The 262,621-nt window shown below is 38.1% G+C and overlaps 28 protein-coding genes, 2 long non-coding RNA genes and 2 other non-coding genes across 56 annotated transcripts in view; 12 read left to right on the forward strand and 20 right to left on the reverse strand.

Annotated features, from left to right (window-relative positions):
• LOC135614903 (zinc finger protein ZAT12-like) overlaps positions 1–511 on the reverse strand; it is an 841-nt gene extending 330 nt beyond the window's left edge. The window contains exon 1 of the mRNA XM_065112763.1: positions 1–511. This exon is cut by the window's left edge and continues 330 nt beyond it. Within this exon, the coding sequence (XP_064968835.1) occupies positions 1–384 (384 nt within the window). The 5' untranslated portion in view covers positions 385–511.
• A 2,908-nt stretch (positions 512–3,419) lies between these two features.
• On the forward strand, positions 3,420–4,462 carry LOC135583828 (myb-related protein MYBAS1-like). Of its 3 annotated transcripts, none has more exons than XM_065112760.1 (3): positions 3,420–3,659; positions 3,746–3,875; positions 3,939–4,462. In XM_065112760.1, the coding sequence occupies exons 1-3, from the start codon at positions 3,536–3,538 to the stop codon at positions 4,345–4,347; spliced, it is 663 nt and encodes a 220-aa protein (XP_064968832.1). In that variant the 5' UTR covers positions 3,420–3,535; the 3' UTR covers positions 4,348–4,462. The 3 variants fall into 3 exon arrangements, with proteins under 3 accessions (XP_064968832.1, XP_064968833.1, XP_064968834.1); XM_065112761.1 differs by having other exon boundaries at positions 3,426–3,659; positions 3,951–4,462; XM_065112762.1 differs by having other exon boundaries at positions 3,444–3,601.
• A 119-nt stretch (positions 4,463–4,581) lies between these two features.
• Positions 4,582–12,043, reverse strand: LOC108953026 (uncharacterized). Its single transcript, XR_001978254.2, has 3 exons — positions 11,825–12,043; positions 8,833–8,910; positions 4,582–5,067 (listed from the first exon to the last, which is right to left on the reverse strand). It is a non-coding gene; the product is annotated as an uncharacterized LOC108953026 (long non-coding RNA).
• Positions 12,044–12,349: 306 nt separating this feature from the next.
• Positions 12,350–13,456, reverse strand: LOC103987892 (aquaporin TIP1-2-like). The gene is made up of 3 exons (XM_009406345.3): positions 13,322–13,456; positions 12,989–13,239; positions 12,350–12,888 (listed from the first exon to the last, which is right to left on the reverse strand). Exons 1-3 carry the CDS (start codon positions 13,452–13,454, stop codon positions 12,514–12,516), a joined length of 759 nt encoding a protein of 252 aa, XP_009404620.2. The 5' UTR covers positions 13,455–13,456; the 3' UTR covers positions 12,350–12,513.
• Positions 13,457–13,708: 252 nt separating this feature from the next.
• Positions 13,709–18,575, reverse strand: LOC103987893 (UDP-glucuronic acid decarboxylase 1). 3 transcript variants are annotated; one of them, XR_010487776.1, is made up of 9 exons: positions 17,828–18,574; positions 17,238–17,384; positions 16,971–17,050; positions 16,713–16,796; positions 16,536–16,610; positions 14,880–14,972; positions 14,637–14,789; positions 13,985–14,210; positions 13,709–13,846 (listed from the first exon to the last, which is right to left on the reverse strand). XR_010487776.1 is itself a non-coding variant. In XM_065112764.1 (8 exons), exons 1-8 carry the CDS (start codon positions 18,447–18,449, stop codon positions 14,100–14,102), a joined length of 1,365 nt encoding a protein of 454 aa, XP_064968836.1. In that variant the 5' UTR covers positions 18,450–18,575; the 3' UTR covers positions 13,956–14,099. The 3 variants fall into 3 exon arrangements, 2 of the variants coding, with proteins under 2 accessions (XP_064968836.1, XP_009404621.2); XM_065112764.1 differs by lacking the exon at positions 13,709–13,846 and having other exon boundaries at positions 13,956–14,210; positions 17,238–17,385; positions 17,829–18,575; XM_009406346.3 differs by lacking the exons at positions 13,709–13,846; positions 13,985–14,210 and having other exon boundaries at positions 14,362–14,789; positions 17,238–17,385; positions 17,829–18,573.
• An 88-nt stretch (positions 18,576–18,663) lies between these two features.
• On the forward strand, positions 18,664–18,737 carry TRNAR-UCG (transfer RNA arginine (anticodon UCG)). The gene has a single exon. It is a non-coding gene; the product is annotated as a tRNA-Arg (tRNA).
• Positions 18,738–18,812: 75 nt separating this feature from the next.
• TRNAR-UCG (transfer RNA arginine (anticodon UCG)) lies at positions 18,813–18,886 on the forward strand. Its single transcript has one exon. It is a non-coding gene; the product is annotated as a tRNA-Arg (tRNA).
• Positions 18,887–23,578: 4,692 nt separating this feature from the next.
• On the reverse strand, positions 23,579–24,594 carry LOC135613796 (probable LRR receptor-like serine/threonine-protein kinase At1g05700). The gene is made up of 4 exons (XM_065110830.1): positions 24,290–24,594; positions 24,064–24,196; positions 23,930–23,998; positions 23,579–23,847 (listed from the first exon to the last, which is right to left on the reverse strand). Exons 1-4 carry the CDS (start codon positions 24,549–24,551, stop codon positions 23,772–23,774), a joined length of 540 nt encoding a protein of 179 aa, XP_064966902.1. The 5' UTR covers positions 24,552–24,594; the 3' UTR covers positions 23,579–23,771.
• Positions 24,595–25,050: 456 nt separating this feature from the next.
• LOC135614905 (uncharacterized protein At1g24485-like) lies at positions 25,051–26,079 on the reverse strand. 2 transcript variants are annotated; one of them, XM_065112770.1, is made up of 2 exons: positions 25,954–26,073; positions 25,051–25,871 (listed from the first exon to the last, which is right to left on the reverse strand). In XM_065112770.1, exons 1-2 carry the CDS (start codon positions 26,027–26,029, stop codon positions 25,087–25,089), a joined length of 861 nt encoding a protein of 286 aa, XP_064968842.1. In that variant the 5' UTR covers positions 26,030–26,073; the 3' UTR covers positions 25,051–25,086. The 2 variants fall into 2 exon arrangements, with proteins under 2 accessions (XP_064968842.1, XP_064968841.1); XM_065112769.1 differs by having other exon boundaries at positions 25,056–25,871; positions 25,951–26,079.
• A 560-nt stretch (positions 26,080–26,639) lies between these two features.
• On the reverse strand, positions 26,640–34,433 carry LOC103987894 (calcium-transporting ATPase 1, endoplasmic reticulum-type). The gene is made up of 8 exons (XM_009406347.3): positions 32,663–34,433; positions 32,099–32,168; positions 31,864–31,985; positions 31,000–31,278; positions 30,532–30,915; positions 29,753–29,862; positions 28,511–28,739; positions 26,640–27,526 (listed from the first exon to the last, which is right to left on the reverse strand). The coding sequence occupies exons 1-8, from the start codon at positions 34,064–34,066 to the stop codon at positions 26,948–26,950; spliced, it is 3,177 nt and encodes a 1,058-aa protein (XP_009404622.2). The 5' UTR covers positions 34,067–34,433; the 3' UTR covers positions 26,640–26,947.
• A 1,226-nt stretch (positions 34,434–35,659) lies between these two features.
• LOC135587027 (uncharacterized) lies at positions 35,660–39,751 on the reverse strand. 2 transcript variants are annotated; one of them, XM_065112768.1, is made up of 5 exons: positions 39,214–39,751; positions 38,880–39,024; positions 38,002–38,286; positions 37,019–37,618; positions 35,660–35,938 (listed from the first exon to the last, which is right to left on the reverse strand). In XM_065112768.1, the coding sequence occupies exons 1-4, from the start codon at positions 39,249–39,251 to the stop codon at positions 37,067–37,069; spliced, it is 1,020 nt and encodes a 339-aa protein (XP_064968840.1). In that variant the 5' UTR covers positions 39,252–39,751; the 3' UTR covers positions 35,660–35,938; positions 37,019–37,066. The 2 variants fall into 2 exon arrangements, with proteins under 2 accessions (XP_064968840.1, XP_064968839.1); XM_065112767.1 differs by lacking the exon at positions 35,660–35,938 and having other exon boundaries at positions 36,737–37,618.
• A 135-nt stretch (positions 39,752–39,886) lies between these two features.
• On the reverse strand, positions 39,887–41,323 carry LOC135614907 (uncharacterized). The gene is made up of 4 exons (XM_065112771.1): positions 41,185–41,323; positions 40,710–40,918; positions 40,416–40,556; positions 39,887–40,337 (listed from the first exon to the last, which is right to left on the reverse strand). Exons 1-4 carry the CDS (start codon positions 41,229–41,231, stop codon positions 40,294–40,296), a joined length of 441 nt encoding a protein of 146 aa, XP_064968843.1. The 5' UTR covers positions 41,232–41,323; the 3' UTR covers positions 39,887–40,293.
• A 59-nt stretch (positions 41,324–41,382) lies between these two features.
• LOC135614904 (protein SIEL-like) lies at positions 41,383–48,840 on the reverse strand. The gene is made up of 8 exons (XM_065112766.1): positions 48,127–48,840; positions 47,939–48,019; positions 47,556–47,786; positions 47,195–47,386; positions 45,793–45,933; positions 44,434–44,523; positions 42,458–42,915; positions 41,383–42,353 (listed from the first exon to the last, which is right to left on the reverse strand). The coding sequence occupies exons 1-8, from the start codon at positions 48,832–48,834 to the stop codon at positions 41,441–41,443; spliced, it is 2,814 nt and encodes a 937-aa protein (XP_064968838.1). The 5' UTR covers positions 48,835–48,840; the 3' UTR covers positions 41,383–41,440.
• A 2,563-nt stretch (positions 48,841–51,403) lies between these two features.
• LOC103987899 (uncharacterized) lies at positions 51,404–59,841 on the reverse strand. Of its 6 annotated transcripts, XM_065112772.1 has the most exons (5): positions 59,437–59,841; positions 57,306–59,273; positions 56,598–56,718; positions 53,705–56,514; positions 51,404–53,604 (listed from the first exon to the last, which is right to left on the reverse strand). In XM_065112772.1, the coding sequence occupies exons 3-5, from the start codon at positions 56,619–56,621 to the stop codon at positions 52,371–52,373; spliced, it is 4,068 nt and encodes a 1,355-aa protein (XP_064968844.1). In that variant the 5' UTR covers positions 56,622–56,718; positions 57,306–59,273; positions 59,437–59,841; the 3' UTR covers positions 51,404–52,370. The 6 variants fall into 6 exon arrangements, with proteins under 6 accessions (XP_064968844.1, XP_009404630.2, XP_018683231.2 ...); XM_009406355.3 differs by lacking the exon at positions 57,306–59,273; XM_018827686.2 differs by having other exon boundaries at positions 56,598–59,068.
• Positions 59,842–59,988: 147 nt separating this feature from the next.
• Positions 59,989–66,044, reverse strand: LOC135614908 (serine/arginine-rich splicing factor RS2Z33-like). Of its 2 annotated transcripts, XM_065112777.1 has the most exons (8): positions 65,926–66,044; positions 64,515–64,628; positions 63,725–63,764; positions 63,463–63,558; positions 63,143–63,339; positions 62,953–63,042; positions 60,169–60,617; positions 59,989–60,076 (listed from the first exon to the last, which is right to left on the reverse strand). In XM_065112777.1, the coding sequence occupies exons 2-7, from the start codon at positions 64,619–64,621 to the stop codon at positions 60,203–60,205; spliced, it is 945 nt and encodes a 314-aa protein (XP_064968849.1). In that variant the 5' UTR covers positions 64,622–64,628; positions 65,926–66,044; the 3' UTR covers positions 59,989–60,076; positions 60,169–60,202. The 2 variants fall into 2 exon arrangements, with proteins under 2 accessions (XP_064968849.1, XP_064968848.1); XM_065112776.1 differs by having other exon boundaries at positions 59,989–60,617.
• A 536-nt stretch (positions 66,045–66,580) lies between these two features.
• LOC135614909 (uncharacterized) lies at positions 66,581–70,222 on the reverse strand. Of its 2 annotated transcripts, none has more exons than XM_065112778.1 (4): positions 70,070–70,222; positions 68,467–68,579; positions 67,540–67,754; positions 66,581–67,131 (listed from the first exon to the last, which is right to left on the reverse strand). In XM_065112778.1, exons 2-4 carry the CDS (start codon positions 68,557–68,559, stop codon positions 66,831–66,833), a joined length of 609 nt encoding a protein of 202 aa, XP_064968850.1. In that variant the 5' UTR covers positions 68,560–68,579; positions 70,070–70,222; the 3' UTR covers positions 66,581–66,830. The 2 variants fall into 2 exon arrangements, with proteins under 2 accessions (XP_064968850.1, XP_064968851.1); XM_065112779.1 differs by lacking the exon at positions 70,070–70,222 and adding an exon at positions 70,003–70,023.
• Positions 70,223–70,786: 564 nt separating this feature from the next.
• Positions 70,787–75,784, reverse strand: LOC135614910 (probable protein phosphatase 2C 38). Of its 2 annotated transcripts, XR_010487779.1 has the most exons (5): positions 75,256–75,784; positions 74,324–74,691; positions 72,138–72,374; positions 71,101–71,608; positions 70,787–71,014 (listed from the first exon to the last, which is right to left on the reverse strand). XR_010487779.1 is itself a non-coding variant. In XM_065112783.1 (4 exons), the coding sequence occupies exons 1-4, from the start codon at positions 75,578–75,580 to the stop codon at positions 71,393–71,395; spliced, it is 1,146 nt and encodes a 381-aa protein (XP_064968855.1). In that variant the 5' UTR covers positions 75,581–75,781; the 3' UTR covers positions 70,787–71,392. The 2 variants fall into 2 exon arrangements, 1 of the variants encoding a protein (XP_064968855.1); XM_065112783.1 differs by having other exon boundaries at positions 70,787–71,608; positions 75,256–75,781.
• Positions 75,785–76,413: 629 nt separating this feature from the next.
• LOC135583859 (probable serine/threonine-protein kinase PBL7) lies at positions 76,414–82,835 on the reverse strand. Of its 4 annotated transcripts, XR_010487778.1 has the most exons (7): positions 82,650–82,835; positions 81,473–81,690; positions 80,954–81,143; positions 80,464–80,855; positions 79,408–79,764; positions 78,877–79,062; positions 76,414–76,938 (listed from the first exon to the last, which is right to left on the reverse strand). XR_010487778.1 is itself a non-coding variant. In XM_065112782.1 (5 exons), exons 1-5 carry the CDS (start codon positions 82,717–82,719, stop codon positions 79,474–79,476), a joined length of 1,158 nt encoding a protein of 385 aa, XP_064968854.1. In that variant the 5' UTR covers positions 82,720–82,835; the 3' UTR covers positions 79,139–79,473. The 4 variants fall into 4 exon arrangements, 2 of the variants coding, with proteins under 2 accessions (XP_064968854.1, XP_064968852.1); XR_010487777.1 differs by lacking the exons at positions 76,414–76,938; positions 78,877–79,062 and adding an exon at positions 79,139–79,317; XM_065112782.1 differs by lacking the exons at positions 76,414–76,938; positions 78,877–79,062 and having other exon boundaries at positions 79,139–79,764; positions 81,473–81,687.
• Positions 82,836–86,193: 3,358 nt separating this feature from the next.
• Positions 86,194–87,180, reverse strand: LOC135614911 (large ribosomal subunit protein uL10c-like). Its single transcript, XM_065112784.1, has one exon. The coding sequence runs from the start codon at positions 87,121–87,123 to the stop codon at positions 86,419–86,421; it is 705 nt and encodes a 234-aa protein (XP_064968856.1). The 5' UTR covers positions 87,124–87,180; the 3' UTR covers positions 86,194–86,418.
• Positions 87,181–92,181: 5,001 nt separating this feature from the next.
• Positions 92,182–96,553, forward strand: LOC135614912 (protein RETARDED ROOT GROWTH-LIKE-like). Its single transcript, XM_065112785.1, has 7 exons — positions 92,182–92,562; positions 92,669–92,780; positions 93,911–94,073; positions 95,179–95,327; positions 95,410–95,561; positions 96,070–96,184; positions 96,273–96,553. Exons 1-7 carry the CDS (start codon positions 92,207–92,209, stop codon positions 96,465–96,467), a joined length of 1,242 nt encoding a protein of 413 aa, XP_064968857.1. The 5' UTR covers positions 92,182–92,206; the 3' UTR covers positions 96,468–96,553.
• A 725-nt stretch (positions 96,554–97,278) lies between these two features.
• On the forward strand, positions 97,279–100,968 carry LOC103987909 (arogenate dehydratase/prephenate dehydratase 2, chloroplastic). Its single transcript, XM_009406372.3, has 11 exons — positions 97,279–97,559; positions 97,643–97,707; positions 97,827–97,919; positions 99,260–99,460; positions 99,561–99,641; positions 99,805–99,900; positions 99,997–100,074; positions 100,196–100,285; positions 100,364–100,431; positions 100,530–100,611; positions 100,686–100,968. The coding sequence occupies exons 1-11, from the start codon at positions 97,298–97,300 to the stop codon at positions 100,743–100,745; spliced, it is 1,176 nt and encodes a 391-aa protein (XP_009404647.2). The 5' UTR covers positions 97,279–97,297; the 3' UTR covers positions 100,746–100,968.
• An 11,999-nt stretch (positions 100,969–112,967) lies between these two features.
• Positions 112,968–131,022, forward strand: LOC135614913 (E3 SUMO-protein ligase SIZ1-like). Of its 2 annotated transcripts, XM_065112786.1 has the most exons (16): positions 112,968–113,387; positions 115,520–115,600; positions 116,071–116,113; positions 117,634–117,712; positions 117,818–117,974; positions 118,879–119,012; positions 119,757–119,825; positions 122,326–122,413; positions 123,214–123,289; positions 124,097–124,170; positions 124,466–124,573; positions 127,331–127,492; positions 128,183–128,287; positions 128,381–128,461; positions 128,553–129,711; positions 130,350–131,022. In XM_065112786.1, exons 1-16 carry the CDS (start codon positions 113,364–113,366, stop codon positions 130,463–130,465), a joined length of 2,556 nt encoding a protein of 851 aa, XP_064968858.1. In that variant the 5' UTR covers positions 112,968–113,363; the 3' UTR covers positions 130,466–131,022. The 2 variants fall into 2 exon arrangements, with proteins under 2 accessions (XP_064968858.1, XP_064968859.1); XM_065112787.1 differs by lacking the exons at positions 112,968–113,387; positions 115,520–115,600 and having other exon boundaries at positions 116,094–116,113; positions 117,789–117,974.
• A 1,639-nt stretch (positions 131,023–132,661) lies between these two features.
• On the forward strand, positions 132,662–136,039 carry LOC103987911 (cell number regulator 8). Its single transcript, XM_009406375.3, has 3 exons — positions 132,662–133,121; positions 134,368–134,570; positions 135,486–136,039. Exons 1-3 carry the CDS (start codon positions 132,794–132,796, stop codon positions 135,723–135,725), a joined length of 771 nt encoding a protein of 256 aa, XP_009404650.2. The 5' UTR covers positions 132,662–132,793; the 3' UTR covers positions 135,726–136,039.
• A 690-nt stretch (positions 136,040–136,729) lies between these two features.
• On the forward strand, positions 136,730–137,334 carry LOC135613503 (uncharacterized). Its single transcript, XR_010487321.1, has 3 exons — positions 136,730–136,777; positions 136,886–136,978; positions 137,140–137,334. It is a non-coding gene; the product is annotated as an uncharacterized LOC135613503 (long non-coding RNA).
• Positions 137,335–137,337: 3 nt separating this feature from the next.
• LOC135613502 (probable serine/threonine-protein kinase PBL26) lies at positions 137,338–140,288 on the forward strand. The gene is made up of 4 exons (XM_065110537.1): positions 137,338–137,456; positions 138,790–139,301; positions 139,390–139,781; positions 139,847–140,288. The coding sequence occupies exons 2-4, from the start codon at positions 139,142–139,144 to the stop codon at positions 140,177–140,179; spliced, it is 885 nt and encodes a 294-aa protein (XP_064966609.1). The 5' UTR covers positions 137,338–137,456; positions 138,790–139,141; the 3' UTR covers positions 140,180–140,288.
• Positions 140,289–142,651: 2,363 nt separating this feature from the next.
• LOC135583873 (uncharacterized) lies at positions 142,652–184,145 on the forward strand. 4 transcript variants are annotated; one of them, XR_010487780.1, is made up of 28 exons: positions 142,652–143,051; positions 144,737–144,896; positions 149,046–149,138; positions 149,222–149,333; positions 149,432–149,594; positions 156,957–157,131; positions 157,404–157,523; positions 157,622–158,191; positions 158,278–158,883; positions 159,710–159,778; positions 162,430–162,546; positions 162,618–162,863; positions 171,420–171,467; positions 171,562–171,702; positions 173,207–173,356; positions 173,452–173,514; positions 173,612–173,719; positions 174,894–174,977; positions 175,055–175,102; positions 175,620–175,694; positions 177,068–177,163; positions 177,247–177,327; positions 177,411–177,482; positions 179,691–179,735; positions 179,841–179,924; positions 182,644–182,747; positions 182,836–183,076; positions 183,791–184,145. XR_010487780.1 is itself a non-coding variant. In XM_065112789.1 (27 exons), the coding sequence occupies exons 1-27, from the start codon at positions 142,837–142,839 to the stop codon at positions 182,978–182,980; spliced, it is 3,990 nt and encodes a 1,329-aa protein (XP_064968861.1). In that variant the 5' UTR covers positions 142,652–142,836; the 3' UTR covers positions 182,981–183,379. The 4 variants fall into 4 exon arrangements, 1 of the variants encoding a protein (XP_064968861.1); XR_010487781.1 differs by having other exon boundaries at positions 182,836–183,049; XM_065112789.1 differs by lacking the exon at positions 183,791–184,145 and having other exon boundaries at positions 182,836–183,379.
• Positions 184,146–184,654: 509 nt separating this feature from the next.
• Positions 184,655–187,746, forward strand: LOC103987913 (large ribosomal subunit protein uL13w). The gene is made up of 4 exons (XM_009406378.3): positions 184,655–185,181; positions 185,343–185,459; positions 185,546–185,633; positions 187,376–187,746. The coding sequence occupies exons 1-4, from the start codon at positions 184,910–184,912 to the stop codon at positions 187,517–187,519; spliced, it is 621 nt and encodes a 206-aa protein (XP_009404653.2). The 5' UTR covers positions 184,655–184,909; the 3' UTR covers positions 187,520–187,746.
• A 428-nt stretch (positions 187,747–188,174) lies between these two features.
• LOC135614914 (uncharacterized) lies at positions 188,175–193,046 on the forward strand. The gene is made up of 3 exons (XM_065112790.1): positions 188,175–188,537; positions 188,650–189,032; positions 192,407–193,046. The coding sequence occupies exons 1-3, from the start codon at positions 188,373–188,375 to the stop codon at positions 192,846–192,848; spliced, it is 990 nt and encodes a 329-aa protein (XP_064968862.1). The 5' UTR covers positions 188,175–188,372; the 3' UTR covers positions 192,849–193,046.
• Positions 193,047–196,670: 3,624 nt separating this feature from the next.
• On the reverse strand, positions 196,671–198,909 carry LOC135614915 (jasmonate-induced oxygenase 1-like). The gene is made up of 3 exons (XM_065112791.1): positions 198,189–198,909; positions 197,759–198,083; positions 196,671–197,116 (listed from the first exon to the last, which is right to left on the reverse strand). The coding sequence occupies exons 1-3, from the start codon at positions 198,674–198,676 to the stop codon at positions 196,871–196,873; spliced, it is 1,059 nt and encodes a 352-aa protein (XP_064968863.1). The 5' UTR covers positions 198,677–198,909; the 3' UTR covers positions 196,671–196,870.
• A 3,331-nt stretch (positions 198,910–202,240) lies between these two features.
• Positions 202,241–214,460, reverse strand: LOC135585789 (phosphoinositide phosphatase SAC8-like). Of its 3 annotated transcripts, none has more exons than XM_065112792.1 (20): positions 214,180–214,460; positions 213,272–213,343; positions 211,629–211,756; positions 211,359–211,450; positions 211,120–211,177; positions 210,590–210,646; positions 210,464–210,497; positions 210,095–210,175; positions 209,854–209,960; positions 208,771–208,857; positions 208,601–208,678; positions 205,307–205,371; positions 204,151–204,249; positions 203,911–204,010; positions 203,338–203,446; positions 203,171–203,243; positions 202,983–203,076; positions 202,755–202,838; positions 202,552–202,621; positions 202,241–202,483 (listed from the first exon to the last, which is right to left on the reverse strand). In XM_065112792.1, exons 1-20 carry the CDS (start codon positions 214,382–214,384, stop codon positions 202,359–202,361), a joined length of 1,818 nt encoding a protein of 605 aa, XP_064968864.1. In that variant the 5' UTR covers positions 214,385–214,460; the 3' UTR covers positions 202,241–202,358. The 3 variants fall into 3 exon arrangements, with proteins under 3 accessions (XP_064968864.1, XP_064968866.1, XP_064968865.1); XM_065112793.1 differs by having other exon boundaries at positions 202,259–202,483; positions 202,771–202,838; XM_065112794.1 differs by lacking the exons at positions 208,601–208,678; positions 208,771–208,857.
• Positions 214,461–215,095: 635 nt separating this feature from the next.
• Positions 215,096–216,864, reverse strand: LOC103988430 (endoglucanase 13-like). The gene is made up of 5 exons (XM_009406960.2): positions 216,667–216,864; positions 216,177–216,590; positions 216,002–216,088; positions 215,781–215,930; positions 215,096–215,692 (listed from the first exon to the last, which is right to left on the reverse strand). Exons 1-5 carry the CDS (start codon positions 216,862–216,864, stop codon positions 215,096–215,098), a joined length of 1,446 nt encoding a protein of 481 aa, XP_009405235.2.
• A 27,460-nt stretch (positions 216,865–244,324) lies between these two features.
• LOC103987917 (probable AMP deaminase) lies at positions 244,325–259,232 on the reverse strand. Of its 2 annotated transcripts, none has more exons than XM_018827047.2 (20): positions 258,731–259,232; positions 257,611–257,789; positions 256,039–256,309; positions 255,437–255,615; positions 255,274–255,325; positions 255,050–255,180; positions 254,718–254,897; positions 254,557–254,624; positions 254,327–254,469; positions 253,429–253,490; positions 250,221–250,334; positions 248,823–248,963; positions 246,955–247,107; positions 246,704–246,757; positions 246,518–246,628; positions 246,204–246,377; positions 245,995–246,075; positions 245,308–245,406; positions 245,110–245,206; positions 244,325–244,676 (listed from the first exon to the last, which is right to left on the reverse strand). In XM_018827047.2, the coding sequence occupies exons 1-19, from the start codon at positions 259,140–259,142 to the stop codon at positions 245,138–245,140; spliced, it is 2,673 nt and encodes an 890-aa protein (XP_018682592.2). In that variant the 5' UTR covers positions 259,143–259,232; the 3' UTR covers positions 244,325–244,676; positions 245,110–245,137. The 2 variants fall into 2 exon arrangements, with proteins under 2 accessions (XP_018682592.2, XP_009404658.2); XM_009406383.3 differs by having other exon boundaries at positions 256,039–256,246; positions 258,731–259,231.
• Between the last annotated feature and the right edge of the window lie 3,389 nt (positions 259,233–262,621).

Genomic DNA, 262,621 nt, shown 5'->3' on the forward strand with positions numbered 1-262,621 from the left:
CTTCTCCTCACCCGCCTTCCTCTCCGGACTTCCCTGCGCGAAGGCGTCCGTGGCGGCTCGGTGGCGCCGCATGTGACCTCCTAAGGCCTGGCCGATGGCGAACTCGAGCCCGCAGATGGCGCACTCGTGCACCCTCGGCTTGGCGGCCTCGCCATGGCCGCGGCCGTCCTCGGCGAGCTTCGGCTTCTTGTGGCTCGCCCGGTGGCCTCCCAACGCCTGGAACGACGGGAACTGCCGGCTGCACGTCTTGCACTCGAAGACACGGGCCGGCGGCGACCCCGACGACACGTCGGCGTCGCCGTGAGACCGAAGCATCAGTGCGCGAGCCATGTTTTTGATGCTCTCCATTTCTCCTCCTTCCTCTTCAGCAACCAATCTCTTCATGCCTTGTTAACCGCTAAAACACCAACGGTGGTCAAAGAGATCCTAAACACAAATGGAGAAGAAGGAAGAGCTACATTTATAGGCTCTCGAGTCGGCTCAACCAGTGTTTCGTGGGGGATGGGTAAGGGATGAGGTAGAGGTGACAGCAGCATTCACGAGACCAGCACAGGGAGGACTCAGTCGCCCTACTTATCTTCTAGAGTGCCAAGGAGGTCTCAGGCTGTGCTCTGAATCTGAAACAAAGAGCGAGGAAGAGTCAGCAAGTGTGTATTGGATGACGTATTACCACTGCACCAACCCGCGGAGGCGTAGGAGAAGAACCACAGTGGAAATACAAGAATGGATGAAACGTGTTTTGAATCGATATGCTGATGGTTTCACACATGGATGGATTAGGGAGGCGGATGCGTGTGAGGTCAACGTAATACAAGTCGTCATTTATCACTATATTCTTTGACTTGTGGCAAAGGCCACCGAACGCCTTCCGGGCGTCATCGCGCTTGTGAACGGGCACCGGACTTCCCTCTCTTGGGTCTCCAAAAGCCACCAGCTGGCTCGAGATATGGGTTGACCAAGCACCCAGTGGTGTATCTTTCCATCCATTTCAGCTCTCGATTGATACGTCTCGTGATGCGATCCCAAACATTGTACATCGAGACAAGTCTTTAGACTTAAATATGGGAGGGAGGAAGGAAACATGGAAGGTTGACTGGAGAGTAATGAGTTCTGTTAACATCATGTGAAACCATGAGCGAAACCTCGTGATATCGGAAACCAACCACCAAAAGTTAGATGAGAGAGTAGCAGAATCAAGTCATTGGCGTTGAAATGTTGTATCTTTTTTGACTTCCATCGCGTCCATATTTTCTAGAGGGACAGTGTCGTGTCACACGTCTGACTCAGGAAATTGCCGGAGAAGTGCGGTGTCCTAATAAAAATTTCCAGCTCGTGCTGTTAGACCAGACTTGATCTATATTCCTAACAATCTCCCACACCTATCTTGAGCCCATTATTGTCTCTCTCCTCCTCTCTGTAGCAGGAGCCACTATTATTGGATAACGTTGAGGCCTTACTAGGAAATGATGCAGATTGGAACAAGCAATCTCTTGGGCCTTCAAGAATCAACACATCTAGATTAAAGCAGTGGTAAGCAAGCCTGCAAGGAAACCACCCTCAACAATACTAAGACAAGAATTCCAAGTTACATGATTGGGGTGGTAGTCATGAGCGAAAATTACATCCTTTGTTTCTCAATAAAAATTATGGATCGGTCGACCACCACACATATTAAGTATTTATAAGGGCTAATTATATATTATTCTCCGTAGTTAGTTAGCTTTAACATCTCGATCCTTATATTTTAGAAAGTTATATTAATATTTTTATAATTATGAAAGTGAAACATTCTAATCGGTGATGATGGACGATTACGTTGCTAGGAGATACGGGTGACTGCTGTGGATAAGGAGAGCAATAACGTCACCGTTCCTTATCCACAACAATCACCGTCCATCATTCAATTGTAACGTTTAAATTATCTTTTTTATTTCTTTATTTTCATATTGTCGTTGGTAAAATCGACGTCATTATGATAAATGAACTTAGATATTTTATTTTTAAAATTATAGAGATATTAATATAACTTTTGAAGGTATAAAAACTGAAATATTAAATGTAACAAACTACGGGAGATAATTTATAATTAATCTTATTTTTGATAAGTTCAGAACACACATCTTGGAACCCTCTGCATTCCTGGCATTCCTAGAATGCACTGAAGTGGAATATGAGCGTGCCCAACTTACATTAAATTTCTTTTTTAATCATTTAAAGTTTAATTTATTATTTTAATAACTCTAAAACCACGTAACTCAAAATGCTTAAGCCTTGATTGATTAATTCGATGAGCTTGAATCACTCATCCAAAATATTTCGAGTCTAAATTAATAAGAACATATACATTAAGTTCTCAAAGATCTGACCCGTAACCGGTGGAAGTTAAATCGGGATGTTGTATATTAACGTCAGAGATTTAATCATTGTGCGAACTCCAACGTCATAAAAAAGACTGACACGACAGGTCATGGACAACCAAAGGCACGCTCAACCAGTCCGACGGGCGTACAACTCAGCACCACCAGTGTCTCCCGAGATCACCATGGCCTTTTGGGACCATAGAAATTGGAGCGGCAAAGGCTGCAGACCGTCCCACTACGTGGAATCCTTTTGCACGTCACACAGCGTTCAACCCCTTCACTGTGGTGCGTGCCTGCGGTCGAACACCTCGACGAGCTCAAGGTATGGGGCACACGCACTGGCTTAGTGGTTCGTTCCCAATCAACCCTAAGTAGAACAGGGAACAAACCTCGTTAAGATGCTCACCGCTGCACGCCGTCACCTACGAAGACGACGCCACTGCTTGGTCCCTGTCGTTTCTTCGTTCCAGCTGATGAAATGCACGAGAAAGCCATGCGGATGGCAAGCGGACAAAACAAACAGGATAACGATTATAAAGCGCGGTCGGAGAAGGAGAGAATGGCAAGTCCGTAGAAGGCGGCCAAAAGTTGGAAGGCGAGGAAAGATAAAGAAAAGGGCAAGCCGAGAGCGAGATAAGGAAGTGGTGGCATCCACATCACAATGCCTCGGCTTTATGCCACTCCGCACTTCCGCTAATGGGTCATCCCAGCTTTGAGGTTGTCAAGCCTTCTCGCAAACAGTGTTGTTATCTTGTTTGTTAAGACTATGGGTTGATGAGGGAAAACATCATGTGGCTTGTGATTCAAGCAATCATGTCATGAGACGCTTGTGAATTAATGAGAGAGGCTTCTTTTTCCCTAGGGTGTTTGTGGACCGCCTAGTTTACATCTAATATCAATATATAGATTAAAACCACCGACTTCTAATCAATCACAAATTGTCTATGCACAAAGCAGTGCAATAATGAGCACGTCCTTTCCAAGGACATGGAGTCGCCTAAGCAATCGGATTCTTGTTTGTCCTATTAATAGGAAAACACCAACCAGAGAAGACGACTTAAATGAGAGGGGTTAATGAGGATGTCGTAATGGTGTGGCGTTGGTGAGGCTATAAAAGCGATGCAACGCCAAGAGAGAAACGTGAGGCGTCCGTGAAGCCCGTGTACTACTCACCAATGGTGCCGCCGCCGACGATGATGACACGGAAGGGGCCATGGACGGAGCAGGAGGACCTCCAACTGGTATGGTTCGTCCGCCTGCTCGGTGAACGTCGTTGGGATTTCTTAGCCAAGGTGTCAGGTTTGAGCGGTGGCGGGGGGTGGGTAGGCCCATAGTGCAGTCAGGGTGTTCGACGAAAGTTCTGGTTTAACCTCTGCGTTGTATAGGTCTTAACAGGTCGGGCAAGAGTTGCAGGCTACGATGGGTTAACTACCTTCATCCCGGCCTCAAGCGCGGCCGCATGACGCCCCAGGAAGAAGACCTTGTGGTCGAACTCCATGCTAAATGGGGCAACAGGTCTGATCCACTCACGCACACATCTTCATGCCTCGTTGCCTGTAGTCTAAGTTATTTAGCCAGGTTTGATCGTAGGTGGTCTCGCATTGCTCGGCGGCTGCCAGGGCGCACCGACAACGAGATCAAGAACTACTGGAGGACACACATGAGGAAGAAGGCACAGGAGCGAAGGACGTGCTCGTCGCCCTCGCCATCTTCATCATCTTCGAGTAACGGACCTCCATCGGAACTTAGAGTGGAAAAGCACGACGGCGACAGCGTTGCAGAGGGCAGCGCTTTCACCTCGGGGCTCGAATTGACCGATGATGAAGTCAAGGGGTACACGATGGACCAGATCTGGAACGAGATCGCCGCATCGGAATCGTGCAACATGGAGTGCCCTCCGACGAGTTCTTCCATATGGGAAGACAAGTCCGAATCACTCTGGAGATTAAATGAAGACCTGAGGATTTCGAACCCACCCCGTGTCTGATCTCTTGTTATAACTGCGAGATGCCTTATGGGCGAGACCTGTAAATTTAAGTAAGATCATGCATCCACCAAGTGCTTGTTATAATACCTCATCCGGCGAACGATTTTATTACTAACCTATCTGTTGTTTCAATGCATTGTATCTATAGACGGAGAACCCACACCCCTCAGTAGTAATAGCTGATGCTGCTAAAGCTTAATATCCTCTGATCTGGACTTTGTTGATAAGCTCAGAGTCTGAAAAAAGCTTTCATGAAAAGCGCTCCACATTGAGTCCAAGAATCGTTCCGTATAAAATGCAAAGTGCTTCGACCAAACCGCTTTGGCTTGTCTGTACTTCCTAACTTAGTTGCTCACACCCCCTTCATGGCAAGGCCTTGGAGGAGGAGAGAGAGGGAATAGTAGGAAGAGGACCTTTTGCCCCCTTTTATGTTTAAACTATTTTCTACCCAAGTGGTGAAGCTGTGTGGTTTCCATAGAGCAATTGGAGTAGTGATAGGGAAGTGATCCCAATATTATAGCATTATCTTCTGGGATAAAATAAAGCTAATGCGTCAGTGCATACCTGTCAAACATCTGTTTGTGTTAGAAAAGGTAGTAGACATGCACGAGTCTCCGAGCGCCCACTAATTCACCTGCAATGAATTTGGTTCCACTAGCAACGCAGCTCTCCTCTTTCGCATTCAAGCACACTGTTTGGCACAGTGGTCATCTTGCACTACTGCAAATTGAACATCGTAGATTGTGAGCTAAGAAAGCAACCTCTGAACATGTGGCCTGATTTCATCATCAGATAATAGTCCCAAAACAGTACCCGAGAGAGAACCTAAAATCTCTACTAAATTTCAGGAATGTTAATTGGTTATTTCCACTGAAACCATGACAAAAAAGGTGGATCCTACTTGCCCATAAGTGCTACTGATTCCACTATGGGCTCCTTTTGTTTCTCATGATTGAAAATATGTGTGGATGGAACAGTATTAGGAACATAATTTGACGAAAGAATACTGTTGGAATGTTTGATATGGTGCAAAAGATATATTTCTTTGTTAGTTACTTAGTTTCACAAATTAAACCAATAAAATAGCATGATTGTGATGCTGCCACATTAAACATGCATGTTCATGATGGCTTGATCCATTAACATGAATCATGCCCTTCAGGATTCCTTTATGAGACCTACAGTCAGGTCAAGGATGATCACAAAACTTCAACATTCTTCTGGACCTTACTGGTTTTCGCAAGATGAGATCATGTATACACGAGGCAATAAGAATAATAAAACTCAATGACTGGAGATTCATGTATCCCTTAGCATTAGCATTCATATCATGAAGTGGACGAAACACAGAATTTCTAAGACAGGATATTTGAATACAATATAGATGCGCTGAAGGTTCTTAGCATGTGGAAAGATAGGATGTCCCAATAATCATAAAGCAGCGATCTACAACATTAAGAAAGAGGAACATGAATGCAATCCAACTACAAGTTTCTACTATATGTGAAAATAATGCTATCTATCGACAGAGTCGAGGTGCCAAACAGAACTGCAGAAGAATCCAGTAGCCAGAAGGATTTTGTAGACAGTGATAGTGATGACATACAAATGGAGTGGTGGTAAATTTATTTACTCATGATGCATCGTCTTAACAGGATGTGATGGGCATCAAACGAGTTCAACAGACTAACCTAAGGTTTGTGTTGGGAAGGATTAGTCGGTTCGGAAGTCACGACATACATATCAAGTCGGGAAAAAAATAGAATAATAAAATATAAAATAAATATATTCACAGCAGAAAAAAAAAAATCCTAATAAATGGCTTGAGCGTCGGTAATGGGAGAGTCACAACACGACATCTCCCCAGGAGAAAACCCGAAACAAGCTTGTCCAAATACAATGAAAAGATGAAGTAATCGGAGCAGCACGCGGCGCTTGCGGCTGCAGCGGGCGGTGCGGGCCCACGGGGAGACAGCAATGAAGACTTCCACGCTGGCCGCAGGCAGCAGCGCGTCCGACGAGGATCGCAGTGAGCGCTGCCGCGGTGGGGGGGCGCTGCTGTCAGCGGTGGCGGGCCGCGCGGTGAAACCCTCGCGCAAGCACGGCGACGCGAGGGCAACCAGCGTGCGCTGCGACGAGGACGGGACGTGGGGGCCAGTGAGATGTTGACTAACCGGTTGATTGAGCCTAAGTCTGACTCAATTTTGAGTCAGTTCCCACATCTTAAACAGTTGAAGCGTGGTTGTAGGTACCAAACATCACCCTGAGGTGTAGGTCAAAAGGGTATTCAGGCTCAATCAGCACTATAATGGCAGCTAAATGATCACTAGCTGTCTTCATGATTTAGGTCACTTATGCCAGAATGATACGGTTAAACGATTGGAAAGGTAAAGAAACATGGAAACCACATAATTTCAATTTTGGTGTAAAATAACAGCTACTTAACGTCAGTGTTAAAAATATGGAGACTTTTTTATCTATCCAATTTAATTATATTTTTAAATTTATTTTTAGAATCATTAATATTATATTTTATATATTTAATTTTAATTCTATCTAATCTAAAACTTCTAAGAAGCAAAGTTTATAATTAATTTCATCTAGATTCTTATCAATTAATATAATATCATCAACAAATAATATATACTATGGAGATTTATTAGGTAAATGACTAATAAGATCATCCATCCATTGTAAATGTGAAAAGAAAAAAAAGACTCAATTAAGATTGTTATTAGGAAACTCACTCTACACTATCTTTTGGTAGAAATTATTTTTTAAACTTCCTCGTACCACCACCATCTCTCTCTTAGGATTACATCTTTAACTTTAATTTCATAATAATCTCCTTGTTAAGCTCTTAATTTTATCAACCATTATAGCCTAAATAAAATTAATATTATCCTCATCTAAATTTCAAATCATCTTTTTTTTTTAAATTTTATTCTTAAAAGTGTTTACATTATCATCTTTTAAATTTCATCATCTAGTCTTAGTAATTTTTGTACTATTTTTAAAATTTTCTATAATAAATATCTAATATCATTAACCTATATTTACTTATCAAACTTTCATATGATATAATTTTATGATTCTTACAAATAACTTTATCTACTTTTCTAGTAAGAAAAAGATCTATTTGACTATAGTTGTGACCATTTTTATAAGTAATTAAATATTTAACTTTCTTTATAAAGTGAGTATTTATAATTATAAGATCATACGAAGTTATGAAATCTAAAATTATATCGATATTTTTATTTCTCTCCTAATAACTAAAGCCCCTATGTACCCCTTTATATTCTCTATATGTTTTTCCTACATATAGACCTTTAAATCTTCTTCAATTACAAGTTTTTTGATTATATATATACCTTGAATTATATTATCTAAGTTTTCTCAAAATTCTCTTTCAGTTATATCATCCAATCGAGCCTGAGGGATTTAAGCATTAATGACATTCAAAAATATGTTATCCTTTTATAAATTTTAAAATTATAATTTTATCTTTAAATCTTTTTATATATAATATTATTTTTAAGGTCCTTATAATAATAATAATTCTTATATCATTTATATGCATACTTTTTTACTATCAATCTTTTCATTTTTTTTTACCCACTTAGTCTTTATAAGCAAATAATATATATATTTTTTTATCATAATATTTATCAATTCTATTTTCTCCAAAAGGCATTCCTATGTGCCAAGTTGCTAATATGATATTCTATTCTTGGATTAATTTCTTTACTTTATCCAAAATAATGAAAGAACATCTACCTACTTAACACTATATCCAAGGGCTATTTCTAGATAACCTCCTAGTCCATGACTTATAATTCGAGAAACCTAGGTGGTAAAAATACCTCGTGTCATTTTCGGTAAACAACCTAACTCTATAGCAAAATCAATAAGACCTGATATAATTTTATATTACTTATCAGTGACCTAATATAATCCTTTATCTTTTTTATCTGGAATTATGATCAACGTTAATGGTGTTACATTCACATATACTGATTAATTCTGTAAAAGAGAGCACAGCTAAATCTATGTATAAAATGATTTTCAATTAATAAAAAATAATGCTACAACAAGGAATCAACATGGTGGTCCTCAAACACTTCCATGTTCCTTTTCAAGAAGGTGGTGGTGGTCTAAGTGAATGTCGGCTAGTAAGAGAGACTGACAAATAAAAAGGGAGTCGAGCCCATATAGTGGATGACATGGAGGATGCCAGATAATAATTGTAGCACTGAGATTAAATGATCCACATCAATAATTTTCAATTAAATAGTAAAAACAAACTGTTCTTGATTATCATTCAAGCCATCAAGTCAATCACGTCATAAATGAGATATTCAAGAAGAATAAAGACAAAAGAAAATTAAGCATGATGAAAAAACACATAATCATACTTCAGATATGGTTTTTAATGACCGACCAATCTGCACCTTAAAAAGCAATGTAAAATTGTGTGCTAACCTTGACACCTGTACAATGTATGTTTCTGGTTGGCAAGGCAGATGTGTTATGCAAACCTTTCTGATATCTCTCTCCCTTCTGCAGAAGTTCTATTGACATCAGAAAGCACTTCTGGGAAAACGGGAGGTAGGCAATAAAGAGATAAATTAATGTAATGCAAATATAATAAATCCTTATCTACTAAGCCATTATCAATAACCCAGCTTCATCCTCCAGTGCTACCTTAATTTTCATATATATCATCTAATTATATTAACAAGACTACTTTTCACTATCCTTGAACTTTTTACCTAAGTGAATGACAGAGAAACCATATATTAATTTGTCTCCGCAAGTGTATGATCACCAATGTATCATTCAATTTATCATGTACAAGAGATTATCTTACAACCAGCAAGGGAACCAGCTGTGCTTCACTAAAGCCAGAAGCTGTTGGGTTTTAGATTTTTTTTTTTTTCAGTGAACTATATTAATATGATAGATCTTCCAATGCATTTACCATGACATTTATGCGATAATGCTGTTGCATCCTTCCAATTACTATTGATAATACATATTATTCAACTTTTGTTGCTCATACTCAAAAGATACAAAAAAAAAATTTCATGTTAGTTTTGCCGAAGCTGTTGTTACTCCAGCAATCGAACAGGGTTTTTCAGATTAAGCGTAGATTGTGGAATGATATAATCCTAGAAATTTATTAAGAGAACAAGGATTACATGTCAGTTAACTTTGTAAGACACCAAGCCTGTTTGAATTGATGAAGATACTACACAAAACCATTAAAGACAACTTCAGAAGCAGCTAAACTCTAACAAGAACTATTTTTTCCACAGTGATAATGGGCAACACGCCAGTGGTTAGATTGAACTGGGCTGAAAATTTTGTAGTCCACTTGAGGAAACATATATCTGCCAGATGGTTGATCACCAGGAAGTGACAGAAAGACTTGGTTACCAGGACATCTACGGCTTATGAAACTCCCTTTTTTCAGAAATATTAATCATGACAGACAACTAAATGTAGAAAACTGGTCGATGAGGGATGCACAATTTGTCATCATAATTAAGTGATCTTGCATCAAATATATGGTGGCAGTAGACATGAAGTTCAACAAAATACAGAAGCCTATGATATTGATCCTGATCATGCAAAACATTTATGGGCGTTCATGCTGCCAATTGTGGAGGAAGCAATTATTAATATATCTATTGTATGCTTGCATTCCCATTTATCTCCCTACAAACCAGTTAGGCATGAAGCAAGTGTGGTCAGTTAGCAACTGATTCAATTAATATGGACATGCACCGCATTTCAGTGACTTATTTCATGCTTGACCACCTTATTTAAAAAGGTGAAACCTAAAATGACCAGGATAACAACGAAGATGCCAAACTTGTAATACTATTGAACCATAAAGTTCCAGAAATATCTTTTGAGATTTTCACTAGAGAGAAGATATCGGTTTCCAGAGAAAACTATTTTTTATACAAGGGAACTCATGTATTCTGAAGAAAACAAATGCATTAAGGCTAAGGCAATTTGTTGGGTCAAATGCTTTATACCTCTCCTCAAGAGGACTCAATGGTCAATCTTGCGATATGAGGCATCTTCCTACTTAAATCTCATGCTGTAAATCACATAATATGCGACGACAATATCACTTTAATTATTATATCATTGAAGCTGCAGCTAGCATAATAACCATCAACAAGCAGACAACAAAATTTATATGCCAGATATGAAATACATGTAATGATAATATATAGAACTTTCCCTCACAAAAGATACAAAGTCCATGATCCATACTTCATTAATCAATTGAACTTAAAGCAGCAAATTCTACAGGTCATAAGATACTGAGGTGTAGATCCTGATACAGGTTACAGAAGCCTGCTCAATTTCTATAGCATTCTCATCATACAGAGTCAAGACATATGCTGAAGAATTAATTTATGATCTAATGCTGAAAAAATAACATTAACCATCCGTCCCAGGGAGTAAAATTAAAATACAATTAATATTGAAATAATTTATGATCTAATGCATGAATAATAGTCTCCATAATTTTTAGATAGATCCAATTAATACTGAAACACAAGATATAGGGTTCATTGTCGATGTTGATTTCTCAATATGTAAATCCAGCCTTCCATAATAAATAAAACCTTTAGAATGAAAGAACCACTTAATTAAAACAAATTTAGCCTCTTTCTAATGTTTTTACCAATAGAAAATGCATCAATAAATGTGAGGAAAGTAAGTTCATACACCCAAACTCTTCATCATATCTCATAAAAGCTATACCACCATGTTGGAAGCGTCCATTAGCTGATATACCACCATGGTATGGTTCATAGTCACGAAATGGATATCCACCATCTTTGACGGTAAACTTGGATATATTTACCATAACTACACTGACCAGAGAAAATATAGCATTGCTCATAATGCAGCTATTAATTTTAGGTGTCACCTTCATAGCATGGATGTACAATCTTGGGTAAAGAACTTCAAAATGCATCCTCAAGTTTGCCGAAATTAATTTGGATCTAAGTGCATGTAACTATTTTTCCTGTTGAAAATATTCAATATTTTCACCAAATTGCTATATTTCCTTGTCATCCAAGATTGTGCATGTTAATCATGTCACCTAATTGCACAGTGTCACTTAAAAGCAATTTAAATCAATACAGAATGTCTCTCTAAACCCTAAAGATATTTGAAGAAGGAAAAACTTGGCACAGAGAGCAGTTGATACGCAAGTCCCGCGAGTTGCGAGTTCTTCGAAACAAGCATACGGTTTGTTCTAAGAATCAGAACACGAAAGACAGTTTTAGTGCTTCCTCACCTTTCTTTTCTTAGGGTTTCGAATAGACCCTAAGAAACACACGAAGGAATCCTTGTGGTCGATCGAAACACTCAAATCCATCAATGCATGTTCAACATGGAGAAAATTACGAAGGCATGAACATGGAATTCAATCTCATACCCGGATTGGATCTCTCGATCGTTGTTGCGCACATCCAATCCGATGAAACAGCGCACCGGTGCTTCCGAAGGGTGAGTACGATCGACGACTAGGTTTCGTAGGCTTCATCGCGGAAGAAAGTGAGGCGAGTCGGTGGGGGATTTGAATGCGGAAAGGAGAGCGAAGGGGGCAAGGGGGGAAATGGAGCGACGAAAACGAAGTTTTCGAGCCAGTATATAACGGAAATCGCCAGAGACGGTTGTAATCCGTTACAAGAGAGCTGTTATTTGTTACCAATGGCGCTTCCGAAAATATTACTCGTCAAAATTATCTAAGAATTCGATATTATATTATTTATTTTTTAAAAGATGAGATTATCCTTAATTATAGTATAGTATGCATGCAATGCACCTTTCGACACTACTCGTCGAAATTGTGTTAAACTTTTGTTTCCCGAATTACTCGTTGCAATTTAAGTAGATATTTATGTTAATATATATTTACTTTGGTGATTTATATTTGTGGATGAACACGAATATTCTGACATGCACTAAGGAACTTCGATCTGAGATAAATGCATTGCATGAACTGTTACAGCAGACACAACCAACCAATAGAATCATCTGTCGCACCTCCCTATTCAGAAACCACCACGACTCCAAACACAGCGAGTCTCGCTGGCGATTATTCGTTAACAAAGCCCACGAACGCTAGTAGTCTGTGGTAGGGAGCTGCTCATGGGTGCCGAAGCCGATGAAGACGCCGTCGTAGACCAAGGCCGCGATGCCCCCGCCGAGCAACGGGCCGACCCAGTATACCCAGTGATTGTCCCAGGTCCAGCTGACCACCGCGGGGCCGAAGGAGACGGCCGGGTTCATGGAGGCGCCGTCGAACGCCCCGCCTGCCAGGATGTTGGCACCCACGATGAGCCCGATCGCGAGGGGCGCGATGATTCCCAGGTTGCCCTTCTTCGGATCTATGGCCGTCGCGTAGACCGTGTACACCAGCCCGAAGGTCATCACGATCTCAAACACCAACGCGTTCCACACGGTCACGCTGCTCGACAGCGAGAAGGGCGTCGTTTCCTGCACATGGAAGCACAACAGCAGCAGGTCGGTCATGTCAAACAGGACGACGAGGGTGTCACCAGCCCTTGTATCTAAGCGCATGGTATCGAGAGATCACCAGGCCGCCGGTGGCGAACTTGAGAAGCAGGCAGGCGACCACGGAGCCGAGCAGCTGCGCGATCCAGTACAAAATGCCCCGAAGCAGCGTGATGTTGCCACCGAGGAAGGCGCCGAAGGTGACGGCCGGGTTGACGTGGCCGCCGGAGATGTTGGCCCCGACGGCTACTGCGACGTAGAGGCCGAAGCCATGGGCCAAGGACGCCGACACCAACCCCGCTGGGGTTGTGGAGCCATCATCCGTGAGCTTATCTGCCAAAACAATTCACCCAGGTCAACCAGCTTAGTTCTTCTTACTCGTCATGCACACTCGGCAGGAAAAGATGGAGCTTACTGAACGCCATCCCCGATCCCTGGCCGGCGAAGACGAAAATGAGCACGGAGATGAACTCGGCGAGAGCGGCTTTAAGCGCGGTAGGGTGGCGCGCCTCCTCTGGCGTTCCGATCGTTATGCGAAGGATCGGCATCTTCTCCTAGTATCACGAGCAGCAGCAGCTCTTCTTCTTGTCCGGCTTCACTCTGCTGGCCTCTTTGCAGCTGCGGTAGTTAAATAGGTGGGCGAGATGAACGGCGACATGACGGGGAAGAGCCGCTGAAGCCGGTGGGAAAGGATCGCTTTCGGTCGGCGAGCCCACCGGGGTCGTGGCTAAACGTGGATGCTCTTATTGCTTCGATCTGGAACGCGTGATCCACAAATGGTTAGTGATAGATTGGATGGGCGGTGGTCTCCGTCGGCCATTCCAACCACTGATGAGGCAAGGACTAGGCACAAGCCAGCACCTAACCCTCATCCTCTGAAGCCGTTGGAAAGGAAGGTGGATCGACGTCCATCCACGCTTTGATCTCTCCAGGTCCTCTTCTGTGTATTCATCCATCGCGGGAAAGGAGAGTGGCATTTCGGAAAATAGAGGTGAGAGCGTAAGGTGATTTCGCAGTGCGACGGACAATGGGTTCGGATTAAAGGCGGTGGGGCGTCAAGCGAACGGAAGACTCGTACCTTTAATCACATCGGAACCGTCGGATTCATCAGTCGCCGACGTGATTCCGTGATTAAGTACGGGTCGCTACGCCTGCAATGGTACCACACCCCGTCCGTCGCTCTTCAAGTCACATCAGATTCGTCGGGATTCATCAATCAGCGACGCGAACCGTTCGATGGAGCGAGGATCACGGGACAGTTGGGCCACAGTCGGGGCCCATAGTCGCCGTAAAATGGGCCCCACCTGACATACAAATCGACCAATGATAACTAGTCTCTTGATAACATCATAATATGCTACATAATCATGTATTTTTCTACTACAATCCTGCTTACAGAAACCAAGAAGCATGCAGTGACGCAGAACAAATACCACAATTTCCAATCTCTATATCTCAATTTAAGTACCATAAATGGCATCAATCTTTTTAGAAAATGGCTGGCAAAATATCAGAGTTACAATGAACAGTTAGTTGTCTTCAAAACCTATCTCACATGTAAATAATAATAATTAATTTGCTATTGATGATACTATAAATCAATCAACTGCAGTCAGAATTTCCAAAAATTGCAGCAACAAAGAGAGCAATTAATATAACTGATAGATGCAATTTGATACTCTTAACAATCATTTCTCAGCGCTTAAGATCCGCTTTGAGAAGTCGGTCACCATTAGGGGCAGCCCTTCATGCAGTGTAACCTTTGGTTCCCAGTTCAGCAGTTCTTTTGGCTTCGATATGTCAGGTTTTCTCATATGTGGATCATCTGCAGTGTTAGGTCTGAATTCTATGGTTGCAGAAGGATCAACAACTTCTTTCACAACCTGGAAAAATGTTAGAATATTGTTACCTTAACATGTTCAAAGAAGGGTGGAGAGAATGAATGATAACATACTTCAACTTTCTGGTAGTACCTCAGCTAGCTCCAGCATGGTGAACTCTCCTGGATTACCCAAGTTGAAAGGTCCAATGTGCTCACCTTCCATAAGAGCCACTAATCCATCAACCTGGCAAATTTTCATGTAGCAATCGTCACTAGTTTATTCTGCCAGCTCGAAACTAACACATGACAACAAATGATCTAGAAATGAAGAGATATTCACAATCAAATTTCGATCACGTTCTGCTTAAGCAGATGCACTCAGTAACACAGGAATATTGCACACGTTTGTCGGTCAAGCATGTGTTGATTGGAAAAGGCTGCCAGAGGCACCTCTGTTTCTAATACTGTTTCGATCTTTCTCACCCTCCATTTCTTGGATTCTTCACAAAATAAAGGAAAGTGTGTAACTCAGGAATGCCTTAGAACAAGTCGATTATAATGTTTTATAAGAAATTGAAAATTTGTTTTCTTCACCCATTTTCTTATATAAAGAGTTATAGCTATGGCAATTGCAGCAGTAACAACAACAATATTCCTTCAGAAAGTCATAACTACTACTTAAGATAGACATCTGTGAAAACTTGAGCATGCAAATTACAGGACTTAATAAAGAAAATATCAAATGTTATATTAAAGAAAAACACCAGAAGGATTTTTGAAGTAATGGCTACATATGCATCAACATACTAGGAGACAAATTTGAATACATGGCTCAAATATATCATTTGCCCCTGTTCGTGATTATCATATCCAAAAAGTCGTAAAATATGAGTGTTTTACATGCATGTATTGTAAAATCCAGCTAAATCATTGAAGATACAATACATAACAATCCGTGTAATCTTATGATGATGTAGCATATGAAAATACCTAGAATATCATGCTACTTCCAACATTTTGGAGAATCCTGAGCTAAGTCTATGACGTATAAACATATGCATACAAGCAAACTATACAAAGGGAAACTAAGACGCATAAGGTAATGTGACATATATGACTGAAATATTATGCAATTAACCCAAAGTAAGATTGATAAAAAAAAGCCAAATGTAAGCCGAGATGCACTGGTCTCACTCAAAAGTTGATCTGCTCTGGTAAGTCTCTTACTTGGATATACTTCAAATGTCTCCAGAACTCCACAACAACCAACTCTTTCATGTACTTGAATTATAGGAGACAAAGCTAGACAGCTATCTTTACGGAAAATGAGAGCCATCCAGTATAACATCACAACTACCACAAGAAGCCTGGACAAATTAGAAACTCATTCTTGCTGATGCATCCAGACAATGGAATTCCAATTAGTTCAACTCAGAGGTAGGATATAGGTTAAGCATTTCCTAAATGAGCCCATTATATTTACCATGAAAATGATTAAATAGATGGTAGACATTCTGGACAATTCCTAGATTGGGGGTCTCAGACAACACACACTACATATCATTCTCAAGTTTCTAAGATGGTAAACATTATCTGCAATTACTAAAAATAAGATCTGTCAAGAAGGAGAAGTGCTTTTCAGGCCTGTTACTTGAGCAAACCAGTAAAAGTGCAGAAATAAAAAGGTTTGACTCATAAAGCAATATTTTAAAAAGAATTAGGTAATTCATGCAAAGTTTATATTACTGCAAGCAGGATAGATTAGGTCTACAGTGAATATAAAAGGTACAAGGACATTGTTCAGTACCAAGTCTGAAACAAATTGGAAGCTTCGAGTTTGCTTCCCATCACCATAAACTGTCATAGGTTCTTTACGAAGTGCCTGCAAAGTGTGACTCTTAAGATCGTTACATCTTCATGATATCTAATCTTCATTGCTTTTTGAATCCCAAAAGAGAAAACATTATGCTTGAAGAAAAGATACCTGCGCAACAAAGTTACTGACAACCCGGCCATCATCTAGGCACATACGAGGTCCGTATGTATTGAATATTCGTGCAATACGGACCTGAAAATGCATTGCCATAAATCAGAAATGCAAGTTAGTTAGTTTAAGATTACAGAAACTTAATTGACAAAGATGCACTACATGTTTGGCTATTGTCATAGTCCTGTACTATCACAAACCACAACATAACCATCAACAGAAACAAGGCTTAATTTTACAAGTACATAAAGTCACCTCAACTTCAGCACCACGATGGTAATCCATGGTCAAAGTTTCTGCTGTTCTCTTTCCTTCATCATAGCAACTCCTAACACCTAAGGATTAATGACAATTAATGTTAAAACATCAATCCAGTGAATATAAATGGAGAAACAGATAACAAAAAGAACAGAATAAACAAGAAATCCGAGAAAATGCTTAACCCCTACAGTGAAATGTGTGAGAACAACAAAATGTTTTGTTAAAAGAAGCATCAACAAGCTTGAATACAATTTGGCAAACCTATAGGATTGACATGGCCCCAGTATGTCTCCTTCTGTGGATGCTCAAGTGGATCACCATACACCTCGCTGGTACTTGTCAACAGGAATCGCGCTCCAATTCTCTTTGCCAATCCCAACATGTTCAATGTTCCCATCACATTTGTCTTGTACTCAATTGTTAAGAATTTAAAACAATATATGAAACAAAAAGAATCATCTTTGCTACTCCATTAAAAAGCATATCAGTGCCTAAAGGAATCCAACAGACGTTCAGCATGAAAGTAATTCAAAACAAGAAATCAGAAAAGACATGCTACATATTTCAATCTCTAAATGCATGCAAATAGTAACTAAATGAATTAGAAAAGCAATTTATTCAATTCACCCAAACAAAAAAGATCATGCTTTGACAATAGATCAATAAAAAAAATAGTTACTTTTACAGAACCAATCCTAATTCCACGAACCTATGCCTTCAATTTTTATGCAAATGCAAACATAATTCCTAGATCCATCTGAGGTCGAAGCCAACCATTACCAGAGTACGAGAGAAGCATGGAATTCGAACAAATGTTGCGAAATGAAGATTGTTTACAAATCAGAAGGATATGATAGTCTTGATGGGGTTATACTTGTAATGCACCGGCGAAGCCGGGCATGCGAGATGGTAGATCTCGTCCACCTCCAGCAAGATCGGCTCGACAACGTCATGGCGGATCAGCTCGAACCTCGGGTTCCCGAAATGATGCACCACGTTCTCCTTCCTCCCGGTGAAGAAATTATCGATCACGATCACGCTATCCCCCCTGGACAGCAGCTTGTCGACCAGGTGGCTCCCGACGAAGCCGGCGCCCCCCGTGACCACGACTCGCTTCGACGGCTTCTTCAGCCCCACCGGCATCCTTTTCCCACTACCACCCAAGGCGGCATCGCCGCCGCCGAAGGAGGAGGAGGAGGACGGATGGCGGTGGGCGAGGTGATCAGAGGGCTGGAGTCCGGAGGTGGAGGAGTGATAGTAGGGTTGAAGAAGGAAGAAGGTGGAGGCGATGACAGCGCCGGCGAGGACGAAGAGGAGGCGCTGCTCCCGGAGGAGGTAGCCGGCGGCGGCACGTAAAAAGGAGGGAGACGAGGAGGCGGAGGAGGGGCGGGCCTGCGGCTTGGCTGGCTTGGCGGCGTACGTGGGGATCTGTTGGTTCTGATTGAGGCTGCTTTGCTTGTGGAGCTGCTTCATCGCTGGATCGTACGGCCGGAGACTCGAATCAAGAGTAGATCTACAGTGCCTCCTGCGGAGAACTACCCCTGTAGTCCAGGAAGCACAGAGAGAGAGAGAGAGAGAGAGAGAGAGAGAGAGAGAAGGAAGCGAAGACGACGCGAGGCGAAGGGAAGATAGCTAACTGCCAACGAAATCCAATTATCAATAATCTTGTTAGCAGAGTATCCATAAAGACCGCATAGCGCAGTGGATTAGCGCGTCTGACTTCGGATCAGAAGGTCGTGGGTTCGACTCCCATTGTGGTCGACTTATGTCAGTCGTTTTAAATAGATCGAGACGAGACACTGTTATTTTTAATCTTGTTAGCATCTTGTGCACGAAGACCGCATAGCGCAGTGGATTAGCGCGTCTGACTTCGGATCAGAAGGTCGTGGGTTCGACTCCCACTGTGGTCGAATTATGTTGTTTCTATATGTTTTGCTGCCCGTTGGTCTCTTCCATCAACCGAGTTGGGTCATTGGAGTCAACCAATCTTCCATTGACTTTTGTCGGTCCATCCACTAAAGAAGCCACAAGCAGAATAATGGTAGACTGGAACCAAGTTCTTCTTGGTTCGATAGTTCTCAGACTGCGTCAGTGTTCGTCCCATCATCTTGGAGTGCTCGAGACTGCTGTTTCATCGGATCCGCTAACTCCCACGTCGTTTGCCTCTCGACCTCCATCCTGTTCTCTTCGTTTACACGCGTTGGTACTGCTTGAGCCTCTACTGTCCCACCATGAATTCATTCGATCGAGTTGTCATCCGAAACATACATGCATGGAATCAAGCATCAGAATGAATAGCTGGACTATCTGCAAGAATCGGTGGGGCAGTTCTTGTGACATCATCCTTTGATGTAATTTTGTTTTGAGCCACTCGGGCCAAATGTAAATATATTTGCCACGTAATCACAACTCAAGCATATAATAAAGTTCACTATTCGTGTAATATAGTTTCCACGTGTTCACAACTGCAGCATATAATAAAGTTTGAAATATTTTTAAATAACTTTATTTGTTTTTTGCTTAAACTAAAGCTATATAAATCTGAGTGTCTTATAGATGCAGCTCTGCATAACGATATATAATGCTCCTCTCTTCGTTGGTTTCCGTAACAGGATCAAATAGATGCTCTGAAAAATATGAACAATATGTAATCAATAAAAATTGAGTATGAACTTCTTGTAAATCCTCTTAAACCAAATATAAAAATAATGGCATAACAAATACAAGATTAATAAATCATAGTCAACTGCATATTATACAGTCACACAAATATGAAAAAACCTGTCTTTGTAGCGGAAGACAAAACATAAATAAGTATTAGATCTCAAATGCATGATATATATATATATATATATATATATATATATATATATATATATATATATATATATATATATATATATATATATATATATATATATATATCTATCTATCTTAGAATGGATTCTCTCAATGATGAATGAAGTGAATCTATATTGAAGTTCCAACAGTTACAGTGATATCACTCACCCATGAAAGTCAAGATATTTTTCATCCAATAGTGAATGAAGAAACCATTTAATTATCATATTTGATAACCTATTATATCATAAAATAAAATTGTCTTACCAGTATAATGACCTTTTGTAATGAAAATGGATCATCCAAGTCTTCTTATCATATCAAACTCATGTCTCATGTTAGTCCTAGTGTTACCATGTACATCCATTAATGAAGAAAATCATTAAGCAATATCAGGATAAAAAATCATACTCTTATTACCCTTCAATTGGTCTAAACCCTAACTGAATTCATCCAATAACCTTAAATCAAACTCTTATTACACTACAGGCAACTGACTTGGTTGAGTTGCCTGTAGTTAATACATAATCTCATCCACCCTATGGAAATATGCCAAGTCTAGTGAAGTTATTATCTAACAACTCCTTTAGTTCAACCCAGATCATACTGTAGGGAGGCTTTAAAATAATTACAGTGTCAAGGAGAATGTTGATGTTGAATTAGATCTACCTATCATGAGGCAATCAAAGCAAATCCTTAAAAAAAATCTAAAAAATACTTAACAACAAGGATGTTTTTTAGCATAATCTTTCTAGATTCTTCATCTAAAATGAAAGCCAAGAACCCTTTACAACCTTTTCTTAGCAGTCTTCAAGCATCTAATGCCAAGATGAAAGGAGAAATATCCTCTTGGGCTCTAGACAACTGACAAATAAAAGAAAAAAGTTTCAATTTTTTGAAATAATCAATGCTAGCATAATAGGTTACAAGCCGGTCCATATCTAAAATAGTATGGAAGTCTTAAAATTCTAACAAAGTAAGATCAACTAATAGCTCATTACTCTCATAGAGGAACTATTCATCATTTAAATATCTGGTTAGCTGATAACAAATCACCAACAAGTATAGTCACAATATAGTCTTAATCGTAGGCTCTATGTCTTTATTTAACTTAATGATAAAACATAATAATAATATGATATCTAAATACTTAATCTCTCATCAAGAAATTAAAATTTTTGATACTAATTCTAAGGCCCAAAGGCCTATAAGTCATCAATCATAATCTGATATCATAAATAAAAAAAATCAGTAATTTTTTTATTACATGTACCAAATGTGATATACTTTTCACATAATCACAACTCAGGACAGATGATAAAGCTAATTAATAACTTTATTCAAATTAATTTTAAAAATATTTCTAAATAATATTATCTAGAAAAAATAAAAATTAAGCTTTATTGGTTCAAACTAAAACTAGATTTAATCTAAGTATCTCTACTTGCATCTCTACCTAGTGATAAATAATGCTCCTCACTGCATCAATATCTATAACAAGATTAGATAAATATTTTAAAATATACATATAAATAACAAATAATCAACAAATATAAATAGAAACCTCCTATACATTCTCTCAAAAAATATATAAAATTAGTAATATAATAAATATAAAACCTATAAATCAAAGTCGACTATTGACAAGTAGTCACTAGTCCCATAATCAAGTAGTATGAATCAAAACAGATTCTCATATCAAATCTAAAATAGAAGACTAATTCAACCACCCAATGGAGCACACTTTCAATAGCGGACGAAGATGTTTTATTCATCGATGAAGTGAATCAATAACAACTAGAATAATATCCTTAACCCATCAAAGTGGGGATATATTCATCACGATAATAGCAGATAGAGAAACCCATCTAATTCTCATGCGTGATAGTCTGCTATATCTTTGAAGGAAATCTATCTATCATATTTGGACTTTTTCTTATCAAATGGAAATCATGTCTTTGTCCATTAGTCCAAAAATTATTAAATAATATTAATATAAAAAATCATGCCCTAATTAATTATCAATCGATGTTAATCTCAATTGAATTGGTTTAAGAGACTCCAACCAGACTCAATCCAACCAAAGCCTAGTTGAACCAACCTAAAATCCTTATAGATTGATCTACAATTATCCTAACACGGTGGAATTTGGACGTGGTTAGATCCAATTTGAACCGATCAGAATTAAGTCACAAATCAGGTCAAAACAAGGCTACTAGGCCAATTCAGGCCCAAATCCATACTAACAAATGCTCGAAATAGATCAGGCCAACTCAGCATAATGCTGGTTTCATGTGCTCGACGTGTTCATTGGAGGGGACAAAGGCACCACCAGGCCAGGGGCTGCAACACCGGGCCATGTTTGGGCCACAGACGCTGGGCCACCATGGCTCGAATTGATCCACGGGCTGTAGGCCGCATTGGGCCTCGCGAAGCCGAGTAGCCCCCACAGCGACCTTGGAACATACACCAGATGCACATAAGAGGATCCAAGTTGAGTCCAACTGAACCGTAGCTCGACCTGAGTCAAGCCGCACCGTGCGACTGGGTTCAACCGAGCCTAGGTTCCTATTGAACTCAGTTCTGACCGAGGTTAAATCAATTTTAATTTCAATGAATTCTTTTTCTTCACACAGTTTCAAAAAAATTACAAAACTAGCAAATTAGGGTTCCAACAATGGATTACTAACCCTCTATTTAACTATTTAATACAGAGGCATGATCTAACAGAATATAAAATCCATTTCATTTCATGAACAAATAAAAAACAACTCAATAAATTTAACTAAAAATCTTTATCATTCACAAAACTTCTCGATTAATGGTTATGAATTATTCTAAAAGCACATAGGAGACAACAAAATTTTTAAATAATCAAAACTGAACCTTTTATCTAATACAATAATAAAATAATACAATAGTACGTATAATACAATAATAAAATAATTCTATTTTATTATTGTATTATACAATAATACGTATAATACAATAATAAAATAATCAAAACTGAACCTTTTATCTAATACAATAATAACATAATACAATAATACGTATAATACAATAATAAAATAATCAAAACTAAACCTTTTATGTAATACAATAATAAAATAATTCAATAATACGTATAATACAATAATAAAATAATTCTAAACATTTATAAAATTTTACCAGGGGTCTAAATCATATTATACCTATCATAACTATATAAAAAAAATTATTTAAATAGCAATAAAATGAATCGTTCGGAGAACCTACATTTCACCTCCTGCTGCGCTAACCCGGTGTCGCTCTTAGAAGGGGAGGCATCCTGATCATTAAATAGGAGAAAGGGAGTAATTTGATTAGATACAAGATTCAATAATTAAAAAAAATTAAAATAATCTTTTAAAATTAATAAATCATATTAATTAACTAATTTGATTATATTTAAAATGATACAGATATAATAAAATCAGGTAAAAAAAAAGGAATAAACTATTTCACATAGATGGGAATATTCCTTACTTCTCGATTCTTTCGGCGGCGGTGGAGCACGAACAAGAAGACTCCAGCGACAACGACGACGGGAGGAGGAAGGCCAAGGCCAAGGACGAGTCCCAACAACCGTCCCTTGCCTTTCCCTCCCTTCGGCCGCGGCGAGGAGGAGTACCTGCCTCTCCTCCTTTCAGCAAAGCCGCCGCATGATCGGCCCGCCGGGCACAAGTCTAGATTACCGGAAATCCTGAGGAAGCACAAGCACAACAGCAAGAACACACTGAGCAACCCTACGATTCGTGCATGCAAACCGTTTGTGGAATTCGATTGGCTTACTCCAAGTCAAGATTGGTGTTCTGCGTCAGCGAGGAGGGTATCGATCCACTGAAGTTGTTGTAAGCCAAGTTTCTACAAGATGGAGCATGCACAATAATCTTCAGTACAGAAAGCTAAGCTAAAACTCCAAGCAGATTCTATCGCTTACAGTATTCGTAGTTTGGGCAAATTGCCTAAGAAATCTGGAATCTCCCCACTCAAGGAGTTATCGTGCAGATCTCTGTAACTCACCAATGGACACAGATCAGAGTGGTTGAGCAGACAACACAAAATGCTGTCAAGGTTTCAGAAATACAACTCACACAATTTCCAGGGCAGTTAATGCACCGAAGTTGGGCAGAACTCCAGTAAGTCTAAATCCGGATAGATTTCTGCATCAAACTAGAGATTAAGAATGGAATGATGCGAGTCCGAAGCTTGAGTGCGTCCAACTTACAGTACTGTGATTCTAGGTTTTTCATCGGAGCTGCATCTCACCCATTCCCAGTTGTAGGATAATGGGAGGCAGGGATCGCCATTCCAGTCCAGGAGGACCTCGAACTGTCGTTGCAGAGTCCCAAGTGCGTTCACTATCATGTTGAAATCAGGAGTTTTTAGCATTCGTATTCGCTTGATTGAGCATCGGCTATCAACATTGGATGGAGTTTCGATCAAAGACGTACCGTCGTCTGCATTGGTTCCATTGCTCAGAGCAGCACTGACAAGGAAAACCTCCATGGCGCTGATGATTGGCGGAAGCGTGGAGTCAGCCGTGGGCCTCAACTCGATGGCTGTGTTGGAGTTTGCTGTAATGTTAGCAAAGGATAACTCGATGAAATCCTGATAAGGCGGGCTTACAGGTGCTGAAACATGCACGCCGTCGACATAGATCTCGAAGGAACGCATCTGAGTGGCCTCTAGCTCGGACATCTCCGAGAAGTACATGTTCACGTAGATTGGCACGGTGGATGTCGATAGATAAGCGAGAGGAATCTGTTGGGTCCAGTCGGTCTTGGACAATTGGGCCTATTGAGCCCAAATCAATAAATCAAAGAAATTAAAAAAAAGAGAGAGAAAGTGAGGAGAGGAAGATCTGATTGCAGCTTGCGTGCGGCGGCGTGCAGAAAAAAGAGGAGAGAGAAATAGAGAGAGAAAGATTATGTTTTGAGTTTTCTGCTTGACGATCGGTGGCCAAACGTTGTCAGTTTCGACCCAAATTTTATGTGGAGAATCCTTGCAGCAAATTCTACAATCCTAACGGTGTTGATCTGCATGAAGATATGCTATCCTTGAGCCAAGATCTATGATCTTGATGTTATTCTGATCCTCTAGTTATTATAGAGAAGATCTACTGTAGTGGAAGTTTGAGGTAGACTACGGTCCCGTGATTTTTTCCACATTGGGTTTCCCACATTAAAAAGATTTGGTCTCACTGTATAATTGATTTATTGCTCTATTGTTTATGTTGTACTGATTGATATTAGCATTTTGATATGTATTTTGATGAGAAACCTATTTTGATACACAAAGAGGAAAAAAAATTATTCCGCATTAACAGGTTTCTTCCCAACAGAATCGACAAGCTCGATAGTTGGGTGGGTGCTACTGCAGTCTGCAGCACCAACGCTGGGGGCTTATCCATTGAATCCGGGACGATGAAGCTTGTATCACTTGCGAGTGTTGTCAACCCGTTCGATATTATGCTTGGGGTCCATATACGGTCATAAACATCATCCTTGTACCTCACGATTTGCTGTGCACCAAAGGCCTCCCTTGTTCGCAGGAATAGCGCACGGCTGGGGTCGACATGGGCATACATGCTCCACTCCAAGCTCCTGACCTCGATGGCGGACACGAACGGGAACTGGTTCGTCAGCATCAGGGCGACGCACACGCTGGTGGCGTCGCCTTTCACCACGTAGATCGCCTCGCGCGAGACCGGCTGATCCAGCGACGTCACCACCGTGTCCCAGCCGTTGGCGTCGAACTGCAGAGCGAAGCTTGGAGGAAATGACTTCCCGTCGTAGTTCCCGTAGTAGAAGATGGCACGGACGAGCACTCGTCCGCCGCCGCTAACGTCGATCCGGTAACAGCTCTTCCTCCTCGACTCGAAGACTCTGAGTGTGGTCATGGCCCGCGAGACCGAACCGTGGTTCCCGAAGACGACGCTTCGGGCGTGCCCGATGTACAAGTTGTCGCCTACCCATTCGATGTTACTTTCGTCGATGAACGACTCCGAAGATCCACAGTCGATGCTGAGGAACACTGCAGGTCACAGAGCAGGAAAGGGTTAGAATGCGCCGCAGCGGTAGCAATCTTAGCTCCATGAGAGAAGGAATAATACCACCAGCTGAAACAGTTGCGACGAGGAGAGGAAGTAGTGGAAGCAGCAAGAGAAGGGAGGTCTTGAGGTGCTTAGCCATGGAAGGTGGAGACTACGAAGAAGAAGAGCCTATTTTGGGCTACCTACGTTCTGCACAAAGAAGTCTATTAAAAGAATTTCAAACCAATTTTCATTATGTCGAAATGTTTCTCTCAGAGTGTCCTCATTCATTTTATATTTACGTTTATTATTTGAAAATGCTTCTCCATCCGCATGATGCAGAGTCGTATAAAACGAACAATCGATCTCCACTGTGTGGCTACCATGGAAAGACAAACGAACAATCTATCCCCACTGTGTCATGTACATGTCGACATTACCAGGGGAAGCTCGGAAGTCGAAGACTTCTCTGAGCTCATCCTGCGCCGACAAGCTCTGTGACACAAGTCGGCAAACGCAGCGTGTCTGGCTTTACGCGCTTGGAGAACTGAGAGAGGAGGGGTCATCAACAACGGCTGGGTTGGAATCATATAAGGTGTCGAAGCCAATGCAGCACCATTTGGACGTTTGCGCAGAGGTGATTATAACAGGAGGAAGAAGGAATTCAAGGTAATTACCAAGGCGAAGTTTCAGAGTTGGAAACCAAAAATGCTCCACCAGCAGCAGCACGCTTGAAACAACATAATTTGTCCCTGAGAAACAAAAATATATTTAAAATTAATGTCGATCCTTCACTGAAGAGTATATTAAACGGACGAGCATAATTCCAGATTCGTAATTCCAGCTCATAATTACTACTACAGAAGGGTTCCGGTATAATTCCAGATTCATAAAAGATGTGTTTAAGAATCAAAGGTAAATATCTAAATCCAATACTAGTCCCGCCAGCCAAACTAATTTTGAATGTTGCCCTGGTTGCCCGATTCTCAAACAACCCACTTAAAAGGAGGAAAGAAAAGAATCAGAACGACCACCTTGGTCAAATATGATTCACAATATGAATCTTATATGCTAGCATCTACTCATCCTTGTGCTTCGTGGGGCGTCTCTTGGCACCTGAAGAATTTGTGCTGCGTCCAACAAACTTGAGGACCTCGTCGATAAGGATCACTGGAAATGCAACCACCAACACCAGGAGCCACTCGTTGAAACTGAGAGGCACTATTCCAAACACTTGAGCAAGGAAAGGGACATACAATATCAAGAAATGCAGCCCAAATGAGATGGACATGGCCAAAAGAAGCCACGGATTGGCCCAGGGAGGCATGCTCAGAAGGCTCCCATCTTCGGATAATGCATTCAGTGAATTGAACATCTCAATTGCCACCAAGACAGACAGCGAAAGGGTCATAGCCTTCACCTTGCCGGTCTGGAAGTAGTCACAGGGATTGTCATCAAAGGTGAAACTCTGTGCTCCAGCAGTGAATGGTGCGACCTTGAAGCCCTCCCATGAGGAGCATTCTCCCCAATTAGAGAGTTGAGAATAGGTTACAAGAGTATGGCCATCACCACTCAAGTCAATGCCCGCAAAAGAACCATGAGTATACCATATAATGAAGATACCCACAGTGGCAATCCCCACATAAAGTCCGATGACCTATATATGGAGTTAAATAGGTCAGTAGAATCAAATATTTTGGCTAAAATATATTCATAGTACAAGTTAAAACTAGTCTTGCATCTACAGCCTGCCACTAAAAAGGTCTGAATCTTTGAAATAAAAAAAAAGTGTTACATGTAAAGTATAAAAATAACTAACTGCTATGAGATGACACCTCACCATTCGATGGGAACCCATTGAACTATAAATGATGACAATACCATGCAAGGACGGCTTATAATTAAAAAACCCAGTTGATCAAAACTTTATTCCTGCTATCTAAGTTTTAGGTTCTTTAACTTTAGCCCCCTAATTTTAACAGGCATCTTAACATCCTTTCCCTGGCAGATGCCTGTAAAGGTTTTATACCTATAACATGTATATACAACAACTACTATTGGTATGTTTTAATTGTTTCGATATAAAAGATGCAGAGCCTAAAATTTAACTCAAAATTTGCTGGAGTTAAAAATCAAAGTGAAATTACCCTTCTTTATTAAACATGAGGATTATCATACAACGCTTAGGCATCAAAGATCAACAAAAACCTCATCTCAATCATTTATAGGATCCATGCATCTTTTTACAAAAATACTAATAATAGAGAACACAGATGGTAATCAACTTATCAAGATATCAATTTGGAGAAGAAATGTGGTCAAAGGTCGAAGGAAGGAAATCACCAGACGTTGGATTGCAGGGACTAAAAGATGGTTATCATGCTAAGACAGTTATTGGAAATTTTTAGAAATGAAAAAAATGCTTCAAGGCAATTATCAATAAAATAATAAACTAAATTGCATTCATTTCCAGGTTTTCTTAAGAAAAAAGAAAGAATCACAATGGGGCCTTGGAATTTCAGAGTTGAAAGAAGAAAAAGAATAAGCAATTCACCACAGAAACAACCTAGGCCATGAGACATACAAGTAAACACATAACAAGTTAATGCATAGCATAAAACAAAGATAAAAGATGACTTACCATATAACGGAATAAAATCCATGCAGTAATCAATGAATCATCACTCCTACGAGGTGGCTTCTTCATAATATCTTTGTCAGGTGGGTTGAATCCAAGAGCAGTTGCAGGAGGGCCATCTGTGACAAGATTGACCCACAAAAGTTGAACTGGTATCAACCCTTCAGGAATACCTAAAGCCGCCGTAAGAAAAATGGAAGCAACTTCACCAATATTTGAGGAGATCATGTACCTGTAGTTAGAAAATGAGAGATATTCATAGCTAAAATCGTCAATGAACATAAACAAAAAAAGAGAAAGTGATTAAACAGCAATTAGGCATTCAACAGAATTTTGAGTCCATGTATTGCATGACAACAGCAATAGTATATTCTAAAATCAAGGAAATCCACAAAAAAAAAAAAATCCCATATGTTCATTAGTTGATTTAAAGCACTACTGTTGGCCAAACCAAGAGGACTGACTCACATCCAATTACTCGGTGGAGTAAGTTTCTGCAGGTTCATTTCTGCAGCAGAGAACAGCAGTAGCATACAGAAACGATGAAAACAAGAAAAGTAGTGTTAGGAACTAATGAAAATGTCAGGAAGGCATGTTGTCCACTGTGCACGACATTTGATCGTGAGAATTCCATTCATCTCTGATCCAGTAGTCAGACTAATACCTTCCCGTAAAAGGTCATTAAGTGATCAAATTCAATGCCAACCATGACTAAAAAGCCCAGCCATAGAGGCTAAATAACCAACCAAACAGATCAAAGTAAATTGCAATTCATGGCCCAACACTGCTAAAATATCTAGAAACAACTAAAATAATGAATTGTCTTAATGGTAGAATTATCTTTAAGTTCTCATTTATTTCCAAGATACAGTTAAAATTTAAGAAAAGAGATATAATAACAACGAATCCCACCTTTCAGGTTCTAGTATTCCACCAGAATTACCCTTTTATGTTAGTGTTTGTCCTCCCAGCTATTATCTTATTAAACACCATGGCAAACAGACTTCAATTTTACAACAAAAAAAAAGTTTTACGCTTAGCTATATATTACATTTTTACTAGTGAAAATTCACAAGAACATAAAGTACCATTCGTACTATTTAACTAGCCAAATTATACAAAGCATTCAGCTAGCTTATATGCATAAATCTGGTTGGGACATTCTGGATAAGAAGATACAATAACAGTTCTTACTAATAGTAAAATTGACAGATTGAATACTTTATTAAATAAAAAAGATAAGACCTTATGAAAGCTTTCATATTGTTGTAAATTGATCTTCCCTCACCAACTGCTGCAACTATTGTATTAAAATTATCATCTGCTAGCACCATGTCTGAGGCTTCCTTAGCAACCTGAAATAAAGCAATGTTAAGACAGCTGTTGCCATGAATTAGTATGGTTAGGGTAACACAATCTTTTAAAAACGCAAATGACCTTTGTTTAAGAGGATCAAGGTCTCAAGATGACAAACAGAATAGAAAATAAGAGTGGAACAAAATATCCAAAATTAGATGTAAAACTGACACAATTAGACATAAACAAAGTTTAGTTTCAAAAGATACTCTATCTTCACAATTACACCACAATCACATTACAATATTCTCTGATAAAGTAATTGCAACTGGATGATAATTTAACATGTTGGCAAAAGAGGGGGAAAAAAAAATCAATTTCATCTGGCAAAGATGGAGTGTCCAGTACCAGGAAATGGGTTACATGTGAACATAGGATGTTGGTCAGAACAAATAGGAACGGGCAAAGCTGACATAAAAGGTCCAGAATATCCATCAACTTCCAGTGCCGTATGAACATTAAGTTGCTCATTATTGTCTACAATTACACTACCTCACTTACAGCTCTAACTAGTCATCCATCCTCGCCAAGCATAGTTACAGATTAACATATTTTCAATAAATCTCATAGATAGTGGGACAATTTCTTACTTGGGTATGACAATCTAGACAAAATATAAAGCCAATGGAAAGCAGAAAAAGAAAAACAAGAAAGAGTGCAGCACATACCTCTGTCCCAGCAATGCCCATTGCTATACCAATATCTGCCATTTTCAATGCAGGGGCATCATTCACTCCATCCCCCGTCATTGCAACTACCTCGCCATCCTCTTTCAGCAATCTCACAATCTCTTGTTTATGCCTTGGTTCTGCTCTAGAAAAGAGAAGGCCACCATTTTGCCTCAAAAGGGACTTTTTCTCATTAGACGATCTAGACATAAAATCTTTGCCCGTGAAGCTCTTTGAATGTATATCTTCGTCAAGTGTAAATACACCTATGTCACGGCAAATTGCTTCAGCTGTTTCCTTGTTATCTCCAGTTATGACCATAACTCGGATGCCAGCTGTTCTACAATCTTCAATTGCTTTGTGGACCTCTTTCCGTGGAGGATCCTATAATGGTTTCAAAAGCATATAGACATGTCAATGGTGCCAACAGAGGCTAAAGAAGATGTTCAGTGAAGCAAGATGTCTTACTCTAAGCCCTACTAGTCCAACAAATATGAGACCAGTCTCAATGGATGAATAATTTGACGGATCAAGAAGAAGTTTATGAGCCGGGTGGTCTTCACCATCATATGTTGCAAATTCTGTTAGATCATCCTTATAAGCAAATCCCAAACAGCGCAATTGATTTGTTGACATGTCATGAAGAGCATCCAGAATCAGACTTTTTGACCTGTCATCTAACAGGACTACAGATCCATCAAGCAGTTGAATGTAGGAACTTCTTTCCAACAAATTTTCTACAGCACCCTGCCACAATGCAACATTAATTATTTATTATTCTAAAGACTTTCCATTCACAGGGAGTTAACTGCAGTTACAAACAAATAACAAAACATGAGAGGGACTTGGAAATTATATTTTAATAACTTTTTCAAATAGCAGTACATCAAGCATGCAGAACAAGTATAATATCTAAATCAACCATTGGAGGAATGGCAATCCAGTATAAGGCTGGGAAATAAAGTGATAAAAAAGAATGAAAATAAATCCCTTTCAGTGTGCCCAACAAAATTAAGTGTTTCTCAAAGTGTAAAATATAGCTCTTTTCCTTGGACAAAGAAGACAAAATGCTAGGGTCAGGGAGTAAAGGCAATAAAACATCTTCTATGAATAAGGTGTCAAAGTTATTTCGTCAGTTGAACAATGGGGTCAACATTCTCAATGTAGACAGACACATGAAGACAAAATGATTAGTTGTCCATCAGTTACTCATACTATAAGTCCCTTTAGGCCAGTTTCACCTGAACAAAACAAAGTTTTTCTCAAACCATAATTAATAAAAACACCATTAAGATAACAAATTGATTAGACAGAAAAAGGAGGGGAAAATACCTTTACAAGTAAACAGTTGGTTCCTGACTTTGATTTAACAATAACTCCCATCGACTTTCGAATGCGATCAAACTCAAGAGTAGCAACCCTCTGAGCCATTTCATTCCACCATTTACAGCACTCTTCCATTTAAAAGGAATATCATAATCATTTATAGGCAAATAAGCAAACGTGGATTAAAGTATCATAATTAGATCATTTTAATGCAAACTGAAATTTGAGGCTCGAAACATACTTAATATGTCATCCGAGTCCACCAATGAAGTATCACAATCGCCAGGAAGACCCATTTTCTCAACCAAGACCTGATATAATATATATATATATATATATATATATATATATATATATATAATTAATTAATTAATTTATCAACAGAGTAAGATCAAGTATATATCAAAACTAAAAATATGAATTACATTTACTATTCCAAAGTCACATCCAGAATAAATCTAACACAAACAGCTAAAATATAGGTATGCATATTTAACAACTAACTGAATGGCTTCAGAACAAGAACAAACAGACAAGAAAGCTACTCACCAGTGCATTTTATATTTCACATATGCACTTACAAAAGAATCTAGATACAGTGTAATTGATCTTCTATTTGATTTCCAGTTCTCTTCACATGATTATGTAGTCCATTATATTTTACCTAAATAAGGACTCTAGCTTTCCAATTCAAGGATAATTCTGCTTCAATATCCATATTAAATTTTCAGGAACAGGTGCTTCAGCATCAAACTAGAGCAAGCAAGGAAAAACTGCAATGAGAGGGAAATATATGGATTCTTACCTTCAAGGCTGCCTCCGTGGGCATACCACTGGTGACAAAGTGATGTCCTGACTGACTGATGCTCGAGTCATTACAAACAGCTGCAATCTTAGCAATAATTTGAAGATTTGCATCCATATCACTGGATGGCCATTCATGGATCTTCCCATCACGAGGATTGTATGTGGTACCATCCACTTTGAATGTTCTAAGTGTATCTGTCCAGCGCCCCATTGCAACAAGCCTTACGACAGACATCTGGTTTGTGGTTAATGTACCAGTCTTATCAGAGCATATCACAGTTGTGCAACCCAAAGTCTCAACACTTGGTAGCTTCCGGACCAATGCATTCTTTTGTGCCATCTTCCGTGTACCCAATGCCAAGCAAGTAGTGATAACTGCAGGCAACCCTTCTGGGATTGCTGCAACAGCCAAGGCCACAGCAATCTCAAAGTAATAAGTACACTTCTCAAAAGAGAACTTGAAATTACTCGGCCAGCCATCAACATACTCCCAGGTTAAGAAGTACTTCACATTGATAAGCCAAACAACAGCACAAATCACACCAATGATAGCTGTAAGGACCTCACCAAACTCATTCAGTTTCTTCTTCAGTGGCGTATCTTCTTCACTCTGTGAAGCTTCATGAATCTGCGAATGTATCTTACCAATTTCAGTGTTCATGCCGGTCTGTGTAACCAAGCACACACAGCTGCCATTCACAACTGTAGTACCTGCAAAGACCATGCATTCCTTCCCTTGGATATCTATGTCTTCAGACTCAACTACATGGTTGGTTTTATTCACGGCAGCATTCTCTCCGGTAAGAGATGCTTGTTCTACCCTCACAGTAGAGCTGATCAGGTGCAAAATCCTCAGATCCGCAGGAACCTTATCCCCAACCTTGAGCTCCACAATGTCACCTGGCACAAGCTCCTTAGCAGGCAGATTTGGAATTAGCTCACCGTCCCTTCTAACGGTGGCATGCTCGGACTGGATTTCTTTGAGGGCCTCAAGTGCCTTCTCGGCGTTGTTCTCTTGCCAAACACCAACGATTGCATTCACTATTAGAATAAGGAAGATCACCAAGGGTTCGACAAAAGCAGTGATCCCCATCTCACCACCTTCGTCGCCATCGCACCAAGCCAGCACAAAGGAAACGACGGCGGCCACAAGGAGGATCCGGACCAGCGTATCCTTGAACTGCTCAAGAACCAAATGCCAGATCGATGGCCCAGAGTGCTTCTCGAGTTCGTTCAGCCCATAAATCTCACGCCGCACCAGCACCTCGTCGGATCGGAGCCCGTACTTAGCCGAAACCTTGAATTCGGCCTCGCACTCCTGGACACTCCTCGCCCAGGCGGGAAAATTCGAGATCGGCGTCTCAACACCCTTCTTCCCGTCATCCTGCCCTACTTTCCCCATCCCCACGCCGCCCCAACCGACAATCCCAGCGAAAACCAAATCTATCCTACAAATCCCTCAAATCCATGCTTCCCGACAACGCCATTTCATGCCTCACCGACTCAAAAGTCCGACCCCACCGACCCGCAAAGAGAAGCCGAGAGAGAGAGAGAGAGAGACAGAGAGAGAGAGAGAGAGAGAGAGAGGGAAAAGGGCACCAGGGATTCGTCACCCAACACGAAGAAGACTTCTTCGCTTGCGGTTCTCTCGCTTCCGTGATCCCTCCCTCACTTCTTCCTTTCTCGCTTTCGACACGAAAGAGAAAACCCTCAGGCGAAGCGATCTCCCGATCGCTCGCCCTAAATAGAACGCCGTCTCCGCCAGCTAGACTCCCAACGAAACGAACACGAGCACTCATCACCATCTACCCCGTTTGCATCTACGTCGTGATCACACCCGTAAAACCATCGTGGGACCCACATTCAAGGCGGAGTACGTCCGATCCCCGTAAACACACTCGCGTCACCCTCGTTTCGGTCACCCGTCGTGTTCACCTATCTGTCCTGCAATGGGGTCCTCGCGGGCCCCGACGCCACCTCCGGTCACAGGAACCGAGGCCTAATCAGCTTTATTTTATTGGCCATCGCACAATATTTTTTATGGGCAATAAATAAAGGGCGACTTCAGGAAATTTCCGGGAGGCATCATGCAGGGTTATATCAGTAAATTTATTTGGTGTGATGATATCACGTGCACGCTTCTTAATGCTGACCTCCATTGTAAAATGTTTTGGGTCTAATAACGCAGGGACACATAGCTGATGATGCATTATGTCCGTTTCAATGTTTAATGGATCAAGTCACTGACTAGTTGTTGGCAAAAGAGACTAAGATACATTTTCTTCAAACAATTCCTTGGTATATTCTGCTTCCTTGAATTGAAACCTGTTGAAAGAAGTGAGAGATGGCATTGAGTTGACGTCAACAAGATTAAGGGGGATCTATCAAAATAAGGAAAAAAATTTCTAGTGAAAGTTCTTAAAAATATTGATGGAATTGATGAGTTGAAGATGATGCTGTGTGATGCCAAGCATGAAAGAGCAAGGAGTATTGATGATTCCTTAATAGCAGCTCTTTGAGTATTAAACATGTGATCACTGGGGATTGCAGGATTAATAGTGGCACATCACTCTTTTTCCTTTTGAAATGCCAAGAACATGGGTGAGTAAAGTTCGAGTGGGGATTTTTTCTGACTTTTAACTGGAGAAAAAAAAAGAAGAAAAGTGAAAAAGCAAAGGCTGCATGACTTGATTGTGTCCCAGATATATGTCAGTGTTTGCTACTGTTCTTTCTCCTTTTGTTATAATCATGACCAAGTTCATCAGATAGATTAGGTAGTTTATGATGGCTATCTAATAAAAAAAAAGCTTATACACTTTGTTTAGGAAGAGCAGCTTCACTTGGAAGAACTTGTATGATGGAATGAGATAGATGATCTGTTAACCAATGTCTCATTGATTTCATCTTCTAATTCAGTAAAGACTTCAATTCAGAGGTGCTTTTCCTTGGAATTATCTTTCTGCTTCAGCTCAACTTGAACTTAGTTGTTTCACTGATACAATAATGCCCTTTTTATTGGTTCATTTCCTTGCAGAAGCTGATGGTTTCATGTCTAACATGCCTCAAATCTGTAATAGCTAACCTTATGTTTTGATATTACAAGCAATGACCCCTTTGAATGCATGAAAACATGGAATTAGCATTCTGAATTTGGTGTGCTTGGCATAAATTACATATGAGCTCAATATTGCAAATATAACCTGGGAAAGGTATTTTGATAAGGAAGATTAACATTGGAAATATTCCTCGGGGCTCATCCATCATCTCTTCCAACCTGTCCATATGTTCTCAACAAATCTCATAAGCTGTGGCATCATCTCTTCTCTGAAAATAGTCTCTTTAAATATAGAGATATGTAATTGTTGTCTTTTTCAGTTTTGCCTAATTCCAGAATCATAAAAGAATTGACATGACAGTTCAAAAAAGAATCAACAGTTTCATCTCTATTTTTCTTTCATCCTGTAGCCACCATGGCTGGTTGCTATGGCATCCACAGGAGGCATATGGTTTTGATATCCATCCAAAGTTGAGATGTGAAACATTGCACTCCCCATGGAAGAAAGGAAGGGTGGGCAAATAAATAGGTGAAGAACACCATCATAGCATTGGAAGAAAAATTGTAATGACTGGTGGACAACAGGAAAAGATTGGGTTCCTCCACCCAAGCTTATCCCCAGTCAAGTTGTCTGGTTAGATCATGATTAAGAAAATGACTCCACCCAAGTTTAGGATTGGGAATAAGGAAGGAGGATAAGTTAAACTAGGATTTACCTTGAACCTGACCTAACCCACCCACCCATCCCAGTTGTAGCCAGCAAATTGGAAGCTGAATCTCCATTCCACCACCAGATGAAGACAGTGAGGGAGGACCAATCACTTTCCAAGCATGCGAGGCACAACACCAAGAACCTTCCTCAGGGAGACCCTATGGTAACAGCCTCCACCCCCCGTCCACAACTTTATTGGCCGCCCACTTAAACAGAGACGTCTGTCGACAGCAGGCTGCAATGCATGCATGCCTTTTTGTATTCTCATATTCTCTCACTAACGAGTATAATTTGCATGATGTCTGTGAGAAAGAGAGAGGAGCACATGTTCTCTCACTAACCTTTACATCAAGCGCATGGTGTTTTTTTTGCTTTACCTTACTGGGGACTTGAATTGGATGTACAAAAGAAATATAACAAGAAATTGGCACTGCTGAGTATGAAAACAGTTTTGCTGAGTCTCTTGATCAAGCAGGAACTGGAAACACTAAGACTCTTTCTCACTCTTAGTTTTGATCTTTAGTAAGATAGATGCAAAACACGTAATTTTGAGTAGAATATAAGATAGAAGAGATCCAAGAACTCACCTTCTTTGGAGCTGGAAAAGAGTTTATCATCAACCTTTTTGATCTGATTCACCTTCTGTCGACTACTTCGACGCTGGAGGTGCAGAAGAGGAACCGGAAGAAAATGGAGAACAGTGCGGAGTAAGAGATCTCTCTTGGCATCTTATCTGTTCCGCAGACCTTTCGCTTCTTCTCCTTCCTCCTGCTGCTACGTCTGCTCATCTTGGTATCAGCATGAGCAGGAACACAGCTGCGGCCCTCGGTCTTCTGCTGGAGAAAAGGGAACAGGACGACAGCTCGTCGCTTAGCCTTGCCGAGGCACTGTCGTGCCTTCTCCGTGGCGGTCTCCTCCTTGGAGAAGGTGTAGCTCCTTAGGTACATCTGCCGGCATGAGTAACTATCCACCACCCTTGGGCTCGGACTCCACCTCCTCCTCCCATCAACGAGGTTGTCATCACCGACTCTCTCGTCCCTTCCTCCTGTCATCGACTTCACGAACTCGGCGTCGGACTCCGGCCACCTGTAGAGGTTGACATAGGTTGGTCTAGCCGGCCGACGTGCGTCGACGCAGCTCACAGAAGACTTGCACCCGGAGCTCATCCTCTTACCTCTCTCCTCTCCCTAGAAGTGGAAGGGCTCTGTTTAGTGGTGATTATATATGGCATAAGGATGAGCAGGAGGTGGGAAAGCCTTCAGACGCAAGAAAAAGTAGAAATAGGGAGTTGGATGCCAGGAACAAAAGAGAGATTGACACGAAAACTTAATTACTTTCCTCCAATCTGTTGCTTAGTTGTGCCAATGACAGTGACACTGGTCTCTCTCTATATCTATTCTTGGTCTAGTTGCTGTGTTCTGATTTGGCAAGAGATTTGAAGTGTACTTGCAGAGAGGCTGGTGGGAATGAAGGGTATCCTCAACATTTAAGTTAGCATTAAATGAACACAGGAGAATAAGAATACGGTAATGGGACTTCCATTTGGTTACTGATAAGGGCAAGAGATTACCTTCCATTCTGCAAGTGAGCTTCGTTGGGGACTGCAGGTCAAAGCAGCTCGAACACCTCCAGTTAGTTGTCGGTGAAAGCCGAGACATTGGGTGCAGAAGATGAATACTAATCCACTGTGCTGCGCCAACAAAGCCTTGGAATTGAAGAAAGGATTGGTCACTTCAGGCAGAGGAGAAAAGGGCGTACACTGACCATGTGGGCTATCATTGCAGTCGCCACTCCGAGAAATGGCCACTGTCACCCGTCCTTGGTTTGTAGATATCATGCGAGTCCAAGAAATCACCTGCATTTAGTTGACAGACGATACCACTGAAGAAAGGAAAGGGCAAAGATCAAACACGTCAATTTATTATCCACTGCAACTTTTTCATATCACACACCTAAGGAGTCATATTCAATTTTTAATTACTTTTTGAAACTTGTTTATTTTCATACCATTAATAATAATATTTTCACATCTTTTAAAATACGTTTTTATTTAATACTGATATAAACTTTTTATATATGCTATTTTTCGACCATCCAAACACTCGTATTTATAAAATACCATTGATCATGAATTTACAGTATAAATGCTTTAAAAGAATACTGGAACTTGCAATGCCTAACATAGATTACTACTAGCAGATGGATAAACAAAATTTATGGACATGCTGATGAGAATAATCAGTGTTGGATCTGTCAGATAGATGGAAGAGTGATCATATCATTGCTGTCACACATGAATTAAGAACTAGAATATTTCAGAATTTTAGTGATTAAGAAACATGAACAGACCAAGCAGGCGCATAGGATGCCAAAAAAGATGTTACCAGCCACGCAAACATAACAAAGGTTATGAACCTCGGATGCTGTCCTCGAATGGAAGATATGTACCTTCTGTATAAGATTTTGCGAGAGTTGAAACACTTCACCCTGCGTGGGCTGTCCCATGCAACAGACGATGATCTTCTGGTTTATGCAAGTTTTTGATAGCAATAAAATGATGATTAACTCAAAACCACATCGGCCAATTCTCCTCCTGCAAGGAACACCAAAGACAGACTAATCGAAGGTCAGTGTTGAGAAAGAAATCCTAGTCCAAGAAGAGAAAAGTTTGTACTTGTAAGACCTAAATCAACAGATTATTAAGACAGTTCGTTCAACAGAATCAGATCATAATGAATTTTCAGCAGATTAGTGCAAAGAATAGCAGGATGTCATCTTATACCTTCTAGAGATTATGCAGAATCTTTCGGTTCCAAACATCTGCACGAAAGAAAAGATTCTTCTAAAGAAACAGCTCCAGGAAGCTGCAAGAAAAGGTATAACATCTGCACGAAAGAAAAGATTCTTCTAAAGAAACAGCTCCAGGAAGCTGCAAGAAAAGGTATAACAATCTCTACCCCATCACTTTAGAAAAGACATCTTTAGGATCCCATAGCCGCTGCAAACACATTGGCAAACTGTGATACAGAACAACGTGGATAAAAAGCAGGAACATGGGGAGTACTAAAAATTAGTGCAGGACAGTACCACTCAGACCACAAAAGGTGAACTTGAACTGCTACTTGAACGGACAATGCCTAACACTGTCAAACATAAAATTAGAAATTTCCTACCAAGATCAGACTCGCCACAAAAAAATGCTGCTAATTCATCATCCAAACATGTGGTCCAAACAAATAGGCTCTAACTGGCTGTAAATCTGTGCCACCAAATAAATTTATTTATGTCCGTGCCTATTGACTATAATTCACAGGAGCTTCTAATACATCCTAAATATGGAAGTTGCCAAGTCTTTTATCACCAGATAACTTCATTCTGCATGTTGATGAGTTAGCATAAAAGACAACAAAACATACCAGCAATCTGATAATCTAAATCACATCATTGGAAAGCTGTAAAACACAATACAAAGCCCCGTTATCATTAACTATTAGATACTGAACCAGCACAATGATAAAATGGTCCACAAGGGCCACAACCCTACAAAGGACTTACTGGGCAATATCAGGTTTGGGAGTGCCTTGCTTACAATTACTTTTGAAACAATTGGTGCAGCAGTAGAAGCATCAAAAAGAGCATCATTGTCCTTGAGGATAAGCAGGAGGCTGTGAATAACTATCATCACCATGAGTCAATGGCTGCTGCTGCTGACTATAACCTGGTTGGCTATGCGGTGGCAGTCCACAGGACCGCTTTTGCCTATAACCATCTGCATATAGTCTGCTTGACAACCGGAGTACATGGTGACTTCTGCATCTGTGAAGGCTGCCCATAACTAACTAGGCTGGATCAGTTGTGTTGTTTAGCCATATCCATTCAGAGCCGCAGGTTTGCTCCTGTACCTAGCTGCCAGTGGAGAATTGTCATAACCAGATGATTTTGTTCGATCAGTAGGATACCTTGTCTTGCTATTAAAAGGCTGACCTGAGATGGGGGTGTTAGTGGAGGCGCTCTGTGCACAATAAGCAGAGGCGGATCCTTCTTGTGACAGTTTGTCCACTGTTCCATAGGAAGGTGTTGAATCATAACCCTGTTGATCATGTAGCCGAATTAGGAATTTCCTGGCTGTTGAAAATAACCAGATTCAGGTGAGATGAGAATAATCATATTCACTCTAATATTCATTTGTCTCCAAATAATTCTTCCAGTAAGCAGCATGATAAGGCATGATTGTTCTAATCAGAAAGTGGGTGGTCATGGTTATATAGCTTATCCTACCAGCCGATGCAGAAGATTCTTCAAGTGGCTGCTGCTGAAGTTGGACTGCTTGTTGATTGTCAATACTCAATAGTGTATCTAGTCTATGGTAATCAGGTTGTTGTTTGGGAGGTGCACCAGGTGGAACCCCAAGCTTGTTGAAGGATGAGGTGGAAAATATAGTCATGCTGAGGGCATCTCCCATCCGATACTGGATTCTTGACATGATTCTGCATGTAAACTTACTTCATGTGAATTTAAGGAACTCGTGCATGCATGCAGCACAAAAGAAAAAATATTCGTGAGTAATAAGAAATGGCTTAAAGAAAGCATAGTAAACAAAGGCAATTGTAAAGCATGGTATTAAGTGATAGAAGCATTGACCAAAAAGAAAAGGAAACCAATTTCAGGTGACACTGAATTCCCACCTATCCTAATGAGTTGTAAGGAGTATGATCAAGTTGTCACAAGTGGAAGGACAATAGAAGAAACTTACACTAAGTTGGCAAAGTTCTTCATAACAAAGAACTTCATATAATCCATGATTCACTAATTCATTGACCAACTGTTTCACTGCTTCAATCTGCTTCTCTGTGTCGCTGTATACACCAGTTCTTTCTATTGATGATCATGCAAAGGTTTCACCTGGTTACTCCAGACCTAGTTGCTTTGCACAAGTTGATCACAGACTTACCCCATAGAGAACATATGCAGAAATGTAGCATTGACTCCCAGCTCACAGCTTCCAAATATCATCTGTTATTGACACTAATAAAATGAACATCATTTTCCTTGCAGATTATAGCATAATCATCTATTGGCCCTCCCTGACCTTTACTGTGGTTTGTGACGTCTTCAGATGGACACTCAATACCTACAGAAGCCCTTAGCAAAAATGATGCTGCTTTTGGAGTTCCGTGAAATGGAACATTAAGAGTGCAGCTTCTCACTGCATCACAGCCTTCAAATTGGCTTAAATCAAGAAATACATATTGAATTGACTCACCCACGGCCAACAAGAGCCACAACCTGTCACTATGTAGTATTTCATACAGTGTTATACGGAAGAAGATTCCGACAGGCAAACCTGACACGAAAGTCAGAGGATTCTCTGAATCATTACCAATGACTAACACTTCTGCCTTTTTCTGTTTAAATCTTCCAGTAAATGTTATCTGCTCAGGATAGAAGAGTTCAAGTAACTTACGAAAAACATATGTATTAGAAAATAAGGCTGCTGTGCCTTCAGTACAAGCATGCTTTACTTCTTTGGCAAAATCAGAAAGATTAGATGGTCCTTCACAAAGGAACTCCAAACGAGAAATTGTAGAAGTCAGCCTCGCCAATATAGGTTGTGGGCTTACTCCAATCTCCAATAGTCTAAAAACATAGCTAAGCAACGTCAACTCTAGAATATGACATTCTTCGTCTCTTTGCAAACCTGAAAAGCCGTACCTCAGCCTTCGGAGATTCATGTCTAATCTTTCCAGTATGATATCAAGTGATGTCATGCCAATAATGCAAGATTTTTTTGGAAGAGATTTGTCCAATATTTCAGTAACCAACTGGATTACTTGAATATACAGAGCTGCAAAGTCTAAAAATGAACTGGCAGCTCCGTGATCAGCATTCCAAGCAATGGTTTCTAACTCTTCTTTGCAAGCCCTACATGCCATAGATAACATAGCATACTTAAGTAACCTAGACATATAAAAAAGAAAGTAAACTATTTAGGAGAACCTAAAGACCAGAAAACAAATAAAGAATACCTTAACATGTTTTGCACTACTTGTGTACAATGTGACTTCATCAGAGGCCAAGTTTTCCCAACTGTTTCTAAATTAAGCTTTATTGACTGCATTGTTTCCTCATTCAAGAACACACACTTCTCTTGTGTTTGCTCGGAGCGTGTCAATATTTTACTAAAATCTAGCACATTTCCCTTACGTGTAATATCAGATATTGCAACATGAATCGGCATCGATGAAGTGCATATCTTGTGGATCTCTTTACTATAAGAACACAAATAGGCCAAAAGGGAATCTTGGTCTACAGCACCTCTCAGGGCATGAGTGATTCTTCCACTAAAAGGGACTGCATAAGAATATAGAGCCATAGGAATATCAGTTGTACGTTGTCCATTGGAGAAAGACGATGAGATGAATAAAACTAACTTTGCTGCCACTTCATGGCTATCCAAAATCAGCTCTCCACAGGATAGATCTATCTATAAAACAGACAAAGTGGAAATCAGCATATCTATTACACAACAGTAACAAGTCACTTTAAAAACTTAGAAACTACAATAACCATAAAAGGTGAGTTACATGATCTGGATTCATCATAGCATTCACCCTAAAAGAATTTAGAACTATCAAACTTTTGCATTCATTACCAACATATGAACAATATAATTAAAGATTTAGGGTTGTAAAAAAAAAGGGCAATGACTTTTACTCTATCCCTCACATGGCAACAAATTGATCAACCACCGAGGGCAGTAGGCCAGGACCATCACCTTGACAATCTGATGACCTTTGATATTTTAACTTCAAATAACTTGCAACAGACACTTGAAGTAAATAAGATTCTACGAAGTGAAATCTCTGTTTCTAAGTTCAGTAAACTACCCAAGTTAGAACTTTAACTAAAATTGGACTACTACGATAGAAATGCCCCCATTATCCATATTCTACCTATAAGACAACTGTAGATGTTAGGTTTATCCGCCTTTCTGTAGAATTTTATTTTTACTGCATGTCACCACACAAGTGTGGGATACCTTTTCTATAAATGTTGCATGTAATCCATATTAAAAACTATCAGTATTCTCATAACATTAGTAAATCCACGAGGCCTTCAGGGCAAATGATATAAAACCACTTAATTCAATTATATCATAGCACTTCTGCCAGCAAACCTTTTGTGAACTTGAGCGGCATCCAGATATGAATGACTTATGCCTCAAGTTCATCAAGGTCCATGATAATATAAGTTGTCAGTTTCAAATAACAAAAGAGCCCATCTTGGACTATCTTGACTTCTGCCTATGTAAAGAAGGCAAGAAGCACAAGAACCAGCTGAAGGTGGATATAAGCAATGTAAAAGCAACAGTTAAGGCTTCTTCATTTTTGGCAAGCAGAAGAGAAAGATACAGATACTAGCTTCCTTCAAACAATTAATGAGGATCCTGTCCAAGAAAGAGGAATCAAGGAATTTTCTTCACCTCCAGGGAAACAACCCAAGCAAGCAAGGACTCTAAGATTACAGCTCCAACAAAGAAAGATACTACTGATAAAGTCAGGCAAGCAAGAAAGGTGAGCAAAGAAGGACAAGATTGGTTGTAAGGTCAGCAATCCCTGATTCCTTCATTATTTACACATCCCAACTTCAATGACTTTTAAGGCATGGTTTCAATCTCCAAAAGTAAGATTTGTTCCGGATCGCTCCAGGTTTAAGATTAATAGAAGTTGATAAATTTTCTTTAGTCCTTTTAATTTGCCATTAGCAGAATCATTTATCCTTGATTTCATCTGCAAAGAGATTGATGTAAAGTACATGTGTTGACATACTTTAGTAAATGAGATGATACAGGGGCTTAATATTTTGTGCATTACTAAAACCTACTTCATCCATCAGAACAAACATATAAAATTCCAAACAGGGAAAGTCAGTTTTAAATAATAGATACTACAATAAGTCATATTGCTCCCTTCATATCCATGGACAAAGAAGAAGGATGCACCTCTTTTGCAAATTCTTTTGCTAACTTGGCTGAAAAGTTCTTGTGCTGCTTGCCGACAGAAAACAGAATGAAGAAAATATCTTCTTCTTCCTGAATATAGAAAACAGGGATGCTGATAAGAAATATATAACATAATGCTTAACAAGTTCAAATATATCAATGAATTAAACTAAGATATTTAAAAAATAGAAACCAAAGGATTAGTCTGTTCCCATTTTGCTATCATTACATCATCTTTTTTTAAACTTTTAATCTGAAGAATCTTTAAATAAAAATTACTATCACCTTATATTTTACAAACATAAACAGCATTCATTTATCATTGGCCGTTAAAAATTAACAATAATTTCAAATATTCTTGTTAAAAGGAAATGCATTATAATTTGAACCAAATCACTATGCTACTGAACATCAGAAGTTTTCAAACAACATACACATGAAAATAATAAGTTTATGAAGAGAAATATTTTTAACAAGAAATAAGCATGAGATCATAAAAGAGGTGACATCAATTCTGAGAGGCAATTGTCTAATCATAGTAAGGATTAATTAAATATTTGCAAAAATATCACATGTCAACTGCCAAAAATTATGCAGATTTACTTTTTGTCAAATTTTAAAAAACATGAAAAAGTAAAGATGAAAATTGTATATGTAAAAATTGTACCTAACTCAATTAACTTTATCCACATCAAAAAGGCTTAAGTCAAATTGCCAAAATTCACCTAACTTTATCTTTTTTATTTTTTTCTTTTTCTTTGTCAACAAAAAATAGTGTCGTGCCGCACCGTATCCAGCCACTGGTGCAAAACGTGCCATGGTACATAAAAGCTATGTAGTGCCATGCCACGATCCAGTGTAATACCCTGACTAGTCCCATATCAAATGTAGACTAGGTTTTGATTTACTATATAAATTAAAACCCACCTCCAAAAGGTACATGCCCAGCTCAAATGGTATTTGGGCTTGGGTCATCACATCTAACATAGGTGCATGCCCAGACTTATAAACTGCCAGGGTACATGACACAAGACTCATGTTACATGCACAATTCCAAGCCTGCAGTTGAAGAGATGTAGTATGGATGGCAATTAATCCTCATCCATTAACACTACATGTACATAATGGCATGAGATGAAAATCTTATAGGCAAGTCTGAGCTGGCTTAAGAATAAAGTATACATTTCATTTGACTTAATCAAGTACAAGTACCAACAAGTTCTATTATAAGTACCAACAAGTCCTATAGTATGAATGAAGCTCCTGAAGTACCCAACAAAACTGAAAGTTGCTAATATGTAGACTCTTCCACAAAGCATAGTATATGAATATACTAGAAAATATTCTACATAATTAAACCTCTGGGAATGCCTCTAAATTGCTGACGAGACAATCAATTGTATCTCTAAACGATACAAAATCAGGCAACTTAATTAGCTGGAGCAGTTTTCTTGCCACGCATCTTATCGAGGGACTAATATCAGCCAATAGACCAAGAAACTGCAGAATTTCACAAATAACATAGTGTGAGCTAAATTCTGTATTGTAAGACAAGTAAACAATGGGAAAAGTACACAAAGAAATCAAAACAACCTTGAAATATATATTAACCGAAAACCAAGAGTAATGAATATGCGGTTGCAGTCAAAAATGTGCAAACAATTTTATTAATAGAAACAAACTCCTGCTTCTAAAATATTTTATAGAACATGATAAGAAGCCACATGCCACATAACAATATTAAGTCTGATTGCATTAAATAACTTGCAATATGCGGTTTCAGTCAAGAAATTTCACATGTTTCAGTCAAAATTGAATCAGTGTAAATAGTGTCATTAACCTCATATTGAGCTTGATGAAGTGACAATAGCAAAAACAAGAAGAGAAGCACAACTTGACATGGCAATGACTGAAAAAAGGATAGTAGGAGGAGGGTTGTGGTAGATGAAAGTGAAAGAAAAGAAGGTGAACAATAAGTAAATCAGGAGGAGGAATTATGTACTTGTAATGATCTTTTCTATTTTCCAGCAGCAAGGCGCTGGTACCAGCCAGAACACCACACATCATTACAGCATACTGGTCTGACAAGGAAACAGAATGGAATGTTCCCAATAAGGCAATCTTGGCTAATGCATAAACCACAATACGTAGTTCAGCATTCCCATTGAAAACAAATGCTCTTTAGACCTTCACATGAAACATTTATAAGAAGTGTCTCTGCATAACATATTCTTCGCCATGTGCATCATGAAAGATATGCTGGAGATGTTCATTCTGTCATCTCACAAATAGAGAATTGACACTAAAGTTGTTAAAATAGTAACATTTCCACTATGTGAATAAGAATTTCAAGTTTCAGATTTATTTCTCTAGATTAATGATAAACATATCAGACCCACAATTGCTATTCTCATTCCTCTCCATTGACATGTCAACTGAAAGGCAAGCAATTGATACCAAGAGTCTGCGAGCTATGCTATCCAGAAATATACTGCAAGATCTTGCAACTATCCTCAATCTTCACCATCAACTGGTGACACAAGCAACACTGCACATTCAATATTAGCAAAAGATATTTTGTAAGAGAATAGCACACGAAAAATCTTAAAATTTTCATACTACTATATAATTTTGATAAATTTCAAGATATTTTGTAAAAAAATAGCACAGGAAAAATCTTAAACAGTTCATAATAATGTGTAATTTTGATGCATATCAATAATAAATGATTCTCTCAAATAAATAAAGGTCCATGGCATACCATTTGCATGTGTTTGTCCTGCATTGTTAAACGATCATAATTTGCCATATGAGATAATGTTTGCAAGGTTTGTAATCGAACCACCTCTGTATCATCATTTAACATGTCCATTAGTAAGTTTGTAGCCTCATATGCAAACTTGACAGAGAAAATTGTTAGCATTCCCAATGATCTACAGGCAGCTTCCCGTACCTAGAAAACAATTAGCACAATATAATATACTGCAGAAACCACAAAGAGGTTGCATATATGTGTGTGTGTGTGTGTGTGTGTGTGTGTGTGTGTGTGAAGTTTCATTGAATTATGATGTACCACTCAAAAGAAAAAATAATAATAACATGATGATAAGCACCAAGTTCACCTCATAGAATTCATCTTCAATTCCATGTACAAAAGCGCCAGCAGCTGATAACAGTGAAATTTTAGTTCCTTCTGTGGAGCATTTAACAATGGCTTTTCCACTCTTGATGCCCAAAATTTTCTTAGAGAGGGATTGTAACAGAACAGTCTCATGTACCAGTCTTACTTTCCCAAGCGCAACAAAAGCTTCAAATCTAACTTCCATATGCATATCTCTTGCCATCAAACAAAGCTGAAAAGAAGAGTAATGGATTTATAGTAAACCTAAATATAACCAAGATATATACTAAGAAAGTAGAAGATTAAACTAAATTGGACAACAATATTCACCCAAGCACTGAGAACTAAGAAAATGCAATAAGCTTTAAACAACACAATGCATACTTGAACAAATACCACATCCATTTGCTCGCTGTGCTCAGTTTCCCCCTGGCTGGCTGCAAAAAGCTCCCCACACTCACTGATCTGATCATGAAATTTCACGCAGATTAGCTGGTTTTTAATCAAAAATTGACTGATCATAAAGCCAAAATTTTGACAGTATAACAAAGTCTATGGATAATGTTCCTCACCAACTTAACGGCAGTCAATCTAACGAGCTTTTCCTCGTCCTTAAGAAGCACAACAGCACGATCATAGCAGCATTCCACGATTAAACAATCGACGCCACCTGCGGCTTCCCTTAGCAATGCTATTATGCCATCGACAGCACGTTTTCTAACCAGTGGGTACAGATCCATCGCGAGCCCAAGGAACACTTGAATCGTTGTATGATGCCCAAAAGAATCCCAGAATCGACCCCTCTCCACACTCCGCACCAAGAGATCAAGAACCTGCGACCGAACGGCCACGATGGGGCTAGAAGCAAGCGAAAGAATGCGAACGCCGTCCAATGCCGACGCAACGAGAGAATACCCTTCTCCTCCCCCTCCATTGTCGGCCTCCGCGACGGAGGCTAGGGCGGCGACGGCGTCAGCGGTCAGGCTGTGGCCACCGTCGAGGAAGGGGCGAACGGCGGCGACCACGGTGTGGGCGAAGGGGCGGCAAAGGACAGCCGCATCGCCGAGGAGCTTGAGGGCGTGGTGGACGAAGGCGGGGTCGTCTTGGTGGTGGCGGAGGGAGGCTACGAGAGCGTCGACGACGGAGCGCCGGGTGGACTCGGTGGAATCGGGGTTGGCGATGAGGGATCGGGCCGAGTATAGGGCCTGGATGCGGCCGCGAGCATCGGCGGCGCCGGGAGAGAGGCGGCGTTGGAGCCTCTCAAGGAGGGCACGCTCCATAGCTTCCTCCCCAGTCGAAAACTGGTTCCGGGGTTTTAGTGACGTAGAGTCTTCTGGGCCAACCGTTTCCGTGACGGACCGGCCCGTTCTGGGCCCGCTGTCACTGCTATGGTGGTCTTATTCTATTTGATGGAATACTTATTATTATTATTATTATTATTATTATTATTATTATTATTATATATATATATATATATATATGATATTTAAAAAAAATTATATTTTACTTCTTTTACTTTCATAACATCCTTTCTTTACTTTATTCTCCCGTAACATCTTTTATTTTTTTAAAATAATATTATTCTTGCATTCTAATTTACCATTATCGTCTTTGTCATACGCAATCAACCTTTGCCTCTTACTCCGAAGATAACATCGATTTTATAATACTTTTATAAATCACCTTAAAAATAAAAGATAATGATAATATTAGGAGCAAGAGACAAACGAAGAGACGAAAAATAACTTCAAGAGTAGGGGACAAAGGTGGCATTGTAATTGCCTTCTTCCACTAGGTTTTGTCCCCCACCTTAACACTATCCTTGCATTGGCGATGAGCAATGAAGACAACTATCGAACGAGTACTATAGATAATATATATATTTCTAAAAAATATTATAATTATATATAATAAAATCATATTATCATCTGTTATATTACCGATTAACAGAGATATTTCGCAACAAATTATTTGCTTGTGTGGCTGACAATTTAGGAATCGTATTCCACCAATAAGACTTAAGTAAAATGTAGGAAAGAGGTTCAATGACCGTATTAGCCCTTATATATTTTAGTATAAAATATATTATCCCTTTCTATAGCATCCCAATTAATAATGATTAAATTATAGTTGACATAAATTAATCTAGTTAAATTAAATATATGTTTTGTCACCACCATGCCGTCAAAGCGACAAAACCAGTGATAGCTTGCAACAGCGAAATCCACCAACTGTCGAAAACCTTGCATGGTTTCCAACGCCGACCACCACACCATATTCCGTCGAATAAACCCAGCTCCCCGCCATAGCCACCGCCAGCGAGTATCCGTGCATCTTCGTCCTCGCCTTCGCCGATCTCTCTCTCTCTCCGACAGCGTTTAAGGAGACACGGAGGTCGTCACTTTTCTGGAAGAAGCAACCCGGAAGCAGGAAGCTTTTGGATTCCATCTCCGGCGAGGTGAGGACTGGGGAGGTCATGTGCTCGGGGCGAGCGGCTCGAGGAAGACTACCATCGTCGACGCACAGCTTAAGCGAATCGAGAGGGCCGGCCTCTAAGGATAGGTCACCCTCGATGGCGCGAGTCTCGAAGATAATATCCACGTACGTGATGCAGGTCGACCACCTTTTTCCCCGACGCTGACCGTGTAGGAGACGTTGATGGTCGCTGTCAGGTTGCGGCTGCCTCGTTCCGTCCCAGCGTCAAGGAAGGAGGAGGAGTGAAAGAGCTGATCGTCCAGCTCGGGCTGCAGTCGGCGGCGAAAACCATCGTTAGGGATAGGAATGAGAGGCGCCGGGTGTCCATCGGAACTGACATCATCGACGACCACATAATCCTCTTCATCGACGAGCCCACCTCGGGGCTGGACTCCACAAGCGCTCTCACGGTGTTCCAATTCTTGCAGTAGATCGCTCACGGTAGTGGGAGCATGGTGATCACGTCAATGCACAGGCAGATCTACGGACGCTCGGCCTCCTCGTCTTCCTCTCTCTCGTGGCCAAGATGGTATCCAACGGGCCTCCGAGTGGCATCCAGCATCTCTTCCCCGGCAGTACGAGCACGCCATTCGCGAGCTCGAGAAGGCTCAGGGCGCATCCACAGCTCTCCTCGAGTTCAATGCCTCACACTCGCCGGGCTTCTTGCTCAGCGGGGCTTCTTCGCCATCTCCATCGCTACCATATTCTTCGTATCCGGTGAAGACATCGCGTGAACATGACGAAGGAGAGGAAGACTTACATGGCACTGAAACCTCTCCATTGTCCAAGCAGTTTGTCTACGAGATGCGAGAAACTCTATGACTTCATTGACTACCCTTTCTCTTTGCATCAACATTAACAAGGGTGACACAGTAATGTCCCAACACCGCTGGAGGAAATGAAGAGCGATTAAAGCTCAAGCCAACCACCATCCTTCATCTTGCAGATGGTACAGTACCCTGTAGAATAGATTTGACTTCTTGCTAACAAGTATAACATGGACACTGCATGACTTGGTGATATTGTGCCACAGTGATCTGCATTTCTTTAGTGTACAAAATGAGACATGTCTGTTTGACTGTTTAGCCTTTCATTTAACTGTGAGCACTGTATATTTAAGCCTTGGTTAAGTGACAAATACCATGCCTTTTTTAGCATCTTAAAAAGTCATGTCCTTCGACAATTCATTCAATTATGAATTGCCACCAGTCTTATATTGTATACTCTTTGTTGCAGGTTTCATTATACCAAAGCTAAATATTTAAGAGATCCCTCTGCCCATGTTTAAGTCAGTTTTAAGTTCATAATTAAGCTGTCTAAAAATACCTTCTTTGAAGTCAACCAGAATCTTTTGGTTCTCATGAATCCCAATAAAGTCAAACTCAGACAGTCCACTTGCTCAGTATGGAATTTAGATAGCTGTTCCAACAATCCAAACCATATAAATTGAAAATGGAAGACACCCCAATAAGGCATTAACTCTGGGAGCTGAGAAATGCTGATAACTGAAAGCTGTATGGGAACCATATATTCCTCTGGAAGTTTCAAATGACGGACCAAGTCTGCACCTGTTGATGACATTAACTGTAACTTTTCTTTTGTTAGGATGAAACAACTCCCTTCAAACAGCATCTCTTATCTATGGACAGACACCAAGGAGACAATGGAGTCCTTGATCCCAAAAAAAATCCATTGAAACTGCAAAATGATACATAAGAATGTTTTCCAGTTGGAAACCCTCCTCTGAGGTGATGAGCAAAGCCATCCAAAATAGCAGCAGAACCGGAGGAAAATTGCCACGCAGTAGTTCATTTTGGATTACAACTGTTGCATGTTTTAACAATATCTAAAACACTTAGAATTCTCATTTTCAAGGTTTGAGGTGTCTGCAGCATCTAAGAATCCAATCATGAAATCAATGAAGTCAGAAGCACTCATTCATCTTGGAACCAGAATTTCATATGCATACATGTGCATATAAATATAATTTGCAGAGAGGCACCGATTTGCCAGCAGAGTAAGCAGGAAGGCACTGTCGACTGAGCCCTGACATTCCAAGATGTCTCAATACTGTAAATGTCCAAAAGACAAATAACTCAAACATGGCTGACAATAAGAACATCTGTCACTCGAGATGTTTTCAACCTCATCATCTGGCTTAACCATTACTCTATATGGTATAATTGATAGCAAAACTTGTCAAGCCCAGCCATTGGTGGTTCTTAAGAGTCCCACAAATCTTGTGGCAAGAACTGTTCATGTCAATTTGGTTCTCAAAATGTACAGCAGGATTTGCTACTAAAGGGCCATAAGCAATCACCTAAAATGACACATCTCATAGTCAAACTCTTCTCCTCTTTAGCCGAATATCATTGAAATCACTGTCACGCCTTGCTGGCAGGCCACGGTTTCTGAAATCTTCTCGTTCTGCCATTCTTCTTGATGTGTTTGAAGTGCTTCGCATGACAGGGCCCCTTAAGCTGCTTCTATCAGAGAAACCTTCTCTGTCAGGACAAAACCTTATAGGTCTAGGAGGATCACCATCGACTGGATAAGTAATAGGCTCCTCTCCACTGTCACCAACAGGATGGTGATTCCCACAAGACTGAAGATAAGCACATTTGCCATCATACTTCCTCCTATGAACCAGCTCATCTTCTGCGTGGAGAGTTTGTTGAGCAAAGTGCATAGACCCATAGTCCTCTGCATTCTCTTGTTGAACACACAAATTAAACCTCCTGATGTTCCTTTGAGAACCCCTAACAGGCCTTGACAAATCCACTTCCCTCATGGGATGCATTTCTCTCATGTCACTAGCTAAGTGAGAATAAGGTGGCAAACCATTTCTGACCATTGCATGTTCAGGTAAGCAAAGATGTCGAGGAGGTGATCTCAGTGGTGGTGACCTGTGTCGCAATAGCTCCGCATGTCCCTCATAAACTATACCAGGCGACCTAGGTGGAGAAAACTGATAAGGAGAGCGTGCTCGAGGTAGACATTTGGGAGGACCCCTCCTCCCAGTAGGTGAAAGGTTTCTTTCTCTCAATGAGGGGTAATTATCAGCTTGTTCATATTGCACATATCGGTCTGAATTAAAAAAGGGGTCTATCACTTCATTTGGCAAGCCTCTCACCATCTTCTCATGATCTGGTAGAATGGTTGGGACATGCCTACCGGTGAACGTATTGGAGCTATCTTCCTGATAGACTCCTCTGGAAATCCTAACAGCAATTGATGGTCCATCATGTGCCCCAAGAGAATGCCTACTATATGAAAAATGAGATAAATGTGGTGATTCATTATTCATAAACCTTCTGATGATCCGACCATCACTCCCAGCAGAACCATCTGCTGCAGTTCTCAAGGGAACCTCGTGTCTATTACTAGGCCTTGTGAATCTGTAACCTTTAGAGTCATTAACTTTTGGTGCATATCGACGGCCAGAGTCTCGGGCACAAGCACTCACATTATGACCATCCCTTCTGGTGTTCATCAAATCCATACCACGTTTTTGAACCGGTTGATCTTGATCATTGCTTCCATATCTAAAAGACCTATTGTCATATCTTTCACTCCTAAAATTTAGAGGAAGTAAAGATCAGAATAACCTGCAAATTGCAACATAAAGAAAATGCCAAAGGAAAGACTAGAGAGAAGACTAGAGAGAATCATCACCTGCCACCTCGAGTGTGTGACCCTTCATGTCTGTGTGGTTTATCAATCAACCCTTTCCTCTCAGTTTGTGAAAAAACAAGTCTAGCTGTAATTGAGTTCGTTTTTCCAGAAGATAACTTGTTGATACCCGGTGAATTTACCTTCCTAATCTGACTACATTTACCACTATTATCAACATGCTTATCTGCAACACCACTGGCATCTGAATCACTCTGTAATGTCACTGGATTTTTCACAGGGATATCATCCTCTTTAGCATTCACCTGTTGGCTACTTACATCATCCTTGCAAATTTTCACAAATTTTGAGCTACGTGATCCAACGGGCCTCGACTTCATGGGTGGGCCACTTTCCACCTCTTTGGCATTCACCTGTTGGCTACTTACATCATCCTCGCAAGTTTTCACAAATTTTGAGCTAAGTGATCCAACGGGCCTCAACTTCATGGGTGGGCTTCTTTCCTCTTTAGCATTCACCTGTTGGCTGCTTACATCATCCTCGCAAGTTTTCACAACTTTTGAGCTAAGTAATCTAGTGCGCCTCGACTTCATGGGTGGGCCTCTTTCCTTCCTATTAGCTTGCTGTAAAAGTTTTGCAAGTCTTGTACTACTTGAAGTCATTGGCACCCTCACTCCTGATGACTCAAGAAAATCTGTTGTTAAACTAGAGCCTGTCTTATTTTTATAATTGCACAAATTGCCATCAAAAGCTTCACCATGATGACCAATCTGTACATCCAAAATTTTCATCTGTTCATTATTAACTTTCAAATTTGTTGGCATATTGGCAGCAACATCCACTGCACCAATTGCATCAGCAACTACATCCAAAATTTGTATCTGTTTTCCATTAACTTCCAAATTTGATAACATATTGACAGAAACATCCACTGCAGCAGTTGTATCGGCGGCTATCTCGTTATCTGCCTTTTCTCGTTCCTCACAGGAAGCCTCAATTGGCTCATGAGGGACAAGATCCCCATGTTTGCCATCTTTGTATTCACCAACACCAGCTCCATGTGTAAGAGCTTTATCTCTAGCAACACTGGGACCATGAGGACTATCATATGGGACTTGCTTGTCATCATAAAGTTCCTGAATCTTAGAAAATAAGTCTACACTTTCCTGTTTTTCCTCACCTCTTGTACCCTTTCCCATGGAATCCAAACGAAGGTTATTTTCTGCAATTGATTTCAATGATTTGCAGTACTCATCATCTGAGCGTACAATACCTTCAGATGTACCATTAAGTGCCACAGGTACTACATATTCATAAAACGAGTTAGAACCCAAGCAAGTATCTTCTGAAGTTACAGCGCCTTTGAACTTCTCTTTAACATCCGAACTGAGGGAATCTACATCCAAATCTGCTGCCTTTGAAGCACTTACTTCTGCCTTCTCAAGACTACAAGTGCTATCAAGTGTATCTTCAAATTTACAACATTCTTCGGAAGATGGATTCACAATAGAAGGCGAGGCCACAGGACTAGTATTGATGTCTGTATTAACAATCATCACTGAGCCATCAACATCAAGAACATTTTCATCAGAAGCAGTGACAGAATTCGAATCCATGGGTTCAGTCATGCTCAATGGAATCTCTATATGCTGATGTGTTGGTTTATTGTTGTGAAACTCCATGCTAACTGCCCTAACAGCAGGTCTACTAAAGTACTCATTGGATAACTGTTCAGATAGCTCCATCTTCATCACCCTTCTGACTGCTTGTTTCTCGTCACCAGAACAAGTTACTTTGGCACTTCCATCCTGAAAATGTCCACTACATAGTTGAGGTTTTACAGACATAGAAAGTGCAAGATTTGATCCACTCAGATAAGCATTAACACAGTCATTTTGACTATTGTCTATGTGTGGTTCAGGCTTTATAACTTTGAATGAAGCATTTGACACATTTCTTTCCAAGGACAAGCTTAAATCAGGAGCAACATCTCCCCATTTGATACATGATTCCGGTCTGCTGGGTGGTTTAAGCTGCAAATCTAAGCCAAGCCCAGACACCTTATGCCTCTCATTAGTCTTCCCCAAATTAGACAACCAATGGTCATAGTGACTTCTCCCAATAATAGACTTACCTGATGTGACATCAGCCCGAATTGTTTGTTCAGAGCATGCCTCAATGCCATTCAACATTTCATGCATGCTATGTTCAATAACAGACTCACCGACAGTAGCATCCCATGTGTCAACTGGAATATTTAGATCCAAACTAAACCGGTTCACCACATTAAAAGAACCAGTCTTGGCATCAGTTTCACTAACTGTTATCAGAGGATCAAGAGGCAGATCTGATGAACATGTTTCAGTTATGCCTTGCTGAACCAAGTTGTAACCATAATTTTTTGCATCCGATGATAATGTCAATCGTAACTCTGAATTTGCTGGGTATGTAGGCCTAACACTAGAAATTCTCTCTTCAACATCCATCTCACCTACAGGCAGCCCAGGTGGTCTGTTTGGAGTTGACATGTTTTTGCTGGTATCCATAATTGACAATCCAAAAGACTTGTGACCCATGGTTAAGCCTGCAGTACTAGTTCCCTGACCAGAGGATCTAGCATCTTTTAATGCAAATTCCTGGGAACTAGCTCGGCTAAAACTTCCAGGAATTGGCATAATATCAGTATGTAAAATGTGTTCAGTAGAACTAATTGATATCCCACAATCTTGTGGAGACACATCTGTTTCCTGAGATCTAGGAGATGGGCACTGAGATAAATGAAACTGCCTTTTCTTGATAGGCATGCCAAAAATAGAGTCACTAGAATTTTGGAATGCAAGATTAGGTCCAGACTGCCAACACAGACTTTAAAATGTTAATTCCAAGGAAACATGAAATCTCCATATAATTTATATTCAATGAAGAATAAAAGAACCTCATTATTGTCCGATTCTGACATCTCTTCAAGTGATGGCTGGCAAGTCTACAAAAGTTTTCTTTGGCACCGGGCAGAAGGCAAGATCCTATTTATAGAAGGCACCTTAAAGTTCACACTCCTGAGAAGACATCAATGAGGCTGTAAGAAAATATAAATACAAAAAAGAAAATAATGAAGTAGCAATTATCTGATTCAGAGTTGTAAAATCTCTAACAGGTGAAATCCAGCATAAATACTACCATAAGCTATTTTAGAAGTCTATTTCATCTCTCATATCAAAGCTCATATGACCAACAGAAGCAAACATGAGTACAGCCAAAGAACACAATTTACCTTTTAATGTCACAATAGGTAACAAAGATCAGCTGGAAGGAATACAGTCAAATCCACTTGACCATTCATATGTGCTAACGGGACAAACAAACGAATATAAGTTGAAGGTTATGAAAAAGAAGATTCTGGATTTTATTTAACTTGAAGATTCTGGGTTTTATTTAAATTGAAAGTCTAAATTAAATTGGAATGGGCAAAATATTTTAGGAGTGTAAATTGATTAAAAGATATTATAATAGAGGCCAGAAAAAAGGATAAACTAAGATACTAGCTATTCTAAAAGAAAAAATATGATGCCGCCACAGACAAATAGGATATGCCTTTGGAAGTTAGTCCTTGACAGTCTAACAAAGCTTTGAACTCCAAAGGTACCTTTTGAGATGAATTCTTGATTTCAGATCAATATGGAATTGAATAGGAAATGCATAATAATACTGTTTACAAGGAACTCATTTTTTTTTTCATTTCTAACATTTGAGGAGAATGTCCATATGCCAAATATGTTGAAGCAGCACTAGTATTTGAAGGAAAATTTCTCCAATGGGAAACATGTAACTCACTGGGACTTTCCTTTACCCTGTTATATATCTTGAAAAGTAAGCAAGCCATTCAAACATAGTTGCTAAGAGGTAACAGACCATCAGCCTAGCCATCCATAATATTCCATGTCCCAAATTCATAATAGCGGCAATAATGAAAAGTAACCTTTGACATCCTTTAGGTAAGATCTACTGACTAATTCTTGTTGCAACCTTACAAGCTGATAATAGGATGAGAAAGACAAAAAGACAACTCCAAAATAAAAATACAGCAATCTGTTCAATAATGAGAACGACAGAAGGAAGGCAGTCCAGATAAAAAGAATGAACCGATGACCACTCTAGTATTCATCCAGTGCACAAATCTTTAATGGCATATTCTGTTTACTAATGAACATCAGCAAAGATTTATCAAAGGGCTCTCACAGGATGAATTTCTAGCTTACATTACCCGAAAACTTGCCTGCTACTAGCAAAGCTCCTCAACTAAAGATGCATATGATGCATTCATTTTATTATCCCATATTTGGTTTTAATGCTAAACCTCCTAACTGCACAAGATGAAATATGCATTTCAACACAAGAACATCCATTAAGGTGCTTTCCTCCAAGAAATCAGTAAAATTCATGAGTTTGATATCACAACATATGTAGTTCATTCCAAATCTCTAAAGTACGAACTGCACCAACCAGTGGTTCACCATGATGTCTGTCAATATTCATATCTAACAAAGGCATGAGTTGATGTTCTGCTTCTGAAATATCAGTCATCGCATATCAGCTATCCATAGCATGCAACAACAACTGATGTTTACTCATTCTGAAGAACAATTTATATATAGAGAGCAAAGAATTATAACCTATATTGCTCACATGGCTCTTAACTGAGACTTGTAACTAGTTCTGCATTCTTAAAAATCATGAATTACACTAGAAACCTGAAAGATCTAGGTCTTCAATTGACCGATAATAAAATTGAAATGTCCCAGTTTTTATTCCAAAGTTTACTAAAAATAATTATATCATGATCACCAAAGATCTCAATTGATAGCTGTAATAGAACTTCGACAAAGCTGAGAAGATGCCAAGTACAAGTGAAGCAAAGCAGTATCAGATGCACACAATGATCAAGATGTACCAAAGTTCTTCTTAAGGTGAAATAACCACTTTACTGGTCCTGATTTATAATATCTTCGACTCTATTTGGCTACTTAAAGATTTAAATGCTTCTCAATCATTGAACAGAACTCCATAAAGCTATTGGAACGGTGGCAGCCATCAACTCCATTCTACACCTTACTTAGATGCAGGACTACCAGAGAAGTTAGTGGCTAATGCTTCTTCTTAACCCGAGATCACAATTGTTGTCATATTGCCAGCAACTAGAATGAAGCACCACGTTAATCGAACAAACCAATTATCAATAGATCTAAAAAGACACGGCAGCAGCAACAGCGATTTTCTTTGCAGAATCACAGCAGCAGCAGCAGCCACCACAAAAGGCCCTCCTTGTTCTTCCTCTGGAATGCCAAAACGCCACAAGCTGACCTCGAAAGGTAAGGAGTCTCCTGATCGTTATCAAACATCCAGCTTCCACTGACGAATCATATCGATCAGCGAAATGGTAACCGCAAATATAAAAGCACTTGGCAAAGCAAATCTCTCCAAATTATCACCAAAAGTTCACAATTTGGCCACCACCACCAAAGCCATACGATGACTTTCCAGTATCAACAATCGGAAGAGCCAGAACTGCGTATAAGACATCAGGGCTCACCTCCCAAGCCCTTATCTCGAGCGTCTAGACTTTTCGAAACATGCAGAAGAAGAATAAAGCAGCGCATAGTTCACGAACCCGAAAAATCTCAGAATCGACCACAAAAACCCAGCAAAAATAAAGGAGGAAATTAGAGAAGAAAAGAAACGATTACAGCGAAGAAAGGCTAAGCCCCAGTCGGCATTACCTGACTCGATCGAACACCGCCGGATAAGAGGAGGGAGAACGCCGTCACGAGGGTTTCCGCGAATTGGCTTCCACCGTCCATTTAGGGACCCTCGTAGCCGGTCATCATACCGCCACGTGTCTCGCTCCGAGAGGAGAGGTCGCATATATCTTCCACACGCCCAATCTAAAAGAGCCCAGGCCCAGCTCACCAAGCCGTAGGATCACATTCGCATGCTTAGTAGTCGTGATTTCACCATCCGTCACATATTCGAAAGCGAGTAGGCGAACGGGTCGCTGCCCGAGAGTAGGCAGAGCATTTTTGATCCAGCAACGTCCAGTGAAGCCACGTGGTGCGGGCATAGTCTCACCGGGTAGGTGAACGAAACGTGTCAACAACCATCAAAGCCACCCCCGAAGCGCCACGACAGGTGGTCGAGGAACGCAAACTCTATGGCACTTCCGCAGTTGCTCCATTGACTAATGAATTATTCATTATTGACACTACATCATAACATATTTTAAGACGCCTTACCAGATAGACCATTTAGCGTCAAACAGAGGAGCAAGCATCTCGAAGAACTTTGTAAGAGCCATGTTGGTGCGGCCTCTCAATCACGACGAGATACAACCATGATTCTAAAAATAACAATGTTCCAGGTCTGCTAAAACAAAAAGATTACACTCTAATTAACGACATCTTTTTGCAAAAACCAGCATAACTGACTCAAACTTTAGCATCCCACAAATGTACCTTGAAGGTTCTGTTCGACTGTCAGAGATCAAAGTTAACTTCGAGGAGACTCGCTGCCCCTGGGTGAAGCATGGCGATTATTGTCTTCCTCGTAGTCCCGGGGGCTCGGGTTAGAATTAGGGCTAGGGCTTCCCCCATTGGCTGCTGGGCTCCTGTACCTCCCATTCTGAGGGCTCTCCCTTTCTTGACTCATGGGGCTCTTGCTGTTCTCCCTTGGAGGGCTCTGACCATGATCCGATCGCAATTGCTCGGCTTCTTCCTTTGGTGGAGGGCTCATCCTGTCTCTCGGGCTCCTGCTGCCGTCAGGTGAGGGGCTGCGCTTCCTGTCCTCTGATGGTGGAGGGCTCCTCCTCGGGCTCTTCCGTGGGCTCCTGCTGTATTCGGGACTCCTTGATCTGCGAACTTCGCGGTCTCGGCCACGTCCATCTCTCACAGGAGATCTTGATCGACTAGAAACAGAGCAAGTGCTAATAAAGTATACCCAACATAACAGATAACAGATGTAACAAGGAGCAACATATGGTTCAAGATCTAAACTGTTTGATTAGGACACGCTAACCTATCATTAAGGTGAATGATCAACATAAACCATCAAAAAGGTCCAGCTCTAGAAAATTACCTACATAATAAAGCATCTAATATTACATGAAAATTAGATAAGACACGATGTGCAATTCCAACAAAAGCATGTTCTACTTCAACATTTTGTGGGAAATAGCATATCGAAAATCATGGATGAAAATGTGCTTTGTTACCATGTTTTGGATTCCAATATCTTTCACCACATCACTGCTTCAAAGTTCACTGAACTCAAACAAAACTCAAATTGAATTGATTAGAAACTCATTATTTCATTGGGATTTAAGGTTACCTTAAGAGGTGGATGTTGATATCATGGCACTTGTCACCATCTGAATCCCAAGTCCCACCACATTCCAACCATGCTACCGATAGTCCACTTCAATCATGCAGGAATGGAGTGCCACAAGCACCACAAAGTAGGTACTGCTCATTTAGATGGTGGTTTCCCAAAGCAGCTTAGGATGCCACAAGCACCGCAAAGTAGGTACTGCTTATATAGATGGTGGTTTCCCAAAGCAGCTTAGGATGCCACAAGCACCACAAAGCAGGTACTGCTCATAGATGGTGGTTTGCCAAAGCAGTTTAGGATGCCAGCAAAGGAGGTGAAATGTAGATGGCAGCAAAAAAGGTTTTCTTTTTTTTCCCCTTCTTTGTTTCAAATTTATGTTGCTTTTTCATAGAAATGGATTAGTAAGGGACAGGTGTGTAACACCCCCATTTTTCGGATGTAAAATAATACTTAATGGTCTACTTGATAGGTATACTTCATTTAAGCTGAGCTTAGATATATTTTGGGCATAGTTCAGACTTAACAAATTAATGGATCAATTATTTATGACAAATAACATCAAAGCCATCCAACGATTGAGTATATCGAGAGGCTCAAGTGGCAGAAAAGAAAATTTTGCCTATGCATATATCGTGAAGTGGAGCCACCACAGGCCTACAGCCCTCTAATGCACATACTAAGTTTTAATTTTGAACTATGTTAATCCTTGATGAGAAGGTCAAGCCCTTAAGTGGGAAAATAATAACACTCAATTTAGTCTAATGTTGGAAATGGTATAAGGCTAAGCTTCATGACTAGCATTAACTTTACCCTGGACTTAAACATTTTGGGTAGGCCATTCATGCTAAACATGTTGATGGGTCAATTATTCTATCGGGCCAGATCATGACAAGGTAATTACTAAGCTAATCTTTGAGCTGACTTGGACACAAAACCAGAACTTGAAATCTGACTACAATAGTTTTGTAGATTAAGCACATTTAAGAAGAAAGAAAACCATATGACAATGTGAACACTTAACACAAGCGCATGCCTATATTGCCATCTGTAGAATATTAAATGATAACCAATTGTCTGATAATTGATGGAATTATGCAAGCACCAATTCCTGCATTATAATGAACAACAGTTCCTTCCTCAGATGTACATTATACTCTATCGACCTTCTTACTAAACAACTATATATTGAGCAGTAAAATCTAAAATAAATTAAGAACTTTGAACTTCAGTAAGTTCTCACGTCAACTCAATTTGGCTTGTTTCAAAGCCTAGCTAAGTTCCTAAGATTTTAAATTATGGTAACCATGAACCTGTGTCCAAGAAGCACATAGAAATTGACATTGCAGGTCTAGTAATGTTTTCTTGTTCTATGAGACAAAACACTTGAAAAGGCTTGAAAACAATCGTGTGAGGAGAAAATCAAGTGAAATCTTACATTACTTACAAACACCAAAATCTTTACTGCACTAATGTGGCTTAATGGAAACAAACATAAATTTGGTTAACAAAGGACCAGGAGTATAGCTCCAAAAATACCAGGCAAAAACAATTCAGGTTCACATTAAAATAGGCAAACACTATGCTCACCACACCACTCCCAACCCAGAAAAAGAGAAATTTTAAGCAACCTAATAGATAATTGTTGATATCAGAGGTAAATAGAAAGTGAATAAGGAATAAAAAATAACGCAAGTGGACTAGAAGGTGGAAATATCACTAAGTTTCCATATAGTCTTGAAAATTGTCTCCAGTAGCAACAAATATCCCAACTGCATCTTAAACAGTAAAGTGATAATATAATTTAAAAAAAAAATTAAATCATTGCAGCTGCCATCTAAATAACTACTACGTTCCATTATAATTCTTCAAGGTAATACAACATCAATTTGATAACCAACAAATTGTACCAGTACCTGTAACTGCGGCTTCGGCTATAACTTTGACTCCTGCTCCGACTCCTACCACGACGAGGAGAAGTTGAACGTGAATAACTCCGGCCGCGTCTGATATACGAACAAGTGTCACTTATTTGTCAACTAGGAAAAAAGCATGCGAAGTATCTCCATCACTATGGCAGTAAAATAAATGAATACTTTTCATGACCTGAGTTTTTTAGGACTATTCTGGCAATTTCTTTCTATATGTCCTCTCTCTCCACAGCGATAACACTTGTTTTTCCAGTCTCCTGCTTTACAGTCTCGTGCCCAATGGCCATCAATTCCACAATTAAAGCAACGGCCAGATCCAGGAGGTGGTCCTCTTCCGAGATATTCACGAGAACCTCCAGAGCCACGAGGACCCTTCATCCATGATGCAACATTTAAGAGTTTAAGAGTTAGAGTGCCCTCTTATTTAAAATAAATAAAATCAAATGAAAATGATACATGAATTGCAAAACCAATGACATTAAACAATATTCTTACCCCCCTTGCAAATTCCACAATAATACGACTTCCATCAAATTCTCGCCCATCTAGACTGTATCTTGCATCATCAGCATCACGAGAATCACTGAATTCCTAAAAAATGGAAACCACAGAAAAAATATATGTACACATATATATATATACAAAGGTAGACTGATATTTAACAATCTTGTTAGGCTAGTATAAACATATTTCATTGACTTCAGCAACACAATTAAAAGAATACAAAGTTTAGGAAGGGTAGTAGAGATGAACATACAACAAAGGCGAAGTCATGCTTCAAATCCACATTTCGTACTCTGCGGAAATTGTTGCCAGAAAGAGTAAGGCCATCAGGACATAAATACTGAAAGAGATGATACTTCAGCCCTCAGAAGACGAAATAGACACCATTTGATGATGTGATTTCCACAAAAACATGCAATAACATTACAGAAAGAATCGCCAAAGGCTCCTATAAACTTGGAAAGATAGCCACCAAATCCACCAAGGGCACCTTCCAACCAAAGACCTCCAGTTTGGGCAAAAACCCCAAAAACCTTCAACAAGATCATTCAAGTTAAAACACACATGCCCTGTGGTTTAATGTTTTCAGACACACTATGAATAAGAATGCACATAGCCTTTCTCACTGCACTTTGAAAAGACATCCCACCACCCAGCCTGAATTACTCTAATTGGAATGAAAAAAAAAAGTCAAAAACAAAAAGGTACGGATGACCAAAAGAAGAATCCAAATACTTTAATCTGAAAATGAGTGTAAAAGGTATAGCATCATAGGAATAATAGACTGTTAGATTTAAGGTAGATACAAGAGGTTTTCATAATTCATCTTCAAGACAGAGCAGCACAAAATAATGGTAATTGTTTAAACATCAGGTTTTATGCATCTTTAAATTCACAGAACAAAAGTGAAAATACTGAAAAGACAACAAGTAAAAAAAATGTAAATACTACCCATCTCAACAATGCTTTTAAGCAACACAACAAGCAACAATTAGCCTTTTCAATGGAATCACATAATCATTTATTTTTCTATAACATATTACCTTCCATATCTGCTGAAGAGATCTTCAAGATCACGGGCACGAGTGCGATATGATATTCGACCGACATATAAACGTGTGCTACCATAGCGATCATCATAACGAGGCATCTTCGTACTGCAACAAATAAATATAATCAACATGCAATTTCAATGGATCAAGAGACTGATATAAAATATGTACTTGAAGCAGATCCAACCAAACTGAGCATCTTACTTTTAACAATACCACATTTATAGTCTCTATACTCCTCCTAAATATGCCTTTTCTTTTCTATGGCTAAAACAGGTGCTTAGACATGCCATCCTAGAATGTGAATTTACATATATAGTCATTGTCACGATATATGATAGGCTATTAAAGTTTCTGTAATTAATCTCTATAAGTTGCAAGCCTATCAAATAGTTAAATTATATATATTTATATACATTCATATATATGTACATATATACATATATATGTATGTATATTGTTAAAGGAGAAAGGTGATCAATATGCCAACAGAAGCATGACATCACTTGAGATACTTTGGTCAATAGCAAGCTACCTAATAATATTGCCAATTATTTTTTTCAAGACTAAGTGACTTAAAAAGAGTAGAAAAGAAGCTTCCTTAAGATGAAGTGAACAACCTCCTCAAAGAAATAGATGGAAAAACTTTGTTAAAATATTTAGTTGTTTATAGAATCAAGCATTCCTAGGTATATAGAGGCACAAATCTACCTACTGAATAAATGAAAGGGCTAAAAGAAACAAAGAATTGTAAAACTAATTCTACAAGAGGTACTAATCTATTCCATAGGCACTTGGACAAAAACCTACAATTTTTTATCCTCACATGTTCAGCATGAACTGAGCAAATAAGATGTCTAAAAGACCAACCATCTTTTCTCCTTGCAGTTCCACATGCACTGAACTTTGACAAGATGTACAAAATCCATCTTCGATTATCGGCCTTTTATATATAAAAATAGAATGCCACCTATCAAACCCACATGAATTGATCTTCTAGAAGAAGATCGATATATAAATACCCAACCATCTGATACTGTTGCCGCATTATCTCAACCAAAAATTCCTCGGAATAAGAAAATTTTTTATGGATCGAGGCAGAGTCAAATAGCATTATCATTCTTTATCATCCCGGCCTATCAAACCCACACGAATTGATCTTTGACAAAAAGAACAATCAACAAAACCCAACCCAACTCAAGACTATAGACCGATCAAGATTTCCTAAAGACACGAATAACAATCGAGCAAAAGGCAACCTTTATATCTTTACGATTCTGGCAAAGAAAAATATATCCAAAAAAAATGGCTCAAGATCGATGATTTCAAGAACACGAGAGAGAATCAATAGAGAAATAAGCACCGAGATAATAATACCGAGGGGCTCGAGAGAGAGACTCACCTCGGGTCGGATGGCACCTCGAAAACCCTAAGCTTCTAGATCACGCTTGGGGCTCTTAGGGGCCCCTTCGAGGGTATATATAGATGTACTGGCCTCTGTCTGTTTTGACGGTTGTGATGCCTCTTGGTTTTACCAACGGCTGGATGACGCTGTAGAAAAACGGTATGATGAGCGGATAACTCGTGCGAGGCTTCTACGCTTTTATTTTCCTATATATATATATATATATATATAATATTTTTATTTTTTTTAAATAATATTAAAAAATAACTAAAATATTCTTAATATATTTAGCATGTTTTAGGTTATTGATTATATTTGTATTAAAAAATCATCATTTATAAAGATTTTTATTTTTAATTTTTATTTTTAATTGGAATTGAAACTGAACTGAATCACTCCGGTTCATTGAACAATCGATCTGATTTGAATCACCTAATTCTTATAAGAAGCAATTGAATCATTGATCCGATCTGATTCCTATTCGATTTCAGTTTGAATCAAACCGGGTCCGGCTATCTCAAGCAATTCTTCTCCCATCCGGACAACGAAAACACAACTGCTACTGATCGCAACATGTTAGCCAATACTCAACTACGTCACACACGCACCTCCCAGATGAATAGGCACTGTCAATACCTATTACACTACCGGGTAAATCCAAACTATAATGCAAGGAAGTACTGGCTTCAAACAGTTCATGTCCCAATCTAGGAAGTACATGATTCCAGCAGATGGGACAACAATTATCTAAGCAAATCTTGGAAAGACCATCATGAACTGATATTGATCCATATGAAAATACAAGTTCCAGGACTCTGACATAAATGATAAAGAGCTGCAAACCAAACACAAGTGCCCACACTGCTGTCTAATTCTGTATATATATACTTCTGGTTCACACTTCACACCTTGGGTGCTGGATGCCCAGCTCCATTGGAATCAAATTCAGTTGCATAGACCTGTCCGTATTCACCCTTTGGATCATCCTCGTCCAGGTAATCAGCTCTTGCATTTAGCGTCAGCATCTGGCAGACAAGCCAAAAGAGGGATGCATCGAGGGCGAGGAAAGCTGCACCACCAAAGAGACCGGTCTTGGCAGTAGCACACTCTGTATCAAGATCATGGTGAACATTGCGTGAACGGGAAAGGCCTTCTGTGATGGTAGCCCACATCATCATCCCCAGTGCAAGAATTGAGACGACCCTGAAGCAAGAACATTTGCATATCAGAGAAAGTCATAACGACGGCTGGGCAATATCTAATAGCTAACAAGAAGGTTAGGAGTATAAAATCATGAATGACAATCCCTCAAAAGGTCATGAACAATATTATGTTCTGAGAAGACAATGTTGTGAAACATAAAACACAATCAAACGATAAACAAATCAGCCAATTAAAAAACAATAAATTACAAGACTCCTGAAAGAATTTATCTCCATTAGCTCAACAGCAAACAAGAAAAGCAACCATCAGATGCAGCAACAAAGATGAACCCATACAACCAGTAGCATCTTATATGTACACAGAGTGCAACAACTGATGCCGAAATAAGCCATCAAAAGCAGTGCATGGAAAAGTAAGTCACCTCAGAAAGAGATAAAAAGATCTTACTCTGCAATCATGAAGAATACAACCAATGTAGTACTGCAGAACAAAGCTTGATTGGGAACTGTCTTGCCTTTGTACGGATAATACACAGCAATGTGCCCTATAACAGCAGCTAGAAAGAGAGTCACAACAGATAAACTTCCCAAAGCAACTGTTGGATCACTCGGGAACTTGCAGATGACAACATCCTTTCCCTTAATCGGAGTTCCATAAGGTGGCTGCAAAGCAAATACTCAACCAAAATAATAATCGTGATTGAACTTACTAATAAAATATGTAGGCAAACATAAATTTTAATTAAAAAAGTACAAGCCAAAATTAAAAAAAAACCTGAAAATGTGTTTGTTCCAATACACTGGTTTTTTCTGCATGGACTTGTAGGGTTACAAGCAACCACCAGATGCATGTCAACAGCAAACTATAAAATTACTCTTTACCTTAACTATAAAATTACTTTTGATGTATCAGTTGATCGGAGCAGAAAAAGTATAGAGTCTTGTGAGAATTAAATAACCTCAAAAAACCCAACTCACTTCCTCTCTCCACACTGTTAAGTTGTGATTATAGTTGTGTGTATGTTATGTATACATACATATTTAAAGTGTACAAATGTGTGTATAGAACCAGTCTTAATTTCCAACTCTAACTATATAAGTAATCTCAGAAAATCTAATTCGCTTCCTCTATCTATGATGTAAGCAATGATTGGACCAGTGATATAGATCCGTGTGTATTTATGCACACACACATATATATATACATGTCTTAATTTTCAACTCTGGGCTATGTAATTTGGAAGATCAACAGTCAAAAGATTTTCTTTTCAGTAAAGGAATTGATAAAAGCAAGGGAATAGGTGCCCCGAACTAGGTTGATATTCATCTTCACAGTATATGTTAAATATAAGAAAAAAAGGTAAGGAAAAGGAACCTTTTTGTTTTCAGCAATTACACCAAATATAAAGGACAGTGACCCAAAAAATGCCACAGCAAGGGCAATCTTTGTGGTTTGGTTTAGAGCCATCAGTCCGATACCCCAACACCCTGCAAATTAAATAGTGAGAGATGTTGAGAAAGAAATATAAAAAGTACCTTCTTGTGGTGCTTCTCAACTTAGACCTAAAAGATAAGGTGTATGAACAAATTAAAATTCAGATCTCGGAAAACTTCCAACTGATTAAGTCATCAACTTGCATATTGATTTCCTAAAATTCATTTGTGCCTGTAGCAATTATTTAAAGCTAAAGGAATCAAACGATGTTAATGCATGACTATTCACAAAACCGAAAGAACCAAGAAATTGAGTTTCAATAATTTTTTTCTAGTATCTTTGCAGATTTACCAGTTGTGGTAATCACGCCTGCAATCTGATATTTTTAAATTTTCGAAGAGATTATGATTATAAGCAAATTTAATACTGAACAAAGGATATCATTTTTTTTTGCAACTTAATCTTTTAAAGCGCTTTAAACAATAACCAATTAGCTACTATCTTGACTGTTCTTTTCAAGCAAACTCTCTCAATATTCAATACGAAATAATAGTGATATTTCTAGCATATAGCAAGTTATATAGCAACTAATTCTTAGTCCTTAGCTGATATTAGAGTGCTCGAACCACCATAGGCTAAGAATGATATTATGAGCCCACACTTGGTTCCATTCATAACACAAATTATTATCTAAAAATGCTATCATAATTTTATTAACCTCCAATAATTGCAGTTGCAATATGTAAAGAAAAACTCATCAATCTGAAAGCTTCAAATGAAAAGAAGAACACTATAAATTTATGGATCTAACAACTGACTACAACAATGAAAAGGAAAAATTACAGAAACACCTTATTCTAGTGTAAAGAAGGAAACCAAGAAAATTTAAACCACAATTGACCATAGAACCCTATCAAGTTAGTTAAAGAGCGAAAATATGACAAAAGTGACGGAACGAAAGAAGACAGAAAGCAAAGAGCAATAATCACGGTTTCCTAACCGCACTAACATGTGTTATAACATGGTGGGGCACAAAAGATGCAAAATCTTTCAGAAAGAAGGGAACTAAGCTTAAGTTCTCCCAACCAAACTGCTAAATTCTGGAACAAATCGATCCCATTAACAAATTTTAATCAAAAGGCGAAACAGACAAAAGACGAACCGCATGAAGTCCACACCTAAAATTTAGATTATCCTTTCAAAAAGCTGATGTTTTCTTCAAAGATATTAAAGCATCACCCAAAAAGACTACATACAAAAAGAGAGATCAGGTCAAAATCAATTTAATTCTTGCCAAAAGAACCAGAGATGCAACCACTTCGGTCAAGTAAACAAACAATTTCTAACTCAGATCCCAGCTAAAGGCATCAACTTTCTACGCCATTTTCAACCACAAGAACCAAACTCTTCCGATCAGGATGAGGAGAGAGAGAGAGAGAGAAAGAAAACAAAATCAATCTTTAGCGCCGATCTTACACATGAAGCACAAAGCTCCGCAAGAAATCACCAGGGTGGGTGAGTGAGTGAGGAATCAATCTCATACCTCTCGGATCCTTCAAGCGGCGATCACAGGGAGCAGGAGAGACTTCGAGGAGATACTTAGGAATGGTCGGCCGTGAAATAAATAAATATATATATATATATATAAAGAGAAAAAGGTGGAGTGTGGTAATAACTACAACGAAATAATAGCGATGACTCCCTTGGGCATCTATTACGAAATAATCCATCCTTATAGTTAGATTAACGAAACCGCCACTACCATGTTAGAGATGACCGATTCCAATTATTCATCGTTATTGCAAGATTAACGAAACTGACACTGCGCTGACATCTGCTTTCTAAAGTCGGTGTCAAATATGGGGGAACGTATTAGGCCTCGATCGTAGTTAGTAAGCAAAGATGCTGTCATTTGTAATATTGGAATCGCCTTGTCGAGATTTTGATCGAGTACATATCATTCTAAAATTGATGTAAATTGTTTCTTTACGTTCTAATAATTAATTCTTGAGTTATAAACACATCTCGTTGTATGTTAAATTGCTTACATTAATTCTACATTGGGTAATTATTTTGAATAAATTTGATCTCAGGAATTTACTATCAAACTACATAAGACTGGTCTACTATGAACATGTATAATAATTTACAAAGAATCCTTCCACACCAGTGGACGAAAACTCATTTTAGTCCCAAAAATGTACAAGCCTAGAGAAGTTTCAATTGTAGGTCTACTTTGGGTGAATTAGAATGAGTGAGATTGATGGAAATTTTCTGATGCAGCAGCATAAAAATCCTATATGTTCAAATAATACATTTATGCATTCGAGAGATAGGATACATAATCGGGAATCATAAATGGGATAGAAATACAATTGGCGGATTTAACAAATAAAACCAGAGAATCAACTGGATCCAGCTTCATCTTCTCACCCTCAAACACACACTTCCACAAGAGAGAAAAAGATTGGAAGCTGGACACAGCCAACTGCGAAAGCAAAGAGCAAAATGATGGCTAAGCCTGCAAAATAATGTTCACGATATGCAAATTATAGACCACTCAAATCCATGTACCTGCAGTCCAGAGGCTGTAACTTGGAACAAGATTTTGAGTTTTGGACACAATGAGGCCAGACTTCCACTGTCAAGGCAAAGAAGGTTTCATATTTGCTAATTGTATCTATTTCCAGTGCAAAATTGCAGATTGTCATGTTAGAGAAACATCTTCCTCCTAGGATTCTATCCTTTGCACTTTGTGTGCTTTGCTGACAGCTGAAACCACAGTCCAAGCTAGTAAAGAGAAGATTCTGAATCATGTCCAATGAGACACTGGATGAAGCATCTAGGAGCTCTGGATGGGATCGGCTTAGACAGGGACACCAGCTCCTTTTAGTGAAAGTACAGGACCATGGTAGAAGTTCTTACTTATCATGGTGGGATCAAGAAATACAACTATGACAGTTATATCATCATGAAAATGTCTCCTGATTCCGCGATCAATCTTTTTCAGGTCAGAGTACCTCATCTCTCTTTTCTTTGCTGCCTCTTTAAGTGCAGCTTTGACAAGTCTTCTTGCTATACCCTGAAAGATTATTAAGCGCCAGGAGATGACTGCTGGTTTTATATTTGAATATTGATAGCGGACAGAAAGCTGAACCTTAAGCATGAGACTGTAAATTCTGAGCAAAACTCTGACAATAAAGATGAGGCGCTAATGAAACTAACATAATTTTGAAGTCACAGGTTGCGACTCTGTTGATACTACAAGTATAAGAAACTTACAGAACAGAATGCTGAAGTATGATTAAAAAATCATATTCACTGAATAAACTGGAAGCTATTAACTAATATATGCATCTGTAATGCCAAGCAATTTAAAATAGAAAAGCCCTTAAGAAGGACTTATTTATCAGTTATTGACAATTTGATACGTACCGCTGCAGTATGTATATTCACTGCCATGATTTAATCCTAATCAGATAGATGTACGAAGGTTTCCAAAAAATAATGGAATGTATAGATTAAATAAAAATGCTAAAAAAATTTAAAGCATAGAGAGGCATCCTTCACCATTCAGAAAAGAGAATCTGGAAAAAGGAAAGGCATCTTACATTTCGAGGTGAGTTGTGAATCATATCCACAGCTTCTTGATTACTCAAATGCTCCCATAGACCATCTGACGCGAAAATCAAATATTGATCTTCAGGACAGAGTTTATGTGTCACTACTGATGGCTCAGCACTAAGGATCGGTTTTTGGAATGGTTCAGGAAGCCGAAATTTCGATAGTAATGGCTCCCTGTTGAACTCTGCATCTTTCAAATAAGCATCTCCGATAGATCTTGAGACCTGCAGAAATAAAGCATAGCAAAAGCCAGAAAATAATTATAACTACAGTCCAATGTTTGCAAATGCCAAAATTCTACTTGTAATGCAAGCCAAACAAGAGGAACTGCAACTGACAGAAACCGTCATCATATAAAAAACACCACACGTTACAATAACACCTTCAGAATCAAGTAAAAAAAGAGAGATTTCAGAACTAATCTTAAGAATTCCTAGATAAACTACAAACTATCAAAGATTTGAAAGCACAAAATGTTAAGTCCTACAATATATATTTGATATCACATGTGCACCCATAAGATACATCTATGCTGTTTCACAGAATATATAACACTTGAAATATGCATGCATTATCATATTATGTTGCCATCCTTATGCACAGAATTTGGACAAAAAAGTCAAATGCTAACACCAGTACCCGTGCTTGAAAAGAAAGCAAAGTCATCTAACCTGCAATTCTCAGTCTGGTCCAAGCTACAGAAACCAATCACGCAAATACTCATCTAAAAGTTGTACATGTGATCTATGTAAACATTTTACAAAAAATCAAACAAAAATATGCATTGACATGCTCGAAGAAAATATAAGAAAAAAAAAAGCATCCACTTTAGGCATTCCATTGTGCATCCAAATTCTAAATGTGCGATACAGCAGGGTTTTGAATACCGATCTGAATCGACGTACCGGTATATACCGTCTGTACACTAGGGCGTACCGATGATACACTATAAAACCTTAAAAATACCTTCACCTACTACGTCAGGGCGTACCGATCGGTATACCTCGGTAACGGTCAAAATCCGGGGTGGTACCGATCGGTACACCTTGATACCAGTCGGCACGCCTCGATACCGGTCAAAACACTGGTACTGCCCAGTAGAGGACGGTCCGCATACCGGTATGTACCACCCATATCGGACGGTACACATCGAAATTGAGAACCCTGCCATACAGTACTGAGCCTTGATATCCAGTAGAATAAAATTTCTTTCTAGGTGATCATAAATAAAGTTACCAGTGAAAATAATTTGGTATCAACAGCTATGATTCAACATCTCAATTACCACTATCAAATTGCACTTGTAAATGTTTGGCTGCTCAAATAAACTTATAAGAATTTGCTCAACCTTCAACACTAATTCTGATATTTTAATTTGGAAGAAATGTAATATGCTTATTATCTGGCAATTTCTCATCTCATACATGGCTACATGGGTTGTAAGAGATTTTTTATGTCTAAAGGAGAACATATTGAGAACAAATGATGGATGGAAAAAGAACAATATTTGTTTGAATCATAAGAATAAGAAACAGAGTAACTGGATGATTCAGATAAAATACTTTCAGATAAATAAATATAAAATAACTTAGATTCCATTTTGTCAAACTATTTGCCCAAAAGAAGAAACTGGAAAATTTTATTGTTGAATAATTTCTTGTATGGCTGGTACTTCTTCTAAGCATTAAAAAGCAAGCAATAAAATCAAAACATAATAACAAAGAAAGACTAAACAAGCATGAAAGTGGCTGAAACATAATCTTTCCTCCACTTCTCACAACAATGTGTAGGCAAGATCTGTATGAAAGTAATATGCAGACCAATTTTACCAGAGAACGCATTCATATGCATTCATATTCTAATGTATATGAAGGTATGTAATGATCAAATTAATGTTTCAATTGTAGCCCAAGAAAAAACTTTCAATGTTCTTGAAAAGCTTCATGCAAAAGAAAATCTCAAAAAGCCATCCTTCTCTCCCTGCAGCTACATTGCCATTTGAAGTAAACTGTAACAAGCATACAAGGATGACTAGAGTGTAACATATAAAAGTTATTCAAAGTGCATATTGTTATACCAAGGTACTAAAACAAAGATTTCTAGAAGCATTTATTATGCACATGAATTTGCTCCAACTCAATAATGACCATAATAGTTATAGAAAATGGATTACCTGTATAAGGCCTTTGACCCTCCAAACCTTGTGCTTTAAAACCACAATCTGTGGGTCATCAGGATGCAGCGAACACAGTTCCTCCCTCACAGATTCAACACTTGCATTGTGTTCAGCGCACATTTGCACTGCTGTAACCTCTCTAATACCTCTATCAAATCTCCCTAGCACTGCACGGGAATCTCCAACATTTGCGACATAAAGCATCCCCCCAGATATGACACCAGTCAAACAGCATGAACCGACGGAGGCCATCTGTGGCTTACTGAGCCACTGCTTTCTCACAAGAGAGATAAAGCCCTCTTCCGTTGCTGAGTATGCTTTCCTTATGACATCTACTGACATGCCTTCTTGTTCTGAAGCAAATTCTGCATATCGTATACACCATTACAATAATGGAAAAAAAAAAGGCTACACAAGCATATCTTGATGCCATAAATCATAAGATAGTAGAAATATCTGAATAAGAAGTGAATAAGAGTTGTGAATCTTTTGATCCCAAATAGCAAAAATCTAAGCTATATTCCAAACCTGAATCTTCTAAGGGAATGATGAGCTTGGAATTACCTGATAAAAGACTGCAGAATAAATGCCAACAAGTGGCAGTTGTCTCAGAAGAAACTAATTATGTTATGAAATATAACAATCAGAAGATGATGAAGCAGACACACAGATACAGGCAATATGACATATATAGGATTCAATAATAACAGACACACAAGTTCCAATATTTAAAGAAATGGATTTTGGATCAGCATTTTGTGAAACTGCCAACACAAAAGATCAATCCATGAGGAAAATGTCCATATCATTTATAAGATACCGACGACACGATCCGAACGAAGAACACATGAAACGAAATCCAAGTCAACCGATAAATGAGATATGAGAAATACATCGACACGTGATTACACATAAAAAGAAGGGCTTACTTTTGAGGTTCGGGAACAAATGCTGCGTGATGTATCGGGACGCCTCCGGACCGCCGTGCCCGTCGTAGACCCCGACGAACGTGCCGTGGGGCGCCTCGTTCCAACTCAGCGGCCCGGACTCGATCTGGCTCCCGTCCTCCAAGAGGTTGTTCGCCTGCGCCACCGCCATGGAGAATTCCCCGACGGCGTGGCGGCCGAGATCCTTGTACCATAGAAGGCCGTCGGCGCGGGCAGCGGACCCGCCGTGGCGGCCGCCACTCCCACCCTCGGCCGCCGGCTTCCAGCAAGGGCTCACGATCTTCATCGGCGCGGAGGATCCGATCATCCACCTCTCATCCGCGCCGTCAGCCGATACAACAACCACGCACTCCGATTGGAACTCCCCAGGCTCCGACCGGTCTCGATGGATATGGGGAGTCACCGATCTCGATGGGGGGACCGCAATGCTGAGGGTTTCGTGGTGGGTGGGTGGTGGCGGGCGATGAGGAAAGCGAATGGAAGGGGGGAAGAGGGAGGGGGTGGGTTTCCGCGAGCCCGCGTTGGGATCGGCGGTGGGGTTTTCCCTCTCGAGGAGGCTGCTGTGAGGGCAACAACTATTTCTAATTTTTATTTTTATTTTTATTTTCTTTTCCTTTAGACTATTAAATAACTAAAATCTGTTATTCCCATTTGTTTCTTTTATCTTAATTCTTTATTTATTTCAAAACCCAATATTATATATAGTTACTTCAAGCTTATATATATATATATATATATATATATATATATATATATATATATATATATATATATATATATATATATATATATAGAGTTTATTTTATTTATTCGTTTATCTATAATAATAATAATAATAATAATAATAAGATCGGCGAAGGCACAGAACAAAATAATGGAGGGAGGACGCCGGAGGTTTGACCGAGTAAACGCGTGACGGGTGGGCCCAAAACTGCCCCCTGTTTTATTGGCTACTTTTATGCCTCTCTCTCTCCTCTTCGTTTCTTCGTGGAGCTCCTGCTGCGTTAGGTGAGGCTTTTTCTGTGTCCAGATTGACCAAGTTATGTGAGGGAGCTGTTCCTCCAGCTGAAATAATAGCTGTTTTCTCGTGATTGCGTGCCCCAGAATCAATCTTATACACCCAAAAATGAGACACAGATATCTGTTGATGGTATCTCTTTTGCAGGTGGGCAAGCCAAAGAACTTACTACAGATGTAGTTCGACTGTGTAGAACAGGCAATCTTCTCACCTTTGTGAGAAAGAAGGCCGTGAAGCAGACACTGGTGCAGATTGATGGAAGGTCAACCAAGCAGCGGCACAACTTGAATGCTTGTCTGAGACACATCTCAGCTTAAGCACAATAAGCTGGCCGTAAATGGCAGAGCAGTGCGGATAGCTTCTGAGCTTGAACTGGTTCAGTTGTTCTCAAGAGACTTGGGGAAGCCATGCATTTTGCAGCAGCTGCCAGCAGCAACAAAATGATGATCGAATGCCTCCTAATGATGTCCACCAAATCGCCATTGTTGCAGCAGCAACCATCAGGGAGATGTCTGCGAGAACCAATTGACTCTTCACATCCAAACCCATCAGGAATTCCATCTTCCTCGATGCAAGTTTATGGACTCATTTCATCCGTTTCTCGGCATTTGGTTTCTTCATCAACTTCGCCCTTCCATATCTATCAACTGTAAACAACAATCACACCTACATTAACATGCTTAATAGGCTATACTGGCTATGTTTGCTGAATGAGATGTTCCTATTATATAACTTCAGCAGAAATTTATAATCACTGTTTCGCAGTAATAGAAATAACACTAGGCAATTCATGAACTCGAAAGTATTATTACATTTTAATGAGCAGTGGCAAAATGAACAGAGATCACACACATACATAATACTACAAGAAAAAGAAAAGAAAATAGAAAAACCCAATCCATGAGAGTTCATGATTATGTCATTTGACCTTCTTTACCTTGTCTTTATATGTGGTTCAATGACAAACTTTTGCAGTCTAATCTGAAGCACTATGTCCTCCATCATTTGCCTAAACCACCCCTGAAGATGGAGCTTAGCTGCTTTATAGGCTAAGCCCCTTAAGAGATTCCATTAGGGTATCATGCTTTCTATACATTAGTCAACAACAGGATATGCTTGTTCTTTTTTCTTGTTGTTTCAAGATCTTTACTTGACTTATGCAGCTTACTTTTCTCCAGCTAAAATGCCTTTTTCTTTTTCTGTGATCCAATTGGCAGAATCTGGAGGATGGAATTGATAAGAGATTTGTTTGGTGAGGCCTTGCTTTTGCTGGCATTGCTTGCATTGAAATTCTATGGGCCACCTACTGAGGAGGAAACCAGTGAAACCTACTTAGATCTTGCAATAATCACAGCACCTATTAAAGAATTAGATTTTTTGCAGAGACAGTGAGGTATATGAGATATGAGTTACTGCAAAAACAATTTGGCCTTGATGGAGCTGAAAGATGTATGCCATTCCATTTAGAAAGTGGCCAAAACATTATTATTTTTAGGAGCTTCATAAATCACTAGAAAATAGAAATATTTTTTTTGAGTTTAGCCAATACATTATACTAAAATCCTCAGTTAGCATGCCACATGAAACTATGAGAATTGACTATCAAACTTACACTACCAAAAAGAAGGTCTCTTGAGGACCAACTTCCAGCTGTTTTAGCTTGCTTGCAGCTCATCCACTCAACACAGAGTAATTCATACATCTTTTATAGCTCCATTGTTAGGTCCACCAAGATTTGTTTCAAGATAAAATGCAAGACAAGACAAGGACAGATAGAAGAGAAAGCAGAGCATTGAAGGAATGGAGAAAGCTAATTACACATCATGTGCATCCACATTCCTCTTGAAGGCTGATGCTTCTACTTAAAAACAAAGGTGCAGCAACTTGCTAACATGTCCAATTACAACATTTCCTTTATGTCACATCCCAGTTTAGTCTCATAGAAATTGACTTATAAGGAGCCTAATGGGCGTAGTATTATTAGTTTAGACTTAAATATTTTAGATCAATGATAACCTCTAATATAATATAATCCTAAAAGATTATTCAAAATTAATATCAGTAATTTGAGACCTGGATTGACACAAATATCTTGATAATTTCATCTATTGGTGAAGAACCACCCAGTTGGTAAAGGTGGTACTGTCCTACCACCCAATAAATTTCCTTTGCATGCTTACATTACAAGATCTAGAGAAGGTCTCACATACTGGACATGTTTGAAAGCTTCTGATCCCCCTATTTTCATCAGGGGAGACCACATTCTGTACCTTTTTTTTTTTCCTATATAAGTTATATTAATAAAGAAAATAACAAAACATAAAATGAAAAATTCATTTTCTTGAGGTGGAGTCCACACTGAAAACTGTGACTGTCATCAATGAAATGATTGAGATGTAAGATGAAAGAAGTTAAGGATCCAATTAACTGTCCAAATTAGATATGATGATAACCTCACATTTACTTGAACACAGGGTGCCATTACTCTTTCTATAGTAGATAACAGCAGTGCAAGAACACAAACAGTTTGATCAAACACATGCAGGACAATAAAGCAAAATGCAACTTGAGGAAAAAGGCTGAACCTTCTGGGAGTAGGTGAACAGCCTTTCTGGTGTACAGATCACCTGAGAATGCTGAGGCAACAACTAGTGGCCTTCATGCCATTTATGCCTGATAGTACACCGATTACCGCTGAGGAAGCCACCACTTGCCTGCTGGCAGTCATATGACATTGCTGTTCATAATGTGCCAGCTGAGCTGATTCATGCCTGTACAATTTCAATAATGAATTCCTGTTTTCACCACCACAGGCCCAAATTTTACTGAATTCTAAAGCAAGGTATGTATATGAAGGCACTGGGAACAACACAATTTGCTAAATTCTTAAGCAAGACAATAAGAAATATCAAGAGACTTGCTGTCTGGTACATGCACTTAGATACAAGGACACAAAACTACATATACCACAACAAAAGAATCTACTTCCCCAAAATTAACTTAGTCCTGAATCGAGCAAGGCCAACCTGGCAAATCGAGAATTGACATCGGTCATCAAGGAACCAGCCAAGAGACCACAAAAAATGTACATTCTGCTGCAAGATGTAGGCACTCACCATTAGCTCCTGGAAGAGTGTCACATGGACTCATTTATACTCATTAGGTTCTTCCGCTGGCTGTTCTCAATATCCTGACTTCCTCTCGATGTCCCTTCTTGTTCGAGGGGGTGTTCCCGGTGTGGCCAAGCGAGAGGTGCTCTGACTCAGTTGGTTGTCGGGGTTGTAAGTTTGTGAAGCAAGGTATGTAAGAGCTGTAACGACGTCGGCTATTAGGGGCCGCATAGCTGGTTGCTCCTGCACACACATTGCAGCAACTGCAAGCGCCTGATATAAACCCCTTGGAGGATACTGACCCTGAAGCACTGGATCAGCCACCTGTGAGAATTTTCTTCTGTCTTTGAACAATGGTCGTGCCTGCATCCAAACAGAGCAAATTTACACAGTTTGATGCAAAGGAGGAACCCAGAGGTTCTTGATCCAGAGGCAAAAAAACTTCTCCATCGTCATGAAGAGTCAAGCTTAAAAGAGATTTGATTTACTAAAATGATCAGCAAGAGTAATTTTGAACAATTAGAAACCACAATAAATTGATAAACCAACTTGTAGTTTGTGATGCAACTTGGTTCAGAGCATGCTGTTTAGCGAGAAAACTTGCATCTTAGTTCAAGCTACAGAGTCAAAGTTACCAAGGTGTATTAAGGTCCCTGTCGCAGCCAGCTCAAGGGGCGGATCAAAAACTGGATGCCAATAACGACATCACACTTCCTGCCCAAGATCCAATCAAAATCACAGAACAGGGAACCGAAGACCATGTTTAAGAGAAACTAATGTTGTAATAAGATGGAAATGTAAAATCAAAAAATGAAATAGGTTATGGGTATTATGGTTAATGCCATATAATCTAGTTGTGAACTACAGAACTAAATATCTGAGACTGGTCCTTTTTAAACTCAGGACGATATAAATATCAACATTTAACACTATAAAGTATTGAAAAGTTGTCATCTTTACCAAAAGAGCATCATGAATGATGAAAATTCATTAAACATTTAGGAAAACAAGATTTGACTAATGGATTCGAAGATGGACAAAGAAGAAGGACAAGGTCCTTACCCATGCAACAAGATTGTGCTCTCCTGCAGCTCTAGAATTGTCAATCGCCCTTCTTCCAGTGATAAGCTCTAAAAGAACAACTCCAAAGCTATAAATATCTGATTTTAGTGTCAACTGTCCTGTCATTGCATATTCAGGTGCACAATATCCATATGTACCCATCACCCTAGTGGATACATGTGTGTTATCACCTACAGGACCAAGCTTAGCCAAGCCAAAATCAGACAACTTGGGATGATAACCCTCATCAAGCAAAATGTTAGAGCATTTTAAATCACGGTATATAACAGGAGGACTGGCTTTATCATGTAGATACTCTAATCCTTTCGCTGCACCAGCTGCTATTTTCATTCGTGTATTCCAGTCAAGCCGCTTCTTATCTGGGGAAAGGTCTGTTGCAATCATAAGAATAGATATTCTCAGTGTAAAGAATTATACATTTGAAGGTACTTGTAGAAAATATTATGATGAGAATTTGTAGGTGAACTACCGTGAAGATGGTCTTCCAGTGATCCTAATGGCATATATTCATAAACCAAAAGCCTTTGATCTCCATCTGCACAATAGCCGATCAGGCTGACAAGGTTAGGATGGTGAAGTAGGCTCAACATAAGAACCTCAACAAGAAATTCCCTGTTTCCTTGCAAGCCATTCCGATCAAGCTGCTTTATAGCCACAATCTGTAGACAAGGTAAAGTTTGTGTAAACTATCTTGATATGTTAATTCAGTATGAAACAAAAGAACCATTTTCTTTAATAAGGATTTCAAACATGTCATTTGTTTTTAAGTTGGAAATTGCAATATGCAATAACAACTCTTAAGGACTTAAAACCACCACAACGGAAACTTGATACATGAAAAAAATCAAGTATTTTAGAGTATATTATATAGAAGATTGTACTAAAAGAGCCACCTATCAGAATCTTAGATTCTTGGAAAATATATCTCTTTAGTATACAATGAACAGAAAAGAAGAAAATGAGTGACTGAGGCACAGCATGAGCTAACCTGGTTGCTACTTTCTAATCTTCCCTTGTAAACTCGACCAAATCCCCCTTCTCCCAGAAGGCAATCGGCTCTAAAATTCTTTGTTGCTGCAGCCAGTTCCCGAAATGTAAATGTCTGCGCAGCAATGCATCCTGATCCACTACTTGACAGCTCTTTCTTATCATTCATTAAGGTTTCTTTCTTAACATCGAATGAGAGATTGGATTTTGATTTATCTGCTACAAGATTTAACAGGAAGAACATTTATTAAAAACTTGAAAAAATGCATGAAAAATAAAGAAAAAAAATACAGAACAATAGAAACCAAAGATAACAATTGATCCTCAAGATAGCAAGTAGAACATAAATACATATTATCCTTATGAAAATTAAACGTATAAATAACATGTATCTCTATAGCTCACAACCCGGTCACCGAGACCAGAACTGCCTCAACGTGAGCCGATAACCAGCTTGCTCGAAGAACAATTTGAGATAAAAGGAAATACCTATTCATGCAAAATATTTACATCTGATGCGAGAGCAGATAGAATTTAGCTTTTAAAGGCCCTAATAACAAAATAAACCAAAAAATTGTAGGGATATGCGTCGAATTAATATGGCAAAGTGAAATGCTAATCTCAGCGTCACCCATCAAAATAAGAAGAAAAGGAATAAGGAAAGGAAGGCTTTGGCAAAAGTCGACAGCAAGAATGATTTTTTTCAAAAGAAAGAGAGAAATATGGCATCATGAAATGGTAATCTAAGCGTAACCCGTCAAAATAATAAGAAAAGGAAAAGGAAAGGAAGTCTTTCACAGAAATCGGTCACAAGAAGAAAAGACAAAGAAGGAAACAAAGCAAGAACGAAAGAAAGCGATTCCCATAGCGCAAACGATCGTTGCCATTTTTCTTAATCAGTTATGGCGAAATCATAAATGGGAAACTATCAAAGATACCCAGAAGGCAATCAGCAACACGAATCCAAGCTCCGTCCCAAAACCCAAAGAATCGGAATAAAAAACCTAACTTGGAGACAAAATCTAGCAACTTCCAACGAAGAACCAATTGCCGAGACCAAAATAACCAAACTAGATCTCGTACATACACGGCCTGGCAAGACCAATCGCGTGCGCAACAAATCAACTCACAAACATTAGAAAAAAGACAGTTTTTCCCACGGATTCCGCCTCGGATACCTGTCGGAAGGTCGGGCGGATCCTTGTCGTCCGTCTTCGGCTCTCCGGTGCAGGGAAAGCACCCTCCCATATTCCCTCTCTCTCCCACCAATCCCTCGCAGGGTTCTCCCCCTTTGGCCTCTTCCTCTTGAGCCGGTGAGATGAAGCGAAACAAAAGAAGACAGTGGCAGAGGAAACAAAGAGGAAGAGCTACTCAGGTATTCAGTATATTAATTACTAACGGACATTTTACAGATAAAAAAGAAAATATAACTTAAATAAATTATATTTTAACGCATTCTCGAAAAACTCCCTTAGTTTTAAGCAATTCTAGCGGAACATCCTTTGTAATATATATATATATATATATATCATTTTTGTTGGATCTCTTTCTCACTATTCTTGCTTATGACATAAGCAGTTATCGGCGAGAAAAAGGGGAAAAAGAGTTGGGATGATAAAGATTATTAATCACTTATATCATTGGCAAAAACAATAAGGGTGAGACGCATAAGAATAAGTCTAATAAAATTCGTGAAGATAGAACGATGACGATCGCTATGCTATGCTAAGCGGAGGCCATCGGAATAATATTATCATTAAAAAAAGTTATAAAAAATAAAAATTTTGAAAGTTGGAGTGGGAATAAAAAAAAATGAACCTTTTCCATAATTTCATCTATTATATTTAAACCACTTAAAAATTGCATCATATTTCGCTTTGGGATTAAAAATAATAATTTTCTTGCATATGCTATTTTTTATTAAGAATTTTCACATATCTGTAGTTAAAATCCAAAAATAATATATTTATCCTCCTAATATTCTCTTTTTCAAACAAATCCTCCTAATATTCTGATATGTAACATATATACACATAATTCCAAACATCAATTTTTTTTCTAAAATATTCCTCTAATTGGCATTTTTTTCCAAAAATACTTAGCAAAATTACAGCTAACTATGATTTTTTTGTTAATTTAATAAAAATAAAAATATCTAAAATATGTTTAATATTATTATACTCACAATAAAGTTATCAAATGATAATTAGTGGACGATTAGCCATGATGATGACACATATGTAAGATTTTAGATTTTAAATTGACATACATATATACACTAAACTTAAATTTAAAGGAACAATCACAACATTAATTTTTTTAAGGGATTTATATTTTTATACATTCAAAATTGCCTCTCTTTTTTTTCTATCTTATGTGTAATTACTGAACAGATGTAAATCAAATCAGGCCATGATTCATCTAAGTGCTCAGCTGAGAAATATGTTTCACCTTGAATAAGGAACTAAGTGTTTGAACTCAATAAACAAAATTATAATTTTTCGGGTGTGAATGTCTTTTTATGGATTTGTTGACATTATCTTGAATAGTTGTTATGGGTCTTTTGAAATAAAATAAAAATAAATACATGATTATTGTTCTAAGAAAGCTAAATTTTCGAGGTATTGACTCCACATAATTTTCTTCATACGTATCTTTCGATTTTATTCAGAATTAAAAGAACAGAAGAATTATTTGAATAATTATACATATATATATATATATATATTATTTTTTTTTTATTGAAAGTTCAAATCTCTCTCAAATCAATTTGCTTATGTTATGAGACATGTAAACATAAAAAAAAATAAAAAAGAAGATTAATAGGGTTCTCCAACCAATATTATTTTATAAGGTAAAGAACATGATATTATTAGTGCCAAAACACATAACAAAACTGTCTTGAGATTAGCTTAGTCCACTGTTTCAATGGGCTAATAACGTGCGTGCAGTTCTAAGAGAACAAAGATTGCTTTGGGTAGACCATCTATTTCTGCTCACAATAATGATTTCTGATCAATCATACATAGACATCATATCGTAGTTGGGTTGTGAAGTCCGAGTAGGACTCTTCGGTCAATGTTTCCATCGCTAGAATGTGAGCATCGCTTCACTATTGTTCTTGTTTGAACTATAATTAGATGCACTTTGATTCTTCTCTTTTGACTTCTCGCTATTTGACTAACTCTAGCATATTTGGTCAAACATTGATTCCATGATCCAACACAAGATGCACAGAGATTTCAAGATCTACAATCACTTCGACTGACATCCAAGCAAACCTTGACAGATATCAAGAATACTGATTACTAGCATCTACACAGGCAAGAATAATGTGCACAGAAATAAAATCTTTAGAAGAGAAACATTCACATCATTCAATCATCTTGGCAAATCATGTATTCATCATGTTTGGAATATTTCTGTTTGACAATGTTTGAATCAAATCATATATTCAGATAGGATGGCAAGCATATACTGATCAGTAGTCTGCTTCCTAAAAGAAAATTGAAGATTGATTCATTGTCCAAAACAAGAAGAATCATCTGCAACAAAAGTATCAGCAAGAATGCAGAAAGGCTAACCTGGTTCAGCTTATTGGTGTGCTATACTGAAAGATCCTTTAAGAACACTAATAAAAGAATTCAACAAAATAGAAGTGAGATGGCAATAAGGATGGCCATATCAGAAACTTCACCGATCATATCATGTTTCTGTTAACAAGGGGAAATAAAGACAGAATTTGAAGTCATTATACATCTGATTTCACCATTTATCGCTGACCACACAAAGCCACATGATCTGCTAGTTCTTAAGGAAAATTCATAACACAGTTTCCAGAAGTAAGCAACAAGCCAACAAACTGATGATAAGATGCTCCAGTTCAATTCCTGGGTGACGAGGACAGGAACACGGTAAAATATAATTTGCAACAAATCTTTCTTGTTGGCCTTTTAGTTTGAAAATTCATAATCAATATAAAGCATTGCTTTAGTGGCATGTGTTCCAGACTTCAAATATCTTCATTTTCGTACTAATTAGTATATCAATGCCTGTAAATTTAAGTGGTTGGATCATCTAAAAGAATGATAGGAAGCCAAAGTGAAGCAGACTTAAATCTTACGCAAAGACCAAGAAACACGTAAGTTCAGAATCTGTGATCAGGAATCTTGATGCAATACCAGACACATTGATATAGCAAAATCATCTCTCCTGCCAGATTTATATACTCAGATACTAGAAACCTACTATGAGAAATACTAAGATATAGACACAAGAAAACTGAGGTGTATGTATAAAGAGGAGTTACTATCTGGTTTAATCAAAAATACTAACAAGGACTTTCCGTTTCATAACATACAATATTTAAACTCTCTACAACTCTTGCTCCTTATTGATCACATCCAATCAACTCTGATTGCAGTTACCAACAAAATAATTGAAGAACACTTTTAGCTTTAGCTCCCCCAAACCTACCACACTGATTGAGTCATAAAAAGTCTAAGCTTTGCCCTAAACTATCTCTACCCGATGACCCAAACATCTTATCGAACCGTAATCAATTACCTGAAGTGAGAGACAGCTCCATCATTGCCTTGTACCTAATGAATCAGAATTTTAACAACATTTATAGGTCAAGAAAACCCTTTGGTCGGTTCTATCACAGCATTTCCTTTAGTTCTTGTTACCAGATGACATAGGCACAACCTACAACATAAGAGATGATTGCAAATTTGCAGATGTATATAGACTTTCAGAATCAATCAAGAACAATTATCATCATCCCAATTCAAAATGACAACTTGATCATGCAACAAAGAAAAAACCTACAACATAAGAGATGTGCAATTGAAGATGTATAGACTTTCAGAATTAATCGAGAAGAACTCTCGTTGTCCCAATTCAAAATGACAACTTGATCATGTAACAAAAGAACAAGGAAAGGAATTACGCAGCTGCAGCGCCGCCGCTCTCTTCTTCGAGCTTCTTGACGTAGGCCTTGAGCACGAGGACGACGTCCCTGGCCGGAGCCTGGAGCGTACTGACAACGGAGATGGCGGGGCTCTGGAGGGCGCCTAGGATCTTGGCGTAGAGCTCGGCGCGGCTGGGCATGGTCTCCAGGGACTTGAACTCGTCGGGCGCGTAGAAGCGGCCCTCGAAGACGGCACCAGTGAAGTCGTTGTCCTCGAGCTTCCACTCGCGCTGGAAGGCGCGGTAGGGCTTGAGGGCCTCGGGGATCTCCTCGGAGTGGACGAAGAGCCAGGCGTTCATGCCCTTGAGGCAGGGGGCGATGGCGGCCCAGGGGGTGCCCTCGAAGGCCTTGCCGACGAGGGTGTTTTTGGCGACGATGAGGCGGGAGGTAGGGGGGAGGGCGGTGCGGATGTTCTGCAGCTGCTTGACAGTGAGGCCCTTGTAGCAAATGCCAGCAACGAGGTGGCAGCCCTCCAGCTGCTGCTTGACGGTCTCCACCGTCTCCTCCTTCTTGGCGCGGCTGATGGCGGCGCGGACGATGGTGTTGGAGGAAAGGGTTTTGCGGCGGGGTCCGCAGGGGGCGGAGAAGGGGTTGCAGAGACGGCTGAGGGCAAGGGATTGCGTCTGGGTTCGCGGGGCAGGAAGCTTGGAGTTGGGGAAGCAGCAGAGAGAGGCCTCCATTGGGGATTTGGAGCGAAGGGAAGAGTGGAAGCGGAAGAAGCCGAAGGGCGGTGAGACGTGAGAAGATGATGCGTGCCTTATCCTGGGAAATTGCGCCTCAGCTGTCTGAGATTAGGTAGAATTCAGGCTCACTCAATATGTAAATGCGGGTCCGACCCAGCTGCAGTGGGCCCCTCAGTTATCTGTGACCCGATAGAAGGACGTTTTCCCTGATTGGTGCAATGGAAGTGACAGGTAATATTCCAACTCACCCAAGAACCGAGGACAAAACCACCGGGCCCTCTTTTATCCTCGGCCTCAACCGCATCGTAGCGGACACACCCCTGACTTGTATCCTGTGGCGGAGCAGAGCCGCTCTCGTCTTCCCCGAAAGCTCTTCTTGCTTGCTTTCCTTCGCTTCCCTTGTTGATTCCTCTATACTCTATATACACAGGAACACATTAATCAATCGATTGGATTGGTGAGATGTATCTAGGGCTGGGGAGACTCGCAGCGCGGATTCCCCTCCGACCTCGTTGCTCCAAGAACGACTCTCGATCCCCGGAGAATGGCAAGAACGATAAAGGTCGAGCCTCTTCCTCCTAAATGAGGCTTATGCTTCTCTTCTTGCCTTTTTATGCTCGTACAATCGTTGCTTTGTTCTGTTCAAAAGCTTGGAAATGAGAAAAAAAATTGTTTGATCGCCTAGGATTCATTAGAGATGGCCAAAAAAAGCACCTTTCTTGTTTCTAAACCAATTGTATTGGTTGTAGCAAAATTGTTTGTGTATGTCAAAAAAAGAAAGGGAAACAATTGTTGGAAATGCAATTCCAGAACAGAAACGATCTATCTGATGTGGGATAAGTGCATAAAAATGATGTCTTGGATGTTATGATAATCTGATTTGGGGATTTAAATGCTGTTGCGATGCAGGTCTTCTAGAACGTTTGTTCATGATCAAGTATTCTACCACCTGTCGAACGGATTGGTTATATTGTAATTGTGTTTGGTCTTAGAAGCACAGATCTTCAATTTATCAGGAAGTTGCTCAAAACTAGAAGCACACTGGCATGTTTTCGGATTTAGGAAATAGGAGAACTTTTTTGCAATATGCAGATATGATCGACAGCATCCAGTGTCAAGGAGTACTTTAAACCATACCTTAAACAATCTCCTTCTCATGTCCTAGACTGTTCCTTTTCATGTTCAGTCCTTAAACATATTGTTATGAAATTTTTCTTGAGGAGATCAAATTGAGTTCCTAATATCAAGATGAGACTTGTGCAAATAATAACAAAATAATAAAAGTGAAGATACCATAACCTTCTAGATCTTAGTATGTATCACTTTGCTTAATGCCCGAGTTAGTTGCTCCACTTATTATTACAAGCTTGCAGCATGTTTGTCCCATTTAATATCACAAATTAGTTACTTAAACGATCAATTTACTAGAATACAATATTTTTTGGCTTCTGGTTGTACAAAATGCCTCAGCTATCATGTTCGTTAACTCAGTTTCATCAAAGCTGATGATCCAAATAATGATATAATGGTAAGTTTGATAAATCAATTATCTTTTTTGAACATAATGGGCCAACAATAGTTCTTTTTTCCATTTAGATGTCGAGAAATGGTCCTTCGTCACATTATCAAGAATTACCAACACATATGGTCATCTGGTTTGTTCACACAATTCAAAATGTTGAGTCGTTAGAAGCCTAGATGCAATAGTTTAGCATTAGTATGTACGAGTTTGAACCATGATGTATGGAATTGGACAGACAAGCATATGTATTCAGGCACGTAGGACTGATACTAGAATGTTTGACCATTTTTTTGTTACTCTAATCGTGATCTTAAAAAGAATAATAAACTTATCATCTGATGTGTATACACTAATTTTCTGTGTAGGGTTGGAATTTAAAAGCTGGTGTTTTTTTGGAGAGACTATGTCAATTAAATTGGTTGCTTGTATCCTCGATTTCACAAGCACAGAAAGCATATATAGAATGCTTCTTTGTTCTCATTGTGATTCTTAGATATGCTAAAGACAACATATATACATGATGCTTGTTTCATTGTCAGGTGAATGTTTCCTACCATAACAAAATCATAAGCTCCAATCTTACTATAGATGAAGTTTTGTCCATATGATCTTGGCTGTGTTTGTCAATTTGTAATACTTCATAGATAAAGTTCAATCTTTAATCACGTGCATATTTAGCACCATTAATTTTATGCTGCTCGGTATTTGTCAATCTCCTGACAAACTGGAATTCATGTGATTTGATGGTGCATTTCACCTAGCAAATTAAAGTGTCAAATCTGTAAGATTTTTTTATGATATAGTATCCTGGATATGCTAATTGTTTAGATTTTATAAACAATTTAGAAAGCATAGTCATCTAGCTCTCTTAAACCAGCTACTTACCACTGATTATGGTGGTACGACATGTTCATATATAAATTCATGAAGCAGACGAATGATAATATGAAACTACTCAATACCATCGATTCAGCTTTTAGATAATCTCGAGGCTGGCAGTCCATATGTCTATTTCTTTGCAAGTGTCTGCTTTTTAACTCGTTAATTTTGTCCTTTTCTTCTCGGTGGCAATGACTAGTCTGCTATCTAAGGGACCTGCGACTAGACTGCCCATTCTGGAACAAGTTATTCTGATTAGCACCATCATTTGGGTATTGGTGGAACTCTGCAGTTGGGTCTTTAGTCTCTGTCCACAAAACAAAGTACTGTTGGTTGGAATTACAGGTTGATGACTCTGCATTATGTTATTTGCACACTGGAAAAGTTATTATTGTTTTGTACAAAACAGATATTTGTGATGAAAAGCTGAGATTTAGCACATGTCAAGGTTGCCTTTTTTAGCCTGAGTGACCAGGGTCTTAGTCAAGAAAACAACCTCTTTACTTCCGAAGGTAAAAATCGACTCTCCTCACACCCTGTATTGATTGGAACCTCACGCACTAGTTTATCTCTTTCAAAAACTCTTTTGTGATAAAGTAACAATCTGGAATTTATATCTTGTTCCACCACTTATTGGGGTTTCTTTATAGTTTAAAAAATATATGATACTGTGAAACACCTACAACTTCTACTGTGAATAATCAACATCCGTAAGTACGCAAACTTCACAAGGTATGGATCTCTGTGCTTTATGTTCTACAAATATAGTTGCAATTCCTGGATGTATGGAAAATTTTGTTGTTCTGAATCTTCATGCCTTTTATTGAGCCACAGGTGATAGGCTGTCTACAGATTGGGACAAGGCCTGGTCTAAGTTTCGGAAGAAGGCAAAGAAATCTATGTTCTCCGAGTTGAAGCCAGACAAATATGTCAGCTGGAATCCAAGGCGTTCTGACTACCCATTGTCAGAAGAAGTAGATCCCATAAAAAGAACAGAGAGGTCCAACCTCATGTTATGGACAAGTCCAAAGTTTACCTTGGTTGGAGCTATCATTGTGGTCTCAATGCTTCTCATTTACACTCTTTTAGCCCCGCTCAAGTGATCTCCTCGATCCGTATTAGAATCCATGTAGAAGTCTTATATAGTCTTATATACAGTATGTAGTATGGATTGATTGGCCAACAGAAACTATGACTGCATTATGTAAAATTATCCATGTGATTATAACCAGCTTCCTTCTTTTTATCACTTATTAACCTCTCTTTAATTTGCTTTTGAATTCTGGCAACTTGTAATCGTATCTCAGGAAAAAAAAGATAAGTTTTATGTTAATGTCTATGTCCTCCATGACGGAGAAGATGAAATATCTGGCAAGATCTTAAAGAGCGATCTGAAATGATGTTTATAATGTACTTTGTAACAGCTTGATTCAAAGAAGTAATTTCGCTTTCCACGAGCGAACAATTATCGATTCTTTATTTGCTTTAGTGCATGAGTTTTGATAAGGTCTTTGCTCTCTCGTGCTGTCAAATCTATCATGTTAAAGTTTCTTTGGAACATATGACATTCTTTTGTCTGTTATGTTCATGAGACAGTCCACACTGGCGAAAATTATAGGATCAGGCAATTACCTAAATGCAAAGACTATTTTACCACTTGGAAACTATATGGTACGGTTGATAGGTATTGATCTCGGTACGTCTTGATCTCGATAGGTGTTGTTTTGAGCATCAGTCGATATATCGATTATTCTTATTTCAAACGATTAAATTAAAATAATAATATTAATAATAAATATAAAATCATATTTAACGTTTAAAAAAAATCAAATTAGGGCTCGCTAATTTGAGACTTTGTTGTCTCTCTTGTCATCAGATATGTACTCTTGGGATTTTTATTTTGTGCGACGATCAATCCTCATCGTCCGATCGGATCTCTTTCGATTATGGGTGGAGTTAATTTAGAAGCAGGTCAACACATCGTTATGGTCAGGGAGTACATGTCGTTCGCGTACCGACTAAAGCTCAAGAGCTCAAAGTAGGCATGTCTTTTCATCGAGCTCACTTATGACCTCTCCCTCCTTTTCGCCACTTACTACCCTTTCATCGTATTCGTCGTGACATTAGACAAAATGATCATCCGAGGATTTGAGCACGACATCATGGTGGTGGCTTTACTTGTCTCCTCTTCCTCCTTTGGTGTCGACACAAATGCTAAGCGACATCAAACGAGAAAGATGAGATAAAGCAATGCAACATTGACGCAGATGCCTTATTAGTTTGTCTCCTCTGCTTCATCATCATCAATGTTTAAATCGATATCAACAAGGTCGACCACCACTTTGTTATCACCGACCACCACCACAACATTCACCCATTGAGTCACCATTGTTAAAATTGTACCATTTTGTCTTCTCTTTTTTCTCATCATCAATATTTAGATCGATATCGGTAAGGTTGATCATCGCATTGTTATCGCTAACTACCATTACAATAGTCACCATCATTAAAATTATTATTATTTATTTATTTTTAGGATAAATGAGTTAAATATTTCAGTTTTATAATTATAAAAATTTTAATATAATTTTTTAAAATTTAAAAATTAGGCCGGGTAATACGTAATTTTCCCCTATAATCCTTTACGCCGGCGTGCCAATTGAGCGTTCCGCGCGCCCCATGGAGACATCGGCGTTCCGCGCTCTCGCAAGGCATCTCAAGGCCACGCTCTCCTCTTCTTCTCTGCCTCCTCTGTTCTCTCCCCTCCGGCGCCGCCCCTCCAAAACCCTACTCCCTCTCGCGCTCCCTGGCTGTCGCCTATCTAGTGCGGCTTCCCTCCTCCGCTCCGCCGCCGGAGATCGCTTCGCGAGGCTCTTCTCGTCCATCTCTTCCGACCAGGATCTCGAGTTGCGGGAGGGAAAGGAGTCCCCCTCGTCGCGCTCCGCGGAAGACGAGTACAAGGACCCGCTTTTGCAGGCCCAGCAGGAGAAACAGAGCCGATTCGTCCCCGTCAAGGCCTACTTCTTATGCACCAGGTGTCTTGATTCGTCTCTCATATGTGCGCTTACAGCTGACTGGGGCTTAGATTTGGTTCTTTTATTGTGAAATTTTTGTTTCTGGTGGTGATGGATTGAATTGCAGCATTGATTTGAGGAACCTGCAGGCCCAGAACGCGACCAACGTCATTCCGCCTTCCTCTCGTGCCACCAATTACGTTGTACTCAGATACTATGATGTTAAGAACGGTCCTCGAGTAAGTTTCTGTTTCTTATACTGCTTATTTCTTAACGTTTGTTTACTGATAAAGATTTTAAATTGATAGCCATTTTAGTTCCGGCAGAAGTAAATAGTAGAGTTTAATATATGTTCTGTCATTTCTTAACAACTTAAGCTGTTGGATTAATGTTTACCCAAGAAAAAAAATGCTAACATGGAACCGGCGCAGGTTGTGAGTTTGGATACTGTATCTGCTTGCCTGTCCAAATATTAGTTTCAAAGTGCAGCATTACACAATGTACTAATCCAACTATTAGTTTCAAAGTACATTATATGATGCATCAATATATGTTCCTCCTGCAATGAGAAGACTAAATGTAAGACCATAAATTTGATCCTTTGATAAAAGGGAAAAGGTTTCGTAGTCAACTAATTGATACAGACTGACAATATAAATAAAAGTTTCACTTTTGGTTAAGAAAATAAGATTTTCCTTTATTTAACAATCATAGTCACCTTGAATGTGGTATGTTTTGGATCATGGTATGTATGTGACGATAGGATACATCACTTATAGTACCATGGGGTAGATCGGTTAGTTCATTATTGTGATTTATATTAAATCATTTACTTAAATTATTAGCAATACTAGATAAGATATTTGGTCTTACTAATTTGTTAAGTAAGCATCTAATTGGGTTACCAACAATGGTAGTAGTGAACTCGGTAACTAGAAAATTGTTGTTTCTAATATTTAGTACTTTACTGAAGGATTCTAGTGTGGGAATGTGCATGCATCTATTTATCTTTAGTTTCTTTATGTCTAGAAACTTGAGTGACCTCACTGAGGTTGGATCCAAAATTTTGCATTCGAAATCACATACCACAAGGATTCAGTATACAGTAGTATCATGAATCAGAATGAGGGACATGGATCACGGTTCTGAGGGCATAAAGGGCTGTTAACTATGCTAAGAATGTTGTGTATTATGACTGGACTTGTTAAGAAATAAATAGTATTTGTTCCGCCACTATTTTTCTTCTTGTATGGTGCCATGGAGTTTGTGTTGAAGTTCATAGAAGTTTCATAGAGTTTATGGACATCCTAATTCTAATTACTTTCAAATTAAGACCATGTAAACTAAGATAATTGTCTTCATATTGCAGGTAATGGAGACTGGTTTTCCAACTGAAAGCATTTGTCGGTATATGGTAGTGTTTCATTATGGTTCTACCGTGTTGTTTAATGTTTCTGACCATGAAGCTCAGGGGTATCTGAAGATTGTTGAAAAAAATGCTTCCGGATTGCTACCAGAGATGAGAAAGGATGGTAAGTACGCCAAAGTTGCCTATATGCTATTCTCTAGTTCTGTTTTGCTAGTTTACCAAAGCAACCGTCATGTATTGCCATGCACCTGCAAGAATGCAAATGTAAGAAAATAATATAGGAGAAAATTTTATAGTCATGCCTTAGTTCTTGCAATAGTAGGAAGTCCAATACATGTATATATCCTTGGCCTGATTTGTTGCAGAATTGGTGGTGTTTTTTCAGAATGCTTGATATAATTAAGATTTTGTTGAACATATAACTGACTTTAGTATGTGAGAGGAATACAAAGAGTTGAATAATGACTTAGTTTGGTAGAAGTTCCATTCATCCCTTGGATTCCCTTGATTTTTGGACAAGTCTGATATATCCCAAAATGATATGAACTTTGTTGATTTAGAATGAACAATCAATATGTTTCTGGGTCTGAGTATATGAAGAAAGTTTTAGAACAACGTTTGGGCTTTTTATGGGGAAATATTGTCAATAGGAATGGAGGAAGCTTGGGAACTTATATCAAGATGGAGGTCCGATATTCTGGCTTTTTTTTTTAATTGTTATGTCCCAAAAAATTGTGATCTAGATTTTAGATATATTGCCTATATAGGTGGAAGCTTATATGTGATAAATAAAGTGAAAACTAAAACACCATGGTTTTCCTTTGTTTTCTAAGCATCACATTGTATTAGATATTTTATTTGGGGCATATTATTTTGTTTTAAGAAAGGCAACATCACTATGGAGATTTCAGACTTCCAAATAAAGAATTGGCTGTCTTGTGTTGTTTAGAATCATTTAGGTTTTTGTATGGTATAAAAAGTTGTCAACATAAGGAGCTATATATTATTCTTCTTGCAATTCACTATTAATGTATTTTGATAATGATGTGCGTCGCTCTGCATCAAGAATCTACTGATATGGTACTTGACATAGGTCCCTGTATTACAGAGATTGACAGTTGTATATGTGACTGAAAATCCTTTTCTTTAAACTACGGTTTCAGTCAGATTTCCCTCTTTTATTTGATCTTGCTTTTACTGAAGTTAATGAATATAGGTAAATGTTTTTGAACTTTTAGTGACAGTGGTTTGAATTTTTGAAAATCTAGATTATGCAGTAGTTGTAAAACCAAATCTGGAGACTTGGATGCAGGGTGGAGTCGACTATATGGCGCTTAAGTCTCTGGACATAGACGGTGTACGTACCATTGGAAGTGTTCTTGGTCAAAGCATTGCTTTGGATTACTACATCCGACAAGTATGTTGCAAGATATCCATTGGACTATTGAATGTGTTAATCTTAAGCACTAACAGAAAACTTACACTGCCATTTTCCTTAGGTTGATGGTATGGTTGCAGAGTTCACAGATATTAACCGTGGTTTGGAGAAAACTGGAACATTTACCATGAAAAGGAGAAAGCTCTTTCAGTTAGTGGGGAAAGCAAATTCTAATCTCGCTGATGTCATTCTTAAACTAGGGCTTTTTGAGAGGTAATTTTGATGTGCAAAAACCAATCTGTTTGATGTCTGGATGGTAACATTCTTTTAGCCATTTACAATTTAGACCTATAGCAGGCCTTATGGTCTCGAGTAAGTTTACCTTTGGTAAGTCTACTTGTTTCCTTTGACTAGACTCTAAATCAGAAGGTTTTGAACTTTAAAGAATAGAGAAGGCTGAATTTTATTTCTTTTGATTGTCAACATGGAGGAGATTAATTGAACTATTTCATCAGCAAAATTCTATACGATGCTCATTCCTGAATTTCCAGTATCTGTGATATTCATTGTATAGACATGCATTGACTTCAATTGGTCGAACTTGTATGTGAAGTATTATCATTAATAAGCATTTAAAGTTGCAAAATGCGTCCAAAGGTTCTGCGATGCTATCAGTGCGTCAATTATTGTTTTGGGGATTTAATATTTGCTATGAAAATCTTTTACATGACTTTAATTGCTAAAATACATGAATTCCATGTTCTTCCATGATGCCCTGCAGGTCAGATATCGCCTGGAAGAATGCTAATTATGCACAGATATGGGAGTACCTACGGGATGAATATGAGCTAACACAGAGATTTGGAAATCTTGATTTTAAGTTGAAGTTTGTTGAGGTAACTTGGTGCCCTTACCATTTCGAAAGTTTTACTTTCAATTACCCCGGTTGTCTGGTTGAATTTTTCTATTACTTCGCTTGTGCAGCATAATATTCGCTTCCTCCAGGATATTCTTCAGAATAGGACATCCGTTTTTCTGGAGGGCCTAATCATTCTTTTAATTACTGTGGCGATCCTCATTTCTGTGTATAATGTCTTTTGTCATCCAACACCAAGAATTCTGCAGCCAAAAGCAGGCACTCCGAAAATTGTTGAAGGATCTGCCTACTACAGCAATTAGATCTGTGATATGATTCTTATTTTAGCAGTAGGCTTTTGGATCTTTGTATAGCTTGCTTGGATACCATTATTGACTTGCTATAAAATAGTAGATCAACTTTAAAGCTAATGCTCTCTCGTGGAAATTTTGCCTCTTGAATCTTGACCAAGATATTTGAAGAAGAAACTACATCTGGTTTGCAGTCAGCAATGACGTTGAGTTGCAGAATCTGATGCTTTAGATACAACTGATGGAAAGTACCGCCCACAATACCAACCAAGCAAAGTGGATTTCGAATGGTAACACAGTCATCCCTATTTTATGAACCTTAGTTGGTGCTCATATGTCTTTGTCTTCGTGTTTGTTGGTGGGAGTCGTTGTGTGGGGTCTGCAAAGTCCGTGGTAAGTGGCTGTCTTCCTTTTCTCTCGGTCTAATTATATATTATCTTTTATTTTTAGATCTCATTTATTCTAATATTGTTAATTATACTAATGGAAAATGTAACAGTTGGATCGACATAAAAGTAATAGATAAAAAAATAATTTTAAAATTTATTTTATTCTTGAAATATTAAAATTATTTTTTTATTATATTTTTTGTTAATACATTTGATGACGTTATGATAAATGAGATTATTTATTTTATTTTAAAAATTATAAAGATTTTAATATAAATTTTTAAGAATAATCTATAGTTTTTTTTTTTTAACCGTCTATCCTCTTATTCATACCTATCACAAATTGAGGTAAAAAAAGTTAATAATCTTCAGCATTAATAATCAATGACATGAGTCACAAAACGGATCCTCTTTTTAATCTTCATTGGACACGTAAACCATGATTTATGTTTCATGGGAATGGTCGAGCTGCCGGCCGGCTCTCACCTACCCACTTCGGGGACAGGCGGGGGAATGAATCCGTCATTCCTACGCCGATTCGACGGGAGGGCGAGCGGAGACCCACTGGGAAGAAGCAGCCCCTACGGTCGCCCGAACGCCCTCGCGATGGCATCGAACCATGACGGCGTATTCGTTGCCTCCAATGGCCGTAGCAACGGCGCCGGAGCTCTCGAATTGAGGGCATCGCTGGACGAGACCCCTCCAGACGTCGCGGGTGAATATTAGATCTCACCTTTCGCCCTTCCTTTTCCCTTTCATTTTCCAGTCCTTATTGGTCTGTGGCATGGCTTCGTTTAGGGCCCAAATCCGCATCTGATGTATCTGATTCGGCTAATGGATATCGACTTCGTGTTGCATACCAGGTCTGGAGAACGATTTCTCTGTTCTCTCCATTTGCATTTGGCTGGATTGGTTTCTTTTCATCTTGCGATATGGTTGTGATAGTTTACATTTGGAGTCCATTGAATTCTTGTGCTTTTAGGGGCTCCCGGGTGCATACAGTGAAGCTGCGGCAGCAAAGGCGTATCCTGATTGTGAAGCGGTCCCGTGCGAGCTGTTTGAAACGGCTTTCGATGTGAGATTTGCGGTTATTTCTGTATTCATTTCCAAATGCTTCCGCATCTTTGAATTCGTTGTTATTATTTGCCCCCCTCTGTTGCTTTCCGAGATCTGCATTTCCAGCGTTTGTTGGTTAACCTCCTGCATGAAAGCATAACCTGGTCTTGGAGATATTGAGCACAAAATAGGGGTTTTGGAAGTATACATTTCCTGGTTTGAATGTAGAGAAAAGAACATTTAGATTTCTTGCCTAAATGCTGGCACTGCCACTGACCAGTGATGCATGACACTGTTTTTACTCCAAATACTATTGAACACTTCTATTGTTTACTCTTAGTGTGTAAAGCGATCTGTCATGACAGCTTGAATTTATCAAGTGGATACTATTTTCAGATGATGAGCCATTAAAAGCAAGACTCAGACATTTTAGGAGTAGTGCTGATTTTGCACCTAAACAAGTCTTCATTTTCAACAGGCCTGCTAGGATCTCCCTTGCTCTAATTCCAGTTTATGTACCTTAAAATTGGGCACGAACAGACCCATGGTTTGACCCACTATCAGTATTAAGTATCAATAATCATGACCTACTATATGTTAATTTCTTGTTCTAAATGTTTATATTTTGGATAAAATTTTATATAATGTTTATATTTTGGATAAAATTTATATCTTTAATAGTCTAAAAGGTCTGACATATCTTATGAACTGGTAGGATTTGGATAGAAAGCAGATCTGAGAAAGATATGCTAATAAACAACACAGTCAACCCAATTAGCAATTCTAGCTTTGCTGGAAGGTGATTTCTTTTCATGGTTAAATTAAAAATTCAAGATTGTGAAAGGTTATAGTTCCTTGTTTGGTCAAGCATTGATGGATAGATAACTAAAGTACAATTACAAATTTGAAGGTTTTTATATGGTTCCTTTAAGCACTTAATCTATCGAAATAAAATCATTATATTTGATGGCATAAAGAAATCAAAATTTCTTGCTAGGAATCAAATTTTACTAGACGATTTGCTCATTCCATGAAATAAATGAAATACATAAATGTACTGTTTATTTTTCATGTTCTGAGTTCATAGCATGAAATAAAGCTAAATCATCAAACCAAAATTTAAAGAGAAAATTCAAAGTGAGAATAGTCAGATAAATAAGAATGAGAAGAATCACCTTCGAGTAAGCAATGTAGGCTCAATGATCCAACGGACAATGTACATGAAGATCCATTCTAGGATCAGATGTACTCTTTGTTGCAGGGTCCTGTCAGATGCAAAAGAGCATAACGATACATTCCAAGACATGACAAATACATGTCTGCTGCCTACAAGGTAATCCTCATTCTATGATCTTGCAGGCTGTTGAATGCATGCTTGTTGATCGGGCAGTTCTACCTATTGAAAATTCACTAGGTGGTACCATTCATCGCAATTATGATCTTTTACTTCGCCATAATTTGCACATCATTGGGGAAGTAAAATATGCAGTTCGACATTGTTTACTAGCCAATTCTGGTGTGAAGAAGGAAAATCTGAAAAGAGTTCTCAGTCATCCTCAGGTGCAACTATCATTCCATTCACTTGTTTTTTTAACTTGGGAGAACATTTTTTGGTTGTAGGTGATTAATTGTGTTTAGTGCTAACACACCATAACTTCAGGCTCTTGCACAGTGTGAGAACACACTTGCAAAAATAGGAGTTGTTAGAGAAGCTGTAGATGATACAGCAGGAGCTGCAAAAGTAAGATGCTTATGCTTCAGTTAATGTTTCCTTGATTGGTTTGTCAAAGTCAGTTCAAAAAAACTGACAATAAAAGACTCAGACTGAAGTTCTTTGTTTTAATGCTTGATTATCCTGAGTACCATGGCTGATCCAAACATATATGAACATGTACTCTACCTAGTTTATTGCTACCCACAAACTCCAAGATGCAGGGGCTGTTGCCAGTTCATTGGCTGCTGAAATATATGGATTGGATATCCTTTCCCTAGATATTCAGGTAATAATATTTGTTACTTATCGATTCATTGCAGTTAACTAATAATTGTGGTGGTTAACTTGTATTCTATTTATCAAATTGTCAAACCTCTTCTAGGATGACCCTGATAATGTTACTAGATTCTTGATGCTGGCACGTGAACCTATTATTCCAGTTACCCATAAGCCATTTAAGGTATCATTAAAATGTGCCACTAAAATCTATGTTTTGAGCTTATATTTTCAACTCTATACCAGTAATGATAGACAGTTTATCAACTTTAGTTGACAGATATGCTATTATTTTTGCCTGTTAGACAAGCATAGTTTTCTCTCTTGAAGAAGGCCCAGGTGTACTTTTCAAGGCACTTGCTGTTTTTGCACTGAGGAATATCAACCTTACAAAGGTTTGACATCTTGTTTCATCAAAGGTATTGAGTTTTATAGCCTGGCATGCTTAATGTGATTACTACTTGTCTCCTCAGATTGAAAGTCGTCCCAAGAGAACTAAACCCTTACGCATAACTGACAATGGCACCAATGGACGTCTAAAGTTATTACTATATCCTTTTCTTTGTTTCACTGAATCTGAATATCTATTGATTCTTAATATTGTTGAGTACTAATTTTTTTTGTACATGTGTTGGTTAGGTACTTCGACTATCTATTCTTTGTAGATTTTGAAGCATCAATGGCTTCTCCTAATGCCCAAAATGCTCTTGGGCACCTGAAGGTATAAACTGTTCTGAGTCACCCCAAAATCATGTTGCTAATCTAAAAGTAATACAAGTTATCTTGTGCATACAGGAGCTGGCCACATTCTTGAGAGTGTTAGGGAGTTACCCTAGGGACATGAGTGAAGCATGACTTACTTTAGGAAAATGATGGGCATTGGTAATGACAATCACTTCCTAGATAAAAGTGGACATTTCACCTATGAGATTTTTGTTTCTCAGTATATTAACTTTGTGCTATCATGATTGAATGTTAATTATCATACTCTTGAGTTCAAATGTTGATAAAAAATAAGTGTCTTGGTATACTATATTGGAACATTAATTAGTAAATTGGTCATAATTTTTCTTTTTTCTGAAGGTGTAAACGTTCATTGTTCATTATTTTTTTATTTGTAGGTACATACTCGAGGATAAGCGATTTTTTTAAGATTTTATTTTTCTATTGGTAAATGTGTTCTATAAAAAGATAGAATAGGACTAAAGTTGTTCTATAAAAAGATAGAATATAGCCAAAATTTTGGTTTTGTATATTATTATTTTGAGTTGTTTCTCTTTTATCAAAAGGAAAATAAAAATAAATTTGTCGTGGACCTGTTGATTATTAAATATCTATTGATGGTATGGGCATAAATATGCTGATTCGATAAATAATAAGATAAGAAAAAATTGTTTAAGATGATATTAGTATTTATTAAGGAGATCTCTAAATATAATGGTCATAAGAGATAAAATAATATTAGTGATATGTTTTTTAAAAAATAATAAAAATTATAAATAAAGTTTATAAGTATTTTATGTTTAATTAGATATATATTTTTTTATAGATTGATACAAGATTTACATAATCGATCTTAAATAATTGACATTTATGATTTTATTATTATTGTTGATGATAATAAATTTGGATAAAAAAAATCAAACGTTGGCTTATAATTCATTCAAGATTGTATAACTCAAAGGTCTAGCATATATTCAATTTTCTAAAATTTCTATTAATTTGATTTGAGTTCTTTAAGATTAGCATCAATTGGAGATGAAGAAATGGATTCGTGTTTATCTAATAATAAGTAACAAAAAAAGGACATAATAAACATTTTCGCCAAATTTATTTAAAATGTAGTGACGTCGGTCTTTTACCATGTGACATTTTCCATTGTCCAATGATTCAAATCCAACCATGTTAAGCGGGATCTTCATATCTTACGATTCGTGCTCTCACCTCTCGAATGATCGTTTGATTCATATGACCATTGGATGGAAGGATCGGACGAAGCAAAGGAACCCTCGACGACATTCGACTACAGGAGATCTCTATGTAAGGAGCTCGAGGGCAATCCTCGGGTTATGTTTTATTCTTCGCTTTCTCTCAGCCATCCCTCTCTGTAAGGTAAAATCGAATCCCCTGCTTTGATTCGCTTAATCTATGTGTTTGATTTTGGTGATTGTCGTTATTTTTCGATAAATCCTTTGTCGATCTTTTAATGGTTTTTTTGAATCGCATGATATGTGCGTTTGGTTTGGTGATTCTCGTTCTTTTTCGGCATATAATTTTGACGATTCATTATATTCTTGGAGGGAATCTAATAGTTTCTTCGATTTGTTTCTACCATGAGTCTGATATGGTATTTTTCTTGGGCAAATTGAAGAATGTATGCGGCTACGGGTTTTATGGGGTTCCTATGGTTGCCTATGATCTAAACTCTAGATTTGAGCTCGTTGCTTTGGCGTTCTTCTTCGAATCCCTTGCTATTTAATCTCGTTGGGGTTTTTTTTTTGGTTTGCTTGATTCTCTTGATTTCTATGTTTGATTTTGACGATTCTTCTTTTTTTTTTTTTGACAAATAATTTGTCGTTCAGTTCGTTTGCGTTTTAATCTTGTCGGGGCGATCTTTAAACAGTTTTCTTTTATTCTCTTGATATGTGCGTTTGACTTTGGCTATCCTTCTTTTAGTAAATAATATTGGTGATTTTGTCTCTTCTTGGAGGGTACATCCGAACTCTTTCTAGCGTGAGTCTGATTTGAAGTTTTGTTGAGTCAAATTGGAGTATGTATGCACGTGGGGATTTCGTGGTGTTCTTATGATTGTATCTATCATAACCTTAGATTTGAGATCGTTGCTTGGATGTTGTTCAACTATGTGTTTGATCAGTAATCTGGTTGATTCTGCTGTGTTTGATCAATGATCTTATTGTATCTAATGTAATCATCCATAATTTCTCCCTTAACATAAATTAATTACTATAAATGATATATTATTTTATTATTAATTTTTATGTTTGTGTACTATAGTTAAGGAAATGATTAAATTTGGTTTCCTTAATCATGTGGATAATTTAAGAATTCTATTAATAAATCAAATTATTAATTGATTTATTTCCTAATGAATGATTTGATTTTTAGGAAGTAAATAGTTTAAATTCTATTTTTGTGTGTGAACTATAAGAAATGAATATTATATTTCTTTCTTTGTATGTAAAAATAAAATAAAAATAAATTAAAAATTAAATTAAATTAAATTAAATTATTATTTATCTTTCGGGAGATCTTATCTTCTCTAATATAAAGGGGACTATTTATTTCTCATCGAGCTTAACAATGAGAGAATTGAGGAGAAGACTTCCAAGATGATAAGGAAATCTTGATGTTAAGATTGTTATAATTTTATGATGCATAATAATATTTTAATTTTAAAATTTGATGATTAGTAAATAATTATAATTGATTTGTGATGTTAAAATGATTATTTGATTTATATTGATCTCTTAAGCTTAAGTAAAATTTAATATTAATTTAATTATTAAAATTATTATTTTTGGATTAGCATAATAGTTCTAATTTATTTAATTAAACATATCTATGTTTCAAGAATTATGTGTGAATTTTTATAATGTAATTAGTTTTAAATTTAAGATCGTGAATTAAAATTTTTAATTAATGGATTTAAATTATTATTTAATAATTTTAGATATTGAAATCTAATTTGATAAGAGAAGTCTAATTAGGATCTGACTTAAGTCAAGTTGATCTATCAAACCGGATCGACTCAGCTCATGTGTTCATGTTTGACTTAGCCCATGTGGCCAAGTACAACTTAGCCCATATGACTCGGCATGACCCAACCTATGTGGCTAAGTAGGAGTCAGCTCATGTGATAAGGTATGACCCAACCCATGTAGCCAAGATGACTCAACTCATGTGGCTAAGCATTGTTAGGATCAAGAGCGGCACTAAAAGGGCGGGTGAATTAGTACAGCGGTAAAAATTACGTCGGTTAGAAAAACCTTCGTACGATAAAATCTGATTTCTACGAAAATCGTTTCAGAAATATCTTTAAATTGAAGGCATACGGAAGTGTAGTTGATGTAAAGCAAGGAAGGCAGTTTGTAGTTAAGATAAATGGCAAAACAGAAATGCAAACTGATTTATAGTGGTTCGGTCGTCGTGACCTACATCCACTCCTCTTATTCCTCTTCCGTCGAGGCCACCGGCATCCACTATCAATCTTCCTTTAATAAGCGAAGATCAACCTCCTTCTTACACCCCTCTTCTCCTTTTACTGGGTTTAGGAGACAACCCTTATAAGCACACACACTCCTCTCTAAACAAAATTCTAAAGTTAGATCTAGAGGAGGGATTTCTCAAGTGATTTCTACAGAGTTTTCTCACTTTAAAACTCTCTATGGTTGTGTATGTTAACCAGGGATGAGATGGGTATTTATAGGCTTCAAGTTGATTCAAACTTGGAGCTTAAAAAGGTCTCATCCCAAGTTTTCTAGGTACTGGCGGTACCACCGCTGTTCTTGGGTGGTACTACCGTCACATGATCTGTGGCTAGGCGGTACCATCGCCGAACATGGGCGGTATCATCGTCGAACAGGGGCGGTACCACCGTTGGCAGCATTGCTGCCGATGGTACCATCGCCCAGATTTCCTGGGGTGCTGTTGCCCAAGTAGTGCCACCGCCGGCCAGGTTTTCAGCACCTTGGTTGGGCCTTGAATTCGGCCCAAACTAACCCAACTTTGAGCCCAGTTGGCCCCTAACAGAGTTGACGAGATTACCTCTCAATTCCAACTCTAATTATGTGCTAACTACGATTCCTAAGACATAATCTAAGCAAGATAAGTCCGGTTTCTTCCAGCGAGCTTCCGACGATCTTCCGGTGAACTTCCGACGATCTCTTGGCAATGTTCCGACGGACTCCCGGCAAGCTCCTGTACTTCACGACGATCTTCTTGGAGAGTTTCGACGAGCTTCTCTAGCAAGCTTTGAGACTTCTCGGCTGGTTCCGACAGAACTTCCAACGAACGTCCAGACTTTCAACGAACTCTCGAACTCCCAATGAAATTGCGTCCTTGACTCCGGGACTTCATTTTGCTTCATGCCTTGTTATCGTAGTTAATCTTGCACATATAAAACACACTTCGATCTAGACAATTAATACTAAGCATTAATCATGTTGTACGTCATGTCATTGGTCCCTCGACGCTTCGATCGATTCTTCGGCGCATCGTCCTCTCTTGCGGTCTATTGCCCAATCAGCCAGTTGACTCCGCAACTCCGATATCCTTGGCGCAATATTCGTTCATCTTGGCCCAATGCCCGAATCCATGGCCCGAAGCCTTCTATCGATACGTCGACCGATCCTCCGGCCCGACGTTCAATCTTCTGACATGTTTCTCCGGCCCAACATGATTATTCCTGCTTTAATTGTCTCTCCCCGATCGAAGCATCCTACGTCACTCAAAACGTAGATTAAATCATAAACACTTATCAATTGGTTTCATCATCAAAATTCGAGATTCAACAAGTATGACCTAACTTATGTGACTAGGTATGATCTAGTCTGTGTGACCATATATAAATCAGCCCATATGGACAAGCATGTGCCAGCTCATGTGGTTATGTATAACCTAATCCATGTGGTCAGATATGACTCCAACTCATGTGTCTAGGTACGACCAACTCGCAAGCCAAGCATAACCTAATTCAGTGGTAAGGCTCAGCCCAATTTATAAGTGAGGCTTAGCCTAGTCCATGAAGTTAAGCCTGCCCAACTATACGATTAGCATTAGACACATCGTCGCTCCTCTATCTAGCCCGTTGTACCTTAACTCAACCTATTACTTGGAACAAGCATGTGTAACACATGTGACTCATCCTTTATTGGTTTGAGCTCGTTAATTTACTAAATCAAAGAGGTTTGATCGATTAAAATCGGATTAGGGTGATTCTAGGCTAACTTAATTGTTATTTGATTTGATATATTGTGTTCAGTGACGTTGATGAATTAAGAGAAACGAAACCACATGCTCCACCGCTTATGTGGGCCCCATCAATTCTTTGAGTTTCATTCTTACCATACTGCGGTGAATACTTTCCTGGGCCTTGTACACATCGCCTGTCACACTATGGGAGCTGGCCATGCTCGAAGTCGTTGCCTTAACCGCAAGGAGGGGGATGTCGAAGGTGGGGCTAGTGACTGGAGTGAAGTCATAACAAGGTAGCTGTACTAAAAGGTGCGATTGGATCACCTCCTTTTCAGACTAATTTAAACCTACTTGATCTAATCGAGATCAATCAAATCTAAATTAGACCTGTCTATGGTGATTCTAGACTCGTTTTATAAGAATTTGAGATTGGTTCTATTCGGTCACAATCGAATTGAGCTTGGTTTAAGTCAATTGAGTTATTCTAATTAGGATTTTGGTTGATTGAGGACTATTGAGAGATTGATGTTTCATCTATGATTTGATGAACTTAAAAGTTTTATTTAAAGATATCATTTGAAAATGATTATTGATTTTTTACTTTTCTTAAGTTTATAATATTGATAAGATTATTTTCATGTAGTAAATATAACTAGATTAGTAGTTTACATTAGAAGTGCAACATGTGAAAGGAGCTGTGGGCCCATTACAATGTAGTGCCACCAATGAACATAGTCTAGCAAATTTACATCAAGTATGATATCTCATAATATTTAATCATATTGATTTCTTGATGTATCAGTGAATGAATAGATGAGTGTAAATGAATGATCATGAATGTTTATGTATCCATGCCGAGGGTAGGTATGACGATTTCCTTCGGAGATTAGTGGACCGTCAAATGTGATGGTTAGACGATTCCTCCATCTGCTAATGGGAGGAATATGACTCCACATGGGCGGGTGAGGGATACCACTCCATCTGCTGTTGGGAGTGCGATATAGATTATCTCCATCCGCTGTTGGGAGGAATCCATCTCGTGGAATATGCCTCTTCATCCGCTATTGGGAGAGTGCACGATGGTGTTGTGTACGCCTTTGTTATCTAGTTATTATGCATGTGTTTCATATGGCTGATGCATGATTTTATTTATTATGTAAGAAATTATTATCGTTTTTCTAATGCATAAGTTTTATGATGAATCAATATATTATCATTTCTTATTGAATTATTAATATTTATTTATATTACATGAATATTAAAGATTATTTTTATGATTTTTCTTGAGGTTCCTAGCAGCATGTGTGGTTGTTGATATGTTTTTATCTTATATTTATTTTTAGTGTAATCTATTACTTTGTAATAAATATGAAGCTTAGGTGAAACAGGCTTGTAACCCTACCAAGAAAATGTCATCCTTTTTCTAGTTAATAGAATATTTAGTATTGTAAAGACAAGGATTTAAGTTGAAGAATAAAAGAAAAAAAATGAGAGAGTTTATAATGCAAATTATGGATAATAAAATACTAATTTTATTATTTTTTTATAAATTTAGGATGTGACAAATTTAATGGTATCGTAGCAATGATTTTGAGGACCTATTAGAATATGGGATCATAGGGTTAGAATATTAGATTACCCAATTCGTTTTTGAAATTTAAAATTTGAGAATTAGATTATAATACAACTAAAATATGAATTTAAGATATTAAGATCTTAGTGAGTCAAATATAAGTTTCTTTATAAAAAATAATTGATTAAAGATGTTAGTCAAAGAGAATCTCGTTAAATGATTTGAAATGAGATTATAGAGTAAAAGGTCAAAATTTTAATTTTTTCTCTAAATTAAAATAAGTATTGTATTAGTTTATCTTATAAACTCTCATAAGATTTTACATTTTAAATATGATTTTATAGGTTTTATATTTTGAATATGATTTTGTCATTGCCCTCTTCTCCCCTTTTTTTACAAAGTAAATAAGGGTTATTAATTTAATTATAAAATGTATTATTTTCCTTTTGAGATATATATGATAAATAAATAATATTAATTGACTTAGTTATTAGTGAAGATGCACATATTAGATTTATATCCAATACTAAAAAATAATAATAATAATTTGGTAATCTAATTAGAAATATTATATGATGCTTATGTTCATTGTAAAATATTTAGATTTTTATTTTATTTTATAAAAAAGTAAATAAATTAAGTTTTTTGCATAAGTCTTATAGCATTTATTATTTCGATCATATCATTTTTCTGTTGGGGATCTAAAATTTATTCATATAATTTTGTTATAAATTTAAAGTAGATTATAATGAAGTTTGGCATAATTTCTATTATAGTTTAACATATATTTTTTTTACCCTTTGTTCTAGAATATTATTTTATCTATAATTATGAATAGGATAAATTTAATAAAACATATTTATTACTGTGTGGATTCTTTATGATCGATGATTAATTATCTTTTACAGTTTTATCTTATGTTACGAATATTTATAGTTAACATATCTAGTTTTACTAATTGAAGATTATATTAAGTATCAATTATTTTCTCGGATGTAAAAGTTTTGATAATTTTAAGTTCAAAATTTTATATGATCTTTTAAAAATATAAATTAAAAAGTATTTACCTTTATAATTTTTGTTACCATATATTATTCTTAAAATTGAGATTAGATTTGACATGTGCTAGGATGATATTATTAATAAAATATGTCTTTAAAATTGAATAAATTTGATGATGTATTGATATTTAAACTTAATTGTATGAGTAATTAATTTAAATAGAGTTTTGATTTAATGTCAAATTAATTATCAGATATTATTTGTTCAATGCAATGATGAGTCTAATGAGAATTAAATATAATGTTATTTCTTTGACATATATAATATATAAAAATTTAAAATTATAAAATAATATACGTTGAATAGTTGGATAAATTTTCATCATTTCAATTGCTTTTGTTTGTTGAATTGTACCTCAACTTATATTTTATGTCAACAATCAATTAATTTTTAAAACTTAAAAAATTATTGATTTATTAGTTATAAAATTTGATATACTTGTTATGGGTAATCTAAAATCAAATTTATTCAATAAGTTACATTAATCTATCATATATTTTATGTTAAAAAAATATATATTTTTGACTTAAAAGTTTTCGAGCGGCACATTTAATCAAAATATTTTTCAAGCTAATTTATTTTTATCCTTTGACTTAGTATTTCAAAAGCTAACTATATTGATTAATGTTATTTTTAATCAAATTTGGGGATCAAATTTCTGTTAAGCGGGGGAGAAATGTAATAACCAATAATTTCTCCCTTAATATAAATTAATTACTATAAGTGATGTATTACTTTATTATTAACTTCTATATTTGTGTACTATAGTTAAGGAAATTATTAAATTTAATTTTTTTAATCATATGAATAAGTTAAAAATTCTACTAATTAATTAAATTATTAATTTATTTTATTTCTTAATAAATGATTTGATTTTTAGGAAATAAATAGTTTACATTTCATTTTTGTGTGTGAACTATAAGAAATGAATATTATATTTTTTCTTTATGTATGAAAGGAAAATAAAAATAAATTAAAAATAAAACTAAATTATCATTTACCTTTCGGGGAAATCTCATCTTTTTATATATAAAGGGGATTATTTCTCCCTTATTCCTCATCGAGCCTAATAATGGGAGAATTAAGGAGAGGACTTCATGAGATAATATCGATGAAAGGATAGCCGAAGAGAGGTATGATCCTTTTTTTTTAATTAACTTTGATTTATTTTTTGAAATCTTAATGTTGAGATTGTTATAATTTTATGATGAATAATAATGTTTTAATTTCGAAATTTCATGATTAGTAAATAATGATAATTGATTTGTGATGTTAGAATGATTATTTGATTTATATTGATCTCTTAAGCTTGAATTTTAATATTAATTTAATTATTAAAATTCTTATTTTTGGATTAGTATAATAGTTCTAATTTATTTAATTAGATATATCTATGTTTCAAGAATTATGTGTGAATTTCTATAATGTAATTAGTTTTAAATTTAAGATCATGAATTTAATTTTTTAATTAATAAATTTAAATTATTTTTTAATAATTTTAGATATTGAAATCTAATTTAATAAGAGGAGTCTAATTAGGGTCTGTCTTGAGTCAAGTTGATCTATAAAACCAGATCGACTCAGCCCATGTGTTCATGTACGACCTAACCCATGTAACTTGACATGACTCAACCTATGTGGTCATGTAGGAGTCAGCTCATATGGCAAGGTACGACCCAACCCATGTTGTTAGGTACGATCTAGTCCATATGGTCATGTATGACCTAGCTTATATGGCCAAGCATGTGTCAGCTCATGCGGTTAGGTACAACCCAGTCTATGTGATCATGTACGATCCCAACTCACGTGTCTAGGTACAATCAACTCACGAGCCAAACATGGCCTAGTTCAATAGTAAAGCTCAGCCCAACTTATAAGTGAGGCTTAGCCTAGTCTATGAAGTTAAGTCTGCCCAACTATACGATTGACATTAGACACATCGTCGCTTATCTATCTAGCCCGTTGTATCTCAACTCAACATATTACTTGGAATAGGCATGTGCAGCGCATGTGACCAATCCAAGACTTAAGTGGGTTGGTTCGGTTTGGGCTAACATTATATGACATAGTCCAATTTCTCATCTTTTATTGGTTTAAGCTCGTTAATTGACTAAATCAAATATGTTTGATCAGTTAAATCCGGTTTAGGGTGATTCTAGATTAACTTGACTAATTCAACCTACTTGACCTAATCGAAATCAATCAAATCTAAATTAGACTAGTGTAGGGTGATTCCAGACCAGTTTTATAAGGATTTGAGGTTGGTTTTGTTAGGTCATAATCCAATTAAGCTTGGTTTGAGTCAATTTAGCTATTCCAATTAGGATTTTGATTGATTGAGGACTATTGAGAGATTGATGTTTCATGCATTTATAATTTGATGAACTTAAAGGTTTTATATGAAGACATCATTTAAAAATGATTATTAATTTTTTACATTTCTTAAGTTTATGGTAATTATATGATTGTTATCATGTAGTAGATGTAACTAGGCTAATAATTCACATTGGAAGTGCAATCTGTGAAAGGAGCTGTGGGCCTATTATAGTGAGGTGCCACCAATGAACATAGTATAGCATATTTACATCAAGTATGGTCTCTTATAATATTTAATCATATTTATTTCTTGATGCATCCGTGAGTGAATAGATAAGTGTAAATGAATGATCATGAATGTTTATATATCCATGTCGAGGGCAAGTATGACGATTCCCTTCGGGGATTAGTGGACCGACCGTCAAACGTAATGGTTAAACGGTTCCTCTATCTGCTGTTGGGAGGAATATGTCTCCACTTGGGCGTGTGAGGGATACCACTCCATCCACTGTTGGGAGTGCAATATGAATTATCTTCATCCGTTGTTTGGAGGAATCCATCCCATGGAATATCTCTCTATCCGTTATTGGGAGAGTGCACCATCGGGTGTGATGTACGCCTTTGTTATCTAGTTATTATGCATGTGTTGCATATGGTTGATGCATGATTTTGTTTATTATGTAAGAAATTATTATCTTTTTGTAATGCATAAGTTTTATGATAAATTAATATATTATCATTTTTATTAAACTATTAATATTTATTTATATTACATGAATATTAAAGACCAACGATGGCTTATGGATTTTGAGTGTTGGGTAATTAAGAAACTATATATATATATATATATATATATATATATATATATATATATATATATATATATATATATATATATATATATATAGTTTCGAGATGAGAATATTAAGAGGATATGTGAAGTTACTAAGAAAGAAAAAAAATATTATTATTTATGAATAATTAGATATCGCTTTGATAAAAAATAAGATAAGAAAAAAATCATATAAAATGATATGGACATATGTTTATGAGACTTTCGAATGTAATAGTCGTTCACCATATATCGCTTCAATAAAGGTTAAGAGAAGAGAAAATCATTTAAGATGATATAAACATATGCTTAGAAGATCTTCAAATGCAATAGTCGTTCACTAAATATCGCTTCAATGGAAGATAAGATGAAAAAAAATCATTTAAAATCATTTAGACATGTGTTTAAGAAATCTTCCGATGGAGTAATAAGACATATAAAATAATTATTATTAATAGTACGAGAATCGATAGTGAAAGACTAAACAGATTTTAATAAAAATTATAAATAAAATTTACTTCCAATTTAACTAATCATTTTTCACATATCTCAACTAGCCAACCCAATATGATTTTTCACATAGGCCTTACTTTACAACTTGTTTTCATTTTTTTTTGTTCGAACCTGATAGAATCGTTTTTGGTATATTACTTTACCATCAATTTTGTAGATAACAAATATGAAATTTATTTAGGTTGAGTATTTTGTTCAATTTGAATGGTATACATCATTGCATAGTTTGATGGTTAGATACTATGCATACAATTTTATAGTTAAAATCTTTTCTGAAAAATATAAATAACAGCTGTAATGTAATTAGTAAATTTAATTAAACCTACTTGACCCTCGAAACCGTCTTCACGCCGTTTTCAGGGCTCCAGTCTGGGACGTGAGATGATGGGGTCCAACACGCCATCAATCTGACATGGCAGAAATTGCCATGTGGACCCCGCAGAAACGTCGGCAGCAGGGCCTGCAGATTGTTGTTCGAGGGTGATTCGGCCGGCGCCAAAGCACAGGTGTCCTCGCGTCGCTGCGCTCGAGATCACGCTGCTGTCGAGCGTCGTAGACATCAGTCAATCCCCTTCGTACCGCACATCATAGGCCTCGTAGTCCCTCCGATCTCGGCCGTACACTAACGCCCCCATTTGTCACGCTAAAAGGATAACATAATTTAGACCCACAAAAATTCTTTTACCCTTTTCCCTCGCACCCACGTCGCCAATCCAGCTCCTGATGTTGCAGTCCAGTGGGGCCTCCAGTGTAAAAGAAGGGTAGGATCCGTGTGTGTATAGGTTTCTAGTACGTAGCGAAGGATTGTTTGTGGACGACACGTAAGCGATGCCGCGGACTCCTCCATGCGCAACAAACCGATTTGAATCCGCCGGACAGGTCCGTCACCCGACCAAACCTTTCGGCTCTTCCCCACCCCTTCATCAAACAGAGCTCGCGCATCTCGACCGCGGACGGTGACAAGCGGCGGCGATCTCTTCCCTTCGGTTTCGCATCGATTGATCACCTCGATCCATAACGGGTCGCTCCGCCGACACGTGGTTTCCGGCCCGAATTTTTTTGATAGTCTTAGGCTGGCATCTTGGGCGATTATGCTCGCGTTTGCGCTTCTTCTTTGATCCAGAGATCTGCCGGTGTGGTTCTCGGTCGAGTGAATTCTGTGATATCTTGGCCCCCGGCATCTAGTTTTAGTTAATTGTGACGGCGGCTGCGGTTTTCTTGGTGCGTGGAGGGTCTTCGATCGATGGATTTCGTCGCGAGTTGTCGGGTATCTTCTCTTTCCTTTCATGCTTTCTGAATTTCGTTTCCTATTTACTACGTTATCATTAAACTATAAGTTGGGATTGAGATTTTATCGTGATGATTATTAGAGTTAGGTAGTAGAAGTATTGGGATTGAATTTGTCTTTTCCTGAGGAAAACTTTGGAGTTATGAACTGATATTGGTTAATGTTCTTTTTGGCTAATTGAAATATTGCGTGAAGTGTCTTTTTGAATTTGCTGGTCCCTTTTGAGTGCTTCGACAGATGATCATTAGGCATCTTTTCTGTCCTTTATGTATTAGCCACTGAAATCACTCGAATAGTTCTAGCTGATTCAGATGATTAATTCTGTAAGCCAAACTAGAGTATGTTATCTTTTTTTTAGTCACCTTCAGTAGCAAAGTCGTCTGTGTTATTTTCTCTTGTGAGACAATCACCATATGTAAATCTTAGTGCTGCTTAATTACCAATTCCAACTTTTAAGGTGCGAAGCAATATTTCCATGATGCTTGCAACAGTATACTCTTGTCCGTTTGCCAGGGAATCTCATCACTATTTCAAATTTCTGAATCTTGTTAGTTCGCTAGTTAAATGGTTAAGTTACTGGATCATTTATTTATTATGTCGGTTCATGTACTTATCATTATAATACTTGCAACAAGCACTTGTTATTGACATTGTAGTTATGTTACAGGATGACAGCCCCTGTTATCCATTCTGCATTTGTTACTGGCTGTCACATAGTTGCCTGGGCTAGAGCCTAGGCAGTAGACAAGTCTCAGAACACATTAGATACACTGATCTGTCTTATGTATTAAAAACTATCTGTACGTGCAATCAGACATAAGCATATTTGAGTATATGTTTCCATGTATGGATGTCGAATTGTAGATATTGTTACTTATTTCTTGAACTTAGATAAGTACGATGTATCCTATCCTTATATAGGTTGTAGATTAGTTGTATAACGTTCCTTTGAAAGTGTTTTCAAAATCAAATATATTTTTTCTTTCTTTAAGAGTTAAAGATCTAGGAGTGTGGTGCTGACTAGTTATCAGAATGTGTCATCCTAGAAAGATACTGGCACAAGCCACACTGACCTGCGACAGAGGTACAAACACATGGCTAGTGCAATTTTTGGTGTGTGTTAACAGATATAGGGGCTTGTTGACTGACAACATGGTAGTGGCACATCCTTGTGCCATGAGGCAATCATTGGTTATATAAGTTGAAACAAGTCCTTCATGGATAATTTTGTTATTTGGGTTAGGTCTATGTCTCTAAGTTACCAAATGTGAATTAGACTTGGCAAGTTGTTTGGTCTCTTTTAGAATATTTGGCATAGCATAATAGAAAAATTGTGTACGTCCAAAGCATTGTCAATTTGATTTTTCTTTTTTGACAATGTACATTAGACCTTTATTTCATCTTTATATATATGTATATATATATATATATATGTATATATATATGTATGTATGTATATATATATGTATGTATGTATATATATATATATATATATGTGTATATATATATATATGTGTATATATATATATATGTGTATATATATATATATGTGTATATATATATATATGTGTATATATATATATATGTGTATATATATATATATATATATGTTTGCCCAACAGTTATTTTTGTTACTTCTCATCTGATAGCCGATCCTTTGTTCTGCCAATTTGGCTACTGGAGGATGACCATTGTATTTGTTGGATGTAGTTCGGTTAATACTGATATAAGCTGGTTTGTTATTGAAACATTTTGGCCTGTGGTACCTACATGTTCATTTTCTTTGACAAAGTTAATAAGGTACAAAAGTTTTCATGATTGGAAGAAAGAGCAAAAAACAACAAAGTAAGTTTCTGTGGGCATGTGGATTGCAGAACATGCCCTGTTTAGTGGACACATTTCAATTATGTTATTGTTGTTTTTTTTTCTAACTGTATTGTGTTCCTTACATCAGTAGGTTGTGTATGCATGGACATGGAGAACAGTATAAATTTGGGTCTTTTATGTTAAAACATGTTGATTGTCTGCATAATTAATCCAATCTGTATTTCTTGCGGTAAAAGCTTTCTGTTTTATTGTTCATATTTGATTCTTCTGTCCTTTTACATCAGGATAAATTGGCAAACTTTAGAATAAAAGAGCTTAAAGATGTCTTGACTCAACTTGGTTTGGCAAAGCAAGGAAAGAAGCAGGTTAGGAGTCATTCTTCTTTGTTTCTTTTAGTTGTAGGGTACCATCTAGTTATTTTAGTCCAAATGTCATAAGCATGCAACTTGGCATTTTGTTGTGATAAGTGCCTCTTTAACAGCCACAAGAGATGGAGCTTTTCTGCCTGTTTATTAAGCTTTATTTTAGACTTGCATTTTCTAACTGTAGTCTATTTTCTTGTACCAACCATGTTAATACTATTGATTGTAAAATTCGATAATTCATTGTGAGCTGTATTACACTTCTCATTATAGGATACTCATTTTACAACTCAGATCCAGTAGTTACTTATTTTGTGTTCAGTGATGCCAACATGCAGATCTTGATTATTATTAGCCAAATCACATTTTTCTTTTTGTTTATACTTTATAGTTTATATTATCTTCTACACATTGCTTTTGGTTCTTCTTTGATCTATTTTATAATAGCCTTTTATTAATCGTATGTTATGCAGGATCTCATGGACAGGATTTTAGCACTGGTTTTAGATGAACAAGGTATTCGAATATTCAGAATTAGTGGCAGTTTTATTATACTTCATCTTGAGAAGTACCAACTGTAATGTGCATGTCATATTTCTTTCTTTGGAAATTAGACGTTCTATAGGAAAGAAAACATAGAGATGATTGGTATCTCAGAATACTTCTTCTAGTTTTAGTTTATACATGTGGAGTTTTGTACATCCACAGAGTTACATAACTCGATTTTAATGAATTCTCTCATATAGTGACTTTGGTTGTAGTTTTCTTTATTTGTTCTATTTCATTAAATTTATTCCTAGTAAAATTTGTCATTCAATGGACATTTTTGTTCAGTCCCCAGTTATAAAATCTATTTCTTTTGTCAGGATCTTTTTTGTCAAACCATATTCTTCGCAATCAGAAAATTTTCTTCCTGACCATATTTTTGGACTTCTTTTTCTGCTTGTTGAGCTTGCTCTTTTTTCATCCTTCTGTGGTATTGTTTAAAGATGGATAATTATGACCTTGTACTTTCATTCTTCCATCAGCATTGTATATTATCAGCTTTTCGATACATATTCCCCTCATCTCATTTTTCCTAAAGTTCTTTGCAGTTATGATTTATATAAGCTGCCTAAATATTGTCTTGTAAACTTATGTAATCGTGAGAATGCTGCCGGTTATTTTAATCCATCTTCATGCATCGCCAATCTGACTAGTTCTCATGTTTTCTTTTGTTTCAATCAATGATTGAAACATCGTACCGTACCAGAGTTTCGAAATTCGCCTCTCTTCTCCCCACGGCGACGTCGCCTTTATATATATATATATATATATATATATATATATATATATATACACAAGGTCTGTCGTACCGAGCCGTACCGCCCGGTACGGGCGATACGTACCGGTCCGAGAGGTTTTCGGTACGCGGACCGATTGTTACCGGTCTAAGGTACTGTAGCACTATAGCAGTGCATTGTAGCACTGTAGCAGTGCTACAGTACTCGGTACACCCAGGTGTATCGCTCGGTATACCATACAGTACCGGTACTGAGCCCAGATCGAAATACTGGTATGGTATGGTATTGCGAACCTTGTATATATATATATATTATTTTATTTCTTTATTTATATATAAAAGTAAAAAAAATCTGCGACGTCGCCGAGATATATATACATATATATATTTATATGTATATATATAAATTAAAAAAATTGCTCGATAGCGAGCGGTCCGTGTACCGATCTGCTGACGGACCGGTACGAGCGGTATTATTCGAAATTGAAGACCTTGGTTTCAACATTCTACCAGTGATTAATGAGTATCTTATCTGTGTATTATTTGAATCTAATTGAATACATATATCATGTAAGTATATTGCCAAGTTATGTTCTCTAATCTTGTTTCATGGTTTTTACCAGCTTAGCCAATTTCTTTACATTGTTCTGTTTACTGTTGACTTCTTTCCCCACCTCCACTCATATATGAGCTTCTCCCACCTTTCCTGCTCTAGATCCTCATTATGTTTGGCTTTATCTCTCTTATTTCACAGTACCTGAGCCACAAGTTTGGGGAAGGAGAAACTTTGTAGGGAAAGGAGGAGTAGCTAAAATAATTGATGATACTTATAGGTGATTATCACATTTACCCTCACCTATATTTCCTTATTGTTTTAAGTCAAATGCTTCTAACTCTAAATTATTACAGTGTGTTGTGCTTTGATATGTCCCTTGCAGGAAAATGCAAATTCCTGGTGCTACAGACTTAGCATCTAAAAGCTACAGTCGTACAGAATTCAATCACATGAAACCTAAGGAGGTTGATTCATATAAATCAGAAATGAAAATACGTTGCCCCTGTGGGAAATCATCTAATTCTGAGTCAATGATTCAGGTAGTTCTGCTGCTTCAGATTCGATGTTTCTAAAATAAACTTGAGGAGCACTGGATCTTGGTAACCAATAAAATAAGTTTCACATGGCATTATCCATGGATTTTTTGTTAGTGTTACAATCTTTATATCCATGTGGATTAGTGATCCATTTGGACTCTCTTATAGTATTTCTTTTCTTCTGGTTAGTCACTTCTAATATCACTAATTTCTGATCAACTCCAAAGTTATAACTAGAAACTGTGCCCTTTGGTACTTCAGCTTAAAGATTTTTTGACTGTCTTTTGCTGTTGTTACTCGCATATACAACCTGATAAGGAAAAGTAAAAAAAAGAAACTGTAGGAGTTCTTACCCTCTCAAACTTTTATTTCAGGGTAAATCTGAGTTTGATTCTCTTTATCATTTTTTGTTAGTCATAAAACAAGAGAATGCACAAAAACTGAAAGCAGAAAAGAAGTAAAATTTCCTAGAGAGTCCAACTTTAGATAGAAATAATTTTTCCTAGAATTTTCTAAGCACACATACTAACAGGTAAGCAACTTTCATAAGTCATACTGTTATAATAGAATTTGGAAAATGAAATTACTGACTCTACAGATGTCTTATCCAGCAATTATAAATAAGGACGAAAATTCATCCAAAGATGTCTTATCATCCTGTAGTCCTGGACTAAATAGGTCTGAAACTTGAGTCAACTATACTGCATCATTTTAGCTTCTTTTTCTAGAAGACTGGTGCATGGTCATCCTTGAATTCTTTTTCCAAACTTCTACTAGTGTTCCGCTTTTTTTTATCCTAGTATCATATTATCTTTTGTTTGTACAATTGTTTGCTAACTGATAGTGCTTTAGTTGCTTTATTTCCATCTCCTCATTTTACAAGAATTATACATTTTTTTTATTGCAGTGTGAAGATTCTGGGTGTCGAGTCTGGCAGCATATTGTTTGTGTAATTATACCTGAAAAATCTATGGAGGGTGCTTCTCCTGAAGTTCCGTCTCACTTCTATTGTGAAATTTGCAGAATCAACAGAGCAGACCCGTATGGCATATTCATCCCTGTTGTAGTTATTACTTATTAGAATGTTATAGTGGATTCTTACTTATATATTTGACCCTCCACAAAGGCTGTCATTATTCTGTTTCATTTCAACTTGATAATATTTGTGGGATTGCAGTCATCACAGAATGCCTTTTCGTTTGATCTTTTGCCAGATAATATCAGTTGATATATCATACGATTCATCATAAATTATCAAGATGCTGAAATTCATTCTGATTATTAGGTTTAGTTGCATTTAACATGAAGCTTGTTTGTAGGATTTGGGAAATGTATTGTCTTCCTATTTAGAGTCTGGAAATTCTTTACTTATTATTATGCTTGCATCATATACAATGCATGCCAAATTACTTTTCATTTGACTGGTAATATTTTTTAAAATATTTTTGTAAATGTATGCATCTCTTTTTATGATATCATGCCCTGAATATCTTGTCCCCCTCGTGATTATCTTGATGAATTAATGATTTCATACAATGGTATAGGATATTCATGACCATTTATTACTGCTGTTATTGGCTAGATATCTATAATGTTTTGACAGGGTCATGACTTTATATTGTGGACACGTAATAAGAACTTTCTAAATGACTAATTTAATTCTTATATTTGTTATCTGGGTCCTGTATATAGGTTGACGAATTCAATTCTTTGTCTGTTTACTGCTGTTCTTCACTTTTGTATATAGAATCAGTTGATCATGATAGTGTTGATTATGACATGCAGATTCTGGGTGACGATGGGGCATCTATTGCATCCTGTAAAGTTTTTATCAGCAGGCATCACAGCTGATGGGTTAGTCCTCATCAAATCTTTCTAAGTTTGTCCATGGCTTGTTGAAGAATCTAAAAATGTTTGCTTCTTATGTTAATGTCAGTCAGTAGGGCAAACAAACATTTTGATGTTAGCTATAAAAAGTCTTAATGCTTGTTATTACTTGAATTTTGGAAGTTAGAACTGGCTCTACATTGAGTATTTCTACTTTTGCAGTCTAATTTGAACTATTTAAATCTGGTCGAATTACATGGATATGAATGACAGAGGCTTAGGGGAATGTATGTGGAGTTAATTGTATAATAGAAAATTCTGAAATTGATGATATGTCCGTTAATTGTATAACAGAGCCATAATCACTTCTTGAAGTTCCAGCTCCTCCATTGGAACAATCTTTTGTGAGTCCATATACACTCACATTCCATGTTCATATCTTACCACCTTGTTTCAGTTCTAGCCAAACACTTTTGGCTCACATTTCTCTGCCTGTTATTGTTTTTTTTTTTTTTGTCTGCATTAAAATAAGGATACTGTATATTAAAAGATCTCTTGTTCTTTAATCTACTTCCCTTGAATGTTAGAATGCCAAGCATCTCGAGTTGGCTTGCAAGTATTGCGTGTGCTCCTTCATTAATAGTTTATGTACTGTCTTTCTTAATGCTTCTGTACGACTGTTTAATTTGGGGGATGTCTAATTGTTAGGAAGGGGTCGAAGGGAAATTCAGTTTTGATGGACTGGCTACTTGTGTTTGGTAACTTTGGTTCACATGAAATCTTTGCAGAACTATGGAACTGCAGCCCCAAATGGATTAGGATCGATTTAGACTTCCACACTTCCCTACATCTTGAACATCTTAAATATCTTGCTGCGTTAGGAATAAGAAATTTTAGATTATTTCTTGGGCATCTTAATTATCACACATTTTGTATTTGAAGTCACATTGAAATCAGTGATTTAAAAAGGTGCTCGGGCGAGGCGAGGCGAGGCCCGAGCGCCTCGCTTCACTTCCAGGCGGCTCGCTTCAAAGAGGCGTCGTCTGGGCGCTCACCCGAGCCCAGGCGCTGGGCGCTTTGGGCGAGCGCCTGAATTAAACAAGGTGATCGAACCAGGATTTTAGGTCTGGTTCGGTCTCCGGTGGTTAGTTGGTTCAATCGAACCAACTAAAATTGATATCAGCTGTCGCTGCCCAACCCTAACCCTGCTCGTTGCCGCTGCCACTCCCGCTCCCGCTGCTCGCCGCTGTCGCTACTTGCAACCGTTGTCGCTGCTCACAACCGCTGCCGCTGTCGCCGCTCGCCGCTCTTGCTCCCGCTGCCCACTGCTCGCCGCTACCGCTATCGCTACTAGCCGCTGTCGCCGCTCCTGCTCCCGCTGCCGCTGTCGTTGCCTCCTTACACTCCTGCTCCCGCTCCCGCTCTCGTTGCCGCTGCCGCTGCCACTGCCTCCTTACACTCCCGTTGCTGCTGCCTCTATACACTCCCGCTCCCACTGCCGCTGCCTCCTTACACTGTCGCTGCCGCTGCCGCTTCCTCTTTTCTCAGTCAGCACCCCCTTACACTCTTCCTTCTTCTCCGTCAGTATATTGTTAACAGTATACTGTTAATATTGTTAGGTTTATTTGAAATTATTAATTTTCAATACTATTAATAGATTAATAATATATTATTCTTAATTTAATATTATATTTTTATTTAAAATTTTAAATAATTATATTTATTAATTATATTATATATTTTTATATTTTAGCACCTCGCTTCGCTCGGGCGAGCGTCTGGGCAAGCGCCTAGCGCCTCGGGCGTTTTAGGACTTTAGCGCATTTTGGTACCTAACGCTTTTTAAATCACTGATTGAAATTGCACTTTAGAAAATGAGATGAATTCTAATAGTTTATACTTCAGAGAACTATAACAAAGATAAGAGTATGTAGGTATGGTGTTTCATAATAAGACTAACATTATGTGTGTCTGGTCAACAGAACTAAAGATATGAGAAGGCAAAACAAGCCAGTTAATTATGTACCGCATCAATGGGAAAAAGGTTGTAGAGTTTGTTGTGACTAATATTAGTGTGGATATTGTAACTTTCTGATTGCAAATATGAAACTAAGGAGTTATTTGGTGGATGGAAGAATGTAAGATTCGTTAGTGTCATTAAGAAGTGTTTCTGTATCTTAGGATCTGTAGTTTTCTGTATGATATAAAATACTGCTTCAATTTATATGTATTAATCCAACGAAGTGCTTATAATGGAACATAAGCACGTTTCCACCTGGGTGTACCGCTCGGTACACCGTACCATACCGGTACCGAGCCTAGGTCGAAATACCGGTACGGTATGGTATTGCGAACCTTACTTCATAAGATCTTATATGGACAATTTCTGAAGTTTTTTCACTATTTAATTGGTTGGTATTTGTGAACTGACTGCTTGTATAATCTGGCATTACTAATATCATATACTTACCATTTTTTTTATTTTTGCATGCTAATTTTATGGCGGCTATGTTTACATCTTTTCCAGCACAATCACAGTGCACAATGTGGAGAGAACATTTCAATTGTCAAGATCAGATAAGGAACTGTTAACGAGACCTGAATATGATCTTCAGGTTTGTTTCTAGTTTTCATATTTTGTTTAACTATGTTTACCTGGTGGCTGTCCTAATTATACATCCTTTTGGTAAAAGAGATGAACTTATGAGATAAGACTCATAAATTGCTTTCTTTAAGGTGTCAATCCTCTGCCATTGTTGCTTGCTGTAATTCTCCTATTTGACAATTAATTGTCTCAGGATCAAATAGTAAACCAGAATTTTGAGTTCATGAATCGAGCAAATAATTAATTAAACTGATAAACAATGAATTTACATTTTTTTTGTCCTGAAATGTTACCATAATCCATAGAATTGAACCTGCAAGAGACTGTTGTGTTATGGTTATCAAGGAAAGACCATTCCTTTTATGAATTAATTTGTCGCCTTGTCCTCAGTGTGAAATTCTCTTTTTGTTTCATGATCCTTCTTAACTCTACTATATTTTTTTTATTTTGAAGATTTTAGCATTAAGAAAAGCTAGTTGAAGTCTTAAATTTATTCTCTTTAATTGCCTGAATTAACATGAAAACTTTGCAATTGTAAAATGAGGCTCTAGGTGACTATATTATGAGGGTTTTTTTTGTCATTTTATTCTTTTGTTCTTTGATTAATGGCTTTTAAAGTATTTTCATGATCATTCTAGATTCCAATACCAGAGAAGGACTTTGAAATGAAGACTAGTTTATTTTCTTGATCCTTCTTAACTCTACTATATAAGCAAAATCTGCTCGATTTCCTGATTGTCCTTTGTATTGCTACTCATGCAAAGTAATTAATTACCGAGCATATGTCATTGATGTCATGGCCCTGTGCAGGCCTGGTGTCTACTACTCAATGATAAGGTCCCATTTAGAATGCAATGGCCGCAGCATACAGAGTTGAAAGTCAATGGTATGGAAGAAAACTGTGCTTGTAACTATTGTGTTATTTGTCATTGATGTGTTTTCTGTTGATTTATTGAAATGGTGGTAGTTCTAAATGTAATTTTTACTTGCACACCCAGATATTATTGATGTTAATTATGTATATTTAAGGGCAGTCCCAATGCTCGAGGCTCCCGCTGATGTGGTAATTATGTATATCATTTCTTATATTTAAATTTTGACTCTTAACAATTAATTGCATAAGGCTTTCTTTACTAAATTCAGGTTTTTAAAGTTGAAATTGGAGGTATGATGCCAATGTCATTTGAGTGTTGCACTACCTTCCATTTTGCCCATTCCTTTTAGCAAGTAGTGAAACTAGTCATTGCATCACTTTTTAACCTTGTTTCTGGCGTTGCATATTGCCCATTCCTTTTAAAATTAAACCACCAAACCAAACTTCGTTAGCTTCATTAATGGCAAGTTTGTCAAAATTGAATGTGAAATGTACAAAACCAAAAGGCCACAGTTGAGAAATATTATTCATAGGATTTTGATAGTTCAACTTATGTAATGTAGTAAGCGACCAAGCAGTTTCACACATACTGTGATCCAAAAGCGCAGACCTGCTAATCATAACCGAGACTGCATGAGCAAAAATGATCCTTTTCTTTTTCACAATAGTAGAATGTAATCTGCTAAAAGTTGATGTTAGAAATGGTACAGTAGAACTGTGTGACAAAGTTATCACCACTTTTATAGAGATTTGAGGATTGCTGGTGTACTTAAGCTTTAGAGAATTAGTTATATATGAATATCTTCCATTTGCTAACAGGTGTTTCAGTCACAGTGGTTGCTAGACCTGGCTCACAGTTGTTGGGTATCAATGGCCGAGATGATGGTCCAATGGTTAGTCCCCTTGTTTGATACACACTTACACAGTTCACTTCTGTTGTCATAGTCACATTATATTCTGTGCCTACTCTTTTTAGGGGCTTTGGATTTTTGTAATTTACTTGTACCTCCATTGTGATTGCTATTACTGAATATCTAATTATGAACCTAAGAGAACATAAGATAAATAAGCAGTCTAAATACAGTGCCATATGTCTCCTGGTTCTGTATTACTACAAACCTAATGTTTATTGTATCTCTTCATTTTTTTTAACTTGTTTATTTCATATTATTTGATTTATTTTCCCAGATCACCACATATAGCAAGGAAGGGATGAACAAAATTGTTTTATCAAGGTGCGATTCTCGTATATTCTGTTTTGGGATAAGACTTGCAAAGAGGCGGACAGTACCACAGGTAAACTAGCTATTTTTTTTTTGATAAGTATAAACTAGCTATTTGTTGCTATATAAGGTAACAATTCTTTTTGCAGGAGTCAAACAGTTTATTGGTGATCACCCCTCTAATCACATGTTATATGAATAGTTACTACTTACTAGTGAACAAGACAATAGAAGAAAAGAGTTTCTCTTTTCTCACTTTTGTTTGTATACAGGATGAAGTACATATAGTCAAACAAAAGAAAAGAAAGGAAAGCGCTACCTAAATAAATTTAGGTGCTAATCTAGGAAATATACAACTAGCAAATGTACACAAATAAGGTAATACAACTAGGAGTGAATCAACAATCATATCTTAGTCTATCACTTCAAATAAGGTAGCATGTCAAGAATCAAATTGTAGCAGATCTTGACATATCAAATCATAGCAGATTTGATAGATCTCAGCACTCCCCCTCAAGCTGGTTCGAAGATATTTAACATCTCCAGCTTGCTATTTATGTGATCAAACTACTGTTTTTAAAGCCCCTTTGTGAAAATATATATTACTTGTTGCTTGGTAGGGACAAATGGAATACATAACAGTCCATCATCCAACTTCTCTTAAATAAAAAGTTGATCGGCCTTAATGTGCTTTATTCAATCATGATACACCGGGTTGTGAGAGATATTAATTGCTGCCTTATTATTTGAGTCAAGGTTTGTTGTACCAATGCGTATCACTCGGTACGGACAGTATGTACCGGTCCGACATGATATCGGTACACGGACCACCCTCTATCGGGCGGTACCGGTCACTTGATCTCATATCGGGTGATACGGGGCCGGTGCTGGGCGGTAACGATCGAACTTCGATTGTTACCGATCAAGGGCTGAAATTGCCCTATTTTAAACAGTCAATTTGACCCTACGATGATCGATCTTACAATACGAAGCAGCAAATCAGTAGCGAAAGTAGAAGTTCCGACATTTACTATGCTCCGCACCAAAATAGGCCTTGCAGATTATTATTGTAATCTGTGATGTTTGATGTACCTTGCTTTATTTTTCGAATTTGCCTTTTATTTTGAAAATCTAAGAAGTAAAACTTACTTTAGAGTAGGTTTTATTGACAACATCCCAAATATATCTAGCCATAGGAAGAAGATATATCTTGTTGATTTCTGGTTGCATAGAGTGAAGCAACCACAACATCACTGTCGCATTCTCGATCTCCCAAGTTTCGTATGAAGCATCTTCCAAGGCTTGTGCCTTTGCAGCCCCATTCACATATCTGAACTTTCCTTGTTAAAGAGATCTTCATGGTTTGAGATCACTCCATAAAATATCTCCCGCTTAGTTTAATGGTAGAGATATGGATGGTAATTGGTATAACTCTCAAATTGAAGGGAAGATTGAGTGTGGGCAGGTTAGGTAGATTAGAAACAAACTTAGGAGTTTCAGACATGATTGGAAACAAGAAGAGTTACTAGAGAGAATTTTCAGCAATGAAGGCCGAGAGAAAGAAACTAATCTGTCATATACCATAGACGACAGAAAGAAAAACAGAACCTAACCTTGCTCTCATATCATGAACAAGACAATAGAAGAAGAGAGTTTCTCATTTCTCACTTTTGTTTGTATACAGGATGAAGTACATATAGTCAAACAAGAGAAAAGCAAGAAAGGAAAGAGCTACCTAAATAAATCTAGGTGCCAATCTAGGAAATATACAACTAGCAAATGTTCACAAATAAGGTAATACACCTAGGAATGAATCAACAGTCATATCATAGTCTATCACTTAAAATAAGGTGGCATGTTAAGATTCAAAACAGATCTTGTCATATCAAATCAAATCACAGCAGACTTGATAGAACTCAACAATTAGTTGGTTTATCATTTTCTGATATCGGACTCAATATCTAGGTGACCCATTAGGAGAAAGGCAAACCCAAGATTATTTCCTCTTACCAGCATTGATTTGTAATTCTTTTCCATAACTGTCAGATTGAGTCACATTTCAGACCCAACATTGGCAGGAGCCTGATGCACTAGGTTGATATATTTTCTGTTTATCCCTTTATATTAACTATATTACATATGTCCAGGCATTTTTATCATGTGAAAAAATATGGTGTGCTTATCATTTTGTCTACAGTGAAACTTGTGGGAACTTCTTTTGGATTTGTTTTGCAGATGCAACAGCCATCAGTCATATACTCCATGAATTAGATTCCAGCATATTAAATGATGTGAAAAGTACCGGTCTTCCAGAGTTAGAACCTTGGGGCTTGATTTTTGTAGGTCAAGATTTTGAAGGATTAATAGGGTTGGAATTGACAAGCAAGTATGAACTGCTAGGATCTTGAACTTGAACATCAATGGTATTCGGCAACTTTTTGAACTCATCTTGGTAAAGGCAGTGTTGTAATTATGTGTGTCAGTCATGAGAATATACCATGGATGAGGAAGATGTTGGTATGCATTGGTAATTTTCACTCAAAAGTTACATTCAGAAAATTACATATATGGAAAGACACAACTACACCTTTTGACTCATTTGGCATTTTTTGATTTTGAACAGTATAGATGATAATCAGAAATTTTCTTAAAGGAATATTTTTGCTTTTGGATATTACTTTTTCCTTCACAATGTGATTTTTCATGCAATTTATGGTTGTGAATGAGGAAATTTTATTAAATTTCTGAATGCCAGTTTCTTTTTTTATTATTTTTAGTTTTTGATGTTGAATCAGTTGTTCTTTCTTTAAAGCAAGTAGTTCTCATTTAGGTCCTTAGTTTGGTTCCCAAGGAAGAAGAAGGTGAGTGTTTCCAGGATGCTCTTGCTCGTGTTTGTCGCTGCATTGGTGGTGGAGCTGCTACTGAGAATGCGGACAGTGATAGCGATATAGAAGTGGTAGCTGATTCTGTCACAGTGAATCTTCGTTGTCCGGTAAGTGACAGTGTACATTTTGGTGCAACCCTATCAGGTCAAACATGAACAGGAATCATGGGACAGAAAACATGTTACTAGTCATATTCCTCTACCCAATATATGAAGTTTAAATCTGAAACAAAATTGAGTTTGAGACTTGCCTATTTAAGAAGTAACAACAGAAAAGGATCATATAGACCAAGCAATCTAAGAGCTTTGTGATTTGTGTTAGAACTTAAACATCACAGGTCATGCATTGACAAGAACTAGTATTAGTAAATAGCCTTTTAAAACAAATATTTAGCACCCACAAAGATTATCTTTTCATGTTGACTCTAAAATTCATGTAATTTGGTCAACTTCGACATGGAAGTATGAAATTTTTGTCCTGCAGCTGGTTGGACATCATGAACTGAATAAGCTCAAGAAATAATTGATCCAAAGGTGGTTGTTGTTTGTGGCCATACCGGATTGCACAAATACAAATTTCAGCAGGCTGATTGTGTTCCTACATAATCAATGGTGTAGACATTGTTTTAATTGTAGTACAAGTTTGTATATAGAAGTTTGATCATTTGATGTCCCTGTACCTAATAGTGGTGCCAAATTTGTTGATTTTTAGGAATTCTGGTAGTTAAACTTCTGTTGCTTCATGACTATTAACATCCTTAGAAAGACAACGAGTTTCTTTTCTTTGCATATTTGCAGATGAGTGGGTCTCGGATAAGAATAGCAGGCAGGTTTAAGCCTTGTGTTCATATGGGCTGTTTTGATCTGGAAACATTTGTGGAGCTAAATCGACGTTCTCGGAAGGTTATGATTGTTCTTACTTCTTAGTGCCTTCTTTTTTTCTCTGTTCAGTTTTCCTTTTGTTGTTCAGACTCAGAAATTTTTGCTGTCATGCAGTGGCAATGTCCAATATGCCTTAAGAACTATTCACTTGAGAACATCATTGTTGATCCATATTTCAATCGCATCACTTCGATGGTAGGTTTTCCTGGATCTTTGTTTTGTTACATTTAGTTTACTCATTGTTTTCTTATTGAAGATCTATTTCTTTTCATTTTGCTGATAACAGTTGCAAAATTGTGGAGAAGATGTAACTGAGATTGATGTGAAGCCTGATGGTTCTTGGCGTGTAAAAAATGAACTAGAATCCACTGATCTTTCTCGATCGCATTTGCCTGATGGTACCCTCTATGCTATTACAGATGCAGAAGTAAAACCTTACATGGGGAATCTGAGATATATGAAGCAGAAGAGCCCTTCAGAGAGGCACTTCAGTTTGAATTCAGGAATGAAGTCAAATCCAAAGCGAAGACCTAAAGATAATAGGCTTCCATCTTTTGAGAGTCCTAGTCTTGGTAAGCTTGAAAATCTTTGTGAAGGCATAATAAATATGAGCAGTAGTGCGACTGGAAGTTACAGAGACGGGGAAGATCCAAGTGTAAATCAAGAGGTTGGGGGACCTTTTTATCTGTCATTGAACAATGGCCATGAGTCTGATTCTCTCTCTCTCAATCTTGATCCAACATACAGTATTGAGAATATAACTCCTGCACCCTTCGAAGATCCTAATGTGATTTTCTTGAGTGACTCTGATGATACACTGATTTCTCCTGAAACTGCATATGGCATTCATCCTTCTGGTAATAATACAATCCCTTTTCCCAACCATCCTGGGGTTTCAGAAAAATATTCTGAAAACAATGGGCCAGACACAAGTGGAACTTCATTCCTTGGATTATATAACAATACTGATGTATTTGAAACTTGGCCATTGCATGCATGCCCTCAGTCAGGTCCTGGCTTTCAACTTTTTGGAACAGAGGTCCCAGATGTTTTAGCCGATTCACATAGTTCCCTTGGGTGTGCACCAATTAGTGGCTATGGTTTGACAACTAATCATGGTGTAGAAGTTACTGCACAAATCCAAGATCTTTTTAAATGTCATTCTGGTACTGGAATGCTAGGAAGCTTAGGTGATAATCCCCTAGCAGTTGCAAATGATGACCCTTCTCTGCAAATTTTTCTTCCTAGTCAGCCAGTAGGAGTTGCCCTTCAAGATGACTTGATTAATGGCACTGATATAGGGAATGGGATCAATTCTGATGATTGGACATCTCTTAGACTTGCTGCTGGTGGAACTCATGGTGACTCTACCCCTTCAAATGGACTGACTTCGAGGCAACAGGTCACACCAAAGGAGACTCAGATGGACCTATTAAATGATGATGGTTTGTACCTTCCCATTACAACTGTTAATTATTTTCCTCTTTAATACAAATTGCCATGGTTTCAAATATGTTCCGCTACCCGTAGATTATTTTCCTTTTTGTTTTGCGGATGATACCAGGTGGCAGGTCAGAATACATCCGGAAATATTCCGGTACCATACCAGTCCAATAGATTTACCGAAACTGGTGTTGGATTGAGCTTTAGATTTTTGCATGACAATGACTACACTATGGGCACAAAAATAGCTACCATTCTGCCATATAGAGTTTTCATGCTATTGTTATCTACTGCTTTTAAAAAAACATTACAAAATCTCTACATGTGATTATGCTAAAAGCTCAGTGTATAAAAATGTGTACTTATTCAATATGACACGAAAAAAGAAAAATAGTTGATTTCCTTGGAGGAGTATGAAGACTTTTTAACATTTGGCATAGTGAATAATTGAATTAACACTAGTGATTTTGCAGCTGTCCATTCCGAATGTTCTAAAGTTCCTGTTGGCAAATAAAATAAGCAGCTCATATTTTGATGCATTTTGTTTTCCATAAATGTTGTACCTTCATGGTATTGCCCAGATTTTTTGATGCAGATCTTGTTTTGACTGTAAATTTGTGTCCTCGTTTTGTGTATGCAGCTTCTTTACTGTTGAGTATGAACAGCAACAAAGCCAATAAAGCAAATTTTAAAACTCAGAAGTCCGATAGTTCTCCTGGACAACCACGGTCTATTAGGCCTCGGTTATATCTGTAGATACTGATTCCTATTGTTGATCATGTGGGGATTCAGATTAAGATGGAAACTAAAAGGTTGCTGCATGCCTGCTACTGCTGTTCTACTCTGATGTTATGTGGGGAAAAAGGAGGCCAAACAATCTTTATACTGACATGAAAGTGAAGTTACAATACATGATCACAGCAGCAAGTTTCTTAGCTACGACTGCTGGAAGTATCAACTAAAGGGAAATATCAAACATCTTGTTTGGTGGCAGATGGTGAGCTAATTTTAGTTTGGGCTGTTCATTACTTCGTGGAAGATTTCCTCTCATTAGCTTCCGCCTGCAATCGACTGAAGACACCCATTGCGTGGCTGCCACACCAGTTTGTTAACTCTAAGATTCTATAGGCAGAGAGGGATGGGTTCATTACACGTAAGCCAAATAGGTGGGCAGCTGATGTATTATAATTGTATGATTTGATCGGTGTAAATTCATGTGCCTATCCAATTCTGGTTGCAGTGAAGAGAAAGTATTGCTTATAAATAACTTGCCACGAATGCTTTCAAGTTACAAAAATTCCATTATTTGATGATGATTGGTGTTCCTGCAGGGATATTGGTTTATGTTTTAATGCTTTCTGGAATTTCGTGTGCTTTTTCTGCTTCTAATCAACCTCCTTCATGCTGAGAAGGTACATGCCACATCAGGTATGTGAATTTTCCCGTAAAATTCTCATTAATCCAATTATTCTCTTTCTTGTTATCACAACAGATTTCTGTATAATTTTATATCGTACGGACGTATTGATTTTTGTTTAGTACAATATATATATATATATATATATATGTCCTCCCTTGATAATCCTAAACCAAGAGGTAACAGAAAAGTGACGATTCTTCTTCTTCTTCGTCGTGTTCTTTGTCAAAGGTCGAGATATCTACGACATTCAGTATCTTCATCAAACGCTACATATTAGGAGAAGTCGTATTCTTCTCCTCGTTTGACATGATGAGAGAAAAAAAGGAGATGATGTCATCGAGGTAATGTACATCTCTTTTTTTTTGTATATTAATTTTTATATTTTTATATGATATATATATATATATATATATCTAGATATATATAAGAGATGTATGTTGCCTCGACGACGTCATCTCATTTTCTTCTCTTGTCATGTCAAACGAGGAGAAGAATACGGTCTTCTCCTCATATAGAGCGTTTGATGAAGATACTGAAGGTTGTAGACATCTCAGCAAAGAACACGGCGAAGAAGAAGATGAACCGTCACTTCTCCGTTACCTCTTGGTTTGAGATTATCAAGGGAGGATAATGCTAGATCAGGAAGCATCAAGCTTCTCTTGATTTTCTTTTTTCTTCGAGCGTCTTCTTTCTCTTCTCCCTCGGTACTTCTTTTTCTCACATTATAACCAAACTAATACCATCAAGTAACAAGCGACGATAGTCAAAATCGATCGTTACCCCTCAATACTATCTTGTATCATTCGATACAAGGTTTGATCAACGTTACCACTCAATACTAGCGATATCATTCGGTATTATAATCCTTACTTTCGATATTATCTATTATTTTTTTATTACCATTTTTTAATATTATCTATTGGTTTTTTTTTGTCATTTTTTTATTACAACTTTCTATGGAAAGTGACTTAAAAAAAAAATAGAAGTATTTTTAATTCATTAAATGATATACATGGTGTTGATATAATCAAATCGGATGTAACATTGAAACTGACTAATATTTATATTTATATCATGGAATGGCTGAACATCATTCTAAGAAATTTTCTTCTGCTAATCATCTGCTTTTGATATGATAGTTATGTTTTGGTCATTGGAAATGTGGATTTGCAGAAGAAAATTTCCAATGACCAAAACATAACTATCATAAAATATTTCACAATGATTATGCCGTTATTAAAATGGATTATGATTATAAAATATTTCACAATTATTCTATTTTTCTTATTTATACTCCAATATGATCGTGAACATTACTTCATATGTTGGTTTAGGAAAGTAGCATTTGGAACCTTTCCTAGACAATTGCAATCCTCGATGAACGATCAAGATATAGCATCAGACACCTTCTACGGTTGATGATTGCCTCGTCATTTGCAAGCCTTGATGGACACCAGTCCTTGATGAACGGTCAAGATGCGGCATCGGATACCTGCTACTGATGATGATGCCAACTCTTCTTGTGGTCTACCGCAGAAGTTTCTTCGTGTGAGACTCGGCCAGATTGCCAAATTCCCAAATCCATTTTCCCTAGTCTCGTTCCTCTCGCTTCCGGGCGTATTTGATCTCTCTCTCACTCTCTCTCTCTGCTCCACTTCGATCCCATGGCGAATTTGGAGGAGTCCAGCCCTCTCCTGAAGCACCCCGACGGCCGCGAGGAGGCCGCCCCCGAGTGTGCGGAAAAGGTACCGGCGCCGCCACCGGAAACGGCCCCCGAGCCGCATGAGAAGGTGCCCTTAGAGACCGGCCCCAAGCTCCAGGAGAAGCCGCCTCTGACCGCCGCGACGGTCCCAACCGGGTGGACGGCCGACGGGCTCCCCGTCGGATGCGGAAGCGTTGTCGGTGAGCCCGTCGGGCGCGCCCAGTGGAATTCCAGCCTTTTTGCTTGCCTCGGCCGCAACGATGAGTTCTGCAGCAGCGATCTGGAAGTCTGTATGTTCTGCAACCCCTCTCGTTTCGTGGCCTTTATGTATCTTCCATCGTTCGGTATATTTTGGCGTACATCGGGTCGATCTCTCTCTTTCACTTTGATTAAGATGGGGGTTTCGAATCTGATACATATATTGGTTGTTTTCTGGTGGTTTTTGGATAATACTTTTCATAGATCTATTAGATCGTTGTTGTTCAGAACCCTCCACGGCTGATAATGTTAAGGAGACCATCCTCAATTAATTTCACAACGGCGTGTCATTGTGAACACGTTTTCTTTTGGCCATATAGGTCATTGGTAGTGTCGAGTCAGCTAATTTTGCCGTAAACATGCATTTTTCTGTCTGAAAATGGGATCTATCTCTCAATAAATTCAGGATTGCTTCGTTTAAACCCTAAAAATTGAAAAAAAAAAAAATTCTTCGAAATAATAACACTAACCTCATATGCAGTTCACTTTGGACATGTTTTGTGTTTGTTATCAAGGGCTAAGCACAGTAGGTTTGCTGAAGTTTAAGTGTATGTCTTCAAACTCATGGTAATATGGACAAATTACAATCCTTCTTAGTGGTTGTGTGCATATTCTAGAACAAAATTTGCATGCAAATCACGGATGACATCTAAAGGGAAGGCAGAGCTTTTAGCACTCATTTATATCCATCATTATTTGAACGATTTTCAGGTTCAATTATCAAATTCATGAACTTAATTAAGGACCAGAAGTGCTTTGCAATCATACCGAAATTCTTGAAACATAAACATTCACATAGTCAGCTTTCACCTTGTAAAAATATATAGCGTGTGCTATCTAATAAATGTTCTCAGCAATGTTTGAGAAGGCATCTTTACAAAGTTTACAAATAACAGTATTAATGGAAAACCAAAGAGTGGAAAATGGAGGAACAACTGTATTTAAGTCTGGTGCTAACTTTTTTCCTATCCTTCTGTTATCTGGCTTTTATCTGTAAGTATTTGGGTCTTCTAAAGATGAACTGTGTAATGGGAGTTCGTAGTTTTCTGTTTAGGCAAGGTATTTTCCTTTTATGCTTATGCCATTTCATTGATCAAAATTTTAAGCATCCATAACAATGGGCAATGCCACTTTTTATACTATATATGAAAAAAGTTGCCTTGAACAGGTAACTGTGCACTTGTCAGGTTGCTAACTATGTCATTTATCTGGTCTTGTATGCATCATTAAGCATCAATAGCTTGGTTATCTCATGTTGACTATCGTGGCAATGTTCAGGTCTGCTTGGTAGCTTTGCTCCATGTGTGTTGTATGGAAGTAATGCAGAGAGGCTTGGAGCAGTTCCTGGGTCTTTCGTCGATAACTGCTTGCCTTATATTGGTCTTTATGTGCTTGGGAATGCTGTTTTTGGTTGGAACTGCCTTGCACCATGGTTTTCACATCCTAGCCGGACAGCCATACGTCGCAAGTTCAATCTTGAAGTAATTTCTTTCCACTTTCAAGGGAATGTGTATTCGCATTCCCTTTTTTGTCTATTGATTTGCATAAAATAGCTAGCATTGGACTTTAAATCATGAAGAAAAACTTGCAGTTAAAAGATCCCTTTAGCTTGTCATCAATATGGATCTTAATCAGTTGTAAAATTTACATCCTTTCTCTAAGAGTTGAATGATGATGCTAGCTGATATTGCTCTGACAACTAACAACAACAACAAATTCATAAGTCACAACTATTTGGAGTCGGCTACATGAATCTTTGTATATCATTAGTTGCACATGTGCATGAAATTAACACAATCGTGAACACAGCAGATCTTTTTTAGTAGCCTCATCTGGTGGTAATAATTAAAGGCCAACTCATAAAAATGCTCATCTCATGTAAATGTAGCCTTCTACACTTCTCCTTCCCAGGTTGGCAAAAAATTGAATTTGCGGGTAGTGAGACCATTGTTTTTACCTTCAGTAAGATAATTGTGTTTTCATCATTTAACTATGATCCCTTTGGACTATATATCTTTTATGTTTGTTCAATCAGGAGAATGCAATTAACACTTCTTTCATTGCCCAAAAGTTTTTATAATTTTTTTTGTTCTCCACTATTTGTATTATTTGATTTAAGATGTATTGTCTGTAACATCAACTTTAAGATGAAAACAAATGACATCATTTGGTTTCAATGGCCTTCAAGATCCATGTCATTGTTGTATGTACTGAGATATATTCTCTTTTTTTTTTTCTTCCTATCAACTTTTAACATATGCATGTTTCCATTCTCATTACTCTGGTCTTGTTATGGTGGATATTCTGCTGAAGATGTTGCCTAAATTCTCTGATTTTCAATTTGAGAAAATGCTCCTAACTTACTGATGTTGCCTCTCCTTTGTTCTGATATATAGGGTAGCTTCGAGGCATTCTCCAGATCCTGTGGGTGCTGCCATGGAGTAGCCGAGGATGAACTGAGACGTGAGCAGTTGGAACAAGTATGTGACTTCGCCACGCATTACATGTGCCACACTTGCTCCCTCTGCCAGGAAGGTCGTGAGCTGCGTCGCAGGCTGCCCCACCCCGGACTCAATATGCGACCAGTCTTACTTATGATGCCTCCCATGGAACAAACCATGGGCCGTGGTGCCTGATGTGTCTGCATCATTTCATCTTCTTCAAGCTAAACTGAAGTTATTGTAGACAAGGGTAGTGGATATATGCATGTGTATGAGTCTATACTTGTCTCCCTGCAGTTATGGCGTGTATGATAAGAGGTTCTAATATGAATCCATTACGGAATCCCTGCCAGTACCGTGTGTATGATAGATTCCCTGCCAGTACGGAATCTGTCAACTGAAGTTGTGTAGTGTTAAGGCCCTTTGATCTTTCATATTTCTGCATCTTGTCATGTCTGGGAGTGTAATACGAATCCATTGCTATTTATCTGGTTAGATTGCAGCTATAACCCATTTTAGCAAGGATAGAATGGATTGGTACCTAATATCTCTTGTTAGGAATTGTTAAGTAAGCTGAACTGCTTGAAGTGTTTGGCTTTTGGACTGGTAAAGATAAGGCTTAGATTTGGACTGGATGGTAAAGCATGAGGTATAATTTGCCAAATGATAGAAGGTTACAAAAAGATGTGATTTTTATATGTTTGCTAGAAATAGTTTGTATTGGTAATTGGTATAAATGATATGTATATATATATATATATATATATATATATATATATATATATATATATATATATATATCATATGTACTTTATTTTTCATGTCTTTTAATTAACATGATCACAGCTAAATCAAAATAAGGCTTCCTTCAATTTTTGTCCTTTCTTTTACATTAAAATAAATTTACCCAAAAAATATGTATCAATTTTGTTGAAATGTAATATATAAGTAATAACGCATATATGATAATATAAAATCGAATTTGGGTCAAACTAGATTGTATATAATCGAGTTAATATGGTTGTACATATATATTATATATCGTGAAACTAAATGAAATAAAAATAAATCGCTGCGTATATTTCATCGTTAGCATGGAGATTTGCGAGCTCCCTTTCGTCTGATCTAAGATGAACGGTCGATGATGCAACAGAGCGGCTATATATTATTTTTGCTCCGGTTGCTCGGCGAATCGGCTACGTACTTCGGAGTTTAGACCACAAGAAGTCGATACCGCGGCGAAGATGGTGAGCATTCGAAACCCTAGATTCTTTCCCTTACCTTTCTTCTTTTTCTGTCTTCGATGTTTCTTCGCCTTCTGAGATCTGATCTCGATTAACTCATTTGCTGTGCAGACTTTCAAGCGAAGGAACGGCGGTCGCAACAAGCATGGCCGCGGTCACGTTAACTTCGTCCGCTGCTCCAACTGCGGAAAGTGCTGCCCCAAGGTTTCATCTTTTTCTTCCTTAACCTTCTTGCCTTCAGCGATTAATTCTTTTCGATTTTGGCGGATTTCTTAAGAATCTGACCTTGAAATCCTGATAGCGGGATCACATTTCTTGGTTTCCGTCTGTTTCGTGATTCACCTATCATGAATGTATGTGATTAGTAACGCAACTCGCGGCTGTTAATTTCTTCCGGAAGGACAAGGCAATTAAGAGGTTCCTCGTGAGGCTTGTGCTTATGAGGGTAATCGCTCACTTTTCTTGCTTATAATCCTAATCAGAATACTGTTCCCTCCTCTTTGTGGTGCAACATATATTGTGTTTTTACCTTAATTCGTTACATATCTTAGGGTACCTTCTTCCAAAATTATATATCTAGATGCAGTACTGTGTCTCTTGTGCAATCCACTCGAAGGTTGTTCGGGTGAGGTCTCGCACGGACAGGAGGAACCGTGAGCCGCCGCAGCGTTTTAGACGCCGGGTACTATTTCTCTGATGATTTTTTTGCGTTCATCTATTCTATCATAGTTTTCTTTACCGATATGTCTGTAGTACCATTATTTTCTATCAACAGGCTGTTTTTTACTTTCTCAAAATCAAAATTTGCATATGGTTAATATCTGTATCGATGGTGTTTGTATGCAAAAAATCCAAGTTAGGGGATAAAGAACTCATAATGTTGTGTAGTTTTGAAGTCAATTAGCTTTCTTTTGATATTATATGGATTGCTAATCATATAGTGCTTAATGTGTAATCCATGTGAATGATTCCTTTCTCAAAACCAATTCACAGATGTAAATCCATCTGTCTTTTAGCGAGTAAGTTTTTCAGATGTAAATGCAATGCTTTTTTTTCTTCCATTGACTCTCCTGTGTAGTATATGTTAACTTCCTTCAATGGATATGTTCTAGTTGGATTCATATTTCTTAGGTCAATGACTGGTTTGACTTGGGCACATTCTTTTTTATGCTTGAACTTTTTAATTTATTTAGGGATAGTAAGAATTCATTTGGGTGCGCAGAGTTTGTTGACCCTATTAATGCCAAGTGTAATTCATGATTAAAAGGTGTTCATCATACTAGTATATTTTGCAATCTTTCAGACATGTATATAGAATTTGCACGGCTAACGTATGTGGAATTTATATATGAAATTGTCTATAGTAACCTAAGCTTGATCATGTTAAGAACCATGGTTAAAGGCCTGTTCTGTCTTTAGCAGTGATCCAATGGTGTATCAGGTCATGGCAATTATCATTGGAGTGGCTGCAGGGGCCGCATATATGTGAATTACCTGATTCTGTAGGGAAAGGTCTTTCATGAATGTTGCAAGTTCATGGTTCGATGCGAAAACTATCCATGACCGTAAATGTCATGGTATCGCGGTACTGTACAACCCACAGCTCGAAGTCTCCAACATCAACAATTACCCCCGTCAACATGACAATGTATGGCTGAATTCGAAAGTAGTTTGAAGGTCTTAAGCTTTTAGCAGAAAGTTTGTATCAGTGGCTGCTAACTAGATTAAAAATACTGGTTAGCAGTTTCTGTTGACTAATTATGTGCATATGTTCATCGGACATTATCTTCAGAAAATGTTTGGAGGTAATTATTTTGAATGTAATAGACATTATTATGAAAAGTAATCATGTTAATCATGCAGTAGGTTTTCCAGTGATCTCTCTGATATGGCTTTTGTCGTTAGGTGGTATGTTGTTTTTTCCATTAAGCAGGAAAAACATGTGTATCTTTCCCAAATATTTTATTGTATGAATGTTGAATGCCTAACTTTTCCCATTATTTCCTGTAATGCAGGATGATCTTGCAAGACCTGGTCAAGGTCCTCGTCCAGTTGCGGCTGGAAATCCTGCTGCTCGTCCATGATGCCGAGGTTTTCTGTGGACTATATTGTGAGTAAAATAAAGAAAATTATCCATTTATTATCATATTTCTTGGTTTCTGTTTCATGTTCCTACAACTCTGTTCGTCGATGATGTTTTTTCATTATCGAAAGATCCATATTTCCGCATTCTCGCATCTTAACCATCGATCTACCTTATGTCGGGTGGGGGGATTACATGGCCGAATGGGAGTGGTGACGTGATGCGATACCGCCAACTCCTCCTCCGCCGCCGCCCCCCGCCCGCCTCTTCCGGACTTCAGACCCATGTCGGAACCCCAAAGCAAGGAGCGACCTTTCATCCCCCTCTCTCTCCTCTCACCCAGAGAAAGAACGTGCGGGCCTCTTGGCTACTGCGCGGACGGAGATCAGAGGATGTTGGTATACGAGTACATGCCTCTTGGCTCCTTAGAAGATCATTTGCTCGGTGAGTCGCATGCATCCTTTTGCTTGTCTTGCCTTTTCCCCTTTCTCGTCACCGCTGTGCGCGCGGGCGCGCTGCATTACCCTCGCAGAGATCAGTCCGGATCAAGAACCACTCACTTGGTACACCAGGATGAAGATAGCTTTGGGTGCCGCCAAAGGCTTGGAGTACCTGCACCAGAAAGCCAAGCCCCCCGTCATCTTCCGCGATCTCAAGTCATCCAACATCTTGCTCGACGAGGACTATGACGCGAAGCTCTCCGACTTCGGGCTCGCCAAGCTTGGCCCTGTGGGAGACGAGCTACATGTCTCCTCCAGGGTCATGGACACGTACGGCTACTGCGCGCCGGAGTACGCCAGAACCGGTCAGCTCACCCTGAAGTCGGATGTGTACAGTTACGGGGTCGTCTTGCTGGAGCTGATAACAGGGAGGCGAGCCATCGACACCACCAGACCGACGGACGAACAGAATCTGGTCACCTGGGTATCATCCATGCCATTCTTCCGATGATCTTTGACGTGGCTCTTGATTCGTTCCGGTTTCTGTAGGCACAACCGAAGTTCAGGGATCAGATGAGGTACCGCGAGCTGGTCGATCCGCTTCTTCGGGGGGAGTACGCCGAGAGAGGGCTGAATCAGGCTGTCGCCGTGGCGGCTATGTGCCTGCAGGAGGAGGCTGAGGTGCGCCCGTTCATGACCGACGTGGTTGCGGCCTTTAGTCATCTTACGGCAGCATCGACCGATAGTGAAGGGAGCATCGAGAGAAGGGTGGACGGCGAGGGGAAGCGAGATGAGAAGATGGATGGGGATCGGCAGCGTGCTGTTGCAGAGGCCATGGATTGGGGTTCCGAGTTCAAGGCACGGCCAGGGGAACCTCCATGAAGCCGGAGCTTAGTTCTCCGCTCTGGTCTCTTTCTCCTTTGCTTCCTCGAGTGGATCATAAACTAGCCAACGCATGAGTAATCATAATATCAAAACATTAAATAGTTGATAGGGAAAGTATGCACTGCTAACTTGACAGCTACCACTTGGAACATGGAAGGGCTTGTTCGCTCCTTCACGTGATCGTCGATCAGAACACGAATCTCGAGAAAATCGTATGAGTTGACCATCGATACATGGTGACCAAACCCATACTCTTAGCTTCCCCTCGATCGTGTCATCGATCGCCAACAACTCGTCACCCTCGATTATCATTTCAAAAGGCATTAATCCTAGATAATGTCGTCAAGCTTTCCTATTTGGGCACATGACACCAAGCCCTATCCTTTGTCCATTTTCACGTGTGCCCTCAATCATCCTTCCTTGACACGATCGATAAGAATACGTGTTCACTAACCACCGACATAAATGAACCCCTAACAATATAAGAGTCTCGAGGAGGATGAACAGTTAGCCACCCTCCATCGACGAATCAAGTATAAAAAGCTAGCTCTCAAAATCAAACGAGATAAGTAGGATCATCATAAACTTTTTTGAGCTCCACTAAACCCTCTTCACCTACTCTACTAACTTGGGCAGGGGTCGAATTGAGATGCTTTTCGATACTAATAGTTTGTGCAATATCTCGACACATCTAAGAAGTACCTTTAGGCGACACAAAGTATTTCTAGACAAAACCAAGGTACTTCTCGGGACGACCCCAAGCTTTGTTCAACAGGTTAATTACACCTCGGGACAACCACGAGTCAGTCATCATGAACCTTCAACGTCTCAGAAGTCACTTGTCATCCTAGCCTCCCGCTTAAATCGCACCTAGGTGATCCGAGTGGGCTTTTCGGATAGGTCCATATCTTCGGGATAAAATCAGACCATGTTGACTTTATGATTTACGACACCCAGGCAACAACGATACTAAATAGATAGTAGTTGAGAAATCATGAATATAAAAATATTCATGAGTAATCATAATATTAAATTATATATTAAACAGATAATAGAAAAGAACCACGTAAGGAATCCTTTTGTATAGTTGGAGCTCCTTTTGTATAGTCATATGTCTAACCACATATAGAAATATTAATCAAATAAAAAATTATTTAGATAATAATTTTTGCTTGGATTTGTATTGACAATTGAGAATCTTTTATATTTGAATTTGTGTAGACAATGGATTTTTATATTTTCTACTATCGCGGCATCTATGCGGTTATGGAAATATATAAAAAATAGATTAATAATATTTTTATTATAAAAAAATATGATTATATTTATTATTACTGTGCACTTGGTTGTAGCTAAATACATGCCATTACTGTTGTAAATCCAAACCATTAAGCAAAAAGAAAAAAAAACTTACTGCCAAAAAATCAAGCATTAATATCTCAAAAAGTGATAGAATATATAAATAAAAGACTTCCTTTTTCGATATAATATTCGAACAAATAAAAAAAATGAAAAGAAGGAAAATAGTTTAATTTGCCAAACAACATCAAACGTGAAGTTTTCCGATATTTTTCTTCTACAAAAGTCTTCACGAGACCATATACGAAATATTCGGTGTTTGTTTGATGGAGAAGACAAAATTTTTTGAAGATATCATGGCTAAATATTCATATAAAAATGTAATTTTTTTGGGCGTTCCATCTCAACATCTGAGAGAAAAATTACATATCATGTTGTTTTTATTATTTTCAATAGTTTTTACCACCAAGTACAAGAAAAATGCAATTGTATTTGTTCTTCGTCGAAGCCACCAATCGTTGTTTGTTCTTTTACCTTTTCTTCTTACAATTAAACTCCCACCTATAAAACATGAAATTTTCTTTTCTTTAACTCTTTAGTTTTCTTTTATTTTCCTTTTTTCTTATATATAATATATAAAAAATATAAATAGTGAAGGTGAGATTTGATCCCATAATATCTTACTATTAATGGCTAAAGCCTTTTACCAACCAAGCTAATTAAAAAATTAATATCATATATGTTATTATATTAAAAATTACATCTTTATATATATATATATATATAATATGAATTCATATAATATATGTTATTTGGTGCATTATGAAGTATAATGTAATTTAAGATATTTATATACAAAATTGAAATATAAGATTTTTATTTGTCAATTCAAAGACAAAAATAGCACTTTTGACTTCAAAATCGCTAACATTTCTTATAATAGTCAATGATCATTAAAGATCCAATTTGGTACAGAATTAATGAAAAAAATAAAACTGAGACTAAATTATGAGTAGTTATTTTTTTGTATATTTATTTTGTCATTTTTTTTAATGGAGTTTTGCCGATAGGATTGACAAACCCTAACGTCCTCCCCAACTAACGCAACTATCAACTTATCGTGGTCCGGCGGAGCACCATAAAACCGCCCCTTCTTACCCGACGAAGGCCGACTCTTTCTTCCTGTAACGCTGCCGAGACCCTTATTCTCTCCTCCTCCTCCGTTCCGCGCTCCGGTCAAATCCATTTGACGCTCGCCGGAGTGGCATTCCGCTGCACTCTCGCCATTCTCTCCTGTGTCGACGCGCGAGGCCTATCCACCAACCGAAGAAGCCTAGGGTTTCGATCCGGCGCCGATGGCGGCGATGACGGCGGCGGGTTGGGGCGAGCGCGCGGTCGGGCTGCTCGAGTCGGCAAGAACGGCCGGCGAGGTGCCTTCGAAGCTGAAGCAGCTGCGGCAGTTGAAGGCAGTCCTCTTGCACCGTGACCCACCCCTATTGCCCGAGTTCGTGACGCGCCTCACCGAGCTCCAGAGTGAGCGGGCCAGCCCCATTCGAAAGTTCCTCGCCGAGTAAGCCCCCTTTCTGTTTTGCTTTCTTGCTGCTTTCTTGGTTTTCTTCTTCGTTTCTTTCGGCTCCCTGTTCGTGTTCGTGCTTTTTGAAACTCGGTGATGCGTGAGTGATGGAGGAGCGACCTTTGCCTCCATCCGTTGGTTAGAGTAGAGAAAGAAAGAGAAGAGGAAGATCTTTTCCTTCCAAGAAAATGTGTTTCTGGTCACAAGGCGTCTCTTTTTGTATTCGGTAGTACGCGAATTTACAGCCGAGCCAAATAGATTCTTAGTTGATTGGTTACAATAGAAAATGAATGAAAAGAGGAAGTCATTTTTCTTCCAAGAAAAATGACTGATTTGATTCTTGGTTGACTGAATTTACGTGAATTTATCTTTTTCTATTTCGTGATATGGGAATTTACAGAAGGACTGAATTGATTCTTGGTTGACATGACATAACTTGCGGAAAGACACGCGGGGAACTGGTATGATCCTGGATCATCAGCAAGAGGGAAGGAAATGATATAGGTTTGAGAATCTAAAGCTGCAGAAATATTTTGTAATAGTCTATTTCATGAAACCAGCAGTCCATTAGATGAGACGTTGGCATCCAAGAGTCAATTATCCTATTATAAGGGAAAAATAGGACAGCTCCGGTGACATGACATAACTTGCCTAACTACGACCGACTGGGCCTATTAGAATGGGAAACAGATAATTTTAAATTGGTTGATGAAGGCATTTGTTGGTAGTTTTCAGTGATTCATGTAACTAGTAAGGGCTTTACAGTAACTACATTCCTTTAGGATGAATATTTTCTTCTCAAAAAGTTAAACCTTCTTCTATCTGTTTACTCACTCGATTTCAGGTTACGGTGCATTCCTCATCACTCTAAAACATCAGGTCTTAACTTTAACCATGTTATCCATTTACATAGATACATTTTGATTATATATGCTTGTTAATATTTCTGTATGCCCCAAAATTAATTATATTCAGACATATTTTTTAGAACATTTTTTTTATCATTGCCTCTGTGCTACTGCTATCATTTAATAAGGACTTATTATTGACTACAAATATATTATAGTCTGATGCTGAAGTGATAATCCGATAGGGACAGCTGATAAGAATTGATGAATACAATTACAGAGTGATAAGATCATATGGAAAGATACAAGGGCCCACGGTGAAACATTCTCTTTGCATCCATATCATGGATATTTGTCAAGATGTTCCAACTCAACTGTTGCTTCAAATTCATGAACAGGCTGGGAAGAATAATTTGTATTGCTTTTCTTTTTCTTTCACTTGTGCATCTCTCTTATAATGTATGTAGGTCCTTCTAGGGTCCTATTAATTAAAGGCTGGAGCTAGAAGATTGGTTTCCATGCTTCCATTGATGTTGTGTTAAATGTGCTTGAAATTAACTATATTGGTTTTATAACAGGAAACTAATTCTTGTAGACACCCATTCATAGACTAAATGGCTTTAAAGTGCATCATAAACACGGTTCAAGTGTTTGTGAAAGTTTGATAGTAGCTTTACCCGATCTAATACAGGTCAGCCCTAATTAAAACATGGGACGAATCCTTTACATCTCAATATTTTGTTGTGCTGATTCCCTTTCCCCTAACTTAATTCTTGCACTTAGTATTTTTTAAGGTTTATAATGGAACTTTCTTCATGCTTCTAATTAACGTAGGATGATTGGTGACATTGGATCCAAGCATATAGAATTGCTGCCGGAGATGGTTCCTTGTCTAATAGCTTTTTTAAAGGATGAAACTCCGGCTGTCGCTCGTCAAGCAATTACAACGGGGACCTCTCTGTTTGGATATGTGTTAGAAAAGCTTGTAATTCAGGTTAGTTTGATGCATTTAACTTAAATTTACAGATGGATGAGTTCTCTTTAAGTTGTCAATGACATACTGTTATGTTTTATCTCTGTTTATGGGTTTTGATGATTTGATCTCCATGTATAGTTACTGGTTTAGATGGCTTTTTTCTAGGTTCTTCTGTATATTTAATATTTACTTTAAATTGCCACAAGTGAACGGTTATATACTAGAATTATTAGCGGTCAATTGCAATGACTTAAGCGCTGGGAGAACTTTTAAATCTCTGAATTTTGAGAAAGAAGGCAGCAAATTATTGACCTATTGTGTAACAATTGTGTCATATATTAGTTTGCCCACCATATGTGGGCATAAGTAACATTCACCAGTAGTATCTTCTCTTCTATGTTCGTGGTATATATGCCATGTTAGATATCATGAATGCATGGTGTTCTGTTGACCATGCAAAAGAAATATGAGTAAGTTTGGAATATGTGTAATGGGCCATGTGAGTGTCAAATTTGGTAGCCAATTCAAAGTGTTGAGATTGATCCCACTTAGTTAGCTTTTCCAAATCTTGTTGCATTTGAGGTTCAAAAGTCTACACAAATATTGAGGTGAGGTCTTCACTCGGAATTCCAACTTGGAATCTTGAGATGTGGGTAGCGTTGTAGATTCTTGAGTTGAGTTCCTTGGGGAACTATTCAAGCAGCCTTGCCGACTTGAGTGAATGGTTTGGCTCCCGAACCGGTCTTTGGACTCCCTACAAAACATGTTCTGCGGGTGTGCTCGTCAAAACCCCTCCGACGTTCAAGTTGGAAAATGCCCGAGGTAGGGCCTGAAGATCGAGAAGGTCCAAGTAAGAATTGTAAGTGCTAAAGAGAGCATACTGTACTTCGAGAGACCCTTATTCATAGTCCGGAGATCCTAGCTATAAGTGCTAGATAATTATTTTTTGAATCAACATGATAAGCCTTGTTGGCTTTTCTTATTATTTTGTGGCTGACTGGGTTCCCTACGTTGAGTGTTGATTGGTTGAAAAATATTCGTCATATCATAGATATGACTATGATCGTTGATTTAACATATAATAGAATCAACAAAATCAACAAGTGATGCTGGAATCATAATCCGCATTCTTCCTAGGCATATCGTATAGACCTGCACTACCGGAGAGACTAATGCGATGCTGGAATCATAATCCGGACACTTCCTAAACCTTTCTTCGAACCTGTCTTTTAAGTGGTCAAGGCTGTATGTCGATCATTCTAACGAAAACATCTCCCTGATCCGATTTCGAATAGCTTTTCTACCTCTGCAAGCTCTGTCAGGTAACCCGCTTATTCGAATGAATAGATTCCCTTTCTACCTTCCATGAGCTTACAGGTCTGTCGAAGGGGGGTCAACTTAGCTTTGTATTCTTTGCGGGCTAGCAGAAAGGGATGGGAGCCTCTCAATCACAGCTTAAGGCTTAGAAAGGGATGTCAGCCTCTCTCAATCACAGCTTCAGGCTTGCGGATTCTTTTCTCTCTATCTCTCTCCTCCGGGTGCATTGGAATAGCATTATCTGACAGGTGGGTGACTGACCTTAGTCTCGTTCCCTTCTCTTTCACCATGAGATGTGAATACAATTGGATGCCAACAATCTTGAGAAAAGGCACTCCTCATGCCAATACACAAGGGTGCCATGAAGAATAAGATAGCCATTTACTGGTTTTGATACCATATCCACTGTGACAAAGGTCATAGCAGGGAAAAACACTTCATTCACAGCCAGGAAAGAAGGCTTAAGGGACGTTCCTGATTCCTTGACCTATGCTTCGATTGACCTCTATGCTTTGTTGGCCTTGGAAGTTGGAACTATATTCCTCTTTTTTGATTGACCAGCGGGATTCCTAGGTTTTGTCATCGCCTTGTCGGCACCTTCCTTCCCTGAGCTCTCCTCCTCTACCACCTTTCTATATGCCATTACGCGAAGTCAGTCTGTCTGCGCAATCCGCAATCATAAATATCTATAACAATAAACTATATCTCAAAAAGTCTAACATAAAGAAATTAGCTAGCAAACAAATAATATTGGAAATATAGTAACGTTAGGCCATAATATCCCAACTATTATGTCATAAGCGTTAGGCCATAACCATTTTCTCTTCGTGGATCTTTTGAGGGAAGGGGATAATATATCCATGCTCAATAAGATTTGACAAAGTTCTATGTTGGTTTCAATTGCATTATGTAACCCTTCTTTTTTATGCTCATGGTCAATGATGAAAAATTATACGACCTGATCCGATGGAATAACTAACTCACTAACTTCATTGATCGAAACTGAACAACTGTCCGAAAGTGCTTGAGTCCAAGCTAGTGGTAGTATTCCTATCACATCATTATTAGCAAATTCAAATCTTTTGCCTACTTCTTGATGTGAGACTAAACTTGTGGTCATTATGATCTATCCCATTTTAGGGCTTGACAAACTTGTCAAGCTCGAATATGACCCAAAATTAAAACTGCATGCAAGGTCGAGTTATAAAAGTAAGGAATGACTGGTAATTTGTGGCAAAAAAAATTGTTGTTCCTGGTAAAAACCTTGAGAGTATGTGTTACTACTTACAATACCTGATGGGATATTAATGGCATACTACAAAAAGTGTGAATTGTTTTGTTGTATGTGTCGCTTAGCATAGTCAAGTTATAAAAGCAAGAGGACTGCATGACCAGACAAGCATATTCTAGTTCTTGGCTGATAGACAAAATTAGCTCAAATTATGATTAGGTGATAGTAGCCTTTAGTTTAAAATAATAAGCGCTAGATAAACCGTTGAGTTCTGCTGGAGCTGAAGTATAAGGTGGTAGTATTTAAAAAAAAAGGTGGTGGTAGTATTAGAAGGTTGCTGAAGTTGAAGTTGCCTGGAAAAAAGATACTTCCATATGGTGATGTGATGTTAAACTACTTTCTACATTTGAGGTGGTAGTTCTCCGTTATGAAGGGAGGGAAGAATAACAAATGAGCCAGCTGAAATATACAAGACGAATGTTGATACATTCACCTCTTTGTTTTGGGATCTTATTTCTCAAGTTTAAGTTAAAGTTGGTGATTGCTTCATTCGAGTTATGCCTGATTTTTATTCTATTTTGTTCTTAAATCTTGAGAGTGACATAACATGTTCGAGAATGCTATTTTTGTATGTTTTGGGAAAAATAAGTTCATTTGCTTTTTTTTGAAAGCCTGTTTTGCTTTGAAAATTTTATAGAAATGAAAGGTTGTTATGAGTGCCCTACCTGGGCTGGGTTTTAAATAGTGTGTGACATGTAATATCCTGAGTGTGCATTAGTTGCAAGAAACCCCTCCTTTTTGTTGAACACCAAGCTTGTTCCTGTTTTGAGACCTGAAGATAATAACAGAGTGTTGTTTTTTTTCTTTTGATCATGGAAAAACTGAATGCTTTTATTCAGCATAAGTATGATGTTAAAGGGCATTCTCTTCTTCTTCTTAATAAACATATATTGATGATTATTAAACTAGAATTTTCATGTTCATCCATGGTTGACTACAGTCACATAATTGTCATGGTGATCTTATCATGTTGGCATATCTTGTTCATTTATTTGACTCGTAGTTTTTTTTTTTATAAGTATTTGACTCGTAGTTGATGAGTATGAAAGTGAGACCGTCAAAATATTGTTGTGCAGAAGCGTCCTAGAACATATGTATCAAAATCTTGTATTTCAAATATTGGTTATTTCTACTAAATTGCCATCACATTTGTTGAAATATATGACAACGACATAAATAGTAAAGAAAACATGGGTAAAACAGTTGTGCTCAACTAAGGTTGATTCTAGAGATTCTTCTTTGTCGTATATGTTTAAGAACATAAGTGTTTGGCAGCTGATGGAGGAGCAGAAATGGTAAACACAATGTTGGAGAGGAAGCTGCACCACTTCTTGCATACATAATTTTTACTAACAACCGGGCAGAACTGATTCATATCTTGTATTACTTCTGAAATTGGTGTCTTCGTGTACTAGTGAATGTTGTATGCCGTTACTATCAATACATGTAGAAATGTGAAGGCAATGACAACAAAATTAACAGTCAAGTAAGATAGTGTTTCTTGATTAAATTATTGCAAATGAGGATTACAGATGATTGTTTGTTGTTTTTTGGTTTAGGGTTTATACTCTAGTGAAATAGATGACTCCACTAAATCATCTTGGGCATGGATGCTAAAGTTCAAAGATGCAGTACTCCATATTGCTGTCCAGGTATTTTTTATGTTATTCTCTTGGTGCTTTAGATTAATTTGAGATGCTTTGCTACCATTCTGATAGAATATTTTCTCACCTAGTCTGGAAGTGATGGAGTTAGGTTGCTTGCTGTGAAATTTGTTGAGACATTGGTTCTTCTTTATACACCAGATCCTTACATTTCCGCAGATCCACCTCAAGAACCTGTGTATGGTAATTATGAACTTCTAAATTCAGAAAAGAAATAATATCATATTTTGACTACCCATTTTACTGCCAAAATAATGAAATGTTCATTGTACTTATTACAGGGCTAGGTTTCAATATTTCATGGCTAAGGGGTGGTCATCCTTCGCTTAATGTTGGAGAGCTAGCCATGGAAGCCAGTCAGAGCTTGGGATTATTACTTGATCATTTGCGGTCCCCACAAGTGAAATCACTCAGTAACTCAATAATTATTGTGCTAATCAAAAGGTTAGTTTTCCTTGCCTTACCTCACATTTGATAATGGCCATTCATGTAGTCTTTGGACTGAGCAAGAGCATTCTTACCTTCCTCTGCATTTGGAAGGGTGGTGTTGGAACACCTCTCATTTTCTTATAACTTGTTGAGACAGTCATGCATAGGAGCAAAAGTGCAATTGATTTATCATATACCCATTTGGATATGTTTACTTTAGATTAGTTCTTTTACAGAATTTGTTTATTGCTTCTTTTTTTTCCTTCCTGTAAACATCTTTGATAGACAAAGAGCATCATGCCTTGTGTTAGAAGTTTATCCTTTTGATATAGTACATGGGAGGCATATAACAAGAAATATTCAACTTGAGACATTTTAGTTTATAATAGGCTAATAATTTTGGACTTTGAAATCAATTAGCCATGAAGTACAAATGTCTTTTCCTTATATTTTTTATGGGGAATATTTTGTCATGTGCAAGGTTTTAAATACCGGATGTACCACTTTGTATGAGTTGGTATTTTTTGATCTGATAGGGAACTGGCATGGACTGGGAAAGTTGTCCGCTATAGCCTGATATTTACAAGTTTGATAGGGAGCTGTGCATGGGCTGAGCAATTTGCTCGGTCCAATCGAAACCTGTAATTTTTTCAAAATTTCCTTTCTGGCTGAAAACTGTTGTTGATGGCCTCGACAACCTTTTCTCTTGTTCTTTTTCTTTTCTCATTTTCTTCCCATTTTCCTGTCTCTTCCCTCCACCTTGTAGCCTTGACTGTTGCTGCTCCCATCTAACTGTTGTTACTGTCACCGCACCTTCTCCCCCTCATATAGCCACCCGCCATCTCATTTGGTACATTTTTCTTCTCCTCATCTTCCTTCTCTCCTCCTCCTCCTCCATTGCCACCACCTCCCTCCCTCCTCCTCCTCCTCGTCCTCCTCCACCACCATTGTTTCTCCTCCTCGACTGGACTCATGGTCGGCATGGTCGGTATGCCCCACCATACTGGAACCATACTCGATTCAACCAGGGACTAGTATAGGTTTCGGACTAAAAATTTAAACCTTGAACATATTACTCATTTATTATCGTTTGTGGAACCTTTATGCAATCGGTTTTTTTGGTCATCGTTGTTTTCACATCAGTAGTTTTTATCATTTAAATACATATCATTGTGATATCTGTTGTCATCTGTTTTAACGATTATGATGAAAAAGTAAAAAACAATGTTTGTTTTTGGCTGATAACTGTCAGTTTAGGTGTCATTGAATTCAATTCAAGGTATAAATTATCATGATTTAGAATTGAACGTTACACCTGTTTTACATCTCGCAAATAGAAAATGTGTAACACTAGCTCCTTTTATTTCTGTGGCCATCCCAATGTATGATGATAGGACCCTTCCAAGCAAGGTTCGCCGAACCGTACCGTACCGGCGTTTCGACGCCGGCTCGGTACGGTACGGTACGGCGTACCGAGCGGTATACCGAGGTGTACCGCTCGGTACACTTAATTTCACCGATTTATCCCTCCGAAAATACCTGAAAATTAAAAAAAAAGTTAGGATAGAGTTTTCAAGTTACAAATAAATATAGTAATAGTATAAGTTTAGCAAAATCAATGTAAATTAGATAAAAATAGCATCACATATCTTTTTCGGGCTTTGAGGTAGTCTTGTTCGAGGTTCGTATTTCAGCTCGTTATAGATTGAAATATCTATAGAAAAATCAGTTGAATTGTTAGACTATTTTGTTACAATATAAACTCTAAAATTCAAATGAATTAAATAATCATATATCTAGATATACCTGATTGTTAATTCTACCACCAAAACGAACGACGAGCCTCCACGGGTGGTGGATCGGGGTCCTCGATCCGATACATATCAATATGATACGTTTGTTGGACCCAATCATGAAATTGATCCCATGACATAGTGTATTGATACACCGTATGCCATTGATGCATCAATGTGGTACTGATCGTAGATTGATCGTCATAAATCATATTTGTCCGAGGCAGCTCTTGAGGCATATATTGGTGTTGTTCTGTATCATGTTGTTGCTCAGAGAAGGATGACCAACTATCACCATACTGTTGTTGCCCATATGATTCTTCATAATACGATGGCTGTGAATACGATGAGTCTCTTTCTGTGTCTATATCATGTATGCTCTGTCGCATTTGTTCATATTCATCCACTGCCTTCCCCTTCCCCTTCTCCTTTCCCTTCCGCGCATAAACTTGACCAGTACCTTGTCGAGTTCCATGATCTGAATCTTGAGTGGCATGTGTAAAATATTGCTCCTCAGTCCATTCACCACCCTCAAGTTGTGCAGACGAGACCAACGACTGCCCGGTATCACCGCCATCATCTGTTGAGGCACTGCTGTCCGTGTTGCTGTCATGTCTCTGGACCGAACGAGAAAGAGAAAGTGATTGTGAAGGTGTCTCGTCGCCCGACTCGATTCTTTCCAACGATGCAACTGATGCTATTGCCTTCCCCTTTGCCTTTGCACGTTGGGCGGACGAGTGTGACCGTTGGGTATCGGTAGTTCCTTGAGCAGTTTGACTCATACCATGTTGTAATCGAGGGGGATTTTCTACCCGTTGGGGTTGTGCTTCTTCTTCTTCTATTGCCTCGGTGATAAAACGTGAAGGACGCTGAGGATCTCCCGCCTCATCAAGTAGAGGATCCTCTTGGTTCTCTGCTGCTTCAACCCAATCTAACATTGGCTCTGAATCTTCGTTGTAGAATTGGAGGTCAATGGGATCAATATCTGGTTCCTCTGGCTCCTTATCCAACTCAGCACATCGCAATTTTAGCCGCATATTATAATGGACATATACTAGTTTCTCTAACCGTCTGTAGGAGAGTCTGTTGCGGACTTTCGTATGAATCAACGCAAACGTTGACCAATTACGTTCGCAACCACTAGATGTTGTCTGTGAAAGTACACGAACGGCAACCTTCCTTAAATGTGGTGCATCGCCTCCAAATTGTAACCACCACTCGACTGCAAAAAGATATAAATAAGATTTTATTAGCATAACAAATAATTAACATTAAATATAATTGATAATCAATATGCATAACTTTTCCTCACCAGGATCCATAGTGTAACGGCATGATATAGCTACAACGTCGGAGAATGAACCAACTGTTTCTCGAAATAATCGACCCTCCATAAGAGCATCGGCTGCCTCGGTAGTGTTTGGCAAGAGTCGATATATAACATTTCGTAGTGTCGTTAGGAAATTATTTTGCGTTCCGAGAGCATATCGATATTGAATTGCCGGGTTTAGATAATACGCTGCAAAACATAATTTTGTTAGTATGATAATTTATTATCTAAATAATAATAAATTAAGTATTTTTGAATATGAATTTACCTGCATTATGGATATCTTGATCCATATGAACTTCGGTCCGACGATCAATGATTCGTACGTATTGGTCGGCCTTAAAATCATCTTTGAATGCTTTCCTGACCTCCTCTCTTGCTGAAATCAGCATATATTTAAGATACGGCATTTGTGGACGCTTGTCCAAATCGACCTTACGGAGGACAATATAAAGTGGTTCCACACCTTTTATGATTTCTGCTATAGTCTCCCAAAATCTAGATGAAAGAATGGCCTTTTCTATCTTCTTTCCATCACTCAATTTCGAATATCTGGATTCAGACCACTCTTGTGAGCTAGCCATTGCCTTCAAGCCATGTCTTTTTTGCTGTAATGATTTTAATGCAATAAAATTTGTAGCAAACCGAGTAATTCCAGGTCGAAGTATCTCACCATTTACATACTTTTGCATTAATGCGTGGACCCAATGATGATTATATATAAACTTTGTAATTGATTGTGCTCGAGCTACACATTTCTTGACCGTATCCAACTCACCAATATCCTTTAGCATTAGATCTATGCAATGAGCTGCACATGGAGTCCAAAACAAAGTTTTTCTTTTTTCTATCAATTGCAAACCGGCTTTTTTGAAATTCGCTCCATTGTCGGTTATTATTTGGACAACATACTGTGGTCCAATCTCCTCTACCATAGTGTCCATTAAGCTCTCAATGTAGTTTGCATCTTGGATCTTTTCAGAAACATTAACGGACTTATGAAACACCACTCTTCTATTGCAATAAACAAGAAAGTTGATGATACTCATTCTTGTTGGTCCTGTCCAACTGTCACACATCAATGTCACCCCATATTCATCCCATTGCCTCTTGAAGGATTTGATCCAATCCTTTAGTTCTGCCACCTCCTCATCTAAGTACACGCCGTGAATCTCCTTCGGTGTTGGAGGTTGGATCCCCGTGCCAGACTTTTGAATAGAGGAGATCATGCTCTGATAATATGGACCTTGGGCTGTGTTGGCTGGAATCCTATGAAAGTTGAACCATTTTGAGATTGCCTTCCCAATATCCCGTTTTTTTTCTTTTGTATATGCATCGTCAATCCGTGTCTGTTTCGCTGTTTGTGGGGGATAGGCTTGCGGATCAATATCAACAATATCTGGTGCGGACCTCCTGCCAAGACCTCTCATAAAACCACGGAGTCCACCATACCTCATGCTACTAGTTCGGCCTAACTGAGAAGGAGCAGTTGGTTGCCTCATGCTGGTTGACCTCTGGATTCCACTACCACTACCATGCTCTAATTGTGAGTCAGGTCGTCGATGCCTCATTGCTTCATCGACCGTATGCTGATGCTCCAATGATGCACGAATCCCAGCTGTGAGATCCGGGTCGACTTCATCGCCGCAACCCTCATACTGATCATAAACTGGTTCCTGTGTAGCCCTATGATATTCTTCCTCAACTCTTGCCTTCTTTTTTAATGCATCTTCCTTTGCTTGTTTCATCTTGCTTTGAAATAATTTACGGATCTCCGTTGGAACCTTCTTGCATTTTGCAACGTCAGGATACCCACCAACCAAATGCATTTTTACTCGAGTTATTCCTCCACCTTTACCAATGTAGTCACAATAAATACATTGCCAATGATGACGGTTTCCATCTAGCTTTCGGGCATGAACCCATGCATCATCGTGTGACTGTTCCTTTGGTGCCATGATCCTATCAAATTTAAATCAAATAAACTATAAAGTATAAACATATTAAATTGACCAAATATCGATCATAAATCACTAATCACAATATTAAGTAATTTTATTAAAACATAACTAATCATATTTTATTATCATAAATATGTTACGTGCATAAAAGAAGTATTAAAATCATTAGATACACTAATTATGTGATTAATATAGTTAATTTTTCACTAATTATTTCTCTTTCAACATTATAAACATGGCAAATACTCTAATAGATATTAAAGATATTGGATTCACATAAAATCGAATAAATTTTGATTAAATCATCGTAAAAATAACTAATTACAGTATTAAATAACTTTAATAAAACATAATTAAACTTATTTTACCATCATATATATGTTAAACACATAAAAGAAACATTAAATATGTAATTTTAATCCAATATGATTCAAAATTCAAATTATGATAAACTTATCATTTATCTACACTAATCATTTACTTCTCTTTCACCACTATAAACATGACAAATACCCTAATAGGTATTAAAGACATTAAATTGATATAAAATCAAACAAATTTCGATTAAATCATCATTAAAATAACTAATCGCAGCATTAAATAACTTAATTACTCTCTAATTAAAGAAAACGAATACATACCTCTTGATTAGAAAGTTCTTCCTCTTAATCTTCCCAAATTTACCTCGATTGAATTCACAAATCGTTGTTTTATAGAGTTTATGAGAGAAAAGAAATGTTTGAGAGAGAGTTTAAGAGAGTATAATGAAATAGGGGAGAGAAGATTAGTTTAAATAGGAGGAGAAAGGGCTCCAACGGTCAATTTGACCGTTGGAGCACTGTAGCACTGCTACAGTGTGGTAACGGTCGATTTCGACCGTTACCGAGTGGTACCGGTCGATTTCGTTACCGAGTGGTATCGGGCGGTAACGGTCGAAATCGACCGTTACCGAATGGTACCGGGCGGTAACGGTCGAAATTTCGACCGTTACCGCCCGATATATACTTTTTTTGGTGTACCGCCCGGTAGAGGGCGGTCCGCGTACCGGTCGCCTCTCGGACCGGTACATACCGCCCGTACCGGGCGGTACACATCGGTATGGCGAACCTTGCTTCCAAGAACTGTTATGACTTCCATTGTCATGTTATAGTGGCTATTGTTTCAGATACTATATGCATCTTTATTGACATCGTACTTCTTCCGGAAGTATCTTTTCGTTGGAACGGATTGTCTTAGCATGGGCACTGCCCAGCTGGGGCATGATATGTATGATCCAATAGATGCCAATGGTTGAGTGCCCACTTGTACGCCCAAATTCTTGTTCTTACACGTAAAAAGAGTTCGTCCATGCTTTTATAATATCAGTACCAGTTAATATAATCAATTATTTATCATTGACATCTTAGCCAAGTAGACTTGCATAGTCAATGCAAAAATTTATTGATTTACACCAACTAAAGAAAAAATTTCTTGTTGGAAACTATTGTATGGCCTGTTACATGATTTCTTGCTTGTTTCTCTGTCAAGGGGAACATCCTCCGACACTATTTACTTGGGGTGTTTTAGTTGTAACTTGTCATAAGGCATGGAGTGCTCCTATATATATATATATATATATATATATATATATATATATATATATATATAAAATAAAAGATCCATGCTTTCTTTGGGCATTGATGGAAGCAGCTATGCAGAAGATTTGATATTGCAGGACTTGTTGTTTTATATGGTCATGCCTCTGATCCTTGCTAATTGCCACCTGTCTGGTTTTGGTATCTTGTTTAGGAAGATTAATTAAATGATTGGAACCGGGATATCTGATGACCTTCCAGCTCATGAAATAGCTTCAGTTATTACAGTCTGATAAAGTAGCTTCACACATATTGTACAAGTGTGTAGTACATTTATGAAGTTTATGACTATATTCACATCTATTCTAGTTTGTTAAACACAATCCTTTTTTGACGATAATTGATGACAATGCATATTGTCAGACTGGTTTATGTTTGTATTCTGTAATGCTCTCTTATTCCTGCCTCTATTGGTGATAACACAAAAGTTGCATGTTGTAACATCTTCTTGGAATGATAGGTGCTAATTTGTCATTTTAGTTTCAGGTAATTCTGTATAACATCAATCTGTGCTTTTTCTATATTCTACCTGATATCATTTTCTTGATGAATTCTGGTTTGCACTGTGATATATAGTGGTTCGTTTTTGTTTAAATTGCATATGCTACAAAGTACTTGAAACCTACCATTTCCTTGGCTGGCTTGATGTTTTCTACCAGTCTCTCAGCTATTGCGACGAAAAGGCCTTCCTTCTATGGACGCATATTACCAGTTTTACTCGGCTTGGATCCGGCTATTTCAATTGTGAAAGGGGTGGAAGTCCCAGGTGCACACCATGCCCTAAAAACTGCCTTTGTGGCATGTTTGGAATGTACACACTCAAGTGCTGAACCGGTAACTCTTTCTGTTAACTCTCATGATGTTCATATATATAATGTTGATTGCAATTTATTTTAAAATGTTGAAATGATATGTCTATTTTATATATTATATTGTTCATGGTTGTTATCTTGTCAGAGATTGTTTTTACATGTAGGAGAACCTACAAGCAATAATTATCATATCTAATACTTCTGTTGTTTTACAGATTTTTTTGAGATATATTGTGTAAAACTATTTGAACTTTGAGAATGTTCTGAAGTGTATGTTGTTTTTTCTGTCTGCAGTGGCGTGCCCGCTTGGTGGAAGCTCTGAAAGCTATTAATGATAGTGAGTTGTCAGGCCAGGCAACTAATAAGAATTCTGGAGGTGTTTCTATAAGCAATGAAGAGTCATTACCCCTAAAGGTAAGCCTATCTTCCGATTTGGCAACTAAGATGTAGGTCTGTGGACTAGTTGATACGTCTCTGTTGGGCCTTTTTGAAATGGATTATATCAATTGCAGGATGATAATTCATCAATGCAAGCATGTGATGAGGCAAGTAGTGATCTTGTGCGTAAGAGGCCTGTAGCTGAATTGAACAATGATTTGCTGCAAGATGATTGTCTTTCTGTTAAACGAATAAGACATTCAACTCATACAGTTCAGGATCTGCCAAATGAACCACTTCAGGTGGCTGCTGATCAGGAATCAAATAGTGTCCCTGTGGTTGGTTCTGTGTCTTCTAGGGATAAGAGCTCTGGACCTGTGCAGCAACTTGTTGCTATGTTTGGTGCCTTGGTTGCGCAAGGCGAAAAAGCTGCTGGTTCACTGGAGATTCTTATTTCGAGTATCTCCTCTGACTTGCTTGCAGAAGTAGTTATGGCTAATATGCAACATCTCCCTCCAACATGTCCTAAGACTGACAAAGATGATGTGGCCTCGGAAACGGGTTATCCTTCTTGCTTAGCTAGCAGTGTCTTGCCATCTATACAGTCGTCACCACTCATTTCAGATATTCATTCATTGTCAAGTTTGAGTCCTCTTCTAGCGTCACTACTTAATATACAACCTTCAATGTCTCATGATGTTGCTGTAAGTTTCTGTGTTTTTCTTTCAAAGTATGCAATTCATTATGGAGTTGTGATTTAAGGTTATCCCATTTTGCCTTCCAATTGCAGAAATCCCATCAGAGCAGCGAGGAAAAAGTAATGGATACAGTAGAGACAACTTTACTATCCTCTAGTGGAAGTGATGGTGGTGCAATGATGCCTGTTACTTTGCCTGCTTCAGTTTCACCATTTCCAGTTGTTACTGAAAATGGCAGTTCAGCCGTTTCATTGTCTCTAAATTCGGCAACAGAGGAGAGAGTAATACCTGGTGTTGATTCAACCAGTTCTATTGATGAAATCCAAGAATCACTTGATGCTTCTCATTCTTCGAACCCTGAAGTGAATGATTCTAGTCAAGATCATGCCACAAGTTTGGGCAGTTTAGTGCCTTCTAATGTTTTGTCAACTTGTTCCATGGCAACTGATGTTTCAGAAACCCAGAGTACCGGAGTTGGTATTTTTGATACTAGTCAGGCATCTTCTGCAGCTTCTCTTGTCACTTCATGCCAGTATGTCCTACCAAAGATGATGATTCTTGATGTTAATCTAACCGATGAAGCTAAGGATCAACTTCAAAAAGTGGCATTTGTTCGCATACTTGATGCTTATAAGCAAGTAGCAATTTCTGGTGGGTTAGATGCTCGCTGTTCGTTGCTTGCTCATTTGGGGATTGAGGTATATACCCTCGTGCTTAAAAGCGATGTGATTCCTGTAAACATCTTAGAATATGAGTATTTAAAGAAAGGTTTACTTGTTCTCTGGCAGAATTGCTGCCTGGTTTCTTATTCCTTTGCTATTTGATCATTATGCAGTATAAATTGGACGCTTTTGAATTTGACATTTGTTGGATCTTTGAAGGTGAAGAAGATGCAAAAGTTAGAATGTAGTTCTACGAAGTATGGTTGCTTTTGTTTATTAACATCAACATATTCCTTCGGACTTCTATTGGGGTCTTTGAAGGCAATGATGCATATATAAAAATGCAGTTTTAATAAATATGGTTGTTATTATATATACAGATTGGCATATTGCTGCAGATACTTTTACAATGTCCTTCCCTATCCTTTCAGTTGTCAGTTGGAGCTTTAATATCATTTATTTCGAATCTATGTTTCTCTGATACTGTTGATTGAAACTGTATGGTTGATGAAGTTTTCTTATTCTCTTTATTTGCAATTGTTGTTTTGTCTTGAGTGGTGGAAATGAGTGCTTCTTTGCTTGATTTAATCTGTTCTATGGTTCAAATCACTTATACGTGTGCATATACAGAAACATGCATAAATGCATGATGCGTAGATGTATGCTTATGAATATACATGTTGCTTCTCCTCTTTCTGGTTTCTCTATCGTAGTTTAGGCATAAGTTATTTAATTTCTTTTTTTTTTGTTCTCCTCTTTGGTTACTGTCATGACATGTACCGTTTTCCTATTCTTATTCTTTTGGTGAAATCAATTCCTTTAGTGGTCAACATATTTAATGAATTATCCATTTCTCCTGTAGTTCCCGCTGGAGCTAGATTCTTGGGGGCTTTTGCAAAAACATGTTCTGTCTGATTATATGGACCATGAGGTAATTACCAGATTGTCTGCATTATCTTTGATTTCTTGAAAATGTCTTTGAATAAATAATCTTCTCTTCTTTCTTAAACTAGGCAATGATTACAAATTTTTTTTCTTTTATCATTCTGTTTACTCAGGCTGTTCTTGTGTATGTTTTACTATACATTTTAATAAATAAATATTTATATACTTCTATCTTGCTAATCATTAATTCTTGTAGAATTTTAGCCTGATCAAGTCCATTTGAGTATTTGACAGTTGAGCTTGATCTGCAACCTAGTTGTGATTCTGAAAGTTTTATAGGTGATGCATCAAAAGCACTATGTTGTAATCCCTTTTTTGATTAAGTCATTATGTGATTCCTGCCTAAATGACTCTGTTACTTATAGGATGTCACCCCACATAGTTGCAGAAATAGATAATTGACTATGGTATTAATATATTGCCAGAAAACCAGAAAACCAATTTAAAATTGGAAATTAAAATAAAAAGTGCTGGTTAACCAAAATGGTCAATTTTGTTTCTGGATCAGTGATTTAAAAAGCGCTAGGCGCCAAAAAGCGCTAAGGTCCAAAAATGCCCAAGGCGTTAGGCGCTCGCCTGAGTGAAGTGAGGAGTTAAAATATAAAAATATAAAATATAATTAATAAATATAATTATTTAAATTTTTAAATAAAATATGTTATTAAATTAATCTAATAAATACAAATACTATTACTAGTATACAGTTAACAGTATACAGTATACTGTTAACAATATACTATCGAAAGAGAAGAGTGTAAGGGAACAGTTGGAAGATCGAGGGTGTTGACTGAGAAGAGCAGGAGCGGCAGCTACGAGCGACTACAGTGGCAGCGGCAGCAGCGAGCAACAGCAGCGACAACGGGAGCGGAAGTGGCGAGTGGAGACAGTGGCATCGGTAGCAGCGAGAGCGAGAGCGGCAACAGTGGGAGCGACAGCGGTAGCAGCGAGCAGCGGCAACGAGAGTGGCGAGCGGTGACAGCAGTAGCGACAGCGAGTAGTGGCGGCAATAGCGTGAACGACGAGCAGGGTTAGGGTTGGAGACCGAATCATACCTCAAATGCTGGTTCGGTCGCCTGGTTTAACCCAGGCGCTCGCCCGAAGCGCTCTGCGCCTAGGCTCGGGCGAGCACCCAGGTGGCGCCTCTTTGAAGCATGCCGCTTGGAAATGAAGCGAGGTGCTCGGGCCTCGTCTCGCCTCGCCCGAGCGCCTATTGAAATCACTGTTCTGGATCATTAGTATTTTGTTTAGGTTATCTGATTTGGTGACAATTTAATTACCAAGCTGTCCAAACCGTGTATTTGATTAGCTCAATCGGTCAATGACCAGTCCAAACTAAAAAAGATACATACATATTATATGCAACAGCATACACTTGATCATATATCTGGCTTTTTGTATGGATATCTGCTCTCTCTTGTTGTGATCATATTGTATATACATTTGTTTGCTTATTTTCTGAAGATTTTTTGGATAATTGACATGCCTAAGTTGACAAGTTTGTTAATTTGCAATTTGTACAAAAATATGCACGCATCTTTGATTAACTGATAAATTGCACAAACTGGTGAGCTGGTGTTGAGTATTCCATGGATACTATCCGAAGCATGGAAGCTCATAGGAAGAAAAAATTGAAAATTGTGCAATTATTCCATATGGATACTAGGCTAATAAAGCATAAAATATCTTCTTAATAATATTGTCAAGAGCTTAAGGAGTGTTGGATTGTTCAGAAATTACAGAACATTTAAACAACAATTATACAGTTGTCCAAGACTAGAATTAAAGTTTCAGTTTGATTCTGATGTTTGTTTGGCGGCTGAACCAGTCAAGTGTTGGTACTGCCTGTGTACAAAGTGTTGGTATGGTTCAGCACTGGTCCATATTGTGTGGAGTCACTGGACCACGACAAGCACAGAAAGATAGATAGATAGACAGAGAAATAGAGAGCTACACATTTTGAAAGGTGTACTGTAGTGGTATGGCGGTGGGGCAGAAAGAGAGGCAGATGAGGACAACTGTAGTGGTATGGCAGAGTGGAAGCAGTGGTGGAGGGAGTTAGAGCTGATTGGAAGGAGTAGGAGTGGCAATGTAGGTCGGCAGCGGCACGAGACAGCAACAGCGGCATGGGACAACAACAGCCAGCATGGAAGAACGGCAGTGGAGAGGTTGGGAAGGGTGGGGGTTCTTTTCAATTATGAAACTTCTAATATTTGTTTTAGATCAGGCGTGTGTATATATGTATAATATTAGTCAGGGATGGCAGAAGATTGAGTAAATATAATCTTGTTCTATTTGTTGATTTTTGTAGTTCTTTCAGGTTTAGGGTTTAAGCTTGGAACTTATGGCGTTGTTGTTGTTGTAATTCTTTCAGGTTACATAATTGATTTGTTAATTCGATTTCTTATTCGATAAAAGAGATTTAAATGTAGTGACCTTTTTTCTTAATATATTATTTTTCTTTTTATTTGATTTTTTATTTTGAGTTTAAATTAGTTCTTTAATTGCAGGAAGTCTTATAAGTTGACTTATTATCGAACATTTTTTCTGCATGACATTGATTTAATAAAGGCTTCTACATATCTTCCATTTATTGTTCCTGAAATCCGGTTTCCTAACTCACGAATTCAATGTTATCAGGGACACGAGTTGACTTTGCGTATCCTATACAGGTTATATCGGGAAACGGAGCAGGATCAAGACTTTCTTTCATCAAGGACTGCTATATCAATTTATGAAACATTTCTTTTGGCCGTGGTATGTTTTGATCCTTCTTGTATTTGATATTTATCTGATTTTTCCTGCATAACCTTGCTATTGCTTTTTAGGCTGAATCCCTTCGAGATACCTTCCCTGCCACAGATAAATCACTAGGCAGATTGCTTGCTGAAGTGCCTTACTTGTCGGAGGGAGTGTTGAAACTGTTGGAGGGTTTGTGCTGTCCTGACAGAAGTGAGAAACATGAAAAGGACTTTCAAAATGGTGACCGAGTTACTCAAGGCCTGAGTGCTGTTTGGAATCTAATTTTGCTTAGACCTTCCAGTCGAGCTAGATGTCTCCTTATTGCTTTACAGGTATTGGCTTTTCATTTGCATTACCTCTGAAATTTCATGTTCTATCTTTGTGATCTCTTGTATTAAGAGTTGTTTTTTGTCTAGCAATTCTTGTTATTCTGATTGGCCTTCTGTATTTGTTTGTTTTTTTGTTCTTTTGTGTTCGGCATATTTTCTTCTAGGCTAGCTGACGACAAAGGATTTTGTGGGTCCAAAGAAAAATTTTGAACTCAATATAATGTGAATTAGCAGAATTGGTCTTGTGAAAATTTCAAGGTTTGTAATTTCATACCGTACGAGTATCGAGCTTAGCTTGCTACGGTATGGTATGGTACGAGTATATCGAACGGTATATTATGGCGTATGGTTCAGTGTGTGTGTGTGTATATATATATATAAATATAAAATATGAAAAAGTTAAAAAATAAAAAAAGAGGCGACGTTGTCGTCTCATTTCTTCTCCCTGCGAGGATGATGAGAAGTCGCCGATGACACCGAGGCCTTGTCACCTCAGACGAGGAGGAGGTGGCATCTCATCTGTGGCGTCCAGCTAGGGAGGGCGGTGACAGATCGGGATCGTCGAGTGAGAGCAGCGCCGGATCTCCAGGTTCTCCCTTTTCTTCTCCCTCTTCTTCCTTCTCCCTCGGCTAATACTGCCCGGTAGCGGGCAGTGACGGTCAAAATTGACCGTCATTGATCGATTTTGTGTGGTAACGGGGTTGAAACAGCCCCAATCGATGGTACCGCCCGTTACGGGCGATGTCATTCAAAATTAAAATCCTTGGAATTTTCCTTGTTGGAGTTCTAGTGATGGTTAAAGGCACCTTGAAAATGTTTTGATTTACTATACTGATATATCTGATTTGGAAATTCTCTAGTGACTTCCAGTATAGGAATTTACTGAACAAGATAATAGAAGAAGAGAGTTTCTCATTTTTCACTTTTGTTTTTATATAGGATGAAGTACATATAGTCAAACAAGAGAAAAGAAAGAAAGGAAAGAGCTAGTTAAATAAATCTAGGTGCTAATCTAGGAAATATACAACTAGCAAATGTACACAAATAAGGTAATACAACTAGGAATGAATCAACAATCATATCCTAGTCTATCACTTCAAATAAGGTAACATGTCAAGAATCAGATCTTGACCTATCAAATCAAATCACAATAGATTTGACAGATTTGACAGCTCTCAACACTCCCCCTCAAGCTGGTTCAAAGATATTCAACATCCCCAGCTTGCTATTTAAGTGATCAAACTACTGTTTTTGAAGCCCCTTTGTGAAAATATCTACAACTTGTTGCTTGGTAGGAACAAATGGAATGCATAACAGTTCCTCATCCAACTTCTCTTTAATAAAATGCCGATCAACCTCAATGTACTTTGTTCTATCATGATGTACTGGGTTGTGAGAGATACTAATTGCTGCCTTGTTATCTTAAATATAACTTCATTGGTTGGTTGCAAGAAATTCTAGACTCATCTTGAAGTCTTTTTACCTAAATGAGTTCACATTTTCCATGTGCGATAGCTCGAAATTCAGTCTCAGCACTACTTCTAGCTACTACATTCTGTTTTTTACTCCTCCGAGTCACTAAATTTCCTCCTATGAAAGTACAATATCCAGATGTAGATCTTCTATCATCCATCCTGTTGGACCAATCAGCTTCTGTGTCATCTTCAACATATACATCAGCCCTCTTCTAAACAGCAACCGTTTGCCTGAAGTTCGTTTGAGATATTGAAGAATTCCAACAACAACCCTCATATGTTCTTCATTAGGTGAGTGCATAAACTGACTTACAACACCAACAATGAAGGCAATGTCTGGTCTAGTATGTGACAAAAAAATTAATTTTCGAACCAAGCATTGTTATGATCCCTTATCTATCTCACTACTTGTATTTGCACTCAGCATGTGGTTGGGATCAATAGGTGTTGCAGATGATTTGCAAACGCAACATATCGGTTTCCTTGAGTAAATCCAATGTATATTTCCTTTGTAACAATGAGATCCCCTCAGTTTTAGCCACCTCCATACCCAAGAAGTATCTTAATGATCCAAGATCTTTGATTTCAAACTCCTTGGCTAGTAAGTTTTTTAATTTTTCTTGTTCTACAAGATCGTTACCCGTCAATATAATGTCATCTACATACACAATGAGTATTGAGACATTTCCACTACTAGCATGCTCATAAAACATGGTGTGATTTGTCTAACTTTCCAGCATTCTTAACATCTAATTGTTGTAGAGGCTAATAAAAAAATGTTGCAAGAGACAACAAGACTCGAACACTGTTCATCTTTGCCATGGGTGCAAAAGTATCTTGATAATCTATCCCAAATGTTTGAGTGTATCCTTTAGCCACTAGTCTTGCTTTGTATGTCTCAATTGGCTTATCAGCTTTATATTTCACTGTGAGCACTCATTTACAAACAATAGGTCTCTTTCCTTTAGGTAAATTTATAAGTTCCCAAGTGTCATTCTTCTCCCATGCCCTCATCTCCATGAACACAACCTTTTTCCACTCGAGTACAGCTAGAACTTCAAGTATAGACTTAGGAATATTTGTATTTGACAAATTAGAAACATAGGATTTGAAAGAGGAGGACAATTTGTGATATGACACAAAATCGGAAATAGGATGAATAATATATGACCTTGTTCCTTTTCTAAGAGCAATAGGAACATCGGGATCTTGAAACTCACTAGGGTCTAGGCACAAAGAATGGTCTGGAGTACTTGAAGTTTAATGATCAATTGCACTTGGAGCTAACTCTTGGCAGACATTGTGTGGTTGTTGCCCTAAACCTTGTTGGTTATGCCTCCGTGTATAGACACGTAGCTCTGCTTGCTGTTTATCAGTCACTAAGTCTCTCCTTGCATCATATTTTATATGTTCTGACACAATAGATTGAGGTTGTAACATTGGATTGGTGGTACATGGAATAGGATGGTGGCTGAGAAGGTAAGACTGTCAAAGGAATAGATTCGGAAGGTGAATTTTCAAGAGATGTATGTATGATAGGAATGAATTCAGAAGGAGAATTCACAGGTAGGGTTATAATAGTTTCCCAAAACTTCTCTTCCATATGATTCTCCCTCTGAAGAGAAGTTTGGGAGAAATAAGTTTGATTTTAAAAAAAGGTGACATCCATACTTATATAGGAACTGTTTTGCAAGAGGATCAAAGCATTTGTATCCCTTCTAAGGTGGTGAGAAGCCTAGAAAAACATATTTTTTCGCTCGCGGATCAAGTTTGGTGCAGTTATGACCAAGGTATGCAGTTTCGAATAATACTGCCCGTACCGGTTCATCAGTTGACCGATACATGGACCGCCCGTTACTGGACAAAAAAAAAAAAAAAAAAATATATATATATATATATATTTATTTATATATAAATATTTTTATAAAAGGCAGCGTGGCCCTGCGAGGGAGAAGGAAAAGGCGACGCGACGTCACCTTATATATATATAAACGAGGTGACGTCGTCGAGGCAACGCGACGTCGCCTTTTATAAAAATATTTATATAAAATATATAAAAATAAATAAATAAATAAATAAATATATATATATATATATATATATATATATATATATATATATATATCGAGCGGTATACCGAACGATATATCGCTTGGTATACAGTATCGTACTGTATGAGCGAATGTCGAAACTTCGATACGGTACGATATTTCAATCCTTGGTTATGACTATGTATTTGAACAAATGCTACGCAACCAAACACCTTCGGAGGCAAATTACTAAAGATTCGGGTTTGTCGATAGGTTTGTAGGAGGATGTTTAGGGGTTTTTGTAAATGATATACTCAGGTTGGCATCCTATTGATTAAATAGGATTCAATCAGTACAGCCTCTCCCCAAAAATATTTAGAAACTCCTATAGTAAACATAATGGCTCGAGCTATCACTGATAGATGGTTGTTTTTCCTTTCAGCAATTTCATTTTGTTGGGTGTATCAACATAAGAGGTTTGATGGATAATATACCATTTTCCATTAGAAAGTTTTTAAGAATGGATTTAAAGTACTATCCTTCATTATCAGTTCTAAGGATTTGTATTTGGGCATGGAGTTGGGTGTTGACCATGTTGTAGAAGTATTGAAATACAATACTCAATGGCATTTTCAGAATCTTCTTTTGACAAATATACCCAACAAACTCTAATATGATCATAAATGAAAGTAGTGAACCACCTAGTTCCATTAGTATTTTTGACTTTTGAAGGCTCCCAAATGTTACTATGGAGTAAAAAAAAGGTTGGGACGGTTTGTTTGGCTGTGAAGGGAACATGACACAATGATGTTTGGCAAGTTGACACATTTCTCACTGAAATTGGGAGTATTCTTATTCTTGAAAAGCAAAGGAAATAACTTGTTCAAGTACTTGAAACTAGGATGGCCTAATCTTTAGTGCCATAACATTATTTCATCCATATCAGAAAAGGAAGAGAAACTACCTATAGCTTGAGCTTGTCCATCCAAGGAACCATTGCCGTCAAAGTAATAGAGTTTATCAACCTCTCTAGCACTGCCAATCATCCTCCCCGAGCCAATATCCTGAAACTCACAATGAGTTGGAAAGAATTTAGCCATACAATTTGAATCTTTAGTGAGTTTGCTTATGGATAAGAGATTATATGATAGGTTGGGAACATGTAGAACTAATTTGAAAATTAGATTCTTTGAGAGAACAACAAAACCTTTTCCTGCAACTAGGGACAACAAAGATCCATCAGCAATATGAACTTAAGGTTACAGGACATGGAGTATAGGAGGAGAACATGTGAGAAAGATGGGTCATATGATCACTAGCACTCGAATCAACTATCCAAAGTGCTTGGTTAGAGGAAATATGGAGGGTAGTAGGAATATTACCTTGTTTTGAATGAGAACATGTAGGAGATGGATTTGGTTTGAGATTGACTAAGAAGTCCATACAGATGTTCTAGCTGTTCTTTACTGAACAAAGGTGACTCGAAGCCCCTTTGATTTCCTCCAACTTGAATCTCTGTGGCTGCCTACATTCCTCTAACCCCTTGGTTGCTACTCTTATTGTTTTTCTAGTTTTAACGGTTATCGTGCATTTTCCAGCATGTCTCTGTGGTGTGTTTTGGTTTCTTGCAATAATCACATCATCTCCCATCTTTTCTTTGGCGTTGGGTAGTTTTTTGAGCCTGCCAAGGCAGAGTTTTCCCCCATGTGCTTGCCATAATTTGTTTGTTTACTGCTTAGCAATTCCTGTTGGTTTTGAGCACTTCGAAGTAGGGTAAATGCTTCATCAAGATCAGGAAAAGGTTGTCTACTAAGAACATGATTACATACCCGATCAAATTCATAATTTAACCCCAATAAGAATTGAAATACCCTCTCCATCTCCAACAGATTTCTCAGCTTTTTAGTGTTGGTAGCTGATTCCATCTCCAGATTTTGATATAGGTCTAATTCAGCCAATAGACCTCATAGATTATTGTAGTAATTTGTGATGCTTGATGTACTTTGCTTCATCTTTTGAATTTGACTTTTGATTTGGAAAATCTTAATAAAACCTACTTTGGAGTAAGTTCTATTGACAAACATCCCAAATATCTCTAGTTGTAGATAGTGATTTAAAAAGCACTAGGTTTTGGCGTAAGGTCTCAAAACGCCCGAGATGCTAGGCACTTGCCCGAGCGGAACGAGACGCTCTGAAATATTAAATATAAAAAATATATAATATAATTAAAAAAATAATTATTTAAATAAAAAAATTAAATTAAAAAATATATTGTGAACAGTAAATTACTTAAGTTAGAGGGGGAGAAAAAATTCATTAAAATATAAAAAATATATAATATAATTAAAAATATATTTATTTAAATAAAAATATGATATTAAATTAAAAACATATAGTTAATAGTATATTGCTTAAAGTTAGAGGGGGGAGAAAAAAATTGTTCAGTAACAGAGGGAGATAGCAACTACGGCGGAGGATTAGTTTAAGATAAGTTGTAGCAGCGTTGTGAACAACAGCAGTGGTAGCGACAGCGAGGGAAGTTGCGGACACTAGCAATGACAGCGGGGAAAGTTGCGAATAGCAGCGGCGGCAGCTCCTGAGGGTGTTCGTCGGTGGCGGAGGAACCTGTGGTCCTCTCCCTCGACAATAGAAGGAAGCGACAGTGGAGGGAAGCTATAGGGGTCGTCGGACTCGTCCGTCTGTAACAGAGGAAGGCTCGGTCCGCTACGTCTGTGGCGGAGGCAGCAATAGAATGCGTCGGTGGCAGAGGCAGAAGCAGCGCTAGGTTCCTCGATGTCAGGCGGGCGTGAAGCGTGGCTTTTGAGGTAAGAAACTATGAACCGAACTAGACTTGAACCAGTTCGGTTCACTTAATTGAACTGGGCGCTCGCCAGAAGCGCCCATCGCCTGGGTTCGAGCGAGCGCCCAAGTGGCACCTCATTGAAGCGTGCCGCCTGGTCCACACGCGAGGCGTTCGGGCCTCACCTCGCCTCTCCTCGCCCGAGCGCTTTGGCGAGTGCCCAAGTGCCTATTTACATCACTGGTTGTAGGAAGAAGAAGGTATGTCTTGTTGATTTCTGGTTGCATGGAGTGAAATAGCCACGACATCACCATCGCATTCTCAATCTCCCAAGTTTCGTATGAAGCATCTTCCAAGGCTCATGCCTTTGCTGCCCCATTCACATATTTGAACTTCCTGTTACTCATTAGCGAGATCTTCATGGATTGAGACCATTTCATGAAATTTTGATAGCTTAGTTTAACGGTAGAGATCTTATGGGTATGACTCTCAAATTGATGGTAAGACTGAGTGTGGGCATGTTTAAGAAGATTAAAAATAAACTTAGGAGTTTCAGACATGGCTGGAAATAAGAAGAGTCACTAGAGTGGACTTTAGATAATTAAGGCCGAGAGAAAGAAACTAATTTACCGTATACCACAGACGGCAGAAAAAGAAAAACAGAACCTAATCTTGCTTGAATACCAGGAACAAGATAATATAATTGAGTTTCTCATTTCTCTCTTTTGTTTGTATATAGGATGAAGTACATATAGTCAAACAAGAGAAAAGAAAGGAAAGAGCTGCCTAAATAAATCTAGGTGCTAATCTAGTATATATAGTTATATACAACTAGCAAATGTACACAAATATGGTAATACAACTAGGAATGAATCAGCAATTATATCCTAGTCTATCACTTCAAATAAGGTAGCATGTCAAGAATCAAATCGTAGCAGATCTTGACATATCAAATCAAATCACAGCTGAATTGACAGATCTCAACATTTACTGGGGTCATGGTTTGAGAAAAAAGGGAAATTATTTCTGAGTTTATGGCATTATTAAATCATAGTTCTGGTGGTAATTTTCATATTTTAACTTGCACTTGGATTTTTGGATTATGCAACTGCATATCAGAGATTTTAATTTTTTTAGTCTGCGGGTTGGTTCACTGAAATGATTATCTATAAGAGAAGTGTTTTTATTACATCGCTATTTGTTGCTGAGTAATTTAGTGGCTAAATGATGCTTCTGGAGTATAAATTTTTTAACAAGTTTTTGAATAATCATAATTGAAAGAAAGGATAAGCTTTTGAGTAGGTGCAGCATCTATACAGTTTCATGTTGTTATAGATGATCATGAATTGTATTCTATGCAAAGTTTTCTTGCTTCAGTTGGTGCTTAATTACTAGTTGAGTTGTCAAATATGAAACGAAAGCCCTGCAAAATCTCAAATTTCATTCTGGAAATTGTTGATGGCCACCTCTTGAATGATGAGCGCCATGCTAGAACACCAGTAAATAAGGAATAAGTGTCTTTCTATTATGTGCACTACCTCCTGGTTTAAACTGTCTAGTTTGTGCTAGTAGTAGTTATCGTAATGTTTTGTTCCTTTCTCATATGCCATCAACAGTGGAAGACAGTACCTTCTTTCTTGCTTATTTCTAATCATAATTTAATGGGCGACTGAATTATTAACAAAGGATGAATATGACCTTACATGTACTTTTTAGTTTGTTACCTAGTGTTTGGGCGCAAGGTATTCTAGTTGTGCTATTCTCTTATCAACTTTTGTTTATGGGAATCGGTTGGTGAAGTTGCTAATATCTCTGTGCGTGACTGTCATTTGACACTGCCTAATGTTTTATTTGAAGACTCAGATCACCATGTCTCTAGATATGTAGTCATTGTAGTTCTTGTGATTGAGAACATTTAATGTTCTGCCTAGATATGTAGTCATTTTATTTAATGTTCTCCCAAAATGTGGTGGCAGTTTATTATGGACAAATAGTTGCTCATATGAATTCTTTAGGTCTAAGTGAGGCATGAGCTAAGTGGTGCAAATCCAGCAAGATAACTAGAACAATCCACTACATTTATCTTTGTGATCGAGCTATATAGGTGGTAAAACAGGAATTTTCATCTCACCTGGTCTATCCATCTTTTCCCCACTCATTAGTTAGCATTAGTTTGGTTTTTTCTTGCAGTAAGTACAATCAATTTTTCCATCATTATGTCTATTTTTATTCCTTATTCTATTTTTTCCAACAGAGTGCAGTACACTCTGCAGAAGAAGTGCGGATGAAAGCAATACGCCTGGTAATTCTTATGGGAGGTCACACCTTCTAGAAATTGGAGTTAACAATACTCTTTTCGTCTAATATAGTCTTGTTTTGTTCTTTGATACTTGTAGGTAGCAAATAAACTGTTTCCTATGCCAGGCGTATCTCAAAAAATTGAAGAATTTGCTCATGACAAACTTCACTCAGTCATAGATGATGTTCCTGCAATTGAGGACATGGACACTGATGAATCAACTTCTGGATTGCAAGAGGTTTGTTTAAAAAGAATCTTGACCTTTTCACTATTCTTGACTTTTAACTAGTGCTGTGTGCTGTGGAAGTCAAGCAATTTCACTATTGGTTCATGGATGGGGTGCAGAAAGAACTAGAGCACTACGTCAGTATCTATTTACTGATAATTCAGGATTCTCTTTTTAGTTTAGCCTTTGAATAAAAATCTTTCTGAAGAATTCAAAATAGTGCCAAATTAGGAAAAGACCATTAGGAAAATGACTCATGGTATTGGTTGATTCAGAAACACCCGATGCCTACTGTTGCTATGCAATATCAACTCAGTTTTGGCTGAAATCGGTTAGATTTGGTCAATTTCGATTGGAGTGAGACGATATTGGCAACTTCTAGCCTCAGTGGAAGAGAAAAGAGGAAAAGAATTCAATAGGAGAAAAGGGAAATCGTGATTGAGCTAAAATGGAAAAGAAACCTATGACTATGGTTGTGAAAAGACGGTGCGACTATTGTGTTTGTTATTTCTGTTAACTGTGCCACCTTTATTGCAATGTTTGCAATGTCTTTCGTCCACTGTCAATAAGACAAGGGATTTGATATTGAGAAAGCAAATAGAAGAATAAAGGATGATTCTGAACCTATTAAGGAAATATGATATCCCCTAACATAGAAGAGACATCTTGTGAGTTTTGTCAGTAGTCTCATATTTGATGGGTGCTCTCTTTAATAAGTGTTTTCTTTGTTTGCCGTTCTATTTGTCTGAATTGGTGCCCTATTGGGTTCTATTGCTATCTTTAAAGCTTAAAGTGGTTGAGTATTTTGTATGATATATATTGGTTATTTACTATGTTATTGTCTTTATATGAAGTCTGATTTTTTTATAAATTATTGTAATAATTACTTCTAAAGATTTATTCTTCATTATTTTATTCTTATCTAATGTATAATTTTGTCTCTCTCATTTTTTAGGAAGCTTGGTATTTTATGAAATATGTAGATCAAAAATCTTTTTAGCATATAATTTGCTCTAGAAGTTTTTTGTAGTTCTTTCTTTATTTTCTATTATCATGAACTTTTATATTTTTAATACTAACTTCTGTAATTTTGATTCCATCAACTCGATCTGATTGGTCCTGGTGATCTTGTTTGTACTTTCCCTAGTTGATTTCAGTACTGATGCAATTATTGTGAACTCTTTTTGAATATCTTGTGGATGTTGTAATACTGTATCTATGTTCACATAACTGTTGAAGTCATGGGAGATTCTGTCATTTGACAACAAATTTGAAGAACATGCCTGCCTTTTGTTACCAGCTGTCACCTCTATTTTTCAGTCATCAGGTCATCTTGGGCTGATGATGGTTATCTCATGGCTGTTTTCATGTTTCTTGAAGTCTCTGTTAAACAATATATTTTTCAGTGTTTTCATTGTTCAATATCTTGCATGGACTGTTGTCCTGTGAAAGAAAACTTCTGTTTTACTTTGACATAGCATGATTCTTGCCATTTATTTGTTTTTGACTTTTGCAGGATTCTAAATTGGGAAAACCATCTAGTAGCAGAGGGCAGCAATCTGACAATGCATTAAAGTCCAGTACCCACTTAGATCAGAATGTAATGTCCTCTCTGATATCAGAGGCACAGCGGTGCATGTCACTTTATTTTGCCCTTTGCACGAAGGTATTAATAGGCTTGCATTCTCTTCCATCATGTGCTTTTTCATACTTCAATTCTTGTTCTGAATTAATTTGTCAAATTCTCATGCTACTTTGCAGAAGCATTCTCTTCTCAGGGAAATTTTCACAATATATAAAAACATATCAAAGGCTGCAAAAGAGGTGTAGTCCTTATCTCAATCATAAGTTGTATCTTTGTGACAGATGTTGTTCAGCTATTTCATCAACTGCATTTTTTAAAACCATTGGAGCTGTGCAGGCTGTTCACAGGCAGATTCCCATCTTGGTTCGCACTGTAGGGTCTTCTCCTGAACTCCTTGCTATCATCTCAGATCCACCAACTGGAAGTGAAGATCTTCTTATGAAGGTGTTCAGAATAAGACAATGCACTCTGTGGTCAATCTTAAATTTCCTTTTATTATGAGTGAGAAATAGGCCAAAAATATCATGTCTTTTGCTACCGCGAATAGCTCAAGGACCACTTATCTTATTACCGGAATAAATATTTGATGATCTGTACAAACATTGATACCTTAAAATGGTTGATATGTGCTGTATGCTTTGTTAAGAGGAAGGTTCGCAATACCGTACCGTACCGGTATTTCGACCTGGGCTCGATACCGGTACGGTACGGTATATCGAGTGGTACATCCAGGTGTATCGAGTACTGTAGTACTGTTATAGTACTACAGTACACCGCTACAGTACTCTCGGACTGGTAACAGTCGGTCCGTGTACCGACAACCTGTCGGACCGGTACGTACCGCCCATACCGGGCGGTACGGCTCGGTACGGCAGACCCTGGTTAAGAGGAGCATATTTTAAGGAATTATGAAAAAATATATATACCTATGAGATGCTAATAATGCTTCCAAGTCATCTTGTTTGGATCAAGTGGTGTTTGTTTCAGCATCTTGACAACTGTGGTGGATAAGTAGGATAACTGTTGTCATTAAAGGACATTTGGTTCTTTTCGTGTCGGTATAATTTATTGTTTGTCATATGAAATTTTAATATAACAAAAAAAATAATGAATGTTTCCATTTTGATGTGGTACATATCCTATTGGTACTTGTGATTTGCCATGTCTGTATAATGATATTATTTTTTCTTCATCAATTCATTATAAAATATGGGTCGTTTGAACCATAGTTCGCCTTACCGGTTCGTCCCGGTGTATTGACTAGCTGTCGGTATGATATGTATCGATGTACTGACATACAGTACGATGGGGTGTATCGATAGACTAGTCCATGCCGCTCGTATTGATCCCCGATTGGACCGGGACATACCACCTGTACCGAGCGGTATGCGATGGTATGGTGAACCTTGGTTTGAACTAATGGAGAGGATATCATTTATATTTTTTTGGCGTTTAGGAACTTAGTACAAAATTAAAATGTGTTTGAGTTCCTAAAATATAATTTTAGATCTTCCGTCATAGACACAAAAGAAGGAAAGCCCTTGATGATGGTGATAGCATAATTCTTATCTTTTTCACTCAACATTTAACTGTGTGCAGATTTGTAATTTTTGTGCAGGTTTTACATACATTAACAGATGGCATCGTTCCTTCACAAGATTTGATTTCTTCTGTTAAGAAGTTATATCACTCAAGAATGAAGGTAGATTAATATATATCTTTTGAGATGATGAAAATATGTCTACCTTATTTCTTAATCAATGTTGCTATTAATTGCAGGATGCAGATGTTCTGATTCCAGTATTGCCCTTCCTAACAAAAGATGAGGTTTTTGTATCCGCCTCCATTTCTATGGATCTTCAGTAACTTATATGAGCATGTTGTCTTCTATTAGAAATTTAGGAGTATTGTGATCCTGCCCATCATATCACATGCAAGTTACATGTTGTTTAATTGGTTACTGTGCTGTTAAAATGTCAAGCTTGAATATTTTTTTTTCCTGCTTGCTAATTAAAAGGATTGGTTCATATGATAGTTTTTGTTGCTTTGTATCTGGTAATTTTAAAAAAAAAAATTCATTTTCATATGGTGTCCATGAAACCTGCAAAAACTGTTATTTTATATTAAGTTTAACAAGGCTGTTTCTTGCTTAAATTTTCTTTATCAATATAATTTAACTTTTACTGTCCTGTTTCATTTTGCTTCTTTGGATGTTATTCAGTCTTTACAATGAAGATGATAATATTTCATGGTCACTGTTCCTTTATTGAATTCAATTTAACTCTTGCTTTTTTTGCCATTCTGAGTATGATTCTTATATTGGTTTATTTGATGTGTTTTCTAGATATTTCCAATTTTTCCCCATCTTGTTAATCTGCCAATAGAAAATTTTCAAGGTGCCCTCAGTCGTGTGCTTCAGGTATTCCTTTTTCACTTCATAAGTATTGCATCTTACGTTGCTTCAGTCATTGTTTGCGTTGTCATAAATAATTTATATTAATTGTTGTCACCAATAAGTTTATTGTTTTAATAATCATGAGTGCCTTATTTTTGTTTAAACGATTTTGCAATATGTAGTTTTCTCTTAGATCTCGTTAATTTGGTGGTTAATTATTGATTTACCAAGATTTGTACTAAACAAAGAAATATTTTAGATTCATTGCCAATGCCAGAATTATCTAATTTTCATTTTTTATATTTAATTACGCGAAATTTAAAAGCATTGTAGGTTAAATGGATTTAAACATACTCTTTGAGATGTCTGTAATGAAGCGAACCCAGCTTGGCACACTGGTGTTGTGTGAATCCATGGTTGGGTGGGTTATTATTGTTTTGACAAATGTTGTGAGTGGTGTGGAGAGAAAACAGAAAGAAGGGAAAAATTAGAGAACATATCATAGACAGTAATGAGAAAGTAACAAATACCAAAAGAAGTAATAAATCATGGTCAAGCAGCTGGTCCCATGGGAGCATATTGTGTTGCCAGATAAACTCTTGGGACAGACAGGTTGCTATGAAATATATGATGGATCTTATGGTAGACCTAAGCTATTGGGGTGTCCTCTTGCACCATGTTTGGTTGATCTCAAGCAGTGGTCTAGCCATCCTGCTGAAGGATCATTGAGGAAACCATATTCTGGAAAGGTGGACAATTTCAAAACCCCAGTTCAATGAGATATTTGTATGCTTGGCCACATCTATTAACAACATAAGTTCGTGTTGATGCCCAAGGTCTAATCTCTACATAAAAAAGTAACAGAAATAATTAAGGTCTTAAACTACCATGGTCTTTTTTTCATAAAGACTGAGCCAAAATTCTTGATTGTCCATAATACATGATAAGTAAGAGCAACTTGCACAGTACACTATTACTTTCATGCATACAATATTTACAGCATCACATAAATCAATGCTTGGCAAGGTTTTGAACATTAAAATCCTCGAGATATATTAGACCTCAAGATCTAATTGCAAGATGTTAAGGGTTGCAGTGGGTTTTGCTCTCAGAACAAAGTGTATCTCAAAACATTAATATTAGGAAAAATGCATAAGCTGCAAGAAATCGTGTAATCTTATCATAATTGACAAGATCAAAGTGTCACAGTTGAGGAGGGTATTCTAGTCGTGATATATCACAATCCTAACTAGGCTGTGGTAACTAATTAATAATCAGATAAATTCTTCTTAGGTTTCATGAAGTGGTATCATTTCACAGGTATACCCTCTTTGTTGGCTGGAGAGGGGATCACAAATCTTTATCCTAATATCCCTTTTCTGCTGATATTTAATCAGGGAACGCCTAAAACTGGCCCATGCCTCACCCCAGCTGAAGTTTTGATTGCTATTCATGGGATAGATCCTGTGAAAGATGGGATACCACTCAAAAAGGTCTGTAGCCCCCTCCTTTCTTATTAGTTGAATGTTTACCATGAAGTTGTGAAAGTGCAAACAACTAAGCCTTTGCTTTGTAGGTTATTGATGCATGCTCTGCTTGCTTTGAGCAGCGGAAAGTTTTTACTCAACAGGTGTTGGCAAAGGTGTTGAATCAATTAGTATGTATCACTTGACCATGTCACTGTTTTTGGCTCCATATCTTATTATACATAATGGCTACTTAGCAAAGCTAGGTTTGCAGGTTGAACAGATACCTCTTCCTTTGTTGTTTATGCGAACTGTCTTACAAGCAATTGGCATATTCCCTTCATTGGTAAGTTGTAATTATTTTATCATAAATTTGGGAATATTAGGCAAAGTGTCCTCTATATGATTTGTTCTGTATAAATTCTATCTGTTGAGATTAGCAATGCTTATATGTTGGAACTTAGTGAATAACTGGTATATAATGTTTGTCTATTTTATTAGAGAATACTTAAAAAAAAGTCTTTTAGGTGGACTATGTAGTGAGTAAGATTTTAGCACAATCCAAATCTGTTGCGGTTGGACTTTGGCTGGATGTGTCTGTTTTGATGGAGTTTGCTTAACCTTAAAGATCAGCAATTCAGCACAAAATGTAAACTTGGTTCCTATGTTGGATAGTTTGAGGCAATATGCTCTCAGTTGTTGATGCTTTGGTGATGATACTCCACTTCTTTGGTCAATAGACACATAAAAATATCCTTGAAACTAATTGAACGCTAGATTGTCCTCAGGTTAAGAAAGATGTTGCCCTGCGATAAGACGGTTTCTAGTGAATCATTGAGGATGGCAGGATTTCATGTCAATGCAGGATTCAGACTGGCATTTGCTTAGGCCGGGTTTAGTCATGTTCAAGTTCAGCATCATGTCTGGTTTTCAGTAACACAAGGTTTAGATTTTTTTGTAATAAACTTTATGGAGGATCATTTTTTATTTTTAGTAGTTATTTTTCTTTTACATTTATATTGTTTTAGTGGCCATAAAATGGTTCTTACGAGAGTGCTAACTGGCTGGTAATTCTTTCTGATAGGAACTCCATCTTTCATCAATAAATAGTTGGAAAGACCTCAAATCTTTCACAAAAGCTAGCTTCAACTGAGAGGAAAAGAAGAAACTTAGTATCACTGCCTCTCAACTAGGATGATTATATTTGAGCTTACTGTCATTTCTGCAGTGTGTTGAGATCAGGTCAAATCTGGAGTCATGGTGGAAAGATCAGATTGAGATATGTTGTCGAAGGTAAAAGGTGGAGCCTTCCTTGCGAGCATCAAGGGCATATTTGGAAAAGGAACATGATAGTTGTCAGCTCACCTTCTCAAAGATCATGGATTATTGATATGGTAACCTATGTTGATTTATGGATGTATAAAATGGAAGAAGCAATCGGCAGCAACATAGTCCCCTATTCTTGACCTATGTTGCTTCCACTGCTATTTTCCCTAGATAGCCTTGCAAATGATGAGGGATGAGGCATGAACGAGACCACAAGCTCATTGCCTGCTTATAAAGGGGATAGGACTGACAAATATAGGCTGGTGGCTGTCTCCCTTGAGGTTAATCGTTCATTGCGTTGCTAGTTGGCTGTAGCCACCAATAACATGTTTATGGAGATTGAGTTGCATTAGTAACTGATAGTATAGGCTGATCCTGAGAGCTCATTGACTAATTGTATTCCATGTACACAGAAAATAAGGATCTTGAACTGAGTTTTTTTAGATTTCTCTTCTAGTGCAGGTGTCCGGATCTTCAACAGAAGTTAGGTAAAGAAATCAAAGTTACTGTCTTTAACTAGCTGGCAGGCAACTTCTACACCTGCCTAGCAGTGCTAGCTTCCTTTTCTTCATGAGGTTGATTGCAGATCCTCAATCGATATAACTCAATAAAATAAACTTCTTATCCTTCTTTGGACTGACCCATCATCTCCACCCCATAGAAACTACAAGATCACCCGAAGGACACCTTTGCCATCCAGAGGTCACGGACTGACAATAGAGGAGCCTGTCGAAACAACTTGGCACTCAGAAAGGTGAAATAATGGCTAAAAGATAGACCTGGAAATCCCAGACTTGTGAAAGCATAACAAGTCTTTGTTCATTTCAGGATACCCTGGAGATAAGAAGTATCATGGTCCAGATCTTGTTACTTCTTGAGTTGTCTAGTGCTTGGATGCATATTTTGTTTTTCGTACTCTCTTTTCTGATTTATTGTACTATTTTTTTCATCTTATGCTGTGGTTGGTGGGGGGGAGGGGGAACACGAGGAGGAGGTTTGGCAGTGTCAGAAGTCGAGGAATTGGACCATCTGATAAGGGATGGTCCGTGTCGTAGTTCACACATGGACCAGTAAATATTGACCTGTACGAACCGTTCTTTGCAAAATCGAGTTCCTTGGTTGACACGAGGAGTTTTAGGAATCTTTACGAGCAAGTTTAAAATAAAAATGTGTTGTATCTTAAGCTCATTGTGTCAACTTAATCTATTTTCTGTTTGTTATTTTGTAGGTGGATTTTGTAATGGAGATCCTGTTACGGCTTATAAGTAAGCAGGTAGTCAATTGTATTATATACAGGCACCTTGAAAAAGATCAAATTGGTATTTTATGAGGTTACTCCTGCAAAGTAATTATGCCTGTTGTTCGATTGTTTCTACAGATATGGAAGTACCCAAAACTATGGGTGGGATTCTTGAAATGTGTTACTCAGACAATGCCTCAGTCTTTTTCTGTTGTGCTACAGGTTTGCTATTATTGCATGCAGTACGTTGTGGTGACACAAAATTTAACTGATCTTTGTTCAGTGCATTCTTTAAGTCACTTTAATGCCAATAACATTGATGAGAGTGTTTGAAAAGTTAAAACAGAAACAATTTTGCTTACTGGTTTTCACTTCTTTGATGGTGTAGGCACTAGGATTTTTAGTGATTGCATTGACCAAAAACTCTCTTGGAATTAGGAAGAGTATCGTGAAGAAAACATTTGCAATTCTTTTTTTTTTTTTGAGAATACATGTTTTCTTGGAACAAAGATTACCATCACTAATGTTTCTGATGCAACCATGGCATCACCCAACCTGGACCAGTTTAACTTGGTTGCAGCCTGTATCAATTTGGGTTTCCTTTGTCAACTTTGGTTAAATACTGTTTTGAGTCAGTTCTGAATTCATATTGAGTCATTGAGTCAAAGTTAGTCTTGAGTGCTCTTTTAAGTCGGGTCTTAGGAGTTTTCAAATGAAGTTTTATAGGGATTATTCTGTAGTCCAGATTTTCTTGAGAACTCAAAGAGTGAACTTCTAGAAAATTAGCCAAGTGCTCTTCTGTCCAAATAATTTTAGATTTGATAAAAAAGGGGAGACACCAATTTGGTTGAGAATGAGATTCCAACCACAAAAGATATAATGATTTTTTAGAGCTCCAAAGTGTAATAAACAATTAAATATGTTGCATTATGTTCTGATAAAATACCAAGTAATGCTCAGATTATAGGTCGTGTGGCCTCGTTCATCCCTTTCTCCATTTGACTTTAATTATATTATCCATCTCTTGACCTTCATCTTCATATTATAATTTTTCTGTTTCTCTTTGTCAATCTTTTCTGTCTCAATAGCCATGTTTATTCCTTGTGTAAAAAAATCTTGCTGCATCTAGCCCTTGACTTCTAACTACAATCTTCTGCCTCCCTCGTCTTTTATTCCCTTTATTTATGATAAACATTCTATGGTGTGTGCATCAATTTGGTATCAGACTGTTGTGCATGTATCAGTGTCTTTTTGTGCTTTGCTAATCTGGCTAAAAAGATTGAAAAATAAATCAAAGCTTTTTGTAAGATCCATTAAGTTGATAGGCTGACCAGGATTGTGATTTGCATATTGTTAAGATTGGATGTTGGGAATAAGTCTTGGAGAATCATTCAGAAAGTAGTTTAAAAAATCATTTATTGACCTGATTTTGAAATTCTGTCTCTGAAAAGGAGACATCAAAATAAGCTACATTTATTGATCTTATTGCAATCTTATAGTCTTTGAGAAGTAGAAAATGCCACTAAGCAAAAGATCCTATTGATTTTATTACATACTTATAGTTGAACTCAAATTATGAGTCATAAGCTACATTGGGTTCAATAGTTGTTTAGCCCCAGTGAGTCCCACACTAGAAGTGGGTTATGCTGGTATCTAAAACTAAATTGTCTACTACTGACAGCATGAGTTCTAGCCTATTTATACTTCATCCTACTCATTGGGTCAGATCTATTGAGTCAAGATGTGAGAGTTGGCAATAAACCAACACTTTGGCCTCCTTATACTGACTAATGAGTGTCGAGATGGTGTACATCAGTATATTGAAATATTGGAACCCCAAAGGTAAATTGTCTACTACTGACAGCATGAGTTCTAGCCTATTTATACTTCATCCTACTCATTGGGTCAGATCTATTGAGTCAAGATGTGAGAGTTGGCAATAAACCAACACTTTGGCCTCCTTATACTGACTAATGAGTGTCGAGATGGTGTCCATCAGTATATTGAAATATTGGAACCCCAAAGGTAGATTCAGCTTTAAGTTGGGAAATTGTGATATCCAACATAAACTGTTGGATAGCTAGCTAGAATTACCGGCCTTTTTCTACTGATGGTGAGAAAATATTTCATTGGTTTGCGAAGGAAGTAGTAAATTTATATTTATTATTCATCTTGGTACTGCTTTTGCTTGTTCTAGGTGTCTATACTACAATATTCATATTCTGCTGACTCTTTGTCTTCCATTTGCTTCAGAGGAAGAGAGAAAAACAACAGAGAGATAGTTTGTCATGCTTGTACTGTAAACTATTCTCACAACAACTAATAGCAACATGCCATATGAGTTCCTACCACATTGTTACAAATAAAAAACAAAGCATTAAATATCTCAAAACCATAAAATTATTTTTTGAAGAGATTCTTATTGTAATTTTATTTTGTTATGTAAAATTGTAGGAAGTTATTAGTAGATTCTATGTGGTCTATGTAATATGGGTTGACATAGAGATAGTTTAGTAAAACCTTTGACATATTTAGGTTTATAAATAAGTTTCAAACTTGAGCTAAAAATATTAAGTGTGAGCAAATCTGTGTGGCCTATGTAAAACTTATGGAACTAGGAATGACTAGAAATGTGTGTTAGGGCATGAAAGTATATCGTCTGATGTACCTTCAAGCAGCCTTACTTCATCTGTGATGCTATTTTTTCTACAACATCATAAGTTTACTACATTTCCTGTATCACTGATTCAAACTTCTGTCAATAAGGCATGGTTGTTTAATATCAATCCCATCATCAATCACTTTGATTTTAGATGTTATTTTCTTACCATCATAGTTTTGAAATGTTCACACATTTTTTGTCACTTTTCTACTGATGCCTGCCTAATGCAGATTTCTTTTAATATACTGATGCACTCATCCTTTTTCACTTGGTGGACAGTTGCCAGCTGCACAGCTTGAAAATGCATTGAACAAACATCCTGTGCTGAGGCCTCCTTTGGTTGAGCATGCTAGCCAGCCAAACATACGTTCATCTTTGCCCAGGTGAATATAACTTTTGTTTTCTGTTCTTACAGTATTGATTTTCTCCTTGTTGATGTTGAATGCCAGAGACTGTATATGCTGTGTTCAGATCAACACAGGTGGTTTTAGGACTTGTACAAGATTTACAAGCTAATAGCCAAGGACAGACTAGTCAAAGCCAGGCTGCAGACACCGGCAGTTCTACTGCAGATGTAGCAACAGAGTTAACGCAAGAATCTAGCGCTGTCAGCTGAGTCTAAAGAGATTTTGCAACTTCGTGGAAGCAGGAGACTTGTTTGTAAACAACCTGCTTGTCTGATATGGTTAGCCTTTTTCCTGGCTGTTAACTGGTAATTCTCTTAACAAGCTAAGAACTGAAAAAGAATTTTGCTGACAAGAAACCAAATAATCAGGTGTTGCTTAATGTTCCCTGATTACATCATCAATTTCTTGTGTTGTCTGCCACCTTTTTGTGCCTGGTCAATATGATTCTGTCTGTTTGCTCTAGGGGTTGCAGATTGTAATGCATATGAGTACATTTAGTGGAATGTTATCTCGAGTTACACATGACATATACCTCACTTATTTTTTCTGTATTATTCTTGTACAACAATTTCAGAAAGAAGGAAATAATAGTAATACATTCATCTTTTTGTGTTTTGGTGTACCAATCTTTTGCCTTTTTGTAAGAACTTTATCTTGGATCAACTTATAGATGGGCTTCTTGCGTAAGGATTATCTTTTATGGACTGAGCTTCAGCAATTTTTTAGCCTTTTCTGTTGACATAAAGATGGAATATTTGTAACTGTTATTCAGAATTAGATTCTTTGAACTTTAATCAAGACAAAGCCTGATTTGTTTTGCTTCTTATTGGATGAGATTGTCCGGATAGTCTATGTATCATTCATGAATCGGATGACCATTATGCTCTTTAACTTTTTCTTGGTGGGTTGAGCTATATCTACTTTGTTCGATTTAAGTTCTGAAGTTTGCCTTTGACATGTCATTAAATTGAGTTCTTGGTATTAAACTTGTCTCTGAAAATGGTTGGGTTCATCCGAAGATGTACAAGTTTGGTGATCCTCAGAGCAAGCATTGTATCAGGTTTCATAGCATAGAGCGGCACCAACTGCATTAACTGAAGTTGATAAAGGGTGCTGACAATATTTCACGTTGAGCTGAGAGAAATGATCGCTGGGCGGACTCCAGTAATGTACTCGAGATTCACGTAACATCAGTTGCATTTTCTATCGTACTTTACAATTTAGTGATATTTCTTTTTCCTACAATGTAATTATTGAGTGTACTGTTTGTGTCTCAAATTCCTGAACTACCTCATGTGTTATGAGCTCGCAATACATTGGTGATGTAAAGAGTGATGGATATCTGTTTTTGGTATTAGCCGACTATTATGAACAATTATCTCTTAGTTATGAAGTCCAAAAGCAGATTTCTTGCTTTGATCGATAAATGTGTATATGTTCATGTAAATGTGCTCATAACCAGTCAGGTTGAAGTGGATATTTTGGTTGTGATGAGATGAGACAACTATATGAGTAAGCATTGTCTTGAGAATACTCAGGTTTTCCGAATTACTTCCTTCTGTGGTTTATTTTCTTTCATCATATCCCTTTCTCATTTATTATACATGCATTGTTTGCATCAACTCAAATATATCTATCATGTTTCTTCCGTCGCCAGCATCCTCCGACTTAGTCAAACTATGCAAAATGCAGTATTATTATTCATCCCAAGCATATATTTAGTTTGTCCAAATTTATATCGTTTTTGGTGTTTCTTGTTTATTTGCGAGATAGATGGCAAAGATGTCGCCTTCATGCCTACAGAGTGGACATTGACTTCTCTTAACGATAAGAGAGAGTCATGTTTATTGGTTGCGTTCTGGTGGATGGATGACGAAGAAAGAAGACGACGTTCGATTCTTTGCTGTCGAGGAGGCTCTTCTTTTCAGCCATATTTTTATGTGAAATGTATGTAGTTCATGTCGAACCGCTGACCAAAATGGCGCACACACAAAACGGATTCGGATCGATTCGACCCCGTTCTGTATCGTGAAAGACCGGAAAAAAACCCTAGCCGCCGATCCGTATAAAGGTTCCCAAGATGGTGAGGAGCTTTCCTTTGCCACGGGAAGGCGTTGAAGAAGGCGAAGTCTGCTGCAATGGTGTCTGGGTCGGGGTTGTGCGCGCGACGGGTGGTGGTGGACGCGCGTCACCACATGCTAGGACGGCTGGCGTCAATCGTCGCCAAGGAGCTCCTCAACGGGCAGCGGGTCGTGGTCGTCCGCTGCGAGGAGATCTGCCTCTCCGGGGGCCTCGTCCGCCAGAAGATGAAGTACCTCCGCTTCCTCCGCAAGCGCATGAACACCAAGCCATCGCACGGCCCCATCCACTTCCGCGCCCCCGCTAAGATCCTCTGGCGCACCATCCGAGGGTAATATATGGCATGCTAATGATTTAGTCTTGGTAAAAGTTCTTTTGCCTCGTGGGAACGGATCAATGGCAGGATATAAAGTTCGATCTTGGTGATTTTTTTCTCTTTGTTGGGTTGGTGGTTTAGAGATCTATGTATGATTCTTGCTTTTATCCTTTAAGGATGATTCCTCACAAAACGAAGCGTGGGGCTGCGGCGCTAGCAAGGCTCAAGGCGTATGAGGGTGTGCCGCCACCTTACGATAAAACAAAGAGGATGGTTATTCCGGATGCCCTCAAGTATAGTGCTCTTCTTCAAATGATTTTGAATAGAAATGTACGCAACGTTGCCAGCTTTCTTGATGAGATGGTGGATCTACTGTCAGGGTATTGAGGCTTCAGCCTGGGCATAGATATTGTTTGCTAGGTCGACTGTCATCGGAGGTTGGATGGAATTACTATGATACGGTTAAGGTTAGATCGACTTGGCTTCAAAATTTATCGTTTATTTTTCAACCTGAAGCATAACTATGTTGTATCTTTTTCATTGTCTTTAATCTTCTTCATTGTTTGGGATTTAGATTGGAATTATCATTTATTTGTTGTCGCCCATAGTATATATGATCTTAACAGGTATCTAAGATGGAGGTTATAATTGCAGAGGATATTTGATTTGTACATTTTCATGCTAACATCCTAACTTTTCTGAGTCGCATATTGCTTGGAGATCTGTTATGATGTCTATGTTGATGTGCTAATGTGAGAAAAACATGACACGTATTAGCTGAATCATGGTTTATTTTAAGAACTATAACAAACTTTGTTTTATAGTTTGAAATGCAGATTAAGTCTTTCTAGAATGTACATGATATCTTAGATGATCCTCCCTTATTTTATCCTGGAGTTGCCCTTTCACAAACAAAAATATTTATTTTTGGTCTCTTTTAGCAGTTCATATATTGCTCTCAACATTCTCATTTTAGCAACATTAGTTTTTTTAGTACATGTTATTTCTTGATCACATGGTATCGAAAACCATAAAGAACAATTGTTTGATATATTTTTTTAATTGTGATCACATAAAATATTTGACCTTCCTCTCCACTTTAACCATCCAACTATGAGATACCTAAAACTTTTACTGGTTGAAACTTTGCCCATTCATTTTAGTTGTATACAATTCTCTTAATATTACCGAGATTGCATCTTAAGTTTAGAGTGAATTTCATTTAAACTCTCATGAATTAAAACAATATCATCGGTAAATAAAATGCCTCGTTGAGGTATATTCTATGCATGTTTAGCAAGTTGATCATTGACCTAATATGGTACTAATAGGAAACTTCCTAGATGAACTGAATGTAATTCTAACATTAGTGACTGCACCATCGTGTATATCTTTTATAATATCAATCTTGTTAGTGAATATAAATTTCTTTTCTAAATCTCACCATTGTAAACCTCTAGGGACTATCGTAAATTTTTTTTCCGCAAAGTTTTCTTTTTTCTCGATACTTTTTTCATCGAGTGTCTTCTAAATAAATAGTTTTTATATCTGCTATTTGAGACATAAAACCAAATCGTTTCTTGGAAATACCCATTTCACATCTTATTTACGGTTTCATAGGGTGTCATGTTATCTTAATTGCTTCATAAATATAACATTATTGGATACCTTTCGTATTCTTAGAAATTGGTACTAAAAAATATTTCCTTCATTTATCAGACATCTTTATTGATTCTCAAAATCTTATTCCGAGGCTGTCAATAGATTGACCGTACATGGAGTATCAGCTCCTAGCTTGCATTCTGGGTCTTGATGTATACTTGAAAACATTTTGTATTTTGTAGCATGACAAGTTTAGTGAAGATCAGCTTCAGAATTCAATTTAGAGTATAACATGCTCTTGTAATAACATACTTTCTTGTTTGACAGACTAATAATGATTGGCTGCTTCAGAATTTATTAATTGTATATATAATTTAGCGTATAACATCATTGTGTAGATAGACTAACAATGATTGGCTGCTTCAGAATTTATTAATTGATGGTATTATCATGCTTTCTTCAGTTTGTTAGGCAGTTACTTCATTGTCCATACTTGTTGCTTCGAAAGAGTTTGCGTCCTAGCCATCAGCTTTCTTTATTGTTGTGCTAAACCTAGATAGCTTATTATGGTGAGCTCAACTGACCAAACATGCAAATGCCTGTGCAGGTGCTCGAGGCAAAGAGGAAAGAGAGGGCCAAGGTGGCTTATGAGAGGAGAAAGCAGCTCACAAAGCTTAGGTTGAAGGCAGAGAAGACTGCCGGGGAGAAGCTCGGCTCCCAGCTTGACATCCTTGCGCCACTGAAGTACTGAGTTGATTACATCCCTTTTTCCATAAACATCAGGAGCCTTTCTGTCATTTTTATTTGGTCAGACTAAAGCTTATCCTGGTTTGGTTGTGTAATCTGCAACATCAGATTTCTTAAAATTACGCTTTATTTTGGACAGGTCTAATGCTTTGCAGGAACACACGGTTAAAATCCATCGTAGTATGTTCTGCTGTGCTTAATGTTCACCTTATAGAAACTTGATGCTTCTTATGTTGTGTGCATCAATGATGCTTCATCTGGGAACATTGGAAACTTGTCTCTTTGTGTGGTTGCCCAAATTTTAGCTATTTCTCTTGTTATTAAGCTATGCAATATTTGCATTCCAAGCGTGTGAAAGCTGATTTCTTCATTTCAAGGGAAAGCTTTTAATGCTTAGATTAATACAAATGACATACATGGCGAAGTCTTTTCTTTAATCTAATGATGGAGTTGTTGTTAGTGACTTGTTTTGTATATACGCATTCTTTGGTAAAATGTGTCGGTCTCACTTCACCAAATGGAGATGCGTTTCGCCAGATCACGTGAGCCATGGTATGCCTGCCACATGGATATCAACATTGATGCTTTAATCGTTGACGTAAGTCTAAATTGACAAGACTCGAATAGGATCCATTGACCCGATTTGACTCCCGCTAGCAGCATCCACCCCGCGTCTAAGATTGCTCGACGAACCCCGAGAGAGAGAGAGAGAGAAGACGAGGAGAAGGACGCAGCATAAAAAGAATCCCAAGTGAAGCAGCAAGCATCGACTAACACGCACGCTACGAAGGCAGCTCTCTTCCTTTCTTGCCCTTCAAGAGATTGCAAGGGCGAGAGGAGACCGAAGAGCGCGACCGATGGGATTGGACTACTACAAGACGCTGGGAGTCGACCGCAATGCCTCCGACGACGACCTCAAGAAGGCCTACCGCAAGCTCGCCATGCGATGGCACCCCGACAAGAACCCCGACAACAAGAAGGACGCCGAAGCCAAGTTCAAGCAGATCTCTGAAGCCTATGATGTATGTGTGATTCTTGGTTCTCACCCCCGCCCTTACGCCTTTCCGTTTATTTTCCGCTTTGCAAACCCCAAAACCCTAAAGGCGCGATCGTGCTTCCCAAATCTTTCTTTAGGTGCTGAGCGATCCTCAGAAGAGGGCAATTTACGACCAGTACGGGGAGGAAGGGCTCAAGGGCCAAGTCCCGCCTCCCGGCGCTGGGCCCTCCGAGTTCTTTGGCGGTGCTGCCGGCACCAAGTTCAGGTTTAACCCCAGGAGCGCTGACGAGATCTTCTCCGAGTTCTTCGGCGGCTCTAGCCCTTTTGGCGGAGGCAGCAGCGGCACCAAGTTTGCAGATGTCTTTGCTGCATTTGGGAGCGGGCGCAGCGGAGAAGCCTCTGCGAGTGCTCTGAGGAAGGCGCCCGCGATAGAGAGGGTTTTGGTTTGCAGCCTCGAGGATCTGTACAAGGGGGCCACCAAGAAGATGAAGATCTCGAGGGATGTTATTGACGCTAGCGGGTTAGTTGTTTGAATTCTTGACTAGAAATCTTGACCTTTGAGTTTAGTGTGCTCCAATAAAACATGACAGCAAATTATTATTGTTTTCTTTCTAAAAGACCCCTCTTATTTACAAGCTTGCCATGTCTAGGGCTCAGATTTGGACTTGCATGCTTTTGCTTTTGCATGATTCTGTTTATTTGGGATCTTATGCAACTATACTAGTTAAATTGGAAATTCTTAGAACCATTGGAATATCATATGCTCTCTTATCCGTTAACACTATTCCCACCTGCCTATGGTGATATTGCCTAAACCGAGATGGATGTTCATATTCAGTTTGGTGAATATAGATTTAAATTCAAACTGTAAGTATGACCAGTGTTTTTGTATATTTAATCTGTTTGGGGCTTTTCTGCATAAATCACCGCATGATAGTATCAGATTTTTGACTCAGATTGTGTAGCTCATAAAGAGGAATATTGACATGAACTTTGACTTAAAAAGTTATACCTGTTAATTCAGCAAAGAAGATTCTCATCATGCCACATGGCCTCAAAATCAGTAATCTGTTATGATGTAGCTACATAAATAATCTAATAATATATGTTGCAATGACTTGCACTTTAATTTATATACAACCTAATGATAAAATGAGCTGCATAAGGTCACCATAATCTTATGTTCCCTCAGGGCAGATCAATCTAATTTTCTTGTCTTGTTTGGACAACTCATGTGCGTTGACAGGTAGGGATATGACATATTTTCTTTCATTGTTTAGTATTTATGGTTTCTGAAATAGGCTTTTGTAACTTGGGTGGCTCTTGTCCACATCATGTTTGTACTCATTTTCCATCTTAGTTGAACTTTATTCATCAGCTTCATGCATGGCTGTAGCCCTATTGGCAACCATGTAAACTTTTGTGTTCATGTGTGGTTCTCTTTTTGTCTCCTTTGTTCTTCCTGTATTTTTCCAACGAGTCCCTTGTTATTAAATTCCAGATCACATGATAGGTCTTTTGATAGTCAGAGTTGGTATTGCTTATAAGACATAAGATTGGAATTGGTTGGATATGAGTATAAAACTAATTCTATAACTGGCAAGGATATGCACACGGCTTCTTTCTCTCTCTCTTTATTCAGTTTCTTCCACTTGAAAAAAGATGAAGATCATGTGATATGCACTAGCTTTAACGTTGATGGTGTCTGCTTTTGTCTAGAAGAGGCCCAATATTTTTTTTCCTTTTAATTGCCTAATTTTTCTCCTTTTTTCTGTATTTGGTGGCATACTTGTGGTTATGCAATTTAAATTCACTTGTTAAACTTTCCGCTTTCAGTTTTCTTCTTTATCTTGTTAGGTCTAATGTGTCAGTTAAACATGAATGAGTGGAATATAACTTAGATCATATTGTCGTGTCTTAAGCAAACTTCTCCCTTAATGAGGGTTTGGATCCCCTCACTAATTGACCTGGTTACACAACTTGGATTTGATGCAACTGTTTTTCTTTGATCATACCTGTTATTGTTTGTTGGATTGAAGGATTTAAATCGTGATCTGATATCGATTTCAGTGAACTATAGGATTGATATTGTAATAAAAGAATAATGCCGACTAATATTGTTGGGTTTGGTCTTCTTCTTTGGTGCATAACCCATCCACATTTCACTCCATGTGCCTACACTATGCTGTTGAAAACATGCATATGAATACAGACGAAAAATGGGCCGTTCTGTCACGAACGGTTGTCGCGCACCCGCAATAACTTCGTTCAACGATCCGTTTGTCGCTTTTGCATGCTTGTACAGTGGTATGACAGCATGTTTTGCCTTGGTTTTGTGTGTTTTTGCTTGGAAAATGTAAGCAATGACAGTTCGCAGCGTTGCAATATGATCGCTCGTCGCGCCAGGCTGAACTGCCCCAAAATGGCTTCGTTTTTATGTGTCACGGCTTGTTTTTTGCACGCCGCAGTTACATACGAAATGTCAGCCATCTCAGCACCCTGGAACCCCCCGGGTGACACAGGGCTGGATGGGGCTTCGGTATATTGTCGAGCGTTAAACAATCTTCACAAGTTCGCACATTAACTTGACGGGAACTTGCCTTCGCGCTCGGCACTCGGTGAGCAATTGTTTGTGGAATTCCAACTGTTCGTTCCACATTCTAAAGTCCTTGTTTTCTCCTTCCTTTCTTTTCTCTCTTGCACTCAAGGTGCTTGTTGAATTGCTTGTAAAGCTTCCATTTTCGCGAGACGTTGGGACTTGTCCGTCGCTCGTTTTCAATCTAATCAACTTTCTATTTTACATGTCTTTCGGGACCTGTACGAGATTGCAACTAGGTTGAACTTTTGCGGATGCATATGTCGCGAGGGCGCCTTATGACTTAGGCAATCCCAGCTAAGTCCGAGGAGTTGGCGCAAGGGTGCTTCACGAATTATGCAACTTCAGCTAAGTTCGTGACTTTGCCGCAAGGGTGCCGCATGACTTAGGCAATTCCAGCTAAGTCCGTGACAGTTCGGCTGCAAGGAGTTGAGCTAAGTGCAGCCCAAATTTGTATCTAAACAATCCTTCAATGGAACTTTGCTGGCAATACTTTCTAGCACTTGTTTCCTTCCTGTGTGGCACACCAAATATGAAATATAAATTTTCATGAACATCTCAATAAGCGAAATTTGTTTGTGCAAGAAGTTCTTTAAGTTCCACTAACAGTGTCAGCCTGTTGGACATTGTTCTTAATTCTGTTCTTCAGACAATCAGAATTCAGCTTACTTAATATCCTAGTTAAAATCTTTTACTTAGTTAAAATCAGTGCTAAATATAACCAGTATGCAAAATTTCAGTATACAAAACTGCTTTTTTTTTTTTGATACAACTGCAGTTACATAGCAGCTTCTTGCATACATGAAAAATCATGCCATATACAAGATGATTCTGTTGGATATCAGCTGAGAGCTGGTTCATTATTCATTACATTGTTTCAATATCCTGCATTATGTATATATTGCATGATAGTGAATACCAAACTTTTCCAATTTGGATAAATTGAGGATGTAGTTTTAATTGCATGATCCTGTATGATCATATCGGCAACTGAAGTTTCTTCTAGTTTACTTACTTCTCTTTGTTGCCAGAGAAAGAAATCATACTAAAGAGCAATTGCATAGCTGAAATCAATTCTAAATGATTATTTTATTGTGGATGTTCTTTTCTTTCTGCTTGATCATTCAGCATCAATGAGCTAAATTTAAGAAAAGTACACAAATACATGCAGGCAGTATTACTGATTTATTTTAATTTGATTCTGCTTAATTTTTTCCCATGCCTCTTTAACATAAAATTTTCTTGTCTTCTCACTTGTGATTCAATAGTTGACCCATTTGTTTTTGTATATTTTGTAGGAAACCAACTACTATAGAGGAAATATTGACGATCAATATCAGGCCTGGTTGGAAGAAGGGCACAAAAATCACATTCCCAGAGAAGGGCAATGAACACCGAAACTTGATTCCTTCAGATCTGATCTTTATCATTGATGAAAGGCCACATGGTGTCTTTAAGAGAGATGGAAATGATTTGTTCGTCAGCCAAAAAATCTCTCTTGTTGAAGCCCTCACAGGTTATACTGTACAGCTCACAACTCTAGATGGTCGGAATCTTACTATTCCTATCAATTCGATAATCAGCCCCACCTATGAGGAAGTTGTTCAGGGAGAAGGGATGCCAATCACAAGGGAAGCACCTAAGAAGGGTAACTTAAGGATTAGATTTCAAATTAAGTTTCCCACTAGACTTACACCTGAACAGAAGGCTGGCATCAAGCAACTGTTGGCTCCTTCCTGATTGGCCGGCATATACCTTTATGACACTGAATGTATATTACTTAATATGCCCCACTTCGTGGTTTTTGGAAGATCAAGAATTTAAGATGGACTGTAATTTTCTTTTTTTTGTTTTTTCGAAGTAACTTTACGAGACTCTTTTCTAGTTTGCTTAATGACGTAGGTCAAGTTAATTTGCTGATTGTAAAGATGTTTGGTCTATCTCTGCGTGTGTGTCAATTGAGTTATATCTTTGTCCTTTGTGATTCTATTGGACTACAAATGAGCATGTTTTTGCTTAGAAGACTCCAGTCTAGATTGTTGACCCAAATGGTGTGCTAGTATATGCAAGCTGTGGTATCAGTGTTATTTAGCATCAAGTTATCTTCAAATATTAAAAAAAAGGGGATTTTTTCATTGTTTTCTGTTTCTCTTAATTTCTGGTTTTGGAAACAGAAAGAGGTTCAGTGGAGAAGACTGAAATGGAGAAAAGCGATGGGGGATGTTGAGGCTCACAAAGTTTTTCTGTGATGCCAGGAAAATATACAAACAAATTGAACAAATTTGTTGAACAGAACGGAAACATCATGTTATGTGATATGTTGCATCTTGATTGTTGCCTTTTTCCATGTTGTTACTTCGCTTGTTGTTTGTAAAATAGTCCATCTTGATCTGGTAGTCTACATAGTAGATAACAATTCCATAAGGATTTCAATCTAATGGTCTTTTGTTGTTCATTTAGCTGTAACTGAACTAAGGATTTCTTTGTTTATAATGACTTTCTTCAACATAATTGTTTTAGGAGAGTTGTGTTGTTGCTAATTGAGCTGAATGCTGGAGCTGCATCTATCAAGTTTGTTAATCAAGGAAGAATTTAAATAGCACATTGCGGCGTGGCTAAAATAGACAGGTGAATTCCTCTACTTCTTCATTTTGTTAGAAACCAGTTATTTCATAATCAGATTCAGTAATGGAAGTACAAATTGATCTCATGATATTTCAAAATTTTGATTGCATGCAGTTATATTGTGGTCAGATTCAATAGCATAGCAAGAACAGGTGATCTCTGGATATTCCCCTTGGAAATTTCTTCTTTAAGGATATTATGCATATTAGCATTAGATGATATCTCTTAAAGAATGTTAACTTGACACCAACATTTATCAGCAGGTTTGATTCGCATAGCAATTACATGCACATTAGATAACACATTCCACTTGCTATTCTTCATATATGGATTAGATGGCAAGAGTATTACATTTTTATTCAGACATGCAATAAGATGTTTACACATTAGTTGTGTAAGACCAAGTTATATATGTTTCCTGGAACAAGAAGAATCAGATTATCTGAGTCATGTACAAAAAGGTTGCTTGGATTGATTATTTATTAACCTCATATATTTCTTAAATTTATGTGCATTTTTTACTAAAATTGTGAGGGTCACATCAAATTTAAGATGGGATTTGCCTAGTAGTGACTTCCAAAGGAACATTCACTTCATTTGAATAGGTTTCTAAGTCTATAAATTATGTCATTCTCAGATCTTCATGACTAAATATGCACTACCACACATGCTTTTTTTTTTTCTTGGTAAATCGTTTTCTATTCTTTTAATAATCTTTCATAGATTTCAGCATCAGGTGTGAACACTTGACTTGCACTTCATCTCATAATAATGCAGCAACTAATAGACTAGATTAACTTTTCATCATGTCACCTGTCAGAAGTGTCTGGTTCTATCGAATTTGCTTATTTGAATGCTCAAATATGTTTAAAGAGAAAAGCTTTGCCTCCAAACCATAAAATTAATCAAGTAAAAAAAATTCTAGAACATCATTATTCAACAATAAAATTAGTGTACTATATTTATTGTCCATGCAAGGTTATTTTCCAACATTACATTGTTTCTCCCATTGTAGCTTCATACATATGTTGAATGTATCTTTTTTGCTTATTGCATCCTAAATGTAACCTCTCTGTGATGTTAGGCAAGGTTCAAAGTTCTCCATCATTCACTCAGTCATCATAACAATTCGAAGGCACATGCGTCGATGACCAGCATAACTCCAGCTAGCGTTGATCACACTGGTTGGAGTGGAAGAATGTTTTACATGAGCTTAATCTTCTCTATTTTTGAGGCTGTTTTGGTCATTTGTCTTGTCAGGTTGAGGTGTCTGTGAAGCCCATCCTCCATTGCTGCAAAGAGAAATGAAGTCTGATGCTGATCCTACAAACGAGGGTTTATGACTAGTCACTGCATCAAGAAGATGGTACGTGGCAAAGGTGATGTTGCATGACTCATGAGTAGCTTTAATACTTTTGTGTTTCCTTGATAAAAAAGCTGTAGTACAAGATAAAAACACCACATCATGTTGATACCCATAATGACAAAGAAAAATAAATGACAGGCAAAACTGCACTGGGCTTTAAAGAACACATCATCATCACATGACCTCACTGCACATTTTCTAGTCTTATAATGGCACATGCTTGGATGTGTCCACTAACCAACTTGTTTACACATGCTATCTTTTTCCAAACTTTCTTTGCTATGTTTCCACACAGGCACTTGTGGAGTATTTATAAGCTCACGTTTTAGAAATCACAAAAACAATAGTGTCTGAAACCTTCTTATTTTGACTTTGAACAGATTTAGTCTCAGAAGATGCAAATTATCTTTGGCATGTGCAAGAACTTTATGACTTGTTCATAACTGGACAATAAAGTTCTTTTGTCATGATCTGTCCTAATGGGATAAGAGATCCATTTAAGTTTTTAGATCAATGGTTCAGTGAAAATACACTCACTTTAGTTTTTAGAGTGTGAAAACGATGCATAGAGCTATAGAAAATGGATAAGAGTGTGAAAAAGAATCACAAAGTGGTTTAAGGTGTCGAGAAATCTGTGGCCCCTTTGAACCGGGTGGCGCCGAAACATTTCTTTTCTTCTGGAGCGTGATAGATAAATAATGGTGCTTCTTTTACAATTGCATGAAGTGAGTGGCTTGTGATCATGTGAATGATATGACTATAAGATTGGTTCAATGATATCTTTTGGAAAAATAGCTGTGTTGGCTTTATTACTATTATTATTATTATTATTATTATTATTATTATTATTATTATTATTATTATTATTATTATTATTATTATTATTATTATTATTATTATTATAAAGTATCATTGATACTTGGACACTCATTGGTGTCACTCGTTAGTGTCTGCCCCCCTTTGGGTCTTATTATACATTTTATATAGACTGATCATGATCGTGATATGATATTAGTCAAACTTCAATCTTTCAGGAGTTCCCTATCTTATATGGCACATGAATTATTTTTCCAACACAATCATGACAGCTATCAACAATCATTTGAACAAATTTTGATGATCGTTCTTAGTTAAATCTGAAACTAGCTGAACTTTACCTCAAGGTCATCTTCATGGTGAACATTTATGATTTTGATCATGTACATGCTTCTGTTTTGTATTTTTAATGCATTGTTTTGATCCCATCACACTGATAATTCTATGGTCTTACATATACACATGCTCCTATGTTTTTCAGATATAATAAACTTATCATAGAAGAGTCATTTATGATTTTGGTCATTTACATGCTCTTATTTTTTGGATAGAAGATATCTGTCAGACTAATGTTTTGGATATAAGAAAATTATCTGTTGAATTTTCAATTTTCGAATCATAGGTAAGTGAATTTGGTACACGCATGTGATTATTGCATGTGAAGACTCAGACCTCACTCTGCCATTATCGCCCAACTTGGCCTCAAAGAATAATATTGAAGGAACAATCACCACGAAGAGACAATAAGGAAATCATATTTGTAGAATAATCTCCTTGTCATCTTTTGGTTGCGTTTCCAATCTTCTTTTTACAAGCGAGTTGCGGCGGCTATCAAGCCGTCGAACGCCCTCCATCATTCTGCTTCAGGAAGCAAAGAACGATCGAGATACAATGAAAGATGATGGATACATACACGGCACAAGAGAGAGAGAGAGAGAAAGAGGGAGAGGGGTCGTCATGCTGCCACGAGGGAATCGACCTGCGACTTGCCACGGGGGCCCTTCTTCCGGATGAAGAGGCGGTACTCGTCGAAGGTCATGGGTCGGTACAACGCGGGGCGATCGCAGGTGACGAGCTCCCGTATCGGCCCTATCGGCACGTCGCTCTTCGGGTTGTAGAAGAAGGCCATGGAGAGCCGCTCCACCGCCGCATTCACCATCACCCGGTGCTCCACGCTCTTGTATGCCGCGTTGCTCAGCACCTGCAACCCAACCCATTCATCACCACCACCAATGAAACCCAGCGCGCATGCATCTTTCTACCCGTCAAAAGTATCATTATTATTAAGCTGACAAACAAATAGATGTCAGCTGCATGCATAGATATGTCACTCACAGGGGTGGAAGTGGAAGAAGAACAGACACCAAAATCTTGTTGTTTATGGACTAGAAGAAGATCAGCGCGGGCAGACGAGAACACGTGCCTTTGAAAGGATTCCACTTTCTTATATAAAAACCAATTAGTCTTAGGAAAGTAACTGCGCAGCTCAAACCATTCTGAGCCGCATGCAGAGATGCCTATCCATCACCGAGCTTATCCTGAGCAGGAAGCACTCGATGGTTTTCCAACCATGACGGCAACTGATGAAATGGAAATGCACTATAAAACATGAGATCCTATTAGGTGGTGTCTGCTTAGTCACGCATAAGACAAGAGACGAGGCCTTAATGAACGAGGATAAGAACATGTTGAGCTCCGATGTGAGGAAGCTCGACGATACCGGTGAAGACAAAATTAGCAGTAGAACAAGGAGGAAAGAAAACATTATTTCCACGCCTTTCCGATGCGTTCAGTATTTATTGCATACGGACGAAGTGGAGGAAGAGCACTAGGAAGCGGTCACCTGAATCTGATCGCCGACGTTCACAATGAAGGCATCGGGGACTGGCTGCACCGTGATCCAGGAATCGTTCTTCCGGACCTGAAGGCCGGTGACGTGATCGTCGACGAGGAGGACGGTTATGCCGCCGGGGTCGGAGTGCGCTGAGAGCCCGAGTGTGAGCTCCGGCTGCGGGCACCTGGGGTAGAAGTTGACCCTCATGCAGACCCCTTCGTCGTCGAATGCCACCGGCAAGCAGGCGGCGTCCAGTCCCAGGCCAATTGACAGCGCTCTCAGTAGCCTCCGGCACAGCTTCGTCAACGCCGCGCCGTACTCGTCACTCGTCTCCCTGTGCGCACATGCATGCACGTTAAGATTGGATTCCAGCCGGCGGCAGCGAAGACAAGCCAGCCGTAGGAGATCGGAGCTTGATGGCAGAGCAGTGATGTGGTACCTCAAGGCGGGCGGAAGAGCGGGCCACTTGTCGTGATCCATCAGGCACAAGGGGAGGAAGTGGAGGAAGAAGTAGTCGCCCCAGTCCAAAATGGCGCCCCTCTCGATCCCGAGGCGGCTCCCGTAGCCCTCGTAAGTCTTGGGCGAGTTCGCGTAGCGCTGCTTCTCGTCCATGGGCAGATGAAAGAAACCCCTCCAGACCTCTCTGGCCCCCCTCATCAGGCCCGGGCTCACTCCGTGGTTGATCGCTTGGAAGAAGCCCCACTGGCGGCAGGCGTCCGCTATGGCCGTCACGGTGGCCTCGCAGTTGGCGACGTCGTCCGTTAGCATGGCGAGGTCGACGACCGGTATCCCGACCATGTCTCCGGGATCGACCGAGGCGCGCTCCGACTGCGGCTTTACGTAGCGGTCAGGGATGGTGGTGGCGCCGCTGTCGGACAACGACTGGACCCGGACAACCGGCTCTGGCCAGTCTCGCAGGCAATCCATGGACGAAGTTCTCGGCTCAAATATATTCGATCAACTCCTCCAACTCGAGCACAAACGTGTCATCAAGGTGCATGGAAGGAGATTATACTTGCTGGATTAATCCTTTGATTCTTGGGTCACTGCTCGACCACAAAGCAAGCGTGTCTATTTGCTTGTAGAGAGCTCTGCATCGCTATTTCATGAGCATATATGTGCGGAAGATGAACTATGTGCGTGTGTGTATATATATATATATATATATATATATATATATATATATATATATGTATGGATGAAGGAAGACCGTATAGAGAGAGAGATAGAGAGAGAGGAGGAGGAGGAGGAGGAGGAGGAGTTGTGCTCGTATTGTAGTCTTGGTGGTGGTGCTGAAAGGGACTCAGCAGGCAAAAAAAAAAAACGTGATGAAAATGGGGTAATAGGAAATGAATTGTTTTGGCAACGTGGAGTTGCAGAGCGAGACAATGCCGACATAGAAGGAAGAAGAAGCAGTTGTCGTAAGCTCTGAACTTTCTTTGGTTGAATAGTTCTCCTTGGTAACACAAACTAATTGATTGATCAAAAATGACGTGAGACTACTCTGTCATCTTCTTATCCTCATGATGCTGACATGAATGATAGATCAAAGATGACTGCAGCTGTTTGTCGACCTTGATGAAAAGGATTCGTCTTCCTTGAATCAGAGGTCTTGCTTGGTGTCATGTGGAGGTCGTGGATGCCACAATTTCATCGAGGCCTCAAGCAACTGCCGCGAAACTTCGTTTCACACACACACACATACAGGAAAACTACACATACCTATTTAATCGATCCATCGGATAATATATCGATTGAATCAATAATATTTGGATCCTTACCATCGACTTCTATAATTTGATCTTGGAACAATTTAGACTCTTTTATGGAACTGCACTTCCGGTTAGGAAATAACTACATGATATATATAAAAGAGCTCGTGAGTTGACTAAATGAAAAGGTCTCGTTGCTTTCCCATCTGCTTTTCTAGACCTATGAACAAGCTGTGTTCATGTGGGTGGGTGGGTGGGTGAGAGATCTCGTATTCATGAGGTTGGAGGTATCTGCACGGTTTTCCCTCGCGTGGGAGATTTAGTACATCACTTTCACTGGGTAGTTGGTCATGACACTTTTCTGGGTTCTATTTGTTTGCTACATAGTAGTCTATCATCTAAAGAAATAACAATTTGCGGCTCCTTTTGGAAAAAGATTGCAGTGGTTTACCTGGGGATCATACATACACATGATTTGGAAGGAATAGCAGCCGGCTGGGACATGAATCCTGAACTCTGTTCTTGGTGATCAGTACCTGCATATAAATCTGGAGAGGCCTCTCTTCTTTATCTTCATTAACCAAGTAGTGAACTGGTAGAATTCATAAGATGATACGTCAGTCAGAATTCACTGAAGGAGAACTCATCATCCAAAACAAAGCTCAGGTAAAAGTTGGCACACACAACATGGACTTTCAGCTGACATCTAAGAAAGGCGGCAAAAAGAAGATATGAGCATACTGTAATATTTACAAGGTGGGGGTCAAAATCCATCAGCACATTCCCAGGATGAACAACACTGAATTGTTGCCTCTGATAACGTAATGCTTATAAAAGATGCACAAGATCTATTGCACAGCACACACAGCAAGTCCCAGGCTGATATCCCCTACACACACACAACTGGAGGGTCAAATAAGACTGAATAACCACTAGTGCGAGGGAAAAAGTCTGGGTAGCCAACTTAGTGGTTCCGGTGCAGTTTATCCTCTCCCAAGACTGGAATTCTAATTAGTGATAACTCCACTCAGGCTCACTTAGTGGGCAACTCAACCAGCTGAAATTGATATGCACAGGAGATATGAAAGACCAAAGTGAAATAAACAATTGGTCTCACAGGTCTGGTTGCAACAACCATCATGCGGTGAATCTGCTATAATTGTTCTCCTGAAGACAATGATAATGTTGCTGAATTTTTCGTCATGGAGAGGGATACTTGTAGCATGCCTAACCCAGTAACCAGCATTGAAGAATTCAACCATTCCATCCTAAGCAAGAACAAGGTGCTCAGTTGTCACTGCAACAGACATGATCATGCTTATTGCCAATAAGAACCATGTATCTTGTTCTAATTTGCAGGTCTAATATTGCTCATCACGACATGGCATACATTTTCGCAGTTACCATCACCTAAACTTGCTAGAAAAGAAAATTTTTAGGCACGTCTAGCTATTTTTGCAACCTGAATATACAATTTGGCAACATTGCATAAATTTCAGATATAATTTCTTAAAAACACTCCAAATTTTCATTTCCAATAACATCTCATTAATTCATTGTTGGATATTATAACCAATCTGTTGCTCTGACCTGAAAGAACAACTTTTCCTCTTTTTGTATAATCATGCTCCAAGCAATGAAAATCTAGTAATTAAATGAGATGAGCCAGTTAGGATGAGTCTGAATGACAAATGTAAGAAGATTTGCTATAAATGATAAAAAAGAAATATGGAATAAAAACCTAAGCAACTAAAGTGCAATCTTTACCACCAAAATTTGTGAGACTTGATAGAGCTTAAACCCAGATCATAATAATATTTCTTGTTAATCATGATATCATTATAAATATATAACCATCCACCCATATACAACACGATACACCATATAAATCTAAAGACTGGGCCAAACTTGTGTTGGGCCAAGAGAAGTCCAACTGTGGCCCATAATGAGACCCATGTCTTACTTTGTTCATGCTAGCTGGTGTAACCATACAGAAAGTTTTTTGTTCTCTATTGTTTTGCATTGGCGGCAGCTGCATTGTTTTGGTAAGTGAATCTCAACCTAATATGTTTATGGGACAGTTTTATTTGCATACATACATTGATTGTAAAGCCTAATTTTTTTGGTTGACTTATCAAGCTATTACATGTTTTCTTTTATTGAGATATTAAGCACTCATCGTACTTTATTAATATGCATCATCAATGATAACTAAAAACAAGGATAGAAGACATTTATGTATTGATCCAACCAGGGTCTGTAGTATCGAACTGTACCGCCCGGTACGAGCGGTACATACTGGTCCGATAGGTTGTCGGTACGCGGACCGTCTGTTACTAGTCCGAGTGCACTGTAGTACTGTAGCAGTGCTACAGTACTCGGTACACCTGGTTGTACCGCTCGGTATACCGTACAGTACCGGTACCGAGCCCAAGTCGAAATACCGGTACGGTACGATATTGCGAACCTTGGATCCAACATCATATCAAACATACAGATATCAGATATTGGTACAAGATATGGAAATCCTTTATCTATTAGCTACAGATGTCAGAGATAATAATAAATCCATCAGTTATAAGTTATAAAAAACATGGAAAGGTGTGTCCCTAGATCTGCTAATAGGTGGGCAAATTATCTTGCCAATTTTAGAGGAAGTAATTCCTACTTAAGTTTTGGAGAGGTACCTCATGCAGTGAGCCAACCGCAGAGCATGGAATCCAATGAACCATATCTCGCAAGAAGCTGAGACTTGTGGATATTCATTATGATAAGAAACTTATGGAATCAATTTAGATTAAATGACAAACAAATCGTTTCATAGTTACATATAGCAAATGAAATTGAGCTTGCACAGCACGTCCAAAATTAATAAAATATCAATATAAAACACAATCTTACAAGAGGCCACACAAGCGTGGCCTGGAGCAGAACTGCTTCCAATTAGCTTTAACAAGAGGCACCACTCCTGCAGACAAGCCAGCCAAGAGTACAGAAGAAACAACATGTGTGCTATTTCCGCCTGGTGATAAAAAAAAACTGAATAAGAAATATAAACATCCTGAAAATCCAAAGAATTTACAGGTAGACCTTGATTTAATGTAAGTGTTGTTGTCATTGTGAGACCTCCCACGATGAGAGCTGAGGCCACCGGGAGATACTGCATGCAGATAAATGATAAAGTATGATTAACAAAAAGCAAGGCCTGAACAGAAAGCCATGACAAATAAGCTAAATATGACCACGACTTTCTAATAACGAAAAATAATTAAGATAATGTGTGCATGGTTTACTGATGATGATTCAAACCGATTCAGCCGGAAAGGAGGACCACTTCTGCTGACAGTGTAACGACCACTAATAAGATCCAACGCATCCTTGGAAGCATAATAAATGATTGTATGAGTCTTTTAAGTCTTTCCCACTATATGGGCAGCTTAAAATAGTAAATGAAACACTCATGATGTAAAAGATTATGATATGAGTTTAACGATAAATACTATGGCATTGGAATAGCATACTTGTCGAATGCCATCTTGAAAGTTATTTAAATAATATCGTGTGAGAGCACTTATTCCATCCTTTATTATTCCAGATACAGTCTGTCTCCCATATCTGCACATGATGAACCCAAAATTGGCACAAGGTGTTTGTATGTTTAGAAGATGCAAGGGGTAAAAATAGATGAAAAATGCATGGTAAACTTTACCGTACTAGGTCCCCTTTCAGAGCATGAGTACCAGCATATTCCAAGCTTATCTCATCTCCATGTTCCGCCCACACTAACAAATATGTCCATATAAGATACAAAGATTTGTGGAAATTAAATGAAAAAAAAGTTGATGATGCAAAATATATTATGGAAAATTTCCTTACAGTTCTTGAACTTCTCATAGATGTCAGTATACATGGATATACATTCATTTGATGAAAATGTTCCCACTTGCTGCAGTAGTAAATTCAATAATTTCCTAGCCACATAACTCTGCAAGCAGGAAAGGAGATACTGAGGCTCTTTTCAATGACTAAATTCAAATATAATAGAAGAGAATCTTCCCACAATTTTTCCAGATTTTGGCAAGAGAAACATGAAAGAAGGCCTCGTAAAAGGTGGTTAAAAGTTTGATCGTTTACTTTCAAACTGATATCATGGAAAAAGATACTAATCAATTATAATAGAGATCATGATATCATCTACAGGTTATTGCTATGACCAGAGGTCAAAACTCATAGCAATCAACTCTTTTTGTTCCTTGCATGTACCAGCAGCTCAATACTTTTAAGGGAAAATGACAATGGTAATAGCACCTGATGGTGGTCCACTTAGAAGAAAGCACAGAGATTTACCATCTGAAATTGTCTATTGTTGCCGTATTGGCGGTCCCATATTTCTCTAAGAATTTGATCACAAGTTAAAAAAAAAAAACGTTGAGATTAGAGCACGCAAACCTGGGTAACATTTGTCCGATCCAGGCAATCAATGCAATTAACCCTGACAATTCCATTCTGCTGTATTAGTATTTCTCCATCAGTGTTGATCAAAAGATATCTGCTCAGCTGGAACGATAATTGCAGTAAGAACACATTATTCATAACAATTACAGCTGACATTCATGACGGTAAGTGAAGCACCAACTAGGCATACAAAATATTAAAAGTCAAAATTGATACTTTGTTCAACTCAGTTACCCTTGGTTTTCCACATTTTCTTTGATTTGATCATAAAGTAGTTGCAAGTTATCAAAAATCCCTTTGCCACATGCATTGTGGAAATCAAAACGCACGTATCTGGAAGCAAACATATTCAGGCAGTCAATTACAGCAAGAAATGTCCATTCCACTAAAACAGCAGAAAACAATGTCCAAGGAACTCGCATAATGCAACTTTGACTTATTGTCATCTTAATTCAAGTATTCAACAAAAAGAACATGATGACAAGTACCCAAATCTTTTCGAATGTTTAAATCTATATATTGTACTAAAACAAACAAAGATGAGTAGATAAACTATGGTAGTTAAGGAATGGATATAGAAAACTTAGGCAGAGAGGGCTTAAAACAACATAAAACGTCTCTGCGATAGAGTCATAGATGACAAAAAGATGCAGAAAAAAAAAGGATACAGAAAAAAATTAAGAATACTTCCGAACAGTTCAATCTAACATGAGTTTTGCAATTTTAATGCCTTTCTTTTGTTGCTTTTGTGTTGTTGACTAGAAATGAATTAAATAGTTCCAAGCCTTCATAAATGTTGGACATACTACTACACTTGAATGTGCCATTCACCCAGTTTAACTCATACACATGGATACTGCCAGCAAACCCACCTTGCAACTATGCGTAACAAATTGAACCCATAGTTTTAGTTATCTCCCAAAAGGAATTGTCAGCTAATCAAGTATTGCATAAAGCTAGGATTCAACCGAACCATTTATCACTTTCATAGTAGAAATTCAAAGGTTCATGAGCTCATTAATTTTTTCATAAATATAAGTTATCATAATTGAGGTGACCTTTTGTTAGCAAATAGGTATGGAATTTGACAGGTCTGATTTTATAGAGATAACCCTGCTATACAAAAATTTGGTGTAGTGCTTCTTGGTTTAGTTACATTTATAGCTAAGGTAGGTACTTCAAGGAACTTGCAATAATTATCAGCTACCTTGGTCAATTCTTAAGTAGTAATGTTCCATAATAGACATTGCCATAATTATCTCCAACGGTAGTTATAACTTATAAGCAACTATTTTATTGAGTATAAGGTAAAAGGTGGCTGCTTACATGCAATTAGTCATTGACAAAATTGAACAAAAGGAAAGCTGACAAAAAGTAACTCCACAAATACCTAACATATGGAAGTTTTTCCATCTCAGCAGCAAATGCATCACTCAGCCGGCCTTCATCACCTTCCTGCCAAACCATCCAGTAAAAGGAGACGAAGCGTCATAAAGATAAGGTCATATCCTTCTACAAATTTCGTTGGAATTTTCTTTCTTCCCCCCGCATTTCAAGACTGGCATGTATATGCATATGTCGGACAAAATTAAACAACTCAAAATGCAGTTTATAACAAATTAACCTTGTTTCCAGTTAGTAAGGCAAATTGCCAAGGGACACCATGGATAGAGGATAGGAATACAGAGTAAAGAAGGGGAAAAGATTAAGTCCACCCATTGTCACAAATTTGAACTCAATAAAAAACATTCTGTTTATGTTGATTTGCAGACAAATAATTACACCATGGAATCTGAACTAACATTCATGAATCACAAAAATCAAAACATGTTTTTTATAGTGTCTGCAAAAGGTACATACTTCCATAAACACTTCCAATTTACAGTAACCAGTGCCTGGCATTAGCTCTTCAATTAATAATCAAGGTAAAATGGAGGGTAAAATGACAAAAATGGAATGTAGCATCAAGAAGTGCAGCTAAATGGCAGTATTGTAATGTAGGTCAGTAATAAGCAAGGTTTGAAATGGCTGTCCAATGAACCTGTACTGGACTGCATGTATTTGATAAATTATCATTTTATTCTTCCGATATCAATACCATACCATCTGACTATCCCGAGAAGTATATACTATCCGATATATTGGTACCATCTGATAGAATCGATTCATTGATGCTAGGAGGTACGTATATACTATTCTATATATTGGTACCATACCATCTGACTGGTTCTCGAAACCAACAAGCAATCGAGATTTAAATCCTGCATATAGGATATATGTCAACCACAAATACTTCTCTTAAACATACGGCTCAACTCTAATAAACCTATGGGCCAAATAATTTGGAAATATGGGGTTGGAAAGTGGAAACAAGTGGCTAAAAATATTTAAACCAAAGTTAGTAGTATTAGGAGTATCTAGCCCTATACACTAGTCTGACCCACCATCAATTTCCCATGTGGAACTACTAGAGCACAACAATCTTTCCCAAATAAAAGTTTGGCATCCTCACTAGGAATAACACATCTGAATCAGAATTCATTTGTGGCTCCAATGTATGTTTAACTCTGGGAGATCCCCATCTTGGCATGCCTTAGGTAACACATCATGGCACATGTCAACCCACATTGAATGGCCCAAGATTTCCTACAATACCACTTGGTATGGCCCACCCTAATGGATATACTAATTTAATAATTTAGATATAACAAATCTAGAACCACATGAACTAGAAATAACACATCTGGATCAGAATTCATTTGTGGCTCCAATGTATGTTTAACTCTGGGAGATCCCCATCTTGGCATGCCTTAGGTAACACATCATGGCACATGTCAACGCACATTGAATGGCCCAAGATTTCCTACAATACCACTTGATATGGCCCACCCCAATGGATATACTGATTTAATAATTTAGATATAACAAATCTAGAACCACATGAACTACAAATAACATATCTGGATCAGAATTCATTTGTGGCTCCAATGTATGTTTAACTCTGGGAGATCCCCATCTTGGCATGCCTTAGGTAACACATCATGGCACATGTCAACCCACATTGAATGGCCCAAGATTTCCTACAATACCACTTGGTATGGCCCACCCTAATGGATATACTAATTTAATAATTTAGATATAACAAATCTAGAACCACATGAACTAGAAATAACACATCTGGATCAGAATTCATTTGTGGCTCCAATGTATGTTTAACTCTGGGAGATCCCCATCTTGGCATGCCTTAGGTAACACATCATGGCACATGTCAACGCACATTGAATGGCCCAAGATTTCCTACAATACCACTTGATATGGCCCACCCCAATGGATATACTGATTTAATAATTTAGATATAACAAATCTAGAACCACATGAACTACAAATAACATATCTGGATCAGAATTCATTTGTGGCTCCAATGTATGTTTAACTCTGGGAGATCCCCATCTTGACGTGTCTTAGGTAACACATCATGGCACATGTCAACCCACATTGAATGGCCCAAGATTTCCTACAATACCACTTGATATGGCCCACCCCAATGGATACACATGAACTTAAAAGTTTGGCATCCTCACTAGGAATAACACATCTGAATCAGAATTCATTTGTGGCTCCAATGTATGTTTAACTCTGGGAGATCCCCATCTTGGCATGCCTTAGGTAACACATCATGGCACATGTCAACCCACATTGAATGACCCAAGATTTCCTACAATACCACTTGGTATGGCCCACCCCAATGGATATACTGATTTAATAATTTAGATATAACAAATCTAGAACCACATGAACTAGAAATAACACATCTGGATCAGAATTCATTTGTGGCTCCAATGTATGTTTAACTCTGGGAGATCCCCATCTTGGCGTGCCTTAGGTAACACATCATGGCACATGTCAACCCACATTGAATGGCCCAAGATTTCCTACAATACCACTTGATATGGCCCACCCCAATGGATATACTGATTTAATAATTTAGATATAACAAATCTAGAACCACATGAACTAGAAATAACATATCTGGATCAGAATTCATTTGTGGCTCCAATGTATGTTTAACTTTGGGAGATCCTCATCTTGGGGTGCCTTAGGTAACACATCATGGCACATGTCAACCCACATTGAATGGCCCAAGATTTCCTACAATACCACTTGATATGGCCCACCCCAATGGATATACTGATTTAATAATTTAGATATAACAAATCTAGAACCACATGAACTAGAAATAACATATCTGGATCAGAATTCATTTGTGGCTCCAATGTATGTTTAACTCTGGGATATCCCCATCTTGACGTGCCTTAGGTAACACATCATGGCACATGTCAACCCACATTGAATGGCCCAAGATTTCCTACAATACCACTTGATATGGCCCACCCCAACGGATATACTGATTTAATAATTTAGATATAACAAATCTAGAACCACATGAACTTAAAATCTTGGGCCAATTATTAGTAGACTCATCTAACAATATATGCTAATCTAACACACTACCAATTTCCCAATGTGGGACTATTAGGGTTTTACAAAAAAAAGGCCAGTTAATTGAGGAAAAGTTTAATAAATCTGATTCACAAAGATAAGATGAAATTTCATTTAATGTATTGTAAAATTACAAATTAAAGTTTATTCATGTTACAGATAAAAAATGCAAACAAAAACTTACTTTATCAGTTAAGTCAATAGCAACCGTCTCCCCATACCTCTGTATAAGATCTCGAAAATGACGCTCAACAACCTTTGGCTAATAAGAAATAAATTAAAGTATTGGAAGACATTCCTTTGTAAAGGATAAAATAATAAATTTACACAATTATATTGAACTGGCATTCTTACCGTTTCATCATGGTTAATAATATTGAGCCGTGGTTTGTAGCTTAAGTCCACAATTTGCTCCCAAAGAAGTGGAATAGAACCCCGAATCTAACGAAAAAAAGGCGATAATAGATAGATAACCTTTTTAGCAAAACCTAATGAAACTCTGAAAAGTTCTAACACATTACAACGCCACACTTAGTCTCACTTAAAATCAAAAGGAAAGTAATCTCAAGCTTCAAAAACTTATTTTTACTGACAGCAAATTCTTACTGAGGATCAAGTTTTTCTTTGTGCACCTCAGCAAAAGTAAATTAGTTAGAATTTTTGCAAATCAAGCTTGGGGCATTCCAGTTTGTTATTGTTGTTGTTTGTACCTCAGAGGTAAATCAAGGTGGTCAGATGAAAAGAAACAACTAGACATGTTTATTTGAACCTAAGCACCAGGCAGTGTTAACGTAAATGAACAACAGGAAGTGCATAATTATGTTACCCTTTTAGGTTTTTCTGCATATATGAACCTGAGAGTTTCATATTCACATATATGGACCATTAAGAGTTGTACCCACTCATATTATCACTTTTTAAGAAGCATATATGCAATTTTGATATAATATTATAGGATATATGCAAAAAATTTCTTCTTTCTTTTTCTAGATATTTGCCAAAATGGATATCTGTGCTGCCATAGATAAGAGTCACATTAATACTTCACCAGTATGACTCGACCTTATTAAAAAATCAGCTGCCTTGATAATCTCAACATCGTTGAAAAATAATAACACAACAAACACATGTCTGACCATGAATTATAATGCCGAGCATATTGGTGAACCATAATATAAAGAAATAAAAATATTAAATAATGAAATATGGTCTCAGCAGTTGCTTCCATTTCATGTGGCATATATTACAAGAATGTAATGTATGCTCGAAATAGGACAGCACAATTTCAGCATGATTAATTCTCTTCAAATTGAATATTTTTCTACAGAGTACAAGCAAAGTGTTTTGCAAACTATGATTCAATACATGACCTCTTGTACATGATGACAATCATGAAATTTGCTAGGTTATGTTTGTGCAACTAGATGATAAGATCACCTGTATAAATGATGATCTGTAACCTTCAAACTCCAGAATTTGTTCAGTCTCAATAAAATTAGCAGTGGAACCTTCCAGATTTGCTCCTCTTCTCCACATCCTAGTTCCTGTTTAAGAACAATAATGGACGTATTGTATCAAATCTGAACCAAAGTCAACACATGACCATAAGCGCATCATTTTTGTTTCAACACAATATGAGAAGCATATAGACATGAAAATGCTGTGAATTTAACTGTACCTAGACGACGATTGCACCTTCTTGAGATCAATGTAATTCTGGCAGGTGAATCTTTTAAGGTGAACTGTACAGACTGAAAGCTTAATCCACTGTTAAGAGAAGCCCTCAAGTATCTTGACATGAAAATAGCTTAAGGTGCAATTTGTGGGTAAACATGCAAAAGAACTTCCAGCAATCCACCAATCAAACTGAATGTCATAACAACTTAATGAAACCAACCTGATCATGGAAGCATGAAGTAACATTTGAATTCACATATGAGAATATGCACCGGAAAGACATTCCATAGGAACAAGAAAAGCAAGCATATCGAATGAGTATTTTTTGGCATTTTCCTTTTATGAAGGACAACTACAAACTTTAGGATATTTCCTTGTATCACAGGAATGGTAAAGGCATCAAGCTGCAAAAAGTTACAGATGGATATATGAGTACTTGAGATAACACAATTGGCAACTTCATAGAACTACAATTAGAGTACTTATAAGTTATAACCTTATTCTCAATAAGATCCTCCATCAAATTATGATTCCACACAAAGCGTGGGTCGGCCTGTAAAAGTTTAAAAAAGAAAACTTAAAATTAAGTACAAAAAAATAGCTAGATAACATTGGCAGGAAACTGAAAATTGAAGATATCTGTAAAATGTTGCAGTGATTGGAAATTGTGACATTTTCACCATGAGCATAAACATATAACCAAATCTATTTTGAGGTTATTTATGAAACTAATGACATCAGATACAAACTAATGATATCAATTTCAAGAACTTCATGCACATGATAATCTATTCATTCAGAGATTTAGAAAAAGTGTAATAAGGTGCATTTTACTTGTATTCCAAATAAAATAACCAATGAAATATTTTATGTCTCTATTTAATAATTGAGTTTCACGAATAAGGAATTTAGCTAGAGGAACATGGAGCAAAATAAATGAACAATCAGACATTGGCAAACATGTTATGTAAGTAGTCTGCACAAAGGCAAAGTATAAAAGACAATAAAAAAATAGGCTAATAGGACCTGTTTCCATAGAGGCTTGTGCATCCTTTCTTCAGTCAACTTGCATGTCCTCTGTAAGCTAGAATACCAGTCATAGTTATTGCTTAGTAACATGAAACTTTGATGTAATACATAGTATCAATACTTTAAAATCACCTACCAGGGAAACAATTGCAGTACAATTTATTAAAAGTAATGCAATCGAAGTTTAAAGCACCAGATTCAAATAAACCACAAACTAGTATAGGCATAATACTTACTTCAGTGTTAAATCCCTTTCATATGAATAATATAAACCAGGGGTTGATTCTAGGGTTCTCAGAAGAGACATGAAGTAAGCTTCATCTCTTTTCTGCATGTAAAGCAAAACTACATTTAGAAGATTTACAAACTGCTCAAAGAAGCATCAAACAGTGAAACTGGAATTCTTTCCTCCTCCCTTTTATCTAGAGCATTAGAGATGACTAGCCTATCAAGGATTTTATGGCGACTAAAATCAAACTGAAGATCAATCAATTAATAAATCATACTTCCTGCGATTTTGAATGCTTTAGAGACCCATTGCAGGACAAAAATCTCATTGACATCACATGGAATATAGAGAAACCAAGACAAGAACCAACTTCCTCTCGAGAAGTAATAAGTAGCACATAAGTTCCTGTATCAACATAAAACATTCAGCTCAAGAGAAAAATAAGATGAAAAGTACAAGCGACGGAACATCCAGCATCAAATGTATTAAATGCATGACAGCTAAGAGAGTCAAAGCATCAAGGATCTTCTTTTAGTATGAGCCTGAAAAGTTTCACAATGTTCTTTGGAAAACCTACAATAATCCCAAGCACATTTCCCCGTATCAAAGAAGATATATCTGGAAGAAACTGCATGGAAATTGGAAAAGAATGGCCTAGTTCATGGGCTCATTTATTGCCGAATCTGTAAAGGATAAATATGTGCAGCATTAACCATGCATGTGAAGATGTTGTTTTTGTTCTTTAAAGTTCAAACATTAAGGGTAAACAGCTAAAAAAGCTTCACCTTGTATGAATTTCCACAGATGTAGCAACAAAAAAAAAAATGAAACATGGTGAAAAACAAAAAATGCCATAGGCATATATCGCACCATATAACTTTACCCTTCTCAGTCACTCCAAGAGACAAACTACAATCAGATAGTGGATATGACTAGATTATAATACAGTTATGCTTACATTTACTCGGTACATCTTGTGTCACATGAAATTTAGAAATAAAGTTTCCCATCAGCAAACCCCAATAAATTGCAGAAGTGCTCAGAAATGGTGGCATAGTGAATATAAAAATATTATATTTACTCAATGCAATGAAGAAACAAATAAGGATGTTGAGTAGATTTAATAGCATTATAGATACTGACAATGATGCAAACCAATTTTCATACTTGTGGAATAACATCACCTCAAGGATAGCATCAGGATAGAATTTGATTAAATATACTTAAGCAAAAAAAAGAGTTATGCACAAAGATGTTGGTTGAAATGCTAATTTCTAGATGTTGTCCATAATTTCTCTACCAAAAATGGTAACATTTGATTTAAAATGTAGCTAACATTTTCAAGTTTTTCATAGTTAAGTATATGATGAAAATGGAGGATTTAAGGGAAAGTCTATAGACAGAGTTGAGTTGTTGAAATTTTAATGTGCAACCTGGTTCGACATACCATGTAGTATGTACCGGTCTGATGACCTGTCCACTCGATGATGCAGATCATGGCACCATATATACTCAAATCTTAAAAGAAGTTCCATGGATACCGGTCTGACCAGGAACCCACAAAGGTCCATATTTGCAGGTCAAGCTCTAAAAAGGAGTCTTAAACATGGAAGTTTAATATATTAAGAATGATGCCAATTCTATAAGATTATCATGTAAAACTTTAATAATTACAAAAACAACAAAAAAAAAAGAGGCAAAGCGTGATGGTCACAAGAGTGAGGTCAAAAATCACCCAAAAGTTGTCATCGCCCGGTAAATTTACAATGGGCAGAAGGATAATAGTGTCACAATGACCCAACATGATTCCATGCCCCTAACATGATAGAAGCTTGCAAACTTCACTAAAATAACTAACAGTTCACACCTGCTGCTAAACTTGATTACATATCGGGAAAAGTAACTAATGAACAAAAGTACCTGCAGGCAACTTTATAATCCCGACCACTCCATAAATCGTTGAGACTTTAGGGGTCAAAGAACTAGAATCTTCTGCAATGACAAAGATGCATCAGCACGACGTGAATAATATTAACATCTGTAATAGTCTTAAGATCTAAAAAAACACATATATCATTAAATTAAACATAGTAATCAGCACGGTATCTAAGTGCAAGAATTAGAACAGTCTAAGATACATATAGAAAGCATATTAACAAGAGCGAAATATACTTTTTCTTGTCAGCATAGGCACAAAGGTCAGAAAAGTTTCCAAAACAATGCAGGACAGTAGATACATGTCTCTTCTAGGCTCAGGATTGAACGTAACCATGTAGTTTGCTAACCGATATTTGTTTTGATTGATCTGCAGGCTTGTACGATGAAATACTTTTTGATCAGAGAGATAAATTCGCTTAATAGTCTTACTATTCAGTTTTTGGCTTCATGACTCCGCCCTAATTCTTCCAAAATCCTTCATCTTTATCCCAAATCATTAATTTCTGAGGTACTCCTCGAATATATAATCTACTACTAAAAAACCAAGGTAGCGTTTGTTGAAGCAAAATTCCATCTGGTTATAATCTCAGCATTGCTGCCTTACAGGAAACCCTATCGCCCTTATAATAGAATCAAGACGCATAACTCGGTAGCCAAAAACACAATTCACGAGCAAATATATTATTGGTCCAAATGAGAGGATCAAAGCGATGAAGCCGCCGAATCTTAAACAGGAACAAGAAGCACAAGCCCATCGCCTTAATACAAGTCGAGAGCAAGTTACTCACCGGACCAAACTGCGCACAAGAAACATCAAGAACGAAAGGGTCAAAGCGATGCGATCGGGCCATCGAGGGGGGAAAGAGGACGAGAGGGGGAATTCGACTGACCGAATAGTGGCTCGATGAGGCCATCAGAGCGGCCGACGGAGAAGGCGTGATCGGGAGCGTCAGGGTCCGCGGACCGGACCACGTACCTGTCGGGGAACTCCAGGAGGCGGAGCTCCCGGCAGCACAGGGCTCCCAGTGGCCGCCTTCTTCCTCCTCCACCTCCTCCTCCGCCATTGCCACCAGGCACCACTCCTTCGTCCTCCATTCCTGACCGAAACTTTGCTTTCTTTGATAGATGTCGTCGGCGAGGGAGAGGAAATAGTCGTTGCGTTAAACGTCGCGAGTCGAAGCCTATATTAAGACAAGGATATACTTTTTCGAGCCGTTTACGACTTGCTCAAATACATTCCCACCCGTTAACGGATCTGAGGGCCCCACGGAACTCTTCTTGGAGACCCAGATCTGGCTTTCATTGATCAGCCAGGTAGGTAAAGGGTGCAGGAACTCTCGACTTAATAAACCTAAACAGGTTTTACATTTATCATTCATATATATATATATATATATATATATATATATATATATATATATGTATATATATATATATGTATATATGTATATATATATGTATGTATGTATATATATATGTATGTATGTATGTATGTATATTTATATGTATGTATGTATGTATATATATATATATATGTATGTATATATATATGTATGTATGTATGTATGTATATTTATATGTATGTATGTATATATATATATATATATATATATATATATATATATATATCCAAGGAATGTTTATGTTTTATGAAACGTCAATTTCTTCAATAAATTCCAATTGATCAATATCAACCATACTTGCAACAAAAGGAAAAAAAATATCGAGTTTATTGTAGTTACTACAAACCAAAAACGTATTATAAATGTCTTCGACATGTTATTTCATTGTATTGTGACAGACCGCTTATGCAAGCCTCGCCAATACGCCGATCAGAGCCGCATTGGTGGCGATGGCGGGCTCCGCTTGCTGGTAATTGGATCGGGAGTCGGTGTAGGCGTCGTTGGCGTCGGGGCCGCCGACGAGGGCGCCGTCCAGCACATTAGGGTTGGGCGAGTTCCTGTTGAACCAATCGAACCCTTCCTTGCACCCAATTGACTTCGGGTCCGCCTTGATCGACACGATGGAGGCACCCCGGTGGTGCACCTGAACAGGGAAGTTGGACCCGAAACCCACCATGTAGCTCATGGCCTTTGGGTTGGCACCCAAAATGTAATCCACCTGCGAGGTGGCGAAGGAGATGAGGTCTTGGGGGCTGACGCTGCCTTGGGGGCAACTCAGGGTGGCTTTTGCGGCGGACAGGTAGTCGGCGTAGGTGGAGACAACCAGCATGGAGGAGGTGACGTACTGGAGGTTGGCCCATGGCAGGAACCACAAGATTCCGCCGGGGCTCTTCTGCACGTTGTTGTTACCCTTCTGCACTACGGAGCAGACGAACATGTCGACGTTGTTCTTGTACGCCGCCCAGGGACCGGAGTTGGGAACTTTGCCTTCCAGGAGCAGCTGTACAGGATTGCGCGAGCGTTATCGATCTGGGATTCCTGATTACAACGGGAAAGAACGAGAGGTAGGTAGGCGAGAGAGATGATACCTTGGTGACCAGGAGCTGGGCGCCGACGTACTTGTCGTCCCAGGAGAACATACTGCGGACACCGCCGTTGTTTCCCGAGGAGAGGATGTCCAGGTAGGTCTGCTCGCCGGTTGCGCGGTGGAGCCATGCAGCGGCCCAGACTATCTCGTCCTGGTGCAAGGGTGATTCCCAGTTAATGCAAACTATAATGTTTGGTTCCTTAAGGGTTATGAGAGGCTTACATCGTCTCCGCTGCTGGAGTAGAACTGTCCGGCTTGTGGGACGCTGTTCTGATAGAGACCACGATGGTTTCTGGCGAATTCGAGTAGCTGCACCACCATATATACAACAGGTTAAGGTTGAGCAGACGGCATTGGTATCGGAATAAGCGCAAGAAAGAGCTAAGAGAAGATGAACCTGTTTTGCGTGGGTGAGAAGTGTGCCGGAGTATTTGGGGTCGGAACCCTTGAAGGCAATAGAGGCCGCGGCCAAGGCGGCGGCAGACTCTGCGGCCACGTCGGATCCGGGCTTGGAGTCGTCGATCTTGTAGGACGTACGAGGGGTGGACATGTCCTCCGGCCTCTGCCAGCAGTCGTGGTCGGAGCTGCCGTCGCCGACCTCGACGTAGAGGACGTCCGGCTGGGGGTGAGCATTGATCAGGTAGTCGGTACCCCACCGGAGGGCGGCCAGAGCGTTACCGAGCTCTTTCTTCGCCTCAAGCCTGGAGTTGAACTCCACCACCCCCCATGCGATAGCGGTCAACGAGTAGGCCAACGGGAACCCAAACTTCACGTTGTCCCCGGCGTCGAAGTATCCTCCGGAGAGATCAACCTGTTCCACACGGATCCATCAATCCCTCTAGAACCAGACAGATTATATGGTCGGAAGCGCATGGAGAGGGACATACACCGTTATCCTTGCCGTCATTGGGAGCAGAGTCGCCGCGCCAGGTCACTCGCTGGCCGGGCGGCAGCTTCCCCGACCTCTGGGCTTCGAAGAAGAGCAAGGACTTGGTGAGAGCCAGTCCATAGTCTTTCGTGGCGCAAGACTGCCCCAGGAGGAGGACGAGAATCAGCGAAAGAAGAAGCAGCGTCTTCGGGGCCATTCTCGAGCGCTGGGAGAAGTCGATCGCTGTGCGCTTGTCGCCGTTGTGGCGACACAGAGCGGATCAGCCATAGTTATATAGAGTAGAGGAAGAAGGAGAAGCAGAATGGAGACAGCAGGAGGTTTCCATGCACGGGTGAATCGTATGTAAACCCTTCCAACATGAGATAGCCGAGAAGGCTAAGAACTTATGGCCTCTTCATCTTTGAGCCATGGCTATGCAGCTTACAAGGAAATGCTTATATTTACAAATATGACGAAATTCTAAATGATTATACTCGATTTGCTTAGCACTTAATCGGATAAGTACGTAACGTCAATTCTGGGATGAACTACGCAGGCTTCAGTTGGTCGATGTCGAACCCGAGCTCACACGATCTTCCCGATCACGGGCCACATTGGATTGGGTCGAGCCAGCTTGGCGGTGATAACAAATATAGAGGTTAACTTATATTCGTCGACTACATTTCTTGGTTAGAAAAACTTTAATGCCAATGGTGGAATGGAAAAGAGGGTGAAAATGGATGACATTTTAAATCGACATTAACTTTCAAGTTTTCGATAACTAAATAGATAGATGCACCAAAATTCCAACAAAAATGGTACTTTTTCATTTTCGTTAAGAATAATTATAAGGTAAAAATATATTAGCAAACGTTACAAGTCATGACTGGCTTTCCACCTTCTTACAAACATTACAAATATTAGATATCCTCTTTCTCCGCCTATTTTTGCTCCTCGTCTTAGTCCTCCCTAAAACTTTCGTAATAGGAGTCAAATATGATATTAATAATTTTTACATTACTTGTCTTATTTTAGGATGATTTTTATGAATATTTTATGCTGAATTTAATGTATTTATTATTAAATTTATAATTGAGTGTATTTTACTTTCTCTAGATTACCTAAACTTTTCATAATTTTTTTCATTTTAAATTAATTTTAAGGGTATTTTTTTTATTGAATTTGGTATTATTTTTTTTTAAACTATAAAGTTTTGAGTATATTCAAATTCATTTTCAAATCTGATAGGGAAATAATGATGTTACTAACACCTTGACACTAAGCAATCAGTAAGTCGTCACTAGGTGGTCGACCTTTGGTCGTGTGCGATCGATATGGCATCATCCTCTAAATGTTACTAACAACATTGTGCTTTTCATATGTTTCCCATATTCAATATAAGGAGATTTGAACAATGATTTAAGGAATGTCTTTACAACCCTTGTAATGTGGATTACCGCTAAAGAGGAGAACAGTTGATCTCCTTTATCCTCTCCTATAGATATATAGATCTTTAGGGATATACAATCACCTTGACTAATACATCTTTCTTATACGTGTAGTTTTTAATTTTGCGGGTTTTTACACACCAATTTTTGCATAATAACAAGAGTTTATTTTTCTATGGAAATCTGGGATTTTTATTTATATTTTTTCACTACGCATATGATGTCATCTTAGATTTCTCAATAGTGATATCAAAGCCAAGTTGTTTATGTGAAAGATTAGTTTATAAACTACACGTGTTGTGTTTAATCGTGTAAAATTATTTTTGCACGATTATTATGATTTTTGTTATAGTTTTGAGATCTAGACTGCACATCTTCTCCCTACTAAAAGGTGCTTTAGAATAATATTTTATCTAAAATTATTGTCACAAAACATAGGAAAAGGGTAGCAATTTTGCTGCTTGGTCGAGAGCACATCTTGATGCTCTCGACTTGGCCAAAGGTAGCAAGGCTAAGAGCAACAAAGGTGCTCTCGACCTGGGGAAAGGTAGCCCCTTATAGTTAGGTTTCTTGGCTACAAAGGGTACCCTTGGCGGTCAGGGTTTCCTAGCTAGATGGGGTAACCTAGCGACCAAGGTTTCCTAGCCGCCCATGCACACCCTGCAGCCAGGGTTTCCAGAGGTAACCTTAGGGTCTAGGTATCCTTGGCCCCCTAAGGTAATCTTGCAACTAAGGATTCCTGGCCGTATGAGTAATCCTAGCGACTAGGGTTTCCTGGCCGCATGGGGGCACCCTAGGGTAGGGTACCCCAAAGGGTTATAGAATGATTAATTAAATAATTTAATTTAATTAATTATTATTATTATCTAGTAGTCCTATATGATGATGTACACATGTGATGTGTGATGTGGACGAATGATCATCGACCGTGTGATGTGATGTATATGTGTATTGTGATTATTATTATTATTATTATTATTGTGGCCTATGAGCTTCTATTTTTCTCATTTATCGTCAGGCCTACATATATGTGATTATGTTATAATTATACGAGGAGACGCAACCGAAGTGTGGAGGTGATAGTGGGCCTTGCGAGGTCAAGATGGACGATTGTGACGCATGGAAATGCATCGAGATGCTGACAGAATCAACGAGGACGAGTTAGACGATCACAAGGCATGGAGATGTGCCAATGCATAAGATCATGATGTGAGTGATTGGGCTCACTAGCTCGGGCTTGATCACATTAGGTTGTGATTTATGATCATCTAATGTGATTGCTTATACACCTACTAGATATGTATATATATTTACATGCGATGTATATATATATATATATATATATATATATATATATATATATATATATATATGTATATGACACGTTATAGGAGATCGAATCAAAAATCCTCTTTCTCGATAATATTAAGTCGGTGAAGCAATTATATTTACCCATGTGGTCTTCTATCATTATAAGGAAAAATCAATTTCCAACATAGGTCGAGTTAGTCAAGTCCCTCAATGCTCACTTATATTATGATTCGATATCTTGCCTATGACATAAACATTTCACCAGTGACGTGAGGACATGGTATGCTTGGTCGAGTCTCTCATAGTATTTTATCGAATCAAACTCATCTTGTAACGATGGTGATGACTTAACCGAACTTCATGTTTGGTCGAATCCCTCATGGTCATGGTGGTTCGGAGGTTGAACACGACAGAAACCACAACAAGTGATAATCGGTAAGAGTTACCTACCTTTTCAGGCTTAGCGTGATTGGTCAAGTCCCTCAAGATTACGCGAGATGTCGATTGGATCTCGATCCCCACTAGAGATCTGTTGGGGGTCTTCGATTCACATATCGAAGGGAGTTGTGTGTTTTATGAGAAAATAGTGGGAATAGATTAAGATAGAAGACCATATCTTAATTATTTATTTTTTTATAAAATTTACATATTATTTATTTTTGTTATATATTTATTTTTAGAAAATATCGCCTATAAATCTCTTACGTTAAATACTTGATATCAACTGCCTCATTAGTCCAAATTACATAGATTGGTTTCGCAACCTGAGAATCGTTCTCACGTTGGATAATATCATATATGTCCTTGATACAATGATGCTTATGCCCGATAAAGGGGAAAGCGAGGATAAATTGCTTGAGGAATAGAGGACTCAGCGATATAAGATATCTAAGAGTCTTTTTTGAGCTAGAATGACTAAGAGGACATCGGTTCAGAATCATATCCTTAAGATAATTAAGTGTATATATAAACTCACAGGTCTAGGAATGGTCTTAGAGAATAACTTGTGTGGATCTTATAATTCAGTCTCTAATATATTCTTTTTCATAGTTCATCATGAATTTTAATATGAACAAGCTTGAAGTGATTCTCCCTAAACTCAATATGTGGAGGAAGGTTTAGAGCACCATCAAGAAAGAAAAACTAATTCTCTATGATGGTGAGACTAGAAAGAAAAAAAGATAGAGAAGTTTTTAAAAAAGGGTAAGGGTAAGGGCAAACCGGGTAAAATAAAAGTTACCAAGAAGGATCCAATAAAGGACAAAGGCCAGCACTTCTACTACGACAAAAACGGGCACTGAAAGAGGAACTACAAAGAGTACGTTGTAGAGAAGATGAAACAAAAGTTTAGAGAAGCTTCCGGTACATTCATAATCAGTCTTCACTTGTCAGATTCTTATGATAGCACATGGGTATTAGATTTCAGTAGTGCTCCATACTTTGATACCGGACTTATAGGCCTAGAAGTTCTAGATCTAGCAAAATCGATCATCGAGAGTGGCAGCCAACCTTACGAGGGTAATTAAGTATCGATAAAGGATCATCCACTCTCATGAAAGAAATATCATATATGTTCTTGCTCGGGCAAATTCATAGCTAGTGTCATTCAAATTGAGAGAGAAAGAGTTATATGAGAGAATCCGATTAGATCAAGACTCAAGTAAAAAAATCATATGGGCTTGACAGCACTATGACAGGTATACAGTTTCTATCATATTAGATAGATGAAGGACTGTAGATGTATGATAATTGAGGATAAATAGGTCCAATAGATTAGATTCTCTTGTATCGTTTGGGGACTATGGCGTAGTGACCTAGTACATTCTCAATCAATCGATGAGTCATGTAAATTATTATGAAGATAATAATTCATTAAGCTAGAAGAAATTATCATAAATATAACTAATGGCTAGCTTGATATTGGACCCAGAGGGTCACATGCATATGGTAAGTGTTGCGATGAGTAGAGATTCAGATATAAGATATCTGTTGGAGCCATTATTTTATTAGATATTCAATAAGTCTCTAAATTATTAGATCCTATGGATGAGATCTAATAAGAGCCAATGAGAGATTATTGGGTAAAGACCTACTAATCTAAGAGGCTTGGGTAGTTTGATGGAGATCTAATACCCAATATGGTATGATTTATAAATAGGAGGAAAATAAATGGTCACAGGCTAGACCTCTTTTAGCTGCCACTTTCTATTCTCCTCTCCCCCTCTCCTCCTCAGTTACCAGCTCTTGCTTAGGGTGTATGGACAGCAAGAAGGGCTAGCCCCTTCTTGATTGCGTGGTTCGCTCAGCGAGGAGATTTGAGCAGCAATTTGAGTAGCGTTTTCGCAGCCCCTGCCATGTGGATCACTACTAGAGGGGAGGATAGTTGACCTTCTTCATCTTATCTCACATATATATAGATTTTTAGAGATAAACGATTTTCCTAGGTAACATATCTTTCTTATACGTGTAATTTTTTGTTTCATGGGTTTTTACGCACCAATCTTCGCATGACGACAAGAGAATATTTTTTGGTGAAAATTTGAGATTTTTATTTCTATTCTTCCACTGCACATATAATCTTTTTGAACATGTTTCAAGAAAACCATGTTGGTTCCCTCACCCTAGTCCGACCTTAAGAACTTTAGGAAATCTCATCTTTCTTGAACCAACCTTTTGTTGTTCATTCCCTAATGCAACAAACATTGCACCGATTCATCAAGAGTCCATTGTATTCCTCCTTGCTATCACCATCCTAATCGAAGCACTTGACAAAGTGGAGGGAATCGATAGTGAGGGTCTTGATAGGAATGAGGTTGAGGTCTCAAGCTCCACGATCACTCCTTTAACTACTTCGATGTAGGTTATTTCTGGTGTCAGCTTTGTCACCTCATCGGTTGGCTATCACTTGACCTCTTCATTGAGTTTGACTTCACATTCTTCTGCATGAGCTAAAGACTCACTGTAGTCATCGATTCCATCATACCGATGAAAGATACTTCATTATCGATTAGGCATCTTCGCACTAGGATCTTCAAGAACATTGAGCCTAGCATAGTCGAAACATGATCGTGAAATCGCTGAGTTCACATCCAAAGTTGAAAAAGTCAAAACTCAATTGGGCTAACCCCTTCTCGAACCCTTGAGATGACTTATATTCAGCCACTCCTTCAGCATTGATCTCCATACGATATGCCTCCTCTTCTTAAAGCTAATTAGTCAGGTGCTCCAATATGTATTGGAGGAGTCAACATCAACTTGGAGTGTAAAGTCTTAACTTGAGCATCTCACAAATTATGATCCTCTTAGCCTTCACTTATTGAATGTGTGCTTGTACACATCTAACTGGTTCTAGAGCTCTACGATGGACCTTCATCCTGCCTCAATCTTGTGCTCTAGCTCCTCAATCCGAAGTTGGAGTCGTGTAGCTTGCTCATCATAGAAGTCACTCTCGATCATCTTATTATTTAGCTCATCCCTCTCTTTCATCTATATGGACATGATGGACTTGGTCAATCAATGTTGTCATGAGGTGATGATTCTACAATAAATAACAAGTTAGAAGATGAAAGAATAGGAATTAAAGTTCAAAGTAGAAATGATTGAGATTTGGCTACTTACTATTATAGCATGTTTATGGGCATCAGCCATGAGGTCCTGGGCCTCACCTAAAGGTCTTTCATTTGACTCGAGTGCAAAATGCTATGGTTCTAGTAAGCAACCTCTCGCAACACCTGTCAAGGGTGGTTGGCTTCCAAAATTGCCCAATTAAAAGTAAGAGGATCCTCTACCTCCTCAGGCTAGCTTGGCACCAATTCATAACAAAATGAGGTCCACTAACTTGGATAGACATCAAACACACTAACAGATGATGGAATACTCGAGTGGGTAGAGGAGGTGGAGGGTTGTGGCCCTTCTAGTGAGGGCCCTCCTTTCCTACTTGGCCATTTCAGGATGCTTAATATGAGGCTTCAAGAGGCTTGAATCTATGAGAGAGGCTTGCTTTGCTCTCGATCTGCTTGCTTCTCATGGCATGCCCTGATTGATGGGTGCATTACCATGATATTCTTTTTCGTTTTCAACTTTTTTGTTGCTCATAAGACATTCCCACGAAGATTCATATCTGCTAAATGCAAAGCAAGATTAGTCTCGAGTAAGACAAACAAGAAAAATTAAGAAGAATCTAATACCTTACCCTAACATGTTGGGTTGAGACTTGTAGCAACACTGCTTGCTCATATGAAGTAGGGTGGTAGACTTGGACAAGACGAGCAATTCAGCAGAATTGCTCCTCCAACCCATGCAGCCTCGGGAAGGCGTTGGAAAACATACAGGTGCACCTTGACTTTATTAGAGGTTAGTGTCCTCTTAAACTTATAGATGGATCGGGTTAAGAAGAAATAAAAAAGGATCTTCTTTTAACTTTTGTTAGAGTTCTAACTCTCTCTTAATTTTATGCTAATTATAAATATCTTAATATAATACATATTCTTTTTGCTTATTATATATTTAACATTTTTCTTACTTTATATTACCTACATGTATTGTAATGTTTATGAATATGTGCAATAGAAATCGGATCGTGATAAGATTACGATAATGAGACCGATTTGTTAGAAAATCTAAGGCGACATCAGATGTGTAGTGAAAAAATAGAAAATTAAAATCATAGAATTTCTCATAGAAAAGAAAGTTTTTTCGTCGTGCAAAAGTTGGTGCGCAAAAATCCGCAAAACCGAAAACTGCATGTATAAGAAAGGTGTGTTACCTAGGGAGATCGTATATCCCTGAAAACCTATAAATCTATAAAAGAGGATGAATGAGGTCAACTATCATCCTCTCTAACAATGATCCACATAGTAGGGGCTGTGAAGATACTCCTCAAATCACTACATAATCCTCCTCATTGTACGCACCACGCAATAAAAAAGGAGCTACTCCTTTTTGTTATCCACACGCCCCAAATAGGGCCTGCAGGTTAAGAAGGAAAGGAAGATAGGAGAATATTGCTAATCATAGGTGCCCAACAAGCCAATCACGTGAGTGATGGCACGTGTGACTGATACAGAATCTTTTTGCTTATTATATTTTGGCGTATATCACTTTATAACTATTGCATAAATGCATATATATATATATATTGTGATGTCCTTGGATTTGTGCAATGGGAATCGGATCGTGATGAGATCACGATAATGAGATCGATTCACCTTTAAACACATATCCTAAATAATCTCGGTCATAGGTTACTCGAGAGGGACATCATGATAACTGGACAAACTGGTGTGCTGTATACCCGTCCATATAATGGATGCAGCTGGTCTCATAGCTGCACGTGTAGGGACACTACGGATACAGTATAGGTGCTCATTGGAGAATGAGTTCACTAATTGATCCGCTTACGGAATGCTGGATGGTTGATGATACCTTATTGTCAAATAGCGATTCTGTAGTCCTAGTGGTATATCTGGTCCTTAGACTTGAGACACCAAGGATGTCCTGTATGAGTGCTCCACTCTTTGATACCAGACTTATAGGTTTGGTTATCCCAGATCTAGTACAGTTGGTCATTGGGAGTGGTAGTCGACCTTACGAGGGCTATTGAGTGTCGATAGAGGATCATCCACTCTCGGCGTCATGAGAGGAATATCCCATGTGTTCTTGCTCAAACAAATCCCTAGCCAGGGTCATTCGGGTTGAGAGAGAAAGAGTTCTCCGGGAGAATCCGATTAGAGCGAGACTCGAGTAGAAACCGTATGGGTCTGACAGCACCATGCTCGATATACGGTCTCTAGGATATTAGATGGATGAGAGACTATAGGTACACGGTAACTGAGGACAGACAGGTCCAATGGATTGGATTCTCCTGTATCGTCTGGGGACTACGGCGTAGTGGCCTAGTACGTCCGTAGTCGATGAGTCAAGTGAATTATTACAGAAATAATAATTCACTGAGTTAGAAGGAGTTCTGACAGGTATGACTCACGGCCAGCTCGATATTGGGCCTAGAGGGTCACACACATATGGTAGGCATTGCGATGAGTAGAGGTTCGGATATGAGATATCCGACGGAGCCCTTGTCTTATTGGATGCAGATCCAATACCCACTAGGGGAGGACCCATTAGGGTTTGACAGGGGACCTCTATAAATAGGAGGGATTCAAAGCCTCATAGGCTAGAGTCTTTGCTTGCCTCTCCTATTCTCCTCCCCCTCTCCACCTCAAAGCAGGCCTGGAGTTTTGAGGAGCGTCGTCGCAGCCCTGTTGTGTGGATCACCGCTAGAGAGGAGGACGCTTGACCTCCTTCACCCTCTCCTAAGGATCTGCAAGGAAACAGGGATATACGATCTCCCTAGGTAACACAATCTACTCTATACGCAGTTTTAAGTTTCGTGGATTTTGCGCACCAATCTTCGCACGACGACGAACATCTCTTTGGGAATCGGGAATTTTGTTTTCTTATTTTTCCGCTGCGTATGTGATGTCGCCCTCAAGATTTCTCAACAAATATGAGGGGGTAACCAAAAAGAACCAAACCCATGACCATTTGGTTCCCTCTTATTTATAGAGATCCTTTATCAACTTAGCCATAATGGATCCTATAATATTTGATACTGAATCTCCATCTGACTACCTAAGCTTCTTAGATTAATAGGATTATACCCAATAATCTCTTATTGGCTCTTATTGGATCTCATAAAAAAGATAGGTGCTCTTGCGGATATCTCATATTTGAACCTCTACTCATCATAACACCTACTATATGTGTAACCCTCTAGGTCCAATATCAAGCTGGTTATGAGTTATATCTATTAGAACTCCTTCCGGTTTAGTGAATTATTATTTTCATTATTATTTTCATAATAATTCACTCAAATCATCGATTATAGACGTATTATGCCATTACGTCATAGTCCTCAAACAATATAAGAGAATCCAATCATTTAGACATATCGATCCTCAATTATTATGTATCTATAGTCTCTCATTTATCTAATATCCCAGTGAACATATACCAGGCATGACACTGTCAGGACCATACGATTTCTACTCAAGTCTCGCTCTAATCGGATTCTCCCGAAGGACTTATTCTCTCTTAATTCAAATGACCCTAGTCAAGGATTTGTCTAAGCAAGAAATATGAAAAATTTCTCTCCTAATTCTGAGAGCAGATGATCCTCTATCGACACTCAATAGTCCTCATAAGGTTGGATGTCACTCTTGATAACCAGCTATACTAGATTTGAAACTTCCAAGCCTATAAGTCCGGTATCAAAGAGTGGAGTACTCATATAAGATATCATTGGTGTCTCAATTCTAAGGACCAGATACACTACTGAGATGATGAAATCATTGTTTCACAATAAGGCATCATCATCCATCCAGCATCCCGTAAGCGGATTAATTAGTGAACTCATTCTCCAATGAGCACTGTATTGCATCCCTAGTGTCCTCACACGAGCATATATGAGGCCAACCACCTCTATTATATGGATAAGTATATAATACATCAATCTGTCCGGTTATCTCGATGTCCATCTCAAGTAACCTATGACCGAAATTTTTTAGGGTCTATGTTTAAAGGCGAATTAGTCTCATTATCATGATCTCATCATGATCTGATTCCCATTACACAGATCGATAGACATCACAATATATACATGCAATAAGTACTATAAAGTGAGAAAATACCACAATAATAATAAGCAAAAAGATTGTGTGTCATGTCACACATGTCATCACTCATGTGATTAGCTTGTAGGACACCTATGACTAGCACGATTCGTCTTTAAATATAGACTCTAAATAATCCTAGTCATAGGTTGCTCGATAAAGACATCGAGATAACCGGATAGATTGGTGTGTCATATACATGTTCATATAATGGAGGTGATCAGTCTCATGGTTGCTTGTGTGAGGACACTAGGAATACAGTGTAGGTGCTCATTAGAGAATAAGTTCATTGATCGATTCGTTCACAGAATGTTGGATAATTGATGATACCTTATTGTCAAACAGTGATTCCTGTTAGGAACAAGTCGGCACTAAGAAGGGGGGTGAATTAGTGCAGCGGATAAAATCACGTCGGTTCAAAAATTTTGTATCGATTAAACCTGTTTCGTAAAGATGCTTAAATTGAAAGCATACATAAGACTATAGCAAGTAAGAAAGTTTGCAGTTAAAGTAAATTGCTCAAAAAAATTATAGTTATAGTGGTTCGGTCGTCGTGACCTACATCCACTGTTGATTCCTCTTCTATCGAGGCCACCAATATCCACTAACGGTCTTCCTTCAATGAGCGAAGACCAACTACCCTTTTACACCCCTCTTCTGCTTTTCATAGGTTTAGGAGACAACCCTTTACAAGCACACACTCCTCTCTAAACAGAATTCTAAGTTTAAGCTAGAGGAGGGGATCTCTCAAGTAATTTCTACAGCATTTTCTCACTTTTAAGTTCTATGTGCTTGTGTGTGTTAATCAGAGATGAGAGCGATATTTATAGGCCTCAAGTGGATTTCTCAAGTACCACCGCTAATGCTTTCTGACACTGAATGGTACCACCACCTAGCACCCTATCACTAGGCGATACCACTACCTAACAGCCTCAGAGACTTGTTAGGATCGAGAGCACTAAGAGGGGGGGGGGGGGTGAATTAGTGCAACGGATATCTTTCAGTGATTAAAAACGAAAGCTGCGTTCGTTCGATAAAAACTATTTTGATGCAAAAGCCGATTCTAAGATTACTTATGATTAAGTGCAGTTTACGTCTAAACACAGTTTGCGTCTAAACGCAGTTTGCGTCTAAACGCAGTTTGCATCTAAACACAGTTTGAGTCTAAGCGCAGTTTACGTCTAAGCTTAGATTGCGTAAATCACTTGTTTAGATCAAAAGCAGTTTAAGCAGAAGTATAAAGACAGTGTGCTGCTATTGTACAGCTCAAAAAGTAATCTGCAAAAAGCAGATTTACGTCTAAACGCAGATTTACGTCTGAACTTTGAAACTCATTTATAGACTCGCAGAAGGCAATATGCAGTTGAAATCAAGACGTAAATGTGAACTGAAATCTGATGATTGTACGAGGAAAGCCGATTTACGTCTAAATGCAGTTTTACGTCTGAATGCAGATTTTCGTCTAAACCTTGAAACTCATTCGTAAAATTGCAGAAGACAGTTTGTAGTTATAAATAGAATCAAAACGTAAATGTAAACTGCAAAGAAACTCGTTCGTAAAAGCGCAGAAGACAGTTTGCAGTTACAAAACGTAATCGTAAACTGTAATGTATGAAAACACGATTTACGTATGAATGCAGATTCGGAAAGATCAGCACTTAGAAACTTGTTCGTAAAGGCGCAGAGAGCAGTAGCTATGTAGGAGGTTTGCAGTAATGATAAAGTGCTCAAAATAAACGCAAACCAGAGATTTAGAGTGGTTCGGTCAGTCTTGACCTACTCCACTTTTGGCTTCCTCCACCGACGAGGTCACCGACGTCAACTAGAGGCCTTCCTTCAATAGGCGAAGGCCAACTGCCCTTTTACAGATTCACTCCTTTTGATGGGCTCAGGAGACAACCCTTACAAGACCTTTCTCTCCTCTCTTTACAACTCAAGACTTGAAGAACAGAAAGAGGAGAACTTTAGGACTTTACACAAATTTGAGCTCTTAGAATCACAAAAAAGATCAAGAATTTCGGTGTAGGTCTGTATCTTTTCAGTGCTGAATGGGTGGGGTATTTATAGGCCCCAACCCAATTCAAATTTGGAGCTCAAAACGATCAAATCCCGAAATTCCGGGATCAAGCGGTTGTACCTCCTGACTGGAGAGGTTGCACCGCCTGGCAGAGCTCGAAGACTGAGCCCAGGCGGTGCCACCTCTTGACTGAGGCGGTTGCACCTCTCTGCCAGAGCTCGAAGACTGAGCTCAGGCGGTGCCACCTCTCTGTTAGGGAGGTTGCACCGCCCAGTCTTGCTCGAAGACTGAGCTCAGGCGGTGCCACCTCTCTGTCATGGAGGTTGCACCGCCCAGTCTTGCTCGAAGATTGAGCTCAGGCGGTGCCACCTCCTGGCTGGGGAGGTTGCACCGCCCAGTCTCGCTGGGAGGCTTAGCCCAGGCGGTGCCACTTCCTGGCCTAGGCGATTGCACCTCCTAGTGCAATCAGGGTCCGAATGGTTAGCTCCATTCGGCCCAATTTCAGTCTTTCAGGGGCCCAATTGCCCCAAGATTAAGCTAATGGGATCACCTCCCATTTTTCAACTTAATCAATGTGCTAACTACGATTAGATCTAAGACAATTTCTGCAGCTTTGCTTCGGTGCGTCAATCGCTTCTTCCGGCGAGTTTCCGACGAACTTCCGTCGATCATCCGATGAACCCTCGGTGATGCTTCTGCGGACTTCCGGCAAACTCCTGGACTTTGCGACGATCCACTTGGCGAGTTCCGACGAGCTTCGCTTAGCAAGCTTCTGGACTTCTCGGATCTGTTCTCGCAGAACCTTCGACGACCGTCCGAACTTCCGTCGAACTCTCGAACTCCCAATGTGATCATGAACTTGACTCCGGCGCAACTCCTGCTGCTTGTCTAACTTTCATCGTAGTTAATCCTATACACTTATCTCAACACATAGATTAGACAACAAATGACAATTGACTTCATCATCAAAATCCGAGATTCAACAATCTCCCCCTTTTTGATGATGACAATCAATTGATAATGGAGTTATCCTTAACTCCTCCTGTCTATATGCAATAGTTGAGATAAGTCAACCTTGAATTCAAGACCTAAGAATTTAAGTGACGTATTGATAAGTTAGATCAGTTAAACTTATCAATACTCCCATCATGATACTCATCATGAGGTATCTCTTCAAAGATGATGTCAAGGCTTGACATACATCATCAAGTTTGTATGATTGTGATTGTAACTATTCATCATGTATTATCATATAAAGCTGTGAAGCACTATTACATTATGCACACATTTGAAATATTCTAGCAAGTTTTGTATTTTCTTCATATGATAAGATATCAACTCAGGGCATAATGCAAACTTTAGCACATGTTCATATATCTCTTGGTGATGCAAGGATGGCATAATCATAGCAGTGTTTATAGCATCACATAGCAGTGTTTATAGCATCACTCATAGTATTTCTAATCATGGCAGTGTTTATCAATTCATATATCTCCCCCTTTGTCATCAACAAAAAGCATAGTAATTATGATGCCAGAAAAAATAATAATAGGAAGCTTATAGAGGAATTTTACATAGATTGCTTTAAATACTTCTTCCCCTTTTTGTTATAATCCATTGTCTATGTAAAGATTTTGCAGGATGGAATACATACACATGAATCACTTCATCAAATCTTTTTCAGAAACTTATTTCTCATGAAGGTGTACGAGAAAATCTGTTTTATAGCATTCGAATAAATAAGATGCATTCGGACAAGATTTTGTTGCAGATTTTCACATATAATCATAGAAACATGGCAATCAAGTGATTTGATCATTCAATATAGTCCAAAAAATAATTTTAACAAATTTATCTATTCGGACACATCAACATTCCTAATTCTCTTTGAAATCAAAGCACAAGGTTTTCAAAACTTTTAGTTTCAAAGCACAACATTCTTAATTTGGACACATCACATACCAAACAGTAATGATACCATACAAATCTGAGATAACTTTTACCACAAGGCGCAAGATAGATGTTTACAGCTAGCACATCAGAAGTGAGTAACATAAGAAGTTTACAACAACAACAGGTGTTCAACAAGTTCATTGATGAGGTGGAAAATTAAAGTGCCTAAACAAGGAGTCAAATTGACTATGAATTTGCTGCAGCTCAGATAGGATTTGATCTTGTCGTTGTTCAATCCGTTCTTGTCTCTGTTCGAATCGATCCATTCGAATCCCAATTTCTTCGATGGATGTATGAGTTTGCTCAACTGGATGTGTTTCCTCAAAGGGAAGGGTCGGAGGAGATTGGGTACCCCTAAATACTGGTGTTTCCGGTTCTGGTTCAGGTTGAGGGTGATCAGTCCTTCTAGGGATTCTAACCCAGTTACCGTTTCTATAGTAACATCTTAGTCGGTGAAGTAGATTTTTGTTTATTATGCTGAATCTATCTACTTTTATTACTTCTTCTTCTGGTGGTATTAGAATGTCGTAAGCTTTCATTATTCTTGTGATTATACCTCCATATGGGAGCATCATATCTTTCTTAGATAATTCTAACATGTTTTGTTGGATAAGATAACCAAGACAGATGTCATGTCCCTTCATGATTAAGTACATAGTTCCTAATTCTAATTGACTTACTTCATCATGATGGTATTGTTTAGGAAGAATTATACTAGTCATGATATGATGAAGTATCTTAGTGTTCAAAGGCAGTAGATGTTCACAACTTTTAGGAACCAATGCTATGTTAGGATTGGCAAAATTGTTCCTAAGGCTTCAACATAGGATGTTCCAATACTTTCATCATCCCATGATCCTCTAAAGTAAAGTCCTATGCTTTTTATGGGAATACCTATCATATCACAAATGAACCTATCAGTGATTGAGATGTGTTGTCCTAAAAGATAGGTGGACATTCTTCCTTCATCATCTATTTGCATGTTATTGTAAAATAATCTAACTAGCCTAGGATAGATGGGTTCGTTAATCTGCAAGATTGGAAGTAGATCTAGGTTTGCAAACCATTGGATAGTCTCTAAGTCTCTTAGTTCATTTAGATCTACGTATTTTCCCTTATTGATACTTCTAAGTTCGAAAGAGGGAAATTTTTCAGCATAGTTTTTTGAATCGAAAAGGGTGAAATCAAACTCTTCTACTAATCTCCTCTTTCCCTTGTCCCTTGAGGATCTTCTAGATCCCATAACTACTGCTGTTTAGAGGGATGATGATGAGCAAGAGTAAATGAAGAACAAAACAGAATTTAAGGGCTTCTTAGAGAGTACCTTTGTGAAATTTTCAAGAGAAGGAAGGATTCTTGATGTTTTGCTCCGAAATGGGAGGTATTTGGAAAGCTTAGAGGAGTGAAATGAGAATGGAGGAGACTTGGAAGAGTAGAGGAGGAAATGGGAGTGAGTTGGGGTCGGTTCCACCGCCGACCCTAGCGTGGGTTTAAAAAGGCAGAGTTGCGGGCGGTTGCACCTCTGGCTGGAGCGGTGCAACCGCTGGCAACCCGTGGTAGCTGGAGGTGCCACCGCTAGCTGGAGAGGTGCCACTGCTTGCAGCCAGTGAGCACCTAATGTGATTTGATCAGGAAGCCTTTGCCTTGAGGAGAGTTTTTCATTTCAGAGCAATTAACGTTTCTTACGTGATTTCGTATGAGTTTTTATTTAAGGAAGAAGCTCTTGTATGATCAAGATAGATCTTTTAACGTGCGTATGTCGCACGTATGTTGATAGTTTGTTTGGTATCCCTTTTAAGATCATGACATATTTAGTTTCTTCATGATACAAGAATTAATTCGTAGATGATAGAGTTGATGGGATAGTTTGTTTGGTATCCCTTTTAAGATCATGACATATTTAGTTTCTTCATGATACAAGAATTAATTCGTAGATGATAGAGTTGACGGGTTCGAAGATCAAGGGGACATGTGAATTTGGGAATCATATGTTTCTAATAAGGTTGTATCCAAATCGCATTTGTGATTTCATAACTTCCACTTGTTACTTAAGCGTTGCGAGTTCCTTTTTGACTCTTCGAGAATCAAGGAGCAGAATATTATTTCTTGCTCCAGCCTAAAATTTTAATGTTTTTATAGGAAGGGATGATTTTTAGGTACCCATTTGCTTTTGGGTGCCTCACAAATAGATCTACACTTCTTATCATGTTGCATAGAATTTGTCATGGTTCCTTTAGGAACCCAAATCAATTTATTTGGACTAATTTTCTTGAATGGACAATAATGTGTCTTGTGTCCAATTTTGCAACAAAAGTTGCATTTTGCTTGGTGTTGAACATGTAAGATGGGGCCTTTTATAAAAGTGGTTGGATTTAGGTGAGGACTTCTCACAAATCCAATTCCACTTCTTTTTGGAACGTGACCCTTGTTTGCAAGGATCATGTTCAATGACTTGCTACCAACCTCGAATTTCTTCAAGGTGTCCTTGAGTAGCAGGTTTTCTTTTTGGAAAGTTTCTAAATCATGACATTTGATACATGAATTTAAACTATCATGATGTTCAACTTTTAACTTGTCAAACTCACAAGTAAGATTATCATGCACCTTTTTCAGCAATTTGTATTTTCTACTAATACTCTTGCATTCATCAAATAAGTCATTGAAAGCATTTAATAATTCATTGAAAGATAAATCAGCATTTAATGAATTCGTTACCTCCTCTCCGATGGCCATTAAGGCGTAATGAGCAACTTGCTCGGTGTTGGACTCCTCTTCCTCAAATGCGCTCGAATCATCCCATGTTGCTTTGAGCGCCTTCTTCTTTGTTGTTCTCTTTTTGGCTTGGGGACAATCACTCTTGTAGTGTCCCGGCTTTTTGCACTCATAGCAAGTAACTTGATCCTTCTTGGGTTCAAGTTTATTTTTAGTATCATTCTTAAACTTGTTTCTTTTAATGAATTTTTTAAATTTTTTAGTTAGAAGTGCCAAGTCATCGTCACAATCCTCATCACTTGAGTTTTCTCTCAAGTGATCTTCCAAAGTTCTAAGTGTCATATCCTTCCTGTTCTTTGGAAGGATGTCTTCTTGCTCTTCATGAGCTTTACAAGTCATTTCGTAGGTCATTAATGACCCGATTAGTTCTTCAAGAGGAAAATTTCGCAGATCTTTTGCCTCTTGAATAGCCGTGACTTTAAGATCCCAACTCTTAGGAAGGGATCTTAGTATCTTATTAACAAGCTCAAAATCTGAAAAGCTCTTTCCGAGTCATTTTAGACCGTTGACGACATCCGTGAAACGGGTAAACAAGTCGCCAATGGTTTCACTCGGTTTCATCCGGAAAAGTTCGAAAGAATGTAACAGCAAATTGATTTTTGACTCTTTTACTCTACTTGTGCCTTCATGGGTCACTTCGAGTGTGTGCCAAATATCAAATGCAGTTTCACAAGTTGAAACACGGTTAAACTCGTTTTTATCAAGTGCACAAAATAAGGCATTCATAGCCTTTGCATTAAGAGCGAAAGCCTTCTTTTCCGAATCGTTCCAATCGATCATTGGAAGAGAAGACTTTGAAAAACCGTTTTCGACAAGATTCCATAGTTCAAAATCCATAGAAATAAGAAAGATCCTCATTCGGGTCTTCCAGTAGGTGTAGTCCGTCCCACTGAACATGGGTGGACGTGTAATGGAATGGCCCTCTTGGTTTCCGGCGTAAGCCATCTCTCTTGGATTTTAATCCGTTTGAGAGTTAACCGGGCTCTGATACCAATTGTTAGGATCGAGAGCACTAAGAGGGGGGGGGGGGGTGAATTAGTGCAGCGGATATCTTTCAGCGATTAAAAACGAAAGCTGCGTTCGTTCGATAAAAACTATTTTGATGCAAAAGCCGATTCTAAGATTACTTATGATTAAGTGCAGTTTACGTCTAAACACAGTTTGCGTCTAAACACAATTTGCGTCTAAGCGCAGTTTACGTCTAAGCTTAGATTGCGTAAATCACTTGTTTAGATCAAAAGCAATTTAAGTAGAAGTATAAAGACAGTGTGCTGCTATTGTACAGCTCAAAAAGTAATCTGCAAAAAGCAGATTTACGTCTAAACGCAGATTTACGTCTTAAACGCAGATTTACGTCTAAACGCAGATTTACGTCTGAACTTTGAAACTCGTTTGTAGACTCGCAGAAGGCAATATGCAGTTGAAATCAAGACGTAAATGTGAACTGAAATCTGATGATTGTACGAGGAAAGCCGATTTACATCTAAATGCAGTTTTACGTCTGAATGCAGATTTTCGTCTAAACCTTGAAACTCGTTCGTAAAATTGCAGAAGACAGTTTGCAGTTATAAATAGAATCAAAACGTAAATGTAAACTGCAAAGAAACTCGTTCGTAAAAGCGCAGAAGACAGTTTGCAGTTACAAAACGTGATCGTAAACTGTAATGTATGAAAACACGATTTACGTATGAATGCAGATTCGGAAAGATCAGCACTTAGAAACTTGTTCGTAAAGGCGCAGAGAGCAGTAGCTATGTAGGAGGTTTGCAGTAATGATAAAGTGCTCAAAATAAACGCAAACCAGAGATTTAGAGTGGTTCGGTCAGTCTTGACCTACTCCACTTTTGGCTTCCTCCACCGACGAGGTCACCGACGTCAACTAGAGGCCTTCCTTCAATAGGCGAAGGCCAACTGCCCTTTTACAGATTCACTCCTTTTGATGGGCTCAGGAGACAACCCTTACAAGACCTTTCTCTCCTCTCTTTACAACTCAAGACTTGAAGAACAGAAAGAGGAGAACTTTAGGACTTTACATAAATTTGAGCTCTTAGAATCACAGAAAAGATCAAGAATTTCGGTGTAGGTCTGTATCTTTTCAATGCTAAATGGGTGGGGTATTTATAGGCCCCAACCCAATTCAAATTTGGAGCTCAAAACGATCAAATCCCGGAATTCCGGGATCAGGCGGTTGTACCTCCTGACTGGAGAGGTTGCACCGCCTGGCAGAGCTCGAAGACTGAGCCCAGGCGGTGCCACCTCTTGACTGAGGCGGTTGCACCTCTCTGCCAGAGCTCGAAGACCGAGCTCAGGCAGTGCCACCTCTCTGTCAGGGAGGTTGCACCGCCCAGTCTTGCTCGAAGACTGAGCTCAGGCGGTGCCACCTCTTTGTCATGGAGGTTGCACCGCCCAGTCTTGCTCGAAGACTGAGCTCAGGCGGTGCCACCTCCTGGCTGGGGAGGTTGCACCGCCCAATCTCGCTGGGAGGCTTAGCCCAGGCGGTGCCACCTCCTGGCCTAGGCGGTTGCACCTCCTGGTGCAATCAGGGTCCGAATGGTTAGCTCCATTCGGCCCAATTTCAGTCTTTCAGGGGCCCAATTGCCCCAAGATTAAGCTAATGGGATCACCTCCCATTTTCCAACTTAATCAATATGCTAACTATGATTAGATCTAAGACAATTTCTGCAGCTTTGCTTCGGTGCGTCAATCGCTTCTTCCGGCGAGTTTCCGGCGAACTTCCGTCGATCATCCGATGAACCCTCGGTGATGCTTTTGCGGACTTCCGGCAAACTCCTGGACTTTGTGACGATCCACTTGGCGAGTTACGACGAGCTTCGCTTGGCAAGCTTCTGGACTTCTCGGATCTATTCTCGCAGAACCTCCGACGACCGTCCGAACTTCCATCGAACTCTCGAACTCCCAACGTGATCATGAACTTGACTCCGGCGCAACTCCTGCTGCTTGTCTAACTTTCATCGTAGTTAATCCTGCACACTTATCTCAACACATAGATTAGACAACAAATGACAATTGACTTCATCATCAAAATCCGAGATTCAACAAGACTAAGTTTGGGCGGTACTACCGCCCAGACTGGCGGTACCACCACCTAACATAGTCTCAAAGATTATGTCACGACGGTTTCACCTATTGGGTCACTGTTTGAGCCTTTCACTTGGCCCAACATAGCTCATACATGAGTCCAACTGGCCCCTAATTGGGTTGGCCCAATTCCAATCCTAATTATGTGCTAACTATGAATTCTAAGACATACACTAAACAAATCTGATCCGGTTAGTCTTGGTTTCTTCTAACGAACTTTCGGCGATCTTCCAACGAACTTCCAACGATCTCTCGGCAATGTTCCATCGGACTCCTGGCAAGCTCTTAGACTTCACAACGATCTTCTTAACGAGTTCCGATGAGCTTCTTTAGTAAGCTCCTAGACTTCTTGGTCAATTCCGATAGAACTTCCGACGATCGTCCGTACTTCAAATGAACTCTTAAACTCCTAATGAAATCTCATTTTCGACTCCAGGACTTCATTTTGCTTTATACCTTGATTGCTATCATAGTTAATCCTACACAAGTAAAACCTACTTCGATCTAGATAATTATTACAAAGCTTGGATTATGTTGTCTGGCATGTCATTGGTTCATCGACGCTTCGTCCGAATCTTTGGTGCATTGTCCTCTCTTGCGGCCTATTGCTCAATCGACCATTTGACCTCTGCAACGTCCAATCTTCTGACATGTTCCATTCTAGCTCAATATGATTCTTCCTGCTTTTTAATTGTCTCTCCCTAATCGAAGCTTCCTATGTCACTCAAAATGCAGATCAAATCATAAACATTATCAATTGGTTTTATCGTCAAAATCCGATATTCAACAATTTCGTCGTCCTAGTGATGTATCTAGTCCTTAGACTTGAGATACTAAGGATGTCTTATATGCATACTTCACTTTTTGATATCAAATTTATAGGTTTAGAAATTTCAGATCTAGCATAATTATTCAATAGGAATGATAACCAATCTTACGAGGAAAATTGAGTGTCAATAGAGGATCATCTTCTCTTAGTGTCATGAGAAGAATATCTCATATATTCTTGTTTAGGCAAATCCCTAGGCAAGGTTATCCGGATTGAAGGAGAAAGAGTTTTCTGAGAGAATCTTATTAGATCGAGACTCGAATAGATACTGTATGGCACTGATAGTACTATGCCCGGAATATAGTATTTGAGATATTAGATGGATAAGGGACTATATATAATGGTAATTGATGACAGATATGTTTAAAGGATTGGATTCCTCAGTATCGATTGAGGACTATAGTGTAGTGGCCTAGTACATTCGCAATCGATAAGTTGAGTAAATTATTATGGAGATAATAATTCACTAAGCCAGAAGAAGTTCTGACCGATATGACTCTTAGCTAGCTTGATATTGGGCCTAGAGAGTCACACACATATGGTAGGTGTTCCGACGATTAGATGTTTGAATATGAGATATTCACTAGAGCCCTTATCTTTTTGGATATCAAATAAGCTTCTGAATTATTATATCCTATGTATAAGATTGAATAAGAGTCAATGAGAGATTATTGGGTAGAGATCTACTAATTTAAGATGCTTAGATAGTTGAATGGAGATCTAATACCCAATAAGATATGATTCATTAGGGTTAAGTTGACAGGAGATCTCTATAAATAGGAGGGAACCAAAGGGCCATAGGCTCAATCTCGTTTGGCTGACATCCCCCTCTCCTCCTCAGCCAATAGCCCTTGTTTATGGCATATGGACAGCAAGAAGGGCTGGCCCCTTCTTGATCCCGTGGTGCGCGTAAATATGATATGTGTAGCGATTTATAGAGCATCTTCATAGCCTCTACTATGTAGATCACTGCTAGAGAGGAGGATAATTGATATTTTTCATCCTCTCCCATAAATCTGTAGAATTTTAGGGATATACGATCTCCCTAGGTAATACATATCCCTTAACACATGCGATTTTTTGATTTTGCAGGTTCTTGCACATCAATCTTCGTACAATGATAAGAAACTATTTTCTATGAAAATTTAGAATTTTTGTTTTCTATTCTTTTGCTATACATATGATGCTTTCCCAGACTTCCAAATACTTTATAGCTAGAGCGGACAAATAGGAAGTAAGTTAAATATTTGTAACAAACATTATAGCATAGAATCGACGTCATGGTAATATAGTCTTCCACATTTCCCAACAAAAGGTATTGGATAATGCCATGAATTCAATGCCATCTAGGCAAGCAAAAATTTTCAATTGTGACAACCCTTAAAAAAAAACATGTATTTAAGGAAAAAATTGAGACCCACCTTAATGTATCAGTGCATATGCAAAAGAAGTAACACAACTTGTAAAGTCAGTCGCTAGGCCAAGCAATAATTAGTTAGAATTTGGTTAGACCATAAAAAGCCAACTATATAGGTTGAAGCCATAAATAACCAAGTCAAAGATAAATAAACCCATCGAGAGTGGTGGGTATTTATTGTCGAGTTTAACCAACAACCACTTCAACTCTTTCATAAGAGGAGGAGGTTTTCCTTACCAACACTAAGGGTGGTGATACTATCGATGACTTGTCCAAGTCCCAACTGGAAGAAGAGGATAAGAAGGAGCTGAAAGCCATTTGAACCTTGATTAATTGAAGTTTGATGAAGAGGACTCTGAATGCTAATTTTCGAATGCTCCAAATCGATTGAAGGCATAGGGCAACAAATGAGAGTGGCCCACTATTTATAGGAGTCGAATGTGACCCTTGGCCTCCCTGAGTACCCATTCAGCTCCCCATTAGTTCGAGGAGTAGGTGACGTAGCAGTTCCCAACAGGCTCTCATCTATATGGACCATCATAACAAATTTGTAAAACCCTAAACGATTTTGAAAATCAACATATGGAGACATAAGGGGAAGCTACATAAAAAAAAAAATGTCAAGCTATCATTTTGAGATGTTAGGCATCAAATCTGGACATATACGAATAGACGACCAAAACTACACACCCACATGTGGGAGAGGCGACCATAGCATGTCACACATGTGGATGAGACATGCAAAGAGAGTTATTGCTCTCAACAACATATCACTCAAGTCTAGAAGTGAGCTCACTAGCATGACCAACATAGCAAGGATCGCTCTCTATGATGATAATATGACTGAAATAACCCATAGCACTCTCTATAATGATAATATATAAAAAAAATGAATCGAAGTACTCTATATGATGACAACACCATCAAAATAACCCAAAGCACTATCTATAATAATAATATATTTAAAATATTCTGAAGTACAGTCTATGATGATATTGTGACCAAAATGGCTCGAAGCACTATTTAAAATGATGATGTAACCAAAATGACCTGAAATCTTCTCTATAATATCTTTGTAGCTAACACTACCCGAAGTGTATCCTACAATAACAATGTAGCCAATATGACCCAAAGTAATGATAACACTAATCAATTGATGTGATTTACCCCTTTCGCTTGTAGGCCTAACAATAGCTTTTTACTAGTAGTGGCAACCAATAGAGAATCTCATCATGCCTTGACCACGACCCCATTACACTTGTTATTAGGTTAACAACTTAGCACCAAGTAACTGACCTTTGGGTTATATGCGACTAGGGTGTCATTATCTCTTGGATGTTACTGACCATATCATACCTATCGCTCATTCCCTTAATTTGGTCACCATGCCAAACAACAATTAGTTAAAACTCGATCAAAACATGAAAGGCCTACTGAATGTACTCTAGGTTGATAACATAAATGACTAAGTCAAAGTCGAAAGAACCTACCAAAGGGTGGTGTACTCTCCAAGGGATTCACCTCTGAGGAGGTAACCTCTCTTGGAATAGCCGTTTTGATTCCTTTGTAAGAGAAAGAAGTTTCACTCACCAACACCAAGGGTGGTGATAATATTGATAACTCATTCGAGTCCCAATCGTAAGAAGAGGACGAGGAGGAGCTAGAAGTCATTTGAATCTTGATATGAGAAATGAAGTTTAAAGAAGAGGAGTCTGAATGCTGATTCTCAAATGCTCTGAATTGATTGAAGGCATAGGGAAATAAATAAGAGTAGCCCAATATTGATAGAAGCATAATGTGATCCTTGGCCTATACGAAGTAACTATTTGGTTCCATATTAGTTTGAGGAGTGGGTGACATGTCACTTCCCAACGAGCTATCATTTAAATGGATCATCATAATGATTTTTTAGAACCCTTGACAGTTTTAAAAATCGACACATGGAGACATAAGGGGAAGCTACATAAGAAAAATGTCAAGCCATCATTTTATGATGTCAAGCATCAAATTTGGGTAGATACTTCATAACGGCCAAAGCTACATGCCTACGGGTGGGAGAGGTGATGGTGATACCTCACATGCCGTGACATGTAAAGAAAGGTATCGCTCTCAATAATGTATCACTTAAGTCTAGAAGTGAGCTCAACAGCATGACTAACATGGTCAAGATCACTCTTTACAATGATCGCATGACTAAAATGACATAAAGTGCTTTATACGATGATAATGTGACCAAAATAGCTCGAAGTGCTCTCTACGATGATGACACCATAAAAATGACCTGAAGTGCTCTATATAATGACATCATGATCAAAATGGTCGGAAGTACTCTTTACAATGATAACGTGACTGAAATGACCCAAAGCGTTATCTGCAATGATAGTGTAGTCCACGTTGCCCAAAGTGAGTCCTATAACAATGATGTGACCAACACAGCCCAAAGTGTCTCAACCAAAAGGAATTTGTTGGGTGCAGTCTGACGTAATTTTTGTAAGACTAGATACTTATTAGATTTGATTGTTCCTAACACGAAAGAGACAAGTGAAAAAGAATCCTAGTTAATTTTGAATCTACATTATTGAAGACTTAAGATATATTTAGTTTGAATCTTAAAGTTTTGGACTTCAAAGATTACATGACTCATAACATAGTCACACGTACTAGAGAAAACTAGACCAATCTTATCCGTTTTGATTAAATGGATCGATTCACTCTCAAACCCTACCACTAATATAATAATACATAAGGACAATGGCACACTTGTCTTTTCACCATCTCAAGAGCACCCCTAGAAAGAGACTTATCAAGGGTGGAAATAGTGATATGATCGACACCTCAACGCTAAGTGATTGTTAACTCAATGCTAAGTGGTTGATAATTTAGCACCAACTAATTATTGGGTCATGTGCAACGAACATTATCAATCACGTAATCGCTCATTCTCCTAATTTAGTAGGACACAATTCCACCTAAATAAGGGAATATGTAAAATCGTCCTTGACATTAATGCGAGTATAATAGCCCATGAGTCACACAAAAAAAAGCCCCATTAGACACATTCCAAGGGACAAATAACATCTCGTCCAATCAATGCCTTCGATTTCATAAGTTTTCATACCTTGCTAACACCTCAGCTCAGAAACTGTAGTCCAATCAAAGGAGGTTTATCATGTGCATTGATGTAGTTTTGTAGAACTAGACACATAATAGATTTGACTGTTTATGACACGAAAGACGTGAAATAGAATCTCGATTGGTTTTGAATCTATATTCTTATTGAATAACTTGATTTTGACTTAATACACATTAAGTTAGAATCTTGAAGTTATGGACTTAAAAGATTGCATGTGACTCATAACATCGAGACACATAAAAAAGTTTGAAAAAATTGGACCAAACTTGTCCGATTTGATTAAATGGATTGATTTACACTCAGTCCCAACCAGTAATATAATAAGGGAGAAAGGTCAAGTTACACACTTGTCTTTTCACTATCTCAAGGGCATCCCACGTAAAAGAAATTAATACGGGTGCTAATTCGAGATGAAATTGTCGACTTTTATTTAGCATCACTTTCTTCAATGGTTTCAAGTTTACTATTATTAACCATCGTTGCAATGAAGGAAATATATATATATATATATATATATATATATATATATATATATATATATATATATATTACGATACGATATGATATGTTATGACAGCGGTGCGATCGTCGCCAATACGCCGACTAAAGGCGCATTGCCGGTGGTGATGGGCTCTGCTTGCCGGTAGTTGGATCGGGAGTCGATCTAGGGAGGGCTCCCTCCAGCACATTACGGTCCGGCGCGTTCTTATTGAACCAATCGAATCCTTCCTTGCACCCAATTGACTTCGGGTTCGACTTGATTGACACGATGGACGCACTCCTGTGGTGCACCTGAACGGGATAGATGGACCCGAACCCTTTTAGCCAATAATGCGGGGGCGTGACCCTTTTAGCGACGAATGATTCCTGCGAGCTCATTTTAGGAAGTTAACCGGCAAGGATCGCAGGTTGATCTCTTATCGGCAACTAAAAGGGGTTGGTGGAAGCACCCATATTTTTGCTTTTGCTTAGGTGGTCTGCTCGGCCCAAGTGACGAGATGAGCCAGGATTGGAGTCGTCGATCTTGTAGGACGTGCGAGGGGTGGTCATGTCCTCCGCCCTCTTCCAGGACTCGTGGTCGGAACTGCCCTCGCCGACCTCGACGTAGAGGACATTGCGCCGGGGGTGGGCACGGATGAGTTAGTCGGTGCCCAACCGGATAGCGGCCAGTGTGTTCTGCAGCTCTTTCTTCGCCACCAGGCGGGCGTCGAACTGGAACGCCCCCCAGGTGAGTATGGTTATGACGTAGGCCATCGGGAACCCAAACTTCACGTTGTCCCCGGCGTCGTAGTATCCTCCGGTGAGATCAACCTGTTCCACATTGATCCGCCAAACCTGTAAAACCTGAGAAGAGTATGTGATACGAAGGGCTACAGAGAGGGACACACACGGTTATCCTTGCCGTCGTTGAGAGCAGAGTCGCCATGCCAGGTCACTCGTTGGCCGGGTGGAAGCTTCCCCGACCTCTGGGCTTCGAAGAAGAGCAATGACTTGGTGAGAGCCGATCCATAGTCAATCGCAGCGCCGGTCTGCCGTAGGAGAAGGGAATCAGCGCAAGCAGAAGCAAGGTCCTTGCGGCCATTCTATCGCTGTGTGCTCGTTGTTGTTGAGACGACTCAGCCATAGGTATATACGGAGGAGGAAGGAGAAGCAGAGTTATCCATGCATGGGTGAATGGAGGAGATCAAGGTATGGATTGAGAGGACAAAAATGCTGATTTCAACTACATAAATAAAGAGTGAAATATATCAGCAAACATGATCTTAATATTGGCTCCATGTAGGATCGAGTGTATCACTCATATACATTGTCAACTACATCAGTTGGCAAATCTCATTGGAAAATTTAGGATCAACTAGAAGCCAACATACAAAAATCTGAACCATTGGCTCCATGGAGCTTCTGATTTCATATCACAAGAAGAATGGAACTCACCTTGATAAACAAGCATGCATGCCTTTATGATAACCTTTATGAAATTTATGGAACCTCCATAACAATGACTATATTATCATTCACTCTGGAAAATTTGGTTCACCAACAGATGCTTCTTTATTTCGGAGAGTTGATTGACCAGAAGACATTATTACAACAATGAATCAGTAGGAAAACAAAAGCGCAGCAAAAAAAGCTAGTGACAAATAGATGAATCACACCCTCTACTAGTTCAGCTGCTTGTAAAAGAGAAATTATGTACATTATTGCAATTATCCATCAAGTTAATAGAATATATGCTCTTTCTAACCCCCCTGGGTGGCCTTGATATCATGCATCAGATTCGTTCTTCCTGATCCATTATTCTGCTGATAGGTAATGCTGACTAAGTTCATACTTTCTAGCTTAGGCCAGAACGTAGTGCCCAGGCGAGGTCATCTCTAGTCTGCTTTCCATAACATATGGCCAAAAGCACACAGAATCAGTACTTATGTTGGGTTCATGTTTGTAACAGGAAGAGCTACTTTGATATAATATGTGATGTTGCAGATTGAAGAGTGTATCAATACATCTTACTCAAAAACCATCTGGTTCAAGAACAAATGCTAAGGCAACAGGCAAAGTTGATCGATGATAATCTCAAGAGAAAAATACTTGTTGCCCCATGAATAACAAGAAAATGAATACTTGCAATTTGTTTGGCTATAGACTAGATAAGTAACAGTTGATCAATAAAGATAAATCATGTAAACTCTATTGCAAGTTATTACAAGGTAAGCCCCTATACCAGCAATTCTCGAACCGTGATGGCCCTAGGTTAACTACCAGTGCTAAAATACTGGTGTAAGGAGGACTATTTCTGCAAGCATATAGCTTACCAGGTTTCAAGCTGCTGGCCAGAAGGATTCACTTATCAATTTCTTCAGGAATGATGGCCTTTCCTAAAGACACTAGTTGCATCTCTGCCCTCCATATCTGAAATTTCAATGTGGAAGATGGATACACACAAGAAGCAAGACAAACCAGAAACATCAGAGAATTGAGGAAAATAAAATTTTTAAGTTGCAGACAGTTACCATGTAGCGAAATTCAACACGGATATGAGGCACGTTTGTTTTATGGATATCATTTCCTTCAGGACCTCTCTTATAGTAGCTTTTTCCAATCCAATGCGACTAGAAGAAATTGGATGACAATATCAAAAATGAATTTTCTGACAATAGATGACTTGATAAATTATCATGTACAGCAAGCAAAGGCATTATAATTAATAAAGATGACAATAAATGACATGTTTAAACAGAAAAACAGACTGCAAGAAAAACAGATATGACTTGTAAATGACAATAGATGACTTGATAAATTATCATGTACAGCAAGCAAAGGCATTATAATTAATAAAGATGACAATAAATGACATGTTTAAACAGAAAAACAGACTGCAAGAAAAACAAGATAAATGACAATAAATGATATGCAGTGATATGACTTTGTAAAGGCAGACTGCAAGAAAAACAGATAAATGCAAGCACCTGGGGTTGCATGATTGACTTGATTACCATTCACACAACTCAGAAAGCATAATATATAATAGGGCTTATTTGATCTAGTAGCAGCAGCCAAAACATAATGGCAAACACTAAAAAATCAGAAAAATCCAATTTCATCCACGAAAAAATCCACTAGCCATTTCAGCTTGCAACAACAGCATCTGCTGTATGTTTGGCACAATCATTTGATATTGCCTAACCTAAAGTACATACCTTGAGAGCATGTGAAAAACCAGACTGTAAAACTGAATTCCTAGCAATTTCACATAAATCACATGAACTTAGCTTCCAAACCTGTAAAATCAACAAGTAAACCATCAATAAAGAATAGCTAGGACAGAGTAAGTGTCGAAAGGGAGGGGGACACAAGGGGAGAGAGAGAGAGAGAGAGAGAGAGAGAGAGCAGATTAGATGAAGATTACTGAGGCTGCAATGCTGTACTCCTCCACCAAAGGTTCCTTTGTTAGGTGGATTTGCAGAGGATCATCCGTTGAAAGTGAAACATTTAGACCTCGAAGGAAGAATATCGGGAATGGGTTTCGATGATAATCAAGAAATAAGGAGTTGTTGCTCAAAGGAGACATTGCCAAACCAATCTGATGACATATTAGTCAAGTCACATATTAGTTTGTGGAATATAAAGAAAAATGAAAACACAACATCACAAGGAATCATCGATGATATATGCACAATAAAACAAGTCTAAGCTCCAAACAAGGAACACAGCGTTTGTTACCTGAGCAAGATAATACAAATACTGAAGAACAGGCGACTTTCTTAGGTTGATCCCATGAGCAATATTATTTGCACAAAGAAAAGTTGCAGCAAGGTGGTCAATGTCACCAGCCTGTGGATAACTAATGCCACTGAAAACATGCAACATATATGACTATGAAATGAAAATGATCTTTCCAAATATTACCTCTCCACAATGGGGTCGAAACTTGATAGTTGTCATGCCCTTTGACTCACGGAGCTGACACATGTCAATGGCATTTAGAACTTACTCAAGATCATCACAGATCTCTATAGAATTAAAACATGATTAATATCTAAAGCATAATCAGATACCAATTTAGTTGTATATGGATATTGACGGTAAATTACATGGAGGCTTTGGGTAATGATGCATTAAACTAATATCCCTTTGAATTGAGTGAGTAGAAGAACTACCTTATTGAGTGTGTACAGGTTGGCATGACAGTAGTACACATAGTACGAGAATGCAGGATTGAAAACATTAGTCCACTGTTCTGGTGTTGGCATGTGTTTTGTTGGCCGTCTTTCTGGTTTGCTTTCATCATCCACCAAATCCAACCCCACAACCTGATAGACATAGTAGCAATCACAAATAATCTTATGCAGGTCCAGAAACTATAATTAGATGGACTAATAGCATTAGAGAAGAACACAACTTCAGAAAGGGCAAGATGAAAAGGCAAAAAATATATGGATCTCACTAGCAGATGAAGTTTACAGTAGGGAATTTGTAGGATACCTTCATTTTTTAGGTTAAAGAAATGTATGATATGCTCTTATGCATAACAGATTCAATGAAAACGACCCTAGTAAACCATCAGTGATTGATAGGGAAACAAATTATTTGCATGCAAAACCCTAATGGGCTTTTTTTTGTAATTTTAATTCAAAGTAGAAATTTCAAGTGAGGCTCTCACCTGGAACAAGTAAAAGAACAGGAACAGCAACAAGTCTTAACGCCCAATTGTTTGGCATGAGCTATATGGATCATCACTGGTTAATTGGTTGTGTGACAATGACAACTCAATCACAAAAAGCTATGGTGTATATCCACAGAAGGAAGCACAAGAAGTAGAAAAGCTGCAAGGAGATACGTAAAATGATGGCCCAGTTCACCAAGTTCCCGCCAATCCAAACAAATATATCCGGAATCAAACAGACATGAGCTCTAAAAGAAGCAAGGAGTACACTCTTCATAGAAAGTCTACAGCACCCAAAGTGCAGGTCAAATCACCAGAGGAAGAACTAACCAACATGGAAGACACACTAATAATATTGTTAGCTGATAACCAAGAAAATTATTTCAATACTCTTACATGCTACCAGTTACATCAGTAGTAAAGAATTTAGTCATGACTATCAACTCATTCCCAAATTTCCTAGCACTGACTTCATACATTTAGCACCACTTAAATTAATTGGTGATTGAGCAGGATAACTAAAAAAATACCTGATCAGGTAATTCACACACATTCAAGTACCCAATAAACACATGCATTTGATGTTGGCATATGAGAAACAAAAGCAAATAGAAACAAGCACATGTTTAAACGGACCAAAGGGAAAGCTAATAACCATATGCCCTGATCAAATTTACTCAGCATACATGCCTCTAACAAACATTTCACTATTTCAGTCCTTTATTATATGATAGTTAACTATGAAAAACAAAAGTTTAAACTGAATAGGAAACTGATGGTTTCTAGAGGATGAAAGATTTTAAGAAGGAATATGTGTTCATAAATATCAGCTAGCACGACTTCCTCAGAAACAAGGGATTTCAAGGGAACTGGCCGAGTAGTTTCTAATTCCAAGCTTTTCCATCCACCATACAAATGTTTATAACTAGGGTTGGTTATATGAACTCAATCCGCCAAGTCCAATTAGTAAACAAAAAATCATGTCAGGAAGCATGAAACGTTCCAATCAAAATGAAATGATTGAAAGTCATGCTACCAATATATTGCATGCAAAAAGTATCTACTTATGACATCAGAAAATCAAATAAATTTCTAATTTCTCATAACTCAGGACTAAAGAATTGTTAACAATGTGGTGGATTTTTGTCAATCAAGCAGACAAAATGGATTGCAAGATTTTTTTTTTTTTAAATGTCATCTTAAAGAACATTAAATTTATGTCAATCCGCCAACTTCTGTTTGTTATTACATGAAAGCCAAGTTAGAAACATAAGAATTAATTATGGAAAGGCAAACCAGACAAGTGGATGGACATGCAGATAAAGCTTAGACTACAAATAAACAAATAGGATAAAGAGATACCTGTTTCAAGAAAACATGCAGCTGAGGGTGTGAATCTGGGTCTACTGTGACCTCAAAAAGAGGAAGGAAAATATTGTCGAGCATGTTCTGGAAAGATGTAACTATGCCCATTTCCTTGTATATGTTATATAAACGTGGAAGCTGCAAGGATAAATGGTGCTAGTCAAACCAACTTCAAGTAGATAATTTTGGGAAGGAATCAAACAATAATATTGACTACTTAAATGTGAAAACTGTAACTCTGTGAATTTGATCAAAGAAGGTTGCTTTAAGAAGTACTATCAAAGAAGAATTTAGACAGTCTGAATTAATTTTCCTAGCAAGTTATATGCAAAATCTCGCCATCTTAATGACTTGACTATGGAATGCGACAAGCAACACTTTACAGGCCTTCTGAATATGAATGACAGATTTTTGTCCACCCAGCATTTTTGAGTCCGAAGTCATGTAAAAAAGGATATTTTTGGTGTGACTTCAAGATGAGATCATGGAATTCAAAGATAGGAATATTTTTTGACTGAAGGCCCAAAATGCTCTCAAGCCCAGATTTCACCCAGAATTGTTTAATAAACTTACAGTAGAATCTGAAGGTCAACCACCATTAAGTAAAAACTAGTTCATCAAGTAGTTCTTTGGCAAGGTCGCTCAGACAAAAGTGTGCTCAGGATAATTTCTAATTAATAGGACATTGAAGGTATCAACATCAAATTTCTACACACTGATGCGCATGGTTAATTACCCAGAAATAAAAATTTATTTTCTAGAAAAGGATTCCTTCTTCAACAAAAGCAAAAAATCAGTAGCAAAGAAGCAAAGTCTAAATGATGACTAATTTTATTACTGTCAAATAACAATGTTCAAAATTTACCTAGACAATATAGTTCCATCATGCAACCCACCATCAATGTTTTACATAATAGTCAGTACTCCATGGTTAAGATATTCATCAGTGCAAAAACTCTCAAAGGTTTTCATGTGCAGTTATCTAATGAATATCAACTAACATGCATAGTAACAACTACATGATGACTATGATGTTTCTCGGTATCAAAGCACAGGAAAAAAGAAAGACAAACGAGATATCTCAGCTTAGTATTTAGGTAATGTTAGCCAATAATGGAGCTATACAAAGTAACACCTTGGTGCAGATATCGTGCAGTCATGAACAAGATCACTTTGGAAGTCGATCATAATTACTACATAATGCTCAAATGAAAGATGGACAGAATAAGGTAGATAAAGTATCTTAATTTCACAAGAGGGCAAAACATAAAGCAATATACACATCACACAACCGAAACCAAGGAAAAAAGAAGTTATGACCATAGAAGGAATTGAAGGCTACGCACTTGAATGAAAAAGAAAACAAGCAAAACAAGGCGAGACTGATGAAAATACCTGAATCAGCCAAACAACATTTTCACTGTATAATTCATTATTCACTATCCAACTTGCTAGTTGATCCCACTCACTTTGTTTTCTTCCGTATATTGATACCCTATATTCAGCCATCTGACAAAGATAGACAGATATTTAAGCTATCTAATAAAAAAGTGATTTGAGGATAGAAACTCCAATAGAAAATTCTGATTTATAATAAGAGACATTACAATAAAATTTTGGAAGATTTTTATAAATGAAATATTACGTATTTAATAAAAGGTATCTTCAACATAGTCCCACCTTATTAAATATTACCTATTTAATAAATGGAAGATTTTTATATAATAAAAGGTATCTTCAACATAGTCTACTAATGATGTAATGCTCCAATGGTCCCACCTTGGCAATGGATAATTGGTTGGGTCCATATAAAATTTGATAGGCTTACTACCAATAACCCTGACTTAAAACATTTTGGGCCACAAAACTATGAGCCAATCTATTCAAGTTATTAGGATAGTTGGTCTATCAAGCCATCTCAGATAATGTGCATAAAAGCCGAGATCGCCCATCAGATGTGGATTAGTGAAACCAATAGGAAAAGGTGATATCAGTTGCCAATGCAACAGGTACATCACCATGTGGGGTCACTATTGGTGCTATGCATTGCACATGGGATATTGGGTTAGGCCTCTGGCATTGAGTCACTTACAATGACACTAAGCCTTTGGATATGGAGATAAATCTTGTAAATCCCACAACTTAAAATTAGTATTGGTAGCTACAGAATTTGCATTGTGGGCCACATGACTAATCGCCCATTCTTCTCAAGTAATAGTAATACAGCTAGTAAGTCTATCAGATGGAAGCATGATAAGGATGCAAAAGAAATCAAGTATTTGGCATTTGAATATTATAAAACCAAATAACAAAAACAGATCTTTTATGTGTCAACAAGTATTTATGCTAAATGCATTTGATTACAATAAAGGCTGCCAGGTAACTAGAAATTGTGGCCACTGTTTGTTGGAGATAAGGTTTATATTGTTCTGATCGTCACCAGTTTGCAATTTAACTAAGTATTAAACTTCCACAATGTTGTAGTTGTGCATATCCAAGTTCCTCCAAACTATTCACCAAAATACTGAACTTAAAGCTTTGTTTCGAGCAGGGTTCACTGTACCACAGTATACTGTCTAGTATGAGCGGTATGTACTAGTCTGATAGGGATCGGCATGGACGGTACATACTAGTCCGATAGGGACCAGTACGCAAACCACATTGTATCAGGTGGTATATACTAAAAGGATTTGTATCGCCTAATACAGGCCTGTAACTGTCAGTAACGGTCGAATTTCTACCGTTACCAACAAACAGGTCAGATATGTCAAATCCATTTGAAAGGGTTTTTAAACTCTTTCCTCCCCCTCTTTCAACCTATTTCACTCTCTCAATCTCTTTCTCACTCACTTCTTTCTCTCATTCTCACATTTGCACTCTCTTAAAACTTCATAAAGTTGCGACATGAACAGCAGTGCCTCGATCAATGATAGCATTCAGCAACTCGCTCAATCCGGAGACATGGCAACGACGTGAACAGCAGTGCCTCGATCAACGATGGTGGTGACGTCGGGGAGTCGACAGTCCCATTTACACAGTTTGAGAGTGGTGAATGGAATAAGAAGCAGCATTTTACGCATGCCACCTAAGATTCAAATCATGGAGCTCAACATCATAGTTGGTCATTCTTCTCTACGCAACAGTAAGATGATCGATTTTATGATACGAAGCAACAAATCAATGGCAAAAGTAGAAGTTCTAACATTCTCCATGCTCTACACAAATACATACCATAATTATACTTACCCCGGGAGTCGTCTCAAACAAGTGCGGTTTAAGACAATTAGACTACGATCATCACCATATTGATGTACCAATGGTATATGATGCACCAGTATACTATGTCGTGGGATCAATTTTAGGATTGGGCTCGACAAACATATCAAATTGATATACAGATACATAGGATTGAGGACCCCGATCCATCACCCATGGAGTCTCGTCGTTCTTCTTGGTAGTAGAACCAGGTATATCCATCGATCGATTACTTGATTCATTTAAATCTTAAAGTTTAAGTTGTTTAACAAATAATCTAATAATTTAAATCATTTCTTTGTAGATAATTTAATATCAATGGAAGGACAGTTCGGAACGTACCACAAAGCTACTCCTTAAAATCTAAAAAAGATATGTGCCATTATTCTTTTATAATTTAGATCATTTTTGCTAAAAGTATACTAAATTTATATTTATTTTCAACTTAAAAATCCTAATCTAACTTTTTTATATTTTTTAAGAAATTTTGGAGCTATTTTTTATCATTTTTTCTTGTCATTGGTACACCTCACCATAACGACACAGTTTGCCATATCAACACATTGTATGTCAATATGGAGCGATATGTACTGTACCGTCGACCGACCAATACATTGGTTCGGACCAATAAGACGAACCTTAGTTTTAAGTACGAAAGGTCACCAAGCATTAAACTTCCACTATAGTTGTACTTGTGCATATCCAAGTTCCAACTCCTCACCAAAATACTGAACTGAAAGCTTTTTTTCAAGTACGAAAGGTCACCAATTCTTGGCATTATTGCTAATTAAATAGTAATAGTTCAGTTCATACAAATCAAGCATGCTTCACAGAATAAAGTCTATACAAGCACAATTCCATGTTGGTTCTATATTTGTACTTGACTGAGAATTCAGAAAAACTAAAATAATGGTCAAGAATTCTACTGTTAGCTAAAATTGTAGATCCTTACTAAAAACGAAGAACCACACTCATAAAATGTCAATGGATAAGTTGTCTATTAACCTGCATAAAGAAATCCATATTGAACTACTGCTAAATCTAGACAAGATATTATAGACATTCAATGACAGCCTTGAAGTAATAGATCTCATGCTTTCAAGGAAGAGAGTCAATCCATTGACCTTCTTTATATCTTGCATTGGCGGAAGCTTCGTGCACTGATTTCACTTCTTTTTTCAAGAGATTACCCTAAATGTGGTTATTGTGCAGCCAAACGATATGAATAGACACAGATATGAAGACACATGGACATTAATGTCAGATCTATATTAATTTAAAAAACCAGCAAATAAAATCACATGAAACCAAGTAGCGAGATCTTTGAAGGCCCATGAAAGGATGATACCTGGTATTTACTTGCAGCAAGATCAGTAAAAACTTCCTTTGTCAGCTCGGCAAGGAAGCGACCTAATAAAATAAAAAATATGACAAAAAAGTAAGCAACACTTGCAGCTCTAGCATCTGGACAAAAGGTTCCTCAAGGTGACTAAAACGAAAATGAGCAAATATGCCAATCTCAATTATCACTTGTATGGAACAACCATTTAAGATCATCAAACAAGCTATAGTCAGAAGACAGTTTCAATTACCAAAGGCATAATGAATGCAACATTTGAAAGTTGAAGCATGACATCAAGATTAGATACTATTCACAAAACCAAATGGAGCTAAATAACCAGACAATTTTGCTAGGGCCATACCTTTTTTTATCTATAAATGAGTCACTTAATTTAGAATGTGCAAACTGAAGGTGGATGGCCACAGGACAAAACAGAAATTAAAACATGCCAGATAGATCCTTTGGTGACCGGCGTACACTGATCAATTGGATGACATAAGATATTTTAATTTACTCTGAAATTTCCAAATTTTCATAGCAAGAAAAAGTTTCTATTCTAAGAGAGTTGTGAAGTGAGAAATAGAACAGAGACAATGAGCACAGGAATTTCTCTGGAACATGTCCATAGTATACTAGAATATAATGTTCATGAAGCACTTTTAAGTACCTTGGTGGTCGCCAAGGTACTTTTATAATGTTGTAGGAGAGGCTACAACATACATTTGAGTGATATTGAAGAAACCATTTCTTTATATGTAGAAAGAGTGGCTCACAAAAACAGTGGTGGTGTTCGGTGACATACCAGCAACTTAAAGAATCACCAGAAAACTCACAGATATATTCGAAACATTAAAATGTACAAACAGGACCAAAGCCACACATGGTTAATAAGTGAAATGCATACCTTGTATGAGATTGTCCTGCTTCAAAAAGATCTCCCTCAGCCTACTCTGGCCACATGGATTGTACTTGAGGTTGAACTTGTCAAAACGATGGAAGGTACTCTTGTCTGCATGGACATCTAGAAGATCAACATTTAGGTCATACCTGTTCATAAGCAGATGAGTTAAAAATGTGAATCTACAAAACTGACAAAAGTTCCTGCATATATGTATTTGAGACAAGTTCCATCACCCAGTTAAGTCCAAACTCTCGAAAACCTCTTTCAATGTCAGATATGTCCCATCTCTGAAAATTACGACCTAGAAAAGCATCCAAGTGAGGGTTCAATTTCAACTAAATAGAAAAACACTTAATTACTCAGACACCATAAAAAGAAACTTAAATAGTCTAACCTCATCAGGCTCCTTCCTCAACTTTGACTTTATAAATCTGAGCAGATGCTTCTGGTTCATGCATGCAGAGTGATGAACATGAGTGTCGACCTTCCTGACATTGTAAAAATCACGATGCGGTGCACTTTTCTGGGCAAGGAATTCTCTATCCGCATTGAGCATTAAATGAAGATTAAATTTCTGCAGATTTCCAACCAGGATAGATGCCACATCTTAGCTGCTATTGTGCAAATAAAAATAATATACCAATTATATCCAATCATCACACGTTTATCTAGCAGAAAATAAATTGATCAAACAATATATACACAAAAAGTGACAAAAGAAACTACTTGCTCAAGAAGAACCAGACGACGATGGCATAAGGTTCTAATATTTCCTGCAGCAATTACTCGAAGAAGATGATGCAAGTCTGTAAAAAAGGTTGTAGCATCAGCTACAGGGAGAAGTCTTCTATCCATCGCTGAGAGGGAAAAGAAAATGAGTTAGACTCAACACAACTGAAGATGTGGATAAGCAACAAAGAAAACAGATTTAGTCGAAGCAGATGTCTCACAATATTTACTCGCATAAACATGCACTACTCCATCTACCATTCGAAACACATGCTACAAAAAGAATCATTCAGGAAATTAGAAGAAGAAAGGCATAGAGAATATCACTTCAAAGTTAAATCAGAGAATATTAGGTAAAGAAAGAAGATAATGATCAAGACTCACATCTGATTTCTGTTCAGGAGTGTAGGCGAATGGACTAGGATTAGGCTTTGGTGTACTAGGGTCAGTTATGACTTCTTTCTCCCATGGAGCAATCTCCTCTCTGAAGACATAACGTTCCCGAAGATCAAGACAATTCTGGAGAATTTTATAGACCTCAACTTCATCAGGAGATGGTTTCTCTGAAATCACAACAATGATAAGAGAATGCAATCAGCTAAATAAACTTAAGGACATAAGTTGAGCTTTAGTTATTATATAATGGACGTCTTTGTAATTTTTTTAGCTTCAATGATATATGTTCAAAAACCTTTCTGTTCAGAGAATAACATAACAAGTTGGAAGGGCTATGGTAGAAGCAATTATGAACTTCTTCCCAGAAACTTAGCCTAAAGAATAAGCAGCATGCTATTCATGCTAATGAAAAATAAGGTTTAATTTATCAGTTCAATCAGCAAACAAGCATGGCGGTTTCATTTGATCCTAGTTTTAAAACATCCTTAATATCACACAAAATAAGCCATGGTGAAAATAACATAGAAGGAACTAGGGACCTGAGTAGAATAAATTCATACAACATAATTACCATTAACAAGGGGTCATACCATTTGGTGTAATCCTCAATCTGACAAAAGTTTCTTGTTCAGGTTCTTTTCTAAGAATATCAGCTGCTACTGGGTCATGCTGCGCACCATGCAGATTACCAGATACACTGTGAGATCGAATGATGGTAGATGCAGATAATGATTTCTGATCCCCATTGTCAGTGATATGATCAGGCAATGCTTGAAACAAGTCCTTATTCTCTGGGCCCTTTGACAAATACATTCCATGAAAATCAGATTTGACCACCTGGGTCTCCATTATCAAATATGCCTTAAAGAAAATCATTATGACATCAAAGACAAGAAAAAAGAACCAAAATTACTAGCAACATATCAGGACTGTATAAGATGAAATATAACAATAACAAACACTTCTAAGCTTCTAGCAAATAAACATAAAGCAATCCATGGTACTAAAATTCAAAGAAAACCTCAGAATTTAGATATCAAATTATTAAGATCACCTTGTGGAAATGGCCTGTATCCTCATATACTCTGACCACAACAAAATAAATTAATAAAGAATTATGTAACTGATGCAGAGGAAAAACATTGAGTTAAAGAATCATGGCATACGAAGCACAAGCCAGGACAGAGGACAAAGCATATTCTTTACTATTATACAGTTTCTTTCTCCTTCATATTACTAATATCCTTCTAAGATATCTTAAGGAATATGAAGGGAAACAATCCCGTCAATTCTGCTTGCATCTTCCGTAGCTGATCCCAATTATAATCCTGTGACTTTGCTGAAAATTCATTTCTTTTGAACAAGTATTTTTCTTAAACATATCTGCCATGTCCCCCCATTTATCCTTGTAAAACTTATATAGTATGACCAAATTTTGTAAATTAATATTATTTTGAGTTTTTGACCACAGTGCATGGCGCTCCTATATAATTGAAATATGAAAAAATGTTATATGATTAAGCTATAAATTTTATTTAGATGCCTATGAAGACCTAGTCTTCAGTCAAGATTCATGATATCTTCTACTCCTTGCCACTGCCTAACCCATTGATTGCCCACGGATGACATGTTTGTGTCTTCCCACTCATACTGATTTGTGAGGGACAAAAAAGTAAATGAGGTTTTAATTCCTTTATGATGTTTTCTAGATCCCCATAATAAAAGAAAAATCAAGAAAATCTATTGTTGTGTTGGATTCAGCTTTTCATTAGGAATCTTTCATTTTTTTAATGTTAGTACCCAGTTAATTCTCATGCATCATGCCACGACTTCAGTATGACTTCACCGTCTTAGAGAACTTTTCATTTTATACTATTGACCTCAAGAAATGTATTTTTAAGTATTCAAATAACATTTCCACAAAATAAGCAAATAAGTGAAACAGGTAAGTTGTCTCCAAAAAATGCAGAAACCACTGCTCATTTGTCCCCAAAAAGATGTGTCAATGTCAGCCCTACATAATGACAGCAAGATAAGGGAAGGAATAATTGAAAATGCTATCTGAGAGACTGAGACAGTGAGACTAAATGTTACTTTATATATATGCCACAGAATACAACATTATGTCTTTTTGTCAACAATGAACAAAGAAATGAACTTACCATGTCCCCATTTGTATGCAAGCATGTATTAGCAAGGATCGGATCATTTGGCAGAATATCATCTTCATCAGATCCCTCTTGGCTCCCAAAGGCACTAGCACTAGCAACAGGAGACTTAGGAGAAGTTGGTCTGATACCACCTCTTTTGTTGAAACTTGCATGGACACATTGCTTATTGCCTGACACATCATGAAAACCAATGTCATTCTATGCATTATAACAGCCCACAAGAAAGTCATGCAGGCATTCACTTGCATAATTTCTTTCTACATGTGCTAAACCATAGACATATAAAATTGATGACACATCTATAAGATTGTCCTTTAATACCCCCAAAAAGAGTTAAACTAAGTAACATGTGATGCATACTTGAAAGCCTATGATTTCAGTCTATATCAAGATTCAATGACAATTTGGTGCAAATTTATTAGTGATATAACTTCTGACGAATATGTCAGTTATCCATCTATTCCCATGAAGTGCAAATGTATCTAAATGCTACATACCTCAAAGATATTGGCCCAGAATACAAAGTAGTGACATCCTTTGGTTATCAAACAGATACCAGAAAAGATGATTCATTAGCAAATATGTCAATGAATAAAGAACTTATCACTTCGATTAACACTAGATATAATAAATAGAAGGTACTTTTACCATACAAGAACAAAGCTAAAGATATAACAAAAACAACCAGTCTTTTTCAAACAAGAAAATCTATTTATAGTTTGGGAAGTAAAAACCAGATTGACAACAATTAAATGATCTAGCCGATGTTTTGGAAAGCGTATCTAGTTTCATTCCATATAAACATATTTCTGTAGTCAACTAATATCTAGTCCTGAAATGGACATTTCCTGTCTCATTATAGGAAAAAAATTATACATATACTATTTATCAAGAAAATGTCTATCTTCAATTTTATTGGTGAATATGCCTTCGTTCAATCCATCCATTGCACATAAAAACATGAAGATTGGAACACAAAGTTACTCCTCGATCAACTAACATTGACATGTCCTGAAATGATTACATCTTTTACCACTTATAAGGGTTCAACTAGTAAACTTCATCGGTCCCGGTCACTTCGAGGGGCCAGAGAACGGTGATCCATATATACCTTCCGGAACCGTCTGCAGACGAGGTAACCCGGGGGGAATCGGAAAACTTGGGAGAACATCCTCATCCTCATTCACAACGGGCCGTCGCCTCGTAATCGGCTCATCATCATCCCCCTCCTCTTCTTCCTCCTCACCATCCAAAACAGCCGCCGCCATCACATCCGGCAGCGACAACGAGCCTGCGCCGCGGCGGTAGTACCCAGGCCCCTTTCTTCGGCCGCCGCGGCGCGACAAGGGACCCCGCTTAAGGCCGCCGTCGCCGTCGGCTCCGCCGTCCCGATCGCGCTCCACGGCGCGGGCGAGCTCGAGGAGCTGTGCTAGGGTTTTGCGGTGGACGTAGTAGGCGGAGACGGCGACGAAGGATGCTCCGAAGAGCGCCGCCATCGCAAGGTGGAGCGCGTAGGCGTTCATGGCCTCGCCTTCGCCAAAGATCCCCCGAAACGAAGCCAAGACGTGGTAATGGGAGATGAGGGCTCGCTCTACTAATTAGCTCTAATTACTGTATGGATATACATATATATAGAGGTCGAAGAGGAGAGGAGTGGGGAGAACAGAAAGAGCGGCGGGGCCCATCCAAACCTCGCTCATCCCTCTCCCTCCGTTGGTGTAGGTTTTGCGTGCGGCATAATAAAGTTGCTTGATATACATTACGTACATTTAGCAATGTTATAAGATCTGCTAATGTTATGTTTATGTGGCACATGGAATGTTTCAGTCATGTCATGCACACGCAGATACCGATGTTTGATTCGGCACATTTGTCTTCTTGCTTCATCCGTGATGATTCTACCACGTCATTAACCGGACCTGCACATGACATGTCGGTGCTGCATCTCGACCGTCCACGTTTCGATCATGATGCAACACAACTTAGCTGATCCTCGGCACGTACGACCCACGAATGCATCGTTTCGCTCGCATCGCTTCCTCGTTCGGAAGCGAAGTGACGAGTTCACAGGTCACCTGTAAAGGTTCTGCTCGATAAACCTGAGAAGAGAAGATGGAGGAGGGCGGTGGACGGAGCAGAGACAGTCGAAGCAACGAGTTCATATCAATCCGCCATGGCTATGGGATGTGGAGCTTTGCTGTCCTTTTGTTTTCCTTGTCTTAGTCTCTTGCAGCGATGCTTTTGTGAGATTTCTATAGTAGTATTAAATGAACTCATGAAGAACAATGTCGTTTCTGATATGAAAAGCTGTCGTTGAGCTGTTCTCATGCCTGAAGAAGTCATGGAGTTCTCATGCTTGATAATAATCTTTTCACTCGATAGTGTGCACACATCAAATACATGAGCAATATTGATACCTCCAATAAGTATTGACTGGATTTATAGTACGGATGTCTCGTCCCATAGCATAATCTCCATTTTGGGATGTTGATGTTGATCCTTGTATTAAAAAATAATTAGAATAGGAAGTTTTGGTCATGTTAAATGTAAAATGTCTTGGGTGAATACATTATGCGTAGACAAGATGCACATCATGTCGGACATATCTAATATTAAACGTAGACACGAGGGATGCTTAGAGAGTATCGATTGCATCATGTAGAAGGAGATGTTTTGGTCATGTTAAACGTATAATGCCTTCGGTGAATGTCTCATGCATAAACAAGATACACTAATCATGCCAAACATATTTGATTTTATTTTTTTGTCATGGACAAAAAAACTCACATGCAAGAGAGATGCTTTGAAAATGTTTTTGAATGGACGCATCACATATAAGAAAGATAATTTTGGATTACGTTGGATACTTCAGATTTTTTTTTTTTTTCGTAGGAGGCATGCATAAGAGGAATGCTTTTGATGCCTCAAATATATTTTTTAACTATAGGTGGATACATAACATACAAAGAGATGTTTTAGTCGCATTGGGCATTACAAATATTTCTTTATCTTGGGCGGACGAATCACGTGCATTAAGACACTTTGGGACACATCAAATATTTTAGATTTTTTTTATCTTGAGATAATTCTTCACAGAAAAAAAATACTTCGAACCATATCGGCCTCATCGAGCTCCATATACTTCATCCTATTAGGATGTGTTGGGTCTTGGGCTCTAGGCTCAAATACATATTTATGTATATTTGTTTTATATTTTAAACTTTAGTGGTGGCTTGCATAATGATAAGAGCGATCTATCTGAAGTCGTCTAGTTTGAACATAAGGAAGAATGAATAGATTCCCCCTTTTGCCTAAAAAGGGCCATGCGGGCTGAAGCCATGCCTAGATTAGCATGCAAGGGGGCTTGACATAGGATGCAAGGCAAGTCAAGGGGCATGCCAGGTTCAAGCATACGATAGTTGGGCTCAAGCGCATTCCTAATCAAGTATCATGGGTTAAGCACTTAAGTTGATGTTTGACAAATTGATATAGGATCGAGTAGTTTCACATCGAGTACATATGTCAACGGTCAAATGCACGCATATCAACATAGGGCGTGTGAATGCCGGTAGTCAAACGACCTTAGTTCAGCATCGAGCACATATTCAATAGATCAAGTGTGAGCAAGTCTAGCATGACAATTAGGCTTAGGCTTGAGTTGTGCCCGTTCGAGCTACACATTGGCTCTATAGATACTTGACCTAGGCTACTCATGCTAAGCTTGCCTTGTTGGGTACAAGCAATCTAACTTAGCCTCGAGCCTGATCATGTGTGGTTTGGACTTATGCATAGCTATTTCGACTTGGGATGGTCAAGTTGGGTTCAATGGCTAGGCTCGGGTTTAACCTGACATGGGTTAGTCGATCGATTTCACTTATATCAGGTTAGTCATGTGATTTTGCCCTACCCATGGTTTAAGTATCATGTCTTATTTTTTATGCCTCTTGACCTAGCCTAGTCAAGCATGTCGATTGGGCTCCCTCTTTTTTTTTTTTTTCCTTTTTTTTTGTCATATGTTCAGCTTGAACATTTCAACTTGATCTAGTGAAAGTAGGGGATCTTTGTTATATATATAGTGAGAGGAGATCTTATATGTCAAGGTATTGATAAGACGCTAAAGTCTTATCGTGGCTCTGATACCAAATGTTAAGACCCTAAAGTTTTATCGTGGAAGAAATTGGAGAAATGGGGATGATAATGATCGCTTCGAGGGGATCGGCCTCCTTGATCACTTCGAGGGGATCGGCCTCCTAGGGTTTGTCCAAAGACAGAATAGTATTTTTCATAGATTTCTGAAAAGAAGCAGTTACATCCCTATTTATAGAGTTCCACCCAGAGTCCATCAGGACTTGAACTCTAATAATAAATAAATATTAAATAAACCTCTACTTGACTCTAATTGAACCAAACCGACTCAATAAACAACTAGACTAAACAAACTCAATAAACATTATTCAAAAGCTCAGAAAAAGTGTCCTAACAGTTCCTTCCTCTTCAAGTAAGTATGGTCTCCACTTTTTGATAATGTAAGCAACAGGTCGGTCTTTCAGTGTAGTAATCGTTGCATGAAACTTCTGGCCCTATATAATCAATTTTATTTTTGAACCTTTACTATCACAAGTGAAAATACGTCCATCAATGATCTTTACTTCGAATCTGTCATAGTCTTCAATGTAGTGGGTCAATCGGTCAATAATCTCACTGTCCATAAAATTATTAGTGCTACCAGTATCAATCAAAACTATAATAGGCTGATGCTCTAGAGTTTTGGCAACTTCCATAGTTTGCGGGTTAGAGTAGTTGGCTAATGTATGCATTGTATGTACGGTAGGTTCAACGTCTTCATTAGAATTTATACCTTCATGATCGGAGTCCACATTCTTAGCTTTCGGCTCCTCTCCAATTGGTTCAATCATCAGAAATTGCCCTTGTTTACATTGGTGCTCCATACTTTATTTTTCATCATAGTACAAACCCCTTGCTGATCTTTCCTTGCTAATTT

Source organism: Musa acuminata, chromosome BXJ2-6 (assembly GCF_036884655.1).
Source record: "Musa acuminata AAA Group cultivar baxijiao chromosome BXJ2-6, Cavendish_Baxijiao_AAA, whole genome shotgun sequence".
Lineage (NCBI taxonomy): Eukaryota > Viridiplantae > Streptophyta > Magnoliopsida > Zingiberales > Musaceae > Musa > Musa acuminata.

What these genes read in the sequence shown, in the direction of transcription:
- LOC135583828 (XM_065112760.1), top strand. Translation starts at nt 3,536, where the DNA reads ATGGTGCCGCCGCCGACGATGATGACACGGAAGGGGCCATGGACGGAG. An exon ending in TTTCTTAGCCAAGGTGTCAG is followed by an intron (nt 3,660 to 3,745) that starts GTTTGAGCGGTG and finishes TGCGTTGTATAG; the next exon opens with GTCTTAACAGGTCGGGCAAG. An exon ending in CATGCTAAATGGGGCAACAG is followed by an intron (nt 3,876 to 3,938) that starts GTCTGATCCACT and finishes TTATTTAGCCAG; the next exon opens with GTTTGATCGTAGGTGGTCTC.
- LOC103987892 (XM_009406345.3), bottom strand. Translation starts at nt 13,454, where the DNA reads ATGCCGATCCTTCGCATAACGATCGGAACGCCAGAGGAGGCGCGCCAC. An exon ending in GGGATCGGGGATGGCGTTCA is followed by an intron (nt 13,240 to 13,321) that starts GTAAGCTCCATC and finishes TTGTTTTGGCAG; the next exon opens with ATAAGCTCACGGATGATGGC. An exon ending in AGTTCGCCACCGGCGGCCTG is followed by an intron (nt 12,889 to 12,988) that starts GTGATCTCTCGA and finishes TTCCATGTGCAG; the next exon opens with GAAACGACGCCCTTCTCGCT.
- LOC103987893 (XM_065112764.1), bottom strand. Translation starts at nt 18,449, where the DNA reads ATGAAGCAGCTCCACAAGCAAAGCAGCCTCAATCAGAACCAACAGATC. An exon ending in ATAACCCCATCAAGACTATC is followed by an intron (nt 17,386 to 17,828) that starts ATATCCTTCTGA and finishes ACAATTGAGTAC; the next exon opens with AAGACAAATGTGATGGGAAC. An exon ending in CCATGCTGGAGCTAGCTGAG is followed by an intron (nt 14,790 to 14,879) that starts GTACTACCAGAA and finishes ACATTTTTCCAG; the next exon opens with GTTGTGAAAGAAGTTGTTGA.
- LOC135613796 (XM_065110830.1), bottom strand. Translation starts at nt 24,551, where the DNA reads ATGTACTTCTCGGAGATGTCCGAGCTAGAGGCCACTCAGATGCGTTCC. An exon ending in AAACCTAGAATCACAGTACT is followed by an intron (nt 23,999 to 24,063) that starts GTAAGTTGGACG and finishes AGTTTGATGCAG; the next exon opens with AAATCTATCCGGATTTAGAC. An exon ending in TTAACTGCCCTGGAAATTGT is followed by an intron (nt 23,848 to 23,929) that starts GTGAGTTGTATT and finishes GGTGAGTTACAG; the next exon opens with AGATCTGCACGATAACTCCT.
- LOC135614905 (XM_065112769.1), bottom strand. Translation starts at nt 26,029, where the DNA reads ATGGCTAAGCACCTCAAGACCTCCCTTCTCTTGCTGCTTCCACTACTT. An exon ending in CGCAACTGTTTCAGCTGGTG is followed by an intron (nt 25,872 to 25,950) that starts GTATTATTCCTT and finishes TGTGACCTGCAG; the next exon opens with TGTTCCTCAGCATCGACTGT.
- LOC103987894 (XM_009406347.3), bottom strand. Translation starts at nt 34,066, where the DNA reads ATGGGGAAAGTAGGGCAGGATGACGGGAAGAAGGGTGTTGAGACGCCG. An exon ending in CCACGGAGGCAGCCTTGAAG is followed by an intron (nt 32,169 to 32,662) that starts GTAAGAATCCAT and finishes ATATTATATCAG; the next exon opens with GTCTTGGTTGAGAAAATGGG. An exon ending in GGACTCGGATGACATATTAA is followed by an intron (nt 31,986 to 32,098) that starts GTATGTTTCGAG and finishes TTTAAATGGAAG; the next exon opens with AGTGCTGTAAATGGTGGAAT.
- LOC135587027 (XM_065112768.1), bottom strand. Translation starts at nt 39,251, where the DNA reads ATGTTTGGAACCGAAAGATTCTGCATAATCTCTAGAAG. An exon ending in TTCTGCATAATCTCTAGAAG is followed by an intron (nt 39,025 to 39,213) that starts GTATAAGATGAC and finishes TGTTCCTTGCAG; the next exon opens with GAGGAGAATTGGCCGATGTG. An exon ending in CGCAAAATCTTATACAGAAG is followed by an intron (nt 38,287 to 38,879) that starts GTACATATCTTC and finishes AACTAAATGCAG; the next exon opens with GTGATTTCTTGGACTCGCAT.
- LOC135614907 (XM_065112771.1), bottom strand. Translation starts at nt 41,231, where the DNA reads ATGGATTATATGAAGTTCTTTGTTATGAAGAACTTTGCCAACTTAGT. An exon ending in AAGAACTTTGCCAACTTAGT is followed by an intron (nt 40,919 to 41,184) that starts GTAAGTTTCTTC and finishes GTTTACATGCAG; the next exon opens with AATCATGTCAAGAATCCAGT. An exon ending in CACTAACACCCCCATCTCAG is followed by an intron (nt 40,338 to 40,415) that starts GTCAGCCTTTTA and finishes CTCCACTGGCAG; the next exon opens with CTAGGTACAGGAGCAAACCT.
- LOC135614904 (XM_065112766.1), bottom strand. Translation starts at nt 48,834, where the DNA reads ATGGAGCGTGCCCTCCTTGAGAGGCTCCAACGCCGCCTCTCTCCCGGC. An exon ending in ATTTAGAGGCATTCCCAGAG is followed by an intron (nt 44,524 to 45,792) that starts GTTTAATTATGT and finishes TTCTATATTCAG; the next exon opens with GAAGAAGAAGATATTTTCTT. An exon ending in GTAGTGCAAAACATGTTAAG is followed by an intron (nt 42,354 to 42,457) that starts GTATTCTTTATT and finishes TATGGCATGTAG; the next exon opens with GGCTTGCAAAGAAGAGTTAG.
- LOC103987899 (XM_009406355.3), bottom strand. Translation starts at nt 56,621, where the DNA reads ATGTCAGAATCGGACAATAATGAG. An exon ending in CAGAATCGGACAATAATGAG is followed by an intron (nt 56,515 to 56,597) that starts GTTCTTTTATTC and finishes CTGTGTTGGCAG; the next exon opens with TCTGGACCTAATCTTGCATT. An exon ending in TCACACACTCGAGGTGGCAG is followed by an intron (nt 53,605 to 53,704) that starts GTGATGATTCTC and finishes TCTAAATTTTAG; the next exon opens with GAGTGAAAGATATGACAATA.
- LOC135614908 (XM_065112777.1), bottom strand. Translation starts at nt 64,621, where the DNA reads ATGCCTCGTTATGATGATCGCTATGGTAGCACACGTTTATATGTCGGT. An exon ending in CTCTTCAGCAGATATGGAAG is followed by an intron (nt 63,765 to 64,514) that starts GTAATATGTTAT and finishes CAATTTCCGCAG; the next exon opens with AGTACGAAATGTGGATTTGA. An exon ending in AGCCGAAGCCGCAGTTACAG is followed by an intron (nt 60,618 to 62,952) that starts GTACTGGTACAA and finishes CTCTGTTTCTAG; the next exon opens with TCGATCAAGATCTCCTGTGA.
- LOC135614909 (XM_065112779.1), bottom strand. An exon ending in TAATTGCTGAAAACAAAAAG is followed by an intron (nt 67,755 to 68,466) that starts GTTCCTTTTCCT and finishes TTTGCTTTGCAG; the next exon opens with CCACCTTATGGAACTCCGAT. An exon ending in GTATTCTTCATGATTGCAGA is followed by an intron (nt 67,132 to 67,539) that starts GTAAGATCTTTT and finishes TTCTTGCTTCAG; the next exon opens with GGTCGTCTCAATTCTTGCAC.
- LOC135614910 (XM_065112783.1), bottom strand. Translation starts at nt 75,580, where the DNA reads ATGATCGGATCCTCCGCGCCGATGAAGATCGTGAGCCCTTGCTGGAAG. An exon ending in TTTGTTCCCGAACCTCAAAA is followed by an intron (nt 74,692 to 75,255) that starts GTAAGCCCTTCT and finishes TACGATATGCAG; the next exon opens with AATTTGCTTCAGAACAAGAA. An exon ending in GGGTCAAAGGCCTTATACAG is followed by an intron (nt 72,375 to 74,323) that starts GTAATCCATTTT and finishes TTATTTCTGCAG; the next exon opens with GTCTCAAGATCTATCGGAGA.
- LOC135583859 (XM_065112780.1), bottom strand. Translation starts at nt 82,719, where the DNA reads ATGGGAGGGTGCTTTCCCTGCACCGGAGAGCCGAAGACGGACGACAAG. An exon ending in TCCGCCCGACCTTCCGACAG is followed by an intron (nt 81,691 to 82,649) that starts GTATCCGAGGCG and finishes TAAATCTTGTAG; the next exon opens with CAGATAAATCAAAATCCAAT. An exon ending in GATTAGAAAGTAGCAACCAG is followed by an intron (nt 81,144 to 81,472) that starts GTTAGCTCATGC and finishes CCTTGTCTACAG; the next exon opens with ATTGTGGCTATAAAGCAGCT.
- LOC135614911 (XM_065112784.1), bottom strand. Translation starts at nt 87,123, where the DNA reads ATGGAGGCCTCTCTCTGCTGCTTCCCCAACTCCAAGCTTCCTGCCCCG.
- LOC135614912 (XM_065112785.1), top strand. Translation starts at nt 92,207, where the DNA reads ATGGAGACATCGGCGTTCCGCGCTCTCGCAAGGCATCTCAAGGCCACG. An exon ending in ATGTTAAGAACGGTCCTCGA is followed by an intron (nt 92,781 to 93,910) that starts GTAAGTTTCTGT and finishes TTCATATTGCAG; the next exon opens with GTAATGGAGACTGGTTTTCC. An exon ending in ACCAGAGATGAGAAAGGATG is followed by an intron (nt 94,074 to 95,178) that starts GTAAGTACGCCA and finishes TTGAAAATCTAG; the next exon opens with ATTATGCAGTAGTTGTAAAA.
- LOC103987909 (XM_009406372.3), top strand. Translation starts at nt 97,298, where the DNA reads ATGGGAATGGTCGAGCTGCCGGCCGGCTCTCACCTACCCACTTCGGGG. An exon ending in GACCCCTCCAGACGTCGCGG is followed by an intron (nt 97,560 to 97,642) that starts GTGAATATTAGA and finishes GGCTTCGTTTAG; the next exon opens with GGCCCAAATCCGCATCTGAT. An exon ending in TGTTTGAAACGGCTTTCGAT is followed by an intron (nt 97,920 to 99,259) that starts GTGAGATTTGCG and finishes ATGATCTTGCAG; the next exon opens with GCTGTTGAATGCATGCTTGT.
- LOC135614913 (XM_065112786.1), top strand. Translation starts at nt 113,364, where the DNA reads ATGGATTTCGTCGCGAGTTGTCGG. An exon ending in TAAATCGACGTTCTCGGAAG is followed by an intron (nt 128,288 to 128,380) that starts GTTATGATTGTT and finishes GCTGTCATGCAG; the next exon opens with TGGCAATGTCCAATATGCCT. An exon ending in GGACCTATTAAATGATGATG is followed by an intron (nt 129,712 to 130,349) that starts GTTTGTACCTTC and finishes TTGTGTATGCAG; the next exon opens with CTTCTTTACTGTTGAGTATG.
- LOC103987911 (XM_009406375.3), top strand. Translation starts at nt 132,794, where the DNA reads ATGGCGAATTTGGAGGAGTCCAGCCCTCTCCTGAAGCACCCCGACGGC. An exon ending in CAGCAGCGATCTGGAAGTCT is followed by an intron (nt 133,122 to 134,367) that starts GTATGTTCTGCA and finishes GGCAATGTTCAG; the next exon opens with GTCTGCTTGGTAGCTTTGCT. An exon ending in GTCGCAAGTTCAATCTTGAA is followed by an intron (nt 134,571 to 135,485) that starts GTAATTTCTTTC and finishes TCTGATATATAG; the next exon opens with GGTAGCTTCGAGGCATTCTC.
- LOC135613502 (XM_065110537.1), top strand. Translation starts at nt 139,142, where the DNA reads ATGTCGGAACCCCAAAGCAAGGAGCGACCTTTCATCCCCCTCTCTCTC. An exon ending in CTTAGAAGATCATTTGCTCG is followed by an intron (nt 139,302 to 139,389) that starts GTGAGTCGCATG and finishes TTACCCTCGCAG; the next exon opens with AGATCAGTCCGGATCAAGAA. An exon ending in AACAGAATCTGGTCACCTGG is followed by an intron (nt 139,782 to 139,846) that starts GTATCATCCATG and finishes CGGTTTCTGTAG; the next exon opens with GCACAACCGAAGTTCAGGGA.
- LOC135583873 (XM_065112789.1), top strand. Translation starts at nt 142,837, where the DNA reads ATGGCGGCGATGACGGCGGCGGGTTGGGGCGAGCGCGCGGTCGGGCTG. An exon ending in TACTCCATATTGCTGTCCAG is followed by an intron (nt 149,139 to 149,221) that starts GTATTTTTTATG and finishes TTTCTCACCTAG; the next exon opens with TCTGGAAGTGATGGAGTTAG. An exon ending in CAACTTCTGGATTGCAAGAG is followed by an intron (nt 171,703 to 173,206) that starts GTTTGTTTAAAA and finishes TGACTTTTGCAG; the next exon opens with GATTCTAAATTGGGAAAACC.
- LOC103987913 (XM_009406378.3), top strand. Translation starts at nt 184,910, where the DNA reads ATGGTGTCTGGGTCGGGGTTGTGCGCGCGACGGGTGGTGGTGGACGCG. An exon ending in GTTATTCCGGATGCCCTCAA is followed by an intron (nt 185,460 to 185,545) that starts GTATAGTGCTCT and finishes ATCTACTGTCAG; the next exon opens with GGTATTGAGGCTTCAGCCTG. An exon ending in ATTACTATGATACGGTTAAG is followed by an intron (nt 185,634 to 187,375) that starts GTTAGATCGACT and finishes ATGCCTGTGCAG; the next exon opens with GTGCTCGAGGCAAAGAGGAA.
- LOC135614914 (XM_065112790.1), top strand. Translation starts at nt 188,373, where the DNA reads ATGGGATTGGACTACTACAAGACGCTGGGAGTCGACCGCAATGCCTCC. An exon ending in AGATCTCTGAAGCCTATGAT is followed by an intron (nt 188,538 to 188,649) that starts GTATGTGTGATT and finishes ATCTTTCTTTAG; the next exon opens with GTGCTGAGCGATCCTCAGAA. An exon ending in GATGTTATTGACGCTAGCGG is followed by an intron (nt 189,033 to 192,406) that starts GTTAGTTGTTTG and finishes TATATTTTGTAG; the next exon opens with GAAACCAACTACTATAGAGG.
- LOC135614915 (XM_065112791.1), bottom strand. Translation starts at nt 198,676, where the DNA reads ATGGATTGCCTGCGAGACTGGCCAGAGCCGGTTGTCCGGGTCCAGTCG. An exon ending in GCTCTTCCGCCCGCCTTGAG is followed by an intron (nt 198,084 to 198,188) that starts GTACCACATCAC and finishes ATGTGCGCACAG; the next exon opens with GGAGACGAGTGACGAGTACG. An exon ending in ACGTCGGCGATCAGATTCAG is followed by an intron (nt 197,117 to 197,758) that starts GTGACCGCTTCC and finishes GTTGGGTTGCAG; the next exon opens with GTGCTGAGCAACGCGGCATA.
- LOC135585789 (XM_065112792.1), bottom strand. Translation starts at nt 214,384, where the DNA reads ATGGAGGACGAAGGAGTGGTGCCTGGTGGCAATGGCGGAGGAGGAGGT. An exon ending in ACAGATCATCATTTATACAG is followed by an intron (nt 208,858 to 209,853) that starts GTGATCTTATCA and finishes TTTTTTCGTTAG; the next exon opens with ATTCGGGGTTCTATTCCACT. An exon ending in ATCGGTTTGAATCATCATCA is followed by an intron (nt 202,622 to 202,754) that starts GTAAACCATGCA and finishes ATCTGCATGCAG; the next exon opens with TATCTCCCGGTGGCCTCAGC.
- LOC103988430 (XM_009406960.2), bottom strand. Translation starts at nt 216,864, where the DNA reads ATGGCCCCGAAGACGCTGCTTCTTCTTTCGCTGATTCTCGTCCTCCTC. An exon ending in TTCTCACCCACGCAAAACAG is followed by an intron (nt 216,089 to 216,176) that starts GTTCATCTTCTC and finishes ATGGTGGTGCAG; the next exon opens with CTACTCGAATTCGCCAGAAA. An exon ending in ACTCCAGCAGCGGAGACGAT is followed by an intron (nt 215,931 to 216,001) that starts GTAAGCCTCTCA and finishes CCCTTGCACCAG; the next exon opens with GACGAGATAGTCTGGGCCGC.
- LOC103987917 (XM_018827047.2), bottom strand. Translation starts at nt 259,142, where the DNA reads ATGAACGCCTACGCGCTCCACCTTGCGATGGCGGCGCTCTTCGGAGCA. An exon ending in TCTGCAGACGGTTCCGGAAG is followed by an intron (nt 257,790 to 258,730) that starts GTATATATGGAT and finishes ATGATGTGTCAG; the next exon opens with GCAATAAGCAATGTGTCCAT. An exon ending in ATTGAGGATTACACCAAATG is followed by an intron (nt 255,616 to 256,038) that starts GTATGACCCCTT and finishes TTGTGATTTCAG; the next exon opens with AGAAACCATCTCCTGATGAA.